Below are 288,358 nucleotides of genomic sequence, written 5' to 3'. Positions count from 1 at the left end.
ATAAACTGACAGAACTACTTATTTGCCATGTGTTTTGATTCAACTTTACACCTGCACCTCTTTGGATACTCTTTGTGTTGTCTTTGCAAATAGTATTGATGTCTATTTAAAGTTTCTAAAAATGTATGTTGAATAATATGATACAAAAACAGCTTTAGTTTAAGTCAAACACAATCATTAGTGTCAGGTGGCATCTGGATATTCAAACTTTTTTGTTGTTGTTATTTTTACCTAAAGGAAGAAGCTATTTCAGTAACATCCACAGCCAGACCTGATATTGGCAGATCTGCAGCTGCTTTTGCAATCAGTGTCCGGGAACAGTGCCACTTGTCCCAGGTATGCTTGTCCTGATGGGCCAATATGTTTTATAATGGTAATCCCTTTCAATGTGTTAGTGTAGTGTATATTGTGGACCTCAAGATTAGGATTAATAATGCTGAGGATTTAATATGAATAAAAAAATAATAATGTTTTTACAGAGAACGGTCAACAATGTAATCTCAGGGGTGCAACAGTACCAAGCAGTTCTCCTGGATACGCTGAGGGAGGGAATGAGAAGGGTGTTTGAAGAGCATCCCGAGACAACCACTCAGCTTCAAGATGAGGTTTTGGCTACATTTGATAAATTCATAGACCCTTTCTCCACCACTGCATATGGACAGAATAGAACTATTCGGGAGCTATTCAATCCAGTGAACCCAATAGAAGAAGTAGTGTCCCAGAAGATTTGTTGGGTAAAGCGAGGTCGTTCAAGGATCATGGCCATAAGAAACAAAAGTTTTTACTATGTACCACTAATTAAAAGTCTAAAGCAGTTATTGACCAATTCTAGAATCTTCACCATGTTAAACACTGCACCACAAAGAAGCAAAGAGGGATTCATTTATGACTTTACTGATGGGGACCTCTTTACATCTCATCCTTTATATTCTGAAAGGCCTAATGCATTACAAATAATATTGTACTCAGATGAAATTGAAATATGTAACCCCTTAGGGTCCCATGCTTCTGCAAATAAATTATTGATGTTTTATTATAGTTTAGGTAATATTGATCCAAAATTTAGGTCAAAGTTGGCTGCGATACGACTCCTTGCTATTGCTAAGGCAAATGATATTTCTCAGTGGGGTGTTGATGTTGTACTAAAAATAATTCTACAAGATCTAACACTGCTTTACAATGGTGTAAGGATTGAAACGCCAAATGGTGAAATTGAGTTGTTTGGTGCGGTGATAGCCATATGTGGAGACACACTTGCCCAGCATGAGCTAGCTGGCTTTAAAGAAGGTGTTGGTTTTGCCTATAGCAAATGTAGACACTGCGAATGCACCTTTGAGGATATGCAAAGTATTTTTGATGAGAATAAGTTTGTTGAAAGAACTTTGGAGAAGCACATCAGGCAGTGTCTTGAAATAGACAAAGCAAGCACAGATACCTTGAAGGCATCCCTCAGAACCACTTACGGGATTAACAGAAGAAGCAGACTAGTTGATTTTCCAGCATTTGACCTGATCAAACAAACTCCACAGGACATAATGCATGTCATTTTTGAAGGTGTCGCACCAATGGAAGTGAAGCTTGTATTAAAACACCTTATTCTGTCAGGACAGATAGAATTAGATGAGTTTAATTCAGCCATTCAAAATTTTCCTTACTCCCCTCTTGATATACGAGATAAACCATCTCCTATTAGTGTCAGCACTTTAGCTGCTAATGACAACAGATTGAAACAGTCTTGTGGGCAAATGTTAATACTTTTGAAAATACTACCTTTTCTTTTGATTGATGTGGACAACGAGTATGTAAAATTTATTGTAAAGTTAATTGAGATCACTCAGATAGTCCTTGCTCCCATTATTTCTTTGCAAACGGTATTACGGCTTAAAAATATGATTGAGCAACACCTGTATCAGTTCAAACAACTTTTTCCTGAAGTCAATGTAATACCCAAGCAGCATTACATGTTGCATCTTCCAAGTCAAATCATATCACTTTGTCCTTTAATAAGGAGTATGTGCATGCGATTTGAGGCAAAGCACAGTTATTTTAAGCAGTGGGCTTCTAAGTTAAATTTTAAAAATGTTTGTAAATCACTCGCAAATCACAATCAGTTTCTTGAATGTTGTCAGAATGAAATGGGCATTGAGCATCCAATTTTTGCAAATGAAAGGGAATCAGGGCCTGTCTCAGCTGTCAAAAATCCTGAATATGTTAAGAGAAAAGTCAGAGATTTTTTGGGAATTGAGGTCATACAATCTGTTGTCTCTGTGAAATGGTATATCCTCAATGGCAATAAGTACATCAGTGGGAAGTCTATGATTATCACAGATGTGTATGATGCTTTCCCAGTGTTTGGACTGATAAAGGATATCTTTGTGATTAATTCCTCTTTTGTTGCTTTTGAGTACCAGAGTTATGAAACTTTAAATTTGAATCAAGACTTGTTGGCATATGAAGTGGCAGTGCCCACCCTTGCCCAGGCTACAGAATTAGTACATGAGCTCATTGATTACACTTCATATTTTTATATTAGTTTCAAAGAAAGTGTGTTTGTGCCAATAAAATATAGTCTTGGTGATATTATTGCCCATAGAAATGGGCACGAGAATGTGTAATTGTATCATGAGTTGTGGTTGAGGTACATGTTTGTACATGTTTGTAGAAGTCTGAGGCATTCTATTTAATAAATGATATTATCAACAGATGCTTTCTGTGTTATTCTTAAATCAAGTAACTTGAGGTTGTTACTGAATCTAAAAACAAGTTTTTTTTTTGTTGAGAGCTAGAGCTAGAACTAAAATAACCTATTTTAACATTTATTCACTCAATTTTAAGATTCCCAGACTAGTTGAGACAAAAAAGTAATGTCCATGATCAATTTAAGATTATATCATAAATGCAAAGATTAAAAACAAGTAAATACATTTTAAAACAAGATAATCCATCTAACATGTCTAAATCTAAGATTTTAAATCTTGGCAAGTGCAGAATTATTTGCAGTGTGACTTGGACCTTTTGGAACAGTGCCCACTTCAGGCTCGAAACGAGACACGGGTCAGCAAGTGAAATACAAAAGAAGAATCTTGTACAAAGACACGGCCAAAGGCATAATTAATGAATCTAAGTGACAGCCACTCTAAAACAAGAGAATAAAGCCAAAGCAAAACAGAGAGCAAGCCTAGTCAGCTTAACTACTCAGCCATGACTAGACCCTTCTGCACTACTGTACTCTTTTGGCTGGATGGGCAAAGCACAGGACACAGCAGAGCTTGAGAGAACACACACAGTTGAAAGGCTTGTTTCAGCAGAAGTGTCAAAATGAGCTAGCTTTCTTCGTCTACTGGATACGGCTGCCGTGACCCAGATTCAAACCGGAGTTGCCGCGGCCACAACACAGAGTACTAACCACTATACGATCACGGCACACCGCACACCTAGTGCATAAAGCATCTGCTGAGACCTGCTAATATTTAAAAAGCCTTATGCTTGCCTGTCTGGCTTTGTACATTTAAAAGGTCTTCTGAAGCATACATGAACCACAATTCTTTTCAAAATACATTACATTGTCACAGAACTTTTTTTTTAACGATCATAACACCAAAAAAAGCATGGTTGATAAACAGCAGCCTCGTAGTCGGCAGGATTCGAACCTGCGCGGGGAGACCCCAATGGATTTCTAGTCCATCGCCTTAACCACTCGGCCACGACTACTTCAAAACAGTCACTTATAGCTTTTATCTGGCTTGTGGCATCAATACAGCCCAAGCAAATGGCAGAACTACTTGGTCAGGCAAACCTGCCAGTGTTGCTCTCAAAGCAGCACCTTTGCCAGCTTCGTCATACTTCTCTCTAGAGATTGCCATCTAGCCCTCCAGTAGCTGAAACTAAATTCCAATGGGAAGAAATTCAACTTGGATGTTATCCCTTTTGGATGTATCTCACATCCAAGAGATCAAGTATACGTTCATTTAGAAGGGAAAGCAGAATTAAGATTCACTGTAAACTGATAGCCCAAACAGGGACATCAACCCTGTACCCTCAGATTAAAAGTTTCATGCGTTACTTGCTGAGCTACCCAGGCTAATGAAAGCTTTGACACCCCAGTGAATATAAAGACAGTCCAGCCAATATGTGCACTTGACGTGTTGACTAAGTTCATTTCAAATCAAATCAAATCACTTTATTGTCAAACAAACATTTTTTAATTTGCAATGAACTCTACAAAGAATAAGGATTGGGAGTGTTGTGCTGCTCTTGGCAGGAAGGGAATGCTAAAAAAAAGTCTGGGATTCATTTTATGGCAGCTTTCCCAATCTATTTTTGTCTAGAGAGCCGAGAAAATATTACTAGAATGCTACAATGAGCTCACTTTATTTTTCTAACAGAGCACATAAGAGCTCTTTGAGTGGAGGACCTATGCATTTACATGAGAATTTTTTCTCTTTAAGAAGATAAAGCAGTAATATTCCAAAAAGCCAGTAGAAAGGCAACCTTTCATTGCTCTGATATGGAAGATTCTCTACTCAATATCAAGCATTAACTCTTGAGCTTGCTATTTAAGGCCTCTAAGTCATCAGGGGGTACCAAAGCCACAGCTCCTACTGCCTGACTTGGACCTTTTGGAACAGTGCCCACTTCAGGCTCGAAACGAGACACGGGTCAGCAAGTGAAATACAAAAGAAGAATCTTGTACAAAGACACGGCCAAAGGCATAATTAATGAATCTAAGTGACAGCCACTCTAAAACAAGAGAATAAAGCCAAAGCAAAACAGAGAGCAAGCCTAGTCAGCTTAACTACTCAGCCATGACTAGACCCTTCTGCACTACTGTACTCTTTTGGCTGGATGGGCAAAGCACAGGACACAGCAGAGCTTGAGAGAACACACACAGTTGAAAGGCTTGTTTCAGCAGAAGTGTCAAAATGAGCTAGCTTTCTTCGTCTACTGGATATGGCTGCCGTGACCCAGATTCAAACCGGAGTTGCCGCGGCCACAACACAGAGTACTAACCACTATACGATCACGGCACACCGCACACCTAGTGCATAAAGCATCTGCTGAGACCTGCTAATATTTAAAAAGCCTTATGCTTGCCTGTCTGGCTTTGTACATTTAAAAGGTCTTCTGAAGCATACATGAACCACAATTCTTTTCAAAATACATTACATTGTCACAGAACTTTTTTTAACGATCATAACACCAAAAAAAGCATGGTTGATAAACAGCAGCCTCGTAGTCGGCAGGATTCGAACCTGCGCGGGAGACCCCAATGGATTTCTAGTCCATCGCCTTAACCACTCGGCCACGACTACTTCAAAACAGTCACTTATAGCTTTTATCTGGCTTGTGGCATCAATACAGCCCAAGCAAATAGCAGAACTACTTGGTCAGGCAAACCTGCCAGTGTTGCTCTCAAAGCAGCACCTTTGCCAGCTTCGTCATACTTCTCTCTAGAGATTGCCATCTAGCCCTCCAGTAGCTGAAACTAAATTCCAATGGGAAGAAATTCAACTTGGATGTTATCCCTTTTGGATGTATCTCACATCCAAGAGATCAAGTATACGTTCATTTAGAAGGGAAAGCAGAATTAAGATTCACTGTAAACTGATAGCCCAAACAGGGACATCAACCCTGTACCCTCAGATTAAAAGTTTCATCGCTACTTGCTGAGCTACCCAGGCTAATGAAAGCTTTGACACCCCAGTGAATATAAAGACAGTCCAGCCAATATGTGCACTTGACGTGTTGACTAAGTTCATTTCAAATCAAATCACTTTATTGTCAAACAAACATTTTTTAATTTGCAATGAACTCTACAAAGAATAAGGATTGGGAGTGTTGTGCTGCTCTTGGCAGGAAGGGAATGCTAAAAAAAAGTCTGGGATTCATTTTATGGCAGCTTTCCCAATCTATTTTTGTCTAGAGAGCCGAGAAAATATTACTAGAATGCTACAATGAGCTCACTTAATTTTTCTAACAGAGCACATAAGAGCTCTTTGAGTGGAGGACCTATGCATTTACATGAGAATTTCTTCTCTTTAAGAAGATAAAGCAGTAATATTCCAAAAGCCAGTAGAAAGACAACCTTTCATTGCTCTGATATGGAAGATTCTCTACTCAATATCAAGCATTAACTCTTGAGCTTGCTATTTAAGGCCTCTAAGTCATCAGGGGTACCAAAGCCACAGCTCCTACTGCCTGACTTGGACCTTTTGGAACAGTGCCCACTTCAGGCTCGAAACGAGACACGGGTCAGCAAGTGAAATACAAAAGAAGAATCTTGTACAAAGACACGGCCAAAGGCATAATTAATGAATCTAAGTGACAGCCACTCTAAAACAAGAGAATAAAGCCAAAGCAAAACAGAGAGCAAGCCTAGTCAGCTTAACTACTCAGCCATGACTAGACCCTTCTGCACTACTGTACTCTTTTGGCTGGATGGGCAAAGCACAGGACACAGCAGAGCTTGAGAGAACACACACAGTTGAAAGGCTTGTTTCAGCAGAAGTGTCAAAATGAGCTAGCTTTCTTCGTCTACTGGATACGGCTGCCGTGACCCAGATTCAAACCGGAGTTGCCGCGGCCACAACACAGAGTACTAACCACTATACGATCACGGCACACCGCACACCTAGTGCATAAAGCATCTGCTGAGACCTGCTAATATTTAAAAAGCCTTATGCTTGCCTGTCTGGCTTTGTACATTTAAAAGGTCTTCTGAAGCATACATGAACCACAATTCTTTTCAAAATACATTACATTGTCACAGAACTTTTTTTTTAACGATCATAACACCAAAAAAAGCATGGTTGATAAACAGCAGCCTCGTAGTCGGCAGGATTCGAACCTGCGCGGGGAGACCCCAATGGATTTCTAGTCCATCGCCTTAACCACTCGGCCACGACTACTTCAAAACAGTCACTTATAGCTTTTATCTGGCTTGTGGCATCAATACAGCCCAAGCAAATAGCAGAACTACTTGGTCAGGCAAACCTGCCAGTGTTGCTCTCAAAGCAGCACCTTTGCCAGCTTCGTCATACTTCTCTCTAGAGATTGCCATCTAGCCCTCCAGTAGCTGAAACTAAATTCCAATGGGAAGAAATTCAACTTGGATGTTATCCCTTTTGGATGTATCTCACATCCAAGAGATCAAGTATACGTTCATTTAGAAGGGAAAGCAGAATTAAGATTCACTGTAAACTGATAGCCCAAACAGGGACATCAACCCTGTACCCTCAGATTAAAAGTTTCATGCGTTACTTGCTGAGCTACCCAGGCTAATGAAAGCTTTGACACCCCAGTGAATATAAAGACAGTCCAGCCAATATGTGCACTTGACGTGTTGACTAAGTTCATTTCAAATCAAATCACTTTATTGTCACACAAACATTTTTTAATTTGCAATGAACTCTACAAAGAATAAGGATTGGGAGTGTTGTGCTGCTCTTGGCAGGAAGGGAATGCTAAAAAAAAGTCTGGGATTCATTTTATGGCAGCTTTCCCAATCTATTTTTGTCTAGAGAGCCGAGAAAATATTACTAGAATGCTACAATGAGCTCACTTAATTTTCCTAACAGAGCACATAAGAGCTCTTTGAGTGGAGGACCTATGCATTTACATGAGAATTTCTTCTCTTTAAGAAGATAAAGCAGTAATATTCCAAAAGCCAGTAGAAAGGCAACCTTTCATTGCTCTGATATGGAAGATTCTCTACTCAATATCAAGCATTAACTCTTGAGCTTGCTATTTAAGGCCTCTAAGTCATCAGGGGGTACCAAAGCCACAGCTCCTACTGCCTGACTTGGACCTTTTGGAACAGTGCCCACTTCAGGCTCGAAACGAGACACGGGTCAGCAAGTGAAATACAAAAGAAGAATCTTGTACAAAGACACGGCCAAAGGCATAATTAATGAATCTAAGTGACAGCCACTCTAAAACAAGAGAATAAAGCCAATGCAAAACAGACAGCAAGCCTAGTCATCTTAACTACTCAGCCATGACTAGACCCTTCTGCACTACTGTACTCTTTTGGCTGGATGGGCAAAGCACAGGACACAGCAGAGCTTGAGAGAACACACACAGTTGAAAGGCTTGTTTCAGCAGAAGTGTCAAAATGAGCTAGCTTTCTTCGTCTACTGGATACGGCTGCCGTGACCCAGATTCAAACCGGAGTTGCCGCGGCCACAACACAGAGTACTAACCACTATACGATCACGGCACACCGCACACCTAGTGCATAAAGCATCTGCTGAGACAGCTAATATTTAAAAAGCCTTATGCTTGCCTGTCTGGCTTTGTACATTTAAAAGGTCTTCTGAAGCATACATGAACCACAATTCTTTTCAAAATACATTACATTGTCACAGAACTTTTTTTTTAACGATCATAACACCAAAAAAAGCATGGTTGATAAACAGCAGCCTCGTAGTCGGCAGGATTCGAACCTGCGCGGGGAGACCGCAAAGGATTTCTAGTCCATCGCCTTAACCACTCGCCACGACTACTTCAAAACAGTCACTTATAGCTTTTATCTGGCTTGTGGCATCAATACAGCCCAAGCAAATGGCAGAACTTCTTGGTCAGGCAAACCTGCCAGTGTTGCTCTCAAAGCAGCACCTTTGCCAGCTTCGTCATACTTCTCTCTAGAGATTGCCATCTAGCCCTCCAGTAGCTGAAACTAAATTCCAATGGGAAGAAATTCAACTTGGATGTTATCCCTTTTGGATGTATCTCACATCCAAGAGATCAAGTATACGTTCATTTAGAAGGGAAAGCAGAATTAAGATTCACTGTAAACTGATAGCCCAAACAGGGACATCAACCCTGTACCCTCAGATTAAAAGTTTCATGCGTTACTTGCTGAGCTACCCAGGCTAATGAAAGCTTTGACACTCCAGTGAATATAAAGACAGTCCAGCCAATGTGTGCACTTGACGTGTTGACTAAGTTCATTTCAAATCAAATCAAATCACTTTATTGTCACACAAACATTTTTTAATTTGCAATGAACTCTACAAAGAATAAGGATTGGGAGTGTTGTGCTGCTCTTGGCAGGAAGGGAATGCTAAAAAAAAGTCTGGGATTCATTTTATGGCAGCTTTCCCAATCTATTTTTGTCTAGAGAGCCGAGAAAATATTACTAGAATGCTACAATGAGCTCACTTAATTTTTCTAACAGAGCACATACGAGCTCTTTGAGTGGAGGACCTATGCATTTACATGAGAATGTCTTCTCTTTAAGAAGATAAAGCAGTAATATTCCAAAAAGCCAGTAGAAAGGCAACCTTTCATTGCTCTGATATGGAAGATTCTCTACTCAATATCAAGCATTAATTCTTGAGCTTGCTATTTAAGGCCTCTAAGTCATCAGGGGGTACCAAAGCCACAGCTCCTACTGCCTGACTTGGACCTTTTGGAACAGTGCCCACTTCAGGCTCGAAACGAGACACGGGTCAGCAAGTGAAATTCAAAAGAAGAATCTTGTACAAAGACACGGCCAAAGGCATAATTAATGAATCTAAGTGACAGCCACTCTAAAACAAGAGAATAGAATTGCATTGGTTCAATGGCCAAGTGGGACGTCTAGAAAAGGAGGTTCCCAAGGTCGCGGGACCTCGAAATTTCAGATATTCGATTGCCAAGGGCCCTCGAGTCAGGTCCTAGAGTTTGGAGGCCCTGGGGGATTGCTGAGTATTAAAGGCTCTGATGAATGTACTGTGGCACACAGGCCTAAAATGAAGCCTGTCTCATTGATTCCTGTGACAGGCAGAGAGATCTGTTGAAAATAATGAAAAATACTTTTTTGCACCCTAGGCCTTAGTCCTCTTAGTATGTCAATAAGGGGCCGGGAAGAGCAATCCCACTTACCATTTGTACCATTCATTTTCACAGCGGGTCTGTGGACATGACTTGGATAGATCCAAATGGCTCCAAATTTGAATCTGTAGCTTCTCAGGGGCCCCTTAGACACTGTGAAAAGGTTCAAGTCTGAATGACTTTGTTAAGTGCTTAATTGGCTGACCTGTGAGTGTATTGTGACAATAATTTTTCTGGAATATTTTTCTTGATTTTTTTTAAAGTACTTGCTTAACACCGAGGGACATGAATTAATTATATGTTGTATCTGAAGGCCCCAGAAAGGAGTACTCGATGGCTGAAGTTGCTGGCATATGATTCAAGGCTTTTTTCACTGAATCATACAGGAAGTGCCCACTTCCAATTTGTTTGAATGGCACCTAATGCATGGCTCGTGGAAATTAATTTTTTAAACTCATTGTGCATGTTTAGGAGTTGATAGTTGCATCAGCTTGTAATATTGTGCTGAGTTGAGTACTATTTTATAAAGGAACATAATAAAGCATACTGTTTCCCCCCACTACAACCTCAATTGCATGTATTGGCTTGTATTTGGATCCCCTCCCCCCTTCTCCATTTTCAAGCCAGTTGCAATGGTTCTCCAACTATAAGCGTATTACAATGTTAATGATTAATAATTGACCTTTGAGTCTCACACTTAAGCTATTTGTGCATGTTTATGAGTTGATAGTTGCATCAACTTGTTGTATTGTGTATTCTGAGTGCTGCCAAAGGGATTTTGTCAATAAAACTTCATGTAAATGTTACTCTAAGTGTTAAAATGAATAGCCCATAAACCTGCTGTTGAGTCTGCATAGAACAAATTGCTTATGGGTAGACCCACTTTCACAATTTAATGGGGCAAAAATCATCACTTTGTGGACTTCATTTTAATAACTCCAGGATAACATTTATGACATACAATTACATTTATTTGACTCAGTGAAGCCCCCTGATCAACCTAAGACCTTCAAAACATAAACATTTAACTGACCACGAAACCTTTATTTCTGTGAATGGGACAAATTGTTCATGGGCTGTCCAGATCTCAGCTCTGGATTGACTTAGGAAGCTGAAACTTGTGTTTCTGTACTAATCTCAGGCTCCTCTTTCTATGTTGTGAGTTTCAAGAAGATCTGAAGATGTCGAACATTTTGCACAAATAAACTCAAAGGCCCTTTTGGGTTTTTTGCGCGAAATTTTCGACTTCCTCCGATCTCCATGAAATTTATACCACAGAAAGAGGAGGCTTGGAGAGGAACATAAACAGGGAATTCAGCTTCCTTAATCTGTCTAGAGCTGAGATCTGGACATCCCATGTACAATTTGTCCCATTCACAGAAATAAAGGTTTCGTGGTCAGTGAAACTTTTATGTTTGGAAGGGCTTAGGTTGATCAGGGGTCTTCACTGAGACACAAAAATGTAATTTTAAGTCATAAATTTGATTCTGGAGTTATTAAAATGAAGTCCACCAAGTGATGATTTCAGCCAATGCAAATAAACTGTACGTGGGTAGTCCCACGTACGTGGGGACTACCCACTTCCAATCAATTTAATGGGACAAATTGTATGTGGGATCTCAGATATCCCTGTCTGTGATTCTGTGCTAAGAAATCCAATATGTCCAATATATGTCTATGTATGTATGAATCTATCTGTAGGATGTTTTTCTGTCTGTCTGTCTATCTGTCTGTCTGTCTGTCTGTCTGTCTAAATGTCTGTCTGTCTATCTTTTTAGCCCATTGCTTTGATTGGAAGTGGGTCTACCCAAATGCAATTTAATTGCATTGGCTGCAATCATCACTTGGTGGCCTGCATTTTTATAACTCCAGGATCCATTTTATGACATTTAATCACATTTAGGTGACTGTGGGACTCCCCTTGAACATAGTGCACCCTTCAAAACATGTAAATTCCACTGAACACCAAGTGATGATTTCAGCAAATGCAAATAAATTGTACGTGGGTAGTCCCACTTCCAATCAATTTAATGGGACAAATTGTATGTGGGATCTCAGCTATCCCTGTATGTGATTCGGTGCTAAGAAATCCACTTTTTAGCACTTTTGCACAGTGCAGTTCTCAATATGTCCAATATATGTCAATGTATGTATGTATCTATCTGTACGATGTTTGTCTATATTTCTGTCTGTCTGTCTATCTGTCTGTCTATCCTTTTAGCCCATTACTTTGATTGGAAGTGGGACTACCCACTTCCAATCAATTTAATGGGACAAATTGTATGTGGGATCTCAGCTATCCCTCTCTGTGATTCTGTGCTAAGTAATCCACTATTTAGCACTTTTGCACAGTGCAGTTCTCAATATGTCCAATATATGTTTATGTATGTATGAATCTATCTGTAGGATGTTTTTCTGTCTGTCTATCTGTCTGTCTGTCTGTCAGTCCTTTTAGCCCATTAATTTGATTGGAAGTGGGTCTACCCAATTGCAATTTAATTGCATTGGCTGAAATCATCACTTGGTGGACTTCATTTTTATAACTCCAGGATCAAATTCATGACATATAATCACATTTAGGTGACTGTAGGACTCCCCCTGAACATAGTGCACCCTTCAAAACATATAAATTCCACTGAACACCAAGTGATGATTTCAGCAAATGCAAATAAATTGTACGTGGGTAGTCCCACTTCCAATCAATTTAATGGGACAAATTGTATGTGGGATCTCAGCTATCCCTGTCTGTGATTCGGTGCTAAGAAATCCACTTTTTAGCACTTTTGCACAGTGCAGTTCTCAGTATGTCCAATATATGTCAATGTATGTATGTATCTCTCTGTACGATATTTGTCTATTTTTCTGTCTGTCTGTCTATCTGTCTGTCTGTCTGTCTATCCTTTTAGCCCATTACTTTGATTGGAAGAGGGACTACCCATTTCCAATCAATATAATGGGACAAATTGTATGTGGGATCTCAGCTATCCCTGTCTGTGATTCTGTGCTAAGAAATCCACTTTTTAGCATTTTTGCACAGTGCAGTTCTCAATATGTCCAATATACTGTATGTCTATGTATGTATGTATCTATCTGTAGGATGTTTGTCTGACTGTCTGTCTGTCTATCTGTCTGTCTGTCTGTCTTTCTGTCTGTCTATCTTTTTAGCCCATTGCTTTGATTGGAAATGGGTCTACCCAAATGCAATTTAATTGCATTGGCTGAAATCATCACTTGGTGGCCTGCATTTTTATAACTCCAGGATCCATTTTATGACATTTAATCACATTTAGGTGACTGTAGGACTCCCCCTGAATATAGTGAACCCTTCAAAACATAAAAGTTCAACAGTCCACAAAACCTTCATTTCTGTGAATGGGACAAATTGCATGTGGGATGTCCAGATCTCAGCTCTGGACAGACTTATTGTGCTCAAACCTCTGTTTCTGTGCTTCTCCTAGCCTCCTCTTTCTATCTTGTGAGTTTCAAGAAAATCTGAGGAAGTCGAAAATTGCGCGCACAAATCCTTAAAGGGGTACGCACGAACTTTTCGACATCCTCCGATCTTAATGAAATTTATAACATAGAAAAGGAGGCTTGGAGAAGAACAGAAATAGCAGTTTCAGCTTCCCAAGTCTGTCTAGAGCTGAGATCTGCACATCCCACAACCAATTTGACCCATTCACAGAAATGAAGGTTTCGTGGTCAGTGGAATTTTTATGTTTTGAAGGGCTTATGTTGTTCAGGGGGAGTCCTACAGTCACCTTAATGTGATTTTAAGTCATAAATTTTATCCAAGAGTTAAAAAACTGATTTCCAAAAAGTGATGATTTCAGCCAATGCAAATAAACTGCACGTGGGCAGTCCCAATTCCAATCTATTTAATGGGACAAATTGTATGTGGGATCTCAGCTATCCCTGTCTGTGATTCTGTGTTAAGAAATTCAATATGTCCAATATATGTCTATGTATGTATAGATCATATCTGTAGGATGTTTTTCTGTCTGTCTGTCTATCTGTCTGTCAATCCTTTTAGCCCATTACTTTGCCCACACTTCATTTTAATTTTTCTAACAGAGCACATAATTGCTCTTTGAGTGGTTGACCTATGCATTGACATGAGGCTTTCTTCTCTTGAGTAAGATAAAACAGTCATTTTCCGAAACGCCAGCAGAAAGAAACATTTCATTGCTTTGATACACAAGTGCTCGATATAAAGCAGTGACTCTTGAGCTGGCTATTTAAGAGCTCTAAGTCATAAGGGGGTACCAAAGCCACAGCTCATTCCGCCTGAAATGTATGGACAACTAAAGGGATGACTTGGGACTTTTGGAACAGTGACCACTTTAGGCTCGAAACAAGATGCGAATCAGCAAGTGAAATTGGAAAAAAAAAGAATCTTGTACAAAGATATAAATGAATCTAAGTGACACCAGTCTAAGCAAAGAGAATAAAGAAAAATCAAAACAGAGAGCAACTTTGTCAGCTTAGCCACTTGGCCATGGCTACACCCTCTGCACTACTGTACTGTTTAAGCTGGATGGGCAAAGCACTGGACAAAGCAGAGCTTGAGGGAACACACAGAGACACACAGTTGAAAGGTTGGCGTGAGCAGAAGTTGCAAAATGAGCTAATTTTCTTCGGCCGTTGGAAAAGGCTGCCATGACCTGTATTCGAACCAGTGTTGCTGCTGCCACAACACAAAACACTGACCACTGCACGATCACTGCATAGCTCTCTTCCTGTGTTTAAATCGCATGGTCAGACATGCTGAAAATCTAAAAAGCCTTTGGCTTGCCTGTCCTGCGGTGTACATTTAAAAGAACTTCTGAAGCATATATGGACCACAATTCTTTTCAAAATTCATAGCATTACAAACGATCTTTTAACGATCTTAATTACAAAAAAAAGGAATCAGATGAACAGCAGCACCGTAATCGGCAGGATTCAAACCTGCGTGGGGAAACCCCAATGGATTTTGAGTCCATCACCTTAACCACTCGGCCACGACTACATGAACAAGCTTTCTTCGTCTACTGGAACCAGCTGCCGTGACCCGGATTCAAACCAGGGTTGCTGCAGCCACAACACAGAGTACTAACCACTATACGGTCACAGCACACCACACACCTAGTGCATAAAGCATCTGCTGAGACCTGCTAATATTTAAAAAGCCTTATGCTTGCCTGTCTGGCTTTGTACATTTAAAAGGTCTTCTGAAGCATACATGAACCACAATTCTTTTCAAAATACATTACATTGTCACAGAACCTTTTTTTTAACGATCATAACACCAAAAAAAAGCATTGTTGATAAACAGCAGCCTCGTAGTCGGCAGTATTTGAACTTGAGCAGGGAGACCCCAATGGATTTCTAGTCAATCGCCTTAACCACTCGGCCACGACTACTTAAAAACAGTCACGTATAGCTTTTATCTGGCTTGTGGCATCAATACAGCCCAAGCAAATGGCAGAACTGCTTGGTCAGGCAAACCTGCCAGTGTTGCTCTCAAAGCAGCACCTTTGCCAGCTTCGTCATACTTCTCTCTAGAGATTGCCACCTAGCCCTCCACTAGCTAAACCTAAATTCCAATGGGAAGAAATTCAACTTGGATATTATCCCTTTTGGATGTTTCTCACATCCAAAAGAGCAAGAGGACAGTCATTAACAAGGGAACATGGAAGCTGGATGGATTTCACTATAAACTGATTAGCTATTGCCTGATCAGGGACTTGTACCCTGGACCCTCAGATTAAAAGTATGATGCTCTACCGGCTTAACTATCCAGGCACTTGCGTGAGTGGGTACCCTTTTGTAACATAAAGACAGTTCAGCCTATATGTACACTTGCCCTATTTACTAAGTGAATTTGCCATGAACTCTACAAAAAAATAAAGACTGAGAGCATTATGCTGCTCTTGGCAGGTAGGGAATGCTAAAAAGGGCCGGGATCCCTTTAAGGCAGCTTCCCAAATCTTTTGTGTTCTAGAGAGCAGACTAATTATTACTAGAATGTTACAATGAGCACACTTCATTTAAATATTTCTAACAGAGCACATAATTGCTCTTTGAGTGGTTGACCTATGCATTGACATGAGGCTTTCTTCTCTAAGAGTAAGATAAAACAGTCATTTTCCGAAACGCCAGCAGAAAGGCAACATTTCATTGCTTTGATACACAAGTACTCGATATAAAGCAGTGACTCTTGAGCTGGCTATTTAAGAACTCTAAGTCATAAGGGGGTACCAAAGCCACAGCTCATTCCGCCTGAAATGTATGGACAACTAAAGGGATGACTTGGGACTTTTGGAACAGTGACCACTTTAGGCTCGAAACAAGACGCGAGTCAGCAAGTGAAATTGGAAAAAAACGGAATCTTGTACAAAGACATGGCCAAAGGCATTATGAATGAATCTAAGTGACACCAGTCTAAGCAAAGAGAATAAAGAAAAATCAAAACAGAGAGCAACTTTGTCAGCTTAGCTACTTGGCCATGGTTACACCCTCTGCACTACTGTACTGTTTAAGCTGGATGGGCAAAGCACTGGCCAACCAGAGCTTGAGGGAACACACAGAGACACACAGTTGAAAGGTTGGCGTGAGCAGAAGTTGCAAAATGAGCTAATTTTCTTCGTCCGTTGGAAAAGGCTGCCATGACCAGTATTCGAACCAGTGTTGCTGCTGCCACAACACGAAACTCTAACCACTGCACAGCTCTCTTCCTGTGTTTAAATCGCATGGTCAGACCTGCTGAAAATCTAAAAAGCCTTTGGCTTGCCTGTCTTGCAGTGTACATTTAAAAGAACTTCTGAAGCATATATGGACCACAATTCTTTTCAAAATTCATAGCATTACAAAATAACTTTTTTATTAACGATCTTAATACCAAAAAAAGGAATCAGATGAACAGCAGTACTGTAATCGGCAGGCCTCGAACCTGCGTGGGGAAACCCCAATGGACTTCGAGTCCATCGCCTTAACCACTCGGCAACGACTTCATGAAAATCGTCAAGTACAGCTTTTATCTGGCTTGTCGCATAAATACAGCCCAAGCAAAGTGCAGTACTGCTTGGTATGGCAAAACCTGCCAGTGTTGCACTCAATGCAGACCCTTTGCCAGCTTCGTCATCCTTCCCTGGAGATATTGACACCTAGCCCTCCAGTGGCTAAATCTAAATCCCATAGTAAAGAAAATACAATTGCATATTATACATTTTGGAGGTCACATCCAAAAGAGCAAGAGGATAGTCATTAACAAGGGAACATGGAACCTGGATGGATCTCAATATAAACTGATTAGCTATCGCCCGATCAGGGACTTGTACCCTGGACCCTCAGATTAAAAGTCCAAGACTTTACCTTTTGTGACACCCCTTGGAACATAAAGACAGTCCAGCCTAAATGTACATGTGCACAATTGAATGGGATCCCTTTTTGGCATCTTTCTAAATCTTGTGTGTTCTATAGAGCATTGTAATTATTACTAAAATGTTATAACAAGCACACTTCATTTAAATTTTTGGCAAAATGAGCTAATTTTCTTCATCTATTGGAAAAATGCTGCCGTCACCAGGATTTGAACCGGGTTTGCTGCTGCCACAACACGAAACACAACACGAGCACTGCATATCACTCACCCTGTGCTTAAATAAAAAATAAGTGATTTTGGATTGCTTTAGTACAGGCACAATGGTGGAGAGGGAAAGGTTGAAATTGAAAGGGAGAGAGGCAGCGATGTTCACGGTGGAGTTTCTGGTTAGGGTAGATCTGAACTGTTTTGGTCAGTACTACGTCATCTATGCACTTCCGGTATCAGCGTGGACCTCGATGTCGTCATCAGAGATGGACTGAAACATCTCCCAGTCCACGTGATCAGAACAGTCCTGTAGCATATAATCTGACTGGTCCGACCAGCACTGGATCGTTCCGAGGGTGGGTGCTTCCTATTTCAGTTTCTGCCTATAAGTGGGGAGAAGTAGAACGGAAGAGTAGTCCGATTTGCCAAATGGTTGGTGGGGGAGGGATTTGTAGCCGCACCGGAAGGGAGACTAGCAATGGTCCAAAACCCAGTCCCCTCTTGTGTTGAAACTATTGATGCTATTGACTTGAAATTGTCTCTGTTAAAGTCCCTGGTCACAGTGAACGTGGCCTCAACCCGTGCCCAGCTCTCAGTCCCAGCATCTAGCACCCCGCAGGAAGTGCACGCCCCCGTCTCACGGACCCCCTCGAGGACCCGAAAGGCTCCCAGGCGCTCCTGAGACGAGTAGACCACTCCGTCCCCTGGTGGAGGGCCAGGAGGAGAATCTTTATTTTAAATTATTTCATTTGCCGCACCCCTCCGGGGCTGCGGTACCCACATTCTCAATAAAAGAGTGATTTCCTTTGTCTCTGGGTCACCTGGCCTGCAAATGCCGTTCTCACAGCACTCTGCTGCCAGACCTCGACAGTCCCCTGGACGCGGACCCCCCACCTCCAGCCAAGTCACGACTGTCCCCCGGCTGGCCGGTTCTGACGAGTCTAGAGGATGCCGACGCTGGACCTCCTCCTCAGTCACTAACCCGCCCCCTGCCGGGTGTGTGGAGCAAGGTAAGTACTTTGAGTCTTTTCTCAGCACCAGAGCCTCGGGACGCACTTTCGCCTCCCGATACGTACTACCTGCTCCGCCCCACTGTGAAGCCCCGCGGGGTACGTCAAAAATAATCGTCCCTTTAGTGCCACTGCCGGGGGCGGAGGAGTGCCCTGCCGTCCCCAGAGACACGGAGGGGTCGAGGGAGACCGCCGTCCGAGAGGGGAGGAGGGAAGAAATTCCCAGACCGCCCGGAGCGGTAGGGCCACTGCCAGGGGTGGAGGAGTGTCCCCATTTGCTGCCAGAAGGAGGTTTGACTCTGGTTCACCCGGGGTTGGAGCAGCTGTTGTCCGCCTGAGCGTGGAGGAGTGTTCGAGGAGCACGCGAGGGTACATCAGAGATCCGGTGAGTGAGCTTTTTCTCTCTCTCCTCTCTCTCTCTTTCGCACCGTGTTGGCCTTTTCCCTCAACTATTTTGTTTTATTTGTTGTTGTCTTCTCCTCCCAGGGTGAGGAAGGCGGGGATGACCACACGGGATGCGAGATACACCCCGCCCCAGGGATGGGGGGGATGTACGTCGTGCCGGTGGCACCCCGGCCTGAGATAACACCGGGAGGAGTGTGGAGCGGAGGGGGGGGGGCGGGGCCGGGTCAGAATATTGCACGCCCGGTCCCCAATCGGCCTGATGAGGCGCACGAGGGATAAAGGCGGCCGGTGACGATGGTTCGAGAGAGAGAATTACAGGCATGTCCGTCATGTGTGTGTTTATATTTGTGCTTTTGGTTTAAGTTCTCATTAAATTATTATTTATATTGACAAGCTGGTTCTCGCCTCCTCCTTGCCCATCCTAACCCCCTTACGTGCCCCTAGCACGGAGCTTGGATGCGTGGCTTTCACTTCCCAACCCGTCTCACTGGCTGGCCAGGACCATCGACTCGGTTACGCAATTCAGTTTGCCAGGCCCCCACCCCCCTTTGCGGGCGTCTGCTTTTCCGCAGTACACGGTGAACATGCCAAGTCCCTGCTCGCGGAAATCACGACCCTTTTACTCAAAGACGCGATAGAGCCTGTCCCTCCAATCGAGATGAAGAAGGGTCTCTACAGCCCTTACTTCATCGTACCCAAGAAAGGCTGTGGCTTACAACCAATCTTGGACTTACAAATTTTCAACCGGGCCTTACACAAACTCCCGTTCAAAATGCTCACGCAGAAACATATTTTAACTTGCGTCGAAGCGGTAGACCTGAAGGACGCGTACTGCCTCGACATCGACCCTTTATACGGTTCGCGTTCGACGGCCAGGCGTATCAGTACAAGGTCCTCCCCTTCGGCATGTCCCTGTCCCCTCGCTTCTTTACAAAGGTTGCAGAGGCAGCCCTTGCTTGCTCCGAGAAGCCGGCATTCGCATACTCAACTACCTCGACAACTGGCTCATCCTGGCCCACTCCTGAGAGTTACTATGTGCCCACAGGACCAGGTGCTTAGGCACCTCAGCCGTTTAGGGCTTCAGATCAACTGGGAAATGAGAAGCTCACCCCAGTTCAGAGCATCAGGGTTGATGCATATTAGACCTCTTCAGCACTGGCTAACAGACTCGAGTCCCGAGACGAGCATGGTGCTGTAGCACGCACCGTGTGATGGTCACCCCCGCCTGACACCAAAAATGAAAACCCTGGACAGACCTCTGCTTTCTGTGGGCAGGAGTCCCCTTGCAGCAGGTGTTCCGACGCGTCCTGGTCACGACCGACGCCTCCAGATTGGGTTGGGGCACCGTGTGCAACGAGCACGCACCTGCGGGCCGTTGGAAAGGGGCCCCATTGCGCTGGCACATTAAAAAGGGGGCATAAGTATGTATATATATATATATATACATACTTATGCCCCCTTTTTAAGTACGGGCTCCACATCATTTACACAACCGCCTGCATTCAGGCTGTTATAATGCCATAAATCACAAGCACTTCATTATAAATAAACTCCCTTCCTGGCCGGGTTCATAAGAAATATATATATATATATATATATATATATATATATATATATATGGCCAATGAATAGCAAGGACTTGTGAAAAAAGAGATGTTACTTCTAGGTTGTAAAACCTTGCGAACGTGTTTTGCGAGGACCATCCTGCTGCAAAACATATGTCTTGTATGGACACACCATTCGTCCATGCCCATGAGGAGGCCATGCCTCTATTTGAGTGTGCTTAACACCAATTGGACAAGTCTGAACCTGCGATTCATAAGCCAGGGTAAGAAAGTCTTTGCTTGGAGAAGGATATCACTTTTGCATGTCCTCCATAGCATATAAAGATCTGATCAGACAGTCTGCACTGGCAAGTATGCTCAACGTATGTATGTAGCGCCCGCACAGGACATAACAAATGCAATGATTTTTCCTCATCTGAATTAAATGGAGGAGGGGAGAAGGCCTGAAGATGAACCACCCGCGCTTTGAAGGGTGTGGTAAGGACCTTGGGTAAATAGCCTTTCCTGGGTTTGACAGTGGCTCTTGAAAGACCAGGCCAAACTCCAGACATGAATTGTCGACTGACAATGCATGTAGGTCAACGACCCGTTTTTCTGAGTCCAGAGCCAGCAGTAGTGTGGTCTTAATAGAGAGCATACGCAAATTAACAGAGTCCAAATGCTCGAAGGGGGGGCCCTGCGCGAGCATTTAGGACTAAAGTTAAATCCCAAGTCGGGACTGTAGCCTGCCGAGATGGGTTTAATCATCTTGCTCCTTTTGAGCTGTACAGCATCTCCATCATTTCCAGAAACCATGGCTGGTTGGCCATTTCGGTGCAACTAATAGAACGTTTCCTTGTCCTCTCAGACTTTGCATATGGCAGAGTGGATCAGGTATACTGGAGGAAATGCATATTTGTTTTTCACCGGCCATTTGTGTGCCATTGCATCCCTTCCCAGCTGGGCTTGGGACTTCGAAGAACAGAGGGGATAGTGGGCATTCTCCACGCTTTGCTGAATATTTCCAAAATCCTCAGTATAGTTTGAGGATGAAGTCTCCATTCGCCCGGTATCACCCCTTAGCGTAACAGTAGATGTGCACAGTAATTCAGGCAGCCTGGGACATATGTCACTCTCAGGGAGAGATGATGCTCGCTCCATAGGAGGGGGTGACGCGTCATTCTCGACAGTGGCGGTGAATGAATTTTGCCTTGGCTGTTTATATATACCACAACTGTCATGTTGACTGAGCAAACCAGGACATGACAGCTCACTATTTCAGACTGAAAGCCTTTAAGGCTAGAATTACAGCCAATAGCTCTAAGCGGTTGATGTGCCACGCACTCCTCACACCTGTCCAGGTGCCAAAAGTTGGGTGTCCATTGCACACCGCCCCCCAACCTGTGTTGGATGCATCCGTGGTCACCCCTTTTCGCCTGACAACTTGGGACTTCGAGTACCAGAGGGGAAAGTGAGTATTCTCCACTGAGGCAAATACATTGATTTCTGCTATGCCAGATATTTCCCAAATCCTCAATACAGTTTGAGGGTGAAGTCTCCTGAATTCTGCCTTGGCGGTTTATATATGCCACAACTGTCATGTTGTCTGAGCTAACCAGGTCATCTCTGATTTTCGCATAAATGATCACACTCTTAAACATTTGTGAAATAACATTTGGAAAAATAAAAAGCTTAGGCTGTTTTTTTTTAAGTATTAGCAAGCAAGTAAAGACTTTATCTGAAGCCGGGCTAAATGAGTAAACACTGTTACTGCACATCTGACATAAAATCAGACCCTCAGTCACTTCATATAACCAAGGAATAGTGTACAGATTAAGTAGGAAAAAACACATAAATTTAACATTTTTGGTTATATCAGCAGGCTATAAATATACAAATAATATAAAGTATAATAAAATCCTTCATTTCAAACCCTCTCCCTTGTATGCCATCTCGTAACATGGATGACAGCTGCTTATAACCCTCTTTACATATCAAAACATTCTCAAAGAGGGAAGATGCTCCATTTTAACACATTTCACAGTAGCTCTCGCTACTTGTATCATCATATTTGTTTTCGTCATCCTCTGGATATACTGTCATTTTTACCATTTGAACAGACACCCCTGCTTTAACCAGTCTCTGTACTGAGCTGGAAACACACGTTATGATACATGGTAAACATAACAATATTAACAGTCCTACCACCGCAATTGGTAACACTGTTTGAATCAGCCAATACCCCCATCCTCCCCAGAGATTCATAAACCAAGTAACCCATGTACTTTCAATATGTTCTGGCTCCTGTACGGCTTTTCTCATGTGTTCAATTACATTCGTGATGTTGTCACTGTAATCTGGAATATTGAAACAACAAGACATTCCCAACATTTTGCAAACTCCCCCTTTCTCTGTAGTTAACATATCAAGAACCAACCTGTTTTTAATCTCTTAACTATTTCATTTCATCATTGTTAAAGCATTTTCTGTGCTATTAGCTATTGCTAATACTGTCCATGCTAGCCCATTTATCTTATTAATTGTTACTGTTGTACCCACCCCGAAGAACAATGACCACCCCACATTCGCTCCAGGCGTCGTCCATGGATCGGATAATGTGTACCCTGCATAGTGCTTTGGCAATATCCAGGCAAGATTTCAACATTTCTTTTTTCCCTTCCCACCCCGGGTGCCCTGTTTGGCAAATACACAGATGTACCCACATTCATTAACGCTGGATAACAACACCCTGCCCATTTCTTTGGCATCCGATGAAATGCCCTGCTGCCACACACCCACACAGCTGCAGGTGAAGTTTCATGTGGCTTGCTGAATGGGCATGTGAAGTTCACTTCTTTGTCGTTGATGACGGCTGTACAGTTGTCCGCTGTTCTGTCCTTCACGTTGATTCTGACCCTGTAGTCAGACCAACCTGTTTTAATCCGTCTTCCATTGTCCAGACAAATGCATACATCACCCTGTGTCGCCGTCACTCTCAGAGGTGGAATCGCCATATCAGTGTGGTTATACTGCTGTACATAGTCGCAGTCGTCCGCAGGTCACCTTGTTGGTGTCTTTCCTTTCTCCAGATCACTCACAGCTTTGAGCACATCAGTCATTTGCTGTGGAATCAGACACTTTGTTTCTTCTGCTGTCGCTACAGTCAGTGGGACCGCTTTCCAAGCATGAGACATTTGCAGACAAAGCCAGCAGCTCGTCGATATCTCCAGTTCTTCCTTTTGCAACATCGCCAGAGCACAGGCCTTGTTCCCTTGACAACACTTCAGGATTCGCTTGACCTTTTCTTATGTCTCCATTTCCCATCCAAGCCATCTCTTCCTCTGTCTCTCATTCAAGCTCAGGTGCCTCAAAAGGTCTTGTCGTCGTTGTTGGAGCTGCTTGAACTATAATTATGTCAATCGTCTCATACCAGTCGGTTCCTTCTTTATCCAGTCCGCAGTAGTACCTGCCTTGATCAGAATTTCTTACTTGTCTCAGCTCTACTCGCATTCCATCCCTGTTGCTGCTGAGTCTGTGGTTCGTTTGCACTCTGAATCTTTCGTCGTTCCCCTTCTTGTAGTCATAGTAGTACGCTTTCACGTCGCCCCACTTGCATGGATCTCTGCAGACATAGAAAGGTGCATACTCTTCGCTGCGTCCCTCACAGTTCGGACAGTTCTTTTGGAACGGGTTGCAGTTGAAAGTCACATTCATTCCTTCCTGAATCGTGATGATTTCTCCTTCCAGGCCATGCGTTGGCTCCACGAACATAAATGCGCTTCTCTTGAACCGTTGGATGGTATCGTTTGGCACAGTTGTCTCAGTCCAGTTGGTGTGGTTTCCTGTTGATAACACTCTCAGGCCCTCGGTAAGTATCATCATACAAATTGTCACTAAAAGTCATTATGCCCATACTCTTACCCAGACCACACATTACCTGCACTCTGAATGGGTGCCACGGTCTCGGACGCTCCATTTCTTCCGTTTGCTAGATCAGTACTGCAGCTGTGTGACCAGAATGCAAGTGGAGGAGTTCAGTCTTTGACGCACTCAGAGTCTTATCTGTTTTGCTGATTAACGGTGCCCAGCCGGATGCTGTTTCCACAGCTAGGGCTGCCTGCCTTTCCTAGTCTCCTCCTTCTTCTTTTATCTTGCTCTTCTTAAAACACAAACACAGCTAGAATGCAGGGGTCTGTTGTTAATGCTCTTGAATTATTTTCAGTTCGTACCTTTTCACAATGATTACTGCTTGTAACCACACGATGGAGTCCACTCTGAACACAGGCCGTGTTATTCTCTGTGGTTGGCCTTGCTCTTCCACTGATAGTGGTGCTTGGTGTTCAGACTTGATCTCGGCGTTTATTGACATTCACTCGGAACAATCTCTTCCTGTTGCTGCGATGTGGGCGGAACATTCCTGCAATAGTTGACATAAACCCACGTAGCTCTCTCTGCGACCTTCACTGCCGTGTGAGTCGTTAGTAGCACTTGGAATGGTCCTAGCCACCTTTTCGCCTTCCAGCTCTTTCTTCTCAGGTCACGAATCACAACAAAATCGCCAGGCCTGATTTTATGCAGGAGGGTTCCAGCCACCTTCCCCTGAGCAGCTTTTACCTGAACACAAACGGATGGACAAAGTCTAATGGACAACAGTGAAGACATTTCTTTGCAATAATTCAACATGTCATTCTCACACAGATCTGTTGATGGCAACCTCTGTCTACCAAAAAGTATTTCGAATGGACTCAAATTTGTTTTGACTCTTTTTCTCATTCTGGTGTACATCAACACAATTGGGAGCGCTTTAACCCACGTGAGCCCAGTCTCCTCACAGCACTTAGCCAATTTGTTCTTGATCATTTGATTCTCCCTCTCCACAGTGCCTCCACTTACAGCGTGGTAACTGCAGTGTGTTCTCATGTCAGTTCCCAAAAACTGACCCACTTGCTTTATTGCTTCATTGACAAAGTGTGTCCCATTGTCCGAGCTGATTTTCCTTGGAATTCCCCATCTCGGAACAATCTCAGTTAAAAGAGCCTTCGCTACTGCTGCCAAGTCTTGTTGCGAGGTTGGGAAGGCCTCAACCCATTTGGACCACATGTCAACCATCACCAGGCAGTATTTCTGTTTCCCACAAGGGGTTAACTCAATGAAATCCATCATCAGATATTCAAAAGGACCCCCTGATGGTGGTTGAGATACTATAGGTGTTTTTATCCCTCTTGCCACATTATGTGTGTTACAAATAACACATCTTTTGCAAAAATGTTCAGCAAATATCGTGAAACCCTTTGTAAACCACAATTCTTTCATCTGTGCAACCATCCCCACTTTTGATACATGGTCTAACCCATGTATCAACTTTCCATAATGAGGAAAGAAATGTTTGGGTAAACAAGGCATGCCATCACAGCTCATGCACACATTTTCCTTAAGGCTACAACCAGCTGCCCTCCATCGGGTTTTCTCCTTGCCTGTGGAAAAAGTTTGCATGCTCTGTAAACAAGAAGAAATGTTGAGGTTATTGTCAGATATCAAAGCACACTTAGTCTCTGTTGTCTCCATCGCTGCCGCGGCCTTCGCTGCCGCGTCGGCTCGTGCATTTCCTGTTGAGACTGAACTGTTATCGTTAGTATGTGCTGCGCACTTGCAAATCGCGACCTTGTCTGGTAAAAGAATGGCCTTCAAAAGCTCAGACACAAGAGATGCATTTAATATTGGACGACCATCTGACTTCAGAAATTTTCTGTGCTTCCATAAAGCACCAAAATCGTGTGTTAGCCCAAAGGCATAACGCGAATCTGTGTAAATCGTCACACTTTTGTCTGTCATAAGTTTACATGCTTCTGTTAAAGCAACCAGTTCAGCTGCCTGAGCTGAATAATTTGATGGCAGTTTCACGACCTCAAATTCAGTGGTTATCGCGTAACCAACCTTATTCTTTCCTGTTTGTGGATCTTTGGAAGCCGACCCATCCACAAAGAGGATATTGTCACAATTGTCTAATGGCGTGTCTAATAGATCTGGGCGCGGTGTGCACACTTGTTCAAGCGCCGACAGACAACAGTGGTGTTCCTCGCCATCCTCCTCTGTTGGGAGGAGTGTGGCCGGATTCAAAGTTGTGCATCTTTTAACAGTTATGTTTGGCATGTCCAATAAAATTGTGTGGTACCTCAGCCATCGGGCTGTAGATAAATGTGACATTCTCTGCTCTTGCAAAATCATGGAGACTGCGTGTGGAACCATCAAGTTAAATCATAATACCCCACAAAATCCCTGGATGCCAGTACTGCCAGTTCAGCAGCCGCCACAGCCCTCAAACAGTGTGGTAAACCTGCTGCTACTGCGTCAAGTTTGGTTGAGAAATATGCCACAGGTCGCAGTCTGTCTCCATGAGTCTGCAAAAGAACAGAAGTCATAAACCCATTTTTCTCATCTGTCATCTGAACAAACGGTTTGTTTACATCCGGCAGACCCAAAGTGGGAGCCAGAGCCATTTGCTCTTTCATGTTAGCAAATGCCTCTTCGGCTTCGCTTGCCCAAACAAACTTGTCACATGACCTCAACCCTTTCCCTGTCATCAGGGCTCGCAAAGGCTGTTCAAGAATGGCATAATTAGGAATAAATGTACGACAATAAGCACACATGCCTAAAAATGACATTAATTGTTTTTGTGTAATTGGTTTTGGCACATCTTTTATGGCCTGTACCCGTTTGTCACAGATGAATTTACTGTTTGGTCTGATGACATGTCCCAGAAACTTTATTTCCTGTTTCACAAACTGCAATTTCGAAAGACTGACTTTGTGTCCCTCCTGTTCTAAGTGCTTCAAGAGAGACACAGAGTCCGTCACACACGTAGCTTCATCACATGCACAGATCAACAAATCATCCACATATTGCAACAAAGCCGTTCCAGCTGTCAATGTTAGGGGTTCAAGGCTTCTTCGAAGCGCTTCATTATAGATCGTTGGGGATTCAGTGTACCCCTGGCACAACCGTGTGAACGTATGTCAAAATCAAACGCAAACCAAAACTGACTCTTCTGGTCCACTGGGACGCTAAAGAAAGCATTAGCCAAATCCACCACAGTAAAATACATTGCATTTTGCGGAATTTGTGACAAAATTGTGTAAGGGTTTGGGTCAGACGTGTGTTGTTCAATATTTTCACTGCGGGGGACATTCGTCTGCTTCATGTGGTGTCTAAATAAATGCATAATGCTCATCCTGTAAGTTCATGATTAAAAATGAAAATGTGAACGAAATTAAATGTCTTATCAAAACGAAAATTAAAATGGCGGGCAATAATAGATTGTTATGACCCTGTCCGTCAAAATGACGGACGACGAGAAAGTCTAATGCAATGAGATTTTTTTTATAGATTTTTTTTTGCATAGCCGAATTTCAAACATTACAGGTAAACACGCTACTAAGACAGACAAAAAACATGGGCAAGTTCTTGAAAAGGATAGCGGGATAGTGGTGTGCAGTAGAATTTTGGTTTGTAGTAAAAAGTGTGCCGTTGCAGAAAAAAAGGTTGGGAAACACTGACCTAGAACTTCATTCATAAAAGCACATAGATTTAAAGAATAATTTGTTTTTATTCTAAAAGACCAACTTTTTTAATATGTCTCAGTTTCATCAGACAATTCTGAGCAGAATAGAAAATATGCTTTCACTCGTGTGCCCCAGTTAAGGTTGGTTTGATACCAAAATGTTGGCTTCAGTAGGATACCAGCCCCTGGAGCCGCGTATGGAAACTATATTGAATAAACAGCCTCGGATTAAGAATTAAACTACACAGAAAATGACGTTTGCCATTACAAAAGTGTGCTGCATGTCTTTTCAAACATTTTAAAATTAGGAATAACATTTAAACACTTTTATTTTTCATATTGATGTATAATGTACTTTAAAGGTACTGTAGACTTTTTAAATTTCCCAAACTGGTCTGAGTTTTTAATTTCTCTAATAGCAGCAGATTTTTGGACAGGAATACAAACACTTATTTTATTTTATTTTTTCATTTTAGTGGAACACACAAGCACAAAAGAACTGAACAGACAGGTCACCAGGGTTATTACATACAATTCTTATGTGCTTAGCAGTTATTTTCATGTTAGGGGTTACTTTCCCAATAGTTACAAAAAGAAAGTAAGGCATATAATTTAATAAAATGAAATGAGGCAAGCCAAAACAGAAACCACCAAGTAATATTAAGTATAGTTCAGTTCGAGTCTGTAACAGGTTCAGTATATGGGGCCGATCAGGAGCGGACTGGCCAGCGGGAGAACCGAGCAGGCCAGTGTTGGCCGTGAAACGTACCGAATTGGCTGCGATAAGCAAAAATGTGCCACTGCGTTATGCAGAACGGACCACAAGACGGAGCCGCAATATACAGATATGCCCCCCGCCGCAAATCTTGGGCCAGTTGCCATGTAAAATCCAGGGCCAATTTCTCTTCCCAGTCCAGCCCTGCGTATTAGCCATTTCGACCAGTACTTGTAAAATGTATCCATACTTAGTCTTAAAGAAGAGGTTAGTTTCTCCATATCATACATATCCTTTACAATCATTATCCACTCTTTTTTGTAGGTGGCTCCTCATCCAGCCATTTCTTAGTTACTGATTTTTTTCTAGCTACCAGTAATACTTTAAGAAGTTACTTGTCCTGAGCAGTACATCCAGTTGGTAAATATATATTGCCAAATCTGTGAGTAATCTTAAAACCCAGAATTTATTCTATTTCTGTGACTATCTCTAGCCAAAGGATTGGATTGCTGGACAATTCCAAAATATGTGAAAGTAATCTGCCATTGAGTTGTTACATCGTCTACAGAATTGTGCAGGTTCTGGTCTACCATTCTGTAAATGTTTTCGTTTTGGAGTAATACTAATTATATTTTTCCATGAATTCTCTCAATAGACCCAAACTGGAGATGGTAAACTGTGTTCCCTTTACAAAAAGCTTCACTTTGATGCTGCGCTGCTAAGCGCTACGGGGAACAGCTCTAGCTGTGAACCGAGCTGAAATAGTGTGTGTAACACGTCAGTGAACATTGACAGGAATTTATAGCCTCGGCTGATGTAATCATTAGATGCACCTGCAGCCAGGCTATAAATGGATACGTCACCAGGTGTCGTCAGAAACTCTTTTTTCAGAGCGATTCTGTTTCTGTGTGTTTCACAAACCCTGTCAAAACTTTCTTTCCTCTTTTAGGAGTTAGAATCAGTTAGGCAGTGTGCAGTGAACGTTGTTCAATTTTCTCTTCTGTTTAGAAAATATTATATATATTTCAAAAAAAGAAAGAAAAAAAAAAGAGAGAATGACTGAAAGCCGCAAACGGTGCGTGTTCCCCTCTTCTTGCTCTATAGCTGAAGAGGACACACATCAGTTTTTGCTCTGTTTGTTTGGGGGTAAGAGCACGCTGCTCTCGCGTTGCAGCAGGGTGGGTGTGAGCACTGCGATTTGCTTTAACAGGCAGAGTGCTTCGTGCTCGCCTCGCTTGCTTCCGGGAGTCAGCACTCACGAAAAAGAAAAAAGAAAGATCGTACGTGGGGCTCTTGCATGGATTTGGCTGAGGGGCAAGAGACGGGTTGATCCCTTTCTCTCGCTCTCTCCCCAAACCCAGCTGGTCCTTCACATGATCTCGAAGCGCGTTCCGACGCTTCTTGGGATCATGAGGAGGTTCGCGATTCTCTTCCCGCCTTCGAGCTTTCCGTCCGCGATAAAAAATCTATGGAGGAATTGCTCGATGTTGTTACTCAAGCAGTTGCCAGATTGGACTGGCCACGCGAAAAAGAGACACCAAACCCTCCAAATTAGGAGATAGATTTTAACTTCCAGTCTAAGAAAGGGAACGCCTCATGAGTCCCTTCCCTTCTTTGATAACCTCCATGAAGAGCTTTTTTTCGCTCATGGAGGAACCCCTAAAAAAATAAAAAAATAATAAAATATATATATATTTTCTTCCCGTGTTCACATACCCTCGACGTCATTATATTCGACCATCGTGGGTGCTGAGGCACGGGGGTATTCAGTTATGCCGCCGGTCGAAGAGACGCTTGCGGTCTATCTCTCACCGGGCTCGGCATCGTCACTTAAGAAGCCCTCTCTCCCCTCAAAGCCTTGTAGGACAACCTCCACTTTAGTGGGAAGGGCTTATCAAGCAGCAGGTCAAGCTGGTGCTGCTCTGCACACTATGCTGTTTTACAGGCATACCAGAATGACCTCCCGGACGACCTGAGTGTGGGTTCTGCGCTTGACGAGCAAGCCTCAGACCCGCCTCAGTCCTGTCTGAACGGAGGCTCAAAAGCAAAGCGTGGCGAGTCGTGCTCCTCCTCCCAGGAATTGGGGACAGTCTCGCCTCCCTCGCCAGCCCCCGAAGCAAGACCTCAGGGCTATCATTTCTAGTAAGAGAAAACCCTGACGGTCTTGCGCCTAGATTAGGGGTAGCTCCCTCGGGACGGGCGTGCTTCACTTCACCCCTCCCGGTACCCCCTCGAAGCTCCTCCATTCCCGCCACCTCTTGGTGTTTCGGGTTGCAGAGGCTTCCGTTAAAATTGGGTGTTTTCGCTGTTCCTGCATTTTATTCAGGACGCGAAACACTCCACAACCCCTCAACAGGAAGTGTTCAAATATAATACCCATCTCAGAGATCCTGGCAGCGTGGAAACTTCTGCCAGATATATTCTTTTCTGTGGGTCTTATAAGGGCGTCAGGATTTAATTCACTCGCTTCTTTTTCGTGTTTCCACAGCATGTTCTCACTACCGTAAACCGGATTTCTTTTTTATGTAAAAAAAACTAAAAAAAACTCAATCTCCTGGTTAAAGGGGCCATGATATGTGTTCCCCTTCCAGAGAGAGAGTTAGGTTATTACACTAAATACTTCCCGTTTCCCATGGAGGGTGAGGGGTGGCGTCTGGCTTAGGTCTTAAAGCTTGAACTGCCCGTGGGTGTTCAAGTCCAAGATAATGCCTGTCAAGACGGTCGTGTCTCAAGCCCTACAACTCGTTTCGCTGGTCACCATCGATCTTATGACGCACTTCTATACTTCATTTACAAGTTCTGCCACAACATGGAAAGTTCCTGAGGTTTGCTTCTGGGGGCGAAGTCTTCCAGGATCAGGTTCTTTCACTCGGCCTAGCCCTATTTACCTGCACATTCACAATGCATGATGTAGCGCTGGCTCCTTGCGACTCTGGGGCATCTGCATTCTGAATTATGTAGACGACTGGCTGATCCTAGCGCAGTTCCAGGAACTAGCAGTTCAGCACAGGGACATCGTCTTAGCTCATCTGTTTCTCTGGGGTTGAGGCTCAACGCCAAGAAAAGCGTCCTCTCTCCCACTCAGAACACTGTCTATCGGGGGATCGTATGGGGTTCAATCACAATGCGAGCACAACTGTCTCCCGCTAGGATTGAGTCCCTTCAGATCACCCTGAGCAAAGTCAGGCTAGGTCAAGGTTGCACTGCTATCAGTATCAACGATTTCCAGGTCTCAGGGCGACCACGTCCACGGTGATCCCTCTGGCCCTTCTGCTCATTAGACCGTTTTTGTTGTGGCCAAAAGCCAGGGGATTTCTTTCAAGGGCCAAAACCCCCTAGGCTAAATAGGGTTATGCGCCTCAGGCTTCGTTCCCTTCCTATGTGGTTCAGACCCCGTTTTTTTGACTTGGGTCCCACTCTAGGTGCGTCTTGTTGTCGCAGGCTGCTAACGACAGATGCCTCCCTGACAGGCGGGGTAGCGGCCTTAAGTGGTCATCCAGCTTAAGGGGATAGGAGGGTCGTCAGCTCGGTTGTCACAGTCACTGTCTCGGGTTGATGGCTGTATTTCTGGCCCTGAAATACCTCCTCCTGAGGCTGCCATGTCTTGGTGCGGGTGGACAATACAGCAGTAGCCGCTTACATAAATCATCAAGGAGACCCACGTTCCTGTCAGCTGTACACGTCGGATTCTCCTTAGGGCCCAGGGCAAACTCCTGTCACTCAGGTCAGTTATATCCCTGGATGCCCGTATATGGGTCCAGACAGAAAATACAACGGGGGAGTTAAGAACTCCACCCTAAGGTAGTAGTTGGCCAGAGTTCGCCAGCAAGGGTTTTTGCCTCTTACTGATAGCACCGCGCTGGCCGAACAGGGCTTGGTTCTCGGAGCGAATTTCTTCCCTCGACGGCTCACCTTGGGCGATTCCGAAGAGGAAGGATCTTCTATCTCAGGCACAGGGCAATATTTCATCCCTGCCCCGAATTGTGGAATATTTCATGTTTGGCCCCTAAGGGTACCAACTGAGGGACACAGGGCTCTCTCCTGAGGTTATTGAGACCTTTTTAAATGCCAGGCTTTTTCCACTCGGAACAAATTTGGGTAAGATCTTAGGGCAGAAGAGGACCTCTTCGCCTCTATGAATAGCGCAATGTCTCCTCTACTTCTCCCTGAAATCACCCAGCCCCCTTGGGTCTGGACGTTAAGACACATACATGACCCAGAATGCGTCTGTATGCATTTCTTTCCCCGGTTTCTCTGCTCCCGGGAGTCTTGGCAATGTTCACCAGCAAGGGTCTTGCCTCCTATTAATGGCGCTGTGCTGGCCGAACAGGATATGTTTCTCGGAATTAATTCCTCTCCTCGACGGCTCGCCTTGGGCGATTCCGAACAGGGAGGACCTTCGCATCCTTGGTCCGAATTGTGAAACCTTTCATGTCTGACCCCTAAGGGTACCAAATGAGGTTCACAGGGTTTTCTCTTGAGGTTATCGAGACCATTTCAAGTGCTAGGGCTCCCTCCACTTGGAACTGATCTGGGTAGATTTTACAGGGCAGAAGAGGACCTCTTCGCCTTTGTTGATAGCGCAATGTCTCCTCTACTTCTCCCCGAGTCGCCCAGTATAGCCCCTCGAGAGGGGCTGAACGTAGTAATGCAAATGCGCCTGCATGCGTTTCCATCTACTAAAGTTCTTATTACAGAACCAGCTAACTGCCAGTTTGTTTCAGTTCTGAATTTTCTGTAGAAAGAACTGTCAGCGGGCACTTGCCTCGCCACTGCCAGGTTCTATGTGGCCGCTGCGGTTTGCCACGGCTTGGTGGGCAGGGTGCCCTCAAAGAGGCATCCTCATTATTGCCCGGGCCTACGAGGCGCGCGGTCAAGCTTCGCCAGTAGGTTTCAGGGCGCACTCTACCAGAGGGCTCTCCTCCTCTAAAACCTTGGCTAGAGGTCTCCCTCTGCAGCAAGTTTGTGATGCGGCAGGTTGTCCTTTCCGCACACATTCATTGGACTCTTTTAGTTTGGATGTTCTGCACGCCGGGCTCTTATGCCCTTGAGTCGACATCTCAAGCTCATGTCTGGACAAGTTTGTGATGTGGCAGGCTGGTCCTCTCCGCTCACATTCATCAGTTTTTATGACAAGTTTGTGTTGCGATAGGGTTCTCGTCGCACACATTCATCGAACTTTATGGGCTAGATGCTTTGCTACTCCGGACTCTTATGTCCTTGAGTCGACATCTCAGCCCATGCCTAAACAAGTTTATGATGCGGCAGGTTGTCCTCTCTGCACACATTCATTGGACTTTTTTAGTTTGGATGTTCTGCACTCCGGGCTCTTATGCCCTTGAGTCGACATCTCAGCTCATACCTGAACAAGTTTGTGATGCGGCAGGCTGGTCCTCTCCGCTCACATTCATCAGTTTTTATGACAAGTTTGTGTTGCGATAGGGTTCTCTTCGCACACATTCATCGAACTTTATGGGTTAGATGCTTTGCTACTCCGGGCTCTTATGCCCTTGAGTCGACATCTCAGCCCATGCCTAAACAAGTTTGTGATGCGGCAGGCTGGTCCTCTCCGCTCACATTCATCAGTTTTTATGACAAGTTTGTGTTGCAATAGGGTAATCTTCGCACACATTCATCAAACTTTATGGGTTAGATGCTTTGCTACTCCGGGCTCTTATGCCCTTGAGTCGACATCTCAGCTCATGCCTGAACAAGTTTGTGATGCGGCAGGCTGGTCCTCTCCGCTCACATTCATCAGTTTTTATGACAAGTTTGTGTTGCGATAGAGTTCTCTTCGCACACATTCATCGAACTTTATGGGTTAGATGCTTTGCTACTCCGGGCTCTTATGCCCTTGAGTTGACATCTCAGCTCATGCCTGAACAAGTTTGTGATGCGGCAGGCTGGTTCTCTCCGCACACGTTCATCAAAATTGAATGGTTTAGATGTTTATGCTACTCCGGGCTCTTATGCCCTTGAGTCGACATCTCAAGCTCATCTCTGAGACCTCTCGCGTTTTTGTGAGTACACTGCACAACCGTAGGGGTCCGGACAGCCGCAAGTGCGGCGGCATGGGTATTGCGTTCCCCATAGCGCTTAGCAGCGCAGCATCAAAGTGAAGCTTTTTGTAAAAGGAACGTCTCGGGTTACATGTGTAACCCTTGTTCCCTGAAAAAAGCGGAACGAGATGCTGCGCTGCTGTGCCGCACTGGGACGTCCCAGGACTGCTCTTCAAAAAGAAGTATCTGACGACACCTGGTGACGTATCCATTTATAGCCTGGCCGCAGGTGCATCTAATGATTACATCAGCCGAGGCTATAAATTCCGGTCAATGTTCATTGACGTGTTACACACACTATTTCAGCTCGGTTCACAGCTAGAGTTGTTCCCCGTAGCGCTTAGCAGCGCAGCATCTCATTCCGCTTTTTTCAGGGAACAAGGGTTACACATGTAACCCGAGACGTTTTACATATGTTTAACCATTCTTCTTCTGTTAGATTTATGTTCATCTCCTCCTCCCACTTAACTTTATCATATAAGGTAGAATGGTTCTTGGAAGACTGTATACTTGAATATATTCTTGATACCAGTTTCTTGTTGCTACTGCCCTTATATGCATCAATAAAAACATTGATGAAACTCATTTCAGTTATATTTCTGTTAAAGTGATTCCTAAGTTGTAAATATCTATACAAATCCTGCTTATCTAAGTTGTGGGTGCCAGAAAGATATTGGAAACTTTCTAAACCTGTATTGGTTGAGATTGTGTAGTATGATGTAATGCCTTTCAACATCCAATTTTTAAACCTCAAATTCAGCTGTGCAGGCTTGAAATCTCTATTGTTGGCCACCCATCTTAGCAGCCATGCGTTTCTCTCCAGCTTCAGACATTTGCATTCTTTGAACCAGATATTGAGAGGAACCATTGTCCAATAACTTAATTTATTTGAATGCATAATCTTAGCAGATTTATCTCCTAGTATGAGTTGGAGAGGAAAGTCCAGCTAACTGAGTTCTAGATCTTTCCATTTTGCATTATACTCATCATTGCAACAGCAAACTAGATATCATAATTGTACTGCTTAATAATTATCCTCCAAGCATGGAAGAGACAGTCCTCCTTTTTCCTTTGGTAACTGTAGTGTTTTAAGTCTTACCATAGGTTCTGATTCTTCCAAATAAATCTGGAAATCATTTGATTCCAATCATTATTGTTTCTGAAATACTGAAATACTTTTGTATTTCTACAGGCAGTGTGTGGCCGTGTTGTGATTCTACACACCCGGTCACTTATCAGGCTAATTAAGCCTCCGTGAGGGATAAAGGCTGATGACAGATTGCGAGAGAGAGAGATGTTAATGGACATGTCCGTCATGTGTGTGTTTTGTCTTTAGTTTCAGTTTACCAATTAAAATATAATTTATATTGCCAAACTCCTTTGTTTTTGCCTCCACCTTTCCATTGACCCTTTACACTGGTGCCGAAGCCCGGGAAGGAGGGATGCCCGTCGCGGAGTCCTCGACACTGCCATCCACCCAGGGGAGCACCGCCGCTATCCACCGGGGGAGGGAGTAGACCAACCCGAGGAGAGCTGAAATTTCTTTTCCAATTTTTAGGATCACAGATATAATAGCTTGTTTCCAAGATATTGGGATCTCCAACCCCTTAAGAACATGGTTGAAACATTTTAAAGGCATAGTTTTCAGTAATTCCCTAAATGTTTTATACCTCTCCACTGGATACCCATCTCCTTCCTGTACTTTATTTGTTTTTAGTCTTGATATAGCACCATCAATTTCTGCTTCTGTGATTTATTGTGTTATCAATTTGTTTTGTTCCACACCTACCGATGGTTAATCTAGAGATTCCAGGAAACTTTCAATGACTGAAGATTCTGCTGCTTCAGGTTGGGAATATAATTTCTTATAGTATTTTTCAAAAGACCATTGTATGTCTTATACAACACATGGATTATAACACATCACATCGGTTTCAGGGACTCTGATTTTGAAGATTGACTTTGCAGTTTGTTGTTTACGCAGTTTCCATGCTAAAATGTTTTTAGATCAAGGGCCATTCTCGTACTAACACTGTGTAATATATTTAAGTTTAATCTCCACTTGGTTGTCAAGTATCTTATTTACTTTTTGTTTTATTGCATATATTTGTTCTAGTATTTGGGGATCATTTAATTCCATCTTTTTTTGTTCCAGCGTTTTTAGTGTGTTTATTAAATCGGTCAATACTTCGTGTTTTTCTGTTTTTTTTTGAGGACCACTTTAAGAGCTTTCCTCTCAGCACCGCTTTTGCAACATCCCATAGAACACTTGGTGATATATCCTCATTATTATTAAATTCCATATATATATATTTTTCAATATATTCATCACATTGACGATCATTTAGAAGACAAGTATTCAGTCTCCAGATGGTGCTCTTAGATTGAACATCTAAATTTAGTCTTAAGTACACTCCAGCATGATTGGATACATCTCTAGATCCTTTATAGCGATCTATAATTCTATGTCTCTCTGAGTTGAACATAAAAAATAGTCAACCCTTGAGTAGACCACATGAGAATGGGAGAAGGTAAACTGCGTGGAATTCCCTCCATATGTCAATCATGCCAATTCCCTTAAGCATTTTTCTTACATACAGTGTCTCAAAATGAATCAATTTTATTGGCTTTATAGAATCTAGGGTGGGATGCAGCTGTACATTCCAGTCCCCTCTGCAAATTAGAATGCCTAAAACTCAAATATAACCTATATCAAATATTTTCTTAATTAGTCATTTATCCTGTGCTGGTGGCCTGTAATTATTGAGTAATGTTACTTCCCTAGAATCAAGGATCCCTTTCACCAGGATATAACGTCCTTTTTTATCAGCAATCTGGCTGGAGACCTGGAAAGTCACCTTATCCTTTAGTATAAGATTAATAAAATATGTTTCTAAATCCTAACCTTTTCAGTTTTTCATGCTCAGTTTATACCAGGTGAGTTTCCTGCCAGAAAATTATCTGTTGGTTCTCTCTTTTCATCTTTGATAGGATTTTGTAACCCATTAACATTAAGTGCAATTATTCTATATTCTTGTTGGAACATTTATCACCAGATACACTTTCACATTGTAAACCCCAAGTGACCTTAACATTATAACATAATTAACACAGAACATGAAAATAAGAAATGTACAAGCAAATGAAACCATGACTTCCATAATCGAGGTTCCCTTACGACTTCAGTCCACTTGACTAACGCATATGGGGAGTGCCTTCATACACAACCTATTTGAAACCTCTCTACAATAACGGCAATATTCTAATATTGGCTATGGTGTTTGAGCCAGCCTGTTTTGGCGCGAAACTGACCGCTCGTTTCGGCGCGAACTGACCGCTATAAAACAGGTGCACAGACACCATTTCCTCAGAATTTCTTCCTTCAAGACAGCGATTACCTCTTGTCTCGAAGCCCTTGTTGTAGAAATTTTGATAATCAGTGGTCAAGACTCAGTCATTGCACAGGAGTGCCACCTGGTCTTCTGATCTGGAAAGGTAGAAGACATTAGAAAATGTATGTTTGAACAAGGGACAGTATTTACGACTGAAAAGCAGAACAGAGACACCTCGATCCAGGCTGAGTGGGGACCTCTGCCCTCTTCAGGTCAGAGGTCATGTAGTACAGGGGGGTACGTTTGGGCAGGTTAATAGTAAATCAGGCCTAGTAGCCTAGTCCCTGTCTCCAAGGGAGAGAAGGGGGGAGGAAGATCTGCTTCTGCCAGTTGACCTTGGGGGGGAGAAATGTATAAGAAAGGCAGCCCTGCCTGATAAAAAACACTCTCTCATAACACAGAAGGGTTGCTCTGTAATGACTGGGTCTTCTTGCAAGAATACATTTATTTTAAAAGACTGTTTGAGTCAGAGTGTCTCTTATGCAGTGATAATGGTTGGTTGATAATTTTTTGCCACAACAATTTGGTGTCAGAATAGTGGGATTCCTTGGAAGTGCCTTCTGGACCTGAGTGCGGACGGTGTTTGGCCACCTGGACTGAGAAGTTCCAGCTCTACCTTGTAAGTTTAAGAGAGAGGGGCCGACCGCACCAGGGCCAGGAGAAACTCCACTGGAATCAAATGAAAACGAACCCGTGGCAACCCAAATATCTCTGGTAAGGGACGACAAAATTATTTTCTTTTGGTATAAAAGTGAGTGAACCATATTGGCTGAGACTGTTTTGTGTGGTCACAAAATTGTTAATTAGGTTAGGTGAAATACTGAGCGCTGGAACATCCTCCAGAGAAAGATTTTGGGCAAACCGTAATTAACAAAGCACAAGGGAGTGCACCCTTAACTGATCTTGGGTTAAGAAATCAGATCTGTTGGAGACGTCCTACAGATTATAAGACGTGCGTCGAACGGTAAATCCACAGAGAAACAGAAACAGCCAGTATGGGGATATCTCAAAGCAAGCTTGCCAAATTTGATACACTGGTTTTCTGTCAAATGAGAAAAAACTGTGGGAGGAAATGTATGCAGGACATATAGAAACTGATTAAATACCATGATTTCCCCAGAGAGGGGACATTGAGCACGGCTAGGCTGAGAGTGGTGCGAGAATCAGTGGGGCAGGACAGCAGCGCACAAAGAGGTTGTTGTGGCTGTGATCGACATGTGTGTAAGAAATGTGAACTGACGGTGAGCTGTTGGCTTAAGGAAGCACATAGGAGAGAGCGAAAGCAAATGCAGAAAGAATTAGCATGTAGGATTGACAGTGTGGAAGGAAATAAAATGTGTGAAAGATCTGTTTGTGTGTCAGCACCACCAGAACCGACTAATGAAAAGTATGTTTGTGTTTCCCCACATGCAACGACAATTGTGCCGGCGCCTCCGGCATACAACCATCACTATCCCGTGGCAGAGCTGAGAGCCCTGAAACTGAACCCTGACCTCGACTGCTCTCCGCCCAGAAGACAAGCACCACAAGCACCCGACTCTGACAGAGACCTGAATGAACTTTTTTCTGAGACCTGAGATCACACAAGCAGTGAAATCAAGTTACATTGAATGGAGCGGGCGATTGACCTCCACCCTGGCACACACTGTACACACAGAGCTGCTGACAAAGAAAGACAAAGTCAAGGCGAAGGGAGAGAGAGATCTTCAGCTGGCGACTACGGTCTAATGTCAGCACATCAAAACCACAACAGAAGTGGGCCGACAGAAAGAAGAAAGGCTACGGAAACCAGCGAAGGTGGGGCTGCAACGTGTGCAAGACTGATGACCATGTGCTCAGAGAATGTGCGAGATGCAGGCTGTGTAAGCAAGTGGGGCATTGGGCTTCAGACTGCCAACAGAAGAAAAAGGCGGATTGAGGAAAGGAGGAGAGCAGCGAAGGTGGGGGCCGGAGACAGGGCGATCAGCAGCTGCTACAAGACAGGGAAGTGAACATTTCTTTACCCACACACACACACACACTTACAACACACACACATACACTGATGATATCACTGCATTTAAAAAAATTATAAAGCTCCTTTAACAGGGCCGTGTGCAAAACGCGTTAGACAGCTCAGGGAAAACGCTCACAATCACACAAATGATCACACTATGAAAAAAACATACATTTCCACATATTATTCCATTTCATACTACTTACTTCTCAACCATTTGCACATCAAAGGTGAATGCTTCCACCATAAAGGCTGCCACGTGTTGATAGAGTAAACTCCAGACAGTAAAAGGTAACTCGCGTCTGTGGACTAGCTGATTCTTCGCTTGCATGCATGCTTATTGGCGCCTCGCATATATCGCCACCTATGGGTTGTTGAATATGTATTATATGTTATGTATATTTCCCATCCCTTCCAGATACCCAACACTGACTGGACAACCGATTCATTTTAATTCGTAAATCTAGCCAATTTAGTTAACATATTTATATTCTAAAGTTTATATATAACTTATATTTACCCTACTAGATTATTGTGGTTGTGGTATATCACTTTTTGACAAGGTAACGCAAGGTATCATTATTTAAATGTACATTTTAAAAAAATAAAAATAAAATAATATATATTTGTGCGCGTGCCAAGCCCGCAAAACCTGCCAGCGGGCATATATAAGCAGGGGTTGTGACCATGTAAGCAGAACCCGGTTTTCATTGTAAGTGGACATCCTATTCTACCAGTATTTCTGAGGTAAAGTACTTTTTACTTAACTGATTTAGGTACATTACTTTAAAAACATACAAACCCCCTACAAAGGTAAATAACACTTAAAACTTTGAAGAAAGTAAATAATAAAATCTAATTATAGCATACTGTATTATAGGCTATAGGCCCCTACTCAGGGTAACCAGATAAATAAGATAAACAACTGCCGCTTTCACCTAATGAACATTTTTAATTGTCACAAAATTGATTACCTGTCTTTTCCAGTAAATGTACCACTACTTTTCACATAAACAATGGTTTTCCGTTTTTTTCCCCACCGTCCACAAGTCGCTATAATAAAATACCGTTAAATGCCGTTAAGTCTGTGTGACGTCATTTGGGATAATAGAGAAAATCCGCTCATAGTGAAATTAACTTTTTCGTTTCATCAGTCATGTCTGTGATGTTATCGTTACTTTAAAATAAATAAAATATACAATTATTAATAATACTATATCTTTACTTTGTATGGAAAGCGCTTTGTCTCACAGGCTTGGCTGCGAGCGCATGAGCGCTTCTGGTGAACGTGCCAGCGCTCACAGCCAAGCCTGTGAGAGCGAAAGACGTTGTTTGTAAAGATGAGATCAGATCTATAATGAAATAGGCCATCCGTCTGTCTGTCATATTATTAATACCACCACATTTAATAATATGTATAAATATAAATATTGTTTTATTAATAACAACAATAATTATGATTATATTTTATTTCAATCATTATTGTTAACAGTGTTAATAATAATAATAATAATTAAACGCAAATAATAATAAGCTATTATTAGTATTATTAATACTATTATTAATTATAATTATATTTTATTAATACTGTTAACAGTATTAAAAATAATAATACTAATTAGTAGTAGTATTTTCAAGAAAGAAAATGTATTTTATTGACTTAATATGGTTTCTTATTTGTTAGTGGGTTGTAAACTCTCATCAGATGCATTACTGCATTCTTATGCATTTTTTGATGCAATTGATATATTAATAAATCAAGAGCCTTTATTAACTTTTGAAATTTATACCATGAAAATAATTATTCTCTTCTCTTTTTTTCAGTATATATTGCAGTCTGATTATTGTAAATGATAAGTAAGCTAGCAGTCATCCTGATTAGTCAAAAATCATTGACGGTATTGAATGCATTTTAATTCGTACAGATTCATATCTCACTCATATTTAGACATGTTTCTACTTTCTCTCCCCTTTCCCTGTGTGTCAACAGCATCTAACTACACCCCAAAGGCTCTTTTAAGAGCCCTAGCACATAGCGACTTTGTCTTTGTAAGTATATGTTTTGAATGCCTACCAGATACGTTCTTAGTATTTAAAAGTTATAAGTCATATATTGGCCTGGAGACTCATATAGATTTCATGATTCAATTTGATTCACAAGCTCTTGCAGTTTCTGATCTCTTTTTCGATTCATGATACCAATGCATTTACCTAAACCAACCCAATGATTATCTTTTTTTAATTTAGTAGATTTTTACATCGTTTTCAAGTGCCTCCTCCTCCATTGAGATTATTTTCTTACCATCTTTTATTTCAAGGTAAGTAATTGTAAGAAATGTTATTCCTATTTCAGCTCTGTCCAAGAAAGAAATGCTGTGTGTGCATTATCAAACATCTGTTTCATATTAGCATGGAGTTGTAAGAGCACCCTCCTTCTCTCTTTTTCTGTGTATACATTGTGTTGTGTGTACATTATATGATGTGTGTATGGCAAAGGTCCGAAGGCTCTCAAGGAATAGAGGAGTCTTTGCCATATAGGTCCGACAGGCTTACAAGGAACTTTTGCCATATGGAATTGTTATGTGATATCGATATGAGATAATGTATGCTCTTATTGGTTAGAGATGTGAACTCCCCTTCACTATTGCAGTATATCTTTGTATGCCACATATTGGAAAAGCTGAGCTGCATATTTTTGTTCGCTCCCCAACGTTGGATTCAATGCTTTGTATTGATTCATTCATGACTCAATAAAAGACGGAGAGAAAAGGCACTGCTATGGTTTAGAAGACTTTTATTTCTAACAATTGGGGGCTTCATCACCGGGATTCTCCAAACGGTAAGAATCTAATTTTCCTTTTAATGAGGGGTTGATTCTTACTGTTTGCTGAGAAATAATTTTGAAGTATATGATTATAATGTTATGATAGTGCCGTATTGCGTTATTGAAAGACCGTATGGTCACCAGGGATTGGTGACACCTCGTGTTTTAATTAATGCGGGAAGGGCGATAAAGGACATGATCAAGTTTATTTATCATTGAGGGGTGTACGGTCTCCTCGTATTTTTGATAAATGCGGGAGGATTATCCTCGTGTTTCTAATGAGATGCGGGAAGAACACAAAAGAGACTTGAATTCCCTCTTTTTGCTGTTATGAGTAACCTCGTAAGTTTTTGATAAACTACGGGACGAACGTAAGGAAACGTGATCAATTTTCTTCGTTGTGTGATATCCTTACTTTTGTAAGAAGGATTGTTGCGAGATATTTCATAAGAAATCTCCGTCGTTTTTTGGGGGGTTTGTGAGTGAATCAATGCACAGTTTATTCTGATTTTTTTTCTCTTTCTCTATTCTTCTTCTTTCTTTGCTTCCTTGACTAAAATGCTTTACTAACAATTGACACTGCAGAATTTTTCTTCTTTGTTTTCTATTTGATTATTTGAATTTTGTTTATTTTGTTTAGAGGACAACATTTTTGTGTGGCTTCAAAAATGGGAAATAAAATAAATCCACCTTTATTTAATGAATCTCCGAAAGATTTTATGGAAAGAAATATTCAAGCCTTTTTTACGGAACCATATCTATCAAATTTAGCTGGCTGGTCAGTTGACAAAACACAATTAGATCAGTTTCCGCGTGAAGGTTCCTTTAAAGATACAGACATGTCTGCAGGGAAAGACATGATTTATGGAAATTGGGGTGATCCAGAATGGGACTTCGGTTATATAAAACAATCCTATAAAACTTGGGAAATGATGAAAAAGTACTGGGATCGCGGACCTGAGATAGATAAAGCTGCTGGAATAAACAAAGATCGCAAATTCTCTCCCCCATGGGCTGATCTCAGTGCACAGCCTGAAAAGAGACAAAAAAGTTTCTCTCACACTGCTCTTCCCCCGAGTTATGAATATCTTCAGGCTCCTTTAGTGTGTGAGCCCGTGAAAAATAAACTGTATCCTGATTTGAAAGCTGCGACTGCATTTCCGTTCGTGGAAACTGCAGAAGGATTTAAGGTTCACCCGTTGCCTCTTGTTGATGTCATAGCTATAACCACGAATAATTTTTTAACGATGTCGATTGATGACCTTGGCAAGCGTTTACGTGAGCTTTCCTCTGCTGGAGCCTTTGCTTCCTCCAAAGGAAAAACTCTGATAATGTTACAGGTTGATGCTGCGGCTCAGACACGTCCGTTCCTTTACAAAACAAAGCCTGTTAGATGTTATTGTTGTGGTCGCTCCGGACATGTTGCAAAGTTTTGCAGACAAAGAACTGAGCAGCACCCTAATAGAAACCAGATGCGTAAGCGCTTTAATGGCTATGAGAACAAAAACCCTCCTTCGTTTTCTCCTAACAGATTCAGGGAGATATCCAACTGAATGGAACCGCGCCAGACGGTGCGAGAGCAAAGAGTTTGAGTTTTCACTACTTTCGATGCAATATCCAAATAAATCAAATGTTTTGCCATTCCTTGAATTAAATGTGGACCATGACCGCTTCGGTGTCCTCGTTATCTTCCGATTTGTACTCAGGCTCCATCACGGGAAAGAAAATTAGTTCTGTAGGGATTAATAATGTTCCTGTGAAATGCGAATTGACGCCCGCCTTACCAATTATTTCTAAGGATGTACCGACATTGTTTACGATGCATGCTTTTGCAATCATACCGAATTCTCCATTCTGCCTGTTAGGTAGAGACTTGATGCATAAACTTGATATGAAATTGAATTTTGATTCTAACTCTTTGACACTTCTGTTTCCTTCAGTTTTTTCCATTACAACCGACACAGGAAGTGCTCTTGTTGAAGATTCGTCTGCAACTGTGCCACTACCGGAAATTTTGGGAGTCAACCCTCAATTGTGGGCGGAACACAAGAATGACGTAGGGTTAATAGATATCCAGCCCTACAGGGCGAATCTGATAAATACTAGGCCTGTGTTTCAAAAACAATACCTGCTTTCAAAGGAAAAAGAGGAGGGAATTAAACCTCTCATTGCTCGATTTTTGGAAAAAGGCATTCTGGTTCGAACTCATTCACCTTATAATACACCAATCAATCCAATTAAGAAAGCTAATGGTACTTGGCGTTTAACGCAAGACCTGAGAAAAATTAATGATTTGATCAAACCACTTGCTCCTATTGTACCAAAAGTTCAGGCTATAATTAATTCTATTCCTTCAGAACATAAATTTTATTCTGTTATTGATTTAAGCTCCGCATTTTTCAGTATTCCTGTTGATCATGAAACTCAGCCACTGTTTGCATTTTGTTTTCAGAATTGTCAATACAGTTGGACGCGTCTCCCACAAGGGTTCAGAGATTCTCCGGCTGTTTTCTCCGCTGTAGTGCACGATACACTGAAAGATGTCAAACTCCCTCCAGACACTTGCCTGCTCCAATATGCTGATGACATTCTGGTCACTGGTGCCTCTGAGGACATGTGTGCTGCTGCCACAAAGATTGTTTGCAATGTTCTGGCTGAGGCTGGTTTCAAGGCATCTAAAGACAAACTTCAATGGGTGCAGAGAAAAGTCAATTACCTTGGACATGAACTGTCACAAGGCCAAGTTCGTCTGTCTGCGGACAGGATCAAAGCCATCGCTACATTTAAGCATCCATCCACAAGGAAGCAAATGCAAAGCTTCCTGGGACTGGTCAATTACTGCCGCCTGTGGGTGCCTAATTGCTCCATGTATGACAAAATCCTGCGAGAAGCAACGCTGGGTGACAAAGAAGATATTACATGGACAAGTGAGATGAATCAAGCATTCAAACATTTGCAATCATCACTCTTAAGGCCGCCTGCCCTTGGCCTACCCTGTTACACACAAGACTTTCATCTATACGTGTACGAAAGTGGTGGCACAGCCGCAGCAATCCTGGCCCAAGAGCATGGGGGCACTTTCCGTCCAATAGCTTATTTATCCAAGACCCTTGATTCGGTGGCTAAGGGACTTCCGGCTTGTTTGCGTGCAGTGGCTGCCACAGCAATCATGATACAGGATGCTGAAAAGGTTGTTTTGTCACATCAAGTCAAGTCAAGTCAAGTGGTTTTTATTGTTGTTTCAACCATATACAGTTAGTACAGTACACAGCAAAACGAGACAACGTTCCTCCAGGACCATGGTGCTACATAAAAACAACAAAGGACCAACATAGGACCACATGAGACAACACAACGAAATAAAATACCTATATAAACTACCTATATATACCTATATAAAGTGCACGTGCAAACATGTGCAAAAAGTACAGGACAGTACAACAAATTACTGACAATGAACAGGACAATAGACAGTGCAGCGCCGACCAGTACTCAGTAGTGCAAAAAGATGACAGTTTCTAAAAATGTAAACATAACATACTATGAGATAATGTTCTATGCACATAGCAGTTATTGAGGTAGCAGACAGTTATAAAGTGACAGTTATTAAAGTGCAACTCAGGACACGTGTGTGTCAAACCAGTCTCTGAGTATTGAGAAGTCTGATGGCTTGGGGAAGAAGCTGTTACACAGTCTGGCCGTGAGGGCCCGAATGCTTCGGTACCTCTTGCCAGGCGGGAGGAGGGTAAAGAGTTTGTGTGAGGGGTGTGTGGGGTCAGTCCACAATGCTGGTTGCTTTGTGGATACAGTGTTTTTTGTAAATGTCTTTGATGGAGGGAAGAGAGACCCCAATGATCTTCTCAGCTGTCCTCACTATCCTCTGCAGGGCTTTGCGGTCCGAAGCGGTGCAAGTCCCAAACCAGGCAGTGATGCAGCTGCTCAGGATGCTCTCAATAGTCCCTCTATAGAATGTAGTGAGGATGGGGGTTGGGAGATGTGCTTTCCTCAGCCTTCGAAGAAAGTAGAGACGCTGCTGGGCTTTCTTGGTGATAGAGCTGGTGTTGAGGGACCAGGTGAGGTTCTCCGCCAGGTGAACACCAAGGAATTTGGTGCTCTTGACGATCTCCACAGAGGAGCCGTCGATGTTCAGCGGAGTGTGTTCACCTTGTGCTCTCCTAAAGTCAACAACCATCTCTTTTGTTTTGTCGACATTCAGGGACAGGTTGTTGGCTCTACACCAGTTCAGTCAGCCGCTGCACCTCCTCTCTGTATGCTGACTCATTGTTCTTGCTGATGAGACCCACCACGGTCGTGTCATCGGCGAACTTGATGATGTGATTCGAGATGTGCATTGCTGCACAGTCGTGAGTCAGCAGAGTGAACAGCAGTGGACTGAGCACACAGCCCTGGGGGCCCCAGTGCTCAGTGTGGTGGTGGTGGAGATGCTGTTCCCGATCCGGACTGACTGAGGTCTCCCAGTCAGGAAGTCCAGGATCCAGTTGCAGAGGGAGGTGTCCAGGCCCAGCAGGTTCAGCTTTCCAATCAGGTGCTGGGGAATGATTGTGTTGAATGCTGAGCTGAAATCTATGAACAGCATTCGAACATATGAGTCCTTATTGTCTAGGTGGGTGAGGGCCAGATGGAGGGTTGTGGTGATGGCATCGATCCGTTGAGCGGTTTGAACGATCACGCAAACTGCAGTGGGTCTAGTGAGGGGGGCAGCTGGGTCTTAATCTGCCTCATGACGAGCCTCTCGAAGCACTTCATGATGATGGGTGTAAGTGCGACGGGACGGTAGTCGTTGAGGCAGGACACTGGAGACTTCTTTGGCATGGGGATGATGGTGGTGGCCTTGAAGCACGTTGGAACAACGGCGCTGCTCAGAGAGATGTTGAAGATGTCGGTAAGAACATCTGCTAGCTGGTCTGCACATCCTCTGAGCACTCTGCCAGGAATGTTGTCTGGTCCAGTAGCCTTCCGTGGGTTGACTCTACGTAGAGTTGTCCTCACATCTGCCGTCTTAAGACAGAGCACCTGGTCGTTGGGAGGAGGGGTGGACTTCCTCGCCATCACGTCGTTCTGCACTTCAAACCGAGCGTAGAAGTCGTTCAGCGCATCTGGAAGGGAGGCATCTTTGTCACAGGCAACTGATGTTGTCCTGTAGTTGGTGATGGCCTGGATGCCCTGCCACATGCGCCGCGTGTCACCGCTGTCCTGGAAGTGACTGTGGATTCTCTGGGGCGTGTGCGCGCTTTGCCTCTCTGATTGCCCGTGACAGTTTGGCCCTAGCTGTTCTTAGGGCTGCCTTATCGCCTGCTCTGAAGGCGGAGTCTCGGGACCTCAGCAGCGTGCGCACCTCCGCAGTCATCCACGGCTTCTGGTTGGAGCGTGTGGTGATGGTCTTGAGAAAGTGACATCATCAATGCACTTGCTGATGTAGCTGGTCACTGATGCTGTGTATTCCTCCAAGTTGGTAGAATCGCCATATGTTGCAGCCTCCCTGAACATGTGCCAGTCAGTACACTCAAAACAGTCCTGAAGAGCAGAGATGGCTCCTGCTGGCCAGGTTTTCACTTGCTTCTGAAGCGGTTTTGTGCGTCTGACGAGCGGTCTGTATGCTGGAATTAACATAACAGAGATGTGGTCTGAGTAGCCGAGGTGGGGGCGGGGCTCCGCCCGTACGCGCCTGGGATGTTTGTGTAAACAAGATCAAGCGCGTTAGCCCTCTCGTTGCAAAGTCCACATACTGATGGAATTTAGGGAGCACTGTCTTGAGATTTGCATGGTTGAAATCTCCGGCGACAATAAACAGTCCGTCGGGGTGAGCGTTCTGCAGTTCAGCTCATAGCCCCATACAGTTCACAGAGCGCTTCCTTAGCGTTAGCGCTGGGGAATGTAAACTCGGTTATGCAAACAGTGGTGAATTCCCGTGGTAGATAAAAAGGTCTGCATCTAACAGTCACAAGCTCCAACAGCGATGAACAGTAACTAGAGACTAGCATAGAGTTCTTGCACCATTCCGTGTTGATGTAAACACACAAGCCACCACCGCGAGTCTTACCGCAGAGAGCTGTATTTCTGTCGGCACGAAACGAGGCGAGCCCATCTAGCTGAATGGCGGCACCTGGAACTCTGTCGCTGAGCCACGTCTCCGTGAAAACAAAGACGCAGCAGTCTCTAAACTCACGCTGCGTAGCCTGCTGGAGTCGGATATAGTCCAGTTTATTGTCCAGGGAGCAAACATTTGAGAGCAGGATAGACGGGAGAGCCGGCCGGCTAGGGTTTGTTTTTAGCCTAGCATGGACCCCCGCCCTCTTTCCGCGCTTCCGCTTCTCGCACACCGCTTACGACGTCCTCTCCCCGGCCACCGGCATCAGGCGACGCCGAGGGCTGGAGGCCTGGTCTCCGCAGCAAGCCGAGTACGCGTAGCGCCTCCTGCAGGTCATCATGCAGCTTGGTTTTTGCATGAGTCTTATATTTGAGTAGTGTCTGGCGATGGTAGATACGAACACTGGTTGCTCCGATGTCCATGTGTTGCAAAAGTCGGGCTTTTTTAACAAAAATAGCACCATTGTGGATCCGGAGTGGCCGCTGCGTGCTACCGCACCGCCATCTTGGATCAATCCTCTCATTGTACATGTTTCTCATCAGGTAGGAGCCATTATGCATAATATTTTGACTCAACACATGACTGCCCAACGCCGTTCCAGCTATGAGGCTATATTGTTAGCTACTGCTAATGTAATGTTGAAAGTAACTTCTGTTATTCATGGCCCTACTGTACATTTGCATAGGTTGCTGACACAAGGTGAATTTGAGAGCGACGATCACGACTGCCTGAACAGGATCCAAATTTTGACTGCTTGCAGGCCAGACGTTTCCACGTCTGTCCTGGAGGAGGGAATGCATTGGTATATTGATGGATCCTGCTTTAAGCCAAACGACAGTACAAATTTGTGTGGTTATGCTATTGTTGAATTGCCTGATAAAGTAATTGAAGCGTATTCACTGCCACATAAATCAGCACAAGTCGCAGAACTGATTGCTTTAACAAGAGCTTGTCAATTGGCAAAAGGTCAGTGTATCAACATATATACTGACTCCAAATATGCGTATGGCGTAGTCCATGATTTTGCTAAATTGTGGGAGGAAAGAAATTTCAAAACCTCCGAAGGAAAACCAATTTCGCATCATAACATTGTGGCCGAGCTGATAAGTGCAGCACAGCAACCATTGAAGCTTGCTGTAATTAAAGTAGCTGGTCATAAAACAGGTGAATCTGACGAGGCCAAAGGAAACAGATTTGCGGATGAAGTAGCGAAATGGGCAGCAAAAGAAGCAATACGTAGTCCGCATGTAAATGAACAAAACAATGAAGTGCTGATGATGAATTCATCGTTGATTAATGATTTGGATGTTAAAATCTTACAAGCGAATCCTACTCAAGATGATTTGACTCATTGGGCAGCCAATGAAGTAAAACCAGATCAAGTTGGTATCTTAAGAGATAAGCAAGGTAGAATCACGCTACCAGCATCTACTGTTGTAATGCTGTGTAGGCATTATCATGGTGTATCACATGTGTCAAAAGAGAAAGTGATACAAAATTTGAATCAATCATACTGCATTGCAAACGTTCAAAGAAATACTTTGTTGATATTGGATGCTTGCCTGGTGTGTGCGCAAACAAACAGGCACAAGGCAATCAGCCATGATGCTTTACCGCATCCTGAACTTCCTTTCCAATATTTACAGATCGATTTTACACACATGCCTCCATGTGGAAATCACAAGTATTTGCTCGTGATTATTGATCGATTTACTAAGTGGCCTGAGGCTTTTCCGTGTGGAAAAGAAGACGCAAAGACAGTAGTGAAGATTCTTGCCAAAGAAATTATACCGCGTTTCGGTATTCCAACTGTTATAGCAAGCGACAACGGAACTCCATTTGCTTCTAAAGTAACACAATTATTAGCTAAAGAACTTAGTATTAATTGGCATTTTCATATCCCGTATCATCCTCAGTCTTCGTCAAACGTGGAACGTTTGAACAAAACGATAAAAGAACGTCTTAATAAAGCGTGTCTAGATACGGGTAGAAATTGGGTTGATTTGTTGCCTGCCGTACTGACTGAAATGAGAATGTCTCCGTCAGCCACTACAAAAATGTCTCCCTTTGAAATTCTCATGGGTAGACCTTTCCCGACCCCTTGGGTCAGGGGTCGCGCTGGCAATCTTTCCACAGGTGACACGGAGGTGATCATCGCGGATTATGTGGATTCCCTAGTTAGAACGTTAAATGGCATAAATGGTGATGTCTCTCTCTCTCTCCCTCTGCCTGCAGAAAGCTCTACTCATTTGTTCCGAATCAGCAGGTTCTGTTGAAGTATCTGAAACCAACGAAGTTAGGTGAACCAAAGTGGGCCCAACTACTGTATTGGCGGTGACCAGAACGGGGTGCTAACTGACCTTCAAGCACAGTGGATCCACGCAAGCCGTGTGAAGCTTGCTTCAGAGGAGGGCCTTACTGATTCAAGGTGAACGGTGAAAGCACTGGAGGAGCTGAACACGCAGCGCCAGTGCCCAACCGGAATCTTTGAATCGAGGACCTGAGGAGGGACCCGGAACAGTCAACATGAAAACATTCCTACTGACGCTTTGCATATGGCTCAATGTGACCCTGAAGTATATTTAGACAGTGTGGGACAGCCAAGAGGTATTAAATGTTTGGATTAATTCTTGGCTAAAGATGGAGGAGGAATATGTAAAATATTTGGTGACAAATGCTATACATACATCCTGGGTCACATTGATGATGATGGTGAATTCATGAAGGTATGAAAGGAAATGGATAAGTTGAATAAAGAATTAGCTGATAACATCAGGGAATATGGGGACATTTTTCAATGTGTGTGGGTGGTTCGCACCCTGGATGTCTTCCATTATATCGATTGCTGTATGCATTCTACTTATGTTATTATTTGGCCCATGTTTGCTACAATTACTAATGCAAAAGAGTAACTGTTATGTTTGTACATATATACCAGAAAATTATGAAGATGGTCATATCATAGCTGAGGGTATAAATAATATGACAAAAATTGTTGATGAATTACAGAGAAGACAAGTGGATGATAGAGATGGGTTTGGAGATTGGATTACAAGTTGGAAACAATTACTTGTATCTTCTTTAATACCAATTGGAGTTATACTGTTAATCCTTTCATTTATTGTTTGCTGTATTATTCCATTCATTAGGATGTTGATTTATCGTTCTATGAATACTTTTGTATCCTCTCAATATTCCTTAGCAAACAGAACTATCAAATACTAATGACTTTGAAGAAAATGTTTGATTGAAATATGTTTCATGTATTATTCTGTAATAATGGACATGCTGAGAATAATGTAATGTGATAATTATGTTATAGTATAACTGTCATTATCAAAGGGGGCACTGTAAGAAATGGTATTCCTATTTCAGCTCTGTCCAAGAAAGAAATGCTGTGTGTGCATTATCAAACATCTGTTTCATATTAGCATGGAGTTGTAAGAGCACCCTCCTTCTCTCTTTTTCTGTGTATACATTGTGTTGTGTGTACATTGTATGATGTGTGTATGGCAAAGGTCCGAAGGCTCGCAAGGAATAGATGAGTCTTTGCCATATAGGTCCGACAGGCGTACAAGGAACATTTGCCATATGGAATTGTTATGTGATATCGATATGAGATAATGTATGCTCTTATTGGTTAGAGATGTGAACTCCCCTTCACTATTGCAGTATATATTTGTATGCCACATATTGGAAAAGCTGAGCTGCATATTTTTGTTCGCTCCCCAACGTTGGATTCAATGTTTGTATTGATTCATTCACGACTCAATAAAAGACGGAGAGAAAAGGCACTGCTATGGTTTAGAAGACTTTTATTTCTAACAGTAATATTCTTTAGCTTCACTTCAAGCTTTGTTTATTATTTTAATTTTTTATGTAGTCATCTAAGACTTTTATGTAGTCTAAGACTTTTAAGTAACTTCATGTGTTTTTAATGATGGATTACCATTTGCACAGTAATCAAAATAATTCAATCAAAAATTATAAGTGAGATTTGTTGTTAGAAAAACAGAAGCACATTCAGACATTACACTAAAATATTTACAGACTTAACAATGAGTGCAGACAAAATAGAATGTTTGAGGCAGTATCTAAGATCCTGGAGAGCAACTAAACGTGTTCTTCAAAAGATATCTACACAAAATAACAACACTGAATTGGACAGTCTGGAAGAGTCCGAAACAGTCACAGAAGGTCAATGGGATGCAGGTGATACCTTAGGTTCCACGGAGAACACAATGAACCTTTCATCTCCAATGTCCTCTGAAGCATCCTGGCCTTCAGAAGAAACTGACTGGGAGGATGACTTAGAGGAAGTCATGGACATTGCAGAAAAAAAGATGGTACATCTGACCAGGAAGACAACATGGCAAGCTTATCCCTGGCAACAGAACTGGCATCCTGGGCTTCTCAGTTCGAAGTAAAGAACAATGCTGTTGACCATCTGTTGAAAATTCTTCAGAAACATGGCCACATTAATCTTCCATCCTCTGCTCGTACTCTGCTCAAAACACTTAGGAAAATAACCACAATGAAGAAATGTGGCATGGAGTATTTGCATTACCCACTGCGTCAACAGTTGCTGGACAAACTGTATAAGTACCCTGTTGAAGAGATCCTGGACCATGACACAATTAATCTGTCATTCAACGTTTATGGCCTGCCATTGTTCAAGAGCTCAAGTAAAGTTATGTGGCCTGTGCTCTGTGCTGTCCATCTCAAGCCCATCATTGTTTTTCCAGCAACGTTAACATGCGGAAACAAGAAACCCACCGATCTGACTTTCCTAGATGATGTTATTGCAGACCTCAATGATCTGATGTCTCATGGCCTTCAGTATAAGGAGAGAAATTTCACTATTAATGTTCTCTGCATTGTGTGTGATGCTCCAGCAAAAGCCTTTACACGAGGCACAAAGCTGTGCTCTGGGTACTATGGATGTGATAAATGTGACCAGAAAGGTGAATGGTTTAATAAAGTAACATTTCCAGCCACAGAAAACCTCACCTTGCGCACAGATGATTCATTTAGGAGCCAAGTTCAGCCTGAGCATCACAATGCCAATACTCCACTCATCCAGCTGCCCATTGATATGGTCAAAAGCTTCCCAATCGACTACATGCATCAGGCATGCTTGGGGGTGATGAAGAGGCTTCTTGTCAGTTGGACCCGTGGAGAAAGAAGAGTCAGGCTCTCCACCACCCAAAAACAAGTAGTCAGCTCTAGGTTGCTTCAGCTTAGGAGTCAAATTCCTTCCATTTTTGCTCGCACCCCTCAAGGCCTGGATGAGCTGGAGAGATGGAAGGCAACAGAATTCCGTCAATTCTTGCTGTATACAGGCAAGCTTGTGTTGAAAGGAATTCTTGGGCATGACATGTACCTACATTTCTTGGCATTCAGTGTGGCAATGTGCATTTTAGTTTCCCCAACACTGGTCAAAAAGCACTCAGAATATGGTAGACGCTTGCTCAGCTACTTTGTCAGCAGAGGACGAGCGCTCTATGGAAATGAGTTCATAGTGTACAACATCCACTCAATGCTCCACATCACTGATGATGCTATACAATTTAATGGTCTGGACAACTGCAGTGCATTTAAATTCGAAACATACCTGCATACAATCAAGAAGATGGTACGAAGTGGAACACACCCTCTTAGTCAGATTGCCAACAGGATTGAGGAAAGATGTGCATCCACAATTAAAAACAACAAAGACAGACAAACAAAGAAGAGCAAGGATAGAGCATTCATCCTAGACGATGACAATGGCTGTGAGAATTTATCATAGTCCTGCACCATTGCTCATTGAGCCCTGCCCCTCATTCCTTCTGGGGGTGTACAACTTCAGTAAAAAACAAACGACAATGAGGTGGATCTCCAAAAAACGAATTGAAAAGAGAGCAATCAAGATCGAAAATGGAGACACAGTGACATTCATGGCCATCTTACACCAGCAGTGAATCTTTTATAACAATGTACTTACTTAGAACTTTAATGTGCATATTCTTTGAGATGTGATAAGCAAAATGTTTTGGCAAATTACTGACCTTCCTCAGTATGTATGTCATCGTTGAATTCACGGAGGAGTCGACGGTTGGCATTGTAGCCCAGTGCTGGACACAGGGAAAATGGGGTACAAGAACATTTTTCATAACCTTCCACATCAACAATATAATCTTGATCAAAAATATAAAAATTAAGAAATGTATATAAATATTTTAACAATGTCTTTGACTTCACTGGATGCATGCTAGCAACAATACAGCTACTGGCCACCTACAAACCCCACTAAAAGGGCAAAAAATTAAGACATTCCTGATGAAAAAAATTGGATTTCCAGGAAAATCTGTGTATTGGCAAATACTCTTAATGATTAATTTATTTGAGGATACTTTAATTATCTGATTGTACATTATGATTATATTTTAATTGTTTTACCATTGGCTTTATATTTTCAGACAATTTTGCAAAGGCCCTCAAGTGGTGCAAAGCACTGTGGGACTGTGGAGAGTGATGTTGACACCTACAGAAAAAGGCCACAAAAAAAACCTGTCCGTTATGATGACAGCAGCGATGGTATGCATTACTTTCAGTCTTTGAGTATTGTGTAGTCCATTAAGATCTTCTGATAGTGAAACAGAAAAAATCTGATCATTATCAACTTTCAAAGAATACATTGCTAACTGCACATTAATAATGTGTGATCTATTTAGATGAGACACCACTGAGGGCGACCCCAAGAAAAAGAAAGCATCAAGGTACCATTGTAAATACCATTCAACAAATGGCAATTTAAATTCAGGTTAAAGTAAATTAACATTTTGCATGCAATTTAGATGGACCATTTCCTAAAAAAAACCTAAAGAAAAGGCCAGACAAATGTATAAGTATATTTGTATGCTCTTTTTAAACAACTAAATACATTTTTAAATTTAATGTTTAAAATGAAAATTTCCCCCCTGAAACATATTTGTTATTTTACATTTCATTGATACAGCAACAGAGGCTACACTTCCCATCTCACCCCAACATAAACCAAGTACATTAGTACAAACAAATCAAACAGTATAGTACCATGAGTACATAAAATATATTTTCTGCAATTACATGTACTTCTTTTTTGTCTTTGTATTCTCAAAATAGAAAAAGGTCAAAGAGTCTTCCCAGAATGACCATTCAGATCCCAGTACATCACATGATTTATCTAAAGGTAGAATTGAATAAATTATTTAACTCTATGGGGTGAATTCACTAAGAATTAATTAAGCCCACTGACATTTTTGTGTACACTGTCTGTGCTGGTTTATAGCCAAATTGACAAAAGAACCATGCAAATCGGGCAATGGAAATTATTATTGGATAAATTACTGCTGCCATTATCTATACAGAAACTTCCTTTTAATAATTTTCACGATAAATGTATTATTTTAAATTATTTAAGAATAATTTGTCAGATATATAAATGTTGTACTTGTTGTACAGAAAAGAATGACAACTCAGATACTCAGATTGCAACTGCTTAAAACATTCTACTGGTGCCTACTAAGACAGGTTTTTGTAGTAAAATATCACAGGCAAAAGTGGCACATCAGTTTAGTGGATTCGTCTCAATATGATGTTTTTCAAGGTTCAAGTTGACAACTGTGTTTTTATCATGCTTGCAGATCTTGATGAATCACCCATATTTCATTCTGTGTCTGTGGCAGAATATATTACTGAAGGTAAAAATTTTATTTTTTATTCAACATCTGTAAACTTTATTTGAATTGATTTTAGATTGAATTGAAAGTAACTGATGTTAGAAGTTGGCAATGATAATAACATTGCGTATGCAACAAAATAACATTGGTAAATAGGTCATATCATGAGGAATCAAATTGTCTGTACAAGATACCTTTTCCCACACAGAATAATTCAAAGTGAGTGCTTGTTGTATAACATTACATAACTTTTTTAGAGGAGAGACAAACATCTGCAAGGGCTGACCACACGAAGACCCAACGACCCAATGACCCAACGAAGAGTGAGCTTAAAGGTACATTTTATAGGCCTAAGAAACAAATACATCGAATGTAAATTATAAAAAGAAAAAGAGTACATATTGATACTGAGTTCTTCCTTTAGATAGCGTTTTAAGTGAATTACGGTGTAAAGTTCATTTTTCCTCCAATTAGACAGGTTTATGATATTTGTATTTTAGTTAATATATTACACTATATTATGCTACTTTTTGGTTCACCAAGTGTGTAACTGGTGCTCTCAAATTGCAGAAACACTGGAGGTTCTGCTACGAAAAGTAGACAGCCTGGCAGCCACCCAGAGAGAAATACTCATCCTACTGAGGAAACGCCAGGGTCATCAGAGAGCGGAAGACATCCTGGAGCTCAATATTGCTCAGAACAAAGAGGAGCTTGAGGCCCTTGACCACCGTCTTAAAGACTCGGATTTCAGAAAGAGAGTGGTGAGTATTTTAGTTATTTTCCGGGGCACATAAAATTACCTTGATATTTTTAAAAAACTGTGTATTATATATTTATTTAAATATGATTTAACAATTACAAAACACATTCATGGTTATGTCATTATTGTTTTTTTTAGCACTAATTTACAAGCAATGGAAAGTAGCATTACTATTATTTCAATTATTTGTATTAGTCATATTTATTTAATAAATTATTTAATTAATTCCTCATTCCTAATAAATAAAATCTATAAATCGGTGATACAATTCTATAGTATTTCTGTAGCAAATACGCACAATTTCTTTATTAATATATACAATTATTTAAGTTTCTACTTATACATATTCAACAACTAAATTGTGACAATGAGAAATGAACAATGACTATGAGTTTGTTGACTGTACTAACCTGCATGCCAAACCATGATGTTTCACAGATTCCCCATCTCAGCCTTATTGGTGGGGCAAATCCAGGGGATTGTGTGAGGAGAGTGATGCGGGCAGTAGCGACAAACATCGTGTGGAGCCACTTCAGTTTGAAGGGGAAAAGGGAGAAATTGCCTCTGATTGACACAACTCTGTGTAAAGTCATCAAACATGAGTCTGAAAAAAATAAATAACATTGTAAAGAATGAACATTTCTTTTTATGTCATTCAAAACTGTATTTCTTTCTTGCATATAACAAGGGATGCTTTGCAGAATGTTAAGCCATTTGCACTTTTTTGTGTTAAAAATATGACCATCATATATCTTTAGTGTTCCAGAAAAAAAAAATTGTTTTAAGGACATGGAGTCAAGTAAATAATAATCAGGGCTTCACAATAAGTACTGCCCGATGGCCCGACCCTCGGGACAGTTGACGGAACTGCTGTAGGGGTATATATCTATATATATAAGTAAGCAATAAGTACGAGAGGCTGTGCTGTATCGTGAATAAGTCATGGCTGAAGGGTGTTGTTTGGCGACGGGAAGCAGAGTAACCCCTTCAGCCATAACTTATTCACGATACAGCACTTGCCTCGAGTGCCTTATTGCTTTTATAAAACGGTTGCCACACAATACAAATATTAAAGCCGAAAAATATATCTATGCAACTTTCATGAAGTAAAATCACTAAAAGCCTTCCTTCTGTAGGAAAAAATAGTGAGAGATCGAGAAAGCGAGTGTCGCTGCATTTACAGTATATAGCATTTTCCTTCAGGTCAGTCCTGGTCCATAATAAAAAAAATCTTTTTCCTGTCCGCTGCTATATCTTGTCCACCATTAAGGGGTTTTGCCTATAGTCATGTCAGTTGCGTCTTCCTTCTCCATGATCACAAGTTTGAGTCCTTTCAATATAAAAGGTGTCTTTACTGAATGAATCAGCTTTTTGAACGAATCAAAAATTTGTAATCATTAAGTCTGATAATAACTTTTGTAAGTTAAATACCTTTACCAAACTTAAAATGATAACACATCATAAATAAATGGTAGGCTACTTACATAATATTCGTGATTTTTGTTTTGTTCCAGATGCTGTTATGAAATGCAAGTCTGATCTGGGAGAGAAGGACGTAGAGTGCTACATTGCAGAGACACTGAAACATGTGCCAGCCCAACTGAAAAAACATGTTCACGTATCGTTGTATACAGAGGTGTAGTGGTAAAAAAAGAGGTGGGTAAACTATAAATTCTGGTGGACCACGACGTGGTCACCCGGTAAGGTGGGCCACTGCCTACCGGTGTATGTGTATCCTGATGACATCGCTATAGGCTATCATTTGATGGTACTACCAAGGGTATCACTGGTTGTTCCCTCATCATAGGTCACACAATCACTATTCAATTCATACATTAATCTAAGTTCTTGTTAAAGAGACCCAAGAAGGAATAATATGATTAAAATCTATAAAGTTTACTAAATGACAAAACAGAGAGAACAAAAATATTTAAGTGAGATAGAGAGGGAGGCTTATATCCAGGGCTTCCAATGCAATACACTTGTACATAATGATTAGGGATTTGGGATTATTTTCATAGTCGATTAATCTGTTGAATATTTTCTCGATTAATCAATTATTTGTTTGGTCTATAATATGTCAGAACAATGTGGATCAGTGTTTCCCAAAAGCCCAGGAGGATGACGTCCTCAGTGTCTCGTTTTGTCCACAACTCAAAGATATTCAGTTTACTGTCACAGAGGAGAGAAGACACTAGAACATATTCACATTTAACAAGCTGGAATCAAAGAATTTTTTACTTTTGTCTTAAAAAATGACTCAACCCGACTAATTGATTATCAAAATAGTTTAGATAGTAAAATAGTGCAGATTAACGACAGAAGAATGAATCTGGTGCCACATTTAAAATTTATTTTTTTTTTTTAAGAAAAAAGCTTCCTGCTGATTGGGCAACACTGACAGTAATGCAGCCAGGGTTCCTCAAACGTTCATTTATTTGTGGCGGCCGGCCACAATATCAACGCTGACCGCCATACATCGATTTTCGATTTATTTTTTATTTTTTACTAAGCCTATTTAAAATCGTATTTGATTGCAGAGAGCCGTAGCGCATTCGCACAGCACTAGGCTACCTCTCGCTCGTCCCTCTCTCTCTCTCTCTCTCTCTCTCTCTCTCTCACCCGTACCTCTCGCGCTCTCTCTCCGTCATGGAACACCGCTGCATAAATCTGTCCAACACAGCACTGTCAGTTATTACTTATTAGCCAGCATGCTTGGAGCCTAGCTAATAAGGAGAGCTAAATTATTGTTAGAATACAGCTGGATTTTTTGAGGTCAGCACGCTGTATATAGCTGGTAGTAGTCAATGCACGCGCATGGGAAACACTGGCAGCAGCGCATTATGAAAGACTTCGTCTTAGGTTTAACAACCTATGAAACTAATAATGAACAATATGAAACTAAAACGACATAAGCTTAATTTAAAATGGCTTAGGAACTATCTATTTAGAGGTGGATAAACGCAATTTAGAGGTGGATAAACCCACTTTGGAGGTGGGTAAACGCTATTTCCGAATTTTGGGAGGTGCGTAAACGGCGTTTACGTGCGTTTAGCCTCCACTACATCCCTGGTTCTGGTGCCATGAAACTATTCACTATATATATATATATATATATATATATATATATATATATATATATATATATATATATATATATATATATATGTATATAGATGTTTTTTCCACTTCGAAGATTATGAGATGCATTAATATTTGTGTAATCTAAATAATAAGATCTAGTTTAAAAACAACAAATTCAGAATCTATATTTTTATGTGTGGATCGATATTATTGATACCACGTCAGTATCGGAAGTATATAGATCTGCCCATCCCTAGGCTACATTTTATATTGTAGTCTATATTTAAAACACGTCCCACTTCCCATTGTTTTATGTGTTCACTATGCGTTGTGTGATTAAAGAAATGGGTAGGAAAGGAGTTTTATTTTGAATCTCTAAACAGCTGTGTCGTTGTGACGTCATAAAGCAGCGTCGCGATTCATCGGTCTTCTGTTTCAGGTTTGTCTTCGGCATTTAATGTAAATAAAAGCTTTATAAACGGGTTTTGCTACATGTAAATGTTATAATGAAACAATTTTGTGTGGGTTTGTGAAGCGCTGGCCGTTGTAAATATTTGTGTAAAGTTTGAATTAATGTGTCGGTTTAGCAGAGATCTGGTATACAGAGTTATTAACATTTTCTCGTTATATTTTATTTATGTTGTGTATCAGACTGCTGGAGGTTCATGCGAGGTTGTTTCTGGGTCACTTCTACAATTCGGTGCCTTTAAGTCCCCTGTACAGGTTATGGTATTTGTAACGTTTAAAACACAGTATTAGGTTTGTTAAAAGAATACATTCATAAAGTTATTTTTATTGTTACTGCTGTGGGCCTAGAAGTTTACTGTGTTGTGAGAAGAAATATATATATATACACACACACACAAATACATATATACACACACAAATACACACACTCACCTAAAGGATTATTAGGAACACTAATACTGTGTTTGACCCCCTTTCGCCTTCAGAACTGCCTTAATTCTACGTGGCATTGATTCAACAAGGTGCTGAAAGCATTCTTTAGAAATGTTGGCCCATATTGATAGGATAGCATCTTGCAGTTGATGGAGATTTGTGGGATGCACATCCAGGGCACGAAGCTCCCATTCCACCACATCCCAAAGATGTAGGGCCGCAACGACGCGTCGACGTCATCGATTACGTCGACTATGAAAATACGTCGACACGAATGAAATGCGTCGACGCGTCACATTCATTATTTACGTTTAAATATCGAGTAATGGCGGCTTCTGCTCCAGCTCATGGTGAAAATGACAACCACGATCATCCAAAGTATGGGAATACTTTAAACTACAGCCGAATAGAAATGTGCTTTGTTCACTATGCAAAGCGGAAATGTCATACCATGGCAGCACAACTGCTATGAACGAGCATCTTAAAAGGAAACATCCTGTGACTCTGCGAACTCAAAACGACGAGCCAGCTGGGTAAGTAGTAGGCTTTATTACAGTGAGTTTTTGGAGTTGTTGTTGCGGTCATACCTACTTTTTTCAGCTATTACAGCTTGTGTGCTAGTTAATAGTGTTAATTGCTAACGGTGCAGATGTAATTTATTGGCCCATTCGGCGACAATAAAATGGACTTTCATTTATAACTTCAACTTAAATCTGTCAACGAAGCCTTCAGTGCATTTAAATTGCCCGCTTTTAAAAGTTGTGTATGCACATGTAGACTAGAGACATGCACTCCGCGGGACCCAACACAACAGAGTGCGGCGCGGATCTGATGGCCGAAAGTGGGCGCTGGCGGTAATGCACTCGTGTGTGTGCTGGTTATGGGAGAATAAAGCGATTCGCGGGACTCCCGCAAAATAGAAATCTATAAATTGAACATCTCAAAACAAATAAATTGTCATTCATCTGTTGCACAAAAGCAACAAGAACAACTAAAACAAAATAGATAGACCCCGGCCTGTAAATCGTTCTATGTATACATGTTTGCAGCGTTTAACAATGTAGCCAATCACAGACATATGTGTTCATTTTCTGAACGCAATGGCCAATCAGAAGCATTTAAGATGGAATCTCCTCACCGCTCAAAATTGACTTTTTGTTCAGTGCTGAATTCTGCATACTGGCAAATCGATATAATGAAAGATTCATTGTGCAGTCAGTTTCATTGATAATAACAGAGATGTCCGCTTTTTAGGAATTATTAAGGGAGAAATCCGTCCAGCATGTCTCTAATGTAGACTTTAAAAACAAACAATAACGTTATATTTACATATTAACAGTAGCCTGTAGTGTATTTATTTATTTATTTATTTATTGTTTATTTGAATAGGGACAGATACAAAAAAAATTTTAGAAAATGAATTAATAAAAGTTTGAAATACTAATGTAGAAGTTGTACTTATTATTTATTGGAAAGTTTGCCAATGGATAAATCGGCTAATCCCAAAAATATGCATTAGATTAATCGGAAAAATAATCGTTAGATTAGTCGACTAATCGAAGAAATAATCGATAGATTAATCAACATCAAAAATAATCGTTAGATGCAGCCCTACAAAAATGCTCTATTGGGTTGAGATCTGGTGACTGTGGGGGCCATTTTAGTACAGTGAACTCATTGTCATGTTCAAGAAATCAATTTGAAATGATTCAAGCTTTGTGACATGGTGCATTATCCTGCTGGAAGTAGGCATCAGAGGATGGGTACATGGTGGCCATAAAGGGATGGACATGGTCAGAAACAATGCTCAGGTAGGCCGTGGCATTTAAACGATGCCCAATTGGCACTAAGGGGCCTAAAGTGTGCCAAGAAAACATCCCCCACACCATTACACCACCACCACCAGCCTGCACAGTGGTAAAAAGGCATGATGGATCCATGTTCTCATTCTGTTTACAACCATTTCTGACTCTACCATCTGAATGTCTCAACAGAAATCGAGACTCATCAGACCAGGCAACATTTTTCCAGTCTTCAACTGTCCAATTTTGGTGAGCTCTTGCAAATTGTAGCCTCTTTTTCCTATTTGTAGTGGAGATGAGTGGTACCCGGTGGGGTCTTCTGCTGTTGTAGCCCATCCGCCTCAAGGTTGTGCGTGTTGTGGCTTCACAAATGCTTTGCTGCATACCTCGGTTGTAACGAGTGGTTATTTCAGGCAAAGTTGCTCTTCTATCAGCTTGAATCAGTCGGCCCATTCTCCTCTGACCTCTAGCATCAACAAGGCATTTTCAGCCCACAGGACTGCCACATACTGGATGTTTTTCCCTTTTCACACCATTCTTTGTAAACCCTAGAAATGGTTGTGCGTGAAAATCCCAGTAACTGAGCAGATTGTGAAATACTCAGACCGGCCCGTCTGGCACCAACAACCATGCCACGCTCAAAATTGCTTAAATCACCTTTCTTTCCCATTCTGCCATTCAGTTTGGAGTTCAGGAGATTGTCTTGACCAGGACCACACCCCTAAATGCATTGAAGCAACTGCCATGTGATTGGTTGATTAGATAATTGCATTAATGAGAAATTGAACAGGTGTTCCTAATAATCCTTTAGGTGAGTATATATATATATACACACACACACACATACATATATATATATGTGATGTTTATATAAACATTGTCATTAGGACTGCACATTAATAGTAAAGATAAAAATGATTACGTTTTTCAAAATGATTATCACAGTTATTCTGTTAATTGAAAAAAAAAAAAAATTATTACTCCTATACACATTTATTGCACTTTCATGTTAGCCCAAATCAAATAATAATTAGAAAATGAAAAATCAATGAAATGGTGAAACTTTGTTAAATTGTCTTACCTTATCTAACATTTAATTTATTTTTGGTATCCAGTCAACTTGTACATTTAGTATATTATTGTAAATATATTTTATAATGCAAAATTATTATTGTTAATATATAAATTATTCATCTTTTTTGCTGTAATAATTTAGGTATGCATTGAATTGAATTACAATAAGACATTGTGCGATTATTAAACCACAAATGGCAGTGATTTAATTAATTAAATAGTCTGCTCGTGCTGCTCACTTCAAAGTTTATTTGCACTGCTCTGCTCTGTCAGTATTACATTAATGCATTATTACAGTGCTTTTTAAAGCAGTTCTGTGCTCCACAACGCCATCTCGTGCTTACTGCTCAAAATAACAGATGTGCTATAAGCAAAAGAACCTGAACTTATGTACGCTGATTGCTTTTTAATTTTTTTATAGACAAATGGTCACTGGCACATCCTGGGTGAAGCAGTCTTTCTTATCATTTGTGGTGGTGGCATCTCAGTCTCCCACCAGGCACATTTAACGCAATAGTAACATGGGGATATAGATTGAGGTATTCTTAAAGCATCTTTATTAAATCACTTCCGAGAAAACTGCATTAACAGTAGCACCTTGTTGAGTCTGCAAACGTGCTCTTTCTTTCTGCACTCCAGCAGGAACATGTGAAAGTTGAATAATTGTTACCAACATCCAACAAAATGAAAAGGGAAGCCATGTAGATAAATCAAATAAATTGATAAACAATATTAAAAAACTATAATATAAGGCAAGGTTAAATGAAATGTAATGAAATAATCACACAAAAAAATTTGAAATAAAATATTTGAATTAATAACCAAAACCAAAGTTAAATCACTTTAGTTTGACACTAAACCTCATTCTTTATAGGGCCATCTATCCTATAACAGTAGGGAATATTTTCTGTAAGCCTACTTGTTATTAAGGCCTATTAAAACTATTAAAAATTTTATTTTTGTGTTTTTTAATTGTTTTTGATTAATGAAACCAACCAACAGTATTTTTGTCAGCAAAAACTAGGCAACAACTGTGGTATTACGAGCAAGAAAATTCAGTAAACCGTGACAGTGAGCAGAAACTAACATGTAACCTGACAAAGCTGCTGATAAAGACTAAATTATCAGTATCGGTATCAGCTGATCAGATGAAAAGACAATCGATAATCGGTATTGGCTGAAAAAAGCCTGATCGGAGCATCACTAATATTCAAGTTGACTGGGTTCTAAAAAATAATGATGATCAATTGTGAGCTGAGACCCAATCACAAAATGGACAAAAACAACTGTACTGTGGACATGAACAATTTGAAATGTGAAGAAGACAGTGTTTTTTCTTTTTTCAAAATGTGTTTTTTTTTGTTTGTTTGTGGCTGCAGTAAAAAGTCTGAGTTTGGTTAATTGTAAGTGGACCCACGTATGAACCCTCAAACAAAAGCTTAATTCTTTTTATTGGCAGAAGAACTTTGGGAAAACATGACCACATTTAGATTAAAATGATTCACTTACTAGTTGTTTGTTTCTCATATCACAGTTTAAATCACAATATGTAATAATCAACACACTACTGGTGCATCATTTTCATGCAGTGTGTTTAGAGTATAAACAGCTGTTAAAGGTCCCCTGACATGCTTCTTTTTGTAGGCTTTGATATAGGCCTTAGTGGTCCCTAGTACTGTATCTGAAATCTCTTTTACAAAATTCAGCCTTGGTACAGAATTATAGCCACTACAAGCCAACCCATAATGAGCTTTCCTTCAGACGTGCCGTTTCGGTGTCTGTAGTTTTAAATGCTAATGAGGAGGAGAAAGGCGGGGCAAGGTGTAGTGTGGGTGTTTACATTGGATATATTGCAATGGCACTTAGACACGCAGTCGTTCAGATGTTGCGAACGCATCTTTTCACACTCATTCACACCATAAGACGATATTAAGTGTTAATATCTACATCTTTAAAGAAACATCAACAGTAAAACCTTTACCTCTCCTAAAAAAAGAAAGAAAAATTACCTACCTTTCGGAGTTGTTCGCGTTGCTGCCGTAGTGATTTCGTACGTGAAGTGCGAACACCGCAGCGCGTGAGCTGTTATTCAGTGCGTATGAGAACTGTCAGTGCAATGTTTCGAGCGATGGTCGTTTTCCTTCAAAGTGGTGGGATTTCTCTTACAAATAGCCTACATCAAAAGAGCTGCGAACGCAGATCAATAGCTTTAGAAATCCATGGTAACCGAGAAAGCCCTCCACAACTTCGGCTCTACTGTGACCGAGTAAATTAAATATATCCATTGATCCTTCTGGGGATTGGATGAAGGAAGTAAAAAAGACTTCTGTGATCATTTGTGCATTCAATTATTGAGCAACTTTTGTGCTTCGATCGGTCACACGCCATGATATCTCTCGAGGATAAACTAAAATCGCGTCTTGTAGCGTTCAGTAATTCCTAGCTCGTTTTCTCATTGGCGGGTCAAATTCTCTGGGCGGGCAAAGCAGAGAAGGGGGAGGTAACCTCCCCCTATATGACGTCATATAGGGGGAGATTCAAGATCAGCCCGTCTGAGATCTCATTTTCTCACAGGCAGAGAAAGATAGCCAAAACTCGGTTTACACCGACTGAAATTTCTAGACAGGAGGGGACCAAATACAGGCTAGGGGAACTAATATTAATGTTAAAAAACCTCAGAAAGTGAAAATTTCATGTCAGGGGACCTTTAAACAATTAAATGTACTCCTCCGGTACAGCGTGGAGATTTCAGCTCGAGCCACGACAGAGATATCCCAGTATTAATGAGAAACTTGATATAACAGGATGAACTCAAAGATCTATCAAACAATCTTTTCCCGGTTTTGGACTATTCAGATGTATTGTTGGACAATTTAGTCAGAAGCGCAGCTGTGTTGTTTAAGCGCGCTATGAGATGCAGGCAAAGGAAGCGAGCCGGCATGCTGGTCGAACTATACAGCTGGCTTTCGAACAGCGCTGCTGAGTATTCATCTAGCGAATCCCCATTACGAATTCTCTCCCATACAAACAAGGACTTTTCAAACTCTGCTGCCTTGTGCATCATAGAAACCTGGCTGAGTGAAGCCATTCGGGACAGCACATTACATACATCTGCCTGGATTTCAGCTGTTCAGAGCGGATCGCATTGCGGAGTTAACGGGGAAAACAGTGGAACATGCTTTTACATCATTGAAAGTTGGTGTATATTCCTCCATACATGTGCATGAATGCAGCGCTGCAACAGCTGGCTGATCAGATCACAGACACGGAACAACAATACCTGGACTCACTTATTTTTATGGGAGATTTTAATCTAGCGCATTTTCGTGACAACAATGGCACAAATGTGATTGTTGCTACCTTGTGGACCCACTAATTAGTGCAAGTAATTCTAGGCGGATGTGCATTCTGTGCATATAAAGATGCGTGATTAGAAAAATCAGGCATACCGTTTCAACAAACTTGACCGAGATGGATGTGAGGCTGTATCTTTGCAATGTGTATTGACACAAAATTTGCTAGATGCCATCAAAACCATGACCTAAGGGTACCTGCACATTCTCGGCACAGTGCCACCTATTCAAAAACTAGTTTTGCTATAATTTCGGAATAGTTTGGCCTAAAATAATGTAACTCTCTTTAGATTTCTTGAGGCATACCGAGTCGAATTATACCCAGTTATCCCATGTCGGCCATATTGGGTGTGGGCCATTTTTTCATGAAGTGCTATATTTTACAAATGTATTGCCGCATCATTAGGAAATTTGGTGTGTCATCGGCTGAAGGCACCTTAAGGTCCTCAACACGTATCAATGAATTTCATGGCAAGATGCCCATAAGCATCTAAGGCTGTATCTCATGAACGCTTTGATGTACTGACATAAAACTTTATATGTGGCATTGTGAATAAGCCCTCACAATACCATATCAATTTGGTGACAATGCCACATTTTTGTGAAAAGCTTAAGGTGTTAATACAGACATTTTTAAATTCTGACATTTATTTTTTATTTTGGCAGGACTGATTGTTGCTACCACACAGTGATTGTGAATCCATTCGCAAATCAATTCACCAATAAATGCTCTGAATATTCCTGTCATCTTTGAATTGATGAAGAGTTTCCAGAAGAGCAGGACAAACTTTAAGTGTGTCAACCATTTCTGACATACTACTGCAAAGATGGATTTTATTAAAGAGGAGAGAGAGGACATGGGTTATCCAGAACCAAACAGAGTGAAAAATGAAGAAACTGAAGAACAAATAGGTTTGTGTCCCTTCTTGATTCTTTATTAATGACTGCTGACATGTGTATTTATACCTGGTATTACAATTTGTTCAGGTGATATGACCACAAGACTTCAATGCTAAATAAAGTGTAAAATGGGTCCAAAGTGTTCTGTGATTAAATCACAAATACCACATACAGAGTCAGATGCCTTCCATTGTCCAGCTACGGGGTCATCACGGATTATTCGCCTCATTCGTCCCTGAACTTCTGATGGTGGGTCAGTGGTCAGGGATGTCTCCATGCCACCCCCCACAGCTGGATACCGGATCCTTTTGATTGCCTCTCATTCTTGCTTTCCCATCAAGACATTCCTCCTTTCCCATCTAGACATATCAGTAGTAAAAAATGCATGTGACCACATTACATTTGAGGTTCAAATGCTAATCTGTCCAGTTGTGTCTCGGATAGCAGTGAAGCATCATCCACTCAGTTGCAAATTTTCTACAAAACAGCACCAAAGCGTTCAGTTCTGGTCATTTTGGAGTACCATATGTAAAATTTCATAAAGGAAAACACTTTATGAAATTTTTTGTTTTGTTTTTCGATAATCATTTTTGCGAGGCAATAATCTGACGTGGTGCAAGCTGCGAGGCGATCGTCTGTGTTCCGCAACAACTACCACGTCATTGAATAATGTATAACGTGTGAAGAAGGACAGCTGGTGGAGTGTCTGGTTTCCCCCTAGGGAGTTGGTACATCTCTAGGCAGACTGCATAATATGCATATAGGGAGCGGTGGCACTGTCATTGAAGCTCAAGTTACTATCCAGATATGTACTTAGATTTTTCAAACTATCACATTTCTGCAGGGTGCTGGAGTTAATATGCAACCCTCTGCAACATCAGTAAGCAAAAGGCCAAGAGAGGCAAGAAAGACCTTGATGTAATCTGGCTGGACTTGGCAAATGACTATGGATCGGTTCCACACCAGCTCGTCAGCAATGCACTGGAGTTTTTCCATTTACCAGAGTGTATTAAGATCTTGGTAGATAGTTACTATGGGGATATGAAAGTATGTCATGCAACAAAGGAGTACATAACTGGATGGCAGCAACTGGGAAAAGGGATTGCGATGGGATGTTCAGTTTCTCTCTTCCTGTTCACAGCTGATCGCCCGAGGTATCCGTGCGCAACCTGGGGTGAGATTGCCAGCACTGTGCATCTATATGGATGATGTCACAAGCATCCTCCAGGATGCTGCATGTACAAACAAACTCTTAAAAAAGCTGGATGAGCTTTTGGCATGGGTCAGATTGAAGATCAAACCAGCAAAGCCTTTCTATTCGTAAAGGGATTAGAAGCTAGCAGATATTGAGGTGGATGGTGAAAGAATTCCAGTGCTGGCTGAGCAGCCCATTAAAAGTTTAGGGAGAGAATTATCAGTATTTGTATTTATTCACATGTTTCTATGGTATACTGGAAAACAATGATAAGCATTTCATTAGTTTTAAAGGCTTTTATTGGCAAAAACATTCAATATATGCAAAGAGTCAATATTTACAGTGTTGACCCTTGTTCTTCATAACCTCTGCAATTCGCTCTGGCACACTGGTTATCAGCTTCTGGGCCAAATCCTGACTGATGGCGATCCATTCTTGCCTTATTAGTGTTCGGAGTTGATCACAATTTGTGGGCTTCTGTTTGTCCACTCGCCTTTTGAGGATTGACCACAGGTTCTCTATGGGATTAAGATCCGGGGAGTTGCCTGGCCACGGATCCAAAATTTCAATGTAATTATCTCCAAGCTACTACATTATCACTCTTGCCTTGTGACATGGTGCTCCATCATGCTGGAAAATGCACGGATCATCACCAAATTGCTTCTGGATCGTTGAGAGAAGTTGCTCTTACAGGAAGTTTTGATACCATTCCTTATTCATGGCAGTGTTTTTGGGCAGAATTGTGAGAGAGCCCACTCCCTTGGATGAAAAGCAACCCCACACATGGATGGTCTCAGGATGCTTCACTGTTGACACGACACAGGACTCATGGAAGCGTTCACCTTTTCTTCTCCGGACTATTGATTTATATTTGATTGACTGTTATTGATGTCCCAAACATTCGGAAGGGGGCTTCATCAAAGAAAATAACTTTGCACTAGTCTTCTGCTGTTCAATCCTTGTACATCCTGCAGAATTTCAGTCTGTCCTTGATGTTTTTCTTGGAGAGAAGTGGCTACTTTTCTGCCCTTTTTGACACCAGGCCATTGTCCAAAAGTCTTCACCTCACTGTGCATGCAGATGCACTCACACCAACCTACTGCCACTATTGTGCAAGCTCTGCACTGGTGGTGACATGATTCCATAACTGACTCCTCCAGAGGAGATGGTCCTGGCACCTGCTGGACACTCTGACACATCCTGAAGCCTTCTTCACTGCAGTTGAACCTCTCTCCTTGAAGTTCTTGATGATCCGGTAAATGCTTCTTTCAGGTGCAATATTCTTTGCAGCAGTTTCCTTGCATGTGAGGCCATTTTGATGCAAAGCGATGCTGGCTGCACGTCTTTCTTTTAGAGGTAACCATTGCGAACAAGAACACAATGATTGGAAGCACTTCTTCCCTCGTTTTATAGCAATCAGTCTGCTCTTATAATCCAATCAGAATGATAGAGTGATTTCATCTTGGCTGATATGATTAGTGAAATGATGTTAGCTGGTAATTTTGTGCCAGGGCCAAAAAACAGTGAAATTTGTTTTTTTGTGATAAAGTAAAAAATTTTGGCCAATGAAGCTTTTTGCAATTATTTAAAATGCATCTGATCACTCTGCACAATAATCTAGAAACAATGTGAATCAACAACTGAAGCAGAAAAATTTGTGAAACACAACATTTTTGTCACTGCCAATACTTTTGGCCACGGCTCTACATTGTGTCATCGCCCTATGTGGCAGCTAAAGATGTGTGAGTTTACTGCAGTGGCAGTGGTAAGGATGGACACCAAAGCCAAACAGTTACATCAGGAAGTGTCTGGGCTTGCCGCATTGTCCTTCAGATGTAGCATTGTTTGGAAGAAATGCCTTACAACTGCCATTAAAGTCCATCACCCTTGGTTACAAGCAGGAGAAACAACAGGTTTGTTTTTAGAACTAAGGGAATCAACAGATCAGTCGGTGAGGGCTTGTCAAGCCCAGGGCTGCGTTTCCCAATAACGATTGATCGTAGCGGTTAAGAGCGTTTTCTACGAGCAATTTTACGGATGTTTGTAATTTTTTATGTGCGTTTCCCAAAACTGCACTTAACATGAATGTGCGAGGGCGTGCTCTAAGTGCTACTTAACAGAGTCGCTGTCTGTATGATGTGATGGTATGGTTAATAGAAGAGTTGTCCCAAGAGCAAATCTGAAGCACATGTTGTCTGGGTGCAAGACTACCTTGACACAAGGAGGGTACAGGTGGCAGCATGATCAGGTTCTGCAAAAGCAGGCAGATATCCTTGAGGTGTGTAGAATAAAGGCCAACTATGGCCATCATGCTCCTCAGAGGAAGAACACTGAGTTTGATTAAAAAAAAAAGAGAGGGAGGAAGGCACGGCAGGGAGGGGTCAATCCTGGCATATGGAAGTGATTGGTCAATTAGGGTCGACCCTCATTGAAGGTGTGCTCTGACTGTAATGGCTTTATACTTTTATTTAGTGATTTTTTGAAAGTTTGTAACATAAAAGTAAAGTTATTGTGTATCAAATAAATAATATTAATAAATATATCTTTTGAAAAGGCTGTTTGAGCAGCTGATTCATTATGACATCTATTTCAGTCCCTCTTTTCCTTGTAAACAGCAACACGAAAGCAGACCACACCAGTCTGATCGTACACGTTTGAGCCCAGCCTAGTGTAATCACACCAGTTTGATTGTATGGGCGGGGGGTTATTGAACCCTGGTTGTATGGGATATCTTGATGAGAAAGGAGGAATATCTTGATGGGGGAGCAAGAACAAGAGACAATCAAGAGGATCCAGTGTCCAGCTGCGGTGGGGGGGGGTGTTGTAATGGGTCCCAATGGGTCCCGCTGCCCTACCACCAGTAGATGTTCTGGGATTAATGGGTGAAACAGTAATGCCCAAGGTTTGTATTTGTGAAATTCTTTAATATGTATAGTGTTTTCTGGAGTTAAAATATTTCATAATGTATGATTGTACTTTTAAATATTAATGTAAATATACATTTATTACACTTAATACATTACAAAATTTTGTTGAATGTTTTATATGCACTTGAGGAATTTACTTTGAGTTTACATTGATTTGTATAACAAGCAGTAAATTGGTACAGTGTCTTTTAAGAGAAGTGTTTATGGTCGAATGACCACAGCGCACATTAACGAGAGCGAAGTCGCATGGTTGTTTTTCCCTCATCTGTGCAATTAATGACTAGAAATAATGTTTCTTTATATCTTTTTGATCACCAACTCACTGTAAATAACAGAACAAATATTAAAAGAGACAGAAAATTAAATTGAGGTGCCTGGGTCTCGTATTTGGATACAAAATACACGGAACGAAGCAAAAGGAATCTTTGACTTGTATAATGTGACTTGCTTGAACAAATACTTACTGTATTGTACAAGTTCTCAAATTCAAATCTACAAGCTTTCGAGTTTTGCAACACTTTTACCTTCTAACTGAAGTCCAACAAAGAGTTGATGTCCTTAAAGGCGATGTCAGTGACATTCCAATGCTCAACTAAAGTGATGGAAACAGCGTGATCATGACAGATCCGGACCCACTGCAGCCAAATAAGGTCAATTTCCTTCAGGGCACACATTCACGAGACACCACTACACAACTCAATCTCTGGCAAGTAAAATTTGAATTTATACTCGCCAATTGCGAGTAAAATTCATATTTCAGACGCGTAGCATCTGCGAGTGAATTACTAGCAATGTAGAGAGCTGATATGACTTCTTGTTTGTATTGCTTATCACCAGTTCAAACTCAAATACACTGTTGTTGCAAAATTTCAGTAAAACATCTGCTCAGTTCAGCAATTGATCATTGTCTTTTTCATTGTCCTTGCTGAGGCTCACCAATCCCATATCATTAGCATATTTAAAAAGATTAATAATGGTGTTTCAGATCCTGAAATCCTTGACAGAGAAAATACACTGATTAGCCACAACATTAAAACCACCTGCCTAATATTGTTTAGGTCCCCATCATGCCGCCAAAACAGCCAACCCTCATCTCAGGATAGCAATCTGAGATTATATTCTTCTCACCACAATTGTACAGAGTGGTTATCTGAGTTACCGTAGACTTACCGTGTCAGTTCAAACCAGTCTGGCGAAGGCATTCCATCCACAGAACTGCCACTCACTGGATGATTTTTGTTTTTGGCACAATTCTGTGTAAACTAGAGACTGTAGTGTGTGAAAATCTCAGTAGATCAGCAGTTACAGAAATACTCAAACCAGCCCGTCTTGCACCAACAATCATGCCACGGTCAAAAATCACTGAGATCACATTTTTCCCCATTCTGATGGTTGATGTGAACATTAACTTAAGCTCCTGACCCCTATCGACCCATATGATTTTATGCACTGCTGCCACACGATTGGCTGATTAGATAATCACATGGATGATTGTTGGTGCCAGTACTGGTTTGAGTATTTCTGTAACTGCTGATCTACTGGGATTTTCACACACAACAGTCTCTAGAATTTACTTAGAATGGTGCCAAAAAAAACATAAAGTGAGGGACAGTTCTGTAGATGGAAACACCTTGTTGCTGAGAGAGCTCAACAGAGAATGACCATGCTACGATAACTCAGATAACCTCTCTTAAATGCAATTCTGAAATGCGGGTTGGCCCAGCAACATTAGGCAGGTGGTTTTAATGTTGTGGCTGATCAGTGTATAATGTTGGTGAAAGGAAACAACCACGAGGTTGTTTATATATTCCAATATATAAACAAGAACTTCATCTGACAGATTGCCGGACTTATTTTCTTTTCATTTCACATTTTTTGCCCTTATTTATTTATTTATTTTCTGACCATTTAATGTTTCTTTTAGGCCTGATGGAATTGAAAGTGGAAAATGAAGAACTGAATGAAGTGGAGAAGAAATATCAGGATCCTCATACATCCATAACTGAAGAAAAATCAATTAGTTGCTCAAAGACTGAAAATAATTCCTCACAACAAACAACTCAAAGCTCAAAAGCCACAAAGCGTTTCACCTGTCCTCAGTGTGGAAAGAGTTTCACACGTAAATTAACCCTAAAGGAACACATAAGAATTCACACTGGAGAGAATCCTTTCACATGTCCTCAGTGTGGAAAGAGTTTCAGACAAAAAGGACACCTTACCAGTCACGTGAGAATTCACACTGGAGAGAATCCTTTCACATGTCCTCTGTGTGGAAAAAGTTTCAAACAAAAAACAAGCCTAAATACCCACAAAAGAACTCACTCTGGAGAGAAGCCCTTCACATGCACTCAGTGTGGAAAGAGTTTCTCACGGAAAGAAAACCTTAAAATTCACATGAGAGCTCACACTGGAGAGAGGCCTTTCACATGTCATTACTGTGGAGAGAGATTCAAATATTTAACTAATCTTCAAAATCATATTCACTCTCAGCACACTGGAGCAAAGTCATTTAACTGTGATCAGTGCGATAAAAGTTTTATCTTGGAATCTGACCTGAAAATTCACCAGGACCCACATTTGTGCTCTTTTTGTGGAGAGAGTTTTTCATGCCCACACCATTTCAAAGAGCACCAGAAAATTCATACTGGTGGGAAAATTCATGTGTGCCTTGAGTGTGGCGATGCCTTTTCAGGAGCTGGCAACTTGAAGATACACCAAAGAATCCATATTCAAGAAAAACCTTACAACTGTTCATAATGCGTATAGAGTTACACTCACTCATGAGTCCTGAAAACAAATGGAGGGAATCCATACCACCAGCCTTCAATGTGGCAGAGTTTTAACACATCGTTTACTCTTTTAAAAAAGCATTGTGGAAAAATGTCTCTGTGAGCTCTTCTTCAGGTTCATCTTCAGGTCCAATGCATTATAATGTGTGAAAGTGTGTAAACCTAAAGATAAATGAAATGGCCCTTTTGGTAGAAATTCTAGTTTTTAGGAATGCCTTTCTTTAATGATGGGAAGTAGTAGCAATAGAAATCTACTTATATAAATGTTTATTATTGTAATGTCTCCTTTCAGTTTAATTTCTGTGACATGTTGTTCACTGTTGAAAGATGCTGTTAAAGATAATAGAGGCGTAACCAGCCAACTTCTCTTATTGTGTGGATGAAAACAAAAATACATTTAAATGAATTTTGGTTATTCCAGTATTCCTTACTTTTATATTTTTTGCTTTGTAAAAACAAGTCTAACTGGGGCAAGTTTGAAAATATATGTATTTTATTTAGGACTGTCGATGTAACGTGTTAATTCATTGCAAATAATTATACAAAAAATTTAGCATTAAAAAAATTAATGCAATTAATCATATCCCCGGACCGTAAAAAGGAATATTCCTACCATTGGAGCAATTCAAGCTTGAAGGACCACCTGTTTTCTCCATGGGGCAGTAAGTGAAACTCCAACTGTATAGGCAACTCACAGCTGTGCAGAGAACAAAGCACATTTACCGAAAGCAGACAGCACAACATGAGCCTTGTTCTTGTGTTCTAAAGGGTTGCCATGGTGTACAGTGTTACTGGTTTTACTAGGTACCAGGGACAACTCTGGTGTCAAAGGTTATACCAAGTAAAAGGGGGAAACATTACGAATGGGACTTCCAATATCAATACTATTACCTAACCCAATGTTTCCCAACCACTGTGGCACACTAGCCATGGAAAATGATCAATTTCCACAAAATAAATCAGAGCTCCGGACTGAGACATATTTTTCAACCATTTTTCCTAATAGTTCACTTTGCAAGAGGTCGCATTGGTGTGAATACAAAGTTGGCTGACTCTGATTGTGCCCTGGCAAATGTTCCAAAAGCTTTACCCGGATCAGTCTGTGCTGCTCAATGGACTGATCAGCGCAGAGACGTGCATTTACACTTAGACCGGTCTTGAGCATTCTTACTAGCATTGAAAAGGAGAAATCTGCACAATGAACTGACAGAAATAGTAAGGTTTCAATCAACACATCACAGATATTAAAAAAATATTTACCATGAACTGATGTCAATATAGTAGTGAGAGAATACAATTTAATTTCAGAATGTGTTTTGCTTACGAAAAGTACCATAATTTGTTTTATCGTTACTGGTAATCATGGTTTTACTTTTAGTTACTATGATCTCACTGCAAATGCCACATTTAAAACTATGGATACAGTGGAACATTCCTTCTGTGCAAAATCTTTTCTAATGCCCTCTGATTGTAGAAAAAGGCTTTGTTTGTCTTCAGATGACTGTATTTTAATTTTCTTTCAGTTGGACCGGTGCGAACAACTCAAGTGCTGGTGCGACCATTTGTAGAATTTAACACCGGTGCTACCACTCTTAAATGTTAGTCTGGAGCCATGTAAATAAATGGATAAATAATTATTGTTTTTTTGCTGTAGAATTGCAAGAATTAATTTGCAAGAACAAATCTAAAAATTAGAAAGATGCAAATTTGTTATTTTATTCATTACCCAATTAGCACTCTTGCCACCTGTGATCTCATTACCGGTCCTACGTGACTTGCGTTTTTTGCATAGCCGAATTTCAAACATTACGAATAAACGTGCAACTAAAATGGATAGAAAACATGGAAGTTCTTGAATAGGAAAACTATCAATGATGGTTATGTGGGACAGTGGGATAGCGGTGTGCCATGGGATTTGTTTAATTGTAAAAAGTGTGCCGTGGCAGAAAAAAGTTTGGGAAACACTGGCCTAACCAATAGAATAGCCTTAAATAAAGGATAGTTGCCTTATTAAGAATTTGCTAACCATAATAAATGAACCTAAGTAACGTATTGAAATCCAGATGTTCTTTACTAGCGTTTCAAATTACACAGGCAGCAAAGTAGGCACGCTGACAAGATCTTTTATTGCAGGTAGAGAATATAATGTGCATGGTGGGCAACTGTAAGACGTCTCAGATTTGGAATGACACAAGAAATGCTGTTAGACACAGACACACTTGAAGAAACACACTTTATTCTATTTTTAAGGACAGATGACAGAAAAGCCATCTATGCGTTGTTTGTTCTGAGGCGTTCATTCTCGTGGAACATAGGGTTGCACCGATCTGATTTTGAAGTTTTTCGACGGATCGGGTGTCGGTCAGACGAGCCTGATCCAAATCTGATACTGTGTGTTAGTCATGTTTGTTATTGTCAAGCTCAAAAAATGACAAAAAAGAACCATAAAAACACAATTAAAGTAGTTCATATGACTTCAGCATTTTATTCAAAGCCACTTGAAGACGTGCGATTGCTCTGTGAATCACAAAAGGCTGTTTTTTTTAAGCAAATATATAAAAGGCACACACAGCTCCAGTGCGTCAGTGAATGGCGCTGCTCTGTTTACACACATTTGCACTATTTTTAGCCTTCATGCATGCACAATATTTGAGTGCTACTCATGAACATCTCAGATGTAGATGCTTATAATAAATTTTTTGTTAAATGGGTTACAAAAAATAACTGTGTTATATTTTTGCATCTAGCTGGATCAGGGAAATTGGGCGGTAACTCATACACTCGCTTGTATCTTTGTCCTTTTTAAGAATCAGACTGATCCGGGCTTGCATCATGGTTGGCGGAAGCTTTCCATCCTTTAATGATTCTGTATAAACTTCTATCAAAAGTGGAGCCAGTTCTGTAGCATAAGATTAAAAAAATTCAGCAGCAAAGCCATCTGGCCCCAGAGTCTTGCCTGTAGTCAAGGCCTTAATTACCTCGCCAAGCTCCTCTAAGTTTATCTCAGAATCAAGGAATGAGTTATGGAGTTCTAATGGTTCCACAAAATTTCTAATATCTTCATCAGTAGACAAAGAGGCGGGCCTGGACCGTGGAGCAGAGACGGGTCTGGACCGTGGAGCAGAGGTGAGCATGGACCATGGAGCAGAGGCGGTCCGTGGACCACAGAGCAGAGGCTTGGTTATGACATGGCATGGAGCAGTCTGGGCCTTGGCTGTGACATGACATGAAGCAGACTGAGATTCGGCTGTGACATGGCATGGAGAAGTCTGGGGCTTGGCTGTGACATGGCATGGGGCAGACTGAGGTTCATCTGTGACATGACATGGAGCAGTCTGAGGTTCGGCTGTGACATGGCATGGAGAAGTCTGGGGCTTGGCTGTGACATGGCATGGAGCAGTCTGGGGCTTGGCTGTGACATGTTATGGGGCAGACTGTGGTTCAGTTGTAACATGGGATGGAGCAGTCTGAGGCGTGGCTGTGACATGGTATGGAGCAGACTAAGGCGTGGCGGTGACATGGTATGGAGCTGTGGGAGGCTCGAAACTAAATGTCCTAATTGACTGGGAAAAGACTTCAGTGGTCGTGAACATGAGCGAAGACTTGGGAGCGATCTCTGTGGTCGTGGGGCATGAACAGAGTCTCGGGAATGAACACTGTGGTCAGGGGCAAGGACTGAGACTCAAACGACTTCTGTGGTTGTGGGTGTGAACAGAGTCTCGGGAATGACCACTGTGGTCAGGTGCAAGGACTGAGACTCGGAAACGACTTCTGTGGTTGTGGGTGTGAACAGAGTCTCGGGAGCAGCCTCTGTGGTCGTGGGCATGGACAGAGTCTCGGGAACGACCTCTGTGGTCATGAACACAGGCTGAGACTCCTCCTTCTCTGTGAGGCCTAAGCTGGCGATGCAGGCTCTAGACGAGGCTGGCAACGTTGGCTGTGGCAGACATGGGCGTTGACTCGTTTCCCAGGGCAGGCATGGGCTCATTGGCAATGACGTGGGATGCTGGCTTGACGGCCATGACGTGAAACTCTGGCTTGGTGGCCATGACGTGAAACTCTTGCTTGGCGGCCATGACGTGGAACTCTGGCTTAGTAGCGGTCATGTCTAGGTACTCTGGCTCGACAGCGGCCATGTCAAGGAACTCTGGCGCGGCGGCAGCCATGTCGAGGAACTCTGGCTCAGCGGCGGCCATGTCAAGGAACTCTGGCTCGAGCATTCAAGATCTTTAAAAAGCCCTGATCATCAGTGTTAGGTGTGTAAATATTAGCCAAAATCAACCTTTGACCTTGAATTTTTGCTAAATAAATTATGATTCTTCCTAATTTATCTTCAATCTGTTTGAGACTTTAGAATTGTAGATGCTTACTTATCAATGTAATGACTCCCCTGCTCTTACTCGAGCCAGCACTAAAGAAAACATTTCCAACCCATATCTTCCCAAATCTTTCAGCTTCTTGCTGGGAAAGATGCATTTCATGAAGAAACACTATATCAAATTTGTTTAATTAAAGAAAGGAAATAACCTTCCTTCTTTCTTCACTTCCATTCATATTAACATTTAAAATTTTGACATATGAGAAAGAATAAATTGTTTCAAAAATACAATTATAAAGACCACATTCCAACATTAGTGTGAAAATCAAAACCCGAACATCCCCCAGAACCAAACAGACAGAAAAAGAAAAACATGTGCATTAACCCTGTGCACGACAGCGCCAACTGGTGTCCATCCCTCCAAACTCAAACAGTACATGTACCCCTATGACAGCCCCTGCGACAACTTTGCTGTCGGATTGCTCAAGTCTATAAAAATTTGGTGAGACTGAATTACACATCAAAAAATTATCTCTAAAACAAACTCCAGCCAATAGGCGGAATAAACACAAAGAACATGTAGATTTATCTACATAATTGTCCCGAAGGTGTGACCCTCCACAAAGCTAGGAGGTGGTTGAAGAACATGTTTTTTTGGAGTGGAGAAGTTAACCAAAAATTTATCCATTTTCACATTTAGGCTACAATTTATTTTTTGGTTATTTTTTGTTAACTGAGGTTAGGGGAACATTAACAGAATGTTAGTAGAATGTTAGCAGAAGGTTTGGAAACAATTCTAGAAAACGTTAGGTGTGCATTTCCAAACCTAAAGGGAATGAATAAAAAATAAACAACTTTCCTGGCTATCCAACCGGGAATGGTTGTCCGTTCTGGGAACCAAAAAAAAATTTTTTTAGCTGGGTTTAGGGTTGCAACAGTATGACATTTTCATGGTACGATAACAGTTTCAGACAATATCATGGTATACAGTATTACACAATTATTATTATCAGTTACAATGACCCTTAAAGGAGTGAAAACAGAAGGGTTTTTGTTTGTTGTTGTTGTTGTTTTTTTTGGTTGAACAAACACTTTATTATAATTGAAACTTGAAACCATTTTTTTAATAGAAGTATGTGTAAAAAAAAGTCTCCCTTTTGAAAATATAAATAAATAGAATAAATAAGCAAGCTAACAGAATTATAATAATAAATCGAATTTTAAACATGATAAAAAATAAACTGATAAATCGTGTGACTGGACTTTTATTTTGAATTTCGGGACGGACGTTTTGTTTCGACATCATAAAGCGGCGACGTGATTCATCGGTCTGTTTCAGGTTTGTCTTCTGCATTTAATGTGAATAAAAAGATACAAAAGATTCAAAAGTGCGGAAAAGATTTACAAATGCTATTCATGTCATTGAAATCATTTTGCGTTGGTTTATGAAATGCTGGTTGTAAATGTATTTGTATGAAGCGCATTTTCTTATTTTTCATTGCTGTTTTCCGTTAAGTAAATGTTGAGATTATTGATTTAATGTATTCAGAGTGCAGGTAAATCAGATATCTGGTTGTATACAGAGTTAAGTGAACACATTTTCTCCTTATATTTTAGGTTTGTTGTGTGTCAGGTTGTTGGAGGTTCATGTGAGGATGTTTCTAGTTCAGTACAGGTTACGGACACAGCCCATAGTGAGAATGAACAACATTTTGTAACTTTACCTGGCAGCTAAATCGCTTACTTGTTCAATAATATCGCAGACGAATTAAGAGTCTTAATTAACCGTGAGAGTCAGAAAACCACGACGGCAGTTAAAACACCATTATGCAGCCTTAATCATTATAAGTGTACAAATGTGTAAGTAATCGAGATATCTTTCACAGAACATGTAATTGCTAATTGTATCCACCCTGCATGTAATTGTACACCCTGAGCCTAAGTCACAGCCTTTAGTGGTTTCATTATTGCACAAGGTCATATCGTGATTTTGATTTTGATTGTGCAGCCTTAGAAATTAATTTTCCAACAATCACCGGAGTACTTGATGTTTCTTTTTTATAAGTTATGTATGCCCTGATAAGTGTCTGGTAATGAGGATGACTGACTGTAGCCTTTTACCCATGAGAATTAAAGAGCCTGTGAAGTCTTTTATCATTTTACTTCCTTTATTTTTCTTATTTCTGTCTTTTTTACTGTTACATTTATTTATATGTTTTGTACATGTAAAAATGTAAATCAGAAAGGCTTAAAGGTGTTAATACAGAAGAATTTCTGACATTTATTTTGAATGTTGGCAGGTCTGGTTATCACTACCACACAGTGATTGTGAATCCCAAATCAATTCAGTAATAAATGCTCTGAATATTCCTGTCATCTTTGAATTGAAGAAGAGTTTCCAGAAGAGCAGGACAAACTGCAAAGTGTGTCAACAATTTCTGACATACTACTGCAAAGATGGATTTTATTAAAGAGGAGAGAGAGGACATGGGTTATCCAGAACCACACAGAGTGAAAGATGAAGAAACTGAGGAACAAATAGGTTTGTGTCCATTCTTGAGTCTTCCATTAATGACTGCTGATGTGTGATTTGAGTATCTCAGACCCCATTTACACCTGGTATTAAGATGCATTTTGGGTGATCTTTTCACAAGTGGTCAGTTTAAATAAAGGTGCCCGAATGGGTCTCAAATGTTCTGTGATCATTCACAAAAACCACATATGGAGGTTGACAAAAACGCATGTGACCACATCACATTTGATGTGTAAATAATAATCCACCCTGATGCATCCCGAACAGCAGTTAAGAACCACCCACTTGCCAGTTTTTAGCAAAAAAAACTGCATCAAAGCGTTCAGTTCTGGTGACTTTGCTAGTAGCATTTTTCTTCTTCCTGTTTTTAAAGGTGAAATTTAATTCTGTCATCATTTACTCACCCTCATGCCATTCCAGATGCACATGACTTTCTTTATTATGCAGAACACAATTGGTCCACACAATGCAAAAGGGTCAAAAAATGTGAAGTTCAAAAACCACATAAAGGCAGCCAGTGGTGTAACTAGGATATTGAGGGCCCCACTTAACCCCCCGCCCACCCACTCGTAACTTACTAGAGTGATCTTAAGTAAGTGACATAATAATATTGTAATTTTTTTTGTTTGTTAAAAATGGTTACTACATGCCACGTCTTAAGGAATATATTAATTTACGGTCAATATCTTTATCACACTTTTATCAGCTTGTTTGTGTTCAGCTGCTGGTTGTTACGCCATTGAAGGCAGCATAAAAGTAATCCATAAGACTCCAGTGGTTAAATCTATATCTTCTGAAGTGATATGATCGGTGTGGTTGAGAAACAGTATGTATATTTAAGTCCTTTTTAACTATAAATAGTTATGCAAGTATTATAGAAGGTTCGTGCCTAATTATTCAGATGTCACCAGCCTGCTGACTCTCACTAAAAAGGGAGCTCCGGACCAGTTGATGGAGCAATGTCAGCAGGCATTTACGCAGGTGAAAGCTGCCCTATGTGGCGGGCTGCTTTTACGTTCACCCGATTTCTCTCTCCCTTTCATTTTACAGACGGACGCTTCAGATAGGGGGCTGGGGGCAGTGCTGTCGCAGGTGGTGGAGGGGGAGGAACGCCCGGTGCTATACAATAGACGCAAGCTCTTACTGAGGGAGACTAAGTACTGCACCATTGAAAAAGAGTGTCTTGCCATCAAGTGGGTTGTCCTCACTCTCTGGTACTTCCTGTTGGGGTGGGCCTTCTACCTCTGTTCAGATCACGCCCCACTCCAATGGCTCCACTGCATAAAAGAACTCGCAGATCACACATTGGTATCTGGCTCTTCAGCCGTTTAGGTTTGAGGTGGTCCACATACCGGGGGCGCAGATGGCTGTCACATACTGGATGGGGGTTAGACAGATATGGCCCATGCTGAAATGATGCAGGTTCAAAGAAGATCTATTGGTATAGTACAAAGGCTTTTTTACGTGGGATGTGTGAGTTCCTATTCATTTTGGGATGAGTAGAGAGGCGGCTGAGGCAATCACAGGTGACTGTATTCAACAGACATTTAGCTTACTTGTAAGTTCCCTTCAGAAACTTCTCAAATCGCTCCCAATTCCCTATATTTGGTGGCATTCACAAGAAAGAAAGAGAATGAATGAACAAGTGAGTGTTTTTAATCACAGCCACATCTGCCCACCAATCATATTTATTGAAGCTGAGTTCTATTTGTTGTTAATCTGTGGAGAAATAACACATTTTGGAGATTTAAAAGCAATATAAACATAAGCCATAATCGGAAGATATTAAGCAATAATGAACAATGAACTTACCTTGGTCAAATGGGCACAAACAGTTATGAATAATGACACAGAAAGCTGAACACTGCAGCATCCATCCATCCATTTACCATCCTCAGCAGCATGAAATTTCATACTTTCAAAGTGTGCTTTTTCCCATTAACATTGCATGCTCCATACCTGTGGTGGGAAAGCTCATGCAATCTTAGATGTCATCTATATCACATTGTGTTTTAATATAGTAATGATAATCAATTTTTAATTTCCGTAATCGATGCAATGAAATATATTCATTAGATCTCAGCAGGATGCTTATTTATTGCTACTGTTACTATGACTTCTTGTTTTGTATTTCTTCACCAGTTCTTAGGTTTATTTATATTCAACTCCAATGCAAAAGTCTTTTCCATTGTTCTTGTGCAGGAGGCCCACCAGTGCCATATCATAAGTTTATTTAAAAAGATTTGGGTTACTGATTCAGAATTAATTGACAGAGAAAATAATATTGGCGAAAGGACACAACCAAGAGACACAACCTTTTCTACTAAGAAAACATTTGTCTGACATTTCATCTGAATACTTTTCATTTCACATTTGTTGCCCTTAAATAATTGTTTGACTGTTAAATATGTTTCTTTTAGGCCTGATGGAAGTGAAAGTGGAAAGTCAAGAACTGAATGAAGTGGAGGAGAAATGTCACTATCAGATGCCTCTTGATTCTGTAACTGGAGAGAACTCATTTAGTTCCTCACAGACTGAAATGAATTTCTCAGAACAAACAACTCAAAGAACAGAAGCCACAAATCCTTTCACATGTCCTCAGTGTGGAAAGGGTTTCAGACAAAAAACTACCCTTTATACCCACAAAAGAACTCACTCTGGAGAGAAGCCCTTCACATGCACTCAGTGTGGAAAAAGCTTCTCACGGAAAGAAAACCTTAAAAGGCACATGAGAGTTCACACAGGAGAGAGGCCTTTCACATGCAATTTGTGTGGACAGAAATTCAAATATTTAAATAATCTTCAATATCATATTCACTCTATGCACACTGGAGGAAAATCATTTAACTGTGATCAGTGCGATAAAATCTTTTTCTTGGAATCAGACCTAAACACCCACTTGAAAATTCACAAAATCCCCGATTTGTGTTCTTTTTGTGGAGAGAGTTTTTCATGCCCATACCGTTTCAAGGAGCATCAAAAAATTCATACTAGTGGGAAAGCTCATGTGTGTCCTGAGTGTGGCGATGCCTTTTCAGGAGCTGGCAACTTGAAGTTGCACCAAAAAGTCCATATTAAAGAAAAAAACAGTTCGCAATGTGTATAGAGTTACACTTATTTAGGAGTCCTGAAAAGAAATGTAGAGAATCCATACCACCAACCTTCGTGTGGGAAGAGTTTAACCACATCATGTACCCAATAAACTTTTCTTTATTGTTGTTTTTTAAAAACATTGTTAAAAATGTCACAGCAACCTACAGATAAATAAAATTGCTCTTTTGGTAGAAATTCTAAGAGGTTTCTTTTTAGTAATGCCTTTCTTTTTTGATGTGTAGAATTAGTAATAGAAATATTATGGAAATGTCAATTATTGTAATGTCTCATTTCAGTTGTTTTTGTTTACATTTTCACTGTTGAAATGTGTTGATGCATTGAAATTTTTATAATGGAACAGACTTTCTTGCATTAAAATATGCAATATTACAGAGGCTTTACCAGTCAGCTCATCGTACTGTTTGGATGAAAACAATATGGAAATTAATTTTGGTTATTCCATTATTGCTATTACATTTTTGCTCTGTTAAAACAAGACTAACTTGGGCATGGTTGAAAATGTGTCTTTTATTGAATCAACAATTGTATTGCAGAAAACCCAGAGTTATCAGGGATTTAAAAATGTTGATTTCCAAGTCTGGAACTGTCTTAACTCAAGTCATTGTTAAAATTCATTAACATGTCTATAGTGAATGTAATTTGTTGTGCATGGAGACTTCGTAAACCCAGCCTTTGGGGGGGAATAGCTGCCCTGTGTAGCAGATGCTATTTGGGTGTAAATAGACACTTTTTGTTTCTTCTTTCTTTCTTTTTTTTTTTTTGGAGGCATAATTAAGTATATTATGTCTTTATATGATCAAATAAGTAAACTGTGTAATATGTGTAATCTTTTAATTCCAAGGACTGGTGGGCTATTTGGCATGGAACACCTCCCCAACAATCTCAATAAAATGATTTTTAAAACAGTAATGCAATAATCATTAATGACTTGAAAAGCTATGAAAAGTATTGCTGAAAAAGCTTGGAAACCCTATTCACAAGGCTTGCCATGTTATAGTGTTACCGGCTATACTCGGTACAAAGAACGACACCGGTGCAAAATGTTATACCGGGAAAATTAGGAAAGAAACTTACTTGATGACAACAGTTTCTATATCAATAGCCTAACAAATAGAAATGCCATAAAGTCACCTAAAGAAGAGTTTGTAACTCATAAATTAACCTATATGAACACACTGAAAGCCAGATTAATCAGAATTACACCGGCAGCATAGGACGCAGACTGACAGAAGATGTTACTGAATAATTGACAGACAAAACGTACAAGGTCAGAGTATGGGAAACGGTTTGTCCTGTATTTTAGAGACTCGCACCCAAAACTGCTCTCGAGTGTTTCACAAATCAAGAGAAATGGACATGAAACACAGAAACCTACAGTGTAAATTGGAGATGTATCCATCTGCAGGCATGCATCCGTTTGAGCTAATGGTGAGTTGTGTGAGATATCGACCGTTGTGTATCACGGACGCTACTTGACAGAAATGGCTGCGGAAAGATCAATGCCAATCTGCGCAAATCTTCTGTCATGTTTCCCTTAAAAGCATAAGAATTATAGAATATTTAGTCAAAAATATAGCATTTAAGTTTGTAATAACTGTTTCCTACCATTGTGATTCTAAATCACTAGTAAACATACACAGTGATATGAAAAAGAATTTGGCCCCTTCCTGATTTTTTCTATTTTTGTATATTTTTCATAGTAAATAGTTTGATATTCAAACAAGATATAACAAAACCTAAGTAAACACAAAATACAGTTTTCATATATAAATAAATAAATATATATATATATGCACGTAACTGCAATCAAATGCTTCCGTTAACTGGAGATCAGTCTTTCACGATGCTGTGGTGGAATTCTGTCCCACTCTTCCTCTTTAGTTCAGCCACATTGGAGGGTTTTCAAGCATGAACTGCCCGTTTAAGGTCCTTTAACTTTTAAGTTTCAGCTGTAAAGTGGTTCTCCGCGATGCTGGGCAATGGCACTGGACCTCGCCTTCTGGCGGACGGCAGTGGGCTCCTCCGCCTTCCAGCAGATGTCAGCTGCTCCTCCACCTCATGGCAGATGACATGATTTAGCTTTTTGTAATTGTTTGTTCTTTTATAGGTGAAATAAACTGCTCACCAGAACGTGTCTGTCTTTCTTTCTTGGAACATTTTCTTGTTCCCGGACTTTGCAAATTCAACAAGAGTCCACATGATCGATTCAAGGAATGCAAGAAACTTTTACATCAATGGAAGATCACTTTTGGACTGATATTTCTGGCAAAATTGAGAATAGATATTAAGGATGGCCGAAAAATATTTACATGCCCACAGCAAGCATTGTCTTAAGTAAGCCATTTGGTGTTTCTCATGTTGCACCCACGTGAGCTTGACTCGCTGAATATACACTTGACTGTCTGAGGAAGCTTGGTGCCTTTTTGATTCTTTTTGTGTTGGTTCCACATAGTGGCTATAATTGTTTTGTGTAGTAACACTCCTTCAAGAAACTCTTGCATCGACGGAGGATCGCTTTTGCACTGATGTTCCAGGCGAGATTGAGAATAGATATTAAGGATGGCTGCAAAATATTTACATGCTCACAACAAGTGATGTCTTTCATAAAATTAATGGACTGAGGAAGTCATGGTGTGTTTCTCGCATTGCTCCAAAGTGAGCTTGACCATCTGAGAGCGAGAGCATCAAAATTCGCTCTGGCTGCCCTGCCTTCGACGCTCAAGGACGCTCGTGGACGCTCTGACATAGTTGAAATAGGCGGCAACGTTTGTTCAGAATGCTTTGTTTTGTGAACTATATTTAAAGGGGCCGCAATTTAAACATCCAGACATGTCGACCATTTACTTTTTGCCGACCTATCACAAGTAGCGTATATCCTCATGAACTCTTTAAAATGTGAAAATAAGAAATCGATCGATGGCAGAAAGTAATTAAAATTATAGTTGTTTGTTATCAAAATAAAATACATTTGTAATAATAACTGTGGTCTTGGTTATATATTACAGGGAAACCTGTCACGGCAATAATTTGTTTCTCCATTTTATCTTCGGAACGAATGTTTGGTGGGAACCAAAGTTTACACGGTTATGTTCTCTAGACTTCGCTAGATCGGAGCACTTCTATATTCCAATAGGTTGCCGCCGAACCGCGTCACAGCTCATTACCATAATGTTGACTGGACTTGAACTTCCATCTGACACCCACACCGCCCAAGACTCGCCGCGCCGCTTCTCGCCGCCGAGAGATGCTGGCTGTCATTGAAAATGAATGACTTCCAGTCGATTTGACGCTCTCGCCGCCTCTGGTGTGAACGTACGGTAAGCTGGGCACCTTTTTTGCTTCTTTTTGTGCTGGATTTGCAGCTGGAGTTTGTTTTGTGGAATAACACTCCTTTGGAACAGTTGTTGATAAATCTGCTTGTTTCTTGTATTTATGCCTCCTATTGGCTGGAGTTTGTTTTGTGGAGTATTGCAGGACAATGGAAGGATTAGGTCATCTGCTGCACTCATGAACAGCCGGCTAACAGTAAAAACAGTAAAACAGAGCGATTTGTTTTTGTGCTGGTTCTGCCTAGTGGCTGGAGTTTGTTTTGTGGAGGAACAGACCCTTGAGATAATTTGTGAATGAATCAACATGTTCCTTTGGTTTATTCTGCCTATTGGCTTAAGTTTGTTTTACAGATAATTTCTGTTATGTAATTCTGTCTCACAAAATTTGTACAGAAGCACCGGACTTGAGCAATTCGATTGCAAATTTGTTGCAGGGGCTCTCGTAGGCATACATGGACTGTTTGAGTTTAAAGGTATGGGCGCCAGTTGGTACTTTCGTGTGCATGGGTTAATGCTCATGTTTTTCTGTTTGTTTGGTTCAGGGGAAGTTAAGGGTTTGACTGATGCACTAATTTTGGAATGTGGCCTTTATAATTAAATTTTTGACAATCTATTTTTTCTAATATGTCAAAATGTCAAATGTTAATATGAGTGGTGTTACGAATTGCAGATACAGCGGAGGGAGACGAAGGTTGAGGATCCAAATGCAGTAACTTTATTAACATAAACGAACACAAAGGAAAACCCACAATGGGGAAATAAACATGAACAGAGAACTCGGGAAGGGAACACCGAGCAGGCTTAACAACTTTCATAAACATTCAACGATCGACAGTGACTGAACAAACAGACAGGGTATAAATACATGAACATGAGACAAAAGGGCCAATGAACAAACAGAACTCAAAATAACATGACAAGGTGATAAACAGAAACCAATGGGAAACTAACGAGGGCAGGTGAAAACAATGAACACGAGGGCTAACAAGACTGTGGAGCTACAGAAGGGACAAAAGTGAAAACTATGGAATAACAAAAGTGACAAAAATGGAAAACAAAGGGGCAACGGAAAAACAAGACAAGGTCATACATAACATAGCCCCCCCTCAAAGGATCGGATCCCAGACGATCCAAAAATAACAGAACCAAACCCAAAGACAAAAAACCCATGGAAAACAAAATGATGGCACCGGGGGCAGACAGACAGACCAGGGGGGGGGCACATGAGCAAGAAGGCAGTCCAAGGGGCACAGAGGGCAGGCAGGAAGTCCAAGGGGGACAACGAGGGGAAATTAAACAGTCCACGGGGGCACAAAGGGAAAAGAGACAGTACACGGGGCCAATTAGGCAGTCCCCGGGGACACAAAGGGACAGGTTTAGGGGGCCAGGGAGATATCGACCGTAGAGCAGGGGCCGGTTCAGGGGGCCTGGGAGGTGGCCATCGGACAGGGACGGGTCCAGGAGGCCTGGGAGGCAGCCTCAGGACAGGGGAACTGAGAGGGGCTCTGGAGACGAAGCTGAGGGAGGTTCAGGAGGCTCAGGAGGTGGAACTGAAGGAGGCTCTGGGACCTCAGGAGGTCGGAGCTGAGGGAAACACTGGAAGCTCAGGAGGCGGAGCTGAGGGAGGCTCTGGGACCTCAGGAGGCGGAGCTGAGGGAGGCTCTGGAAGCTCAGGAGGCGGAGCTGAGGGAGACTCACGAGATGGAGCTGAGGGTGGTGGTGCCGTAGGCAGCTCTGGAGGCGGAGCCAAGGGAGGCCCAGGAGACGGAGCCGAGGAAGGTGGCGCCGTAGGAGGCTCAGGGGGCGGAGCCGTAAGAGGCTCGAGAGGCGGAGACCTAGGAGGCTCGGGAGGTGGAGTCGTGGAAGGTGGCCCCGTAGGAGGCTCTAGAGGAAAAGCCCTGGAAGGCTCTGGAGGCAGAGCAGATGGAGGTGGCGCCGTAGGATGCTCTAGAGGCGGAGCCCTGGGTGGCTCGGGAGGCGAGGCCCTGGAAGGCTCGAGAGACTTGAGAGGCAGAGCCCTGGAAGGCTCGAGAGGCGGAGTCCTGGGTGGCTCAAGAGGCTTGAGAGGTGGAACCCTGGAAGGCTTGTGGGGCTCGAGAGGCGCTGGCTCTTGGACGGTCCGGGCTACTGGCGCTGGCTCTGGGACGGTCGAGGCTACAGGCGCTGGCTCGGGGACGGTCGAGGCTACAGGCGCTGGCTCGGGGACGGTCGAGGCTACAGGCGCTGGCTCGGGGATGGTCAAGGCTACAGGCGCTGGCTCGGGGACGGTCGAGGCTACAGGCGCTGGCTCGGGGATGGTCGAGGCTACAGGCGCTGGCTCAGGGACGGTCGAGGCTACAGGCGCTGGCTCACTGACCTCTGAGGCGACAGGCACTGGCTCACTGACCTCTGAGGCGACAGGCACTGGCTGGGTGACCGTGGCTGAAGGGGGCTCAGGCTCGCTGACCGTGGCTGGCGTGGGCTCTGGCTCACTGACCGTGGCAGGCGTGGGCTGGGAGGCGGAAGCTCGTCTTCTCTTCCTCCTCCGGGCAGACGAGGTTGACCGTGTGGGTTCTGGGGAAGTGACTGGCGCGGGGGTTTGCTCGCTGACAGGTGGGGCTGGTGTGACTGGGAGCGCCAGGGATGGCTGAAGGGTCTCCACTGTGGGTGGTGAGGTAGGGTCCTCCTCAGCAACGCCCACAGTGAGCGGTGAGCCGCACACCAGTAAGGTCTCCTCAAGGAAGTCGCAGAGAGTCCAGCCTCGCGTGTCCTGTGGCAACCGCTCCTTCAAGGAAGCATTCAAATTACCCCTGAAGAAGGCCACCAGGGCTGAGTCCGGGAAGTCCGAGACACTTGCCAGCTTGAGGAAGACGCTAATGTGTTCTTCAATCAGACGGTCTTCTTGTCTTAGGCTGAGTAGGAGAAAGTTAGCCCGTTGAACCGCTGGATCCATAGTGTTGGTCGATCGTTCTGTTACGAATTGCAGATACAGCGGAGGGAGACGAAGGTTGAGGATCCAAATGCAGCAACTTTATTAACATAAACAAACACAAAGGAAAACCCACAATGGGGAAATAAACATGAACAGAGAACTCGGAAGGGAACACAGAGCAGGCTTAACAACTTTCATAAACATTCACTAACATTCAACGATCGACAGTGACTGAACAAACAGACAGGGTATAAATACATGAACATGAGACAAAAGGGTCAATGAACAAACAGAACTCAAAATAACATGACAAGGTGATAAACAGAAACCAATGGGAAACTAACGAGGGCAGGTGAAAACAATGAACAGTGAACACGAGGGCTAACAAGACTGTGGAGCTACAGAAGGGACAAAAGTGAAAACTATGGAATAACAAAAGTGACAAAAATGGAAAACAAAGGGGCAACGGAAAAACAAGACAAGGTCATACATAACAAGTGGATTGTTTCTCTCCACGTGGAATGTGAATGGGTTGGGGCACCCCATAAAATGAGGTTATTTCTTTTCTTAAACGTGAAGAAATGTGATATATATATATATATATATATATATATATATATATATATATATATATCAAGAAATGCATCTTTCCCTGCAGGAAGCTGAAAATTTTGGGAAGATATGTGGTGGACATGTATTCTTTAGTGCTGGCTCCAGTAAGAGAGCAAGGTAGTCATTACACTTATAAGTAAACATCTACAATTCAAATGTCTCAAACAGATTAAAGATAAATTAGGAAGAGTCATTATTGTTTTTGCAGAAATTCAGGGGCAAAGGTTGATTTTGGATAATATTTATGCACCTATTGTTGATGATCAGGGCTTTTTTATAGATCTTGAAGGGATGTTGCCTGCCTCAGGCACCCCTCGTGATAAAATATTGAGTGCCATCCCCCTAGAGCAACAGTGATGCTTCACAGGATGTGTAGAAATCTTGGTCTTACAGATATTTGGAGACTTTTGAACCCATCTGGTAGAGACTATAAATTTTTTTCATCAGTCCATAAGATTTATTCTAAAATAGATTTTTTATATATATCTAATTCCCTCATTTTATCTGTTGAGGATTGCACAATTGGAAACATCTAAGTCTCAGATCACGCCCTGGTGAGTTTAGAGGTGTTGCCACATACAGAGAAAAAGAAATCACACAGTTGGTGCTTTAATGTATCCCTTTTGCCAAGTCCTGCATTCCAACAAATGTTAAAGGCTGAAATCAATGTTTATATGGAGACCAACTGGCCTTCAGTATCCTCTGTGGGCATGGCTTGGGAGCCACTTAAAGTGATTCTTAGGGGTTGGATCATACAGTATGCCTCATTCATCAAAAAATCCAAAGCACTAGAACTTGTGGAGTTAGAAGGGAATATTAAAAGTGCAGAGGCAGAGCTGAAGCACTGAATGTCATCTGATGGCCTCAGAGAATTGACCCGATTGAAATACAGATATAATACTATTTTGTCACAGAAGGGGGAGTTTTGGCTATTCAGAGCAAGACAGTCATACTTTGAGTCGGGGGACAAAGCAGGGAAGCTTTTGGCTAGATGTATAAGCAGAGAGTTGTATCATTCCCTCAGTAAAATCTGCTGGTGGTGAAATATTTACCTCAGCCATTGACATTAATAATGCTTTTAAAGTATTCTATCTTGATCTCTATAGTTCCATGTCTTCATCTACTGATGAAGATATTAGAAACTTTTCGGAACCATTAGAACTCCCTAAACTGATGACTGAGTAAAACAAATTCATTGATTCTGAGATAACCTTGGAGGAGTTTAGCGAGGTAATTAAGGACTTGCCTACAGGCAAGGCTCTGGGGACAGATGTTTTTGCTGCTGAATTTTTTAGATATTATGTTACAGAACTGGCTCCACTTTTGTTAGAATTTATATGGAATCATTAAAGAATGGAAAGCTTCCGCCAACCTTGACACAAGCCCAGATCAATCTGATTCTTAAAAAGGACAAAGATCCAAGAGAGTGTAAGAGTTACCATCCAATTTCCCTGATCCAGCTAGGCATAAAAGGTTGTCAAACATTCTGGCTAACCGATTAAGTAAAGTTATGACATCTCTTATAAATTTTGATCAGGTGGGTTTTATTCTGGGCCGTAGCTGTTCTGATAGCATGAGACGTTTCATCAATATCATGTGGTCAGTGTCGAATAATCAGACTCCGGTAGCTGCCATCTCACTTGATGCCAAAAAAGGCATTTGATATGGTAGAATGGGATTATCTTTTTAAGATTTTAAAAATATACAGGTTGGGGAATACTTTTATTGGACGGATTAAATTACTTTACAGACACCAGGTAGCAGCAGTACAAACAAATGATAATTTTACCCTGGATAGGGGCACCCGGCAGGGTTGCCCTCTTTCCCCATTATTGAGCTGTCTTGCCCTGTCTTGGGTGGTGGCGGGAGGTGTGGTGCATAAGCTTTTGCTTTACGCAGATGATATTTTATTATTCATCTCTGACCCCATCTATGCCTTGCCTCCATAGAATTATTAATTCCTTTTCTAAATTCTCGGTATACAGAGTCAGTTGGTCTAAATCCGAAGCTTTGGCTCTGACAGCATACTGCCTAGTAACGGCTTTCCAGCCAGGAGCCTTCCAGTGGACCAGACAGGGCATTGTGTATTTGGGCATTTTATTCCCAGCTGTGACAGCGCGGAGGGCGGGGCCGGGTCATGATTCTACACACCCGGCCCCTTATCAGGCCAATCAAGCCTCCAAGACGGATAAAGGCAGACTGTGGACGATGGTGCGACAGAGTGTGTTTACGGGCAGCTGTCCATCATATGTGTGTGTTTGATAATGAACAAATGAGATTAATAGTCATTCTTATTTAAGTTCTTAATTAAATATAATTAATATTGTCAAGCCAGTTCCTGCCTCCTCCTTTCCCTTAATACCTTTACACTGGTGCCAAAAACCCGGGAAGGAGGAGGGATACACCATAGTGCAGTCTTGCCGCTACCATCCACCCCAACAGAGCAGCCGTGTCTATCTGCTGGGGGATGGAGGAGCCCGGCCACCTGGAAGTGGAGGAATGACCTCCGACCGTGATCAGAGAAGGGGCTCCTAGCCGACCACCTGGGCCGGAGACCCCTTCTGTTCCCGAGAATGCGGCAGGGAGTTCTGTCCGCGAGGGTCTGGAGGACTGCCTCCGATCCGCCCGGGAAGTTGCTGCTGTCATCCGTTAGAGGGTGGAGGAGTAGCTGAGGACCAAGTTACAGCGTATCAGAGAACCAGCGAGTTTGTTTTTTTCTCTCTCTTTCCTCTCTCTCTCCCACTGCTACTCTGCGTTGGCCTTTTCCCTCTCTTTTAAATTTTACAGTGTTTTTTTATTGTTGGGGGTGCTACACTGTTACAGGAAGTACCCCCTATATTAATCATTATTGTTTTCCTCCCTCTGTCCCCTCCCAGATTCAGGAAGGTGGGGATGACCTGCCGGCAGTAAGGCACGCACTCCCCCAGGGAAAGGGGGGTGTACGTCTGAGAGAACAAGGAAGGAATGTGACAAGGCAGAGGGTGGGGCCTCTGGGGGGGTATGTTCAGAGGGAGGGACATATAATTTTATAAATGTATTCTGTGTGTGTATGTTCCGTTTGTGTAATCTTGCTTTTAGAATCAATAAAAAATGTTAATATAAAAAAAAAACAAAAAAAATACTCACAGGGTCACCAGGGTCATGGGTGCCCAAGGCTCACTGATGCGCCTGAGGAGCAAAGGCTAGCCCGTCTGGTCCAATCCCACAGAAGAGCTACTGTAGCATAAATTGCTGAAAATGTAATAATGGTCATGATAGGAAATGTGTTACAACACACGGTGCATTGCAGCTTGCTACGTTTGGGGCTGCGTAGCCGCAGACTGGTCTGAGATCCCATGCTAACCCCTGTCCACCGTGAAAGCGCCTACATTGGGCCCCTGAGTGCCAGAACTGGACCATGGAGCAATGGAAGAAGGTGGTCTGGTCTGATGATGGTCTATAGTCTATGTGCTAATGGTCAAGAATTTAAAGGGTATATAAATCATATGGTAAATAAACCAGACATAAAATGTATCCATGTCTCAAGTACATTAGGAGGAATAATGAACTGGGAAGTTTTAAAGAAATGTACAATTGCAAGTGCTCATTACCCAATGATAAATACAACCATGAATACTAGTGAGATAAGGAAGGGAAAACAAGGAAATACAGGAAAATGGAAGTATGAGAAAGCCAATTGGGAAAACTTTTAGATAATGAGCGAGGAAGGATTAGAAAGATTCAATAATAATGAAGAAAGAAGCATAGATAGGATAAATACAGAAATAGTTGCAGAAATATGTATTCCAAAAAGTAAAGGAAAGAGGGTGGAGAGGATAGTGCCATTGTGGAATGAGAAATGTATAAAAGCAGTTAAGTAGGAAAGGATTTAAAACATTGAAGAAAACCCACAACTGGTAAAATATGATAATATATAAGAAATCTCTGACAGAAACAAGAATAACAATAAGAGAAGTAAAGAAAGATGTGGAAGATCAGAATGCTATAAAAGATAAGGAGAAGGCTGAAATGTTCAGGAGTGCATTAACAAAAATAAACAGTTCAGATAATTTCACAGTGGATTTAGAAGAGGAAGGGGAACAATGGACCCTATAATACATTTGGAGGAAGTTATAAGGAAAGCCTTAATAAGAAAAGAAACAGTAATAGCAGTATTTTTTACAACTGCATTTTACTTTGATTGTATAAAATACGGATCAGCATCCATCTTCTCTGATTCCGGCTTTGCAGGTGGAGTTGCGTGAGATGCCAATGTACTTAAGAAGACAGCAATTAATAATGTCATACTGGGCTAATTTAAAAGGCCAGAAAGATCAGCACCTGACCAAAAAGGAAAGTATCTGATCCATTACCCACAGTAGATGGCGGTAATGCGTTATTTAAAAACGTGAACCGCCATTTAAAAAAAAAAAGAAGCGGTATTGTGACATCATAAAACTGCGCCACGATTAATCGGTTTGTTTAGTATCAGGTATGTCCTGAGCTTTTTAATATTAATAAAACTTGCTAAAGCTTTACAAACGTGACTTTTTCCAACTACAATAAAATGTTATATAAATAATTTTACATCGTTTTATGACGTGCTGATAGTTGTACATTTTTATGTAAAGTGCACAGATTTTGCTTTTATTTCCATTCAGTAAATGTTGAGATTATTTTTAATCTATTCAGAGTTTAGTAGAGATCTGGTAGGGTTGCACCAGCTTTGCGTAAAATAGGATGTAAAGTTCACACTAAGGGCTTAGTAACTACTAGTTAGTTTGTAGCCAAGTTTAAGGCAATACTTAACTAGGAGGTCATAAACTCTACATAAAGTAATACGTAGTCGCATAATATGATGTATTCATGTAGTGATCAAATTTGTACACAGAAGTGTTAAAAAGCCGTGAACTTTTTGCCCACGTAACTGTCAGCTGTAATAAATGATATCCCCGTTAAAATATGATGCGTAAATTAGATTTGATCAAGTATATTTGCCCTATGTAAATAATATTATAGGAACTGTATCTAAAATAAATTAGGGGTGATAAATGAATACTAATACAACAGGCTTTTTTTTTTTTTTTTTACTTTCTTTTTAATATCCTAAATATATTTTGAATGTGTTGAAACTAGACATCGGGTGACACCCTGAAAACTGCACCATTAGATCGGATGCTGAAGAGCCGCTTAAAAGTCTCTCTCTCTCTCTCTCTCTCTCTCTCTCTCTCTCTCTCTCTCTCTCTCTCTCTCGGCAAGGCATAATGTCAGGGATATATGATTTCCTTTTAAGACGTTAAAAACCTATGAATTACATGAAAAAATGATATTTAAAATTTTAATATTTATAATATGTCTTTTGTTTTGGTCAACTTCAGTTTTGGTCAGTTTTACATTTACACTGTTGTTTTGGAACTCCTGTGTTTAATATTATAGGCTATAGGCCTATTTGTTTATGAAAAAAATTTAATAGATTATTTGTTTTAATATTTATATTATATTTTGCAATAGTAAAATATTGCTGTCCTAATTTCTTTCACACAGAATTTTAATGGTCTTTGATTAAACCCAAGAGCCCTCATTTCTCATGATGTAGTTCGCACGCTCTTCCAGACAGGCTGTGTTTTAAAAAATAATGATGATCAATTGTGAGCTGAGACCCAATCACAAAGTGGACAAAAACAACTGCACTGTGGACAGGAACAATTTGAATATGAAGAAGACAAAGGTTTTATTTATTTGGTTGTGGCTGAAGTGAAAAGGTCTGAGTTTGGTTCTTTTTAAGCAGAATCATGTGTGAACCCTTTAAGAAAAGCATACGTCTTTTTAGTAGTGCAAGTATTTTTATTATGTGGGGAAAACATTACCCAATTTTGATTGAGGATTCATTTACTAGTTTTTTTTGTTTATCATATCACAGTTGAAATCGCAGTAATTTTCAAAACAATCTCAATATAATTGTTTTGTTTTTTTTGTCCAAATAGTGCAGCCCTAGCAGAAAACTAAAGGAAAAAAGGTGTTAATACAGAAAACTTATAATCTGACATTTATTTTGAATATTGGCAGGTCTGGTCATCACTACCACACAGTGATTGTGAATCCCAAATCAATTCAACAATAAATGCTCTGAATATTCCTGTCATCTTTGAATTGAAGAAAAGTTTCCAGAAGTGCAGGACAAACTTCAAGTGTGTCAACAATTTCTGACATACTAGTGCAAAGATGGATTTTATTAAAGAGGAGAGAGAGGACATGGGTTATCCAGAACCACACAGAGTGAAAGATGAAGAAACTGAGGAACAAGTAGGTTTGTGTCCATTCTTGAGTCTTCATTGATGACCCCGTTTACACTGATATTAAAATGCGTTCAGGTGTATCTGATCACAAATGGTCAGCACTAAAAAGAAAGTACAAAATGGGTCCAAAACATTCTGTGATTAAATCACAATCCACCACATACGGAGGTGGACAAAAACACATGACTACAACACATCTGAGGCGCAAACTCTTAAGTAAGTAGTAAATGGCTATTGTAGGCTGTTAAATTGGTTATATATCTTTTTATTTATGAGAGGATGACATGTTTTTCTTTTGTAAACTTTTTTTTACCAAGTTATTAGGGGGTCACATATACACACATTTTTATTATCATTATTTTTACTGTTTAAGGACGGTTTCTTATTTGTTTTGACTAGCCGACTACAATATTTCTGTTTAAACGTCATTTATTAGTCTGGTACATTTCTGGAAGCAAGAAAATGTGTGAAATGTATACGTTTTCTTTGTCGTTGTGCAGCAATCTTTGCTCTGTTCATTTTCTTGTTTTTTTGTCCTTTGCCGATCACATGCCTGGTATTAACAAGACCTTTGTCTGGCATGTTGCTGGACTTCTTTTCATTTCACATTTGTTGCCCTTAATTATTTGTATTTATTTTTTACCATTTGTTTCTATTAGGCCTGATGAAAGTGTGGAGGAGAAATGTCACTATCAGATGCCTCATGAATTTGTAGCTGGAAAGAAATTATTTAGTTGCTCACAGACTGAAAATATTTCCTCACAACAAACATCTCAAAGCACAGAAGCCACAAATTCTTTAATCTGCCCTCATTGTGGAAAGAGTTTCACGCGTAGAGTAACCCTAAAGGAACACATAAGAATACACACTGGAGAGAATCCTTTCACATGTCCTCAGTGTGGAAAGAGTTTCACACGAAAACAGCACCTTAAATTCACATGAGAGTTCACACTGGAGAGAGACCTTTCTCATGCAATCTGTGTGGACAGAGTTTTAAATCTTTAAATAATCTTCAACGTCATATTCACTCTCAGCACAATGGAGTAAAGTCATTTAACTGTGATCAGTGCAATAAATGTTTTATCTTAGAATCAGAACTGAAGACACACTTGAAAATTCACAAGGACCCTCAATTGTGTTCTTTTTGTGGAGAGAGTTTTTCATGCCTGCACCGTTTTAATGAGCACCAGAAAATTCATACTAGTGGGAAAACTCATGTGTGCCCTGAGTGTGGCGATGCCTTTGCTGGAGGTGGCAACTTAAAGATACACCAAAGAATCCATATTAAAGAAAAACCTTACAACTGTTTAAAATGTGTATAGAAGAGTTTGAGTTTTTACAGTTTCAAAAAACCACATACCCAATCAGCTCGTTTCAAAATATTAAAAACATTATGGTGTCTCAGTGAGCTCTTTTTCAGGTTTATCTTCTCGTTCAATGCTTTAAACAATGTGAATTTCATGTAAAACTAAAGATAAATGAAATTGCTGTCTTGGTAGAAATTGTAAAAGTTTTTAGGAATGCCTTTCTTTTATGATGGTATTAGTAGTAATTGAAATATACGGACAGAAATGTGTAATTTCAGTTTAAATGTTGTTTTAAAAAAAATTACTGTTGAAAGGTGCTGATGAATTGAGAATTTGAGAATGGAACAGACTTTCTTGTGTTAAAATCAAGATTAAAGAGGCTTAAAGAGTTAGTTCACCCAAAAATGAAAATTCTTTCATCGTTTTCTCACCCTCATGCAATCCCAGGTGTGTATGACTTATTCCGTAAGCAGAACACATTTGAAGAAAAATAGAAAATGTTCTTAGCTCAGTAGGTTCTACATTCTCACATTGCTTAAAATGAAAGTGTATGGTAATCAGACCTTTGAAACTCCAAAAATCACAGACAGTCAGCATTAAAGTCATCCGTACGACTCCTGCTGTTTCATTAATGCAGTCTAAAGTGATATGATCGCTTTTGGTGCCAAAAGAAGAACAGTATAAGTACTTTATAATTATAACCAATCGCTTCCAGTCAGCAGCAGTAGTCAAGTCAAGTCAAGTGGTTTTTATTGTCATTTCAACCATATACAGTTAGTACAGTACACAGCAAAATGAGACAACGTTCCTCCAGGACCATGGTGCTACATAAAAACAACACAGGACCACATGAGACAACACAACGAAATAAAATACCTATATATACCTATATAAAGTGCACGTGCAAACATGTGCAAAGTACGGGACAGTACAACAAATGTCTGACAATGAACAGGACAATAGACACAGTGCAGCGTCGACCAGTACACAGTAGTGCAAAAAGATAACAGTTTCTAAAAACGTAAACATAACATACTGTGAGATAGTGTTCTATGCACATAGCAGTTATTGAGGTAGCAGACAGTTATAAAGTGACAGTAATTAAAGTGCAACTCAGGACACGTGTGTGTGTGTGTCAAACCAGTCTCTGAGTATTGAGGAGTCTGATGGCTTGGGGGAAGAAGCTGTTACACAGTCTGGCCGTGAGGGCCCGAATGCTTCGGTACCTCTTGCCAGATGGCAGGAGGGTAAAGAGTTTGTGTGAGGGGTGTGTAGGGTCGTCCACAATGCTGGTTGCTTTGCGGATACAGTGTTTTTTGTAAATGTCTTTGATGGAGGGAAGAGAGACCCCAATGATCTTCTCAGCTGTCCTCACTATCCTCTGCAGGGCTTTGCGGTCTGAAACGGTGCAAGTCCCAAACCAGGCAGTGATGCAGCTGCTCAGGATGCTCTCAATAGTCCCTCTATAGAATGTAGTGAGGATGGGGGTGGGAGATGTGCTTTCCTCAGGCTTCGAAGAAAGTAGAGACGCTGCTGGGCTTTCTTGGTGATAGAGCTGGTGTTGAGGGACCAGGTGAGGTTCTCCGCTAGGTGAACACCAAGGAATTTGGTGCTCTTGACGATCTCCACAGAGGAGCCGTCGATGTTCAGCGGAGTGTGTTCACCTTGTGCTCTCCTAAAGTCAACAACCATCTCTTTTGTTTTGTCGACATTCAGGGACAGGTTGTTGGCTCTACACCAGTTCGTCAGCCACTGCACCTCCTCTCTGCTGACTCGCTGCACCTCCTCTCTGCTGACTCGTCGTTCTTGCTGATGAGACCCACCATGGTCGTGTCATCGCGAACTTGATGATCCAAGATGGCGGCGCGGTAGCCATCTTTTGGCTCATGGACATCGGAGCAACCGGTGTTCGTGTCTACCATTGCCAGACACTACTAAAACATAAAACTCAGGCAAAAACCAAGCTGCATGATGACCTGCAGGAGGCGCTACGCGTACTCTGCTTGCTGAGGAGACCAGGCCTCCAGTCCTCGGTGTCGCTTGATTCCGGTGGCCAGGGGAGAGGAAGTCGTAAGCGGTGTGCGAGAAAGCGGAAGCGCGGCAAGAGGGCGGGGGTCCATGCTAGGCTAAAAACAAACCCTAGCCGGCCGGCTCTCCCGTCTATCCTGCTCTCAAATGTTTGCTCCCTGGACAATAAACTGGACTTTATCCGACTCCAGCAGGCTACGCAGCGTGAGTTTAGAGATTGCTGCGTCTTTGTTTTCACGGAGACGTGGCTCAGCGACAGAGTTCCGGATGCTGCCATTCAGCTAGACGGGCTCGCCTTGTTTCGTGCCGACAGAAATACAGCTGTCTGCGGTAAGACTCGCGGTGGTGGCTTGTGTGTTTACATCAACACGGGAATGGTGCAAGAACTCTATGCTAGTCTCTAGTTACTGTTCATCGCTGTTGGAGCTTGTGACTGTTAGATGCAGACCTTTTTAATCTACCACGGGAATTCACCACTGTTTACATAACCGGAGTTTACATTCCCCCCAGCGCTAATGCTAAGGAAGCGCTCTGTGAACTGTATGGGGCTATGAGCGAACTGCAGAACGCTCACCCCGGCGGACTGTTTATTGTCGCCGGAGATTTCAACCATGCAAATCTCAAGACAGTGCTCCCTAAATTCCATCAGTATGTGGACTTTGCAATGAGAGGGGCGAACGCGCTTAATCTTGTTTACACAAACATCGCAGGCGCGTACCAGGCGGAGCCCCGCCCCCACCTCGGCTACTCAGACCACATCTCTGTTATGTTAATTCCAGCATACAGACCGCTCGTCAGACACACAAAACCACTTCAGAAGCAGGTGAAAACCTGGTCAGCAGGAGCCATCTCTGCTCTTCAGGACTGTTTTGAGTGTACTGACTGGCACATGTTCAGGGAGGCTGCAACATATGGCGATTCTACCAACTTGGAGGAATACACAGCATCAGTGACCAGCTACATCAGCAAGTGCATTGATGATGTCACTTTCTCCAAGACCATCAAAACACGCTCCAACCAGAAGCCGTGGATGACTGCGGAGGTGCGCATGCTGCTGAGGTCCCGAGACTCCGCCTTCAGAGCAGGCAATAAGGCAGCCCTAAGCACAGCTAGGGCCAAACTGTCACGGGCAATCAGAGAGGCAAAGCGCGCACACGCCCAGAGAATCCACAATCACTTCCAGGACAGCGGTGACACGCGGCGCATGTGGCAGGGCATCCAGGCCATCACCAACTACAGGACAACATCAGTTGCCTGTGACAAAGATGCCTCCCTTCCAGATGCGCTGAATGACTTCTACGCTAGGTTTGAAGTGCAGAACGACGTTGTGGCGAGGAAGACCACCCCTCCTCCCAACGACCAGGTGCTCTGTCTTACCACAGCAGATGTGAGGAAAACTCTACGTAGAGTCAACTCACGGAAGGCTGCTGGACCAGACAACATTCCTGGCAGAGTGCTCAGAGGATGTGCAGACCAGCTAGCAGATGTTCTTACCGACATCTTCAACATCTCTCTGAGCAGCGCCGTCGTTCCAACGTGCTTCAAGGCCACCACCATCATCCCCATGCCAAAGAAGTCTTCAGTGTCCTGCCTCAACGACTACCGTCCCGTCGCACTTACACCTATCATCATGGAGTGCTTCGAGAGGCTCGTCATGAGGCACATTAAGACCCAGCTGCCCCCCTCACTAGACCCACTGCAGTTTGCGTATCGTCCAAACCGTTCAACGGACGATGCCATCGCCACAACCCTCCATCTGGCCCTCACCCACCTAGACAATAAGGACTCATACGTTCGAATGCTGTTCATAGATTTCAGCTCAGCATTCAACACAATCATTCCCCAGCACCTGACTGGAAAGCTGAACCTGCTGGGCCTGGACACCTCCCTCTGCAACTGGATCCTGGACTTCCTGACTGGGAGACCTCAGTCAGTCCGGATCGGGAACAGCATCTCCACCACCACCACACTGAGCACTGGGGCCCCCCAGGGCTGTGTGCTCAGTCCACTGCTGTTCACTCTGCTGAAGTATATACATTCATGAGAGTGCAGAGTTCATGCGGTCTCTCGTGTGACGAATTCACGTCGACATGTTACTGATGTAATCTCACATTTTTCTCTCGGTTGAGACATCCAGGATAAGCACAAACACACCATTGTGAGTAAAGAAACAGATACAAATGCGGATCTAAACCAAAACCAATGAAGTTTTGTACAGTGTTCCTTCTCACTTGAAGTGTGTTTCCGGTTATGTCGCACATGCTTCTTTTCTCACATTTATGTCACAAGCGCATACTGCTGCTTAAGTACATAAAAGTACTTAAATATTTTCTGCACCAAAAGTGATCGTCTGGCTTTAGAAGACATTAAATGATCTGCTGGAGTTGTATGGATGATGTATATACTGACTATCTGCTGTTTTTAGAGCTTCAAATGGTCTGATCATCATCCACTTGCATTTTAAGAACCTACTGAGCACTAAGACATTTTTCTTTTTATCTTTAAATGTGTTGGCACAAAGTCGAGTTCATTCCATGTGGGGGTTGGTCTCCGCCAAGGCTGCGCTTTGTCACCAATCCTGTTTGTGATATTCCTGGACAAGATATCGAGGCGTATTCGGGGTGGGGAAGGTGTGCGGTTCGGTGGGCTGGGGATCTCATCGCTGCTTTTTACAGATGATGTTGTCTTCATGTCATCATTGGTCCGTGACCTTCAGCTCTCACTGGATCGCTTGGCAGTCGAGTGTGAAGCAGCTGGGATGAGGATTAGCACCTCTAAATCTGAGGCAGTAAATGTGTGCTTGTGTTCTTTATTGTCTGCTTTGTGGGCGTTTAAGGCCTGTTCAGACCAAACCTGAGACAACTGCCTACGAAAGATCTGTCACATCGAGACCAAAACAAATTAAACGGAAATCTATTTTAACCTTGTTCACTATGTGGCCCTGTTCTACAAACATATTATTGTGATGCTGTCTGTGCACTATAAACAGGCTATAAAGGGAGTAAAAGGCACATTCTCTACTCATCTGTCTCACTACCAGATGAGCTCAGTACGTTAGTATGCTCGCTTTGAATTAAATAACACCACTCCTGCAACCAGATAAACAGCTGACAAACTATCAAAAGTTCAATATTTTTTATTGATTCCAACACAGACAAGAATCAATGTAACCACAGAATTATCATGGAACCGTTTTATAACCCCAAACCCCCTACAGTGCTCAAATACAAAATAACATCATACTCACATATAAACAGACACACAAATAGAAATACATAAGTACATAAAAAAGACAACATTTGGGGCAAAATGAAAATTGAGTGTCACACACAAAGCTCTGGACCCTCAACCAAATTTCCTGGATCTTAACACATCCCCAAAAAACATGGGTTGTGCCCACGTCTTCTGACTGGCATCGCCAGACGGTGGGTGTGTCATTAAGACCAAGCCTATACAATCTAGAGGGGGTCCAATAGAATCGACGGAAAATCTTAAATTGCATCACACGCACCCTTGCATCTCTAAATGTAGATTTTATGTTTTTTAGAATCCTAGCCCACACTCCCTCCTCCAATACCAAGTTTAAATCTTTCTCCCATAATCTCTTGAGAGAATTTGAAGCCCCATCCCCCAGACTCTGAACTAACAGGGAGTAATACACTGATGCCTCAACCTTTTCCAAAAGCAGTAATCACCACCCAATGCTACCACCCAAAATTGGACCGAGCAGGTGGCGCAGCTGTAAATACCTAAACAACTGAGATCTGGGAATCCTAAAATGTTGAACCATATTTTCAAATGTTCTCAACACTCCACTCTCATATAGGACACTGAGCATATTATTCTCCCTCACAATCCACTCTGACAAGCAGAAAGGGGATTTATTAATACTTAATTTTGGGTTCATCCAAATTCTCAAGGCAACATTTAAAATAAATGTCTGAATTAAACACTCTGGACACTTTTGTCCACAGCAAGTGCAAATGCAAGATAACAGGGTGTAACTTCTCCAGTTAGTTTAATAGAAAGGCTTTGCAATAGCAAATTATTGGCAAGAAATTCCAGTGCAATACAAAAACAAGGAAGGGGCTCTCTCAGGTGGAAGTGACTAATGAGCAAAATGTCTGTGACCAAATGCATAATAATAAAACAAAATCTTGGGTAGACTTAGCCCACCTTTGTCAATCGGCCTATGTCATTTATTGAAATGTAATCTGGGACCATTCCAAATGAAGGACTACGCTATACCATCAAATTGCTTGAAATAAGAGAGGGGGATATCTACAGAGAGAGACTGTAGCAGGTAGTTGAATTTTGGAATACAATCATTTTAATAACATTAACATTCCCAATCATAGATGAATGTAATGAAGCCCACCTGCTCAAAATCGCTCGAAAACCTTTTTATTAAGTGGTCAAAATTAACTAAATCACACAGATTTGCTGGGAATAAAATGCCCAAATATTAATGCTCTGTTTGGGCCACTGGAAGGCATCCTGCTGAAAAGACATTACTGGGCAGTATGCTGTCAAAGCCAAAGTTAATAATTCTGTGGAGGCAAGGCATAGATCTAGTGGGGTCAGAGACGTATAATAAAATATCATCTGCGTAAAGCAAAAGCTCATGCGTCAAACCTCCTGCCATAACCCCTGGAAAATCATCTTCCTTTCTTATCGTGGGTGCTAATGGTTCCAGGGCAAGACAGACCAATAATGGGAAAAGAGGGCAACCCTGCCGGGTGCCCCTGTCCAGAGCAAAATAATCTGAAATTAATCCATTTGTTTGTATCGCTGCTACCGGGTGTCTATAAAGTAACTTAATCCATCCAATAAAAGTATTCCTCAACATGTGTATTTCCAAAATCTTAAAAAGATAATCCCATTCTACAATGTCAAACACCTTTTCGATGTCAAGTCAGAAGGCAGCAACCGGAGTCATTATTTGCCACGGACCACATGATATGCCTGAATTTATCAGACGAGCTTCGGTCTGAATAAAACCCACCTGATCTATATGTATAAGAGATATCATAATTTAATCAGTTGGCCAAAATTTTTGACGATATTTTTATATCTAGCTGGATCAAACGAAATTGGATGATAATTATTACACTCACTTGGATCTTTGTCCTTTTTAAGAATCTTTTTAATGTGTCATGGTTGGCGGAAACTTTCCATTCTTTAATGATTCTGTATAAACTTCTAACAAAAGTTGAGCCAGATCTGTAGCATAAGATATAAAACAATTCAGTGGCAAAGCCATCTGGCTCTGGAGGCTTGCCTGTAGGCAAGGCCTTAATTACCTCATCATGCTCCTCCAAGTTTATCTCACAATCAGGAGAATTATTTTGCTCAGTGGTCAGATTAGGGAGTTTAATGGTTCCACAAAGTTTCTAATATTTTCATCAGTAGACGAAGATGTGTAACTATAGAGATCAAGATAGAATTCTTTAAAAGTATTATTAATATCAATGGCTGAGGTAAATATTTCACCACCAGCAGATTTCACTGAGGGGGAAAAAAACTCTCTCTGCTTAATATATCAAGCCAAAAGCTTCCCTGCTTTGTCCCCCGACTGCCCTGAATAGCCAAAACTCCACCTTCTGTGACAAAATAGTATTATATTTGTATTTCAATAGGGTCTGTTCTCTGAGACCATCAAACAACATTTTGCACTTCAGCTCTGCTTCAGTACTTTTAATATTCCCTTTCAGCTCCATGAGTTCTCTTTCTTTGATTTTTTGATAAATGAGGCATACTGTATTATCTGATCCTTAAGAACCGCCTTAAGTGCTTCCCAAGCCACACCCACAGAGGAGACTGAGGACCAGCTGATCTCCATATAAACATTGATTGAAACCTTTAACATTTGTTGGAATTCAGGAATTTGCAAAAGGGATACATTAAAGCACCAACTAGATGATTTATATTTCTCTGTATGTGGCAGCACCTCTAAACTCACCAGGGTAGGGTTGCACCAGCAGTAAGTTCTCAAGTTGGGATGTAAAGTTCACACTAAGGGCTTAGTAACTACTAGATAGTTTATAACTAAGTCAGTGCTTAATTTGGGCACCAACTGTTCTTAAGGCAAGACTTAACTAGTAGGTCATAAGCTCTCCATAAAGTAATGCGTATCTTCCCAAATTTTTCAGCTTCCTGCGGGGAAAGATGCATTTCTTGAAGAAACACTATATCATATTTCTTACGTTTAAGAAAACAAATGACCTTCCTTTATGGGGTAAAAATGTATTGTGTGTCAAAAATAAAATGATAAAGACCACATTCCCTATTAGTGCAAAAAAAAACAGCCCCTGAATTTCCCCTGCAAATAAATAAAAAAAAAAAACAGTAATAAGGGAAACGTACCTATTAACCCTGTAACGGATTTACCTAATTAATTGGCGTGCCAAGCAGATGATTAAACCTACTAAATGTCTTCAATCTTTGAGTCAGTCAACTATATAAAGGATTCACACATTTAAAGAAGTTGGAACCCTTAACATGTGAATGAAGTATTAACACTCAAACAGCAAGGCTCAATTCACATAAACCATTATTACTTTTTGAACAAATTATCATTCAATGAGGACAAAGCATTAATGATTCACATATGCACAGCTCAACACAAAAAAAATAAACATTTATAAGAAAAATATCCCAGAAATTCAAATACTCAATTCTCTTTTCAAGGGCTCCTTTAGCATGACAAAAATAAGTCACTACATTCAAAACTTGTATTCAGTTCAATCAAATTCAGTTACATTTTTTTCAACTCATTTGGGGTGCAACCCACCAGTTTCAGAATTAATTGGACATGCAGTTCACATTAACAGTTCTTGACTGAGTTCACAATTCAGCATGGTAGCTTATACCTCAGAGTCCATATGCACTTAGGCCTTTAAGAATCCTTGAGTCTAAATAATAACTGATCATTATCAGATATAAGATTATAGCCATACAAATTAACTACAATAAGAATCAGATTATAACACTTTAGGATTAATAAAATAGTGTCCAGACTCATCACAGTATGAATGTAAAACATCACCTGCAAAGTTATTTTTCAAACAGGAAACCCCTGCTGAATGTTCTGAATCATGAAACCAAATCTCACTGCTCCACTGCAATTTTTGAAAAATTACTATAATTATATTTAGAATGAGACTCTTGAAAAAATACAAAGTTAGAACCAAACTGTCTTGTAAACAAAAACAAGGCCTTGAATTTAACAGCATTTCTTAGACCCGTGGCATTCGAAGACACAACAGAAAAATACATTTAAAAGAACTCACAAACACTATAACTATTAACCTGTTATAAGAAATATCCCTAAAGAGTCAAAAAGTGTAAAAAAAAAAATAGGTCACATAACATTAGCACATATTAACCTTTATGCAAACTTTATGCCACATTATGCAAAAAGAGTTATGGAACCAGAGTGTTATAACTCTCTATTGTTTTACCTTGTGTTTAGCCTCTGTCTTTTGTTTCCCTGGACTACTTCCCCATAATGTTGCCAATTGTTTTCACCTGTTTTCCATTACCTCCTTTATCCTTGTGTATATAATGCCCTTATGGGTGCTCTGTTTTGGTCAGTTGTTGTGTTTATCTCCAGTTCATGTTCCGGTGGATATCTTGTTTGTAGACGTTTGCTTTTGTTTCCCAGTCTTGTCCTGTTCCAGCATTTATCCTGTTTTTGTATTTTGATTTATTTATCATTAAAGTTTGCTATACCTAGATACCGCTCTCATGACATCCTTCAAACATTACAGAACAACTGACCATACAAAATGGGTCTAGCAGCTTACTTTATTCAATTGAGCCAGGTGGATTTACCCATCAAAGAATACTCCCATCTTTTCTGCACCATTGCCAGCTACAGGGGATTTGCTGATTACCACCTGATATCCATTTATCGGATCGGATTCATTGCTCACTGTTGGAAGGAATTGCCTGAGGAGAGTAACCTCACTTGGAGGCAATACGTTAGGTTAACCCTTGAAACTCTAGCATCAGAGGATCTACCTCTCCCTAGCCTAATCACGGATTCTGAGTCTGCTCCACGCCCTGTCACAGCCACATCTGAGTCTGCTCCATGCCCTGTCACAGCCAAGTCTTAGTCTGCTCCACGCCATGTCACAGCCATGTCTGAGTCTGCTCCATGCCATGTCGTGCCAACGAGCCAGCACCCACTCCTGCCACGGCCAACGAGCCAGAGCCCATGGCCAAGGAGACAGCGCCCATGCCTGCCTTGGCCAACGGGCCAATGCCCAAGCCTGCCACTGCTAACGAGCCAATGCCCATGCCTGCCACTGCTAACGAGCCAATGCCCACACCTGCCACGGCCATGAGCTGGAAGACTCATCCATCCCAGAGCCGGCGTTGCAGCCTCGTCCATCCCAGAGCCAACGTTGCCAGCCTCGTCCATCCCAGAGCCAGCGTTGCCAATTGCTGCCATCTGTAGGAGAAGAAAGGCTTCTGTTCCCAAGTCTCTTCCCTTGTACACGACCACGGAGGTCGTTTACAAGTCTCTGCCCATGTTCACGACCACAGAGGTCATTCCCAAGTCCCTTCCCGTGTGCACGACCACGGAGGTCATTCCCGAGTCTCTGCCTGTGTTCACGACCACGGAGGTTGTTCCCGAGTCTCTGCCTGTGTTCATGACCACAGAGGTCGTTCCCTATTCTCTGCCTGTGTTCACGACCACAGAGGTCATTCCAGAGTCCCTGCCCTTGTTCACGACCATGGAGGTCATTCCAGAGTCTCTGCCTGAGTTCATGACCACAAAGGTCATTCCCGAGTCTCTGGCCATGCTCACGACCACAAAGATAATTCATCCAGGTCTCTTGGTCTTGAGCTTTCCACAGCTCCGCCCCTCTAGCCTCCCACGGCTCCTCCTGCTACTGCTCCACCCCTCTAGCCTCACACGGCTCCACCCTCAGTCTTCCATGGCTCCGCCCTCAGTCTTCCGCGGCACCAGTCCATAGTCTGTGGTTATCTCCCAGGCCTCGTGACCCTGTCTTAGCCCTGTTGCCACCTACCAGGCCTCCTGACCCAGTCCCTACCCTGAGGTCATCTCCTTGGTCTCTTGGCCACCTGCCTAATCTGCTCTGATCTCCTAGGTCTCCTGGCCATCTGTCTGATCTGCTCTGATCTCCTGGGACTCCTGGCCGTCCACCTGATCTGCTCTGGTCTCCTGGGTCTCCTGGCTGTCCGCCTGATCTGCTCTGGTCTCCCTGGTCTCCTGGCCGTCCGCTTTATCTGCTCTGGTCTCCCTGGTCTGCTGGCCATCTGCCTGATCTGCTCTGGTCTCCCTGGTCTCCTGGCCGTCCTCCTGATCTGCTCTGGCCTCCTTGGTCTCCCAGCCATCCGCCCAATCTGCCCAATCTGCTCTGGTCTCCTTGTTCTCCCGGCCATCCGCCCAATCTGCTCTGGTCTCCTTGTTCTCCCGGCCATCCGCCCAATCTGCTCTGGTCTCCTTGGTCTCCCGGCCATCCGCCTGATCTGCTCTGGTGTCCTTGGTCTCCCGGGCTTCTGCCTGATCTGCTCCGGCCTCTTTGGTCTCTGACTCCATCTTGACACTGCCTCCCTTACCAGCCTTCCTTGGGCATCAGAACCCACCCATTAGAGGAGGGTTCTGTTATGATTCTCTGTTGTTTTACCTTGTGTTTAGCTTCTTTTGTTTCCCCAGACTTCATTTACCATAATTCACTGCCCTCATCACTACCAACTGTTCCCACCTGTCTTCCATTACATCATTTATCCTTGTGTATACAATGCCCTGGAGTGTATTCCAGAAAGCAGGGTTAATTTACCATCACTTATACCCTCAACTTTTGGTTGAGTAACCCAAAACTTGCTTACTCATGGTTTGTGGGTTCCAGAGCACCTGCATGGGGTTAGTTCACTCAACCAAGAAAGGCGTGCCATATTTCAGTGAAGCAGAACATGAAGTTTTAATGCAAACAAGCATTATTTCATCTTCACTCGTAATAGCGATAGGAGCTACACTGGTGTAGGACTGAGAGTTTGCTTGACAGAAATTATACTGAATCAGTGCGTGAATTTTTTAATTAATAAAAATACAAAGTCCTACCGTACATATAAAAGCTTAATTAAACAATAATATTAGACCTCTCTCACCTATATTTATATTTAATATGTCGACCGTTACGTTATTTGTTTGCACTGAACTTCATTATGAGTATAACATTCATATTCTATTAATATTGTGATAATAGGCTATAGGTTTGCTGTATATTTTATTTTAAGATTCATTTTAATGATATTTACCATGATCTGTGAATGATAATTTTATTTTTTACGTCATGTGAACTGAATGTAATACCTTTATTTTTAATACCATTTGATGTACACACTTTGGAGTTTCTAAAAACTTAGAATCAGATCACAGTTGCTGATGGTCTCATTGTATTAATAGACCCTCTTTCAATTGTAGTATCTCCCAAAGTTGTCATCATTTTCCATTGATTTAATGTAATGTTCTTTAGCAGACCACACATGATTATTCATGTGCATTATAAGATGAAGATCTGCTGTTACAGAGGTGGACAGTGATATTAGTTACATGTCCATTGTGTTTTTTTCGCATTTTATGTGATATTAAAACTTGTCATGTCGTGTTGTCATGTACAGTAGGGTCCATCTGCCTCCAGCAACTTGGTACAGAATTAAATTATGTTGTTTTTATTGAAGATCATGTGTCTGAATATACATTATAGATGTTCATGTTTGAGCATTAGAAAGCTCTGCCTCCAACGAAATATGCCGTCTGCCCCTCCGAACGTGCCTTTTGGACCTCCGGCCACAGCTTCCTTCTTTCACGATCTCCTGCCAAAAACTCCGCCATGAACCACAGACCATTATCTTTCAGATGTGAAAAATTCTTTGCAGCCTTCCAAACAGCGTCTCTGTAATAGCGAATGGAAAATTGCATAATGGTCGCTCTGGGTCGTTCCATACCACCTTGCTGAATCTTCCCGAGATGATGGACCACATCAATAACATCTGGGAGTTTGTACTGTGCACTAGGAAGAACACTATTGCAGATTTTAACCAATGTCTTTGCGTGCAGATTCTGGAATCCCGAATGTCCTCAGATTACGTCTTCTCACGTATGTTTCCATGTCATCCATCCTCCGCTGCATCTGAGCTATGGGCCATTCAACATCAACCATATGCCATTCAAGACTTGTGACCGTCTCAACAACAGCCCTCAATTCAGCTGACAAGTCATCTTTTATCTATTGCATTAGAGCAGTTGTTGATCAACTGCATTATGCCAAAAAGCTGCGACGAGATATCAGCTTGAGCATCTTCACTTGCTCTTATCTTTGAGATCGACATGATTAGGGTGAAACTCCTCTTCAGCTAAACCAAACATATCTTCCTCAATCGCACAAGAGACTACATAATAATGGCCACCGCTGGGTAGCGAGTACGTGTTATCACTAGCTTGCTTGGCAACAACCGAAGAGTAATTTGAATAGCCAGGTTTACGGCCCATGGCGACTCAGTACAAAGGCACACTTTAACTTGAAGATGTAATGCAAACACAGTGTACAGATAACTAAAAGTCCTTTTTGCACTAAGTACAGTTGGTGCGAGGGCTCAAACAAACACGTCTGATCAGGCAGCCATCTTCGATTGGTATCCCTTGAAATTTTTAATAAATTGAGATGCCAGACGATGTCTAACATCATTGGATGTGACTGTATTAGCGTTTAGAGGCTTATTAGCATTTAGAGGCTTATATTAAAGGGTTATATAACAGCCGTCCACTCATTCACGAGAGAGTTGTGTTCCGGCGCATGACGTAGGCGTAGTGTAAGCTCTGGTGAGAAGGGATGAACACGGAAGCGCATAGGATAGAGGAAGCCAGTGAACGCGTGGACAGCTGTTACCGGGAGCCAGTGATTATAGTTTATAAAGTTATGAATATGGATATTTTTCTTTGCTTCAGAAGGCCTTTATTAACCCCCTTGAGCAGTGAGGATTACTTTTTTGATGGAGGTGCTGGAAGAGCCAGGATATTTTTTAACATGACACCGATTGTGTTTGGCTGAAAGAAGAAAGTCATATAGACCAAGGATTTACATTTATGCATTTGGCAGACACTTTTATCCAAAGCAACTTACAGGGACAATCCCCCTGGAGCAACCTGAAGTTAAGTGCCTTGCTCAAGGACACAATGTTGGTGGCTGTGGGGCTTGAACTAGCATCCTTCTAATTACCAGATTACCAGTTATGTGCTTAGACCACTACCACTCCAAGGATGGTTTGAGGGTGAGTAAATTATGGGATAATTTTCATTTTTGGGTGAACTAAACCTTTAATAATCATAGTTATATTCATATTTGAATAAAATAATGTCTGTGTCCAGTTGCATGAGTGTTACAAAATAAAAATAAAACGGTGCTTGTATTCCTGTCAAAAAATCTGCATCTGTTAGAGGAATTAAAATCTCATAACATTGTGTTTGTGTTATCCTTAATTTTGAAATGTTTAAAAAGACATGCAACTCACTTTTGTATCTGAAAATCATTTTTTATGAAGTTTCATTTGTAATCTGAGGTTGTTAGTTCGATTTAGAATCAATTCCGAGGGTTGGTATCTTACAGAAGCCAAAATTTTGTTATTAAACCAACCCTAACTGGTTTTCATATTCTGCTCAGAATTGCCTGATGAAACTGAGACATATTGATAAAGTTGGTCATATAAAATAAAACATATTATTCTTAAAATCTAGGTGTGTTTTGTAAAATTATGAAATGGTCATCATATTTTTTTTATATTATTTAATTAACGGAAAATATACTATATTAGGCCAAATGTTACAGTTTTACCCCCCAGATCCCACTCTAATTTTTTGTATATTGTTTTATATGTCCACAATGCGGTGTGTGATTTAAGAAATAGGTAGTATGAAGGACCTTTATTTTGAATTTTTAACTGCTGTGTTGGTGTGACGTCATAAATCCGCGATTCAACGGTCTGCTCTGTTTCAGGTTTGTCTTGAGCTTTTAGTGTGATTAAAACTATGAAAAACGTTCAAGATTGCTGCAAACCTTTACAAACGTTTTCCAACTACAAGAACATGTTATTGAAATCATTTTGTGTCGTTTTATGAGGTGCTGATAGTTGTAAATGTTTGTGTATTGTTCATTTACAGGTTTAGTTTTTACTTTCCGTCAGTAGATATTGAGATTACTTGAATTAATATGTTCAGAGTGTTGGTTTAGCAGAGATCTCAGAGTTACAGGAACACATTTTCTCGTTATATTTATGTTTGTTGTGTATCAGCTGCTGCAGGTTCGTGTGAGGATGTTACTGGGCTATATTTACAATTCGTGCCTTTTAAATCCCCACTGCAAGTTTTGATAATGTTTAATTTCTATGCATTACAATTTAATAGACATAATTCTGAGTACAAGTTTATTAATACCGCTTTCACGTCTGCTTTACAATCTTCTGAGTATTGAGAACGTGAAATAGACTGATAAACAGACTATTTCTTGCTCTGCGATAGCCAAAGTGTAATAATCTCTGAAGTCCTTGATGTTTCTTTTTTATCAGTTATGTTTGCCCTGATAAGTGTCTGTGGTAATGAGGGTGACTGACTGTAGCCGTTTACCAATAGAATCATTTTACTTCCTTTTATTTTTCTTATTTCTATCTGTTTTTACTGTTACATTTATTTAGATGTGTTTTGTACATTTAAAATGTAAAGCAGAAAGGCTTAAAGGTGTTAATACAGAAGAATTTCTGACATTTATTTTGAATGTTGGCAGGTCTGATCATCACTACCACACAGTGATTGTGAATCCCAAATCAATTCAGCAATAAATGCTCTGAATATTCCTGTCATCTTTGAATTGAAGAAGAGTTTCCAGAAGAGCAGGACAAACTGCAAAGTGTGTCAACAATTTCTGACATACTACTGCAAAGATGGATTTTATCAAAGAGGAGAGAGAGGACATGGGTTATCCAGAACCACACAGTGAGAAAAATGAAGAAACTGAGGAACAAATAGGTTTGTGTCCATTCTTGAGTCTTCATTAATAGCTCCTGAAGTGTGATTTCAGTATCTCAGATACTGAGATACATTCATGTAATGTGATTACAAGTCAAAGGTGAAAAATGGTTCACAAATGTTCTTTGATTGGATCACAAAAAACACAAATGGAGGAAGTCAAAACGCATGTGACCACATCACGGGTCTGTTCCAAAGAGAGCATAGACAGCTGTCTTCTAAGACAGCATCCTTACTGAAATACCTTGGAACGCTCTACATAGGCGAGATTATGTCTTAAAATGCTGCTTTCAGAGGATGCTCACAAGGTTTTGAAAAAGACCAAATGTGCTTAAAGGGATAGTTCACTCAAAATATATGATATCCCAGGTGTGTATGACTTTCTTTCTTCACCAGAACACATTTGAAGAAAATTTTAAAAATGTCTTTGCTCAGTAGGTCCTTAAATTGCAAGTGGACGGTGATCCAAGAATCGGATTTTGAAGCTCCAAAAATCAGACCGTCAGCATTAATGTCATCCATAAGAAACTAGCTGTTAAATTAATGTCTTCTACTTCAACACGATTGCTTTTGGTGTAAAAAAAAAATAAAATTATTTAAGTACATTTTAAACTCTAAATCATGCTTCCGTTCTGCAGTGGCAAGCGTGTTTGACATAATCGCATTGGCATTTGAAACACACGAGAACTGAGGCACGTTTGTGCATTTGTGTGCTTATCCTGGATGTCTCAACCGAGCGGAGAACGTGAGATTACCTCTGTATCATGACAACGCAAATACATCACAGGAGAGACCATTTGAACTCAACCCTCTCGGAAGCATTGGATTATACTTATAAAGTATTTAAATATTTATCTTTTTTCACACAAAGTGATTGTTTATCTTAAGAATATAAGTCGTATTGATGACGTTTATGCTGACTGTCTGTGATATTTGGAGCTTCAAAAGTCAGATCACCAGACTGCGATTAAAATGGTCACAAATGCAACCAAAAATAATTTATTGCAACTATAATTTAAAATCTAGTCACCATTGATGACAGTTGGGTTGTTTGCGTTTAAATACGGTTTTGTCATATATCATCTTGTGAGTTATTAAAAACATCATTAGAACATTCACCAGTGTGTCTCAAGCCGCTTTTTACCCGAGCTCGCTGCACCGCACACAACAACAACAAACCCAGCATGAGAGAGCTGTGACCAAATGACTCTTTTGAACCAGATCTTTTTCGTAATTCACCCGAAAAGAACATAGGGTTTGAACGCATGAGCGCAGTTTGAATCAGATTCACTTTCTCAGCGAATCAGTCGTCAGTGAGCTCACAACTGGGTGTGCCGACATTTCAAAAGAGTCCCATGTGTATTTCTGGTTTCTTTATAATTAAAAGTCCCATATTGTATACCACATTTTTTCCTTCTGGTCATTATTGATTGGGATTGGAGTAGCACAATTAACTGCATCTGGGATTTCATTCAATTTGCGTTCTTGTAGTCTCTGTGTCTGGGACATCTGGTAACAGTAAAAGACTATGGCAATATTGTAAAATAATTTATTTCCTATATTTATGAGATCAAGCTTTTGACACTGGGTTTATATACTGTATACAGTTCATTAATCCACCTATTATTAGGTTATCAGCTGTCTTCCTTTTCTTCTGCTGTCTATCTTGTTTCTGAATTTCTGTGATTTGGCTAATAAAAAAAGCCATTTGGCTCCTTAATGTTTGTTTAGGAGCCAATGGCTCCTAAGTAATTTTTTTTTAGTCTGGAGCCCTGCCATTCACTTGCATTTTAAGGACCTGCTGAGCTAAGATTTGTTTTTATTTTTCTTCAAATGTATTCTTCATAAGTAAGTCCTATACACATAGTATATCATGAGGGTGAGTACATAATCAGAGAATTAACATTTTTGAGTGAACTATCCCTTTAAGCTAACAAAACAAACAATTATAATGTTTCACGTCTTTATTGAAAACATCCCATTAAACCTTACCAGTGCTGTAAAATAATTAAGTGAACCCTTGGATATAATAACTGGTAGATCCTTCTTTGTCAGCAACAACCGCAACCAAGCATTTCCCGGTAGCTGCAGATTAAACCTGCACAATGTTCTAAAGGATTTTTGGATTATAATTCCAGAACTGAACTGCTTCAGCTCAGCTATATTCTTAGGATGTCTGGTGTGAACGGCTCTCTTGAGATCAATCTCAAGATTGATCTTAAGTCATCTCTATTGGTTTAAGGTCAGGGCTCTGACTGGGCCACTCCACAAGGTGGACTTTCTTTTTTTGAATCCATTCTGTAATGGTTTTTGATGTAATGGTTTTCTGTAACTTTGATGTTTAGAGTCAGTATCCTGCTGCATCACCCAACTTCTGCTGAGCTTCAGCTATCGCACAGCCACCCTGACATTATCCTGTAGGAAATATTGGTAAAGTTTGGAATGAATTTTTCCCTCTGTGATGCTAGTGGTCCCAGAAGCAGCAAAGCAGCCCGAAATCATGATGCTCCCTCCACTATGCTTCACCGTTGGGATGATGTTTTCTTGTTGGTATGCGGTGACCTTTTAACAACATACATAATGCTGCATGTTCTTCTCAATCAATTCAACCTTAGTTTCATTAGCCCACAAAACATTTTCCCAGTAGCATTGTGGAATGTCATGGTGATCTTTGGCCAATTTCAGGCGTGCAGCAGTGTTTTTGTTGGAAAGCAGAAGCTTCCTTTGTGGTGTCCTGCCATGGGCACCATTCCTGTTTAATGTTTTCTGTATAGTAGACTCATGAACAGAGATGTTAACCAGTTCCAATGATTCTTTCAAGACTTTAGCTGTCACTCCAGGGTTTATTTTTACCTCATTGAGCATTCTGCATTGTGCTTCTAGAGAGAGTAGCCACAGTGTTAAATCATCTCCATTTATAGTGAGTTTGTCTAACTGATAACTTGTAACCCTTTCCAGCTTATGCAAATCAACAATTCTTGATTGTAGGTCTTCTGAGATCTTTTTTTAATTTATTTTGTGAAGCATGGTCGATGTCATCAAATGCTTCTTGTGAATAACAAACTTATATTGTTTGAGTCCTTTTTATAATTAAAAGCACAAAATGTTGTGGAGACCTAAACCTCCTTTGTCAATTGGTCTATGTAACTTACTGAAATGTAACTAAGGTCGTTTACCATTCCAAATAAAACATTTTGATATTCTATCAAATTGTTTAAAATAAGAAAGAGGAAATTCTAGAGGGAGAGACTGCAGTAAATAATTGAATTTGGAGATATAATACATTTTTATAACATTGACCTTCACAGCCATAGACAAATGTAGCGAAGCCCACCTATCAACATCACACAAGAACTTTTTCATTAATGGGTCAAAATTAGTGAACTAAATATCTCAGATTTGCTGGAAATAAAATGCCTTGCTTGGGCCATTGAAAGATGCCAGGTTGAAAGCTGTGGTAGGGCAATATGCTGTCAGAGCAAGAACATCCGATATAGAACAGTTCACCCTGTATCTTGAAATTTTGGAGAAATAATAATTCTATGGCATCTAGGCATAAATGTTTTAGTTTAGGAGACAAATATTCATATATCATCTGCATTGAGTAAAGGTTTATGCACCACACCTCCTGTTAAAATACCAGGAAAATCATGCTCTAATCTTATTGCGGTAGCTAATGGTTCCAGGGCTAGACAGAACAGCAAAGTGGATAGAGGACCGCCTTGCCAGTTTCCCTACAGGACAAAAATAATCTGAAATGAATCCATTAGTTTGCACTCCCACTGATGAATGTTTATAGAATAACTTAATCCACCCAATAAAAGTGTTCCCAAACCCATACATTTCATGAATCTTAAAAAGATGTTCCCATTCCACCCAATCAAACACCTTCTCTGCGTCAAGTGAGATGGCAGTAATTAGTGATTGATCATTCACTACTGACCACATAATATTTATAAAACATCTAATATCAGAAGAACTATGACCATGAATAAATCTCACTTGATCTACATGTGTAAATTAAGGAATTACTCCGCTTAATCAATTAGCTAGAATTTTAGACAATATTTTTACATCTATCTGGATCAGGGAAATTGAATGGTAATTTTTTCTTTCATTTGGATCTTTATCTTTTTAAGAATGAGATTGATCAGGGCTTGCGCCATGGTTGGCGGTAGTTCACCTTTCTTTAATGACAGTGTAAACTTCTAACATAAGTTGAGCCAGTTTTGTGACATAAGATCTAAATCATTCTGCTGCAAACCATCTGGCCCGGATCAAAATAGAATTCTTAAATAGCCTTAATAATATCTGTGGCAAAGATAAATATATTGCCTCCAGAAGACTTTACTCTAGGAATGGTGGGAAAAAAAACTCTGTTTTATGTATCTGGCAAGAGTTTCCCTGTCTTAACTCCCAACTCAAAGTATGTCTGTCTTGCCTTTAATAAGCAAAACTCTACCTTCTGTGACAAAATTGTAGTGTACTTATATTTTAGACCATTTCAAGACCATTGGAGGACATTTGGCGCTTCAACTCTGATTCAGCACTTTAAAAAATCTTTTCAATTTCAATGAATTCCTGTGCTTTGATTTTTTTAATGAGTGAGGAATATTGTGTGATCCACCCCTTAAGAACTGCCTTAAGTGCCTCCCATTCCATGCACACAGAGGACCAATTGGTTTCTACATAAAAATGAACTTCTGTCTTTAACATTTGTTGAAATGCGGGGTCCTGTAGAAGGGATGTATTAAAGTGCCATCTATATTATTTTCTTTATATGTGGCAACACCTCTAAACACACCAAAGCATGATCTGAAACTAAAATATTCCCAATTGAGCAATCAGTGGCAAATCTATTCTAGAGTAAATATTTGAACTGATGAAAAAAGGTGTAGTCTCTCCCAGATGGATTCAGAAGTCTCCAAATGTCTGTAAGACCAAGATTTTTACTCATGGTCTATAGTGTCAATGTTGCTCTAAAGGGTCTACACACTATTGCATCACTCTGATCAAGGACCAGATCCATTAAAAGATGAAAGTCTCCACCCAAAACCATATCATGGAGAATCCAAGCTGCTTGTAACTTTCCCTCAAGATCTATAAAAAAAAGTTCTGATCGTCCATGTTGGATGCATAAATATTAGCGAAAATAAGATTTTGCCCCTGTATTTCAGCCAAAACAATAATGCCTCTTTCTAAATTATCTTTAGTCTGTTTGAGACAATTAAATTGCAAATGCTTACTTATCAATGTGATGACTCCCCTGCTCTTACTCAAACCAGCACTGCAAAACACATGCCCACCCCATACCCTACAAAGTTTTTCAGCTTCCTGTGAAGAAATTTGCATTTCTTGAAGGAACACTATATCAACTTTTTTACACTTAAGAAAAGATACAACTGTCCTTCTTTTTCTAAATTGAAACTATTTCAGTTCTCACCAGTTAATATTAAAGTATAATTGTAGCAAAGTGAAGCAGATTGCTCCTCTAAGTGACTACATTTACATTTACATTTATTCATTTGGCAGACGCTTTTATCCAAAGCGACTTACAAAAGAGGAAGAACATCAGCGAAGACTAACACTCAAAGCGTCACGTGACCCCTCTAAATACTGAATTATTGAAAAATACTGCACACCCAAGGTAGTAATGTGGCCACAACAGGCAGGGCAGTAACACCTCGGGTGTGCATTCATTTTCAATAATTAAATGGGTTGAAGTAATTTATTCTGCTTATACCACAGTTACCACAATTTAAGACATCATTCAGGGTTTTATTTCAAGATTTTTTCACTTCACCACAGATTCAGCATCTTGCTTTGATACAACCCGAACCTTCTTTACTAGTTCGAAAATGTCACTTTAGAACTAGCAATAGAGGACACGCTGCTTTTCAGTATTGGAGTAACAATGTAGTGCGTGTGTGAACAAGAGAAAGGTTGAAACAGAGAGAATGCGTGTGGAAATACCTGTGTTTGATGCGGCTCTCTTCATAAATAACATTATTTCAAATTGCCAAATGTAAGTTTACTTTTCATCAGCAGTGAGTGTCGCCATTCTTGTATAGTTTTTCTGTAGCTAAACAACTGTTTACAACCCCACTGAGTCACAGGGGTGCACTGACTTTGCTCCAGAGTGTGTGTGTGTTTGTGAGAGTGAAAGAGAGGGGTAGGGGTATCGCAAGGGTGCTTTCCACTATGGGAGGCTGATTAGGGTGAAATAAATTGAAATATTTGCATATTATTAGTTTGGGATAATATAGAAACTGGTTTACTGATTGAGTTGTAGGGGTGCCTTGATACCAAGACCTTGTTTGTCACGTCTCTATGTGCATGTCATCATGTGTAGGTGTGGGTGAGACCAGAGCGAAAAGAAGCGTAAGGGCACTTTGCAACCGAAATTGAAAAACATTTTTTATGTTATTTACATTGCCATTCTTATTGGATTTACTTAATGTCTGCGTTTTAGTTGGTAATTTTGCTGTGGTAGCCTGTATGGCTCTTTGAAATGACTGAAATAATTTAGTGAAGTGATATCGAAACCTTATGTGGTCAAGACCTGGAAATACTTCATAGCCATGCATTTACTAGAGAATAATTGCACACCTTAGAACATCTGGCAACCAATCAGAATCAAGCATTCAAAAGACCTGTGGAATAAAACATATTCTACCACAGGTCTTTTGAATGCCTGATTCTGATTGTTTGACAGTACAGGCAACCATAGCAAAATAACCAATAAAACAAAGACATTTTTGTTATTCTTATCCAATGTACCTAGATAAAGTCGATAATATCCTAAATTTATTTAAATTTCAGTTGAAAGGTGCCCTTGCACTCCCTCCCTCCCTCTCTCTCTCTCTCTCTCTCTCTCTCTCTCTCTCTCTCTCTCGCAGTCATCTCCCTCACACGCGCTGACATTGACACATACATACACGCACACGCACGGCAACACACATAGAGATGTAAAAGCACCCCCACGACTTGATCAATACAATAGTTTCTATATAATCTGAAACATCTATGGGAAGAACCCTTGCGCTCCCCGTCTCTTTCGCTCTCACACACACTACCACACAAGTGGACACGCATACATAGAAGCATTATGCACACACTTGCAAGTAAAATACAGAGCCGTCATGTCAGTGCACACCTCAGTGGTGTGCAGCTCAATGGGGTTAAAAATGGTTGTTAAGGTTTACAACGGAATAGCTATATAAAAAAATGGTGATACTCGCTGCTGCTCAGAAGTGTGCTTAAACTTACTTCTTGGCGTTTTTGAAGCGATGTTACTTCTGATTAGAGCTGCAACAAATAAAAGTAATCCCACATGCAACCTCTCTCAGTTTCTGAGTTTCTCTCTTTTGATCACTCAAACTCCTCACACAAACACAGCACGTATGCACAAATACACTACCTTGTTACTCCAGTAGGACTCGCAATCCTCTGTTGCTAGTTCTAAAGTGACGTTTACGAACTAGTAATGAAGGCCTGGACTGTATCAAAGTGAGATGCTTAATCCATGGTGGAAGAAAGTAGTTCCACTCACAAGAGCATTTTAGGGATAAAAAAAACAGAAAATGTGTGTTGAGATAAAACCCTGAACGATGTCTTGCGGTGTGGTAACTGTGGTATAAGCAGAACAATTAACTCCGGCACATTGAATTATTGAAAAATAATGCACATTAGAAAATAAGAAAATACATAACCTAACCAATGAAAATAAAATACCTGTACGTACCAATAAACCCAACTACACTGACAAAGAAACAAAGTCAAAATAGTATTCAAAAGAAAGGACAGGTTACCCCTACAAGTTGCTGCATGAAACTAATTGCATAACCAAGTTAACGTAAGAAAATAACATAACACGATTGTATTGCTGTGGCTTTCGTTGATCTGCCGGTTGGTCTGGGAGCGTGGAGATATGTCACCAGCCCGAAGTCACACAACCCTCCTCCTGAGAGCAGCTCTCCCGATTATAAGCCAAGCATGTCAATTAGTCAGCCAACCGTAATCACTGAGGGGTGGAGTTATTCAATCCTTCAAATCACCGAGGCAATCGGTGATTCGGTCCTAAGAAGTCACACAGAGCACACACAGGAGAGAAGCACACACATTAGAAAGTTAAACAAAACACAACACTGATTTTTTGTATGATGTCAGAAATCATGGCCCCAGCGCTGCATCAAAACAGTGCGCTCTAACTTTAGTGGCTTTATACTTATATTTTGTGATTGTCTAAAAGTTTTTTTACCTAGAAAAATAAAGATAGTGTATAATAATAAATAATAATATAAATATATCTGTTGAAAAGACTATTTGAGCTGCTGGTTCATTATGACAACAGCTTTAGTCCCTCTGTTGCCTGTAAACAGCAGCTTGACTACAGATCATACCGGTTTGATGCGAAAGGGTTAACAAGACCTTCATCTAACATATGGCTGGACAAATTTCTTGTCATTTCACTTCTGATTCATATTTCACTTTTTGTTGTTCTTTTAGGCCTGAAAGTGGAAAGTCAAGAACTGAATGAAAAGGAGAAAAATCAGGATCTTCAAACATCCATAACTGTAGAAAAATCTGTTTTCTCAAAGACTGAAAATAATTCCTCACAACAAACAACTCAAAGCACGGAAGACACAAATAATGTCACCTGCCCTCATTGTGGAAAGAGTTTCACACGTAAATTAACCCTAATGGAACACTTAAGAATTCACACTGGAGAGAAGCCTTTCACATGTCCTCAGTGTGGGAAGAGATTCAGACATAGAATAACCCTAAAGGAACACATAAGAATTCACACTGGAGAGAAGCCATTCACATGTCCACAGTGTGGGAAGAGTTTCAGACAAAAGACAAGCCTTAATGCCCACATGAGGGTTCACACTGGTGTGAAGCCTTACACTTGCTATCTGTGTGGAAAGAGTTTCAGACAAAAAGGATGCCTTTATGTCCACAGAAGAGTTCACACTGGAGAGAAGCCTTACACATGCACTCAGTGTGGAAAGAGTTTCCCACAGAAAGAAAGCCTTAAAAATCACTTAAGAGTTCACACTGGAGAGAGACCTTTCACATGCTATTTATGTGGACAGAGATTCAGATATGTGAACAGTGTTCAAAATCATATTCAGTCTGTGCACATTGGAGCAAAGTCATTTAACTGTGATCAGTGCGATAAAAGTTTTAGCTCTGAATCAGACCTGAAGGCACACCTGAAAATTCACAAGGACCCTCAATTGTGTTCTTTTTGTGGAGAGAGTTTTTCATGCCCGCACCGTTTTAATGAGCACCAGAAAATTCATACTAGTGGGAAAACTCATGTGTGCCCTGAGTGTGGCGATGCCTTTGCTGGAGCTGGCAACTTAAAGATACACCAAAGAATCCATATTAAAGAAAAACCTAGCAACTGTTCATAATGTGTATAGAGTTTCATTCATTCAAGAGTCCTGAAAATGAATGGAGATAATCCATACCACCAGCCTTCATGTGGGGAAAGTTTCACCACATCAAGTACCCAGTCAACTCATTTTAAAAAAGCATTGTGGAAAAATGTCTCAGAGAGCTCTTCAGGTTCATCTTTACGTCCAACGCTCTAAAGAGTGTGAATTTCAGGTAAACCTTAAGATAAATTCAATTTTACCACCCCTTGAGTCGTGAGTTCGAATCCAGCATGTGCTGGGTGCAATACAGTTTATATATATACACAATATGGCATGCTCCAGCCAGGTCTCAAAGCAACCAAACTGGTCCGATTGCTAGGGAGGTTAGAGCCACATGGGGTAACCTCCTTGTGGTCCCTATAATATGGTTTGCTCTCGGTGGGGCGCGTGGTAATGCGCTCATTAAACCACGTGATAAGATGCATGGGTTGACGGTTCGTCCTCCGCCACCTGGATTGAGGCGAATCACTACGCCCCCATGAGGACTTAGACCGCATTGGAAATTGATCATACCAAATTGGGGAGAAAACATTTTTTTTGGTAGAAATTCAAGAGTTATTAGGAACACTTGTGATGAGTAGTAGTAGTAGTAGTAGTAATAGAAATATACTTTTAGAAATGTATTTTATTGTAATGTGTTCTTTCATTTAAATTTTTGCTACATTTTGTTAACTGTTGAAAGGTGCTGATGCATTGAGAATGAAATGTAACCGTCTTTCTTGCATTAAAATCAAGATTATAAAAGCACAACCAGGCAACCACTAATAGTTAACTGTGTGTGAAATAAATTGTGTAGCCTATTCCATTATTCCTGCAAAGTGTTTTGCTTTGTAAAAACAAGTCTAACTTGGGCATGGTTCAAAATACATATGTCTTTTATTGCATCACCGGTTGTATATGGAATAGCTCAGCTGTTTTTATTATTATTGTTTTTGTCTTTTTGGAGTCACAAGTAAGGCTACGTTCACACAGTCAGTTTTGGGATTGACAGCCGTTTCTTGAAATGTACTGTTCAAACAATGCTTACAGTAGCAGTTCAAATGCAGTCTGTAAGAATGAACAACCAAAGTCACAACTGTATTCTAAAACCTGTAACCATAGTGACTAAAGTAAATATCAAAGATGGCAATGTCCATAACACCATGTCTTAACACAATTTACGCTGCTTTATTAGTTCTTCCCTCAAAGTGCACTGTTTCGCATTTGCTGTTGCACGTGTTTATATCCGCATCTCCCACTGAAGGCTTTACCATCTCGCGCCTGTGAAAAAGAAACATCAGGCTAGTGCTCAGTGCTCTGTAGTGCCAGCCAGAAGGCAACTCATTCTGGAAGTTCTTGAAGGGAGGGCAGTGGGCAACCAATAATCTGCTCATCTGTTTGAAGTGTCCTTTGTAGTCTTCTGATTTCATAGCTGAACCAAACCAGACAGTTATTGAAGTGCAGAGGACAGTCTCAATGACTGCTGAGTAGGACTGTATCTGCAGCGCCTGTGGCAGGTTGAACTTCCTCAACTGGTGAAAGAAGTATATCCTCTGCTGGGCCTTTTTCACAGTGGAGTCAATGTGGGTCTCCCACCATCCCAGGAACCTGGGAGACTCCACTGCTGCCATAGTGCTGTTCAGAATGGTGAGCGGGGTCAATTTTGGGGTGTTTCTCCTAAAGTCCACTATCATCTCTTCTATTTTGAGCGTGTTAAGCTCCAGGTTATTTTGACTGTGTAAGACAACAGTTCAACCACCCTTCTGTATGCAGACTCATCGTCATCCTGGATGAGGCCGATGATGGTAGTATCATCTGCAAACTTCAGGAGGTAAATAGAGGGTTCCTTGGCGGTTTAGTCATTTGTGTACATGTGGAAGGACAACAAGAAAGCGTGCGTTGATCCCTGGCGGAAACCTAGAGGGCTCGAATCACTTCTCTGTGGCAGAAGTTCGGGGAGCGGGGGGAGTGTTCTTACAGTGAGCACTATGTCCTGGTCCCAGTGAAGAAACCAACACTGCCCTGAGAATTTGGGAAGAAGGCCCAAAGGGCAAAGCAGGTGACAATGGTGCCAACAAGGAAGCTGTGGAACCTATATAAGTCCACAGCCACCACCATATATCCCCACAGCCACCACCATTGTATCCTTGAGCAAGGCACTTAACTCCAGGTTGCTCCAGGGGGATTGTCCCTGTAATAAGTGCTCTGTAAGTCGCTTTGGATAAATGCGCCTGCCAAATGCATAAATGTAAATGTATAAATTTAAGTGGTTGGGTGTGTCCTGACCTGTGGTACAGTGATTTTGAAGCTGATCACATTTGGTAATTGTACTGACCATATTGTTGTCTGAGCATTTCCCACTCAGATGAGGAAGTGTTGTGGGAATTTATGCTCATTCCATATGTCTTATAATTTTACAGTTTATTCTCTGTGTTACTCGTTGCTTTTAATGCTGTCCTCTGTTGAAATATGCTGTCCTCTATTTGAACTAATGTTCTGTGTGTGTGTGTGTGTGTGTGTGTGTGTGTGTGTGTGTGTGTGTGTGTGTGTGTGTGTGAAGATGATGCTTTATTTTTTTACTCTAGTGTGAGTGTTGAGACAACAAGGTTAAAGGAATAGTTCACCTAAAAATAAAAATTTGCTGATAATTTACCCTCAGGCCATCCAAGATGTATATGAGTTTCTTTATTCATCAAAACACATACTGAGTTCACTGGAAAACAGCATGGGCACAACCGATGAATTCAGATATCAACCCTTTGTTTCTTTCAATGGTCTGAAATCCTCAGGGGTAAAATTTACTGCACGCCCTCCAATATTTGAGAGAATGTTGGGGTGTACTGATATCCAGGTTCAACACGATAAGCCAGAGCTTCAGTCGCTCATGTTTATGTATAGGCAATCGATGCAAAGTTTATATTTTTCCCGGCGTGCGTTTTCTTTGGGGTTTCCGAAGATTGAAGCATCCAGGATACACACGCCATACGATCATTTAAAAAAAAAAAATACTTATACAAATACAAATCTACAGCAAAGACAATTGAACTTTTGTACACCGCTCATCTTGTAAACAATGACGCGCTTCCTGCCTCCTCCTCAACGTGACGCGTGACCTTACCAATGAGCTTACATCATCCCTCTCATGAGCTTGTGTCACAGAGATGTATGGAAGTGAATATTTGTAGTTAAAATGTATATAAGTATTGTTTTGTTTATAAACAATTATAAATTGTTTGTGTTCAGAAGAACTTTATTTGTCAACTGGAGTCATGTGGATTATTTTGATGCACAGTAAATATGTATTTTGGACCAACAAAAAACAGTACATTCCATTTGCATTGTTTAATGGAGAAGGCCTGAAATCGGCTGGTTTAGGTGTGAAGGCAATGAGCAGCGTCCTCGTCTACACTGGGGAGGAACTCTTGCTGTTACTACCTTTATCTAGAGCCTGCTGCCTGCAGGTGAATTTGCCAGATGATTGCAACAAACTGCTCAGGAATACCAGGACAAAAACACGCATTAAGACATTATCAAAGAAATCAAGGGTCGAGAGGAGGGGTACACCAAAGACCGAAAAGAAGAGGCCACCTTTACTGGTAATTACCCTGTCTGGCGTACACTCCTTGAAGAGTAAAATAGAACTGAACTGACTGCAAAAGCTAAATATAATAGCGGTTTTTAAGTAATTTATTATGCTTTATAGAGACTTGGTTAAAGGAAAAAACTCAAGAAATTGGTCTAAGTGGTTAGACAATAATCAGAGCTGATAGAGATGAATTAACATCTCACAAGTCTGTTGGAGGAGGTCTGTGCATTTTTGTTGATAATAGGTGGGCAACGCATTTTTGGATCCATGAGCAAGTGTGTACTCCTTGAACTTTTGATTGTGTCTTTTAGACCTTTTTATCTATGGAATGATATTAATCTCATTATTATTATTGAATGCACACACAATTATTCATGTACTAGATACATTTTGTGAATGTATTTTACTAACCACAAACAAATGCCATTTGATTTGAATCTGTGGAATTCGGGATTGAATGATTGTGCAGCGATTTGTACAAATACAGACATGTTTGCAAATAAACATGTTCTATTCTACATTAATAAATCAAAAATTGCTCATGCAAAAATGAATCCGTGCATTTGTGGATCAGGCGACACGCGTGCATTTATTGATTCCTTGTTCGAGTCGATCCTGTTCGGTTTATTTGGATTTTGAGACTTGTTTTCCGCACTTTCAGCATTGAGCATCCACACGCAACTGAAAGGCAAGGCAGGCAGCTACCACTAGATGGCAGTCGCAGAGAATTACCGAGTTGGCCTGCCCTGGTTTGAGAACAGGTGATAATGGACAATGTTCGCATTCTCCCGAAGAACCTTTAAAACATGGATAATACCATTTTAAACCAACAAGCTGGTTGGGTAAGTAACACTAATCTTTTTTTCTTTTTTTCTTTTATTGCATACTGAAAAGAAGAAAAAAAGTAACTTCCTATAGACTAGCAAGTTAAAAACAATGTACATTTGATATATTTGACATATTAATTACATTTTATAAATATTCATTTGATGAGATATTAACAAAAAAATGTTGGCACTTCATTATGTATGTTAGATTATTGTTTAGAGTGCGAGCTGATCAGGGAGGAGAGAATGTTGGCGTGGCTCGTCTGATGTTTTCTGTACGTGGAGAAACTGCAAGAAAAACGAAACTAAGGACACTTGTGACAAATGTCAAAAGGTAGTGTGTGGGATCTACACATGGAAGGTAGAGAGTACATGTGTTGAGTAATCGATCCACAAGCGTCAGTGAATGATGTGCGGGGTTTGCCCCCAAAACAGCCAGATGCCTTGTTCAAGTGAGCCCACTTTTAGGAGAATTCGTTCATAATGATTTTACAGCATGATATTTTTGCTCACAGTAAAACAAATATTGCTTTCTAAATCAGTTCGTTTTCCCACAGTTTAGCTAATGTTCATATTCTTAATTAACTGTTTTGGCCATTTTGGGTTTGGCCTATATGTGTTTCATACATGTCTAAGGTTTTTACTATGCATCTGTAATCAGCTACAATAGCAAGTTCTGTGATTTTCGATGAACTAATACATTTTCACATTCATTACAATTTAAATTTCGTGTCCTGGTGTTTATTATTAATAACAGATTAATTTATTCATGGATTTCGATTCCAGTGGTGGCTGCATAGGATTGTTTCCAATTCGTGTTGTCCAAACATTTCCAATAACTCCAGAGCGTTGTAAAGTCCAAAAGTCAACATGTTTTGAAAAAATATAGATTTAATAATTTCTCAAATTCAAAACATGTTTTTATCTAACGAAATATTCCGCCTCAATCCATGTTTGTTGGCGTTTAGACTTTCAAAAACATTTTCACTGTGGTGAAAAACTTGCTGGACACAAAGCGAGACGCATATAGACGAATGTAAATATAACATGTCATATTTACATTCGACACTTCTATTGAGGTTTTAGAATGAAGCTTCTAATGTCTGTCGTCATATTTTATGACGTCATCACCCTAAAAAATGTCAAATTCCTCGAACAAAATCCTCAATTAGAATAAAATAGAATAATATGGATTAAATGGAGCACGGAGCGCCAAGCGAACGTAGATAGTCCAATATAATACAATCTTTTTTTGTAATATATAATAGTGCTAGACTATACAAAAAATATATGTATATTAGCTGCTAGACTGCCCCGGAAGGTGCGTGCCTAAAGTCTAAACGCCAACAAACATGGATTGAGGCGAAATATTTCGTTAGATAAAAACATGTTTTGAATTTGAGAAATTATTAAGTCTATATTTTTTCAAAACATGTTGACTTTTGGACTTTACAACGCTCTGGAGTTATTGGAAATGTTTGGACAACACGAATTGGAAACAATCCTATGCAGCCACCACTGGAATCAAAATCCATGAATAAATTAATCTGTTATTAATAATAAACACCAGGACACGAAATTTAAATTGTAATGAATGTGAAAATGTATTAGTTCATCGAAAATCACAGAACTTGCTATTGTAGCTAATTACAGATGCAACTTTGATTATTTATATTAAATTATTTTCTTTGTAAAATAAAAACAAATCAATACAATAGCTTATAAAAACATCACCAATGTGTATTTCAATGCATAGTAAAAACCTTAGACATGTATGAAACACATATAGGCCAAACCCAAAATGGCCAAAACAGTTAATTAAGAATATGAACATTCGCTAATCTGTGGGAAAACTGATTTAGAAAGCAATATTTGTTTTACTGTGAGCAAAAATATCATGCTGTAAAATCATTATGAACGAATTCTCCTAAAAGTGGGCTCACTTGAACAAGGCATCTGGCTGTTTTGGGGGCAAACCCCGCACATCATTCACTGACGCTTGTGGATCGATTACTCAACACATGTACTCTCTACCTTCCATGTGTAGATCCCACACACTACCTTTTGACATTTGTCACAAGTGTCCTTAGTTTCGTTTTTCTTGCAGTTTCTCCACGTACAGAAAACATCAGACGAGCCACGCCAACATTCTCTCCTCCCTGATCAGCTCGCACTCTAAACAATAATCTAACATACATAATGAAGTGCCAACATTTTTTTGTTAATATCTCATCAAATGAATATTTATAAAATGTAATTAATATGTCAAATATATCAAATGTACATTGTTTTTAACTTGCTAGTCTATAGGAAGTTACTTTTTTTCTTCTTCTTTTCAGTATGCAATAAAAGAAAAAAAAGAAAAAAAGATTAGTGTTACTTACCCAACCAGCTTGTTGGTTTAAAATGGTATTATCCATGTGTTAGAAATAAAGAGTCTTCTAAACGATAGCAGTGCCTTTTTCTCTCCGTCTTTTATTGAGTCGTGAATCAAATCAATACAAAGCATCCAACGTTGGGAAGCAAAGTAAAGAATAGAAAAGATCCTTGTCTCCTCAATAACATACAAATATATATGTAAATACTGGAGGGAGTTCACTTCTCTAAACCAATAGAAACAGACATTACCTCATAGATAATAAGTCCATATGTCAGTCTCCTTCGAAACCCTGAGAGCCTAAATCCTATATGAAAAAGCTACTCTCTACTAGGGCCTGATGGACCATGCCATAGACATTCATATAAAGTACACAAACACACAGAATGAAAGAAATAAGGAGAGGAGGGGGCTCTTACACTCCAAGTTAATATGAAACAGATGTTTGATAATGTATTTGGAATGGAATGTCCCAACACAGCATTTTCTATCTTGGACAGACCTGAGATATACCTATTTCTGACAGTGGCCCCTTTGATAATGACAGTTATAATATAACATAATTATCACATTACATGATTCTCAGTATGTCCATTATTACAGAATAATACATGAAACATATTTCAATCAAACATTTCTTTCAAAATCATTAGTACTTGATAGTTCTGTTTGCTAACTTGTAATCCAATCTCCAAACCCATAATCTATCATTCATTTGTCTTCTCTGTAATTCATCAACAATTTTTGTCATATTATTTATACCATCTATGATATGACCATCTTCATCATTTTAGAGTATATATGTACAAACATAACAGTCACTCTTTTGCATTAGTAATTGTAACAAACATAGGCCAAATAATAACATAAGTAGAATGCATATAGCAATCGATATAATGGAAGACATCCAGGGTGCGAACCACCCAAACACATTGAAAAATGTCCCCATATTCCCTGACGTTATCAGCTAATTCTTTATTCAACTTATCCCTTTCCTTTCATACCTTCATGAATTCACCATCATCATCAATGTAACCCAGGATGTATGTATAGCATTTGTCACCAAATATTTTACATATTTCTCCTCCATCTTTAGCCAAGAATTAATCCAAACATTTAATACCTCTTGGCTGTCCAACACTGTCTAGATATACTTCAGGGTCACTTGAGGCATCACATTCTATGTACCTTCGTTTCTGGGTGTTTACCCATACCCTCGTAACAAAAACATCTTTCTTTAACATTACCATAAAACATAAACCATCATACATTATTTCTAGTTATTGGAATTACTCTTGTGACTCCTTGCTGTTGTTTTGATACTGAACAGGCATATGCAAGCACGAACACCTGCCATATGCAGAGTGTCAGTAGGAATGTTTTCATGTTGATTGTTCCAGGTTCCTCCTCAGGTCCTCCTAATTCAAAGATCCCGGTTGGGCACTGGCGCTGCGTGTTCAGCTCCTCCAGTGCTTTCACCGTTCACCTTGAATCAGTAAGGCCTTCCTCTGGAGCAAGCTTCACGTGGCTTGCGTGGATCCACTGTGGTTGAAGATCAGTCAGCACCTCCGTTCGGGTCACCGGCAGTACAGTAGTTGGGCCCACTTTGGTTCACCTAACTTCGTTGGTTTCAGATACTTCAACAGAACCTGCTGATTCGGAACAAATGAGTAGAACTTTCTGCAGGCAGAGGGAGAGAGATATCATCATTTATGTCATTTAATATTTTAATGAGGGAATCCACATAATCCGCGATGATCACCTCCGTGTCACCTGTGGAAAGATTGCCAGCGCGACCTCTGACCCAAGGGGTCGGGAAAGGTCTACCCATGAGAATTTCAAAGGAAGACATTTTGTAGTGGCTGACGGAGACATTCTCATTTCAGTCAGTACGGCAGGCAATAAATCAACCCAATTTCTGCCCGTATCTAAACACGCTTTATTAAGACGTTCTTTTATCATTTTGTTCAAACGTTCCACGTTTGACAAAGATTGAGGATGATACGGGATATGAAAATGCCAATTAATCCTGAGTTCTTTAGCTAATAATTGTGTTACTTTAGAAGCAAATGGAGTTCCATTGTCGCTTGCTATAACAGTTGGAATACCGAAACGCGGTATAATTTCTTTAGCAAGAACCTTCACTACTGTCTTTGCGTCTTCTTTTCCACACGGAAAAAACCTCAGGCCACTTAGTAAATCGATCAATAATCACGAGCAAATACTTGTGATTTCCACATGGAGGCATGTGTGTCAAATCGATCTGTAAATATTGGAAAGGAAGTTCAGGATGCGGTAAAGCATCATGGCTGATTGCCTTGTGCCTGTTTGTTTGCGCACACACCAGGCAAGCATCCAATATCAACAAAGTATTTCTTCGAACGTTCGCAATGCAGTATGATTAATTCAAATTTTGTATCACTTTCTCTTTTGACACGTGTGATACACCGTGATAATGCCTACACAGCATTACAACAGTAGATGCTGGTAGCGCGATTCTACCTTGTTTATCTCTTAAAATACCAACTTGATCTGGTTTTACTTCATTGGCTGCCCAATGAGTCAAATCATGTTGAGTAGGATTCGCTTGTAAGATTTTAACATCCAAATCATTAATCAACGATGAATTCATCATCGGCACTTCATTGTTTTGTTGATTTACATGCGGACTACGTATTGCTTCTTTTGCTGCCCATTTCGCTACTTCGTCCGCAAATCTGTTACCTTTGGCCTCGTCAGATTCACCTGTTTTATGACCAGCTACTTTAATTACAGCAAGCTTCAATGGTTGCTGTGCTGCACTAATCAGCTCGGCCACAATGTTGTGATGCGAAATTGGTTTTCCTTCGGAGGTTTTGAAATTTCTTTCCTCCCACAATTTAGCAATATCATGGACTACGCCATACGCATATTTGGAGTCAGTATATATGTTGATACACTGGCCTTTTGCCAATTGACAAGCTCTTGTTAAAGCAATCAGTTCTGCGACTTGTGCTGATTTATGTGGCAGTGAATACGCTTCAATTACTTTATTAGGCAATTCAACAATAGCATAACCACACAAATATGTACTGTCCTTTGGCTTAAAGCAGGATCCATCAATATACCAATGGATTCCCTCCTCCAGGACAGACGTGGAAACGTCTGGCCTGCAAGCAGTCGAAATTTGGATCCTGTTCAGGCTGTCGTGGTCGTCGCTCTCAAATTCACCTTGTGTCAGCAACCTATGCAAATGTACAGTAGGGCCATGAATAACAGAAGTTACTTTCAACGTTACATTAGCAGTAGCTAAGAATATAGCCTCTGTTAGGGGTATAACAGTTATGACCCGATCAGATATTTAGAAAGAAAACCACCAGGAGTCAGAAGTTCAATCAAAGAATCCAAAATTTACTGAAGAATAGTTTGCAGTGAAATTGGTACAGCCAGCAGCAAAGTCTCACGAGGAGATCGAAAGCTAACTCATACCTTACACAAAATTTTACATCAATTATACCATTTGCAAGGAGTACATTCTATTATTTCACTCCTGATTGGCTACAAGAACATAGTCACAACATATAGATTGCTATGCCCTATCAACATTAATCAGCGCAATTGTCGTCCTGGGGCCCGAGATTTACGTCTGAAGTGACCTCGCAGATGATCGCGGGCGTCTTCAAGTCGGCCTGGTGTGCCTCCCTGGGTGCAAAACCTAGGTAGAAGGTCAAACGCACACACGAAACACTGACGAACGACAGTGTTTCTCTGCGCACAAGGGAACCAGAGCACACATTTATCAGGTCATTTTAACCAAAACAGTGAGAGAAGAAATATTCACCCCTCAGGCAAAGGAGAAGAAAGAAATAACATGCATTCCTTCCCTTAAAGAGATAATAAGAGAAGATTTACACTTCTACTTATTCAAGTGCTATTACATAGGATTTTAAATCATATAATTAGTCATGGACAGGTAAAAATCAACCACAGAATACATCTGGAACATATGTTTAACATTCTCCCTGCCCCCTCTCATCACAGCTAAGCTTATCCCCAAAGGACCTTCAGACTACGGGCAGGACAGAGAGAGAGACTCTCTGGAATGTTCCTTAAAAGACACTAGTTAACATTCCAACACACATATGATTCAAAGTATATTTCAGTTATGCATAAGAAAAATAAAATTGATTATGTGATCATGCATATAGTTAATTCATCATTTTATTAAAGAAGTTAAGCAACAGAATATAGATAGATATTGATATAAAAGGATATATATATATATATATGTATTGATATATCTGAAGAGACAAGGGATTTCGACCCTCACCCTTCAGTCCCCCGTTTTAGACCAATGTGGGGTCCAATACCGCCACGTCTGGTCTACCAAGTGAGGTCACTACGGAAGGTGGAGTGGTAACGCATGCTTCCCTGATGGGTCACGCTTGTCTCTTCGCCTCATTGCGGACATGCTGGATACTAAAAATTCCCAGTCCCCACGCAAAGGCTCTCCCCCCTTCCACTCACAACAGGGCATTGATGTTATCCTTCTTAAGTTTCCCTTCCAAGCGTGTCGTCAGTTTTCTCAGTCGGTTCTCCTCCTCGGAAGGGTTCAAGTTACTGCAAGCAGACCTGCATACATAAGAAAAACAGAAACGAACACACATCCACACACACAGACAGAGGACACCCACTCCCCATCCACCGACCTTTTTGCATAATGAGGGTAGTATCGGGATAATTTGGGGAGTGACCAAGCCAATAGGTCACTGTCTCATTTCCGTCCAGACGATAACAACGATCATTTACCTTTTGGTACATAGTCGGAATTAAATTTAGACCCTCAGTTGAATTTAGACATGGGTATTGTACCCATGATGGACGGTTATCGATCTCCTCACAATCTCAATGAGTTGAAAACGCATGGAATCTCCCTGTCCAAATTGGAAATTTGAATCCACATCAAAAATGATAAAGCGATCAGAATTAAAAATACCAACGAGAGCGGAAGTACCAATCGGATGAAAGCTCGTTTCACTTTCAGTCGTCTCTCACTACGCACTTCTTCTTGAAGAATTAGCAGCTTCAGTATGTCGTCGGATTCAGCCATCTGTAATGATAAAACATTTGTTCTAGAATTCTAGAATTTTAACATACACGACAGACATTTAATGATCCCGTGGTAGTAAGTTGTTACACTATTCAAGTGGTTTCACCTGTGACCAATGTCTCCATACTGTACCCAAAACACCCCTGTCCAGTAGAACAGAGGTGTTAGTGGTCAATACCACCTGATAAGGCCCATCAAATTTCGGACCTAAGGGAGAAACTATCTCCCGCCGTAGCATTACATTGTCACCTATTTCAGGCAAAGCAGGCATGTCTTTTTGCTCAAAATTATCTCGATCTGCTTGTCGTGTGCTAACACTAACCCGTGTGTCTCGCAGACTGTCATCCAAAGCTTTCAGATAATTTTGGAAAGCGTCTTTCAAAGGCCCGGATGGTCCCTCATGTTGCAAGGGAGCATCCCAGGGCAGCCGCATGTAGCGACCTGTCATTACCTCAAAAGGGCTGAGCTGGGTAGTCTTGTTAGGGCTGGCTCTCATGCTTAACAAAATCGCTGGGACAGCCGCATGCCACCCTTTCCCCCACTCCAACAATCTCTTTCTCAATGAAGTTTTAAGCGTACGATTAGTGCGTTCAATAGATCCGCTAGATTGGGGCCTAAATGGAATGTGAAAGTGTTGCCTCACCCCCATCAACTTCATGACATTTTTCATCACCTTCCCAGTAAAATGTGTACCCTGATCTGTATCAATTTGTAAGGGCAAACCCCATCTTGGGAAAACTTCATTCAACATAATCTTGGCGGTTGCATCTGCGGTGCAGTTTCTCAGTGGAAATGCCTCAACCCATCTGGAAAACAGATCAACAATCATTAGAATGTATGTAAAACCTCCACTAGGGGCAGTGGACCTATGAAATCAATTTGGAGGTGTGTCCATGGCCCTTGAGGTCGAGGGGCATGTCCTAAGGGAATTTTCAGCTTAGAAGAAGAATTAACCTTAAGGCATACTAGACATCTCTTACAAAAATCATTGCAAGAAGCCCTCAGTCGTGGCCACCACCAGGTTTTGGAAATCATTGCATGTAGTTTTTCAGGACCTGCATGTGCCAAACCATGATACAAAGACATTAGTTCAGTTCTAGCAGAAACAGGACAAACAAAACGCTCATGAAATTTCCACAGTCCTTCTGCATTTTTCTGAGCTCCTAATTTTGTCCATTGTTCTATCTCTTCAGGGTCATCCTCATCATAGAGTTTAAAAATGTCTCTGGGGGTCTCACTCTCCTGAGGAGCAAGAGCCATAACACTCACACAAGTCTCAGTCCGTGTTGCAGCCTCTCTGGCAGCTGTGTCAGCAGCTCGGTTTCCTGTGGCCTCAGGAGAATTGTCCGTTGCATGTCCAGTGACTTTGATAACTGCTCCTGTTGCAGGAAGATCACAGGCATTCATAAGTTCTTTTACCTGCTGTTGATGAGAGATCGGCAGACCGGCAGTGGTTAGAAATCCTCTGCGTCTCCACACAGGGCCGAAGTCATGAACAGCACCATATGCATAACGGCTGTCAGTGTAAACATTGACTCGTTTCCCCTGGCCATACTGCAATGCTCGTGTCAATGCGACCAGCTCGGCCACTTGAGCCCCTCCTCCTGAAAGAGAACCACATTCAACAGTTTCACCATGTTCATTTACAACAGCCCAGCCAGTGAAGCATTTTCCCTGTTCATGAAAGCTGGAACCATCCACGAACAGCTTCATGGCATCGGAAAGTGGTTCAGATTGAAGAGGGCTCTGACTGTCCGTCTCGATCAGTCGGGCACAGTTGTGTGCAGTTCCTTCTTCTGGAAGTAAGGAGGCAGGGTTGATAGCAGTTTCAATGTCAATATTTATATCCACATTTTTACTCGAGAGTGGCCTCCCATTTAGCTCGTCTTTGATTAGAGATAGAGCCTAAACGAGTGTTTGTTAACAGTTTCAGAATCTGGTGTCTAGTGTGCAGTATCACCTTCTGATGAGTCACAATGTCCTCTGTAATCTTTACGGCCCATTCTGCACAGTCGCATATCAACAGGCACGGATGCTGTCCTGCCATTGAAACAGGAATAGGAGCTGAGTAATAGCCTACCATCCCATAGGAGTTTCTTCCTGGAACCCTTTGACCCAGGGCCGCTGAATAGGATCGAGTTCCCACCCATGTCCATAGATGGAACGGCCTGCTGGCATCGGCATGACGTAATGCTGGGGAGGAAGCAAGAGTTTCTTTGATACTCACAAACGCCTCCTCCATCTCCTCAGTCCAGTCGATCAGCTCCGATCCAGGTTTTCCTCCTTTCAGCGCCTCTGTGAGTGGTTTAGAAAGTTCAGTGTATTCAGAAACATACTGGCGACAGTAATTCAAAAGACCCATTACTTGCCTTAGACCAGTAACCGTGTTTGGTTTTGGAAGTTCAATGATAGCTTTAACTCGTTCAGGAGTGATGCGTCTGCCGTGCACACCCACAATTTGCCCCAAATAAGTCACTTCAGGCAGTGCTAGCTGTGCCTTCAAGTTAACTTTGAATCCCCCGTTTTGGAGGGCATTCAAAACAGTCTGTACAGCAGTCAAATGTTTGAACTTGGTTGGACTAGCAATTAAAATGTCATCCACATATTGTAGGACAACAGATCCGTCACACTCAATTTGTTTTCTTACCGGATCGATGAAGGATGCTAGTGCCTGGTGAAACAGTGTGGGTGAGTTGCAGAAACCTTGTGGCAAACGACTCCATGTCCATTGGCGACCCCTGCTGGTGAAAGCAAATCTGCCTTGGTCCTCCTTGGCTAGGGAACAAGTCCAAAAACCGTTAGAAATGTCTAAAGCAGTAAAAAGACAATGTTCAGATCCTATCTCATGTAGGATAGTTGCGGGGTTGGCCACCAGAGGGTGCATTTTCTCAGACACTGCATTCAGAGAAGTGTAATCAATGGTCAAACGCCAGCTCCCATCTGGCTTTTTGACAGGCCACATAGGAGAGTTAGTGGGGGAAGCACAGGGGATCACAATTCCCAGTTTGCATAATTCATCAACAACAGTTTCAGCACCCTCCCGAGCCTCATTTTTCAAAGGATATTGTCTTTTAGCCTCATGCAAAGGGCCCGGGATGCTCAGTGGCTGAATCTGTGCTAAACCACAATCATATTTATCTTTGGCCCATACATCAGGAAATTTGGAAATTATAAACTTCCACTCAGAGCGCGTCTCAGCTAGACTAACAGATTCTGCCACTGCACATTTCTGCTCATGGTGGGGGCTACTCTGAGATAAGCGAATTGTTTCATTGCAGCCAAGCACTAGCTTATCTTGAGAAAGCAAAACATCAGCCTCGAGTTCTTTCAGAATGTCAACACCGATTAAAGTACCCACGGTATTTTCTCCCACCCAAAATTCAGTCCAATATACAGTTTCAGAGTTAGAAAGGGTTAGAGGGACAGGAACAGATTTATGAAATACATTTGTGCCATTTAAACCTTCTATATACAAAGTTTCAGAAGTGATCTCAAGATCGAGATCTGTAATTGATACAGTCGCGCCCGTGTCAATCAAAATAAGGCATTGCCGGCCTCCTAACGACGCATGTATGAATGGGCGGGTGTCTGCATAATTACATGAACCGGAGGCCGCTGACCCCTATTCGTCACCTATTAGCTGTCTCAGCTTTTTGAGTCCAGCTGTAGTCAGAGAGTTAAACTTCGGAGCATCACTGTTGACAAAAACATCATTTTTCAGACCTTCCTTCTCATTTCTGTGATTTTTTTGTTTACCACTTCGACAATGTCTAGCAATGTGGCCCTTTCTGTTACAATTCCTGCATCTGTCAACAGGCTTGGTACAATCCCTAGAGGTATGACCTCTTTCGTCACAATTATAGCAGGTTATGTTATGGCGGGGACTCATTTCCACTTCAACTGACACAGCAGATACTTTACCCACATTAACATCATCCTCACATGTTTGCAAGCGGCTCCAGCTTACAGAGCACCAACGAAGCAAATCCTCCCAATATCTAATGTCAATGGCACTATTCAACAACATGTCTCGGTATTGTTTATTCAATCCGCCTGTAGCGGATTCTATCACTATGGCAGAATCAAGATCTTCTATGTTGTTGTTTGCAGCACAGTACGTTTCATAGGCTATGCGAAAGCGCTCAATGTATTCTAAGGGGTTTTCGCCAGCCCTCTGTTTAATCTGTGTTACACTGGTCCAGGGAAAAGACCCCCGACCCAAAATATCTTTCACGCGTATCTTGTAATCTGAGTAAGCTTCACAAAACTCAGGCCAATCTGTGGGGACTCTGGGGTGGAAAGGAGCAATCTGAACCGCCCTTAATTTGCTGGGGGGAACCAAACCCTCAACCAAAGACTGTATATCTGCCATCCCCAGATTCTGTTGCCTAGCAACGGCCTCTAGCCGGTCCCATAGAATTTTGTTTGGGTTATACAACTTAAACGGTTCCAACCCTGCAAGCAAACTGTTTTTCTCAGCAGCTGTGAGTCTGACCCATTGACCATCCTCACAGCCAGCCCCCATCTCAGCATTCAATCCTCCCCCATCCTGATGTCGGATTGGGGCGGCGAATGCCGTCTCAATGGGTTTAGACATCTCTCTGGGGGACAAGTTAAGATTTCTGGCCCCCGGATTTTGCTTAATCTGCTTTGCTTGCACGGCAGGAATCTCTGAAATGTCATAAGGTGGGGGGCGCGAAACAGCCACATTCAACAATCTGCGCGCCTCAGCATATGGCCCATCGTTCTGATTATCAGTATGATCAACAGCGCTGAAAGCAGCCGCTGCCTGAGCAGTCTGAGAAGGGAAGGTGGGGGCCAAGGGAGGACGGAGAACTGTCTCATCTTTCACAGCACTTTCTGCTTTTTCACAAACAGCCTCAAAACCCTTACTCAAACTACACAAATCACAGCCGACTTCCTGCCTAATAATTTTTGCCACTCTATCACGCTGGGCAATCAACCTAGACCATCCGTCCATCATATTTGGAATTGCCTTTTCATGGTTTAAGGGTATACCACCCAGTTTACAAATCCATGAATAGGCAAACACGGATAAATATTTGGCCCTATCAGCGTCTTTTTTGTTCTGCAGCCTAAATATAACAACACTTATCTTAAATACACCCTTGGTTTAAAATTCAATAACTTATTTGACTTCAGTTTAACGCAATACACTCAAAGCTTTATTGTTTGTCCAGAAAATGTGATTTCCCAAATACAATTCAATCGCTTTAAAGTGATCACTCCTTTTATAATCTAAATATTCTTACTCATCACTTTGATATAAAAGGAGTTATGATCTGACACATGTCCATTCAACAGCTGCTCCCTCTCAGAAATGAACAGCCCAAGAATAAACATTGTCCAGTCCGCTAAGGGTTAACTTTTTGATTTCATGCACATTTCTTCGATTTGAGCTCGTCAGAGCAGAGCTGTTTACAGCGTGTGCCCTCCTCGTTTTGGTCAGAACTACTCATAAAATTCCCTTTATCAGACATTTTTCTTGGTCACAGTTGAAAATCACTACCGAAAAGATTTTAGCAGCAAATATTTTACGTGGATAAATTAACTATAGCAGCAACAATACTGGATTTCTACCAATTTCACCACAAAGTATTCTTCACAAACATCCTGGTCACATATACTGATCCATACCAATTAGGGTCACAATTTATTTACTTACTTGGGACCGCTCCTGATGCATCCCTGGTAAAACAATCCCTATTGTATTTTATTTTATTTTATAACTAATATCTGAATCCCTAACTGCCTGATTCACTAAGCTCGGGGTACCCCTATCTGAGTTGGAAGAGACTGAGCAGGTTTACGGTGCCACTGGACCTCTCGTCCTGGGACGCACTCTGCCAGGGTGGTGCTTCAACCATGCCCACCTGGGCCCCCTCACAGAGCACGTTTCACTTGCGCTGTTTGCTGTTGCCACTTAAACAGCACTCTCAGCGACTTCACTTGCGCTGTTTGCTGTTGCCACTTAAACAGCACTCTCAGCGACTTCTTATACTCTCAATAGTATAATTAATTACTCTTCACACGCCTCGTCGGAGTGAAGCTCTCCCGCTCCCCTTCAAAATCTCTTCCAGTCAGACAGCCCTAACAATTAAAAAAAAAGCTTCCTACCTTGTTTGCTGATTTGCCAGAGATGCCACCACGGAGTGATTGCCCGCTAAATCCTCCACCAAACTGTTAGGGGTATAACAGTTATGACCCGATCAGATATGGAGAAAGAAAACCACCAGGAGTCAGAAGTTCAATCAAAGAATCCAAAATTTACCGAAGAATAGTTTGCAGTGAAATTGGTACAGCCAGCGGCAAAGTCTCATGAGGAGATCGAAAGCTAACTCATACCTTACACAAAATTTTACATCAATTATACCATTTGCAAGGAGTACATTCTATTATTTCACTCCTGATTGGCTACAAGAACATAGTCACAACATATAGATTGCTATGCCCTATCAACATTAATCAGCGCAATTGTCGTCCTGGGGCCCGAGATTTACGTCTGAAGTGACCTCGCAGATGATCGTGAGCGTCTTCAAGTCGGCCTGGTGTGCCTCCCTGGGTGCAAAACCTAGGTAGAAGGTCAACGCACACACCGAAACACTGATCGAACGACAGTGTTTCTCTGCGCATAAGGGAACCAGAGCACACATTTATCAGGTCATTTTAACCAAAACAGTGAGAGAAGAAATATTCACCCCTCAGGCAAAGGAGAAGAAAGAAATAACATGCATTCCTTCCCTTAAAGAGATAATAAGAGAAGATTTACACTTCTACTTATTCAAGTGCTATTACATAGGATTTTAAATCATATAATTAGTCATGGACAGGTAAAAATCAACCACAGAATACATCTGGAACATATGTTTAACATTCTCCCTGCCCCCTCTCATCACAGCTAAGCTTATCCCCAAAGGACCTTCAGACTACGGGCAGGACAGAGAGAGAGACTCTCTGGAATGTTCCTTAAAAGACACTAGTTAACATTCCAACACACATATGATTCAAAGTATATTTCAGTTATGCATAAGAAAAATAAAATTGATTATGTGATCATGCATATAGTTAATTCATCATTTTATTAAAGAAGTTACAACAGAATATAGATAGATATTGATATAAAAGGATATATATATATGTATTGATATATCTGAAGAGACAAGGGATTTCGACCCTCACCCTTCACCTCATAGCCGGAACGGCGTTGGGCAGTCATGTGTTGAGTCGAAATATTATGCATAATGGCTCCTACCTGATGAGAAACATGTACAATAAGAGGATGTGACAAAACAACCTTTTCAGCATCCTGTATAATGATTGCTGTAGCAGCCACTGCACGCAAACATAGCCACTGAATCAAGGGTCTTAGATAAATAAGCTATTGGACGGAAAGTGCCCCCATGCTCTTGGGCCAGGATTGCTGCGGCTGTGCCACCACTTTCGTATACGTATAGATGAAAGTCTTGTGTGTAACAGGGTAGGCCAAGGGCAGGCGGCCTTAAGAGTGATGCTTGCAAATGTTTGAATGCTTGATTCATCTCACTTGTCCATGTAATATCGTCTTTTTCACCCAGCGTAGCTTCTCGCAGGATTTTGTCATACATGGAGCAATTAGGCACCCACAGGCGGCAGTAATTGACCAGTCCCAGAAAGCTTTGCATTTGCTTCCGTGTGGATGGATACTTAAATGTAGCGATGGCTTTGATCCTGTCCGCAGACAGACGAACTTGGCCTTGTGACAGTTCATGTCCAAGGTAAGTGACTTTTCTCTGCACCCACTGAAGTTTGTCTCTAGATGCCTTGAAACCAGCTTCAGCCAGGACATTGCAAACAATCTTTGTTGCAGCAGCACACATGTCCTCAGAGGCACCGGTGACAAGAATGTCGTCAGCATATTGGAGCAAGCAGGTGTCTGGAGGAAGTTTGACATCTTTCAGTGTGTCGTGCACTACAGCGGAGAAAACAGCCGGAGAATCTCTGAACCCTTGAGGGAGACGTGTCCAACTGTATTGACAATTCTGAAAACAAAATGCAAACAGTGGCTGAGTATCAGGATGAACAGGAATACTGAAAAATGCGGAGCTTAAATCAATAACAGAATAAAATTTATGTTCTGAAGGAATAGAATTAATTATCGCCTGAACTTCTGGTACAATAGGAGCAAGTGGTTTGATCAAATCATAAATTTTTCTTAGGTCTTGTGTTAAACGCCAAGTACCATTAGCTTTCTTAATTGGATTGATTGGTGTATTATAAGGTGAATGAGTTCGCACCAGAATGCCTTGTTCCAAAAATTGAGTAACGAGAGGTTTAAGCCCCTCCTCTTTATCCTTAGAAAGCGGGTATTGTTTCTGAAACACAGGCTTATTATGTATCAAATTTGCCCTGTAGGGCTGGATATCTATTAACCCTACGTCATCCTTGTGTTCCGCCCACAATTGAGGGTTGACTCCCGAAATTTCTGGTATCAGCACAGTTGCAGACGAATCTTCCACAAGAGGATTTCCTGTGTCGGTTGTAATGGAAAAAACTGAAGGAAACAGAAGTGTCAAAGAGTTAGAATCAAAATTCAATTTCATACCAAGTTTATGCATGAAGTCTCTACCTAACAGGCAGAATGGTGAATTCGGTATGATTGCAAATGAATGCATTTTAAACAATGTCAGTACATCCTTAGAAGTAATTGGTAAGGCGGGCGTCAATTCGCATTTCACAGGAACATTATTAATCCCTACAGAATTAATTTTCTTTCCTGTGATGGAGCCTGAGTACACATCGGAAGATAACGAGGACACCGAAGTGCCGCTATCAATTAAAAATATGTATGGTTTATGGTCAACATTTAATTCAAGGAATGGCAAAACATGTGATTTATTTGGATATTGCATCGAAAGTTGTGACAATTCAGACTCTTTGCTCTCGCACCGTCAGGCGCGATTCCATTCAGTTGGATATCTCTCTGAATCTGTTCCACTCTGTCTGGGGCTAGGAGAAAACGAAGGAGGGGGTTTTCTGTGAGCGTTTACACATCTGGTTTGTATTAAGCTGCTGCTTTTTTCCTCTCCCCTCAGGCAGTAAGCCGCATCAACCTGTAACATGATCGGAGTCTTTCCTTTGAAGGAAGCAAAAGCTCCAGCAGAGGAACGCTCACGTAAACGCTTGTCAAGGTCATCAATTGACATCGTTAAAAAATTATTCGTGGTGATAGCTATAACATCAACAAAAGGCAACGTATGAACCTTAAATCATTCTGAAGTTTCGACGAACGGAAATTGAGACGCAGTCTTCAAATCATGATGCAGTTCATTTTTCACAGGCTCACACACTAATGGTGACTGAAAATTTTCATAACTCGGAGGGGGAGCGGTGTGAGAGAAAGTTTTGTCTTTCTCTTCAGGCTGTGAGACTGACTGAGTGACACTCCCCACTCTGTCCGACTCTGCTCTGAGATCAGCCCGCGGGGTAGAAAATTTGCGATCTTTATTATTTTTTCCAGCCGCTTTATCTATCTCAGGTCCGCGATCCCAGTACTTTTTGCATCATTTCCCAAGTTTTATAGGATTGTTTCATATAATCAAAGTCCCATTCTGGATCACCCCAGTTTCCTAAAATCATATCTTTTGCTGCAGACATGTCTCTATCTTTAAACGATCCTTGACGGGGATATGCATCTAATTGTGTTTTGTCCTCTGACCAGCCAGCTAAATTTGATAGATAAGGTTCCGTAAAAAAGGCTTGATTATGTCTGTCCATAAAATCTTTCGGAGATTCATTAAATAAAGGTGGATTTATTTTATTTCCCATTTCGGAGACCACAAAAATATATACCTCTACACAAAATAAACAAAATTCAAATAATCAAATAGAAAACAAAGAAGAAAAATGCTGCAGTGTCATTTGTTAGTAAAGCATTTTAGTCAAAGGAAGCAAAGAACGAAGAGGAATAGAGAAAGAGGAAAAAGGGAAAAAAAATAATAAACTGTGCATTGATTCACTTCACAAAGCCCAAAAAAAAACGACGGAGATTTTTTATGAAATATCTCACAACAGTCCTTCTTACAAAAGTAAAGGATATCACACAACGAAGAAAATTGATCGGATCTTCTTTACGTTCTTCCCGCAGTTTATCAAAAACTTACGGGGAAATCACCTAACAAAAAAGAGGGAATTCAAGTCTCTTTCTTTGTTCTTCCCGTATTTCATTAGAAGTACGAGGGAAACCTTCCCGCATTTATCAAAAATACGAGGAGACCATACACTACTAACGATAAATAAACTTGATCACGTCCTTTATCACCCTTCCCGCATTAATTAAACACGAGGAGTCACCAGTCTCTGCTGACCAGTCTCTGGTGACCTATACGGTCTTTCAATAACCCAATACGGCACTATCATAACTTCATATACTTTAAAGTTATTTCTCATCAAACAGTAAGAATCGATCTCGCATTATAAGTAAATAGATTAGATTCTTACCGTTTGGAGAAATCCTGGACGAGCCCCCAATTGTTAGAAATAAAGAGTCTTCTAAACGATAGCAGTGCCTTTTTCTCTCCATCTTTTATTGAGTCGTGAATCAAATCAATACAAAGCATCCAACGTTGGGAAGCAAAGTAAAGAATAGAAAAGCTCCTTGTCTCCTCAATAACATACAAATATATATGTAAATACTGGAGGGAGTTCACTTCTCTAAACCAATAGAAACAGACATTACCTCATAGATAATAAGTCCATATGTCGGTCTTCTTCGAAACCCTGAGAGCCTAAATCCTATATGAAAAAGCTACTCTCTACTAGGGCCTGATGGACCATGCCATAGACATTCATATTAAGTACACAAACACACAGAAAGAAAGAAATAAGGAGAGGAGGGGGCTCTTACACTCCAAGTTAATATGAAACAGATGTTTGATAATGTATTTGGAATGGAATGTCCCAACACAGCATTTTCTATCTTGGACAGACCTGAGATATACCTATTTCTGATACCATGTTTTAAAGGTTCTTCGGGAGAATGCGAACATTGTCCATTATCACCTGTTCTCAAACCAGGGCAGGCCAACTCGGTAATTCTCTGCGACTGCCATCTAGTGGTAGCTGCCTGCCTTGCCTTTCAGTTGTGTGTGGATCCTCAATGCTGAAAGTGCGGAAAACAAGTCTCAAAATCCAAATGAACCGAACAGGATCGACTCGAACAAGGAATCAATAAATGCACGCGTGTCACCTGATCCACAAATGCACGGATTCCTTTTTGCACGTGGAAATTGTCACACTTTAATTCAAAGAAGAACATTTATACTCACAAACATGACTTTATTTGTACAAATTGCTGCACATTTATGTAATTCTTAATTCTACAGACACCGGTTGAAAAACATTTGTTTCATTGTATAGTGACACACATTTACGAATCGTGTTCACGTTAATGAATAGCACTGGCTTGTTCGTTAGTTGTGTGTGTGTGTGTGTGTGTGTGTGTGTGTGTGTGTGTGTGTGTGTGTGTGTGTGTGTGTGTGTGTGTGTGTGTGTGTGTGTGTGTGTGATGTGTGGGTGGAATGCTGTAAACTGCGAAAAGGAAGTCTCAAAATCCAAATGAACCGAACACGATCGATTCGAACAAGATGTCAATAAATGCACGCGTGTCTTCTGATCCACAAATGCACGGATTCATTTTTGCATGAGCAATTTTTGATTTATTAATGTAGAACAGACCATGTTTATTTGCAAACATGTCTGTATTTGTACAAATCGCTGCACAATCATTCAATCCCGAATTCCACAGATTCAAATCAAATGGCATTTGTTTGTGGTTAGTAAAATACATTCACAAAATGTATCTAGTACATGAATAATTGTGTGTGCATTCATTAATAATAATGAGATTAATATCATTCCATATTTATCTACCAAAGGAATTTGGACATTTACTATTATTTGAATATATGTTCCCAGACTAGACAATGTGAAAGCGGGAACAAAATAACAGACTTAACTTGCTCGTTCCTCATTTCAACCGAATTTAATCCTTGGGGATGTTAAATTCCTGTGATCTGTCATGTCACCTGCCAACCCTTCATCAGAATGTGGATTGTCCGACCCAATCCACGCATACCCTGGACAAATGTTTTGGCAATATAGCAGATGGTTACAAGGCAGTGTCTTACCCATCCTCTACACAGTCACTTTCAGTTATTACCCTCAGGGAGGTGTTTTAGGCAACCACGGGCTATCAAGAATGTGTATCAGATGTAATTTGTGCCAACTGCAATCATATTATTAAACACGTATTTGAATAAATATGTGAGTAGGTATTTGAATATGCCTTAAGAGGGTATACTTTTAATGGATTATATATGCTGTTTTATGTGATTTGGTGGTGTTTTTATTGTATATGGTGAAGCCAAAGACACATTTACACATTGTGGATAATAAATTCACCGAACTGAAGGTCTGATCACCATTCACTTGCATTGTATGGACCTACAGAGCTGAGATATTCTTTAAAAATATTTCTTTGTGTTCTGCTGAATAAAGAATGTCAAACACATCTAGGATTGCATGAGGGTGAGTAAATGATGAGAAAATTGTCATTTTTGGTTAACTAACCCTTTAAAGTGCATTATCCATTATATATTTTAAACAATACTTGTTGCAGTAGTTACATATCATATAAAAAACAAAAGTGTTTAAGTGTTATCTTTAAAAAGACATGCAACACGCTTTACTGTGTAATTTCAATAGAAAGCTGAGACTGTTTATTCAGTTTAGTGTCTATACAGATGTACCATTGTTGGTATTTTACTGAAGCCAAAATTTTTGTATTAAACCGACTAACAGGGGGCACACTAGTGAAAGATATATTTCCATTTTCTACTCAGAATTGTCCACTGAAACTGAGACATATTGATAAAGTTGGTCCTTTAGAATAAAACATGTTCTTAAAATCTAGGTATGTTTGGAAAAATGATAAAATTCCAGGTCATCAAATACCTTTACATTTTTTTATTAATTGTAAAAATACTATATTAGGTTACATTTAATATTTGTATCTCCCAGATTCCATTCTATATTTTGTACAATGTTTTATGTGTTCACTATGCATTGTGTGATTTAAGAAATAGGCAGTGTAAAGGACTGTTATTTCGAATTTTCGAACCGCTGTTTTGTTGTGACGTCATAAAGCCGCGCCGCGATTCATAGGTCTGTTTCAGATTTGTCTTGAGATTTTAATGTGATTAAATCGATACAAAACGTTCAAAAGTGCTGCAAAGCTTTACAAATATGTTCCGACAACATGGTAATGTTATTGAAATAATTTTGAGGTGATTTATGAAGTGCTGACAGTAGTAAATGTGTTTGTAAAGCGCATTTTATTGTTACTTTTATTTATTTGTGATTCGTAATTTCTTCATCATGCAATAATGAGTGGGCTGTCAAAGTATGTTTAGAAATGCAAGTCTAAAATTACAGTAAAGGATAAAAATAAGTAAATGTGTTGATAAATATAGAAATGTATAAAGTAAAGCAGATAAGCTTAATTTCTGACATTTATTTTGAATGTTGGCAGGTCTGGTCATCACTACCACACAGTGATCGTGAATCCACTCCCAAATCAATTCAGCAATAAATGCTCTGAATATTCCTGTCATCTTTGAATTGAAGAAGAGTTTCCAGAAGAGCAGGACAAACTTCAAGTGTGTCAACAATTTCTGACATACTACTGCAAAGATGGATTTTATTAAAGAGGAGCGAGAGGACATGGGTTATCCAGAACCACACAGAGTGAAAGATGAAGAAACTGAGGAACAAATAGGTTTGTGTCCATTCTTGAGTCTTCATTAATGACTGCTGAAGTGTGATTTGAGGATCAAAACACATGTGAGCACATCACATTTGAGGTGCAAACGCTAATTCGTCCTGATGCATCCCAGACAGCAATTTTATGCACCAAAGCATTCAGTTCTGGTGACTTTGGTGGCGACTCCAGTGGTTTAATCCATATCTTCAAAAAGATATAATAGATGTGGGTGAAAAACAGATAAATATTTAAGTCTTTTTTTTAATGTAAATTTTCCTCTCTCTTCAGTAGGTGGCGATATGCATGAAGAATGTGAATCGCCAAAAACAAAAGAATAAGAGAAGAGCGCTTAGGAGGGCTGTTTGAAAGTTAGATTTGTAGTAAAAAAAGGACTTAAATATTGATCTGTTTCTCACCCACACCTATCATCTTTTCATTTTTGGGTGAGCTATTCCTTCAAGTACTACCTGTGTAGCATCAATGAAACTCATTGTCTTTGGTGGTCGACAATATCAGCAAATTACAAAACCTAGCAGCTGGGAAGTCGCCAAATAGGGTCCGAAATTTACTTTTTAGCCCACCAGCCAAGAAAAACATTTACCTGCCAGTCAGATTTCTTAGCGGCCAATTTATTTATTTTTTATTGCAATTTACAAGTGTATTTTACAGACATATGAGACAAATACAGGTTTAAAAGTTAACTGCATTTGTAAGAATTGTTTTGTTTTTCTTATTTATGAAATATTTAATTGCCAGATAGTCCATTTAAAATATTTTTTCAAATAATTTACTTTTTAAAACAAAAAACGTTCAACGCTGTCCTGAATATTTTAGTGTGGTTTTCTGTCCACATCACCGAAATAATGCATGTTCAAGAACCGTTAACGAAACTGCATGTCGTGAAAATCATTCGTTATTTTATTGTAATGCAATCATTACCAGAAAATGTTTACGTTTTTAATTAAAACTTACTCGCACATCCACTGTAAATCCAAGATGTAACCTCCGTTCCCTGATGGAGGGAATGAGACGTTGTGTCTTCCCGGCCATGTCGCTGAGCTGGGCCACTGTTGTGGCCGGACCACTTCCGGCTCCTCAAAAAAATCCTGAATGAAACAGATGCATTTCCCCGCCTTTATACCATATGTCCTGGGGTGGGACATGCAAATTCTGTCTGCCAACTTCTCATTGGCCTTTTTTCATAGTTCAGAGGTATATTCGGTGCTCAAGAGAGACACCTAGTGTCGCTTCTTCGACACAACGTCTCATTCCCTCCATCAGGGAACGGAGGTTACATCCGTAACCTAGATGTTTATTATTGCTGATCATCAATCCTTTGGTTTTATTTATATTTAACTCAAATACATGTCATTGCACCGTTTCTCTAAAATATTTGCTTCGTTGAATATTGATCCAAGTCTTCTCCATTGTGCTTGTTGAAGCCCACCAATGCCATATCATAATTTTATTTATAAAGATGAAAATTGGGCTTACGGGTCATGAATTCATCGACAGAGGGAAAATAATATTGGTGATGGGACACAACCATGTGTTAACAAGACCTTTATCTAACATATGCTTTTCTTTCAAATCTTTTGCCTTTTTTTATTGATTTTCTTTACCATTTATTATGTTTGTTTTAGGCCTTGTTGAAGTGAAAGTGGAAAGTCAAGAACAGAAAGAAGTTGAGGAGAAGCATCAGGATTCTCATACATCTATAACTAAGGAAAAATCATTTAGTTGCTCACAGACTGAAAATAATTCCTCACAACAAACAACTCAAGCCACAGATTCTTTAATCTGCCCTGATTGTGGAAAGAGTTTCACACGTAGGATAACCCTAAAGGAACACATAAGAATACACACTGGAGAGAATCCTTTCACATGTCCTCAGTGTGGGAAGAGTTTCAGACAAAAGACAAGCCTTAATGCCCACATGAGAATTCACACTGGTGTAAAGCCTTACACTTGCTCTCTGTGTGGAAAGAGTTTCAGACGAATAGGAAGCCTTTATAGCCACAAAAAAATTCACTCTGGAGAGAGGCCTTTCACATGCACTCAGTGTGAAAAGAGTTTTCCTCGGAAAGCAAACCTTAAATCTCACATGAGAGTTCACACTGGAGAGAGGCCTTTCATATGCAATCTGTGTGGACAGAGATTCAAATATTTAAATAATCTTCGACGTCATATTCAGTCTGTGCACACTGGAGCAAAGTCATTTAACTGTGATCAGTGTGATGAAAGTTTTATCTTGGAATCAGACCTGAAGACACACCTGAAAATTCACAAGGACCCTCAATTGTGTTCTTTTTGTGGAGAGAGTTTTTCATGCCCGCACCGTTTTAACGAGCACCAGAAAATTCATACTAGTGGGAAAACTCATGTGTGCCCCGAGTGTGGCGATGCCTTTTCAGGAGTCGGCAACTTCAAGATGCACCAAAGAGTCCATATTAAAGAAAAACCTAGCAACTGTTCATAATGTGTATAGAGTTACACTCACTCAGGAAGTGGGAAGAGTTTCAAGTACCCAATTGACTCATTTAAAAAATAGAAATATACTTATAGAAATGTCTATTATTGTAATTTCTCCTTTCAGTTTAATTTTTGTTACATTTTTTTCACTGTTGAAAGGTGCTGATGCATTGAGAATTTGAAAATGGAACATTAAAATCAAGATTATAGAATCTTAACCAGTTAACTACTAACAGTTATCTGTGTGAATGAAAAAAAAGTTTGATTATTCCTGAATTCCAATTACATTTTTGCTTTGTAAAAACAAGTCTAACTTGGGCATGGTTGAAAATATGTCTTTTATTGCATTCAAGATTGTATCATGGAAAGCCTGGAATTATCAGGACATTTCAAAACTGTGTTTCCCAAGCCTAGAACAGTCATATGTCGTGGAATATCGCGATGAATCTCTCTAAGTTGTAAGAAAACTCTCGGAGTCTTGAGTTCCAGATGCCAAAGTTGTAGTTTATTGAACACCAACAAACATGAGACCGGCCAGCTGTCCGTTCTGACTGTCTTAGTCCAAAACCTCCTCTTCTATACAGTTTGTTATCTGGCATTACCTCATTTCTGTGCCCCTTTGTTATTTTTGTAACCAATGGATACTATTTGCCACCATTATCTCACAGAGCCTTTTGATATCTTTTTACTGGTAGAAACTTGGCTTTAGTCTATCTTCAAGGTCCTTAGTCTCATTATTTTGTTACAGCTGGGTGCTCTTTGTGGCCTCTGCAGCAACAACAATTTTAGTAACCTCATATGCTCTCTCCTGGGTCACACAAAGGCCAGGAAACTCATATAAGTATTTTGATATATAAGAAACATACTAGAATATTGAAAAATATACTATATATTCCCACCTCTGAGACTTAAAAAAGTCTCACACTCTATTTCCCTCAAACCAGAGTGCAGTCACACAAGCTAGCCTGTCCCATTTCATCATGTAGCCAAAGTAGGCCACTCAGTCCACTATCCAATGCCATTTTTATGGGGCTGCACTCTGCAGAACTTGGGACCAAACCTCTCCCTCCACACTTAACTAGGAAGGAGTAAAAGATCCCAGTCCTCTAGCTAGCGCTTTGCCTGGGGGTGGGTGACAAAAATCAACTCATTTGTAATAAGCATGTGCATGCAAATGTGAATCCTTGCGTGATGTAGAGTACAATTGATTATCCATTGAGTAGAAGATATATATATATATGCTTTAACAAAACACTATTAAAAGTAACATAGTAATATTTATCCTTCGTTGCCAGAGGAACTCACAGACAATTCCGGTAGCCTGGAGCTCTATCTGGTGGTGTGTTGGAGCAGACAGCGGGTTTTTAAACCACCAGTTGAGTCTATTTGCTCTTGCAGCCAAGCACTGAGGTGCTCGTCGCTCCTGTCTTCAAATATAGCTCTTATATGTCTTCTCTTGGCAATAACTTCACATATACATTATATGGAACCATAATCATCAAAAATGCTCCTTGTATTTGGTTAGATACAGTGTACTAAAGATATACTTCACCAATAAGTAATAAGTAATTGGTTACATTGATAATAGGGGAATATGTCAAAAATAACAAAGAAAACACCCTCTAACTCCTTTCTTGAGATGCTACCTATTTTGTTATGTAAAATGAAAGTACAATAGTCTTGCTGTCTCCCTTACTATCAAAAACATGAGAAAAGTGTTCAAAAATAAAATTCCCCTTACATTGTTATTTTCTTGATTGCTTCTCAGTAAATCTCATCAAGTTCATCCAATCCTGGCCCAATGGTATATTGTCTGGTTGCTACACTTGTTTGCGTTGTCATCATTGATACGGCTACCATTTGCTTAGCCTCCGTTCTAGTCATAATTGATCTCAGAATGGGTATAATACAACATAATAATAATGCAAGTAGGGTCAGTCCCATAACTACTATTATACCTATTTTCATTAGCCCCAACTTCCATGAACCAAAAAGATCATCAAACCATTGCCCAAACCGCTGATCTCTCCCTACATTAGATTTAACTTCCTTTCTCAGGTCATGCAGTTTCCTCATCGCCTGGGTAAAAGTTCCTTCTGGGGATGTATTATTTGGTATGTATGTATATACAGCAATCTAAATCTAAACCTAATCACATTATTATTAAAAAACATTTCATCATCTAAATGCCATATTACTGCACAATTGCCCTTAAATTGTCCTACATTCATTTTTCCTTTAGTTTTGTTAAAGCATTCATACTCCAGTTGACGATTTATTTTATATGATAATGTGCTTTCTTTTTTCTCATTATCCACACGTATTTGTCTAATTTTCTGCCTTCATCTCCCCACCCTATCATCTTATAATATTTATCATATTCGGATGACCCAAGAATGCCAAACATTCTGCTGGGCAGTACACTGTTCTCCCTGTTTTACCACAATTTTTTGGCATAATACTCAGCGCTAATGCTTATAATCATACTGATTTGGGACTACTACAAATTTTTTCAATGGAGTGGGCTGAGCACATTACACAGTTTGTCATTTTTGCTTGCTTAGCTGTATATCCGGCCCATTTATACCAGTCATTTTGATTTGCATATTGTAATAGTTCCTCTGTTCCTGCTGACTCTATGGGTTCCATATCATTTTCTAAATTTATTAGCTTTTTCAGTCTTTGGGTGATTATTTTGACAAGTGTCTTTTGAGGCCGATTCTTCGGTTTGTTCTGCTTAGCCAAATTGCTTATCCAAATTCTTTGCTTTTCGGGTTCACCTTTGTTTAGTGATCCAGGCGTTCGCTTCTTTCTGATTTCTCGTGCTATGTTATCTAGACTCTGCTCATTTGGGGGAATAATATTGAAGGTCTGAGATGTCAATTGTAGGAAATTCATCATACCATAGTCGTTGTGATGGTCCCTCGCCTGGGGAGTCTGGGCCTTAATTGATCGCCTGTCCGGTAGGCCCTGTATAGGAGGCAATACCTGTCCCAAATATGTTAGTAACAGCATCATCAACACTAATACCTCCTTGAGCTTCCATTCTTTCTCCATGTGCCACAACTCTTCCTCGAACAACTTCAGCTTGTTGGCCTGTTTCATTTCCTTCAGTTGCTTCTGAATCTGTTTCAGCAGGACGATCACTTTCTTCTTGTCTTTCTCCTTCTTCACCTTCTTGGTCCTGTTCTTCTGTGACATGTACTTCCGTCTCACTTTCTATGCTTTCCTGCTCTACTGCGGCACTTCAATCCCTTTTTCTGCCGCAGCGTGCTCTTCCCCTACTTTCGCTTGTCCTTCTACTTCCTCTTTCTCATTCTGTAGCCGGTTCCTGCTGATCTTCTTCTTCCTCGGGTTCTTAGTTTTGTGCTTGCTGCTCTTCTTTGTCTGAATCTTGCCTCGTATTCATCGTTGGGAAGTCCATATTCATAGTTTCTTCAATACAGTCCGTCAAGTGCTCTGTACTTTCTTAATTCACATTCTGGAGTATTTCGTTTTAGGTCAGCTTCATTGGAAAGGCCATCCAAGATCCCCAAGGCTGATTGTAGGGAACCCACTCTGTAGTATGCTTTCTTAGAATTGTTCATCTGGTGATCCTGGTCCTTCTTGGGACGTTTCTCTGGTAGGCCCCATCATTGGGGGCAACACTTGTCCCAAGTATGTCAGTAATAACATCCATATTAATATGTCTTTCTTATTCATTGGTATTGTAGGCCGCAATTGTTTTCCACCTTCTCTCCTTCAGCGGGTCATCCTGTCCTAACTTGCTTCAATGATGGCAACAGCATGACTATTTCATTTTATATGCATAAAGAACACTGTAATCACCTCATATGGTTACATGTTTTATATTAACTAACAATCATTACTTTCTGCATTCATTTGGTTAATATATTAAATGATTTCCCTTATTAGAGTCATTTGCTACACACACATTTGTTGCATCTCATTTCTAGCACTAAATAACACATGGGTCCTCTGCCTCCTCCAGGCAGGAGCCAGGCATAGCCTGACTTTGTTCCAATTAAAAACATTAGATCATCCCATATCTATACACAACATTTTTCATGGTCATTCACAAAAAGGCTATAATTCTCCACAGAGGAGGTAAACTACCACAGGTGTTCCTTATCTTAAAACTCCCTACTCATTCACTTATCACATACATTTCATTTCCTCCTGTTTCCCAAGGACTCTCAATGTCTGTATCACATTAATTAATTTTCCCTGAAAGCTTTTTTTCATAGTTTCAGACTATATCAGAGTAATTCAGAGTATTAAATCAATAAAATAATTATCAAATATATAACATATCATTGGAGGAATCAATTTCCTCCCAGTTTGGTCTTTCTGTTGCATTGGGCCATTTACATTGATCAGTACTTCATCTGGTTTTTTATTTAATCAATGGTAACACACAATATTATATTATACACCCTATTTCTTAATTAATTCCATTTATATTGTTACAAACAAACAAGACAAGCAATCGTAATCTTTAGTCACCACCATGTATCTTTTCCATTCTTCATTACTTTTACAATGTACATGAGTTCAATTAAAGCATAAGTAAAAGTAATAAATCATCTTCCAGTCTAAATTCATTATCATACAAACATTCCCCATGTTTGTTTAATACTTCTATAAAATGTCAAGCACTCCTTTGTCTGCAACGGTTCTCAAAACTTTACCCCCAAAACCAATCTATAAATAATCCTCTACACAGGGTATGATCCCCTGACAACACAGTGACAGAATGCTTGGTATTTAACACTGTGATAAGTTATTTTAGTAAAGTGGTTATTAAAATGCTGTCGGGTTCAGTGGAACTTTTAAATTTTTGAGCAGGTCTCTTCTAGACCTCCCTTTTGATGCTTCTGATCTAAGAGCATTCATCCACTTCCTTAAACCCCTTTCAAACCTTCTTAGGCGGTGACGCCATTGTCAAGTCTTACCCGTCATTGGGTCGTCACCTCTTGCCCCTGGTCTTGATACTACTCAGTCCTCAATCCGTAATAATTTGGTATCAGTAAACAGATATTTTCTAAACATGGTTAAATTCAAAACATGGTTAAGACAATTCAAAACATGGTTAAATTCAAAAAAGCATTATTAAAAATTCATCAATCTATTAAAATTGTCCAAAGTAAAAGTAAAATATGCTAAAATTGAACTCATTTATAGATAATTAATTTCCATTCAGGTTTTATTTCTGCTACATCAGCAAATGTTACACAAAATTATGTATCATGGTGGGGACTAACATCAGAACAAAGCCTCTCAAGCTTCTAGGAATCTTAATTAAAAACATCACCTCAATTCAATAATAGTCTCTAGATAGTTTTTGAACCTACATTTATTCTTTCAGATGAATTTTCAACTTAATCTGTTGTCTTCAATATAAACCCTTAACTTTACATTGCCCTCTCCACCATTGAGTGATTATATTAAACAAAAATCTAGTAATGTTGCCGGGTCTCGAGTGACTAGAGCCACTATGAGAGGTGATTGTGACTTGGCATTTAGGCGGACCGCCTTTTCACAGAACGTCCTGTCATATCAGGGAGTGAGCTTCTGGAATAGTATTCCACTGTTAATGAGGGAAAGCACAAGTCTTCCTACCTTTAGGAGTCATTTAAAAGTGTGGCTGAAGGACACACAAACATGTGATCATGATTAGGTAATCATTAGATATCAGATGTAAAACATAGTTAGTGCATTACAAAAATGGATACAATTATCAATGTGATATGGGTTGTGCAATAAGAGTCAGTATAGTATGGGTTGTGCAACAGGGGTCAGTGTAATGCGGGTCAGTGCAATATCAGGTTAGTTAGGATATGTGCAAAATTGTGGTTTGTGCAATATAGTCGATGCTTTCCAATTTTCTATATGTCTTTTTGTTGTCCACTCTTGTTGTTACTGTCTGTTCTAACATGTTGTGATCACTGCTCTTGTCCTTGTATTTCTGTATATAGTCTGTGTATAGTGTATTGATATGTATTTATTAATTTCTGTGTGTTACATCAACCTGCCAGAGGGTCTGCAGATGGAAATTAGCCTAAGGCTATAATCTGACATATTTACATTTGTGAAAATGTTCATTAATATGTATTGTCCCTTTTAATAAAATAAAAAAAAATAAAATAAATAAAAATATATAAAATCTTTAATCATTGATGAGGAGAGCTGTTTGAACTCCTTCATATCACTCTATCTAACATTATTGTCAAGGCACATCATTTTACATATAACAATAAAATCAAACCAAAATAAAATGAAATAAAACAACTTATTGATATTTCTTCAAAATCTCTTGTGTTTCGGGGCATTCCTCTCCCTCACACTGTTTCTAATCTCATTACAGTTATTTCTTATTTTTTCATTTTACAATCTCACAATAATATATTTAATTTATTCTTCAACAGTAGAAAGTGATATTTATAATAACTGATTATATTAACTGCTTTCAAACTTTCTCATCTCACACCATTTAAAAACAAAAAACTACTCTCATCTTACTTCTGTCCATTCAAACAACATACAAAAACTTTCTAATCTTTAATAAAACAGAACACAATGTCTTTTTCGACATTCTCTATATAATCAATTCAACTTATTTTTCGTTCTGTTCATGCAGATCTTTACATTTACAACACCTATCTTATTATTAATATATTATAATCCCTTTTTTATTGTTAAGTAATAATTTGTTATTACTACTTTCTCCATTTCTTACACTTTCTCAGGTGAAGTAACTTCCATTCTATCTAATAAAATAATATAAATCAAGTATATAAACTAACAGAAAAGTAAAAGATTAAACATAATAAAGTCTTAAAAACAAACATATCTAAAAACATATCTCTTTTCTGTTTTGAAATAATTACTCAGTAAGATACACTACGTACTTTTAATTTCTCATGACTCTTACATTATTTTTTATTTATTTATTTTTTATTTTTTATCCAAATGTTTCATCATCTTTTAACAGTTATCACTATTATACCTCTAAAATTACACTTTCATTTATTAACTATGGCAAACTAAAATAGTAGTAATAGAAATAGACACTCAATCAGCACTTTGTAGCACACACTAAGCTCCTTTTTTTTTTCCTTTATTATGAGGGTACTCTCTGGAAAATTTGGGGCAGTAACCAATCCAATAGGTAACTCTATAACTTTGCCACATGTTTGTAATATTTACTCTTCAAATCAATAAATCAGTGGTTAGCTGCTGGATTTAAATTTAGACCCTCAGAACAATTTAGACACGGGTATTGAACCCCATTGATGGCATTCTGGAAAATCATAAAGTGATCGTATAAGACTGAAATCAACTCTTCCAGAGAAATTTTAATCCACATTATAAATGCAAATCAGTAATGATTACCAGCAGTAATGAGCGCAGGAATATCAATCAGATAATAGCCCACATCATTTTCAGTCTTCTTTGTGTCCGGATTTCCTCCTGCAGCATTAGTAACTTATAAAAAAATCATCTTTCTCAGCCGTCTGCAATGGTGAGAAACTAGTTCCAGAATGAGTTAGTGAAACAACATACACATAATGATGACAAAAGAAACACAGAATAGACACATGAATATGAAGTTATTAACATTCATATTTGAGGAAGTTATGATGTTCAATTTAATCTTAACTTTTCTTCATGGGCTTCACCTGCCCCAAAGACCAATTTTTAAATGATCCAAATCTTACTTAAATTTATTTTCCTTTAATTTTAGTCTCAAATGCAGCTTCTCAGTGTACCCATGATCAACCAAGACCTATTCTGTGTATACCAAACAAAAAATAAATAAAATAAAAATAAAATATCTATCTATCTGCTATCTATCTTTTTCTAAAGTCGGGGCCCCTTTCTGTCTGTCTGAAGACATCAAGAGAGGCCTGTTTCCCCTCAAAGTCATCCTCAATCGCTTCATCAGACAGTCCCTATCAAAAATAAAAAAATCTCTGCCTATCTTTTGTTGGTTGATCAAGTTTACACCGATAACGCTGCACTCACATTTAAATTGTTCTCCAGACATTTTTAAAATCATAGAAAAATTAAAAACAACTTTCTAGTGTTTAATTTAATAATGTTAAAATATTATTCTCTCATAAACTGGACCAGACAGAACATAAAATGGACACATGAATGTGAAGTTTTCACATTTAAGGTTTAACTTCATAAGATACAAAATATAATTTTCTTATTTTATCATATCATTGGCCCTCTTTTGCCATTTGCTTGAATATAACAACACTTATCTTAAATACAACCTTTGTTTAAAATCCATTTACTTATTTGACTTTAGTTTAATGCAATACACTCGACTCAAAGCTTTATTGTTTGTCCAGATAATGTGATTTCCCAAATGCAATTCAATCACTTTAAAGTTATCACTTTTTTATAATCTAAATATTCTTACTCATCACTTTGATATAAAAGGAGTTATGATCTGACACATGTCCATTCAACAGCTGCTCCATCTCAGTTTAGTTAATCTTACATCCCAGCCCAAGAATAAACATTGTCCAGTCCGCTAAGAGTTAACCTTTTGATTTCATGCAGATTTTGGTTTTACAGCTATTTGTTTGTTTATACTGTATTATATTTATCCTTATACATACATACATACATATACATATACATACACACATTTACACAGACATACAAATATAATTTTTATCATTGGTTTTAATTCTACAACAAGAATATTTATTAAGTGCCCTCTTTGTTTTTAATCATCAGATCTCTTCTGCCTCTTATATTGATGGAAGTTTGAAAATAGTCTAAATAGATTTTCTTTTATGTAAATTGCATACATACTCCTCATTAGTTATGCAGCAAATTATCAACCTCTCTATCTGGATGGATATTTATAGGGCTCATATAACACTTCCATACGCAATCACACTTCAGTCATACTTCCCATACTTTCAAACACAGATACTCTCACAAACACAGAAACTTTCACACTTTTTACAAACACAAGGCCTTTATAAACACAGAGCTCTCAAAAAATACTATACTAAAACAAACCTATTACTTCTGCCCCTCCTTTTGCTCTCATCTTTTTATCCCTCTCTCTCCTTTATTTCCATGAAAAAACACTCATTATTTACAGTGGTTGATCGCTATATCTGTTAATTCTTTTTATATTAAAACTCATGTACTTCCACCCACAGCTGTCACATCCATTTTGGGTCTCTGTTCAAGACAATTTCTACATGGGTGCTAATTCTCCTTTACTCTCCCTTTTAAATATCACCTTAACATTTTTGACTGTATTTAATTTGTTCATAACTCCAGAAATGATCACTCATTCCCTGTGTTTCTATTATTCATCTTTTTAATTCTATATCTTTTCTTCTCTCAGTTAGTCTCCTCTCAAATTCAGTAACAGCTTATTTCCACATTATGATTTCTGTTTCAGCAGGAAAACTGAGACAAGGAAAAAAAAGTCTCTCTGTTTCTGTGCATGCTCACAGCCCTCCCTTTACAGCTCTTCACAGCACTCAGTCTCTAGCGTACTGTATGAGAGAGAAATGTTACCTGCTGCAATTTCTTTCCAGTTAACAAACGGCCATTCTTGTTCTATTTCTCCTAAATTCACCACTTCAGTTAAGGTTCTCATTAACTTTTTTACAGTTAATTTTCTCTTCTGCCCTGCGTAATCTATGTACTCTGATTCTTTAAAAAAATGATCGCTTCGCTTTGACACTATCAGTTTATTCTCCAATTCTCTCTCCTACTCTTCAGATCTGCATGGATCTCCAACTTTACAAAACTCGCTTGTCTCTGCATTTTTCTCTAGTCTTGTTCACTGTAATGGAAAACATTTTGCCTTTTCTTTATCTTTTTCCCAATTATTCTATTTTTTTCTCTTCTGAATCTCCCCTTCCCCTCACTCACAGAGCTGTCCGTTCAGCTGACCAGTGAGTGAGAGCAAGGCAGGGAGTTATCAGAGAAGCAGGTGCCATTTTGCGTCTTTATACTTTTTCAACAATTGTTTTATTCAATTCACTGTTTCAATTAGTTTTCCACTTTTGCTCTCATTTAGCATTTCCTTAGTGCACCTGATTCTCTGTATTATTCTGCCTTTGCACACAATACATCATCAACATTGCAATCATGCATTTGAATAAACACAAGAACAGCGCAATTAGTACCGTAAGCACACATGCACCAACAACATAGTTAGTCATGCACATTATTCATTATCTCAAACATGCACACATAGTTCAACAATTCCCCGTTTTCTGCACAGTCCGGGTTCCGTGAAACACTGCAATAAATAACTTAATCTAACACCTGGAGGAATTTTACGCGAATTTTCACTTCTCCACCCGTGTTAGGATTTTCACCTGTACAGGATTTTTAGCCACTCTTCTGGCAAAACCTTGAATAAATGCACCTAACCGGGAATTTTCACACGCGTCGCTTTTCGACTCACCCCCAGGCTTTTTCTACCTTCTTCAAATAAACTTTCTTAAACTCTCTTTAAACAATCCCACCCCCATATTTTTGAAATCTGGAACTCGCCTCTATTTTAGCCAATTAGTTCAAATTATTCTATGTCCGGACTGGCAAAAGTCTTAGGAAGCCACTTACGGGACTCGCTACCACAGATCACACAAAAACACCTTAAGCAAAGATGCTTACCTCAGTTTCTGGCGCCAGTGTTTCTGTGCGATTCGTGCAAGCCGTCCCACCAGCGACCTCTGCCCCTTGACCTCAATGCCAGCCCCACGAGTTGGGCGCCAAAGATATGTCGTGGAATATCGCGATGAATCTCTCTAAGTTGTAAGAAAACTCTCGGAGTCTTGAGTTCCAGATGTCAAAGTTGTAGTTTATTGAACACCAACAAACATGAGACCGGCCAGCTGTCCGTTCTGACTGTCTTAGTCCAAAACCTCCTCTTCTATACAGTTTGTTATCTGGCATTACCTCATTTCTGTGCCCCTTTGTTATTTTTGTAACCAATGGATACTATTTGCCACCATTATCTCACAGAGCCTTTTGATATCTTTTTACTGGTAGAAACTTGGCTTTAGTCTATCTTCAAGTTCCTTAGTCTCATTATTTTGTTACAGCTGGGTGCTCTTTGTGGCCTCTGCAGCAACAACAATTTTAGTAACCTCATATGCTCTCTCCTGGGTCACACAAAGGCCAGGAAACTCATATAAGTATTTTGATATATAAGAAACATACTAGAATATTGAAAAATATACTATACATGTAAGTTAAATAAATTGTTAAATGTTAAGCCAACAATTGGTGCTGCTTGCAAATTAATTGTAATTTGCTGTCCTTGGAGACTCGGAAATTATTTTTATTTTTTATCTTTTTGGAGGCCCAAAGAAGTGTAATTGTATTATCAAATAATTAAACTGTATAATGTAATGTCCAAATTCCAAGGCTTGGTGGACTACTTGGCATGGAATTCCTCCCCAACAATCTCAATAAAATGTTTAAAAACATTTATACAATAGTGGTTAACAGCTAGAAAAGTTATGGAGAGTAATCTATCAAAAAGAATGGAAACCCTATTTCCAAAGTCACTACAATGTAGTTGATATTTTGCTGATTGTAGTGATGCGTTGAGAAGTAAAAATGTTTTATTGCATTGAAATCACTTGGAGACTACCGTTGTGGCCAAAAATATTGGCAGTGACATAAATATTGTGTTTTGCAAAGTTTGCTGCTGCAGTATTTGTAGATTATTTTGTAAAAATGTTCTATGGTATACTGGAATCAGTGATTAGCATTTCATACGTTTGAAAGGCTTTTATTGGCAAAAACATTTAATATATGCAAAGAGTCAATGTTCTTCATAACCTCTGCAATTCGCTATGGCATGCTGGATATCAGCTTCTGGGCCAAATCCTGACTGATGGCGATCCATTCTTGCCTTATTAGTGCTCTGAGTTGATCACAATTTGTGGGCTTCTGCTTGTCCACTTATCTTATGAGGATTGACCACAGGTTCTCAATGGGTTTAAGATCCGGGGAGTTGCCTGGCCACGGATCCAAAATTTCAATGTAATGATCTCCGAGCCACTTCATTATCACTCTTGCCTTGTGACATGTTGCTCCATTATGCTGGAAAATGCATGGATCATCACCAAATTGCTCCAAACAATCCAGTTGGGAGAAGTTGCTCTTGCTGGATGTTTTGATACCATTCTTTATTCATGGCAGTATTATTGGGCAGAATTGTGAGAGAACCCACTCCCTGGATGGATGGTCTCTAGATGCTTCACTGTTGGCACGACACAGGACTCAGCGTTCACCTTTTCTTTTCCGGACTATTGATTTTCCAGATGTCCCAAACAGTCGGAAGGGGGCTTCATCAGAGAAAATAACTTCGCACCAGTCTTCTGCTGTCCAATCCTTGTACTTCCTGCCAAATTTCAGTCTGTCCTTGATGTTTTTCTTGGATAGAACTGGCTTCTTTGCTGCCCTTCTTGACACCAGACCATTGTACAAAAGTCTTCGCCTCACTGTTCATGCAGATGCACTCGCACCAACCTGCTGGCAATATTGAGCAAGCTCTGCACTGGTGGTGACATGATTCCATTGCTGACTCCTCCGGAGGAGACACTCGCTGGACACTCTGGGACGTCCTGAAGCCTTCTTTACTGCAGTTGAACCTCTCTCCTTGACGTTCTTGATGATCCGGTAAATGGTTCTTTCAGGTGCAATATTCTTTGCAGCAGTTTCCTTGCACGTGAGGCCATTTTGATGCAAAGCGATGATGGCTGCACATCTTCCTTTAGAGGTAACCATTGCTAACAAGAACACAATGATTGGAATCACATCTTCCCTCCTTTTATAGCAATCAGTCTGCTCTTATAATCCAATCAGAATGATAGAGTGATTTCACCTGACTAGCACTCGTTCACACTTTCCCAGGTGCTGCTGATATGATTAGTGAAATTATGTTGGCTGGTCATTTTGTGCCAGGGCCAAAAAACTGAAATTTGGGTTTTTGTGATAAAGTAAAAAATTTTGGCCAATGAAGCTTTTTGCAATTATTTAAAATGCATCTGATCACTCTGCACAATAATCTAGAAACATTGTGAATCAACGCCACAACAACTGAAGCAGAAAACTTTGCGAAACACAAAATGTTTGTCACTGCCAATACTTTTGGCCACTGCTGTACTATCTATGGCAATGAACATAATTCAGTTGAATATGGTTGGCACTCTCATTTTGAGTTCTTAATCCCATTCTTTCCATCGTTCAGTAATTTGCAGCAGTGACATCTGCTTTCTACAACCAAAAAAACACACAAGCCACATAAACACTGCAAAGGTTTGGGAGTGACAACTGCATTTGAATGTGAAATTGAATCCCCTAATGTATCATTTTGAGTGTGTACAGAATACAGGAGTTTCTCCTGAAATTGCGGTGATTGGCGATTGATAACAATAGCAACGCTTTACAATCTGTCACCTGTGAACAAGAAACTTGGATGCCACCACTATTTTAACCCATTTTATGTTTAATATTTTTACCAAAGCAATTTAATATTGAGTGCGTTTACATGCACTTTAAACGTTTGATTTTATTCTAAATAAAGCAATAATTTGTCTTTGGACCGTCTGGAATCGTTCTAGTTCCGTTTTTGTGAAATGCACACAACAGACCAATATAATGCAATTGTGGATCGCTTATACATGTCAGTTGGTCAACATTAGGCCTCTGGGTTATGCGCATGCTCTGGAAAAAAAAAAGCAGAGGTGCTGCACGACATGTATTTAGCGTGTATTTTAGTGTATTTAACAATAACTTGTGTGTGTTTCATTCAGAAGTGATCATCCCTAATGCCCTATTCCCCTCACAGGTTTTAATATCCACTCTTAGCCCTTTTCCACTGACTTGGTTCGGGAGCGGATTCCTGGGCCTGTTTTGTGAGTTTCCACCTATTATATTATATTTGCCAACTTTGTTAGCTTTCCTTATACTGACATCATCTTATTTTGTGGATTGTTTTGTTCAGTAAGGGAATTTTTTTCCAGCTACTCACTAAGTTCAGAAGTTCTGTTAAGCTAACCGGTTGGATTCTCAATCATTACGTAAACATAATATTATATGCTGTGGCAAAAATCTAAATATAACCATCTGCTACACCAATGTTTATGATTCAGTGTTGCAGTTTGTAGAACTTGGCAAGTTACACTATAGTTCATACAAATAATAATAATAATAATTGCATTGTCATTTTTAGTGTAAATGTCATCTCTGGCAATCTTGTTGAGCAATGCATTACTCATTATTTTTAAATATGTTTTAAAAATGATAGGAAAGGCTGTATTATAAATGTTGGTAAGTTCCAAGGGAGGGGTGGAGTTGAAGTGTATATAAGTGGCCCTAGAGTACGGAAGAATCGGTGTGTGATCTTGAGACTTTATAGCAGGAGTGTCATATATAACAAAAAAAGTTTGTACATGTATTTATTTTTTGCTTGTTTGTTGTTAAATTTGTGGATGGAGTTTATTTAGTTTTCCTTGAAAACTTTGGGGAGCACAAATAAAACTGTTGCACTTACTGTATGTGCTTGACAACTGTGCCATCAATTATTTTGAAATACCCTCCATGCAACTACGTTACTTGACATATGGTGGCAGTGGTGGGATGGCCAATCATAGGACAGTCAGGAAAGTATGAATCCCAGCCAAAAGAATTGGGTTGCTGTCCCAGTCCAGGGCTACCATTGTGCAGGAGATGGATGATTGGGGAACGGCACCCTCCACTGGGTGTCTGAGGAAGAGCAAGAAGACAATGGGGTAGAGATGGGGGCCTGGCCAAAGACCACAACGTATAGAGGAACTGAACAGACATCTCTACTGCGAGAATTTCTGTCAGACCAGAGAAGAAGGGAGGAAGGCCTCCTTGTGGAGCTAAAATGGCTGTGAACAACATTAATGCAGGGGCCTGCATAACCCTAGGTGATAACCCCAAGCATCCCCACCTCTTAAAGTCCATGCTTGGAGTTAACAATCCTCCCATGTCAGAGAGTGCAACACCACCAAGGAACAGGAAACCTGAATCTACAAACTGCAGCGTCAGGCATAGGGCCAGATGACTAGCCTCCATTCAGTCCAGCAAAAAGGGCATACCATAAAGAGCCAAAGATGCCCTCGTATCAGGGCCTCCATTCAGTCCAGAAAAAAGGGCATACCATAAAGAGCTAAAGATGCACTCATATCAGGAGAGTGAGGACATTGAGAAATGTCTGCTGAGATTTGAGAGGATGACCAGGAACTGGAAGTCCAGCCGAAGGAGTGGGCTTGTTGTCTGGTGCCACTGCTAACAGGTAAAGCATTGGAAACTTACACTGCAATGGACGAGGAGTTATTTGGTATCTGCAATGACCTGAAAGATTCTCTGCTAGTGAAGTTTGACATCTCGCCTGAGACATATCGACAGCACTTGTGAGAGACAACGATACCACCTGGAGAGAATCTGACAGAGACATATCCTCAGCTTCTTTAGCAAGGCAGTGGTCATCTTGGAGGTGTGTTTGGGGTCGTTATCATGCTGGAATACTGCCCTGCGGCCCAGTCTCCAAAGGGAGGGGATCATGGTCTGCTTCAGTATGTCACAGTACATGTTGGCATTCATGGTTCCCTCAATGAACTGTAGCTCCCCATTGCTGGCAGCACTCATGCAGCCCCAGACCATGACACTCCCACCAACATGCTTGACTGTAGGCAAGACACACTTGTCTTTGTAGTCCTCACCTGGTTGCCGCCACACACGCTTGACACCATCTGAACCAAATAATTAATCTTGGTCGCATCAGACCACAGGACATGGTTCCAGTAATCCATGTCCTTAGTCTGCTTGTTTTCAGCAAACTGTTTTCAGGCTTTCTTGTGCATCATCTTTAGAAGAGGCTTCCTTCTGGGATGACAGCCATGCCGACCAATTTGATGCAGTGCGCTGCGTATGGTCTGAGCACTGACAGGCTGACCCCCCACCCCTTCAACCTCTGCAGCAATGCAAGCAGCACTCATACGTCTATTTCCCAAAGACAACCTCTGGATATGACGCTGAGCACGTGCACTCAACTTCTTTGGTCGACCATGGCGAGGCCTGTTCTGAGTGGAACCTGTCCTGTTAAACCGCTGTAGGGTCTTGGCCACCGTGCTGCAGCTCAGTAACAGGGTCTTGGCAATCTTCTTATAGCCTAGGCCATCTTTATTAGAGCAACAATTATTTTTTTCAGATCCCTCAGAGAGTTCTTTGCCATGAGGTGCCATGTTGAACCCGGTGACCAGTATGAGGGAGTGTGAGAGTGATGATACCAAATTTAACACACCTGCTCCCCATTCACACCTGACCTTGTAACACTAACAAGTCACATGACACCGGGGAGGGAAAATGGCTAGTTGGGCCCAATTTGGACATTTTCACTTAGGGAGGTACTCACTTTTGTTGCCAGCGGTTTAGACATTAATGGATGTGTGTTGAGTTATTTTGAGGGGACAGCAAATTTACACCGTTATACAAGCTGTACACTCACTACTTCACATTGCTTCACATTGTAGCAAAGTGTCATTTCTTCAGTGTTGTCACATGAAAATATATAATCAAATATATAAAAAAATGTGAGGGGTGTACTCACTTTTGCGAGATACTGTAACTTACAGTTATGGTTAATGGACAAACTGTTAATGTTTTGCTTGACACAGGCAACTCTATGTCATTGGAAAGAAATGTCTTGTGCCAGAGGGGAGCATTGACTATACTAAGCTTGTACTACTACACTGTGTCCATGGGGACCAAAGAAATTCTGTCCCATGATAGAATTGTCTTTGTCAGTTGATGATCAGTTGTATCTGCTAAATGTGGGGGTGGTTAATTGTTTGCTTGCTGACATAATCCTGGGGAGAGATTTATCTGTATTGAATGATTTGTTGATGAACATTTCAGAATCTGACTATGTTCATGCTGCCTATCCTGTGATAACTAGGGGCCAAGCGAAAGCTGGTTTACAACCTCTGTGAGTCTTGGATTGTATTTTGTGCAAGGGAGGAACCAAGGGGCCAAGAAAATCACAGCATGAGTGCCGCCTTGAGAATTAGGTAGGCAACCCAAATCTCGTGAGGGAGGTGCCTGAGCTGTTTTCACAGGTGTGGGAAGTTCCACAACATATTGATAACATACAGCAGGCTGATCCAGCTATAAAACCACTCTTTAAAGCATCTGAAGACACAGTTCATTTTAACAATCCCAGCAAAGAGAAATATTATATATACTAATAATATGCTATGGACATCGTAGGCCCATTGGAGAAGAGCAGTTCCGGGTACCAATACATCTTAGTCATATGCATCAACATCAACAGTGTCTGACATCAAATAAAATGTACAAGTGCTGGCAAATGCTAAACGTAGATTTTCTAAAATTGTTATCCATGTCGGCTCTAACGATATCCGCCTTCGCCAGTCGGAGATCACTAAAGATAATGTTAATGAGGTGGGTGAATTTGCAAATACGATGTCTGACATTGTAATATGCTCTGGTCTCCTCCCTGCTCGTCATGGTGACAAGGTTTATAGTAGATTAGTGTCAATGAATGGCTGGATGTCTGAGTGGTGTCTGAAGAATAAAATAGGATTTATAGACAATTGGAAGAGTTTTTGGGGTAGACCTGACGTGCTAAAGAGAGGGGAAGGTGCCGCTCTCCTCTCTAGTAAATTGGCTCATAGTCTTAATAATGATGGTATTTGACTAACTGGGGCCCAGGTCAGGAAGCAGACAAACTGGTTAATCCGAACGTCTGCTAGCTGCCTTGAGACGTCACACAGGTCACATAAACTACAACACATAGAGACAGTATCTCCTAGATATCTCATAGAGACTGTGTCTGTTCCCCGAACTACCAAACACAATACCCTCTCAAAATCATTTAGAACATTTTGTATTAAGGTCCAACTTGAACAAAACAAACAAATTAAAAATACACATAATATAAAAATAGGGCTACTAAACATTAGATCTCTTTCTGCCAAAGCACTAATTGTTAATGAAATGATTACAGATCAGAGATTGGATGCGCTCTGTTTGACTGAAACATGTCTTAAACCAGATGAATATATTAGTTTAAATTAATCTAATCCCCCAAGGTATTGTTATAAAAATGAGCCTCGTCTGAAGGGTCGAGGAGGAGGTGTTGCTACAATTTACAGTGACGTTTTTGGTGTTACTCAGAGGACAGGATATAAATGTAAGTCTTTTGAACTAATAATGCTTAATGTGACACCGTCAGATATAAAATAAAAATATATGTCGTATTTTGTCCTTGCTACAATGTATAATCACCCGGGCCTTATTCTGATTTCCTTGGTGAATTTGCAAATTTTTTATCAGATCTTGTAGTTACTGTAGATAGAGCTTTAATTGTTGGTGACTTCAACATTCACATAGATAATGAAAATTATACATTGGGATTAGCATTTATCGATATTCTCAACTCTCTTGGAGTCAGACAAAATGTAACAGGACAACTCATCGCCATAATCATACGCTAGATTTAATTCTGTCATATGGAGTTGATAATATAGAAATTCTGCAGCAGAGTGATGACATCACGGATCATTACCTTGTCTCTTGTATGCTGCAATCAGCTAATGTTACTCAATCTGCATCACGCTATCGCTCAGGTAGAACTATTTTTTTGACCACTAAAGATAGCTTCACTAATAATCTTCCAGATCTATCTCATACACTCAATAAACCCCAAAGCCCAGAAGAACTTGATGAAATAACAAAAAATATAAATGCAGTCTTCTCTAGCACTCTTGATATTGTCGCCTCACTTCGATGAAAGAAAATTAAAGAAATAAGCCCTGCACGATGGTACAATGATCACACTCATGCTCTCAAGTGAGCAGCTTGTAAAATGGAGCGCATGTGGAAAAATACAAAATTAGAAGTATTTTGTGGTGCATGGAAGGATAGTGTCTGTAGCTACAGACAGGCACTGAAAGCTGCCAAGTCAGCATATTTTAGTAAACCCATAGAAAATAACCACAACAATCTTAGATGTTTATTCAGAACTGTGGCTAAATTAGTTAGGAATAAATCCTCAACAGAACCAGATATTACGTCGCAGCACAAGAGATGAAATTGAAATAATCAGAAATAAAATTGGATTTATGCAATCATCTGTCATGACACCTCAGAAAACAGTGTCTAATCATTTTCTTCACGTGCAACTTCAATCCTTCTCTGTCATAGGTCATGAAGAGCTAACAAAACTTATCGAAACATCAAAAGCCACAACAGGTTTGTTAGATCCTGTACCAACTAAGCTCCTAAAAGAGGTATCTCCTGTAATTTCAGAACCTCTTCTTAATATTATTAACTCCTCACTATGCTTAGGACATGTCCCAAGAAACTTTAAAATGGCAGTTATCAAACCGCTTATTAAGAAGCCACAACTTGATCCTGGAGAACTGGCTAATTATAGACCGATTTCAAATCTCCCGTTTATGTCACAAATACTAGAAAAGGTAGTATCCTCCAAAATATGTTCATTTCTACAGAAAAATGGTATATACAAAGAATTTCAGTCAGGATTTAGGCCTCATCACAGAACAGAGACTGCACTTATCAGAGTTACAAATGACTTGCTCTTATCATCTAATCGCGGCTGCATTTCTCCTAGTGCTTTTAGATCTTAGTGCTGTATTCGACACGATAGATGACGACGTTCTCTTGAATAGGCTAGAGAATTATGTTGGCATATGGAGTTGCATTAGCATGGTTTAGGTCATATTTAGCAGACCGCTACCACTTTGTCTATGTAAATGAGGAATTGTCAAACCAAACAGTAAATTATGGAGTGCCACAGGGATCAGTTTTAGGGCCTCTGTTTTTCTCCTTGTATATGCTTCCCCAGGGATATATTAACAGGAATCGTGGAATAAGTTTCCACTGCTATGCCGACAATACATAATATTTGTGTACAATACAACTTTATATTTCTTCAAAACCTGATGATATTTCACAATTCTCCAAATTAGCTGAGTGTATCAATGAAATAAAAGATTGGATGGCCAGAAATTTCATCTACTCAATTCTGACAAAACAGAGGTACTAATTATTGGACCAAAAAACTATAAAAATAAGCTACAATATAACTTGACTCTCGATGGATGTACTGTTACATCATCTTCAACAGCGAAGAACTTAGGTGTTATATTTGAAAATCAAATTACCAATGTTTGTAGAACAGCATTCTTCCACCTATGACATATTGCTAAATTACGGTACATGCTCTCTGTTGCTGATGCCGAAAAACGAATTAATGCGTTCATGACCTCAAGACTAGATTATTGCATTGCTGGGAGGATGTCCAGCAAGATCAATAAATAAACTTCAATTGGTTCAAAATGCAGCAGCCAGAGTGCTAACGAGAACCAAGAAATATGATCATATTAGACCCATTTTATCAACATTACATTGGCTACCTGTTAAATTCTGTATTAATTTTTTAATTCTGTTAACTACATACAAAGCTTTGAATGGTCTAGCTCCGCAGTACTTAAGTGACCTTCTACTACGCTATATTCCATCACATGCATTACGATTGCAAAATTCTGGCCTGTTAATAGTTCCTAAAATATCAAAATCCACAAAAGGAGGTAGATCGTTTCAATATTTGGCTTGACTCCTATCCTGAGGTCACCAAAACCGGCTGGATCCAGCACCATTCCTGCTTCGTGTTGGACTCCACTGCTACGTGTCACTGAATGATGATGACTAAATGCAGCCGGTGCCAGCCAAACATCACTTCAGTCTATTAAGATGGACTTCAGAGGATGAACTGATGCCAACTCCAACCATAAGACATGGGATACTTCATATGCCATTCTCTGAACCTTGGATTTAGGATGGACCATACCGAACCTCACCGAAATTACCGGCCAGGTTGAACTGCATTTCACATCCCTGATCTCTGCCTGCATCACCTATTGATGGACTACAATATTGAAATGGAATGCGTAGACTAACATCAGCCAATTAACCAGGACAATTGAATCTATGTGAACTTCTGCAGTTAATCCAGGATGGACTTCAAAGACATTGGTCATTAATCTTACAGTTAAAACAAAATCGATGTTTAAACACTGACCCTTAACACTTACAGAGGGGAACTGGCCCCCACAGTGAGTCTGGTTTCTCCCAAGGTTATTTTTCTCCATTAATCAACATCTTATGGAGTTTTGTGTTCCTTGCCACAGTCGCCTTCAGCTTGCTCACTGGGGTTATTAATACAATTATTATTTAATTATTTTTAAATCCGATTAACAATCGTATTTTATCTAATTACACAATGATGATTCATTGAGATTATAGACATTACAATTTTATCGTCTGTTAATGGCTGATCTTCTGTAAAGCTGCTTTGAAACGATGTGTGTTGTGAAAGGCGCTATACAAATAACATTTTATTGAACTGAATATGTGACTATGCCACCCAGTTTCCTGAGGCTTTCCCTCTTTGTTCTATCACAACACCCAAAATCATCAGTTGCTTGGTCCAGATGTTCTCTAGGGTAGGGTTTCCAGAGGAGATCTTAACTGATCAAGGGACTAATTGCACATCTCATGAAATGCTTGTATCAACAATTAGGCATCTCGGCTATCAGTACCAGTCCATGCCATCCCCAGACAGATGGACTGGTAGAAAGATTTAATCAAATGTTAAAGAGGAAATTTTTCAGTGACTTAGGAAGAGACTGGGATAAGTGGCTACCATTCCTCCTCTTCACATGCCATGAAGTTCCCTAGACTCTTAGACCCGCTGCACAAGACCTGGGAAGACCCTACAGTAAAAACTCAGGAAGAGGGAACTGTGCAGTACATCCTGGAGATGAGAGACCGGTTAGAGTGTTACAAGGAGAGGTTTAATCCAAAATGCATAAATGTGGTATGATCAGTATGCATGCCACAGACAATACAAGCCAGGTCAGAAAGTTCTCCTATTACTGCCAACCTTGAACAGCAAGCTCCCGGCAAAGTGGCAATTGCCCTACACCATCACACGAAAGATGGGGCCTGTTACATATGAGATGTATCATCTTGATAAAAAGGGCAAACAGGTTTACCATGTTAATCTGCTCAAGGAATGGAGAGAAGACCACCCAGCTACAGCATTTATGGTATGCAAGGTACAGAAGGAGCTGAAGTCTGAATGAAACTTGGATATCTGGAAGAAGCAGAAAGAAATGGATGTGATCCATCTAACACCAGCCAACAAACTGACCTACATCAAGTCTTTGCCCAGTTTCGATTCTTATTCTCACAGAGACCAGGGAAGACCAAGGTTCTGCAACATGTTATACATCTAAAGGATTCAAACCCCTTATGCCAACAGGTGCCTGAGCATTTGGTGGAACACCTGAAAGAGGAAACCATCTTGGGGTGGTGAGCCATGACCTAGTCTTGAGGTCATGAACGCATTAATTTGTTTTTCGGCATCAGCAACAGAGAACATGTCGTAACTTAGCAATATTTCTGAGGTTGAAGAATGCTGTTCTGGAAACATTGGAAATTAGATTTTCAAAGGACAGATTGGTATCAAATATAACACCATAAGTTCTTCGCTGTAGAATATGATGTAACACTTCATCCATTGAGAGTCAAATTATATTTTAGTGTCTTATTTTTAGAGGTCATTTTGTCCAATAATTTGTACCTCTGTTTTGTCGGAATTGAGTACAAGGAAATTTCTGGTTATCCAGTCTTCCTGATTAACAGTTTTTATTGATTCATACAATTAACAAAGAAAAGAAAAACATACTCACAGAAGAAACATTTAAACCCCACTATTACCCCTCCTCCTTCCATTCCTAACCCCACCCTGACCCTCAACAAACATCCCTGTGGTTACACGTGAATATATTAAATTCAAAGGGGCTTTATTGGCATGAATGTAAACAATACAATATTGCCAAAGCAGAGGTTGTGTAAAAACAGAACTACATCTTAATCTATAATTAAATTTAGTTTAACAAATATAAAAATAAATAATACAAATAAATACAAAAACAAGTTCAGAACTACTGAAGACCACAGTGTTTAAATAACTGAAGACCACTTAGACATAAATGAATATACACACATAAACTGAGGGTCATTGTGGTGAACATTGGGGTGACACATGGGGGTAAAACACATAACAAATATTCACCCACTATCTCTCAGGCTGTGACACGTTAAAACGTATCTTGCAGCCAGTGCTGCTGTGTGTCCCTCTCCAAGTATTATATTAATTTGTTCTTGTTCTGTCATGGTTATAAATTTGTCTATGCTGTTTGTTAATTTATCTATATAAATGTCCCTTGTATCTTGGAATTTTGGGCAGTGAAGTAGAAAGTGCACCTCTGTCTCGACCTCACCCAACATACAGTGAGCACACACCCTTTCTTCTCTGTGTAACCATGTTTTTCTGTGTCTGCCTCTCTCGATGGCTAGACTGTGCTCACTGAGCCTGTACTTGCTCAGGATCTGTCTCTGCTTTGTATCTCTGACAGTCAGGAGATACTCTTCCAATTCATACTTTGATTTTAGAGTCCGATAGTAATTTGCTTTGTGTTTTAGTTTCTTGATCCCAGTGTTCCAGATAGGTGATTTGAGATTGTTTGATGATCTGATTTATTCTGAGGTTTGGTTGTAAAGCAGTGCTGGTCTGAGGCTGGTTAGTGTTAGTAGTGTTAACCGAGTTAGTGAGTCTCAGAACCAGCTGACTGAGGAGACTTTTTTCAGGATTCAGTTCTTGGGTTTGTAGCGCTTTAAAATGAAGCGACTCTGTGGGACTTGATTTTAAATGCATCCAAAAATGTTTTTGGATCTTTTTTGTATGTTAATAATCACTGGAAATCGTCCTAATTCTGCCCTGCAGATCATAATTTTTGTCTTCTTCAGGTTTACTGCCAGGTCCCAGTTCTGGCAGTAGTTCTCCAGTAGGTCCATATGTTTCTGTAGTCCCTGTGGAGTGGGTGACCGCAGTACCAGGTCATCTGCATTGAGCAAAAACTTGATGACTTTGTCTTGCAGAGTGAGTCCAGGGGATGTAGACTGTTCCAACTGCACCGCTAATTCATTAATGTAAATGTTGAAGAGTGTTGGACTCAAACTACAGCCCTGCCGCACTCCTCTCTTCTGGGTGAAGAACTCTGTTTGTTTGATGCCAATTTTTATTGCACATTTGTTGTTCAAATACATTGATTTAATGATGTCATAAACTTTACCCTGTACACCACTTTGTAATAATTTGTAATATAGTCCGTCATGCCAAATAGAATCAAATGCCTTTTTGAAATCAACAAAGCATGCAAATATTTTCCCTTGTTTGGTCTGGTGTACGTGTTTATTGATTAGGGTGTGTAGGCTGTAAATGTGGTCCATAGTTCTATAATTTGGAAGGAATCCAATCTGACTCTTGCACAGGACATTGTGTTCGTTAAGGAAGTTTACAATTCTATTATTTAAAATACTATTAAATAACTTCCCCAGATTACTGCTCACACAAATGCCTCTGAAATTATTCGGGTCCAATTTGTCCCCACTCTTGTGAATTGGGGTATTAAGTCCTTGGCTCCAGATGTCAGGGAAACAGCCCGAACTAAGTACAAGGTTGAATAATTTAAAATGTATTTGCAATTTATTTGGATTTTAAGTTTTTGGACTAATTCATCATATGTGATTGGAAAGTCAAATGGATATTGGTTATTTTTTATTGTGTTTATATTTGTAGTTTTTGTTTGTTTTTTCCAGATTTCTCCGTTTTGGATTGGCAAATCTGTCAATTCTTATGTCTGTATTATTTGGTTCATTATGTTTCAGATTTGATAACTTTCTGAGTTGTTTTCTTAATGTTTTGCAGTCTGTGTCAAACCACTTTTCCGTTTTTGTTGTTTTTTAGGATGTTTTTTGGCTGCTTTTTTAAATATATAATTGATTTCATTTGTAGCCAAATTTACACCATCCTTGTTCATTCCAAATAGTTTGTGAATGAATGTAGTGATTAGGTTTTTCAGTTCTTCAGAATTGAGGGCCTGGATATATTTGTCTGAGCTGTCTGGAGTCCATCTGTATCTCTGCTGGACTTGATACATTTGACAGTTCTCCATTCTTCTTTGTTTTGCTGTGTGGTGTCTTTTAATATATATATTAGTTTGGTTATGATCTGAGAGTGGATTTTCAGGCTCAGGGGGCTCTGGCCAAATACATGTTTATTGCCATTTGGGTCAGTATTATCCAGTTCAGTTCCAGTTCTTGCATTAAAGTCTCCACACAGCAGCACATTTCCCTGGGCCTGGAAATGGCTAATCTCTGTGTGGATGTTGTTCAGATATTCCTTTTTATGGTAAGGGGATTCTGCTGGAGGATTGTAGATGGCACAGAGATATGTGTCCGTGGTACAAATGCCAATTTCAGTATTTAATTTTAACCAACAGTGGAATTTTCCTAGTGTAATAGTAGAGATGTGTTTGGCCAGATCCTCCCTGTACCACACCAAAATCCCTCCCGAGTCTCGACCACGATGGACTGTACTTAATTTAACTGAGGGCACAATTATTTCATAGTAGCCTGAGGGACAGTGGGTAAGCACATCCTGTCGACACCAGGTTTCAGTGAGAACAATAATGTCAACATCTTTGATAGTTAAAAAAAAAGTTTATTCTGGGTCTGTAAAGCCAAATGGATGACGTAAGTTGCTTGTCCAGCTGTTGTCTTTCCTCACCGGGGTCAAAGGGGCATATCTGGGCATGTAGGGGTGGATGGGCCGGTAGTGTCCTGGTGTCGTTGGAAAGGGGCTCAGTGATGTTGGATTGCGGCCCAGGTCAGCATCCTTTAGGTTCTTTGCAAAAACACGCACTCCGTCTTTGTGTAGGTGAATTCCATCATAGAGGTGGTGGAGGCCGATGTGGTGGTGGTGGGCCAGGTGCACATTGGGAGCGTAGAACATCCTGGTGAGATTTCAGCATTGATGTTGTTGATGTCAAAACATTTTGCTGGTGATTTCTGCAACTTTCTTCACAGCATCAGCAGTACTGTTGTGCAGTGTGTGAGGGTCATTAGTCCCAGTGTGAATAATCACACATGATGGATTTCCCGAGAAGTCTCTCAGGAGCTGGTGGGCGTGGCCTGTTGTGCTGCATCGTTTTGCTGAAACTTTGTGATGTGGGAAGAGCTTCTGTGGGTCCAGAAACTTCCCATTATAGTCCATCAGAAGGAAAACATCTGGACCAGGGTCTGATGGGTTACAGTGAGGAGGCTGGGGTGATGAGGCCTGTGTTTTCACTGATGTCTGTGTGTTTGATGCAGACTGTGTGTCTGCGTATGTGTCGTTTTTGGGGGTTACAGGCATTGTAGTGCTGCAGTGAGGTGTACTATCTCTGCTATTCTCCTGTTTAAACTTTCTGGAGAGGTTTTTTTCTTTACTGTCTTTGTCTTCTGTTAATTTGTCAATCTGTGCACGGAGAGTGTGATTTTCTTCTTTAAGATCTTTGAGAGCTGCTGAGAGTTTAGTGATGGAGGAGCTGCTCTCTTTCTTCAGCTGCTGGAGTTAATCTTTGAGCTGTTGGATGCAGATGTTTGTGTTGTATGTGTCTGACTGTCTGTTTTGAATGTGTTTTCTGAACTCAATAAAGTCCAGTTCCAGCAGGGCCACACTGTCTCTCAGCTGATGCTCAGACGGTGATGGTGGGGGTTTTTCTACACTCTCATCCTCCGAGTCGGAGCAGTTTGCAGGGGTCATGTCTCTCTCCTTATCTACTCTGGCTAACAGTATCCTCAAATGAGTTCAAGTTTGCCTCATTGCCTTGCAGAAGAATATTGCCTTTAGTGTAGTAAGTTATGGTGAGAACGGGGTTGTCTATGTCCAGCATTTCATCTTCACATATAGTTAATCTCCCAACACACATTTAAAACTATACTTTTCTCTCTACTGCCCCTCCCCAAAAGCCATCCCAGAAGGCCAAATAGATGCCCCATTTCCTATCAAATGAATCTAAGTTCCCCAGTCTTCTACATGACATTTCCTTGATTGCCGCCACCCTCCCCATCTCTGTGCACCGCTCTTGAAATGAGGGCACTCCAGCTGACTTCCATCTCCTTAGAACAATCTGTCTGCCAATCATAACACTGGTTAGGACCCAATTACTCAAATAAACATCTCGGTTACTGTCGTATCGTCCATTCCCTGATGGAGGGATCGAGACAGTGTGTCGATGTAGTGACACTAGTGGTCTCTCTTGAGAGCCTCGGTTACCTCTTATCTTTGAGAATAGGCCAATGAGTATTGGCGAACAGAATCCGGACATACGGGTATAAAAGGAGGGAAGTGTGCATCTGTTCATTTACATTTATCCATTTGGCAGACGCTTTTATCCAAAGCGACTTACAGTGCAATTATTACAGGGACAATCCCCCCAGAGCAACCTGGAGTTAAGTGCCTTGCTCAAGGGCACAATGGTGGTGGCCTTAGGGTTAGAACCAGCGACCATCTGATTAACAGCCCTGTGCTTTAGCCACTACGCCACCACCACTCATCACGCCACCACCACTCATGTTCAGACAGGTTTTGAGCTGAAGATCCGAGAGTAAGTTCCCGGCCCTTTCAGCGGCTTAGTACAGTGTTGTGGCAAGAGGGACACAACGTCTCGTTCCCTCCATCAGGGAATGGAGGTTACGACAGTAACCAAGGTAATCCCTCCCCGTCTGTCACTCACTCAACGTTGTGTCGATGTATTGACACTAGGGGTCCCCATTTAAAAACGCCACGACATTGAACGTGTTGCGTGGACTAATAGCAGGTGCATCAGACTGCATCTAACCTTCCCCAATGCCCCAAGCAGGGGCGCCGTATAGGGGGGAAAAGTTAGGACCATTCCAAGGGCCCCTGATTGACAGGGGGCCCCAACAAATAGGTAAAAACTCATTTAAATAATTATTATTTTTTTATTATATTATACACTATATAAACCATCATCATTGAGTATATTTCAAATAATAATAAAATTAATTATGTCTTTGATTTTACTTATTTTGGCAATAAAAGTTAAATATCCCCAGTGACCAAAAAGTAAACATCCATATTGACCGACCACCCTGTATCTGCATGAAATGGTTTGGTCCTGCCTTAGCGCGCTCATCAGTGAGTGAATGATGGTGTTTAGTTGCCGACAGTTAGTCGATGCGCCAGAAACACAGATTGCAATGTTGAGTAGTTATAAGAAAATCTGGTTTTCAAAATAGGAAAGAGAGGAAAGAGAGAGAGGAAAGACAAAGGAAAGGGTGTCAATCTGTAACCCAGTTTTTCACCAAGAAAGGTGGGTAGCCTTTAGTCTGTGAGTGGTATTAACCTGTTGTCCATAGAGACAGAGCGTATTTAGGCCACGGAACAACCCAACCGTCTCCATTGACTTTGCATTGCGAGAGACTGCCTCCTTGTCATTTATGACTTATAACAAAAAAACAAAACAATGTCTAAAAGCTGCTGTGTGACTAGGTATACAGCAGACAAGCTAAATAACCCAGAAATAATTTTTTATATATTTTTTATAATTTTTTAAATTGTTTGTTTCAGGACATAAAAGGAGACTACTACCCGAACTACTCTGAGAACTACGCCCACTGGAACGCGACATGATATTGTAAAAAGAAAAAAACATTCATAATTTTAACCATGTCGGTTGCTTATTTCACCACCCTATGTGAACCTGAGAGGAGGAGATATATTCAATTTACCCATTCTTCCTTCTGATGCTTCACGTCTTATTGCCTGTATCTACTTTTGTCTCCTTAAAGGCTGGCTTTTATGGTTCTGAAACTTATAAAAATGTATTTCTGGGTTTAATTAGGCATTTTCTGTCTTTTGTTATATATCATAAATGACAAGGAGGCAGCCTCTCGCAATGCAAAGTCAACGGAGACGGTTGGATTGTCTTCCCTCCCGGTGGGCGTGGTCTTCAGATTATGACGCGTTGCGCTCAGTCTCTGTAGTGAAATAAGCTAGTTAGCTAAAAAAAAAAATAAGTTAGCTAGCTGCAGGTGTTAGCCTACATTTGATCAACATTTAATCAGTACAGGGAAACTTTTAGCAAGATATTCATATTAAATCATTGTCCATGCCCCTTTTAGCAGACTTAACAACAGATGAGTCAGCAGCACCCCAGTCTCCCCATAACTGCACCCCTCCCTGTCCCTGTGAAGAAGGTGAGCAACATCGTGTAAATGACTTCGCATCATTCCAGGGAGTCTGTGTGGGGTTCTCTGTCTCTCTTGCTCTTTTTACCATAACAAAAAAGAAAATGAAATATTTATTAATGACAGAAATCAAACACAAATTATTTTCTCACATAATGACCATTATTGGCTAGAAAGCTAGACTTCAAAGACTAGATCAATGACTTTGCTAGCAAGAAGGCTCAGCGCTGGGCTCTTGGTGAGTCAGGCTGAGCAAGGTCTAGTGATAGCTCTCAAATGGTGTGGCTATGGCTATTAACTTACCTTTTAATTTGATGTCACTGTTAGTGTTAGTTTATAACCATATTCCAAACCTCAAAACCTATTGATTTAGTGATCACTTGATCTGTTTTGTAGCACTATAATAACCCTGATGTGAAAATTCCATTTTACACGTCAACTTTATTTTGTTGTTGGCATATATGTGCAGTTAAGTTAAAAAATATGCTGTTTTCATTGTTTTGAGATGATGATGTTAATTTACTTTGAATAAAAAGTTAATATATATTTAGTTTTTTTTCCTTTTTTTATAATCTGTCATTAATTTTACAATAAAAATACATTGAGACTGTAAAGGATTGCCTTTTTTATGGTGGCTTTTAATCTTGCATCAAAGAGTGAACTGCATACTCTATGCAGACTTGCATTTACAAATCACCAGCAGTAAATATTGTGCTAGTACTAGTATTGAACTACAAGAAACAAGACAGTTGCAAGCCTTTGATTAGAGTTATGTAAAGCTTTTGATGGCAAAGTTAGGCCCTAGAGATGTGGTGACAACAGCTGCGCAAAAGGGGCCCAATTAGATTTTTTTGTCATGCGGCCCAAAATTTCTGGCGGCACCCCAGGCCCCAAGAGATGTCATTTAGTTCCCCACATCCCTGAGGGAGGGAAACGACATAACTAACCTGGGAGCAGGCCACGCCAGCTGCAGCCTTTTCTCTCTCTATGTTTTATTCCATAGAGTGTTAGATGCGGCTGGGGCCATCTAACGCTATAAAACGTATCGGGGGTGGCGTTCTTTTCCAATCCTATTGTAAGGCAGGGTGCCAATGTGTTTGCATTCAAAGGCAAAGAGCAAATGTATGATCTTTGAGAAAATCAACAAACTAATTTTCTCGCAATTAGCAACTCTTCCTGAGGCACCACACCCCACTGAGCGGAGACTGCAAATTCACACCTCATTTTTGCCCTTCCACATCTGTCCCATTCTCTCCTCTCTCCCCTCACCCATTCCTCTTCAGCTCAGAATCACCTAAGATCTGTATGTAACAAAAGTCTATATCTGATGTATGCAAATAATGTAACTAGTGTAACATGTTTGGAACCATTTAAAATGTCTCAGTGCGTCTGATATAGTGCTCTTATTCCCAGGTTTGTAAACTTAATGACAACAAAGTTATGAGGTCTTTGCCAAATGCTTTATAATTCTGGTCTGTCCCCATCCCTGCTTGTATGTTAATGAGGTATGTCCCCAGGACTTCCAAACCTAACCACTCCCAAAATCCCCTTTGTCCATGGTTTGGGTATTTAAGGAGGTGTGACACATTGCTCAGGGCTCTCTGTAGTCCGAGGAGCCCACACAGTTTACTGTGTGTAATTTATATCAGGTGATTGCAATTTGAATTTCTTACGTTTTGATAAAATGTCTAACTTTGACTTATCACTGTCTAATTGGAATTGATGAATTGATTGTTACCTGGCCAATAAATTGTCAACATTTGATTTGATTCTGACTGACACTGACATTGTGTTTCCCAAACAGATTAAACGATTCGTATGTTGACTAATATTTGACTAATATTTGGCATCGATTCAAGTGCACTTGGTTTGCAAAGACAAAAATGGAATTTCCGTTTAGAACAGCAAATGCTGCTTGACCAATCTAAATTTGGGTGTCTTACCTCTGTTTTAATTTGATGTTTCTCCAGATAAGTGTACATGGGAAACCACACATGGCCAATCCAAAGCTATTACAAGAGAAGTTATGTTGGTCAACTTACATCTGTAATAGTGGCCGTGACCTCTATTGAAGAAAATATTAAGTTACATTCAAGTGTATGCAATTCCATGGGGCTATACTGAAGTATCTTTGATTGTGTGAACTTGAACGTGACCGATCTCAAGTATATAGCAATTACCTCTGTTTGATGATCCAATACTGGCTGCTTGTGATCGTGAGACCCGCGGAGAAAAACACGCGAGGACCTCAAACGACATAGTTTCTTAATCTAAACGGGTAAAATATAGTTAAAGGAGTTAAAAGAATAATCAAACATTCGCTCACTTTTAATGGTACTCAGATATCATTAAAACCTTTTTCATTTATGGAGTCAGATGAAATAACGAGGTAATACATAAGAGAAAATGTATGTCATTTACTATTGATGTTGCATAACAAGAAAGACAGTAACGCGCAGAGACCTTCACCCATATTATTGGAGACCGTCATTGGACCGATAAACGGGCTTACACTATTCTTTCAGGGGGAAAAGATCCCACAGAAACCACATCCTGCCCAACAGGGGAGGTTAACATGTGGCAAATACATCACATGGGCTTACCAGCCACACATGGAAGTGGCGCGGTGGTAGGTCCTGCCTCAATGGAGAGGAGCTTTACAAACACAGCTACCAGGGGGCTGAGGGAGCTCTGCCCAAGGAAAACATGGGTCTGCTGACAGGGGGACTGTACCGCGGAAAATACATCACAGGGGATATTGGAATAATCAGAATCTGTGGAGCACCTATTCCATCGCAGGCAAATTTGTACCTGCGCGCACCGGACACAGCAACGCTAAGGCTGGGTCTGCCTCCTTCCGTGGCAGAGCTTGCAGGTTCACTACCTGATCCCTAAATATGGTAGTAGGAACCTTGGGCATGTAGCCAGCTCTATTAATTTTTACTATTAAAGTTTGCTGCGTGGTAATATTAGTGATGGGCTAGCATTAATTAATGTTAACTCTTAAGCTAACTAAGGCCTCCCGCAGACCCTCATTTAAAATAAATAAATAAATATATATATATATATATATATATATATATTTCCCGCTGATCACTCGCACTTTAAATGTCTTTGATTTATGTCGGGTCGACAGTATACAACAGCGAGTTACAGTTAGTCCAGTACCCCTGAATAAAGCAGGCAGGATGCTTACAGGCGCACCCCGAATGACACCCACACAGAGGGGCGATGAGGAGACCGACATTAGGCTGAGTCTCTTTGTTGTTGTTGTATTTTTTTATTATTCAGTTGAATAATTCAAGCTATTTGAATGCTTCTTTGTATAATTGAGTATTGATAATATTGAGTGTCTGATAATAATACAACAAGTGCTGTTCAAAACATGCTGTTTGTTAGGGCCGATTGTGGCTTGCAGCTTTCTGGAGAAACGCTCATTCAAACAACTTCACACTCAGCATCCTGAACAATATACCTGTCATCATGACATAGTCATAGTCTTCTAGCAATGCTATAGTCTATGTGTCATTTGGGCACAAACAATTTATCGCCTCAAGGCAGTGATTAAAGGTAGTGTGTGTGACTCTGATGTCACGTACACTACTTTCCACAGTGGAGGATGAGTTAATAAACTGTATGCCTCACTGTTATTGCACTCTTATGTGTAAGGCTTAAACATTGCCTTCCTCACTTTGTAATACTAAATTAAACAAATACATAATATATGTGTGTAATAAGCATTTAGATGTGTATCTTTTTTTTTAATTATTATATAATACAGGTGACACATTTGCCCTCGATTTTCTTCTGTTATATCAGTTATTTACCCCAAACCTATGGGCAGGAAGCAGATATTATTTAAGAATAAACATTAACTTTGTTACACAAAAGACTCAATTACAGGAAAATCTAAAATGTTAACCATGGATAACATTTATGATGTGGAAAAACATAGACACGATCACTGTTGTGAACATGCTTTCAGCACCCCTGATAACAAAACCTTGCTGAGGACAAAGACATACTGTAGTAAAGGACCACTCATCCTAACAACTTCAACCTCGAGACTGCACTTATTTGGTTCTGCCCCAGCAATACACCTGCCGAGTTTGATTTAGATCGGATGAGTGGTTGTCAAGAAAAATGACGAATAGACACAAATACAGAGATTCCTTGCCTTATTTATGCAGAGATATAAAAATTCATACTTTAGAAATATGTATAAGTGTTTCTGAAACTGTGTGCATGGTGTAGTACATTGCAAAATGTTTAGGGTTAGCTTTTCACAGGTAAGCCCACTACAGGTCTGTGGCTGGTGTCTCATTAGGGCTGGCCAATATAATGTACAGTAAAAGCAATATCATGATTATCTGCACTTAATAAATCATTTGAATCAACAGTATTTTTAGTAATGGAAGAAGCCTGGCTGAGAGGCTGGACTGAGGGCTTGTAGGCCTGTTGTAGGGCAGGTCTTTACCAGACATCACCGGCAACAATGTTGCCAAATCCCACTATGCCCTCATCACTACCAGCTGTTGCCAATTGTTTTCACCTGTCTTCCATTACAAAATGTATCCTTGTGTATATAATGCCCTGGGGTGTATTCCAGAAAGCAGGGTTAATTTACCATCACTTATAAACTCAACTCTTGGTTGAGTAACCCAAAACTTGCCTACTCATGGTTTGTGGGTTCTATAGCACCTGCATGGGGTTAGTTCACTCAACCAAGAGTTTGAAACTCAGAGTTTGTGAGCGTTCTCGGATCACTGAATCTATAAGTCACCATGGAAAAAGATGCTAAGAAGAAAGGTGTGCCATATTTCAGTGAAGCAGAACATGAAGTTTTAATGACTGCATACAAGCATTATTTCATCTTCACTCGTAATAGCGATAGGAGCTACACTGGTGTAGGACTGTGAGTTTGCTTGACAGAACTTATACTGAATCATTGTGTGAATTTTTAATAAATAAAACTATAAAGTTCTACCGTACATATAAAAGCTTAATTAAACAATAATATTAGATCTCTCTCGCCTATATTTATATTTAATGCACTGAACTTCATTATGAGTATAACATTCATATTCTATTAATATTGTGATAATAGGCTATAGGTTTACTATATATTTTATTTTAAGATTCATTTTAATGGTATTTACATGATCTGTGCATGCTAATTTTATATTACTGTATGTCATGTGAACTGAATGTAATTCCTTTATTTTTAATACCATTTGACACAGTTGGGGTTTCTAAAAACTAAAATCAGATCACATTTAATTTCCCACAGTTGCTGATGGTCTCATATTAATAGACCCTCTTTCAATTGTAGTATCTCCAAAAGTTGTCATCATTTTCCATTGATTTAATGTAATGTTTTTTAGCAGACCACACATGATTATTCATGTGCATTTTAAGATGAAGATCTGCTGTAACAGAGGTGGACAGTGATAGGAGTTACATGTCCAATGTGTGCTTTTCGCATTTGATGTGACATTAAAACTTGTCATGCCGTGTTGTCATGTACAGTAGGGTCCATCTGCCTCCAGCAACTTGGTAAAGAATTAAATTATGTTATTTTTACTGAAGATCATGTGTCTGACTATACATTATAGATGTTCATGATTTGAGCATTAGAAAGCTCTGCCTCCGACGAAATATGCCGTCTCCCCCTCCGAACGTGCCTTTTGGACCTCCGGCCACAGCTTCCTTCTTTCACGATCTCCAGCTAAAAAATTCTCCACGAACCACAGACCATTATCTTTCAGATGTGAAAAATTATTTGCAGCCTTCCAAACAGTGTGTCTGTAAGACCAAATGGAAAATTGCATAATGGTCACACTGGGTCGTTCCATACCCACTTGCTGAATCTTCCCGAGATGTGAACCACATCAATAACATCTGGGAGTTTGTCCTGTGCACTAGGAAGAACACTATTGCAGATTTTAACCTGCAATAGGTTCATCCATCCTCCGCTGCATCTGAGCTATGGGCCGTTCAAAATCAGCCAAATGCCATTCAAGACTTGTGACCTTCTGAAAAACAGCACTCAATTCAGCTGACAAGTCATCTTTTAACAGCTGCGAGATCGGCGATTTACTTGGGTTGATAGGCAATGAAGGAAACTCATCTTCAGCTAAACCAAACATATCTTCCTCACTCGCGCAAGAAACTACATAATAATGGCAACTGCTGGTTACCGAGCATGTGTTATCACTAGCCTGCTTAGCAACAACCGAAGAGTAATTCGAATAGCCATGTTTACGCCCCATGGCGACACTGTACAATGGCACACTTTAACTCGAAGATGTTAAAAATAGCAAACACAGTGTACAGATAACTAAAAGTCCTTTTTGCACTAACACGTCTGATCAGGCAGCCATCTTGGACCCCCCCCCAGGATTGTATCCCTTAAAATTTGTAATAAATTGAGATGCCAGACGATGTCTAACATCATTGGATGTGACTGTATTAGAGTTTAGAGGCTTATATTAAAGGGTTATATAACGGCCGTCCACTCGTTCACGAGAGAGTCGAATTCCGGCACATGACGTAGGCGTAGTGTAAGCTCTGGTGAGAAGTGATGAATGCAGAAGCTCAGAGGATAGAGGAAGCCAGTGAACATGCGGACGGCCGTTACCGGAAGCCAGTGATTATAGTTTATAAAGTTATGAATATGGATATTTTTCTTCGCTTCAGAAGGCCTTTATTAACCCCCTGGAGTGGGGATTACTTTTTTGATGGATGTGCTTTTTTGTGCTTCAAAATCTAAGGTACCATTCAATCCGATTATAAAGCTTGGAAGAGCCAGGATATTTTTTAGTTTGGCTGAAAGAAGAAAGTCATATACACCAAGGATGGCTTGAGGGTGAGTAAATTTTCATTTTTGGGTGAACTAAACCTTTAATAATCATAGTTATATTCATGTTTAAAAAAAAAATTCTGTGTCCAGTTGCATGAGTGTTACAAAATAAAAATAAAACGGTGCTTGTATTCCTGTCCAAAAATCTGCATCTTTTAGAGAATTAAAAACTATGCTTCCACTACTGCTCAGAATTGCCTGATGAAACTGATACATATTGATAAAGTTGGTCATATAGAATAAAATTATGAGTGTGTTTTGTAAAATTATGAAATGGTCATCAAATCATTTTTTAAATAATATTTTAGTAACGATAAAGATACTATATTAGTCAAAATATAATAATTATACCCCCCAGATAATATTTTGATTTAAGAAATAGGTAGTATGAAGGACTTTTATTTTGAATTTATGAAACGTTGTGTTGTTGTGACGTCATAAAGCCGCGATTCAACGGTCTGCTCTGTTTCAGGTTTGTCTTGAGCTTTTAATGTGAATAAAACTATGAAAAACGTTCAAGATTGCTGCAAACCTTTACAAACGTGTTCCAACTACAAGAAAATGTTATTGAATTAATTTTTTGTCGTTTTATGAGGTGCTGATAGTTGTAAATGTTTGTGTATTGTTCATTTACAGGTTTAGTTTTTACTTTCCGTCAGTAGATATTGAGATTACTTGAATGAATATGTTCAGAGTGTTGGTTTAGCAGAGATCTCAGAGTTACAGGAACACATTTTCTCGTTATATTTATGTTTGTTGTGTATCAGCTGCTGCAGGTTCGTGTGAGGATGTTACTGGGCTATATTTACAATTCGTGCCTTTTAAATCCCCACTGCAAGTTTTGATAATGTTTAATTTTATGCATTACAATTTAATAGACATAATTCTGAGTACAAGTTTATTAATATCGCTTTCACGTCTGCTTTACAATCTTCTGAGTATTGAGAACGTGAAATAGACTGATAAACAGACTATTTCTTGCTCTGCGATAGCCAAAGTGTAATAATCTCTGAAGTCCTTGATGTTTCTTTTTTATCAGTTATGTTTGCCCTGATAAGTGTCTGTGGTAATGAGGGTGACTGACTGTAGCCGTTTACCAATAGAATCATTTTACTTCCTTTTATTTTTCTTATTTCTATCTGTTTTTACTGTTACATTTATTTATGTGTTTTGTACATTTAAAATGTAAAGCAGAAAGGCTTAAAGGTGTTAATACAGAAGAATTTCTGACATTTATTTTGAATGTTGGCAGGTCTGATCATCACTACCACACAGTGATTGTGAATCCACTCCCAAATCAATTCAGCAATAAATGCTCTGAATATTCCTGTCATCTTTGAATTGAAGAAGAGTTTCCAGAAGAGCAGGACAAACTGCAAAGTGTGTCAACAATTTCTGACATATTACTGCAAAGATGGATTTTATTAAAGAGGAGAGAGAGGACATGGGTTATCCAGAACCACACAGAGAGAAAAATGAAGAAACTGAGGAACAAATAGGTTTGTGTCCTTTCTTTATTATTCTTCAATAATTACTGCTGAAGTGTGATTTGAGTATCTCAGATACATCTTGCATAAATGCCTACACATTTTGCGTAAGAGTAAGTTTTTTATCATAATAAACTCATCACGGTGCATTCTGTGATAGATAGCATTGTATGTATTCTTCCCCCAGGAAAATATCTTAAAAGGCAGCATAATTAAGATACCTATCTTTTGGAACATTGTTAGCATCTTGATGCTGTCTTAAAATGCTGCTTTCAGAGGATGCTCACAAGGTTTTGGAACAGACCCAATGTGCTTAAAGGGATAGTTCACACAAAATATATGATATCCCAGGTGTGTATGACTTTGTTTCTTCACCAGAACACATTTGAGGAAAGTTTGAAAAATGTCTTCGCTCAGTAGGTCCTTAAAATGCAAGTGGACAGTGATCCAATGTTTGAAGCTCCAAAAATCAGACAGTCAGCATAAATGTCATCCATAAGAAACCAGCTGTTAATTTAATGTCCTCTACTTCAACACGATTGCTTTTGGTGTAAAAATAAAATGATATACATCCTTTTTAAACTCCAAATCATGCTTCCGTTCTGCAGTGGCAAGTGTGTTTGACATAATCGCATTGGCATTTGAAAAACACGAGAACTGAGGCACGTGCGTTACAGCCAGAAGAGCAACGCTGTTTACGAGTGAGGAGGAGAAACACTACAATAGCTTCGTTGGTTTTGGTTTAGATTTGTATTTATCTGTTTCTTTTCTCACAATGGTGCATTTGTGTGCTTATCCTGGATGTCTCAACCGAGTGGAGAACGTGAGATTACCTCTGTATCATGACAACGCAAATACATCACAGGAGAGACCATTTGAACTCAACCCTCTAGGAAGCATTGGATTATACTTATAGAGTATTTAAATATTGATCTTTTTTCGCACAAACTGATTGTTTATACTAAGAAGACAAGTCGTAGTGATGACAATTATGCTGACTGTGATATTTGGAGCTTCAAAAGTCAGATCACTATCCAGGGCTCCAGACTGCGACTAAAATGGTCTCGAATGCAACCAAAAATAATTTATTGCAACTATAGTTTAAAATCTAGTCACCATTGTCGGGTTGTTTGCGTTAATATGCGGTTTTGTCATATATCATCTTGTGAGTTATTAAATACATCATTAGAATATGCACCAGTGTCTCTCAAGCCACTTTTTACCCATTCTGTTTCTGACGAGCTCGCTGCACCGCACACAACAACAAACCCAGCACGAGAGAGCTGTGACCAAATTACTCTTTTGAACCAGATCTTTTTCATAATTCACCCCCAAAAAATAAACATAGGGTTTGAACGCAGGAGCTCAGGTTAGCACGCAGGAGCTCAGGTTAGCAGTTTGAGTCAGATTCACTTTCTCAGTTAATCAGCCGTCAGTGAGCTCACAACTGGATGTGCCGACATTTCAAAATAGTCCCATGTGTATTTCGGGCTTCTTTATAATTAAAAGTCCCGTATTGTATTGATAAATCCATATTTTTAGGATGTGTGGTGTGAACGGCTCTCTTGAGATCAATCCACAGCATCTCTATTGGCTTAAGGTCAGGGCTCTGACTGGGCCACTCCACAAGGTGGAGTTTCTTTTTTTGAATCCATTCTGTAATGGTTTTACTTTGATGTTTAGAGTCAGTATCCTGCTGCATCACCCAACTTATGCTGAGCTTCAGCTGTCGCACAGCCACCCTGACATTATCCTGTAGGATATATTGGTAAAGTTTGGAATGAATTTTTCCCTCTGTGATGGCAAGTAGCAGGGGAGTTTCTAGGACTTGAGGAGGTTCGGAGATTATTATGTTTTTTTCTGCACTCTGGCACCTTCCTTACAATCAAAATACAGTGTTTTCCACAGGATTTTGTGAGACTATGGGGGGTGGACGTCCGACCCTCCCCGTAAGAAGATTTTGTACATTGTACATTCTGGTGCACTTTGAGAGCAAAATAACAGAGGATAGTGTTGTGCTCTTGTAAACAATTGTGTGCTCTTAAAGCTGCAGTAGGCATTCCACCCTGATTTCCTGTGTTTGTCTGTGGTTCCTTGGATGGCATAAACAAAATACAATGTTGTGCGTCTGTGCATTTTTGTGGGTGTGCATTTGTGAGCAAGAGCATTGCTTCAAATTGCCAAATGTAAGTTTACTTTTCAGCAGCTGCGAGTGATGCCATTCTTGTATAGCTTTTCCATAGCTAAACAACTGTTTACAACCCCACTGAGTCGCAGAGGTGCGCTGACTTTGCTCCAGACTGTGTGTTCATGTTTGTGAGAGCGAAAAAGAGGGGTAGGGGGATCGCGAGGGTGCTTTCCACTATGAAAGGCTGATTAGGGCGAAATACATTGAAACATTTGCATATTATTAAAGTTCGGGATAATATAGAAACAAGTTTACTGATCGAGTTGCAGGGGTGACTTGATACCAAGAGTCTGATTGTTTGTCACGTCTTGAGTCTCTTATGTGCATGTCATCATGTGTGGGTGAGACGAGAAGGGTTCTTTTCAACCGAAAATGAAAAACAAAATATAGGATATTATTTACATTGCCATTCTTATCAGATTTACTTAATCAATGTCTGTGTTTTAGTTGGTAATTTTGCTGTGGTAGCCTGTACGGCTCTTTGAAATGACTGAAATAATTTAGTGAAGTGATATGGAAACGCTGGCCGGTCATGACCTGGAACTACTTCATAGCGTGCATTTACTAGAGAATAACTGCACAACTTAGAACATCTGGCAACCAATCAGCATCAAGCGTTCAAAAGATCTGTGGAATAAAACATATTATACCACGGGTCTTTTGAATACCTGATTCTGATTGGTTGACAGTACAGGAAAAACTCATGTGCGAAGTTTAAGGAGTTTAATGACATGACCATGGTGGGTCTCATCAGCTAGAAGGACGAGTCAGCATACAGAGAGGAGGTTCAGTGGCTAATGGACTGGTGTAGAGCTAACAACCTGTCTCTGAATGTGGACGAAACAAGAGAGATGGTTGTTGACTTTAGGAGAGCACAGAGTGACCGCTCTCCACTGAACATCGACGGCTCCTCTGTGGAGATCGTCAAGAGCACCAAATTCCTTGGTGTTCACCTGGCGGAGAACCTCACCTGGTCCCTCAACACCAGCTCTATTACCAAGAAAGCCCAGCAGCGTCTCTACTTTCTTCGAAGGCTGAGGAAAGCACATCTCCCACCCCCCATTCTCACTACATTCTATAGAGGGACTATTGAGAGCATCCTGAGCAGCTGCATCACTGCCTGGTTTGGGACTTGCACCGTTTTGGCCCGCAAAGCCCAGCAAAGTATAGGGAGGACAGCTGAGAAGATCATCGGGGTCTCTCTTCCCTCCATCAAAGACATTTACAAAAAACACTGCATCCGTAAAGCAACCAGCATTGTGGATGACCCCACACACCCCTCACACAAACTCTTCACCCTCCTGCCATCTGGCAAGAGGTACCGAAGCATGCGGGCCCTCACGGCCAGACTGTGTAACAGCGTCTTCCCCCAAGCCATCAGACTCCTCAATACTCAGAGACTGGACTGATGCACGCACGCACGCACGCGTCCTGAGTTGCACTTTAAATATTGTCACTTTATACCTGGCTGCTACCTCAATAACTGCTATGTCCATAGAACACCATCTCATAGTATGTTATGTTTACATTTGGCATTTTTAGAAACTGTCATCTTTTTGCACTACTGTGTACTGGTCGGCGCTGCACTGTCTCTCACTGTGTCTATTGTCCTGTACATTTTTAGTAATTCATTGTACTGTCACGTACTTTTTGCACATGCACTTTATATAGGTGTTATTTAGTCTGTGTAGTCTCATGTGGTTCTGTGTTTGTCCTATGTTGTTTTATGTAGCACTATGGTCCTGGAGGAACATTGTCTCGTTTCTCTGTGTACTGTACTAACTGTATATGGTTGAACGACAATAAAAACCACTTGACTTGATAAACCCTCACGCTCCCCCTCTCTTTCGCTCTTACACTACACACATATAAGCATTATGCACAGCCATCATTTCAGTGGGGTTGAAAACGGTTGTTAAGGTTTACAACGGAATAGCTATATACAAAAATGGTGATACACGTGTTCTCTCTCAGTTTCGGAGTTTCTCTCTTTTGACCACACACACAAATGTGCTCGCACATGCTTAAACACACTACCTTGTTTTTCCAGTAGGCTTTGCAATCCTCCGTTGCTAGTTCTAAAGTGACATTTACAAAATATCAACGAAGGCTCGGACTGTATCAAAGTGAAATGATTATTCCATGGTGGAAGAAAGTAGTTCCACTCACAAGAGCACTTTAGGAATAAAAAACAGAAAATGTGTTGAGATAAAACCCTGAACGATGTCTTACGGTGTGGTAACCATGGTATAAGCAGAATAACTGACTCTGGCCAACTGAATTATTGAAAAATAATAATTCCGCTGCACATCATGGTTGCATTACCCCTTGGGTGTGCATTATTTTTCAATAATTCAATGGTACATAGTCAGTTACTCTAACCATATATCTGTCTTTCTTTTTCTTTTTTACTTCTGGTGTTGTACAACTCTCCCAACTGAATTCAGAGTTTGCCAATGATTTTACGGGCTGTGTTAATCACTCTAGCCAGGATGTTTCCATGTCTACAGCTAAGATGACCACACCAGGATGTTAAATTAAATGCAAGCACATTCTCTGCCAGTGCTGCATAAGCAATCCCCAGGATGTTCTGACTCACAACAAAGCCATTTATTTTCCTTTCCATTGCATATATACACTCACCTAAAGGATTATTAGGGAAACCTGTTCAATTTCTCATTAATGCAATTATCTAATCAACCAATCACATGGCATTTGCTTCAATGCATTTAGGGGTGTGGTCCTGGTCAAGACAATCTCCTGAACTCCAAACTGAATGTCAGAATGGGAAAGAAAGGTGATTTAAGCAATTTTGAGTGTGGCATGGTTGTTGGTGCCAGACGGGCTGGTCTGTGTATTTCACAATCTGCTCAGTAACTGGGATTTTCACGCACAACCATTTCTAGGGTTTACAAAGAATGGTGTGAAAAGGGAAAAACATCCAGTATGCGGCAGTCCTGTGGGCGAAAATGCCTTGTTGATGCTAGAGGTCAGAGGAGAATGGGCCGACTGATTCAAGCTGATAGAAGAGCAACTTTGCCTGAAATAACCACTCGTTACAACCGAGGTATGCAGCAAAGCATTTGTGAAGCCACAACACGCACAACCTTGAGGCGGATGGGCTACAACAGCAGAAGACCCCACCGGGTACCACTCATCTCCACTACAAATAGGAAAAAGAGGCTACAATTTGCAAGAGCTCACCAAAATTGGACAGTTGAAGACTGGAAAATGTTGCCTGGTCTGATGAGTCTCGATTTCCGTTGAGACATTCAGATGGTAGAGAATGAGAACATGGATCCATCATGCCTTGTTACCACTGTGCAGGCTGGTGGTGGTGGTGTAATGGTGTGGGGGTTGTTTTCTTGGCACACTTTAGGCCCCTTAGTGCCATTTGGACATCGTTTAAATGCCACGGCCTACCTGAGCATTGTTTCTGACCACGTCCATCCCTTTATGGCCACCATGTACCCATCCTCTGATGGCTACTTCCAGCAGGATAATGCACCATGTCACAAAGCTCGAATCATTTCAAATTGGTTTCTTGAACATGACAATGAGTTCACTGTACTAAAATGGCCCCCCACAGTCACCAGATCTCAACCCAATAGAGCATCTTTGGGATGTGGTGGAACGGGAGCTTCATGCCCTGGATGTGCATCCCACAAATCTCCATCAACTGCAAGATGCTATCCTATCAATATGGGCCAACATATCTAAAGAATGCTTTCAGCACCTTGTTGAATCAATGCCACGTAGAATTAAGGCAGTTCTGAATGCGAAAGGGGGTCAAACACTGTATTAGTATGGTGTTCCTAATAATCCTTTAGGTGAGTGTATATATAGTTTGTATTGTCAGTGAAGCTCAATTTACTATCTAGATATGTAATTGTCGATTTGAAACTCTCAACAGTTTCAGCAGGATGCTTATTTATTACTACTGGAGATACTATGACTTGTTTTGTAGTGCTTATCACCAGTTCTTCAGTTTTATTCATATTCAACTACAAAGCACTGTCGTTGTATCATTTCAGTAAAACATCTGCTCAGTACATATATTGCTCCAAGTCTTTTCCATTGTCATTGCGCTGGAGGCCCACCAATGCCACATAATAATTTTATTTAAGAAAAGATAAAAATTGGACTTACAGATCATGAATTCATTGACAGAGGTAAAATAATATTAGTTAGGATACAACCACGAGGAACCCATGTATTAAACTTTCGCAGATGAGTTTTTCCTGTACTGACAGGCCCCACAACCCCACCCACCCCCCGCATGATATCTTTAATTCACGCTATTATAAGGTCCCACAGTTAACAGTGCATGTCAGAGCACAAACCAAGCCATGAAGTCCAAGGAATTGTCAGTAGACCTCCGAGAACGACACCATGTACCCTTCCCCAGATCTGTATCGAGGTACAGAAAAATGTCTGCAGCATTGAAGGTCCAAATGAGCACAGTGGCCTCCATCATCCGTAAATGGAAGAAGTTTGGAACCACCAGGACTCTTCCTAGAGCTGGCCGCCCGGCCAAACTGAGCGATCGGGGGAGAAGGGCCTTAGTCAGGGAGGTGACCAAGAACCTTATTGTCACTCTGTCAGAGCTCCAGCACTTCTCTGTGGAGAGAGGAGAACCTTCCAAAAGAACAACCATCTCTGCAGCACTCCACCAATCAGGCCTGTATGGTAGAGTGGCTAGACTGAAGCCACTCCTCAGTAAAAGGCACATGACAGCCCGCCTGGAGTTTGCCAAAAAGCACCTGAAGGACTCTGACCATGAGAAACAAAATTCTCTGGTCTGAGGAATCAAAGATTGAACTCTTTGGCCTGAATGGCAAGCGTCATGTCTGGAGGAAACGGCTGTGCACCGATGCCCCCCATTCAACCTGATGGAGCTTGAGAGGTCCTGCAAAGAAGAATGCGAGAAACTGCCCAAAAATAGGTGTGTCAAGCTTGTAGCATCATACTCCAAAAGACTTGAGGCTGTAATTGGTGCCAAAGGTGCTTCAACAAAGTATTGAGCAAAGGCTTTGAATACTTATGTATATGTGATTTTTATTTTTTATTTGTAATAAATTTGCAAAGATTTCAAACAATCTTCTTTCACATTGTCATTATGGGGTATTGTTTGTAGAATTTTGAGGAAAATAATGAATTTAATCCATTTTGAAAAAATGTGGAAAAAGCGAAGTGCTGTGAATACTTTCCGGATGCACTGTATATCACAGCAGGTGCACTGAAGGTCAGATAATATATGATCAAATATATAATGTGGTTTTTAGATGTTTGTAATGATTGATTATGATAGATAATATGTGATTGCAAATGTGCTTTGTGCGCCATCATATTTTTGTTGCAATGCAAGATGGGATTCAGAGTTTATCTCGTCATAGAAGCATACAAAAGGACAAGCATAGAAGGTTCTAAAAACCTAGCCCTTCCACTTTCAAAGCTGGAAGTGGTTGTGACGGATGAAATGATAGAAGGCTCAAGCCCATCTTGCATTGCAACAAAAATAGTCTGCTGACTAGTTTGTGCTGTATATTTTTTGTATGAGGTGAGAAATCATGGCCGCAGCGCTGCATCAAAACAGTGCACTCCTGCACTTTAGTGATTGTTTGAAGGTTTGTTACATAGAAAAATAAAGACATTATGTATAATAATAAATGTTATGTCCCTCTGTTGCCTGTAAACAGCAGCACGACTAGAGATTGCACATGCAAAAGGGTTAAAAAGACCTTCATCTTACATATGGTTGGACTAATTTCTTGTCATTTCACTTTTTCTTCTTTTAGGCCTGATGAAAGTGAAAGTGGAAAGTCAAAAACTGAATGAAAAGGAGAAAAATCAGGATCTTCATACATCCATAACTGTAGAAAAATCTGTTTTCTCAAAGACTGAAAATAATTCCTCACAACAAACAACTCAAAGCACGGAAGACACAAATAATTTCACCTGCCCTCATTGTGGAAAGAGCTTCACACGTAAAATAACCCTAAAGGAACACTTAAGAATTCACACTGGAGAGAAGCCTTTCACATGTCCTCAGTGTGGAAAGAGATTCAGACATAGAATAACCCTAAAGGAACACATAAGAATTCACACTGGAGAGAAGCCATTCACGTGTCCACAGTGTGGGAAGAGTTTCAGACAAAAGACAAGCCTTAATGCCCACATTAGGGTTCACACTGGTGTGAAGCCTTACACTTGCTATCTGTGTGGAAAGAGCTTCAGACAAATAGGATGCCTTTATGTCCACAGAACAGTTCACACTGGAGAGAAGCCTTACAAATGCACTCAGTGTGGAAAGAGTTTCCCACAGAAAGAAAGCCTTAAAAGGCACATGAGAGTTCACTCTGGAGAGAGACCTTTCAAATGCAATCTGTGTGGACAGAGTTTTAAATCTTTAAATAATCTTCGACGTCATATTCAGTCTGTGCACACTGGAGCAAAGTCATTTAACTGTGATCAGTGCAATGAAAGTTTTAACTTGGAATCAAACCTGAAGAAACACCTGAAAATTCACAAGGACCCTCAATTGTGTTCTTTTTGTGGAGAGAGTTTTTCATGCCCACACCGTTTTAATGAGCACCAGAAAATTCATACTAGTGGGAAAACTCATGTGTGCCCTGAGTGTGGCGATGCCTTTTCAGGAGTCGGCAACTTGAAGATGCACCAAAGAGTCCATATTAAAGAAAAATCTAACAACTGTTCATAATGTGTATAGAGTTTCATTCACTCAGGAAGTGGGAAGAGTTTGACTGAATTAACCGAATCAAGTACCCAATTGACTCATTTAAAAAAAAAATTGAAATATACTTTTGTAATGTCTCCTATCAGTTAAATTTTTGTTACATTTTGTTCACTGTTGAAAGGTGCTGATGAATTGTGAATTTGAAAATGGAACATTAAAATCAAGATTATAGAATCTTAACCAGTCAACTACTAACAGTTATCTGTGTGAATGAAAAAAAGTTGGATTATTCCTGAATTCCAATTACATTTTTGCTTTGTAAAAACAAGTCTAACTTGGGCATGGTTGAAAATATGTCTTTTATTGCATTCAAGATTGTATCGCGGAAAGCCTGGAATTATCAGGACATTTCAAAACTGTGTTTCCCAAGCCTACTGTAGACAGTCATGCAAGTTGAATAAATTGTTAAAAGTCATGAAAATCTCTAGTGAATATAATTTGCTGTCCTTGGAGACTTTGTAATTCCAGCTGTTTTTATTTTTATTTTATCTTTTTGGAGGCCCAAATAATTAAACTGTATAAATGTATTGTCCAAATTCTTGGTGGACTACTTGGCATGGAATTCCTCCCCAGCTTATCTCAATAAAATGTTTCTAAACATTTATACAATAGTCATTAACAGCCAGAAAAGTTATGGAGAGTAATTTCTCAAAAAGAATGGAAAGCCTATTTCCAAAGTCACTACAATGTAGTTGATATTGTGCTGATTGCAGAGATGCGTTGAGAAATAAAAATGTTTTATTGCCTTGATATCACTTAGAGACTACTATCTATGGCAATGAACACAATTCAGTTGAATACGGTTGGCACTCTCCTTTTTAGTTCTTAATCCCATTCTGTACACAGTTCAGTAATTTGCAGCAGTGACATCTGCTTTCTACAACCAAATAAACTCCTGAAAAAAAATCAGGTACTTGCACTGCACTTTCATAAATTCTACATATTGTATACAGACTCTTGTTTTCTGTACACACAAGCCACATAAACACTGCAAAGTTTTGGGAGTGACAACGGCATTTTTTGATATTGAATCCCCTAATGTATCATTTTGAGTGTGTACAGAATACAGGAGTTTCTCCTGAAATTGCGGTGATTGGCGATTGATAACAATAGCAACGCTTTACAATCTGTCACCTGTGAACAAGAAACTTGGATGCCACCACTATTTTAACCCATTTTATGTTTAATATTTTTACCAAAGAAATTTTATATTGAGTGCGTTTACATGCATTTTAAACGTTTGATTTTATTCTAAATAAAGCAATAATTTGTCTTTTAGAAATTTCATGCAAACACATTAGTCCGGCTGGAATCGATCTAGTTCAGTTTTTGTAAAATGCACCCAACAGACCTATATAATGAAATTGTAGATCGCTTATACATGTCAATTAGTCAACATTTGTCCTCTGGGTTAAGCGCATGCTCTGGAAAAAAAAAAGTAGAGGTGCTGCGCGACGTGTATTTTAGTGTATTTAACAATAACTTGTGTGTGTTTCATTCAGAAGTGATCATCCCTAATGCCCTATTCCCCTCACAGGCTTTAATATCCACTCTTAGCCCTTTTCCACTGACATGGTTCGGGAGTGTGTTCCTGGGCCTGTGCTAATTTTTTCCACTGCAGAAAAAGCCATTGTGGGTCCAAAAACTTGGTTCTACTATGGCCCCATAAGCTTGCTTTTTTTCCATGCAGGAACCGATTACGTCATGAGGCAGAGGCGGCATAATATTTCATCACCAGGTAAAGTTTTCCTAAACAACAACAGTAGCTACCGTCTTCAGGAATTGAAAAACACTTACGGGTGTACAGGGACCATAAGAAGGACTTAAGCAAAAGTGACAGTAGACAGAGAAATGATGTTTTGGACCCTGATACTGAATAGCCTGCTATCAAACCGGGGCACTGAATTCAGTCAGTCATAGTTGAGTAAAACACAGAATCGCCAGTGTCCTCTACAGCTGATCTCAGTAAGATACTATGTTTGCCAGCTTTTTTAGCTTTGTTTACACTGTCATCCAGAGGCAGACTGGGAAGAGAAATCGGCCCAGGATTTTAGAATCAGAATCATCTTTATTGCCAAGTATCCTTACACATGCAAGGAATTTGTCTTGGTGACTGGAGCTTCCAGTGCACAACAATACAAAAACAGCTGCAAGACATCGATAATAATAATACAAAATTTAAAAATAATTATTATACACAAACGTACAGATACACATATGTAGTGCAAAATACAAATCTGTTATGTACAGTAAAAAAAAAGTTATTGCTCAATGGGGCAATTTAACAGTTCATGAGATGTATAGCCTTAGGGAAAAATCTGTTCCTGCACCTGATGGTTCTGGTGCTCAGAACTCTGAAGCGTCAGCCAGAAGGCAACTGTTCAAAAAGATAATGGGCAGGGGGCAACAAATAATCCTCTCAGCAGTCCGAACTGTCCTTTGTATTCTTCTGATGTCTGATTTCATAGCTGAACCAAATCAGACCATTATTGAAGTGCAGAGGACAGACTCAATGACACCTGAGTAGAACTCAATCAGCAGCGTCTGTGGCTGGTTGAACTTCCTAAGCTGGCGAAGGAAGTACAACCACTGCTGGGCCTTTTTCACAATGGAGTCAACGTGTGTGTGGGGGGGTCAGTTTTGGGGTGTTCCTCCTAAATTCCACAATCATCTCCACCGTTTTGAGCGTGTTCAGCTCAAAGTTGTTTTGACTGCACCAGACAGCCAGCTGTTCAACCTCCCTTCTGTATGCAGACTCATCGTAATCTCGGATGAGGGCGAAGACAGTGGTGTAATTGCAAACTTTAGGAGCTTGACAGAGTGGTTCTTAGTGATGCGGTCATTGGTGTAGAGGGAGAGGAGTAGTGGGGAGAGCACACATCCCTTGGGGGAACCAGTGCTGATTGTACAGGAGCTGGAAGTGAGTTTGTCCTGTCTCACATGTTGCTGCCTGTCCATCAGAAAGCTAGTAATCCACTGACAGATAGACATGGGAACAGAGATTTTGTGTAATTTATTTTGGAGTATAGCTGGGATGATGGTGTTGAAAGCCAAACTGATGTCCACAAAAAGGATCCTTGCCTATGTCCCTGGTCTGTCCAGATGTTGCAGGATATGATGCAATCCCATGTTGACTGCATCATCCACAGACATCTTTAATCGATAAGCAAACTGAAGGGGATCTAGAAAGGGTCCAGTGATGTACTTCAGGTAGGCCAACACCAGTCTCTTAAATGATTTCATGACCTCAGACATCAGGGCGACAGGTCTGTGATTTTTGGTTTCTTTGGGACCGGAATAATGTTTGAGCCCTTGAAGCAGCATGGGACTTCACACTGCTCCAGTGATCTATTGAAGATCTGAGTGAAGATGGGGGCCAGCTGGTTAGCACATGATCGAAGACACGCTGGTGAGACGCCATCTGGGCCTGAGACCCGGCTCACATCATCTTTACTGATCTTAAGTGCAGGTTGAGTAGCAGGAGGGGGGTTGCAGGAGGTGTTGGTGTTTGTGTGAAGTGAAGGTCAGAGTGGGTGTGGGGTGTGAGATTGGGGCCTTTCAAATCTGCAGAAGAACACATTCAGATCGTCAGCCAGTTGCTGGTCCACCACAGGGTTGGGGGTAGGAGTCCTGTAATTTGTGAGTTATTTCAAACAAAACTCCTACGGCAAGTAGAACAACTCACAGTTGATAAAGAGTGCTTCCAAAATAGGACAGCATATTCTCTTTAACGTTGTTACATCTGTACACCAACTTTTATTGATGTAAAAGCATATTCCTCCGCCTCTCGTTTTTCCTGTTAACTCTGCTATCCGCTCTGAACAGCTGAAAGCCCGGCAGATGTAATGCGCTGTCTGGAATGGCTTCACTAAGCAGTTTGAAAAGTCCTTGTTTGTACGGGTGATTAGATGTAGTTCGTCCGTTTTGTTAGGGAGAGAGTGGAGATTTGCTAGATGAATCCTCAGCAGCGCTGCTCGAAAGCTGCACCAACGGAGTTTGACCAGCGCACCAGCGCTCCCTCGCCTGCGAATCATAGCATGTTTAAACGTTCGTGGCTTTATGTTAAATTAACAGGTGGGATTACGTGAACATAATATTATATGCTGTGGCAAAAATCTAAATATAACTCTCTGCTACACCAACGTTTATAATGATTCCAATGTTGCAGTTTACAGAACTTAGCAAGTCATACTATAGTTTATACAAATAATATAATTAAATTACTTGTCATTTTTAGTGTAGATGTCATCTCTGGCAATCTTGTTGATCAATGCATTACTCCATATGTTTAAATATGTTTTAAAAGTGAGAGGAAATGCTGCAAAAAAAACACTGTGGACTCTGTCACAGACTGCGGGCACTACTCTTACCTGTAAACACCTTTGCAATCATTTCTAACTACTACATTTCCTTCTGTATAATATACAATAGTTCCTGGGTGCACACATGAACTAGGGCTGAGTTTATCATATCTCTTATTATCAAAAACACCCAAAACACTGTAACTGGTAATGAGAATAGATTTAAAGGTTATTAAGTTTACTCTCTCCATCTCGCACGCTATGTCTGTTTGTTCCTCATTTGTCATTCAGGGTCCTAAACTGAGGTGCTGCACTTGGGCTGGCTTTGTCGTGCCTGTGCCGAAATGTGCATGCACGATCACACTGAACAAGGAGTAGTTCATTTTGAGAGACCGTGGAAGAAGCAAACTGGAAAAACTTATATTTGTGATTGTTGAAATGTAATTGTATTAATGGACTATTTCATTTGTATGGCCTTTATGGATGTTAGTTTAGACATAATGATGTCAAAATGTATTATAAATGTTGGTCTGTTCCAAGGGAGGGGTGGAGCTGATGTGTATATAAGTGGCCATAGAGTAGGGAAGAATCAGTGTGTGATCTTGAGACTTTATTGCAAGAGGTTCTCTGAGTGTCATATGCAACACATTTTTTTTGTACATTTATTTTTGTTTGTTTGTTGTTAAATTTGTGGATGGAGTTTATTTAGTTTTTCCTGAAAACTTTGGGGAGCACAAATAAAACTGTTGCACTTACTGTATGTGCTTGACAACTGTGCCATCAATTATTTTTATATACCCTCCATGCAACTATGCTACTTGACATATGGTGGCAGCGGTGGGATGGCCAGTCATAGGACAGTCAGGAAAGTGCATCTCCCAGCCAAAAGAAGTGGGTTGCTGTCCCAGTCCAGGGCTACCATTGTGCAGGAGATGGTTGATTGGGGAACTCTACTGGTGTCTGAGGAAGAGCCAGAAGACAATGGAGTAGAGGTGGGGGCCTGGCCAAGGACCACAACATATATAGATACTTTGCCCCTTGCTCCAACCCCAGGAACTGAACTGACATCTCTACTGTGAGAATTTCTGTCAGACCAGAAAATAAAAGAGTAAGGCCTCCTTGAGGAGCTAAAAGAGCTGAGGATGGCACTAATGCAGGGGCCTCCACAACCCCAGCTGATAACCCCAAGCGTCCCCAGCACTTAAAGTCCATGCTTGGAGTTAACAATCCTCCTTCCATGTCAGAGAGTGCAACACCACCAAGGAATAGGAAACCTGAATAAACAAACTGCAGCAACAGACATAGGACCACATGAAAAGCCTCCATTCATTCCAGCAAAAACACAAACGTGTAGATTCGTCACAAAGGTGTTCCTCCACAAAACAAGCTCCAGCTGCTAGGCGGAACCAGCTAAAAACAACAACAACAAAAAACAAAAAAAGACGGTCAGTTTCCTCAGGCAGTCAAACAAATGTTCAATGAGCCAGCTTTACATGAGTGGAACAAATTACCTAATCACTCCAATGTCCTGCAAAAAATATTCCAGCCAATAGGAGGCATAAGCAAAAAGAACATGCGGATTCATCCAAAACACTGTATCGAAGTTATTATGTCCCCTCTGTTATTCCACAAAACAAACTCCAGCCGTTAGGCAGGACCAGCACCAAAAGAAACAGAAAACGCGATCTTTATCGGATGATCTCGTAAATTTGGCAAGAACTGATCGGGTCCTGTATCTCGCAGCGGATCGCCAAGCCGGAACTCTGAGCTCGCTTGATTTCCAGCTTATGTCGAGAGGACTCGGAAAGACTCAGTCCAGAAATTCAACCATATTCTGACCCTCTGCTTGTTCAGGAATTCCAACAATTCGGACGTTGTTCCATCGGTTACGATTCTCCATATCTTCCAATCGATCTATGTATTATAGTGAGCTCCTCCAAGTCCGCAACAAACTTCATCAGCATTGCCAACACATTCATCAGTTGCCAAATTTCATTCACTTCACTGGCAAAATTGACTCCTGGGCTTTCGGCCTGCTGCTCAGGGGCTTCAGCTTGAGCATAAAAGTGTCTTTTATTGTCTCCAGAGCCTGAGGATTTTGAATTCTTTGACATATTGACTTCCTAAAACAGTTAAGTATCAGGGTGTATAGTCTCTCAATGGTTTATTACACAAAAAGTATTAAAACTAGCAAAAACAGTGTCATGTGACTCCCCTTTTTTGTTATTTTCAAGTTTTATCTTAATAAAAATTTTTCTAAATGATTTTGTGTTTTGTGTTTGTTAGTTCAGGGAACAGACAAAGTCTCTATATGATATCTAGGTGATACAGTCTCTATGTGTTGTAGTTTATGTGACATTTGTGACGTCTCAAGGAAGCTAGCAGACATTCGGATTAGCCAGTTTGTCTGCTTCCTGACCCGAGTCCCAGTTAGTCAAATACTATCACTATTAAGACTATGAGCCAAATTACTAGAGAGGAGAACAGCACCTTCCCTGAAGGGATGTAGTCCATCTCTCTTTAGCAGGTCAGGTCTACCCCAAAAACTCTTCCAATTGTCTATAAATCCTATGCCATTCTCTGGACACCACTTAGACATCTAGCCATTCAGTGACACTAATCTACTATAAACTTTGTCACTACGATGAGCAGGGAGGGTGCCAGAGCATATTACAGTGTCTGACATAATTTTTGCACATCTATTTAACATTACCTCTAGTGATCTCACTGGCGAAGCTAGACATTGTTAGTGCCGACATGAACAATTTTTGAAAATCTACGTTTAGCATTAGCTAATTTGATGTCAGATGCCCGAGCCCTTGAAATGCATTAAATAATAGTGGCTGTAGTCTCTATTTCCAAGTTCCCTACAATAGAATCTCCTATAACAAAGATGCTTTCAACATGATTCTCAGTGGGTGCATCACTGAGGGGGAAGAATTGACTGGAATTGCTTTGCTGAGTGAGTATGCTGCCAAGACGTCACACAAACGGCACTAGAGTTGGAACCAAAGTGTGTGTGTGTGTTACTCGCTGTTCTACCTGGATAAGAAACAGTATCTACTGGCTTCTCTTTATCACTGACCTCCACTAGCATTCGGATGTGTATAACTCATTAACCTTCTCCGTCAGCCTGATTAATTCCTTACATTTCTCACATGTGAATCCCTCACTGCTGATGAAAGAAGCTATAGTAAACATGTGGCATGTAATGCAGGAAGCAATAACTTTAGCGGATACCATGACTTTACCGCAATTGTTTGTTGTTATTGTTGTTCTTGAGCGGAGAGGGTTTGAGATTGATGTGAATCCCTCACGCAATTGTTTGTTGTTATGGTTGTTCTTGATAAGTGGTGCTTTGAGATCGATGCAATAATCTGTGAAACAGAGGAGAAAATGGGTGCGCACGGTAAAATGCACGCAGTTTAATCGTGATAAAAATAGAAAGCAAGTGCACACAGAAAAAAGCCCACAATTGAAGTGCTATAAGACAGTAATGTGGGGGTGAGGGTGCATGCTGAAAAATGGCAGAGGGTAAAGATTAAACACTGAAAACAGAAAGATAAGAAGAATGTGAATGTGGTCTGTTTCTCACCCACACCTATCATATCGCTTCTGAAGACATGGGTTTAACCACTGGAATTGTATGGATAACTTTTATGCTGACTTGTGATTTTTTTTAGCTTTAAAATTTTGGCACCCATTCACTGAGAGCTGAGAAATTCTTCTAAAAATCTTTATTTTAGTTCAGCAAATGAAAGAAGGTCATATACAATTGGGATGGCATAAGGGTGAGTCAAAGATGAGAGAATTTTCATTTTTGGGTGAACTATCTCTTTAAGTCACCTTTAAAATATTTGTTATGGACAATTAGAACAGGCGAAAAGTCTATCAAGAATTTGTCCATAATTCATGAAGTTGTATCACTTCATTCTAAATTGCACATGCCTATTTGCAAGTTTACCATTGTTCTACCCTTGTTTAGCAGTGGTATTTGTAATAAGGCCATTTACACAAATAAGACCATGGATGGCTTCTCTTCACTGTGGATAGGCGATTCTCTAGCAGTTCCAAATCTGCCCTAGTTACCCGTCGGTTAATTTCCCTAATTAAGAATCACAGCAGAATCCCTTTTATACCAGCGTTGGTCTTTCCTTAATTAAAGATTTGAATTTCTCCAATTAAGAATCACAGCAGAATTTATTCCAGCGTTGGTCTTTTCTTAACTAAAGACATACATTTCTCCAACTGAGAATCACAGCAAAATTTCGACTGCATTCCCAGACAGGGGATGTTCGTCTTTCCTCAACTAAATAACAATTATAAAAATTATCATCTATTGAGAATCACAGCAGAATTTTCTTACCAGAAAGGTCGCCTTTGTCAGAGTCTGTGGGTTTTCCCCTTTGTTTTGTTCTTTGGATGGTGCGCTGATCCGATCTCACACTCAGGCTTCAGTTTCCCACTTCTGACCCTCATTTATGGGGGAGGTTTGGATTTCTCAGGGACTAACCCCGACAGCTTTATCCTTTAGCACGGAGTTCATTGTCGAGTCAGACTACCATCCTGTTTGTTACTGCCAGTTTGTTGTGGAAATTCTGTAATTAAAGACTCAAAGACTGAGGTTCCTTTCTAACAAGTATTTAATAAACACACTTGCAAGTGGACTCATTGTCAGGTAATGAGAAACTCTACAGCATATATAGGCCTTAGGAGGCAGCTGGATTCCATCATTCAGCATTCCTGATAACAGACTGACGTACAGTAATAATGCTCTTTTCTTTAAATTTTCTCTCTGGGATTAGCCGCCCCCACCCTTGTGACAGCTCTAGCCTCCTCAACCAAAGGCAGGGGTGCGAGAACACACTTGTCTCCACAGGTGCAGGGAGTGATTTTAGTCATACACACACAGTTAAGACATAATGTATGATTGTGATTACATATTACTTAGTATATAGTATTAAAATGTCTATTACAGATATCAATCGCATCTCTTCCCCAGATAAAATGGCTGAGGTGGGGATTAAGACAAGAGAAGTCCACTGTCCTCATACTCTATATTTTTAAGTCCAAAGACAAAATCCCTTGTGCTCATAACTCATGTGGTTCCTTTCCAGAGACTATAGAACAAGAGCAAAGGGGGTAGCAACCCGTGGTGAGAAAAAAAGCAAGCCGCAATGATGTGCTATACTCATCGTGCTGTCGTAATGCAGATAAAAATGCATAGGAAATTGCTCTTTCAGGTCACACGGTTTCCAACTACGTCCTAACATGTTGCAACTCAAAAGGGAGAAAATTAATCCTCGCTTCGGCGTGAGTTGCTCATGCAACACGGGCCAGACAGAATCGTGCAGTGAACTAAAGAAAATCTGAGGAGATGCTTATAAGGAGCAGATGGCACAGCTCCTTAGGGGTGTTGCTTAAGTTTGTGGGATTTTATAGGGCTTCAGACCATTGTTGCCACCTGGGGGTGTTTCCCAGTGTGTCAGCAACTGATGCAGTATCAAAGAGACTTCGAAAAGAAACTATTGTCGTGAAATAAAGAGGCATTTCAGCAGCTTTATCAAGAGTGATGGTCCTATTATTTGTCAGGCTGTTGATACAAATATATAAGCTTAAGACAGATAATCAGATGAAGTTTGTTGTATCATCTTCATAAGACCTCAGGACAGTTATTTGAAAACTGAAGGAAAGTTAAGCAAATCTTCTCTACTCTTTAACACTGATTTATGGAATATTTTGAAAAAGATGTATAAAAACAATTTTCATCTTGTAGTTTTTAATGCACTCTGGTATACAGTAGATGTTAATCTGCAGAGCTTGCATTAAATGCTTCATATTTCTTAGATTAAGTATATCTAATTTTTCATAGAAATATGGTTATATGTTTTTGTGTGTCCCTCCAACAGATGTACTGGATCCTAATGTCCCTTAAAGAGGAAGTCTGTATTATAAAAGAAAAATGAAAAAACACTACGTTTCTTGAGATTTGTTTGCAAGAGAAAAGTGTCAATCAAATAATAACAATTACAAAATAATACAGTGCATCCAGAAAGAATTCACAGCGCTTCACTTTTTCCACATTTTGTTATGTTACAGCCTTATTCCAAAATGTATTAAATTCATTATTTTCCTCAAAATTCTACAAACAATACCCCATAATGTGAAAGAAATTTGCTTGAAATATTTGCAAATTTATAAAAAAAAAAAAAATGAAAATATTACATGTACATAAGTACACAGCCTTTGCCATGACACACAAAGTTGAGCTCATGTGCATCCTGTTTCCACTGATCATCCTTGAGATGAGGAGTCTATTCTCATTTCCAGTTACAGTGTTTTGGGACTGGAGTCCACCAGTGGTAAATTCAGTTGATTGGACATAATTTGTAAAGGCACACACCTGTCTATATAAGGTCCCACAGTTAACAGTGCATGTCAAAGCACAAACCAAGCCATGAAGTCCAAGGAATTGTCTGTAGACCTCCGAGACAGGATTGTATAGAGGCACAGATCTGGGGAAGGGTACAGAAACATTTCTGCAGCATTGAAGGTCCCAAATTGAAGGCCTCCATCATCCGTAAATGGAAGTTTGGAACCACCAAATCGGGGGAGAAGGGCCTTAGTCAGGGAGGTGACCAAGAACCCCATGGTCACTCTGACAGAGCTCCAGTGTTTCTCTGTGGAGAGTAATTGCACAGAGTTTGCACACTTATTAGGGATGTGCATGGATAGTCTTGTCACTCGGTTAACAGTTTGACATGCCTCCATTCAAATACCAAAATCACTATTTGTTTATTCTACATGTCCAATAGAGGTCTGCAACTCAACTTGACAGGACCCAAGAAACCATTGAGTTTCAGGCTGTGTTCAGGTCAGTATTTCAATTATAGGGTGCATTAGTTGTCGATAACATGTGTTTTAGTGTGTCTGCGCTGTTTTTAAATAAATCTTTTTCTGGTCTTTGACCTTTGCACCACATCCCGCCGTTTAAATTTTCTTTCAGCGTCTTGCACTGGACCACCACATTTTTATACATGGTGTCTAACTTATTTTAAAGCCACTTAAGACACCTGCGTTCCATTTCATTTGTTGGGATGCATCAACAATATGGGGGAGACCAGTGAGATGGGAACAAAGTGCAGAAAAATGCAGGTGTAGTGGTGGTTGATGAAACGGAGGAGGCAGTGAAGACATTACAGGAGTGTCTGGTCGAAGAGCAACCATTGCATTGTCCAACAGTGGCTCATGTCTCTGATTTGGTGAGTGATACACCTAACCTTTGGAGTTTCCAGATTGAACCAGTAGGCACTTAAAACATCTAAAGTTGATAGAGCAATCTAATGAGTTGTAGCTGCCATAAGGGGTGTGCTATGGGCTCAAGGTTACTTGACCTAGGGTGCTCAATCCTTTTCCTGGAGAGCTTCCTTCCTGCAGAGTTTAGTTTTAACCCTGCTGTAGCACAGCTACATATGGTTTTTAAGTACAGATAAATCTTGATTAGCTGGTTCAAGTGTGCTTGATTAGAGTTGGAACTTAATTTGCCAGGTAGATAGACCTCCAGGAGCAGAAATGAGCACCCCAAATAAAGATACAAAAGCAGTCGAGGTGAGTCTTGAAGGCCGTTCCTGGATGGGTATTGGGACGGATAAATGCAATGTTTCTCAAGACTAAGTGTGGAGGCAGTGGCCCACCGTGCTGGTCTACAACCTGGCTTCCACAGCTGTCAAAAGATTGGATCGAGGGATAACTTTTAATGGATCGCAGCGAGATAGTTGCTCTGAAATGAGTACACAACATGGTAAAACCGTTTGACAAACCTTTTCCGGGCTGTATAGGAGCATTCCACCAGCTGCATCCAAGAATGTCACTTACGATGGGCTTAAGCCATTTGTGCACTCTATCACTGAGAATGCATGCCCAGAAACAATGCTTGCACGAATAAAAATTCTTATATATAATAGTATATTGGCCTAAATATAATTTGTGTTTATTCCAAGTTTATAAGGGACACCTTATAAACTTTGGACAATGCTTTTTTAGATGAGCCTCTAGATTACATGATTGGTGAAACTCTTCCTACATGGGGTACAGTGGTATGGCTACTCTATGCACGCTCATGGATTTCAGGTGTCCTGACATAATGAAACTCTTTCCATAATGTGAACACTAGTATTGTTATTCTCAAGTATGACTTCCTATGTGCATTTTCAATTCGTGAGCTCTGCTAAAAGCTTTACCACACTCAGAGCATACATGAGCTTTCACACCGCTATGTGTTATCTGGTGCTTATTAAAATATTCCAGTCGTGAAAAACTCTTTCCACAAAAAGAACACCGGTAAGGCTTTACATCTGAATGAATTTTCAGGTGTATCTTTAGGTATGATTCCAACGCAAATTCCTTGCCACACTGAGGGCACGTGAAAGGCTTCTCTCCAGTGTGAATTCTCATGTGACGCTTAAGATTTCCTTTCTCTTTGAAATTCTTTCCACACTGAGGGCATGTGAATGGCTTCTCTCCAGAGTGAATTCTCATGTGATCTTTGAGGCCTCCTCTCTGTGTGAAACTCTTTCCACACTGAAGGCATGTGAAAGGCTTCTCTCCAGTGTGAATTCTCAGGTGACAATCAAGAACTACTTTTAGTGCGAAACTCTTCCCACATTGAAGGCATGTAAAAGGCTTCTCTCCAGAGTGAATTCTTTGGTGCCTCTTAAAATTTCCTTCTAGTGAAAAACTCTTTCCACATTGATGGCAAGTGAAAGACTTCTCTCCAGTGTGAATTCTCATGTGACAATCAAGATTTCCTTTCTCTGTGAAATTCTTTCCACACCGATGGCATGTGAAAGGCTTCTCTCCAGTGTGAATTCTCAGGTGCTTTTCAAGACTTACTTTTAGTGTAAAACTCTTTTCGCACTGAGGGCATGTGAAAGGCTTCTCTCCGGTGTGAATTCTCAGGTGCTTCTCGAGAGCTCCTTTCAGTGCAAAACTCTTTCCACACTGAGGGCATGTGAAAGGCTTCTCTCCGGTGTGAATTCTTAGATGCCTCTGAAGATCTGCTTTTAGTCTAAAACTCTTTCCACACTGAGGGCATGTGAAATAATTTTTGGCTCTTGTTCTTGGAGTTCCTTTTTGTGAGAAATTATTTTCAGTCTGTGAGCAACTAACAGATTCTTCACCAGTTATGACATTTTCAGATTTATGATACTGATGGTGTTTCTGATCCACATCGTTCAAGTCTTGACATTCCTCTTTCACTTCCATCAGATCTAAAATGAACAGTAAATAAAGACAAATGTGAAACAAGAAATACAGCTGAACTCATTGAGTTGTAACATTCTCCTGATTGGTCAACTTCAGGTAGATTGCCAAATTGGCTCATTCAACCTCATATACCAAACAAATTAAAGCCGATAGTGTCAGAATATTCCCAAAATGTCTAAAAGTGTTTGGGAGGTTGTAAGCAGCTCGTAAATTGCTTGGCTTCGCTCGTATTACCTCTCACATTAGGGCTGAAGGATATGGACAAAACAAATCTAATGTTTTTTTAAATGCTATTTGAACTGCGATATGATAAACATACAACAACAACAAAAAAAAAAGTTTCATTTCCTTTAACCAAAATTAAACCATGTTTTTCCCATGCTTTACTGCCGAATGGAAATGCTGTTCTAAAAAGAGGGTTTATTTTTGAGTCTTCTAAAATGAACCAAAGTAAACACTACAGATATACAGCTTTGCACATATGTGCACCACAGTTGGAAGCGCGTGGAGACAAATTATGTATTTATTTATTTAAATCGCAGCCCTTGCAGTTTGATTATTGCACTGGGTCAAATTGCGATTTTGATTTAATTTCTGTTCATTGGTTAATCTCACATGATGCAAGCCAAGACCACAACAGCACCCACTATTTCCGCGCGTTTTCTCACGTCAGGAAAGAATCGGTTGGGAGCTCGTACGAAAAGCGAAAATTGCACCATGTACACCTGGCCACCTGGATCATGTCAGAGATCATGAGCTTAACATGGCAAAATATTCTCAATTTAAGACTGGCCGTTATCTATATTTATTGGGCGGGTGAGGGGATCCAACATAGCCAATGTTCTGCATCTACACCATGGGTGCACAACCTTCTTTAATATAAGATCTACTTTTTCTTTAACTGCTAAATCACGATCTACCCATGTCAGTTTGTAACTCTTATTTTGAAAAGCAAGCCATGGAAACAAAAACCGTGATAGTGATAGCTAGCTTTGACTTTAGCTGCTTTACCTTTCTTTTCCCGAACTCACTTTTAGCAGGAAAAAAAGTGTTGTTTTGTAGTTTCATTCAACGTTGTCAACATTTCAAATGCAAAAATACAAATAAAATTAACCCTCCTCCCATTTCTTGTGGTAATGATATGTTGCGTCACTCATTTTTGCTTAAATCACTACTTATAGAGAAGTAATAAAATTATTTGTTGGCAATGAACGCATCAAGCTTGTGTGTTTGGTTTTCTTCAGAATCAGAATTCTTGTATCCTTTGGTGCAATTTTTCACATTCATGCTTGCAAAGTCATGAAATTAACTACTATTATTATCGGGCATGTACATATTGCTTAAAACACAAGCAGTTCAGCAAAGTAAACACACAATTAGCTAACTGAATCACAGTCAGCCTGTTAGGAAGTATAGCCAGCAGCTACAGCCCTGCTGTCATGGAAACCAGTAATGATGATAGGTAGCTGCTAGCTAGCAGCAAGCTATTCAGCTAATATATTGTTGTGTACAGAACAAAACAGCAATGACAATGCAATAAAGCCATCAACTGAATACAACAGCAACTCTGACAAAGACCATTGCTGTTTATTTATGCACAATTTAATTAACAGTTTTTTTCATGATACATAGCGCTTTCAATGGAAAGAAAAGTATTTCTTCTTCTTGTGATGTTTATTAGCAGTTGGCAATCCAGCTAATGGTGCATCACCGCCACCTACTGAGCTATACTGTGGATCGTCAAAAAGTCTTTCAGTGGATTTAAAAATCTGTTGATGAAATTGGCGAAAGTTAAAGAAAAGAGGTCACACACTTTCAGGCTTATATCCTAAACAGTATAATTCTTTAACTTCAAAATACAAGATGGCTTACTCTTTGGAGGTTCATTCTTGTAGCCTAAAAAACATATTGAATGCTTTTCCTATCCCATTATGGTATGAAATATATATATAGTTATAAATATCGATACTGAACGATATTCTGATATTTTTGCCACATCGCCCAGCTCTACCTCCATTCATGTCTTTAGACTCATATCAAGTAATGCCAGTTGTCTTGTGGTATCTGTTGTTGTTTTTTGATTATCTATGATATTTCAACACAATCCTAATCTGGTAGAAGCTTTCTTTTTGTTATGTGTGGCATATGGCACAAAATCCTCATTGAAGTTCAAATGCTTTATTCCAGAATCTATTAGACTGCTCAATGAGAAAGATTTACCTGTGTAACTATACAAATGTGCTACACTATTTGTATTTTCTGTATGGATTTCATGGTACATTTATTTGTAATTTCATGTTGTGTCTGTAAACTGGGTAAACTATTAGTGTCTGTATTCACATGGCGGTGATGACCAATTTCAACCTGGTGCAAATACACATTTCTGAGAAATCGGATAATAATGTATCAACCAATCAACCCACATTTATGTGCAAATTCACGCTTTTCACTAGAAAGTGGATCAGTCCCAGTTTATTTGCCCACTTTGACAAATGGTAATAATGATGACATTGACAGGTACAAGGAAAAATATTATGTGTGAAAAATCTTCAATTTATCAACGTTCATGTTCATTAGAAATAGACTAATACACTAAACTGTTTCTTTGCTGTCAAAGTTTGACTGAGAAGTAGGTCTGTAACTAAAACAAATCTGTAAAGTTTATCTTTTAGTGTCAGGTTTCAGATGGCTTAAAAAAATCTATAGATATAAACAGGACATTTCAAAGTCCGAGACCCAATTCTGGTCGTCATACAATTTTGTCCAAACGTGTAATTACACTGTTTTGCCTTTGAGTGCAGTATTGTTGTTTGAAGATTTTATGGAAACCTTCAGATACTGAACCTGCAGTTTTTTCAGATTGTCACGTCGTTGCTCAATGGTTTTTTGTTATCCAAGAATACGAAGATAGTCAACAATTTGACCAAATATCTCGGAGTTCTATCTAGTTGTTCCTGTATGCTCTCGTCTGTCCAAATTTCAAGTAAACACTGCACCTATGACACAGACCCAAGTGATCCTTTTGCCAAGTCACATCATTGATGTCATGTTTCGAGTTCCGTGCTACGCCAAACTTAGCGTTCGCACTAGATGCATACTGTACCTGAGCCAACTGAACCGTGCCCAAGTCCACCTCTTCAAGTGGGCCAAGGAACGGTTCAGCATACTGTGCCCAGGCACGGAAAGGTGCGCTCACACTAGTCAAACGAACTGAACGTTGGGGGTCAAACGTGCTCGGGCATGGTACAGATTGCCTAGTGTGAATATACCCTAAGTGATCTTCTGACACGCTATATTCTGTCACGTTCATTACAATCACAAAATTCATACGTGGCACCTAAACTATGGAATAGTCTCCCTAAACACTGTTCGAGATGCTGACACACTCACTCAGTTTAAGTTTAGACTAAAGACTCATCTATTTAGTCAGGCATACACCTAATTTATCCTTCAACTCACAATTAGGCTGCTTTAGTTAGTTCTGCCGGAACCAGAAACATTCATCATGATCTATAACTCAGCATGAAATTGAATGACATATATGCTAATATTATTCTATTTGTTTCCATGTCTCTGGTCACCAGATCCAGCGCTGTTCCTGCTTGGTGTCGGATTCCACTGCTACATGTCACTGAGGGATGATGACAAACTATAGCCGGTGCAAGCCAGACATCTGGGGCTGACCCTAATAGTTGCCCAAAAGTTAGTCGATAAGAGTCTTGGTCCACCAAGTTTTGATTGGTCGGTTGGTCGTAGAAAAGAAAAACTCCACAGGAAACCGACAAACACCAGTATTACCCCTGGTTGGATGCTAGGTGGTACTATGGGGTAATTTTGAGTAAGCAGGTTTAAGGTTAATCCTACACAATAAAGCAATTTTTATTTATTTTAACTAAAAATTCAAATGAAACTGTAAAAAAAATAAGTGCAATTAAAATGTGTGTTCTTCAACTTTTTAAAAGATGGCTTTACAACAGTTGTGGGCAACATCTCTTTGGAAAATAACCTACTTCATCTGTGCATTCTCTACCGGTCAGTAAATAAAAACATTTTTTCCCTCCTTCACGATATAGATAGATATATTGCAATAACCAATTAGATCGGCAACACCTAGGCTGAGGGATTGGTGAATATTCTTTATTTATTGATTTTGCATTGACATTTTAATTAATTGAAAAAAAAAATTAACACACCCGGTCCCTTATCATGCTAATCAAGCCTCAGAGAGGGATAAAGGCCGACTGCAGACGGCGGTGCGAGAGAGAGAGAATGTTTATGCGCAGCTGACCATCGTGTGTTGATGTTTGTGTCTTTTTGGTTCTGTTTACCATTAAAAGATCATTTATATTTTCAAGCCGGTTCTCGCCGCCTCCTTTCCATTGAACTGCTTTACACTGGAGCTGAAACCCGGAAAGGAAGAGGGATACGCCGTAGTGGAGTTTTCGCCACTACCATCCACCCCAATGGAGCAGCCGTGGCCATCTTCCAGGGGACGGAGGAGCTCGGACGCCTGGAAGTGGAGGAATTGGTCGCCGACCGTGAGAGGAGAAGGGGCTCCTAGCCGACAGCCTGGAAAGATCAGGGCTGCTGCCAGGGGCAGAGGAGACCCCTACCAGCCACTGAAATGGGGTAAGGTCTGAGATCACCAACCGCGAGCGGGGAGGAGCTCACATCCGACTGCTTGGAGTGGGGGAGACCCCTTCTGTTCCCCGAGAATGTGGCAAGGCGTTCCATCCGCCAGGGGCTGGAGGACTGCCTCCGATCCGCCCGGGGAGGTGCGGCTGTCATCCACTAGGGGGTGGAGGAGTGGCCAAGGACCCAGCTACGGCGTATCGGAGGAACGGCGTGTAAGTGTTTTTCTCTCGCCCACTGCCGCTCCGTGTTGCCTTTTCCCTCTCTTTTAAATTTTACAGTGTTTTTTTATGTACTACACTGTTACAGGAAGTACCCCCTATTTTAATTATTTTTGTTTCCCACCCACTGTCCCCTCCTAGATTCAGGATGGCGGGGATGACCTGCCGGCAGACGGGGCTTAGGGCACGCCCTCCCCCAGGGAAAGGCGGGAGGGTGTACATTATACCGGAGGCTCCCCGGCCTGAGAAAACGAGGGAGAATGTGACAGGGCGGAGGGCGGGATGTGATTCTACACACCCGGTCCCTTATCAGGCTATTCAAGCCTCCGAGAGGGATAAAGGCCGACTGCGGTGCAAGAGAGAGAGAATGTTTACGGGCAGCTGACCGTCGTGTGTTGATGTTTGTGTCTTTTTAGTTCAGTTTACCATTAATAAATTATTTATATTGTCAAGCCGGTTCAAGCCGCCTCCTTTCCATTGAACTGCTTTACGATTTGATAATAATAATAATAATAGCCTAATAAAAATAATAATTTAATACATTAATGGTAAAATTTGCCAAATATCATCTTGACATCTCAAAGGCATCAGCTATTGACAATCACTCTGACCATCATCGATCCCAGAGATCATCATCATTCGGCACAACCCTAATGTGCATTTCTCTCTATAAAGCAAAAAGCCATCTCTGGGTTGCTTTTAAATCCTTTCAGATCTAGGAATTGTTGCCACCTCTGAAAAGCCAAGCCGATATTGATTTGGGTTTTATTACTGACTCTGCTCTGTTCAGGGTTTCTTTGTTTTTACAACCAGTGATTCCACGGAGGTTTGCCATATTGAATGATCCATGGTCAATTTTTCTCATTCGTTGTGACAACAAACATTCAACTTCATGCGACTCCCACATCATACACGTGCTACAGAAGCCAGATCTTATTTTCTCTGTGTACAAATATGCAAACACGCACGGGCAGATGACATATATGCCATTTCCTGTAAAATCCGTCCTGACAGCTTTACAATATAAATCCTAATTATAGGTTTATCAAAGTGTATTTGGGTAAAGACATGGTTTGGAAGATGGATTTTTGTTGCCCTCTCATTATTAACATTTTGTTGTTTTTTAAAAAAGAAAAGAGTTAAATAGTGTAGCTTTAATATAAACAATATAGGCCTACTTGCATTAGTCTTGAGCTGAAAATTTTGCCCCGATCACTTTTTAATTTATTGCTACACCCCTGCCTTCAAAAGAATCTCCTTAACTGTTAACTGAGATTTTGTTATTCGATTTGTCTGTCATTATTCAACTATTAATTCAATAATAAGTGTAAAATTACATAAATAAATAAAATGTTCTAAGTAATTATGCATTACATTAAATGACAAACAATACAAAATTAATAATGATATCAGATGTATTTTATACATTCTATAAATCTTCTTGCCCAAGGTATGGGATCCTCTTAACCTCATATTTCTTTTAATTTTGGGCAATGAAAACTAGAGTCAATGTTTCTATTATTTCACACAATAATATGTGATAATATAAGGGTGAAGCATCATACATCATCATCATCATCATCATCATCATCATACTCCTGTAAATGCTAAACACATATCTAAATATGTTACCATTTAAAAGTAAATGCACATTGTTTTTAAGGGGGGCATCTTTACTCATCTTCCCCTTGTGTCACAAAATCTGCTAGATTCTGGTATTAGCCTTTTTGTTTGTGACAAGAGCTTGCAAATTGTCTGAAGTTTTGTTACCTCAATGTTCTTCAACTGTTATTATGAAAAATAACGAATGTACACCAACCTATTTGTTGCTCATTATCTTCATTTTTCACTCTGCATGCTTTTGGATCATTCATGCCTTCACTCTTGGAATAGCTGTTTGCAGACTGATTGTACATGATTGCACGTCTTCTTCTATTATTATAGATGGTTGGCAAATCAGCTTTTGGTGCATTACCGCCACCAACTGGATTGGAGTGGAACAGCGATGAGGAAGGATCTTGCTTTAATAAACCTCCAAACATCATCATTCACAGACATCCCACCCAGCAAAAACTAATTTCAGGGAGGTAGCTCCACAATCACCCAAATAGGTCTAGTTAGCAGGAAGAGTGATCAAACTTTATTTAAACTCCATATTATCATATATAAACATCAATAGAAAATTCCACACAATCAACATTGCACAGTTTACAACTCAGGTACAAAGGATTCAGTTATTCAAAATTTAACAAATACAAATAATAATGCCAGAGTATTATAAAACAAAACAAATAAACAAAGGGATGAGATGCAATTTATCTATCAATTTTGAATTTGCAAACAACATTACAAGCCCTGGAATCTTTTTTATTTTAAAATGTGTTTTTTCACCAGACCACTTCATTTTATGTGAAACCTCCCCAATAAAATTAGCAATTGAATGATATATGCTTTATCCTTTTCTATCCCACCGTCATTTACATATATCATTATATCAGTCCCACCCAGTTTTATTTCTATATTGAGTTTCCTTTTAATGAAATGTTCAACATCAACCCAAAACATCTTTGTGTAATACAATGAAAGAATAAATGGTTTCTTTATCATTATTACAGTTCACACGAGTAATCAATATTCAGTTGGAAACATTCCAATACATGTTTCACAGGATAAACTCAACGCATTTTTTTTTAGATGAAACTTCCTTTATTTTATTATTAACAAAGAATTGATCAACTGTTATCCAAGCCTTATGCCAATTTAAATCTCCTAATATTTTGATGACCAAAAAAATAAACTGGGGGATATGTAACATTATTTATTAAATTTCTAATGCAATTATTTGAAACTTTGTTTATTAAGATGTTAATGTTTCCAATACAAATGTTATTTTTGATATAATCAAGGTTGGGTTTTCACTACAGTTATTCTCGAGAAGATACAATACCTTTTTGGGTATAGCGTCCATCACAATTGCAAATTCTTTAGGTCTAATTGGGATTTAAAACTTGTGAAGCGAATCTGTGTATGATAACAAACCTCATCACTGTTCATTAACTGACTAACTAATACAATGTTATTATAAAAAACATATATTAAAAAACAGAGATTTGTGTTTGTATAAAATATCCTTATTATTCCAAATATGGTATCTTCTAGGAGGGAAATTATGCTTTAAGGCCAATGTCCATGCCATGAGAGATTGTTTATAAATGTTGCAAGTTTCACTGGAAATTTATCAATAGAATAATTACATTTTAACAAGAATTCAAGGCCACCGACTGACTTAATCAGGAAGTTGGGAAAGGTGTTCCACATATTATCTTTCTTTTTTAAGTATTGTGTAATCCAATTAATTTTGAATACATTATTTAATGTATCATAACTAAGTACCTCTAGGCCCCCATTATCCTTCGAATTGCACAATGCCTCTTTTTTTTCAAATAACGTGCTTTTCCTTTCCAAATAAATTCAAAAAGTTTACACAACTTTAGAAGGCATATCAAGGGATAAGTAAACATAAACTGATCTGGAAATTCCTTTAGCTTTGGACAAAAGGATCCTCCCTTGTAACCACATATTAATCTATTGGTTTTTTTTTTAACGATTGAGTCAAAATTTATATCGCTGCGTATATTCTCATCTTTACATATAATTACTCCAATATATATCACACTGTTTTTGATTGGAATACCACATATATCTGATAAAGTACAGTTTTAAGGGAAAAAGAACCGATTAACTCATATTAATTTGTAATCCTGATACATCTGAAAATTCTTTAATACAGATAACAGCTTTATGAACATCATATTCATATTTCAAAAACAGTGTTGTGTCATCCACAAACTGACACAACATAAACTCTTTTCCCAAAGCTGTAATACCTTGAAAATATCCTTTCTTTAAATGAAGAGCCATTATTTGGGTTGTTACCAAAAATAAAAAGGGAGAAATTGGACAACCTTTTCTTATCCTTCTGCAGATTTCAACTAGTGCATATTTTATATAATGTTTTAACAGCTTTCAAAAAATACTTGCCAAACCCAAAAAAATTAAAATACTTTGAACAAAAAGTTCAAATGGTATCATGTTCTATGGTATTGAACACCTTATGAAAATCAATGAATAACATAAAACTATCATCCAAAATGTACCATATCTAATATCAGTCTAATATTATTACTAATATGCCATCCTTGAATAAAATCCAGTCTGTTCTTCATCAATAATATCATCTAATCCATGTTTCAATATGGGAAAAAACTTTGGCATCATTATTTAAAAGACTAATAGGCCTCCAATTTTCTACGTGTTAAATATTTTCTTTTGGTTTTTGAAATAATGTAATGACGCCTTGCCTTAATGAATCTGGCAATTCTCCTTTTCTATAGATTCTTATATACGGCAAGCAGATAATATATCATTATAATATATAATGGAGATAATATATCTTTAAGGATTTTGTAAAATTCACTAAGAAATCCGTCGTTACCTGGAGATTGATTATCTTTTAAATACCCAATACATTCCTTAATTTCTTCCAGTTTAATCTCTTCATCACACAATAATTTGAAGTCTTTACTAATGAGTTTTGCTTTCTCCAAAACATTATTCAAAAATATATTCAAATCAGAATGAACTAAATTAGAGGTTAAATTAGACGTTTATAAAATTGAGTAAAATGTTGTGATATCTCCCTATGATTCTCCGATAATGTATTGTTTATTAGTAGCTTGTTTACTGAAGACATCTCTCCATTTCTTTTTTCTGAATTAAAAAAATATTTAGTATTCTTTTCTCCTTGTTCTAGCCATGTATGCCTTATAAATTCTCCTTTTCCTTTCTCTTCATAAATAGTGTCTACATTTATTTGTAATGATGATAGTTATTATAATTATTGGGGAGTTAAATTCCCTTTACTAGAAAGCTCCATAATTTATTTTGTAATTCTACATTCTTTTTGTCTTAGACAAAAGAAATTACTTTCCCCATTGAAATGGCTAAATTCCTAATTTCGTATTTACTGAGCTCCCAGTATTTTCCAAAGATATTCATTACTTTAGCCTGAGTCCAATACCTATCAATAATTTTTATTGCTTTCATTTCAAAGTTTTCATTTTCTAATAACATCTTATTAAGTTTCCAGTATCCTCTACTTGCATTATATGTAATTAAACCATATCTATTTATGTTAATTGCTATGATCAGTTAAGACAGACGACCCTATAGAAACAGACTGAACACAGTCTACTAATGTGTCCAGAATTAAGAAATAATCAATACGTGACTGTTTAGATCGATCTTTATTACTCCATGTATACATAATTTGGTTTGAATTCTTGTAACGCCAAATAACTATTAACCCTTTGCAAGAACATACATTTTTTATTTCACAAGTACAATTGCTTTTTGATGGTCATCTATCTAATATCTATTCCCCACATTATCTTAGCAAATGGGAATTCGTTTTTTAAAATTTGTATAAATTTTGATTCGATATTTACAAAAAATACATTATTTTGTTGTTTGTTGTTGGTGGCATATGTGTTCACTAAAATATAATGTGACTGGTCAGTGCTTACTTGCAATATTATCAATCTTCCAGAATTCTCTTGGTTCACATCCATCATCGTTCGTGGCTTTTTTCTGTGGACGATTTGTTGGGGTCAGAGTTACAAATTTCTCCATATTTCGCTTTGCAAGCATAAAAGTGGACTTCACGTATCTGCCTTTCTTCTTTTGCTGCAGACTTGACGTCCATGTCAACAGGTTTCTGCATTATGATTTCTTTCTGAAGTTAGCTAGCTCCCGCAAATAAGAAATGACCTCTCTGTTGATTTTTAGCAGCTATATCTACTATTAAATGAAATAAACAATTATTATCACTCTTGATCAATTGAATTTTGCAACTAATACAAATTTTCTTGAAATGAGTAGACCCTATTTTCTTTTCTCAGCTCCAAATTATACGATTGTTCACTCCGCCATCTTAAGCTCCCCAGAAGAGCGGTCAATCATGATACACTCTCTGTCACTCGCTCTCAAAACCCGTCTATTATTAGAAATTCTCTGGTCTCTCTCTCTCTCTCTCTCTCTCTCTCTCTCTCTCTCTCTCTCTGCAATACTTGTCTTTCATCGTTGTAAGCTGTGCAATGTAGTATGACATATTTAACTGTCATTGCAATGACTGCACAACCCAGTATGGTGCTTTTTGTTTCATAAACTTTCCATTTCATCCAGTGTAACCTATGTGTATTCTTGGTATTATTGATTCTTCTATTCTTCTTAATAAAGATGTGATTCCTCCTCCTGTACTCACATTTTCCTGTATCTTATAGAAGGGTCTCCCCTTCATTTCTCTAACCCAATGCTTCTGCCAGATATTATTCGGAGCTTTACCTTGGCTTCTGATTTGCTCATATGTATTATGAGTTTGGCATTATTGCATTTTAATAATTGTTTTCTTGTTTGTCCACCATCTCCTTACCTTCTACTCTTACATTTTCCGGAACATAGCAAGTCTTTCTTTTTCTTCTACCCTTTTAATGGTAAATCGCTAACTATAATAGTACACTACCGCCACAGAGACATCCTATTTTCCTTTCTCCCTCCCCTTAGAAACAGGGGCTGTATTCACAAAATAAATAAAAATAGAATGGGTAGATTTGTTTTGGATGCAGTCACTCAAATCAGTTTGGTTTTCATAGTCTGAACAGGACAAAAACTCATTACATCACACACACACACACACACACACACACACACACACACACACACACACACACACACACACACACACACACACACACACACACACACACACACACACACACATGTTGTGTTTCCATGTTTTATGGGGACTTTCCATAGACATAATGGTTTTTATACTGTACAAACTTTATATTCTATCCCCTAAACCTAACCCTACCCCTAAACCTAACCCTCACAGAAAACATTCTGCATTTTTAAATTTTCAAAAAACATAATTTAGTATGATTTATAAGCTGTTTTCCTCATGGGGACCGACAAAATGTCCCCACAAGGTCAAAAATTTCGGGTTTTACTATCCTTATGGGGACATTTGGTCCCCACAAAGTGATAAATACACGCTCACACATACACACACACACACACACACACACACACACACACACATATATATATATATATATTTTAATAATAAAACTAATAAAACAGTTTAATCATCATCACAGAAAATTCCAGGTATATTATGAAAAAAATCTCTGGTAATATATATATATATATATATATATATATATATATATATATATATATATATATATATATATATATATATATTTACAAATAGAAAATAAATATTTTATTTAATCATTTATTTCTCCTAAATACCCCTCTGATAGGTGTACATCGTTTTATTATTCACTATGCATTTTGTGACTTAAGAAATATGTATTGTATAGGTAAGGACTTTTATTTTGATTATCTGAACAGCTGTGTTGTTGTGACGTCATGCGTCTGCTCCCGCAGTCTGCTGTTTCTGGTGGAGGTTTGTTTTCAACATTTAAGGTGAATAAAACGTTTAAGTGTTCTAAAGCTTTACTAATGTGTTTTCAATATAGTAATATTATTAGGATAACTTTGCATTGGTATGTGAAGTGCTGGTATTTGGTCTCTCGTGGATGTTTATAGTGTTTGTATAAAACGTTGATAAAGAAAACAAATCAGGATTACACAAATATTGTGTACCACCAATGAAGTGCTTTGAAATTGAACATTGAGAATGTTAATATTCAGGATACATCGGGACAAAAATGCCAGTGTTTGTGAACGTCACCTGCACCTAATCAGAAATATTTACATATGATTTTGCCTCATTAATTATTAAACACTATTGAGTAATTACACAGAATGCAAAGCAAAATGAAATGCTTTTAAACTTTTAGATTTTATGAAGAAATTAAATTTTAGTGTTTAAATTGTGTTTTATTTATTTTAATAATAATAATAACAATAAAAAAACGTCAGTTGTTAAATAAAATGCCACTGTGTATACTTATTTCAACTGTCCTATTAGGCTAGAAAAACAAGTGAATTTTACATTAAATAACACAATCGATAACCAATTTCAAACACAAAGTTTAATATAATAATGACACTCTTTTATAAACCACAGAGCTGAAGGGATGTGGCATGTTTTTGTTTACAGAACCAGATTGCAGTTGCAGCTTCTTTAAAGGGGCAACATGTAACATTGACATCAAGTGTTTAAAATGGGTACTGCAGTCCAAATTCAAAATATTGGAGAGAGTTGTCTCCCACGCCCCCTCCTCCTCCCCTGACTGGAAGCTCATGCTGGTTGCCATGTTGAGGTCACGCAACAGGAATGAGCAAACTGACCATTGCTAGCAACAAGCCTTACACTGTAAACTGATCAGCTAATGTTTTTATTGTTTGCAAATTATAAACTGGCTCATGTGGATTTACTGCTGTCTTCAATGGCTGCAGTGCGCTGTGTTTGCCCACTAACTTGTTTCACATCTGGCAACCCGGGATGTCTTAATACTATTGGGAAATGTGCATTGGGCGGGATCACACAGGCCAAAACACAAACAGAAATTCTGGCACAGAATGTGTTTCCTAAATCTCTGATAACATATGATAATTTGATGCTTTAGTTCAGTAAATTTATTACATGTTGCACTTTTAATTTACACTTATACTAAATTAAACTTGGCAAACATGCATATTTGTGACATATGCTCTGCTTCCTGTTTGCTATGGCAGCAGTTCAACCCTTTTGGGTTCATTTTGAAAGGCCAATCAAAGCAGATATTTATGAGCACTTTGGTTGAGAAAGACCCTTCAGCATGGCAGCCATTATTGTTTTCACCTTGTAGTGCCCTTCGGAGGTGGATTTGTCCTGTTTGGAATGCTGGGTCAGTGAAATATGAGATAAACACACTGATAAGTGACTGGTAATGAGCCATGAGAATCGAAGAAGTTACAAAGTCTTTTATAAATTTACTTCCATTATTTTTCTCATATCTGTCTTTTTTATACACCTTTTTGCTCACTTCTCCACAGGGGTGCCATTACAATAAGATAATTCCTCTTGGATGCGCATTTAGTTGTTGTTATCAGCTTGAAGGGGTTACTGGTGATGTCGAGCAGCATGTGTGTTTTACAAATTTGTGTCGTTAGTAGTGTTATAACTAGAGATGCACCGATTGCAATTTTCTTGGCCGATTCCGATTTTTTGCAAGTGTGACCTGCCGATACCGATTTTTTCCGATTTTCTTTCTAAGAACTATTATTGACCGCATATACAAACAAAATCTACCTTTCTTCAATGCAACATTTTATTTTCATAATAAAATAAATTATTAAACATTACAATTTCCCCCAAACTGCACTAAGTTACAGGATCTTCTCTCACTTAAACAACTCTAAAAATAAAGTGCTCTGTGACTGGAAAGAGGTAGAAATAACAATTAACTGCAAATGAGTTGCTTTATATAACAGATGTCATTTCCCACTGTTTTTATAAATGGACCTTTTTCTCTTTATTACTCGTCTAACAAAACAATTCCAAAGATCTGAAAAACTGAAGTGTCCAATACTCTCAACTTACGTTAGATGTCCAAATATCAGTTGTAAAACTGTTCGTTAACGGCTTGTAAGTGACATACCTGTCAACACTCCCGTTTTTCCCGGGAGTCTCCTGTTTTGTTATTTCTCCCAAAAAAACTCCCGTAATTTGTATGGCCCAAACCACGTTATATGAATAATCAAATCAATATATTATTCCAAGGTGGTCCAGTTGCCAGATCTTGAATGAAACGCATCCTACTCACACAATCGACACATCATACAAATTACAAATCATTTATGACCTCAACCTGGCAACCTACAACCCATTTGCGCTGTTGATATCCGCGCAGGCAGTAGACGCAGGATGTTAAATCAAGCATCACTGGTAGATGGGAGGAGATGACTCAGCTGGTGCTCCGGTGAAAAAAAAAAATTATACATTTAACAACAGCTGGATGGAAGAATTGAATTTCATATCCCGAAGACATACCGACAATGCCCACGCCTTTTGCAATGTGTGTCGCACTGATTTTAATATCGGACACAGTGGGAAAAATTACGTTACTCAGCACATTAAATCACAACGGCACAATTTCTATAGTATTTAGCCTGCGTCTGCCATCCAGCAACCCACTTCCCCTCTCCCGGATTTGTGTACCCAAATGTTGACAGATAACAGGCTGCGTGTTTTATATGACACGAGATTAAACAACTCCGGCAACGTGACGTCGGAAAGTACCTACTACTCTGTATCGAGGAAATATATCCGATTTCTGAACCCTCTGTCCGCAACTATGGAGAACAGCTGGTCATCCACTGCCATGAATTCCATCATTTTCCTCGTAGGAATGGCTTTGGTCTTTTCGCTGCTCATTCCAAGGAATGATAGGAGAGGCTGATGACTTGTGGCTGGCTCTGAGCTCTGGCTAGCTTTAGCCGCTTTCACTTTTTAGCTTCTTTTTTAAAATGGGCATTTTCAGCTGGGTGATGGTGTTTTAAATGTCTAATTAGGTTTGTGGATCCGAAAGTTCCCCCACGGTTTACTTTGGCCTTACAATTATTACACATTTCGAACTTTATGTATTCTTCACAGTGATATCTTCCACGCCAATGACATGTTTACGTGCGGCTGTGACGTTATTGCCTGCGCCGCTGGCAACAAAAGTTTGGAATCGAAAAGACGTGAGGCTGACCGGCTGGTTACCGGTCCGGCCGAGCATGTGGAAAATCGGCTAATTCCGGTCCCTGGCCGGTCGATTGGTGCATCTCTAGTTATAACGGCTACAGAAGGCTTAAATGTAATGGAAAAGTAATGATATGACGATAAGCCCTTAAAAAAGCTGCCAAAGCTCAACATTTCTAGTACACCAGATTTAATATGCAGAGGTTGCATTTTCTCCGCTATTTTTTTTTTTTTTAAATGCAATCACATATAGTGGTAAAACCGTGACTGATTGACTAAAGTGATTCTACCTGCACGTTTCCTCACTCTGGAGAGGTCTTGGAGGGTGGGCAGGAGGGCACCAATAATCCTCTCAGCAGTCGTGACTGTCCGTTGTAGTTTCCTTCTGTTTGATTTGGTGGCTGAACCAAACCAGACAGTTCTAGATGTACACAGGACATCCTTCCTGGCTATGCCCTTGAGTACATCTACTAAAGTACATATGTAATCTCTGTTTATATAGAACCTGGAACTCCTTGAACAAGATGCAAAAACCTAACCATGAGACCTATCAGTCATTTTGGCGCAAGCCTTATCCTACTGATCTTATCCACTGGCTAACCAAATCCCAGTACTGACAGTATTTCCAGTATCGAGTGCTTGAACACATAACCTAATTTATATTCATATAGTTTTGCCATTTCGTGACGTCACCCCGTTTTTATTTTATTTGTATGTATTTAATGTGCCCCCTCATTTGATGTCAGTGCCCCCCTATTCTAAATAGTCTAGATCCGGGTCTGGTCACCATTAAAAGAAGGCACCTTTTAATGCAGCAAAAAAGGCAAAGGTACGTTCCCCAACTCTGTTGATTGTTAAATAGATCCTATGGAGACCATACGTCGTCTTTTTCAGACCATAAAAAAAACATAGTGAGGATTTCTAGATTTCCCCAACAATCCTCAACATGTGCAAAGCATACTGTGTAATTTTGCTCTTCAGGAAAATTCTGACTTTTATTTATTTTACATTTTTGGCAGGTCTGTCGCTACCTCACAGTGTTCATGAATCCACTCTCAAAGCAACTCCCAATAAATGCTCTGAATATTCCTGTCATCTTTGAATTGAAGAAGAGTTTCCAGAAGAGCAGGACAAACTTCAAGTGTCAACAATTTCTGACATACTACTGCAAAGATGGATTTTATTAAAGAGGAGAGAGAGGACATGGGTTATCCAGAACCACACAGAGTGAAAGATGAAGAAACTGAGGAACAAATAGGTTTGTGTCCATTCTTCAGTCCTCATTTACACCTGGTATTAAGATGTGTTTCAGGTGATCCGATCAGTGTGGTCAGCGCTAAATCTTGGTGTAAACTGGGTACTGATGTGCACGACGTTTGTAATATTGGGTTACCTCGAGGTTTCACGAACGGTTATTCTTTGGGAGTTGGGGAACTTTTATTGCAACAAATACGTGTCAAACACTGGTAATGAAGTCCACAGTGAGCTATGAGCCTAACTAACACAATACATGGATCTTCAAATGTTAAAATTACATTAAAGTCAAGCAAAAATAACACTACGTAACACAATTTTTGTTCCTGGGTAGTAAGTGTTATTTCCTAATTGCTTATGCCTCAAAACTAGAAAATGGCTACTATTTCGAGTCAATCTCGAAAAACTACTCACTTCTTTTGTAGTAATTTTTGTATTACTTTAGTATAAATACATGTTAATTTGGATTCATTTGTTGTTTGTTTCTGACTTTATGAGGTGAAAAAAAAATCTGGAATTAACAGTATAAAGTCATCTTTGCAATTTGAGCTACTTAATAGCATTCAATCTTTGTTAGCATGTGTTAAAAATGCTAGATGCAACGCAATGAATGCTGAAATAGAATACATGTGTCTTGAGATGCGTTTAAAAAATATTTAAGTTGACACATTTTAAGCGAGACGCTTAAAAAAAAAATCCGTCCAGCCCTAGTTCACATAGAAAAACAATTAAAAAACAATGCAGACTCGGGCAAAAACACGTGTGAACAACCCCCAATTCTATACTTAAACCCTAACTAACCAATTACTTAGAAGACAGACCCATATCTGTCCCTAAACCCCAGCGGTTTGTTGGTACTGTCGGGCTCGGATCAGGTTGGAGACCTTTATTGCACGTTGAGAATAACCGAATTGTGATTTTGTTATTTAGAGCGCAAGCACAAACTGAATGTCGACTATCAGTTCACATGCCTAAAATGGAGTCCAAAATATTTTGTGATCAGATCACATAAACCACATACAGAGCTAGTCAAAAAAATGATGTGACACACCATTTGTGGAGTAAATGCTGACTCGTCCTGATGTATCTTGGACAGCAGGGAAGCAACACCCATTAGCCTGCAAATCTAGGTGAAAAGGTTTAGGAAAAACTGCACCATAGCATTAAGTACTGGTGACTTTGAGAGTAGCATAATTATTTATTTATTTTCTTAAGTACTATTTGCATTATTTAGCATTATGGGCTATAGATGGTTTCACTAGTTCAATAAAGGGCATTGTTACAATCGACTACATACACATTGTTTCATTATTAATCAAAATTAGTTTCTGTATGGTTGAAGGCAGTAAAAAATGTCATATTTGAAACTCAGTTTTACCATAGCATCATTTTTAAACTATTTCAAATAGGGAAGCACGGATGTGAGCGTTTGGCCAACACATTGCCAAGGCGTGGTCTGGTTAAACATGCTTAACATTCTTGCGTTACAGTAACGGGAACAAACATTAGTACTCTAGAGGGTGATAGAGCTGCCTTCAAACGTCTGTTCCATGATGCCAGTTGTTATTGTTCTGGTAAGTTGCTATAAATAGCGTAGTTCCCCATGTGGCTCATAGAGAAGGCAACACATGTGTTGTGTTATGAAATGCTGTCTGACACATTTAGAAACTAAGCTACACACAAAATAGAGCTTGTGTAGCTAGAAGCATCGGCATTCACATACTTGTGTGGAGTATGTTTCGTTCTTTACTGCCTGAAACATTGACATGGAGAAAAAGCAGCAATCATATGAAATAACAAGTAATATACAACTTCAATTCCAAATAAAAAAGTTGGAACAGTATAGATATGAATGTTTTGGACAAAAAAATGTAATAATTATGTGACCCAATTAAGCCCACCCAAATCCATCTTTTCAAATACAAAGTTCCCCTTCTGTCGCTCTCTCCACGTTGTGTCAGAGAAGCGACACTAGAGGTCTCTCTTGAGCGCCGATATTCACCTCTGAACTATGAAAAAAGGCCAATGAGAGTTGGCAACCAGTATTTGCATGTCCCGCCCCCGGACATACAGGTATTTAAGCGGCGCAAATACGGGAGTTCATTCAGAAAATTTCTTCGGAGCCGATGGTCGTGTTTGCAGACTGCTGCGTTTTGCACACCGAGTTCCTGCTATCCTCTGCTGCATGCTGTTGGATTCTACGGCACACAACAGCGGCTTTCTCCTGTTTGCACGGCTGTGCACTTCCTGCCCCTGAGCGCATCGACAGTTGCAGATAAGAAAGATCTCTCACGAGTTCTTTCATTCATAAAAGAGTGATTTTATTTAAAAGAGTAATTTCCTCTAAAAGAGCAAAAAACACAGCGGCGTTGAACGTCCTTTTAAGGACGTGTCTTTATAAAGATGCCTTTCCGCCCTTGTGTTGTTCCTGGATGCGGTAGAGTACTCTCCGCTTCCGACGGCCAAAGGCGTTGTCTCGTGTGTCTGGGCAGTGATCACACTGAGGCTGCGTTTGTGGATGGTTCATGTTCTCATTGCGAGAACATGACCATGACAACGTTAGCGATCGCGGCTTGCTTACAACCGTAAGCAAGCCACTCCAGCCGCCCAGCGTCGCTCCTTCTTCCCACGGGATTGAGGACGATGCGGCTGGCGATGGAGGCGATTCGGGATGGCAGCGGGTGCAGCTCCGACAGGTACGCCCCTCGGACCACCCGCGCCCGGCACGCTCGTTGACTCCGTCCCCGCTCGAGGTGGCGGCGACTCGCCTCACAGCCAGTCTGCCTACCCTCTTGCGATGGAAGCAGATGAGTTCGCCGCGACATCGGAGGGCGTGGGCTCTGATGCTGAGGGCTCCTCTGGGCTGCCGCCTTCGGGCTTGCACGCCCAGGAGGAGGCCGACGCACAGATGTCCGATATGCTTTCCCGGGCAGCCAACAGCGTGGGCCTGGATTGGAACCCTCCATCCTCCCCACAGCCATCACGGCTGGACGATTGGTTCTTGGGCGTGGGGCGCCGCTCACAGCCTCGCCCCCCCGGTTCCTTTCTTCCCGGAGGTGCATGATGAGCTGATGTCCTCTCCACTCGTCGCACCGCCACCTGCTCATCCGCCCTCGCCACACTCGACGGCGGAGCGCGCCACGGGTACACGGAGATCCCCCAGGTGGATAGAGCTGTTGCGCTCCACTTATGTCCCAGAAGCACTACCACCTGGCGGGGCCGCCCTGTACTCCCTTCCCGGTCCTGTAGAGCAACATCCTCGCTCACCGCAAAGGCCTACAGCGCTACCGGACGCGCCGCTTCCGCCCTGCATGCCATGGCTCTCCTGCAGGTCCACCAAGCCAAGGCACTTCGCAAAACATGCACGGGGGTGGCCCTGACCCCGAGACGCTGCAGGAACTGCGCTCAGCGACCGACCTCGCCCTGAGAGCGACGAAGGTCACAGCGCAGGCACTCGGGCAGGCGATGGCCACTCTGGTGGTCCAGGAACGTCAGCAATGGCTGGACTTGGTTGAGATGCGTGAAGCTGACAAGACTCGCTTCCTCAACGCCCCTGTCTCCCAGTTCGGCCTCTTCGGCGACACCGTTGAGGACTTTGCCCAGCAGTTCTCCCTGGTGAAGAAGCAGACGGAGGCCATTTCGCACATCATGCCACGCCGCAAGCTTGCCGCCACGGCCCAGGCCCCACCTGCTCGCCGAGGGCGTCCTCCCGCGGCCAGAAGACCTTCTGCTCTGCCCCAACCTGAGCCCAGCCCCCGCGTCGAGCAAACCGCAGGAAGCGTACGCCCCCTGCCTCACGGACCCCTTCGAGGACCCGGAAGGCTCCCAAGCGTCCCTGAGACAGCGGACCCAGAGGACAAGAAGTTAGCTCCGGAGGTGGTAAGACCACTCCGTCCCCCGGTGGAGGGCCGGGAGGAGAATCTTCCTCCCTAACCAGGGGAAACAGTGCGCCTTCTTTCCCAGGAGATCCCAGGTTTGGGACACTGGTTGACTCCTCCCTAGCCCTCGTGGGTCGCAGTTCTGCGGAGGAACTCACCGACCCAAACCACTGCGGGTACCACTAGCTACCCTGTACTGGTATAGGTTCTCCATCACTTCTCATCCTTCTCGATCTCACCGCTGCATTTGACACCGTGGACCATCATATTCTTTTACATCGCCTCCACTCCTCCATTGGATCTGATATTGCTCTGGCATGGTTTACATCATATCTCACGGACAGAACTGAGTATGTAGCCCTGGGTGCTGCTAAATCGGACACACACTCTGTTACTTGTGGTGTCCCTCAAGGATCAGTCCTTGGCCCCACCCTCTTCACGCTGTACATGCTCCCCCTTGGTCATGTCATCAGCCGGCATGGAATATCTTTCCATTGCTACGCTGATGACACCCAAATTTACATCAAAACAAACCCAAACCCCTCTGCAGCCCTTTCCACACTTTCCACCTGCCTGGAGGAGATAAAGACGTGGATGGCTGCTAATTTTCTACAACTCAACAGCTCAAAAACGGAAGCCATTCTTGTTGGCACCCCGCACCAGACCCGGTCATCCACCTCTCATCCTCAGTCACAAACCTTGGTGTTAGAATGGACCCTCACTTGACATTTGAGGCCCACATTAAATATCTTTGTAAAACCTCCTTCTTTCATCTCAGGAACATTGCAAAACTCTGCCCAATGCTCACTTTCCCCGATGCTGAAAAACTTGTCCATGCCTTTGTTTCCTCCAGGCTGGACTATTGCAATGCACTCCTCATCGGGATCCCACGCAAGAACATCAAGCAGCTGCAGTACATTCAGAACTGTGCGGCTAGGATCCTGATGGGCGTGCGGAAGTACCATCACATCACTCCTATCCTTAAATCGCTCCATTGGCTTTCTGTCCAGTACAGGATTGAGTTCAAAGTTTCCCTTCTGTCTCACCAGTGCCTCCATGGCAAAGCCCCCCTATATCTAAAACAACTCATCACACCCCTTTCCTCATCACGCCATATCCGCTCTGGACAGGCCAACCTCCTCCAGCCTTTGAGGACAAGGCTTCGTACTATGGGTGATCGTGCCTTCTGTTCAGTTGCTCCCAGTCTGTGGAATGCTCTCCCTGTCCATCTAAGGGCCCCACAGTCTGTGGACTCTTTTAAAAAAGGCCTTAAAACCCATCTTTTTAGTAAAGCCTTTTATTGCTAATAGTGTTATCTTAATGTTTCTGTTTTTATTCTGTATTGCATTGTAGCACTTTGAGGTCATTGAATTGATGTAAAGTGCGTTATAAATTAAATTTATTATTATTATTATTATTATTATAGGTGCCCCACAGGTAAGGCCTCCTGTTCGGACTCCCCCTGTGTGTAAAACCACGGTTCTGTCCCCTCACGAGAGTTGACTCCGTGTTTTCCTTAGGCAGTGGAGAGAGCGACAGAAGGGGAACGTCTAGGTTACGTATGTAACCTCCATTCCCCGATGGAGGGAACGAGATGTTGTGTCTCCCCTGCCACGTCGCTGAGCCGAGCCCCTGTTGTGGCCGGACCATTTTCGGCTCCTCAGAAAATCCTGAATGAACTCCCGTATTTGCGCCGCTTAAATACCCGTATGTTCGGGGGCGGGACATGCAAATACTGGTTGCCAACTCTCATTGGCCTTTTTTCATAGTTCAGAGGTGAATATCGGCGCTCAAGAGAGACCCCTAGTGTCGCTTCTCTGACACAATGTCTCGTTCCCTCCATCGGGGAACGGAGGTTACATACATAACCTAGACGTTTTGCTGCTAAATACATTTTTTATATCATTCTTCGCCCTGTTTGTTCATCTAACTCCAGAAAACTAGCTTTTTTTTGAAGTCATCAAAAACAGTGAAGTTTTGGAGCAATGTGGCGAGGAGGAGGGCAGGGCCGTGAAGACACACAGCCAGAACTGAATCGGGCTTATCATCTGGGAGGGGGATAAAGACGAGCCAAATGTGCCAGTTCGAGAGAGAGAGAGAGACGCACTCGGCAGTGATGCATGTTTGTTTATGTTGGTTTTAAGTTAAGTTTGACATTAAAACTTTTTTACTGTTCAGCATGCTCCCACCTCCTACTTGCCCATCCTTATACTGTAACAGTTCGAGGACAGGCAAGGAGGAGGCAGTAACTGGCTGAACAGTAAATGTAAGGTTTAATGTAAAACTCAACTTAAAACAACATAAGACAAACAGACACAAAACGTCGCCACGTGCATCGCTCTCTCTCGAAAAAAGAAAATTGCATAAGGCGCCCCTTTGCATCTCTAGATGTAGACTTGACATTTGTTTTAATCCTAGCCCACACTCCATCTGCCAATACCAAGTTTAAATCTCCTATAATCTCTTGAGAGAAAACTCTTGTCCCCCAGACTCTGAATTAGTAGGGAGTAATACACCGATGCCTCATGACCATATCCAAAAGCAGTAATAGCCACTCCCAGAGTATCTGTCGCTTTAGGGGGGTGTATGCTACTCCCAAAATGAGTACAGAGCAGGTGGCCCAGCTGTACCTAAAAGACTGAGATCTGGGAACCCCAAAACATTGAACCATTTCAAAGGATCTCAACACTCCACTCTCATATAGGTCACTGGGTGTATTAACCTCCCTCACAACATCACCCACAATCCACTCTATCCAGCAGAAAGGGGACTTATTAATACATCATTTTGGGTCCAGCCATATGCTCGAGGCTACATTTAAATAAATGTCTGAAGTAAACACTCTGGACTCCAGAAAGTTTTGTCCATACCGAGTGCAAATGCGAGATAACTGGGTGTAACTTAACTTCTGCAGTTAGTTTGATAGAAAGGTATATTTACATTTATGCATTTGTCAGATGCTTTTATCCAAAGCGACTTACAGAGCACTTATTACAGGGACAATACCCCCGGGAACAACCTGGAGTTAAGTGCCTTGCTCAAAGGACATAATGGTGGTGGCCGTGGTGTTCGAACCAGCGACCTTCTGATTAACAGCCCTGTGTTTTAGCCACTACATACCACTCCATATATATATATATATATATATATATATATATATATATATATATATATAATATTTTTAAATATTTAAAGATAACTATGTATAATTATTTCATCATTATATATAAAATTATTGTTATATGAGGAAAATATTTGTATATGCGATTAATCATGATTAATTAATAGGCACATCATGTAATTAATTTGATTAAAAATTTTAATCGATTGACAGCCCTAAAAAAATATACTTATATTCATGTAAACTTTTATGTCCACTTTGGGATCTCTGCACAATTTTCATTATTATTACAATGGCCTTTTGCTGCATATAAAAGCTCTCATACTCCATGTTTTTTCTCTGACAACAAACATTTAAACGTGAGTGACAATTCCGATAGCATATCCGATAGGCAGTATCACGCCATGAATGCTAGAAGCAGATTACTACCATACTATAGCTGAGAAATAGAGTTAATCTTACAGCTTCAGCATTATGCTGGTGCGCACACTATACATCTGATGGCAGACTGGGTGTATCAACTACACAGTTTTTTGTACCCAAATGAGGGCCTGTGTACACTAGGTATTAAGATTATTTTTGGGTGATCCGATCACAAGTGTACAAGTGATATGCATCACTGTTACACCTGGTCATCTCTTTTGACCACTTATGTTCGATTTCGACGGGAGAGTCTCTGATTTCATGATGACATACATCAATCATTTTGTCTGTGTATTACTCAGTGATAATTAAACACCAAAAAAAGTCAAAGAAACAGAAAGTGCTACAAACTGGCACACAGTTTCCCTAATTATATGCAGATATCACATTTAGAGCAGAATTCAGAGTTATTTTAGTGCAGTCTGTAACTGAGCTTGTAATGTACATGCTTCTCATATCCGTGTCCTAGACACACTGAAGCAAAATCAGACCGTTACAGCTGTCTTTAGAGTTGTCTTGTTTCAAAGGGATGCTCAAAATGCATTTTAAAATTACGATATCTCAATTCATTCACTAACTCGCACAGTTTATTCTTGATTAAACTTAAAGAACGTCTCGCACCTGTTTATGTGCTTCTTTGCACTTATTTGCAAAGGGAAAAAAGTTAAAACAGCTGAAAATAAAACGCAGAGCGCACCTCTCTTCGGGAAGCCGGCTTATATTCTCCATGTTTGCAATCACTGGCATCCTAGCAGACATAGGAGCAGAGCAGGGAGGGTTTGGCTGTGTTAGATGTGTCGCCAGACATGCTTCTCGGACCCTCGATGCGAATGGGGAGGACATCAAGCATTGCGGCTGGGGCGCCTTCCCGTTTCATCTTCTGCAGGCCTGGTAAGACAGGCTACCAAGGATGCCACCACCCCCACACACCACTCAAGCCTGGGCCATTCCTTGGACACTCCCCCGACCTTCAAGAAGCCCCGTTTCACTGCGAGGTTGCCAGATTCACCTTTGTTCTGGACACTATTTCCCCCATTTTTGAACATTTTCTGTTTTATTATTATTTTCAATAAATGCCTCTCTGAGGCTTGAGGCCACACCCACTGTGTCTGTCGCCAACTCAGAACATCAATGGAGATGAGCTTGAGTTGTGTAGTGTACACTAGGGTTAAGGAGATATTGAAAATATGTTCTGTTGGTGTACCACCAGGAACAGAGCTGGGAAACAATGGTATACTGTATCGACTGAATACCACATGGAAATTCTAGCACCATAATTTCTAGAAATGATATGGAAGGCAATTTATTTAACACATTTTAGTCAAGCAAAGACAGTCCATGACTAAAACACATTTTACAATACAGAATATGTCAGTAGACAAACACTAATGCACATTAAACAGCACAAGCAATCTGTCAGCACCTGATGTGGTACCCTGCCCACATAAAACTGTCATACAAATGCTATTTTCTCTACTTTGTGGTGTCACTGATGGAGGTTCTCTGTGCTGCAGTGCACATTCAACTAATCGAGAATCGAGTTTTTAATAATTTTTATTGATTAGTTGTTGCAGCCCTAGAATGACAAAATGAACTTCGAGTACATCTAAGAATAGCTAATTGAGCTCTTTTTTTTTAAGTTGATTTTTGACAATTTCTTCATTTTATTTCAGACCTGATGGAAGTGAAAGTTGAAAGTCAAGAACTGGATGAAGTGGAAGAGAAACATCAGTATCAGACATCAAGTAATTCTGTAAAGAATTTTTCACAAAAAACAAGAGCCAAACAATATTTAACCTGCCCTCAGTGTGGAAAGAGTTTTGTACGAAAAGGAAACCTTGAGACTCACATGAGAATTCACAGCGGAGAGAAACCATTCACCTGCCTTCAGTGTGGAAAGAGTTTCACACAGGCAGACAACCTTAAGAGGCACATAATAATTCACTCTGGAGAGAAGCCTTTCCAATGCTCTCAGTGTGGAAAGAGTTTCACAGAAAAAAACACCCTGAATGGTCACCTGAGGATTCACAGTGGAGAAAGGCCTTTTAAATGCCTTCAGTGTGGAAAAAGTTTTGTAAGTGAAAAATACTTTAAGAAGCACAAAATAGTTCATTCTGTAGAAAGGCCTTTTATCTGCCCTCAGTGTGAAAAGAGTTTCAAATGTAAAACAGACCTCAAGAAGCACATAGCAACTCATTCTGGAGAAAAGCCTTTTACATGCCTTCAGTGTGGAAAAAGTTTCACAGAAAAAAGAACCCTTGTGAATCACATGAGAATTCACACTGGAGAAAAACCTTTCACTTGCCTTCAATGTGGAAATAGTTTCACCTATAAAGGCGACCTTAACATTCACATGAAAATTCACACTGGTGAGAAGCCTCACATATGTCTTCAGTGTGGAAAGAGTTTCACACGTAAAGCTCATCTTAAGAGTCACACAAGGATTCACACTGAAGAGAAGCCTTTCACGTGCATCCAGTGTGAAATGAGTTTCAAACACAAAGAAGCCCTTAAAGTGCATATAAGAATTCATACTGGAGAGAGGCCTTTCATATGCCCTGAGTGTGGAAAGAGCTTCTCATGTTCGAAAAATCTACAATATCATCTGCACTCTCAGCACACTGGAGTAAAGTCACTGAACTGTGATCAGTGTGGTAAAAAATTTATATTGACATCACACCTAAAGAAACATATGAAAATTCATACAAACGAGAAGCCTTACATGTGTTCTATTTGTGGAAAGAGTTATGCATGGCGGCACAATTTTAAAGATCACCAGAGAATGCATGCTGGTGTGACCGATCATATGTGTTCTGAGTGTGGGAAAACCTTTATAAGAGCTGACGACTTGAAGCTGCACCAAAGAATTCATACTGGAGAAAAACCTTACAAGTGTTCACATTGTGAAAAGAGTTTCAGTCGGCCAGGAGTCCTGAAAGTACATGAGAGAGTGCACACTGGAGAGAAGCCATACCACTGCAATCCATGTGGGAAGAGCTTTAGCCAATCAGGTCATCTATTGGTTCACTTAAAAAGGAGACATGGAAAGTTGTCACCGTGAGCAAAGCTCCTCTTCACTTGCAATGAATAGAATGGTATGAAATAAGGTTGCACAGTTTACCGGTGCTTTGGCAGTGTTACTATACTACAGCTTCAAAATAGTCGTGTCACAATATGTTTTAAACGTTAGTACCATCAATACGGTAGGACCATGAGTATTGTTGTACAGTATATATGGTAGTTAATATAATTTTCTCTGCTAAAATGTTCATTTGATTCAAAGAGTCTATGGCCCTGTTTCCACATTTATTAAGATATGTTTTCGGTGATCATATCACAAGTGGACAGCCGAGACTCAATGCTGTTTGCACCTGGTATTATCATTAGGGAAGCACCGGAATTCCATTTTCGGTTTTCGTCCGAAAGAGAAAAAAGCAGGAAATCAGCGCATTATAAAGAGTGTTTTTCCATGTGTATTTAGAGGCTGTTTAGCTTGAGCCACATCAAATATCATGGTAATATATGCCCACCTACTGTACGAGACGAGCCGCACTCTGCATCAGCGGTGTCAAACACAAGACCAATTCAACGCACTTTGCATTTACCGCTTGTAGTCTCGCACAAATGGGCAAATTCACACTTTTCATCTGAAACTGGACCAGTGAGTGACACTGTCACAGATAAAGTCAGTTTATCACTAATTATCATGCCCTGGTACCACTTGTAATAAGATTTTGAGGGGAGGTTTTCTAAATTCAAGACATACAGTATCTCACAAAAGTGAGTACACCCCTCACATTTTTGTAAATATATTATAATATTATATCTTTTCATGTGACAACACTGAAGAAATTACACTTTGCTACAATGTAAAGTAGTGAGTGTACAGCTTGTATAACAGTGTATATTTGCTGTCCCCTCAAAATAACTCAACACACAGCCATTAATGTGTAAACCGCTGGCAACAAAAGTGAGTACCTCCCTAAGTGAAAATGTCCAAATTGGGCCCAATTAGCCATTTTCCCTCCCCGGTGTCATGTGACTCGTTAGTGTTACAAGGTCTCAGGTGTGAATGGGGAGCAGGTGTGTTAAATTTGGTGTCATCGCTCTCACTAAGAACTGCTCTACATAAAGATGGCCTAGACTATAAGAAGATTGCCAAGACCCTGACACTGGGCTGCAGCACGGTGGCCAAGACCATACAGCGGTTTAATAGGACAGGTTCCACTCAAAACAGGCCTCGCCATGGTCGACCAAAGAAGTTGAGTGAATGTGCTCAGTGTCATATCCAGAGGTTGTCTTTGGGAAATAGACATATGAGTGCTGCCAGCATTGCTGGAGAGGTTGAAGGGGTGGGGGGTCAGCCTGTCAGTTCTCAGACCATACGCTGCACACTGCATCAAATTGGTCTGCATGGCTGTCGTCCCAGAAGGAAGCCTCTTTTAAAGATGATGCACAAGAAAGCCCACAAACAGTTTGCTGAAGACAAGCAGACTAAGGACATGGATTACTGGAACCATGTCCTGTGGTCTGATGAGACCTAGATAAACTTATTTGATTCAGATGGTGTCAAGCGTGAGTACCGGAAACCAAGTGAGGAGTACAAAGACAAGTGTGTCTTGCCAACAGTCAAGCATGGTTGTGGGAGTGTCATGGTCTGGGGCTGCATGAGTGCTGCCGGCACTGGGGAGCTACAGTTCATTGAGGGAACCATGAATGCCAATATGTACTGTGACATACTGATGCAGAGCCTGATCCCCTCCCTTCGGAGACTGGGCCGCAGGGCAGTATTCCAGCATGATTACGACCCTAAACACACCTCCAAGACGACCACTGCCTTGATAAAGAAGCTGAGGGTGAAGGTGATGGACTGGCCAAGCATGTCTCCAGACCTAAACCCTATTGAGCATCTGTGGGGCATCCTCAAATGGAAGGTGGAGGAGCACAAGGTCTCTAACATCCACCAGCTCTGTGATGTTGTCATGGAGGAATGGAAGAGGACTCTAGTGGCAACATGTGAAGCTCTGGTGAACTCCATGCCCAAGAAGGTTAAAGCAGTGTTGGAAAATAATAGTGGCCACACAAAATATTGACACTTTGGGCCCAATTTGGACATTTTCACTTTGAGGTGTACTCCCTTTTGTTGCCAGCGGTTTAGACTTTAATGGCTGTGTTTTGAGTTATTTTTTAGGAGACAGCAAATTTACACTGTTATACAAGCTCTACACTCACTACTTTACATTGTAGCAAAGTGCCATTTCTTCAATGTTGTCACATGAAAAGATATAATCAAATATTTACAAAAATGTGAGGGGTGTACTCACATTTGTGAGATACTGTACATCAATCACTATGTTATTGTGTTACTGCATGATAATAAACTGCAAAAAATGTATAAAAGACAAAGAAAACCAGAGAAAAAACAGTGAGTGCACTGTTTTTCCCAGAAGCAGCTGAAACAGAGGTGATTTGATAATGCAAAAATAATCGCAGATGAAGGACCCTTTCACATTAAAAACAAGGCGTATGATCTCTGTTAGTATATTCACACCTTTACAGTAGACAAGCAATATTACCCTGGTATAGTAGATGGCGCAAAACACCTTTCAGCTGGTCTGCCCCTCGCCTATGATGAATGAAAAGAAGAACTACTTGACATGGGGTGCGTTCCATTCAAAAGGGCTCATCCATATGCCTTAATCCCTTTAAAGGGTTTACCCTCCAGAGTGAGAGCTTCGAAGGGTTGAAGTGTGTAGAGCTCAAAAATATTGGTAATATGGAATGCACTTTCTATCACATCTATCCCAGCCATAGGAGCCACTGCCATTGGAAAAAGGCTGAAATACTCGTTTTGAAGAGCCCTTCGAAGCAACTATTTATTAGCCCCTTCAGAGATTGATGTAACCAGTGTGGATTGCAGGGAAGTTTGCATAACAACCCAGATAAGCAAACGAGATCTCTAGCGAGCAGATCGCCAAAAGAACAATTATTTCTCTACAAGCTGCAGCAGCGATGACCAGTTTGTTGGTGATTTGCTCATCAAGATTTGCTCTTTTTTTTTAATTAAATGTACACCTATTTCAAACCAGATGATTGCAACACGATACAAAGAAGTTGGGACAGTCAAATGTTGATCGCTGTGTTATGTCACCATTTCCCCCAATATCTCTTATTAAGTGATTGGACACTAAAGACAAGTTTAAGTTTAGCAAGAAGAATTTTCTTCCATTCATCCATTATTCAGGTCTTCAGCTGGCAATATTGCCATATTTTGCACTTCATAATGTGCCACACATTCTCAATTGGAGACAGGTCAGGACTGCAGGCACGCCGTACTAGCACACGTACTCTACTTACACATCCATGCACTTGTAATCTGGAAGTGTTGTCTGTTGCTTCAAAAGTTTTACATATCTTTCTGCATTAATGGAGCCCTCACAGATGTGAAAGTTACCCATGCCATGGGCACTGACACACCTGCATACCATAACCCACACTGGCTTTTGGACCTGACATTAATTACAGTTTGGATGGTCCTTTTCCTCTTTGGCCCGGAGAACACGATAACTGTTTTTTCCAAAATCTATTTGAAATGTAGACTCTTGGGACCACAAAAACAATTCCACTCTTCTACTTTCTACTTCAGATGAGTCCGAGCCCAGTGTCCAGTTTGGACAGTGTTGATGTCCAAAAAGCTTCTACTTTGCATAGTACATAGTACAACCTTAAAGGTGCACTAAGTAATAATTTCCTCATAAAAAGGTTGTACTAAAGAAATGAAAAGTTATTTTGAAATGTGTGTATAAATCCATGACCACTCTCTTGAGATGAAGCATCAGCATATATTCTTATTTATTCTAGTGCATAATGTGAATCTTGCTTCTTATGGAGACCAATAAATAGTCCAACGGCGATTACAATCATCATGGTGGTGCTAAGTGGTTAGTCAGGAAAACAGTGGATAGCTGACTGAATAGAATGCCTACAGTAGCAGATGTAACTGAAAACTGCTGCATTTGAAAGATGCTGCATCCAGTGCAAGTCCAACACGACATGCATAAAAATATCTTTTCATATATGAAAAGGATATCTTTAATCCTTACAGTTTTGTGTCAGTGAAGTGGTACTTGAGCATTCCTGATGGTAATGTGGGGGTACTTGTGGGCAAAAAAGGTTGGGAAGCACTACTATAACACAAAAGCCTCAGCTGTTTAACTGTCTTGTTTCACGTTACCTTGTTATTTCAACTGGTCAGGGTGGCGTTTCTCAAAAGCATCATAAGTTTAAGTTGATCGTAGAGACTATTGCCGCCAATGGGTTTTATGATCTACTTAGGTTTACAATGCTTTCGAGAAATGCAGCCCAGATTGCAATTAGTCCTAAATTGCCCCTGTCTCAACTTGATGGAGCGTGTTGTAATCATCTGATTTGAAATTGAGTGTATATTTAAAAAAAAAAGTTTCACAAGGTAGATAATCAGATGTGTTGTTGTAGAGTTTTCAATATGGCACAGGGTGAATAGAATTTACAAATGACTCCTTTTTGTTTTTACTAGCATTTTCCATATTGTCCCAACTTTTCTGGAACTGGGGGTTTTACTTGCGTTGTACATTTGCTCAAAACCCTGCGTGTTACGAATTAAATGCTTTCATCTAAATGCTCCAAGAGTCTTCTGTATGCATGTATACCGCACACAATAAACCCAAATCCCAGCCAACAAAACACATCTTCAGTCTGACCCATTATTCGATTTATATACTGCTAACAGCACAGCTGAAAGGTGCACTTTTTGAACAGTTAGTTTTGACTTACACTGACACCTTGTGGTGTGGATGCAGCATTATTCAAACACTGTATTTTCCAGATATGATATCATTGTATAAATTCCCTATTCACTGTCAGCCATGATTAATTTAATCCATGAGTGAAAGTGTCCAATAAAAGGGCCAAAAAATAGCTGGTCATTTTATCCAAACATGGTATCCCCCATGAGGGGACCCTCTCCATGTAGATTTAAACAGTTTTTATAAGGTTATTGATATGACTTGAGTCTTCATCTCATGTGAATGCTCATGATTTTATACAAATGTTTCAAAAAATCTATTCTTAAGGAGTAAAACTTTTTTAACAAGGAAAAACGAACAACTATAACTACTATTAACAACAACACAGCAATAACAATTACATCATTTTGTGGAGACACCAGCACGTTTTTTTGTGTACAAAGGCATTTTGGTATGAAGACATATATTCAGAGAGTGTCACAGCAGCAATATCATTTACATGTTAAAAGAATCCATATTAGAATATTCAGTTTTTAATGCATTTGCTGTAAATAAAGTACAAATTCTCACTGCTGGTGTCAGGATTTCTTTCTCGAGTTACTTCAGCGTTTAATGTAAAAATTTTTAAAAAGTTGTCTGTTCTTTAGCACCTCCAGTTGCGCTAGCTTTGGTAACCGCAGTAGCTTCTGACATGTGATCATATTTAATTTAATTTGATTTAATAGCCGGCCGAAGAGGGACTTCACTCAGTGGACCCAGTTTACAAATTAGGTTTTAGGATGTACTGTATTTCTGGTGATCTGATCACAAGTGGTCAGGTGAGTCACATCACCATTTACACCTGATATTAACATGAATGTCAAGTGCGTCTCCTGTGACCACTTGTGTTTGGATTTCGAAGGGAGGGTCTCTGATTTCATGATGACATACATAAAACACTGTCAGTCAAGTACTGCTTGATGAGGAATTGTAATATTCCTTACACCTGTATTTTGCACTGACCACTTGTGATCGGATCAATAAAACACATCTTAATATCAGGTGTAAACAGGGTAGAAGAATGAATTGCACCCACTAAAATTGCTGTTTAATAAAGCCTAAAGTATACTTCTATTTTGAAGCGAACGCTCAGCGTCTGCATACCTGTAAAACGTGAACCTGTCAAAATAAACTCCATTTGACTGCATGCATATACAGGCATTTGGCGCATACATGGTACGACTGCTTTAAGACACCTGACTATTTCTCTTCAGGAGTTTAGACCCATAAAGACCCTTTATATTCCTTAAGACTGGAGTTATACAAACGCAGGGATCTCCTGACCTCCCCACTCAAGCGCTCTTGTCGAGCAAATCCACTGTTGATGTTTTTACCGTCATCTTCTGTTGTTTATCGGCAATTACATCTTCTAGTGCGTTTTTGTGACAACATCGGCTCAAATCAGAATGTTGTTACCTTCTGGACCCATTAATTCATCATGTTCTCACTCCCAAGGTATCAAAAACTGCTGCTTGTACAAGAACCCAGCATGTCAATCTACAGACGCCAAAGGTGCCCTCTGGCATCAGATTTCCGACACATCTGAAAATACAGTATGTATTTAAATGTATAAGTCTTATTAATGTTCCTTTCATTAGGCTACTATGAAAATTACTTTAATAAACTAATACCTACGTAATACGCTATAAACTGTTGAGCATTATATAGCTTATATGAGTGTAGTTCACGTTAACACATTATCTAGTATTACCATTTATAGCTTACATAATAATCAATGTTTATTTTTTTTATTCATATCCTATAATGTGTTTTTCTGTGTATAGTGAAATTGTTTTCCAACTAAGAAATATACATTTAAATTATTTGATATCATGAGAAAAAGGTGCCACAAACAGCCGTAAAAGGCACAAAAAAAAATGACATTTTATATAATTACAGGACAGAGTTGTCCAGCATCTACAAGAGCATCAAAAACACGGGTGCAGTAACATGCAGTACTTCCACAAAGTTTAGTTGCATAAGTTCAATTTATATATACACTACCAGTCAAACGTTTTGAAACACTTGACAGAAATTCTCATGATCTTAAAAATATTTTGATCTGAAGGCGTTTGAAATGTTTGTTTGTTAAATGTTTGAAATTAGTGAAGGCGTTTGAAATGTTTGTTTGTTAAATGTTTGAAATTAGTTTTGTTGACAAAAATGTATTTCATTATAAAACTAAAATTTAATTTGACAAAAATATATATTCACAGTGCTTAATATTTAATCTGTTGTTTATCTGTCTTCAATCTGTCTGTACACATCCTGCACTGCTGAAGTGTCCCATTTCATACCAGGAATATTCTGAGTATTACAATAATTTTATGTGAAAAACAAACCTAAATGTGCGTTTTTAGTCACCGATCACGGTCTCCTGGCATCCAACATAACACATCCTGCTTCGTTCTAACACGCTAAAATATTGCCGCCTCAAATGTTATGACACTAGTTTGACATCAGTGACTGAGATTTTACCATTGGCTCTCTCTTGTCTTGTGACCAGTTGTGATGAGCTCAAGTTCGGTTGTATTTATTTTTTGAACGAGACGTGCCAGTAGAATCAGTATGACAGTTCCTTCAATGAGGGGAAATATTTTCACTGATTAAAACCATCAGTTTCACTCTGCTACTCGTACAATGCCATCGTATGCTTTGGAATATTATTATAGTTCATTTTTAGAAATAAATGATCGTGAACTTATCTGCTTGTTACATTTTTTATGCATAAATGTGTGGTTTGATGCTAAAAATATCTATAAATAGTCTAATGTATATCAAATTAAGGTTATCAAAGTGTCTCTTTCATGCTTTAAATTGCTGATTATTGGTTAGGCTTAGAAAGGGGGTTGGGTTTGGTGATCTAAAATATATATGATCTTATACTGTAATTGTCATGCTGCTGAGAAGGATGAGATGAGAAAGTGTGGATCCAAATGCAGAATGGGTGATTGTGAATTCAAGTCGGAGCCGTTGGATAGCCCATAGACTGGAGAGGACCAGGAGACTGGGGAGGAGCAAGAGACCAGTGCGGAACCGTTAGATGAGTCGGAAATCGAAAAAGGAGCCAGAGGATGACAAGAAGGCTAGGGAGGAGCCTGCGGACGATCAGCAGGCCAGGGTGGAGGCTCCAGGAAAGGAACGGGATCCAGAGGCTGATTATGAGGCCAAGGAGGAGTTGGAAGATGATCAGGAGGCCAGGGAGGAGCCTGCAGGTGATCAGGAGGCCAGGGAGGAGCCAGCGGATGATCAGGAGGCCAGGGGGCGATTACAGGGCAAGGACAGGGACAAAGGCCTGGGAGGTGGCCACAAGGTAGGGACAGGTTCAGCAGGCAGAGCCATAGTTGGTTTGGGGAGTTGAGTCTTAGGAGGTGGAGCGGGCAGAGCCACAGGAGGAGCTGGAATTTGAGTTCCAGGAAGAGGAGCCGGAGGCGAATCAGGGAATTGAGTCAAATGGAGTGGGAAGAGTCCCTAGAGTCTCAGGAGAAGTGGGCGGAGCTGCTAAAGGATGAGTCTCATAAGGAGCGGGCGGAGCCGCTGGATGAGGAATCACAGGAGGAGCAGATAGAACCGCTGGAGTCGTCGTCTCTGGGGGAGCAGTCGGAAATGCTGGAGGAGTCTCTGGAGGAGCGGGCTGAGTCGTGGAAGACTCTGAGGGCAGATTCACCATGGTTAGGAGCACTGGCCTCGACTGGGAAACGGCCTCCATGGCCGGGAGTGCTGGCAGTGACTGGGAAACGGCCTCCGTAGTCATGGGCACTGGCATTGATGGGGGAACAGCCTTTGTAGCTGTGAGTGCTGGCAGTGACAGGGTTATGACCTCCGTGGTCGTGAGCACTGGCAGCGACTAGGGAACGACCTCCATGGTCGTGAGCATTGGCAGCGATAGGGGAAGGACCTCTGTGGTCGTGGACATAGGCAGTGATAGGGGAACGACCTCTGTGGTCATGAACACTGGCAGTGACTGGTGAGTAGGAGCTGTGGAATGCTGAAGCTGGCATGAAAGATGGCTCTGTGATGGATGAGGCTTGCAATGCTGGTGCTGGGATGGACAAGGCTTGCAATGCTGGGATGGACAAAGCTTACAATGCTGGTGCTGGGATGGACAAGGCTTGCAATGCTGGCTTGTTGGCCGTGGCATGCGTGAGCATCGGCTCATTGGTTGTGGCAGGCATTGCTATTGGCTCATTGACCGTGTCAGGCCTGGAGGGCGAGCCCGCGGAAGGTTTGGAGCAAGGTGCCGTGGAAGGCCTGGAGGAAGGAGCCGTGGAAGGCCTGGAGGAAGCAGCCGTGGAAGGCCTGGAGGAAGGAGCAGAGAGCAGATTTCAGAGATAAAATCCTGAAGAGACAGACAATCACAGTCCAAAGGGACCAGTCTACTCACCAGCCATTGATTCCCAGCCAGCACATAGTTCTGAGGGATCCCTCACACCAGTTTAATTGGGTGGCCAGACTCCAGAATTTCAGCACTCAGCTGCAGAAGTGGACCATTGGGACAATCTCTCAATCAGTTCTGCTGGATCCATAAGGAGGTTCGGTTATTCTATCACACCGCTGGGAAGGATGAGACAAGAGAAGATGGATCCAAATGCAGAATATTTATTATGCTACTCAGAAAAAGAAGAAGAAGAAACAAATGAAAATAAAGTACTGGGGAAAAGGGAATCAAAAAGCAGCAGTTTGCTGGCTAAATATGTAAGTAACAGTCAAACTCTAACATACAAACAAACAAGAACAGACAAAGACTAAGGGAAACATGAGGGCTATATATGCACAGATGGGTAATGACAAAACATAGAAAACCTGGGAACAAAGATGGGGAACAGATGAGTGTGATGAGGGCAGTGCATCATGGGAAGTGTAGTCTAACTAAAAGGGAAGGTGATGGGAAGATTGAGCTGTGACAGTAATATCACACTAATATATTCATAAATATTATAAAACATTGAGGTTTAGCACATAAAGTAATATTCAAAGACTGATAACTGACAACAACGTTTTCTCATTGAAAACAATGGGGTTTCTCACCGCGTCATATTAAAAGTAGAATTAGAATTTGCTATGTTTATTCCTCATAGAATAAGTATAACAACTGTGCAGATCCTAATTTTTTCTCATGTACAGTATGCAAGTTGTATTAATTTAATTTGATACTCAGTTGAATTTGATGGAATATAATTTTTTTGCACTGGTGAATCGTGAGAGACGGACACAGTCCAGAACATAAGACAAACAAAGTCATTTTAATTAGTGCCAACTTAGTCAATGAAACAACAAACTAACATACACAATTAAAAAATAAAGACTGTCATTTAAAAATAATTGAATGGAACTGCAGTGGGACAAGTGCATGGCTCAGATCACTAATCTGCTGAGAAAATACAGCACATTTCAAAAGAAATTAAGAAAAAAGTGGTGCCTCATATAAAATCCAAGGAATCCCATGTGAGCCTAACAATTTATGATAGCACTGTATTTGGTCTCACCTACATAATAATATTTGTCAGACGAGATGTCACCTAGAGAAGGTGATGTTGTCATATTTTTTAAGAATTTGTTTACTTAAAAGTGATTTGATGAGAAATTTGTGGCAAAATATCATTGGTATTGCTGCTTATGGTGCTTCAGTTCTTACAGGCCAAAAAATGGGGAGATTGCAAAGCTTAAACACGACTTTTCAAGAGTGAAGTCCATACATTGTTTAGCTCACCGGTTGGAGTTACAGTAGCTGTACATGATTCATTAAAAACAGTATCTGGCTGCAGTCATTTTGAAGTGATAGTATCAAAGCTGTACAGCTAATTTCACCAGTCCCACAAGAATGCAAGATTACTATGTTAAGCAGCAAATGAGCTAAACGTTCAAATTCAGAAAACTGGCCAGATCTTCACCATTAGATGGATTTCCAGTGGTTTCAACACAGTAAAAGTGGTGTGGAAAAGTTTCCCTGCACTAGGAAAACATTTCAATACCGAGAGTGAAGAAACATCTCGCACCTATGTTGAAAGAGAGAAATACAAAGGAATTTTGAAGCACATCACAAATGCAAGCTTTCTGTCTGATTTTGGTAATATGAAGGATCTTCTATAGGAACTCCAGAGCCTCTCACTTAAGCTGCAGAGAAGAGATACAACACTTGTTGACAGCAGCTGCCACATTAAGCAGAGCACTTAAGTTCTTCAGGCACTGAGAATCCAGCTAAAATACAAAGGCTGAACAAATTATCTCATCTTGTCATTTTTAAAGGTTAGAGAGAGGGGAAGATAAACAGGACTAAATTTTTTCAAGCACTAATTGACAACATAATGTGACTTCTGCCAAGAGATGATCTTGAGTTACTAAAGCCCCTTGAGATGTCAAACTGGCCCAAGAAATGGGAACATCTGTTTGGTGAAACCGAGTTGCACAAGCTGGCCAAACTTCTGGGTGAATCTACCAGACAAGCTATAGATGAATTTAGAGACTTGAAATCGCAAGGGACACAGATGGGAGAAACCCTCAAGAAATAGTAAATAAAACCTACCCTACTTAGCAACCTGTGCAGAATTTGAGAGCAAATTATCATCAGTAAAATTACACAACCATCAAGTCTCGTAACAGGCTTCAGGCAAAGATCTTGTCTTCTCTTGTTTTTGTTGACATCAATGGGCCACCCATAGAGCTCTTTGACCCAACTCGATTTGTGATGTCCTCGATAAAAGTAACCATTGTCTGTCTACATCATGCCTCACAGGGAGAAAAGTTGGACAGTCAACTCACATATCTGTGGTCCATTTTTAAGGACAGACACCTGATTTGCTGAAACTATTTTTGAAATAGTGAACCATAACTCTTCAATGTTTCTCACATCAGTGGCGCCGGCAACTGAACTGTGCATACCATCAGCGTTCTGACTTATCTGAGAAACATTTTCCCTGAGAATATTTCGATAATCACGAAGTGTGTCCTGTGTGAGTGCAAGATATTTCAGAATCTGACTGAGAATGACTCAAACATTTAAATTGATAAAATTATTCTATTTAATGGATTATTTTAGGTCAACACCACCATTGAATAGTAGGACTGCATTCTTTTCTTAGTGTGTGCATTGTGTGCAAAGCCATTGGATCACTTCTTCATAATCAACTTCATGTAGAGCCGGGAGGCCTCGTCAAATCTTGTTAGAAAGCGATTAAGGATTGTATTAGGACTAGAGTAGGTGATGCTCGCTAATCCAGCCTTCCTCTAGGGGTGTCAGTCAGAACACAATCTTTGATCAGATTCAGTTCAAAGGAGGTTTATTGAGCAGTTATTCCCAACAGCAACACACAACAGCAGTACATGGGCTTGACAGGTTAAATATGTGTTCACAAGTATAAATGTGTCAGCATGTGTGCATAGGCGTGTGTGGTGCTGCAATAAAAACAGAAATAGCCGAGCACATTTAGGTGCATTCTTGTGTGTGAAGATGCTACCAGTATGGCCTCTTGAGACGGCAACGGGAGTTAAGGTGAGTGAGTGTCGTTAAAAGTTAAACTACACTTGAGTGATTGTTCGTCATTTCTGTTTTTTGAGCTTCATTGCCCCGTACTCTCGATTTCAGTCATGGAGCATCATGCACTACGAGATTTCCTCTGTAGTCAGCTCAAAAATATCAAACATGTTAATATAATCCTATAAATAGATGGACTCATAGTCAGAGGTTTAAAATATCAGAGTCAGTCTCCGTCATTAACACAGTGTGGCAGGGCGGTGGGCGAGGCCGGGTCGTGATCATACATACCCGGTCCCTTATCAGGCTAATCAAGCCTCCGAGAGGGATAAAGGCCGACTGTGGAGGATTGTGCGGGAGAGAGAGATAGTTTACGGACATGTCCGTCGTGTGTGTTTGTGTCGTTTGTTTAAGTTTTATATTCAAAATATTATTTATATTGACAAGCCGGTTCTCACCTCATCCTTTCCATTGAATACGTTACACTGGTGCTGAAACCCGGGAAGGAGGAGGGATATGCCGTAGTAGAGTTCTCGCCACTACCGTCCACCCCAAAGGAGCCATCCGTCCTGCCACACACGGTTTTCTTTGAAATCTGAATATGACAAGCTCACATTGGAGCCAACTAACACCAACTCAGCCAGAAATTGGGGCTAAAATCTATGTTAAAGTCATGTAGTGTAATCCAGGCTTTAGGGGGTGTGTTATTCAAGGAAGGGACTGTGAATCTCACCCCAGTGGCCATCTGGCAGAGGAGGCAAGGGAGGTTGAGCAATCTCAAAAATGTATTCAGTATGAACAAACCATACAGTAGAAACATATTCAGAGATAAGGAAAGCGCCGACCCTAATGGAGACTATTTTAAATGAACTACCATATTGTTTTCTAATATGAGAATTGGGATTATTATTTGAAATATTGTTTGAATCATATAAAGACAATTGTCAGCTTTCCCCAGTTATATAATGCCAGCTGTTTGTTTTATTTCACTTTTAAACATAATTGATTTGTTTTTTTTATTTGCTTTCCAATACTGTGGTCATACAAGAGGAAGCTTTTCCACATTCTACTCAGAATTGTTTGATGAAGCTGAAACATATTGATAAAGTTGGTCATTTATAATAAAACATTTTCTTAAAATTCTAGGTGTATTATGAAATATAACAAATCATGTCATCAAACTATTTTCTCACAAATATTTATATAATAGAAATATATATTGCATTTAATACTTCTTTCAGCCTAGTTGCTGACATGGTGTTAAAACTAAATAAATAAATAATACTTTTTTCTCCTAAATCCCATTCTAAATATGTGTGTATTGTTATATTATTCAGGATACATTTATGATGTCATTGATATTGTATAAGGACTTTTATTTTGATTCTCTGATCCATTGTGTTGTTGTGACGTCATAAGTCTGCGACAGCGACTCGTCGATTTCAGTTGCAGGTTTGTTCTCGGCATTTAATGTCATTAAAGCGATGCAGAAAATGTTCAAGCGTGATTTAAAGCTTTACATTTGTGTTTTCATCATGGTAATATTATTGGTATAATTTTGGATCTGAAGTGCTGGTAGTTGGTCTCTCCTGGATGTGTTTGTGTAAAGCGTTGATAAAGAAAACAAATCAGAATTACATTAATCATGTATGACACCAATAAAGTACTTTGAAATTGAACACTGAGGATGTTATTATTCAGGATAGATTGGCACCTAAATATCAGTGTGAGGTGATTTTGTTTAGGTAACGACCCTGATAGGTGTCAGATTGAATGAATGTAGCCATCGATCCATGAGAATTCAAAAGGTAGTCTTTATTATGTAACTTATTTTTTTTATTGTTACGTTTATTTCTAATTCGCCATTTCTTAAACGTGCATTAACGAGGGGCTGTCATTTGAAAAATACAGTACATATAATAATAATAATAATAGGATACACACATGTTTATACAGTTGAAGTCAGAAGTTTGCATACACCTGGGCCAAATGCATTTAAACTAACAATTCTTGACATTTAATTGTAGAAAACATCTCTACACTTTGTTAGTATTTGGTAGCATTGCCTTTAAATTGTTTAACTTGGGTCAAACATTTTGGGTTGCCTTCCACAAGCTACTCACAATAAGTTGCTGGAATTGTGGCCCATTCCTCCAGACAGAACTGGTGTAACTGAGTCAGGTTTGTAGGCCTCCTTGCTCACACTTTTTCAGTTCTGCCCACAATTTTCCATCGAATTTTGGTCAGGGCTTTGTGATGGCCACTCCATTTCCTTGACTTTGTTGTCCTTAAGCCATTTTGCCTCAAATTTGGAGGTATGCTTTAGGTCGTTGGCCATTTGGAAGACCTATTTGCGGCAAGCTTTAACTTCCTGGCTGATGTCTTGTGATATTTCTTCAGTACATCCACATAATTTCCTTCCTTGTGATGCCATCTATTTTGTGAAGTGCACCAGTCCCTACTGTAGCAAAGCACCCCCACAACATTATGCTGCCACCCCGATGCTTCACAGTTGGGATGGTGTTCTTTGACTTGCAAGCCTCACCCATTTTCCTCCAAACATAACGATAGTCATTAAGGCCAAACACTAACATTTTTGTTTCATAAGACCAGATCTTTGTCCCCATATGCACTTGCTCACTGTAGTCTTGCTTTTTTAATGGTGGTTTTGGAATAGTGGTTTCTTGCTGAGCAGCCTTTCAGGTTATGTTGATATAGGACTTGTTTTACTGTGGATATAGATACTTGTATACCTGTTTCCTCCAGCATCTTCACAAGGTCCTTTGCTGTTGTTCTGGGATTGAATTGCCATTTTTTGCATCAAACTACATTAATCGCTAGGATGCAGAATGCCTCTCCTTCCTGAGTGGTATGATGGCTGTGTGGTCCCATGGTGTCCTTTGCCTACTATTGTTTGAACAGATGAAAGGACATGGGGGGGGGGGGTTGCTGTCCTCTTCTGCATTTTGCGGCCCCCTTTGGCATAGCGCACTGACATGAAATGAATGTGATACCTTCAGGCAGAGTTTCCGCTAGAAAAAAATGGTGCCGGTCAAAGTGACCGGCAGAGGTTTCGTTTTACGGACATTTTGATGATATGCCTGTCAAATATATCGCCTCTTAATTAGTCAAGTTGAGGAAAACTGGAGGCAGTCTATGTAACTTAAAAAATGACATAATCAGGCCGTATAGAATGCAACATATTATTATTAGCTTAACTTTCAAATAGACGAAAAAAAAACCATGAACGTCCGATTGGCGTCAATCAACGGCAATTGTTTTTTACTGTGGTTTCACACATTCACTTTTTGAAACATTGAGGCACGGATGTACCTAATACAAATCATCTCCAGTTAACTAGCAGATCATTCATTTAGTCCGTTATTAAATAAGAGATCTAGCGCTAAAATCTGTTGTTTTTTATATCAAGCTGAGCGCTCGTGTCCGCTGCTATCAGTTGCATTGACGACGCGCTGCGCGAGTTGCGCAATCTTCACTAGGACGCGCGTTTCAATCTATCGCCGTTGCGGAGACTCTCTATTAATTCCGTTGAAATCACAAAATAAAATGCACACAAACGTGTCCCTGCTTGATATAGACTGTAACCATGCACTGATGAACATAGGCTATTCAGTTTTGATGATAGAGAAAAAAAACTGCACGAATGCGCGGATTAGAAGCACTGATCTATCTATAATGAGATGTTCCTGATTCACCATCGTCTGGCCTCTGAAAAAAGATTTTAAAGCTAGTCTGCCTGGGCCTGGCCATATTTGAAACGTCTCACTCAATCGTTCGTTGTTTAGGTCTATATTGCAGCCGTTTTAGGCGTGCGCTTTATTTGAAATGCAGCATGCGATGTTGTTTCATAACTTTCAAACGATAGAGCCTGTTCCTTTATAACATAGCAAGAGATCGGTGTATTTTTGCTTTATACATTTTAGGCTTATTCTCAAATTCAGATTGTGTTAGGGGGACGGGATTATTAGGCAATTTTAATCGGACAATTTGACCGGAGAGATTTAATTTTGTCGGACATTTAATTTTTTTACCGGCCAATGTCCGGTAATTACCGGACAACGGAAACCCTGCCTTCAGGTGTTGGAAATTGCTCCCAAGGATAAACCAGACTTGTGGAGGTCCACAATTGTTTTCTGAGGTCTTGGCTGATTTCTTTTGATCATGATGTCAAGCTGAGTTTAAAGGTAGGCCTTAAAATACATCCACAGGTATATCTCCAATGTACTCTAATTAACCAATTAGCCTATCAGAAGCTTATACCATGGTCACTTACCCAAATGTATTAATTAAAGCTGTAATATATTTTTGCTGCAGAAAGTTTGACTGGAAGAATAAAAAATAACGTTAGATCTGTAACTCCGCCTGTTCTAAATCAGACACAGAGAAACAGTAGTGCGACCACACACTCGATTAAAACTGTGAATTGAAATGCTCTAGTGGCTATAGGCGGCACTTCAGCACAGCAACATAACATACACAACATATTACAGTTTAAATCGTATTGCATCACCTTGCTGGACAGCGACAGATGATTTCAATCTCTCCCCCTCAGTGCAAAACAAGCTGAATTACGTTATTTGCTGATGAAAGTGTTTAGGAGAGGTTTTCAGTTGCTATAGTTCACTCTGCTTGCTCTGTAATGTTATGTTGCTATGGTTACAAACAGCGCATTAATATCGAATGGTGAATAAAACTGACCGGAACAACGTGTGCATTCAATGGTTTGAACTGTATGCATTCCAGCCTATCAGAATTGAGTATTAGAACAGACCATGATATATATGTAAATTGACAGCCCCCTGAATCTAATAATTATTATTCATTTTGGCAGGTCTGGTCATCACTACCACACAGTGTTCGTGAATCCACTCCCAAATCAATTCAGCAATAAATGCTCTGAATATTCCTGTCATCTTTGAATTGAAGAAGAGTTTCCAGAAGAGCAGGACAAACTTCAAGTGTGTCAACAATTTCTGACATACTAGTGCAAAGATGGATTTTATTAAAGAGGAGAGAGAGGACATGGGTTATCCAGAACCACTCAGAGTGAAAGATGAAGAAACTGAGGAACAAATAGGTTGGTGTCTATTCTTGGTTCAGGGCGATATTAACATTTTAAAATATTATAATGAAAAAAGCAATTTCATATTGTTCAATTTATTATATTATTTTGAAAATATACATTTCATACCATTAATAGCAAGGAAATGCATTCCACATGTTTGTTAGACCTCAGGAATGAATGTAAACAGAACTTGTTTGTTTAGAATAGAATCCTTTATTTTGGTCACACATTATACACACCATTTTTTGCATATATACAGTGAAATATATTAGTTTTCACATATCCTAGCTAAGCTGGGGTCAGAGTGCAGGGTCAGCCATGATACGGTGCCTCTGGAGCAGATAGGGTTAAGGACCTTGCTCAAGGGCATCTTCGTGGTGCCCCCGACCTTCTGGTCAGTACCACTGAGCCACCACATTAATTTGGTTGCACCACCTGTTCATAAGGCAAAACTTAACTAGTAGGACATAAGCTCACTGTGTAGTCGCATAATATGACGTTTACCTGTATTGATCCAATAAACAGCCTTCAAATTTGTACACAGATGTGTTAAACAGCCGTGAATTTCAGTTTGATCTTGTTCAAACCTTGTTTGCTCACGTAACTGTCAGATGTCATAAATTATATCCCCATTAAAATATGATATAATAAAAGTAGATTTGATAAATAGTATATTTTCCCTGTGTAAATAACAATATATATAGGAACTGTAGCTAAAATAAATAAGGGGTGATAAATAAATACTAATACAACAGGCTGGAAAAATAGACATTTATTCATTTTAATATCTTATATACAGTTGAAGTCAGAAGTTGTTTACATACACTTAGGTTGAAGTCATTAAAACAAATTTTTTAACCACTCCACACATTTAATATTTGCAAACTATTGTTTTTTGTGCATGACACAAGTAATTTTTTCAACAATTGTTTACAGACAGACTGTTTAACTTTTAATTGACTATATCACAATTCCAGTGGGTCAGAAGTTTACATTCACTAAGTTAACTGTGCCTTTATGCAGCTTGGAAAATTTCAGAAAATGATGTCAAGCCTTTATACAATAAGCTGATTAAGCTTCTGATAGGAGATGTACTGAAGTGGAGGTGTATCTGTGGATGTATTTTTTGGCCTACCTTCAAACTCTGTGCCTCTTTGCTTGACATCATGAGAAAATCAAATGAAATCAGACCTCCACAAGTCTAGTTTATCATTGGGAGCAATTTCCAAATGCCTGAAGGTACCACGTTCATCTGTACAAACAATAGTAGGCAAGTATAAACACCATGGGACCATGCAGCCATCATACTGCTCAGAAAGGAGACACATTCTGTCTCCTAAAGATGAACGTAGTTCGTTGCAGTTCAATCCAAGAACAACAGCAAAGGACCTTGTGAAGATGCTGGAGGAAACAGGTATACAAGGATCTATATCCACAGTAAAACAAGTCTGCGACAGGGTATTGGTTTTTAAGTTTATCATTAAAACTATTATTTATATTGTCAAGCTGGTTCTCGCCTCCTCCTTTCCGGGTTTTCGGCACCAGTGTAAAGGGATCAATGGAAAGGAGGAGGCGAGAACCGGCTTGACAATATAAATAATAGTTTTAATGATAAACTTAAAAAACAAACACACACGTATGACGGACATATCCGTAAACGATCTCTCTCTCCCGCACGATCCTCTGCAGTCAACCTTTATCCCTCTCGGAGGCTTAATTAGCCTTATACGGGACCGGGTGTGTAGGATCACGACCCCGCCCTGCCACAAAGTCCTATATCGACATAACCTGAAAGGCTGCTCAGCAAGGAAGAAGCCACTGCTCCAAAACAACCATAAAAAGCCAGATTATAGTTTGCAAGTGCAGATTGAGACAAAGATCTTACTTTTTGAAGAAATGTCCTCTGGTCCAATTAAACAAAAATTTTACTGTTTGGCCATAATGACCATCGTTATGTTTGGAGGAAAAAGGGTGACACTTGCAAGCCGAAGAACACCATCCCAAACGTGAAGCATGGGGGTGGCAGCATCATGTTGTGAGGGGGCTTTGCTGCTGGAGGAACTGGTGCACTTCACAAAATAGATGGCATCATGAAGAAGGAAAATTGTGTATATATTGAATCAGCATCTCAAGACATAGGAAGTTAAAGCTTGGTCGCAAATGGGTCTTCCAAATGGACAATGACCCCAAGCGTACCTCCAAATTTGTGGCAAAGTCAAGGTATTGGAGTGGCCATCACAAAGCCCGGACCTCAATCCGATCAGAACTGAAAAAAAGCATGTGTGAGCAAGGAGGCCTTCAAACCTGACTCAGTTACACCAGTTCTGTCTGGAGGAATGGGCCAAAATTCCAGCAACTTATTATGAGAAACTTGTGGAAGGCGGCCCAAAATGTTTGACCCAAGTTAAACAATTAAAAGGCAATGCTACCAAATACTAACAAAGTGTATGTAAACTTCTGACCCACTGGAAATGTGATGAAATAAATTATTCTCTCTACTGTTATTCTGACATTTCACATTCTTAAAATAAATTAGTGATCCCAACTGACCTAAGACAGTTTTCTATGATTAAATGTCAGGAATTGTGAAAAAACTGAGTTTAAATGTATATGGCTCAGGCGTATGTAAACCTCTGACTTCAACTGTATATTTTGTGTTGAAACTTACACCGGGCGATGCACCCTGAAAACTGCACCATTAGAATGGTTTCATGCTGAAGAGCCGCTTAAAAGTATGTTTTTTTTTTTTCTCTCTCATAAATATAAATGAGCGAAAATGCCTGTCATGAGAAACGTGAGCTCATTGATGTCATAAAATATCAGTCTGCTTTTTTATTCCAACCGTTGCTCTTGGACGGAGGCTAAATGTTTAGTTCATATGTAGGGTTACATTTTAACTAAGTTTAGTTGTGCGTAAATTGTGACGGTGCCCATTTATGCCACAAGTAGGCTAATTTGTAACTAAAATAGAAAGTTATACACATCTGAGATGCCAGGAGGGTGAGTAAACCATGAGAGAATAAAACCTTTTGGGTGAACTATCCCTTTAAGCCAATGAGAATTAAACTGTGTCGTCAGCAAGTCATTTCCCATCGTGCATGCAGTTTGTGCAGACCCCTTACCCAAACGAATAAACAAAATAATCTAGAAAGAAAAAGAGAATATAACTAGCATGAAAGAACTGACATTTACATTAGTCATTTAGCAGACTAAATGTAAACGGGACGAACAACGTCAAAAAAAAAGGGCAGGTCACACCTACAGACCTAACTGCTTAAAACACAAAGTCAACACTATTGCTGAAGACACAGTTGCAAAGAACCATCACAGTCCTTCAAACTCCAGGTGTTTTTCTGACGACTGGTGGGCAGCGTGGAGGAATGCGACCGCCCGAAGTCGCAACCGCTCGCATCTTGTAATGCAAACCCACGAGTATTCCCCCTTCTCTTCCGGAAAAGGACAGGAGGAGGGGCTTCTACAACTTGGTTCATAGTAAAGTACTATCAATAGTTGGAAACAAGTAGACGTGCATATTTTAAAAACTTACCAGGTAGTCCAACTTCCTCACTCACTTTCCTCCAAGCGTTGTCTTTTTTCGTCCGGTCTCTGTACATGTATAACGTCGTGTCATACAATTCCGGGTGCCACACACCGCTACAACAATTTTTTCATCCATTTTTCCAGACTTCTTCTGCTACTATGTCATTATGTCAGTGACATCCAGACAATCTCAATGCTGATAGGCTTTCGCGACAATGCGTCAAACGAATTTCTCGCTCAAGTTGAAAAATTCAGCGATTTTGCACGTTCGCGTCATTAGCTTCATTCGCGCCTTCGAATCTTTGCGTCGACTTTGTATGTAATCGCGCTGCGCGAAACGCTCGCTTCGCATTGTATATGAACGCACCACAAGTCTCTTAGAAGTCCACCCTGAATTAACTTCAGAAGTGCACATTGAGGCAGTGTCCTATTTATTTGGTTAATGAAGGCTTTAGTTGGCATTCATTTGTTGTCTATGTACTGTACACGGCAACAAAATATGTTTTTGAATTGTTTTTTTTTGGCTTGCTTTTCATTATAAATATCTAAAACATTTTCTTTACCAGCTATACTGCAGAAGAAAACTTTGTTATCTGAGAATGTTGAATATAATATAAAAATACAAATATTTATAAATATCTAAAAATCCTTTAAAAAAAAGATGCATTCACCTGAGAAGCAGCATATAAGATATTTAGACTTGCTTTTAGAGAATAGATCTTGAATATAAGTACATTTTGTCTTTACTGCACTCGCAGAAAATTAACCAAGTGAAAAATACACTTATAGTTAAAATACATTCTCTTAAAGCAAGTCTAAATATCTTATATGTTGCTTCTCAAGTAAATGTATCTTGTTTATCTCAGTGGTTCTCAACTGGTTTTGCTTCAGGACCCAGATTTTACTTTGGAAATCAAGTGGTGACCCACCATAGTAAAAACGTGACCTGTATTTAATGTATCCTGGGTCGCATTTCCTTTTATGTTGTATAGTTTTGTTCATGGTTTTCAAGTACAAGGACATGCATCAAGTGACATTATTTTGAACTGCCACTGTTGATATAAAATGAGGTCTAATAGATTCTACCTTTACATTATCTCATATGAAACTATAACATTTTGTCACAATATAACAGTTACTTTTACTAATGCAAAATCTTGAAACAATTTTGTAAAGGTGATGAAAAAAATGGCAGAGAGCACAGCGTTGCTCTTTTCCTTTTCAGTGCTGTTTGGCATCATCTGAAAGGTCCTATGACTTCTACTCTGAAACGATTCATTTGTACATATTGATGTGGCCCAGTCAAACACACTGCAAATCAAAACAAATGCTTGCAAACAGATGAAAACATCTTACATTTTAAAGTAGCCTATACAGAGTATTTTACCTTTTAAAAAGTATTTTATACAACCCGTTTAAATATTCTGTCCATTATAATACTATTGTTCTAAAAAACTCTGGACCTCTGTCAGAGTGAAGGGAAATCGGATGGCTGCTCCCTGGTCCTAATTCCTGCCACAAACAATCTTGTACAAAGATGCAACATTTCTGTGTTTTTGTGTTTTTATTTTTCTTTCAACAATGCAATTTTGTCCAGGTGCAACTGATATTCAGGTGCAACTTTATTTCTGGAAACTACCGTATTTCTAGAAAATATGGTAGTTGTTGCAGTACATCAAAGATAACATAGGAAAAGATACTTTACCGCTGTTGTTGTATGGTTGTCTACCATTTAAAGTGGAAGTGTGTCATTTCTGCCAAACTTACGCAACCAAATAGAATTGCAAATATAAACAATGTTTTCAAAACTACTTTTTGAATATGTCCATCATCTGCTGTTGTTCAAACGGTCAAATAGTCCCGCCCCCAACAAGGGACTATGTGGGTCTCTCAAAACAGAGGAATTTTTATAGTGCTTCAGAGAGAGTGTTTACAGTTTTTGAGAAAATTAGGCTATGACAGGCTTGCTTTTAGTAGCTGGGATGGGAAAAAAAGGATACTAACACAAAAAAGTGACATATTTCAGCTTTAAACGGGGCTTCACTTCATATTTGACATTTTTTGCCCTTTAATTGATTTTCTGTCATTTACTATATTTTATTTCAGACCTGATGGAAGTGAAAGTGGAAAGTCAAGAACTGGATGAAGTGGAAGAGAAACATCAGTATCAGATACCTAATAATTCTGAAAGGAATTCCTCTCAAAAAAGAAGTAAAAAAACAAGAGCCAAAAAATCTTTAACCTGCCCTCAGTGTGGAAAGAGTTTCATGCAAAAAGGACACCTTGAGAATCACTTAAGAATTCACACTGGAGAGAAGCCTTTCACATGCCTTCAGTGTGGAAAGAGTTTCACAGAAAAAGGACACCTTGAGAATCACTTAAGAATTCATACTGGAGAGAAGCCTTTCACATGCCCCGAGTGTGGAAAGAGTTTCTCATGTTCACAAAGTCTCAAATATCATCTGCACTCTCAGCACACGGGAGTAAAATCGTTGAAGTGTGATCAGTGCGATAAAAAATTTATATTGACATCACACCTAAAGGCACATATGAGAACTCATACAAACGAGAAGCCTTACATGTGTTCTATTTGTGGAAAGAGTTATGCATGGTGGCACAATTTTAAAGAGCACCAGAGAATGCATACCGGTGTAAGAGATCATGTGTGTTTTGAGTGTGGGAAAACCTTTATAAGAGCTGACGACTTGAAGCTGCACCAAAGAGTCCACACAGGAGAAAAACCTTACACATGTTTACATTGTGGAAAGTGTTTCAGTCGGCTAGGAGTCCTGAAAATACATGAGCGAGTTCACACTGGAGAGAAGCCATACCACTGCCATCCATGTGGGAAGAGCTTTAGCCAATCAGGTCAATTAATGTATCATTTTAAAAAGTGTAATGGAAAGTTGTCACCATGAGCAAAATTCCTCTTCACACAATATATATATATATATATATATATATCTCAATGTGTAAGAGGATCTTATGGACCCCAGTACAAGAACACCATGTGGGTAGACTGGGTACATTTCAGGTGTCAATTTCACTATCACATGAACTTCTAATGCTGTAAATTATACAGGGATAACATTGATACATTGTATAAATTGTAATAAAATAAAATGACCTTACAGGGCCACCTGAATTATGTAGTATAATTGCAGTTTAGTTAACATATAATAATCAGCTTATCCTTAATCTGCACAGTGGAAACAATGGCCTCGCCCACGACTGGTAACAGACTCCACAATCCTCTCCGGAGTGATCTACACACAGTCCGCCATTTTTTTCCCCACTCGAGCAGATACAGTGAGAAGAATAATGTCTCAGCTTCGTAAGAGTCATAAGTGTTCTGTTGTTTGCTGTAAAAGTGAACATAATAGTTTTCATGTACCGGCACCAGAACCACTGAAGATCAGTGGACAAGCTGGTCTGGTAATGTGGCATACCACATTTTCCCTGTGGGCCGACACACTTTAGGGCCGATCAGGTCTTAGGGCTCTTCTCAACTTAGTGCTACATAAAAAAAAATCAAGAAAGAGCTTTGAACGGCAGCCACAGTGCTTTGCTCTTATCTAGTTCTTATTTTTTATCCTGTGTTTGCTGCTCAAAACCTAATAAGATACTCCAAAGAGAGATTTCTCGACATCAGGAATACAATACCACCTGGAATGACTTCAGACTTTTTGCTACCTTTGGATTTATTGGGAATTATCACTAAGAGTGCAGGAGTAGAGGTAAAAGAGCGTGGGCCCTAGTGTATCTACGGCAGCAGTGTTTTCGAACACATCTTCCAGGAATGTACCTCTCAAACGAGTGCTCATTAAGCAATAAAATTGATGAACTCCATCTTCTTATACAAGCAAACAGGGACTTTTCTTCTACTGTGCTTTATTGAAACCTGGCTGGGTGAAACAATTCCGGATATTGCTCTCCAACTGCCAGGCTTTCAACTTTTCCAAGCAGACCGGCAAGCTGGGACAGCGGGGAAATCACAAGGAAGAGGAATATGTCTGTACATTAATGAAGTTTGGTGCAAATGTTCATCACAGCTAGAAACCCTTTTTTTATAGACAGTAGACCATTCTACTCACCTTGGGAGTTTACATCTTTTATTTTCATTGGTGCTTACATTCTACCTCATGCCTGTATGCGAGACACGCAACAACAGTTGGCCGATCAAATAAACAAGGTGGAGAGACATTACCTGAACTCCCCACTTATAATTATTGGTAACTTCAATAATGCAAACCTCACCAAAGAATTGCCGAAATACAAACAACACATCACATGCAACGCTAGAGAAGAAGAAGAATGCTGGACAACTGTTACACAACAAAAAAAAGACTCCTATCGCTCTGCTTCCAAAGCTGCGCTGCATCAGTCCAAACATAATATTGTTCAATTCATTCCAAGATACAAACAGAAAGATAAATCTTCCAAACCAGTCATTACCAAATTTAAGAAATGGAATAATGGAACTATAGAAACACTTATGGGCTGTTTTGACTCTACAGACTGTCATGCTTTTAAAGAATCAACAAATATTCTGGATGAATACACAGAAGCAGTGATGTCATACTTCTGGTTCTGTGAAGACAGCTGCATTCCAATGACAAGCCTTGGTTTACACAAACTAAAACAACTTCATAAACCTAAAAAGCAGGCCCACAAATCTATACATACTGGAGAAGGTAATCAGGGCTGCCAAGCATGGCTACTTTGAGAAGCTTAAGAAACAGCTGCATCAACAGCATGGAAGTGCTTCCAGAAATGTACAGATTACAAAAAGAGGAAAACACTTTCAGTCTGTGTTTGACCAACACATTTCCAATGATCTCAATAACTTCTATTGTAGATTTGAACAATCTAATATTAATTTGTGTCCACATATCAGACCACACTCATCCCACCATCATCTAACCTGCAATCAATCCCACCCCTTACACAGCATTGCCGTTTAAATGTGACCCACCTCTCACTTGAGATCAAAGAGCAAGACAATATCAAACTATTCAAAAAGCAGACTACAGGTAAAGCACCTGGTCCTGACTCTGTCTCTCTGTCCTATTTGAAGAACTGTACTGATCAACTAACATGTGTTCACAGACATATTTAACCAGTCACTGGGTCTGTGCACTGTCCCTGTTTGCATTAAAACATCAATCATCACCCCAGTCTCCAAAAAGCAGAAGATAATAAACCTGAATGATTATAGACCTGTTTCCTTAACATCAGTAATGAAAACATTCGAACGGCTGGTGATGTCTTACCTCAAATCCATTACTGGACCCACTGCAATTTTCATACAGATCAAATGGAGTAACTTAATCAGAAGGGTGCCGGTTCGATCCCCACAGCCACCACCATTGTGTCCTTGAGCAAGGCACTTAACTCCAGGTTACTCTGGGGGGATTGTCCCTGTAATAAGGGCACTGTAAGTCATTTTGTATAAAAGCGTCTGCCAAGTGCATAAATGTAAATAGGTTGACACACGATGCAGTCAATATGGCCCTTCACTACATTCTTCAACATTTTGGCAGCCCAGAAACTTACACCAGGATCCTCTTTGTGGACTTTAGCTCAGCATTTAATGCCATAAAACCAGAGCTTCTACAGGCCAAGCTCTCACACTTAACTGTCCCTGATGTGTCCCCATCTGCAGGTGGATAACATATTTCCTCACCACCAGAAAACAAAAGGTTTGGCTTGGAAAGTTCACAACAGGCTCACAAACAGTCAACACAGGGGCACCACAAGGATGTATGTTGTCTCCACTTCTTTAATCTCTCTACACAAATGAATCCACTTCAATGGTCCCATATGTAAATCTCCTTAAATTTGCTGATGAAACCATGCTAATTTGCCTTATAAAGTATGGTGATGATAGTCCCCCATTGCTTCAAAAGTGAAAAAGGCATAAATACAAAAGGACAACAGACTTTGCACACTTCGGTATGGTATTCGCAAATGTTCACTGTTTTTCTATTACCATTTATTTATTGACTCTTGATTTATTAAATATTGATCTAATTGGTGTCAATCACACTTTTCTTAGCATCATTGAAAACCCTGTATGGGTACTGTTATATACTGGACTGTATTGCATTGTATCAAATTGTATAGTATGTATCGTTATTGTGTAGGCCTACCGGAAAATATTTGTATTGTATACTTACGGAATGTACACTGCCGTTTAAAAGTTTGGGGTCATTTACTCATTCTTTTTTTTCCTTCACATTTTAGAATAATAGTAAAGTCATCAATTCTATGGAATAACAGAAATGGAACTGGAAATTATGTATGTTGTGACTAAAAATAAATCATGTAAACTATATATTTTAGCATCTTCTAAATAGCCACTCTTTGCCTTGAATTTGCAGACATGTACTCTTGGCATTTTCTCAACCAACTTCTTGAGGTATCTCCCTGGGATGATTTTTAAACAGCATTGAAAGAGCATCAATCTATGCTGGGCACTTATTGGCTTCTTTTCTTTAATATTCGGTCTAAGTCATCCATTTCAAAACCTTCTTTTTTTTTTTTTTTTTATAAATACATTTGTTGAAACATTTCAGTCAAATGACCCCAAACTATTGAACGGCATTGTACTTTCATTGTCTTTGTTGGGGAACAACGTACCAAGATAAATTCCTCATAATTGTATCTTACTTGGCCAATAAATTGATTGACATACCAAGATAATTGTTCCTTGCACTTAAATTGAAATTGTTTAACAAAAACAGAGCAGATAATTTTCACGGTTGTTGTTCTTACATCATATATGCGGGTCACGGGTCAATACCAACGTCCCTGATTGAAGTATGTCCGATATATATTTATACTACTCACATACATACCTAAAAGAAAGTTTTGGCAGCAGAAATGTGCATCCTTCATCAAATACGGTACATACTGTGACAGGACGCTGTTTCAGATGCAGCAATACTTTTGCGAACTCATCCTACAGCGTTTATCGGATCTTTCCCATATTTTTGTCAGTGCTCCTTATCCATTTCAAGACACTCTTTCAGTCCAATCAATCTCACATTATTATGTTAGTTCCTATTTACTATAACTTTCACATGGCTCTATGATTCCATAGTGCTTGTTATCCTTTTCACGTTCTCTCACCAGCCGTTGTGTGATATCCTCCACGTTTTATATGCATCCAGTAAGGCGTTCTTGCATGGCTTTCACAGCATTATTCAATTCGAACATGGTTTCTTTAATTGTTGAAACATCAGAAGCTACGGTTCTTACTTTGCTGACTTCAGCGAGTATAGTTTCCTTTGAAGGATCTCGAGTTGTTTGTACACATACTAATGTTACAATCTCCAGGCGGTTTAATGGAAGACAAAATTGCAGCAAATTGTAGTAGCACAATGCACCCAAAAACAGCATAGTAGTGTTATTGTGAAAAGCCAAATAGAAGACTGCTACTTTGGGTTAAAGAGACAAATCTCAAAAAAGAGAGAAAAATGAGAGGTGCTCATTTCTGGGTGGGGTTGTAATTAATATCAAAATAAGGAAAAAAAGTGCAATGTAATCAGTTAGTGTAAAGCATTTATTTATTGTGCCATAAACATTAAAAAGCCAGAGTGTGAGACCAACTGCATTAGTCAATACATACAAGAAACACACACCAGTAGGCCTATCATATTTAGGTGATCCTCAGTATGAGAGCACATAGTACAAACTACAACACCCCAACCATGTAAAAAAGAAAAAGTCCATCACAGGAGGGAAGAACAGCCGAGGTTCCTCAAAAATGTATTCAATATGAATGCAGGGCTCGACATTAAGGCTTGTCCGGGACAAGTGGATTTTTTGTAGGACAAGTAGAAGAGAAAATTAGTTGTCCGACTGGACAAGTTAAATTTCAAACAAAATAAAATGCCATGTTACTTCACGTTATGTGCCACTCATTACGTCTATTTTACAGATTTAATTTAATCGATTTGAAACTAACACATTTTTTAATAAACACAAGATTTTGACGCATATCCAAGGGTTTGTGCGGAGTGTGGAGCGCACTGCATGGAACAGAGGCGCTGGCGCGAACACTTGCGTTTTCCTATCAACAGTGGAAACAACTTAAATACTCTATCATTTCTGGTCATACTGAAAATAATAATACATAATTTGCAACTACTTTTATTTGTGTAAATTCACAATAACAAGAAAACGTGCTTTTGCAAAATAAAATAAAACAATCAGGCGGGCTTTCATGGTCTCCGTGAACTGAAACTGAACTGAAACAAAATATAGTCTATGTAACGTTAGGCTAAAGCTTGAAATGTCCACTTTTAAAGAACCAATTCGCATCGAAAGAAAATAGCCTAACGTTACCGTCTGATTATGCAATCCATATGAATTTCTCTCTAAAGGCGCATCCGCTTTACATCGGAGATGGAGGTATATTTCCAGCAAACACTGATTTAGAAAACATTAAAATGCCTCGTTATTTTTTCAGGTTATAAACAGAAAAGCTCCAAAAACAAGAAGTCACCTTAAACCAACAACATAGGAATTAAAACGGGAACGAAATTTTTTAACCAAATGGAAAGATTAATTCGACTGTGTTATGAAGACGGAGTAATGTTCTGTTGCGTCTGTCGGGCGCAACCCAACCTGGGGTGCGTTTCCCAAAAGCATCATTAGCCAACTATGGTCGCAAGTTCCGTCGTTATCATCATAGTTCAACGAGTCGGTGTTTCCCGAAACCATCGTTCCAACGAACATTCGCAAACAGCATCGCAGAGTTGTGTGGTTGGAACGACAGCTCTCGACCTGTGGTTAGAAGCAGAGTTTCTTGTTATTATAACATGTGGACTTTATAAATTATTATCTTGAGCCAAATAAGCAAGATGACATTCAGTATCTTTTATTTAGAAGACATACCTTTATGTCTTTTAGTTTGTCAATAGATTTAAAGCACCGTTTTTGAAGAGTGCGCATGTGTGAACGTGCTCTAGTGCGTAAGAACGAGCCTATGATTGAATCTGGAAATAAAGCAAATAACTGAGAAAAATATGAGCTAGTCCTCAGATGACATGTCCGTAATTTATAGCAAAACATCTAGCATTAATTCGATCGCAAACAGATTCATTAAAAGTAGTTTTTACTCCACCACATGTGTGACATCATTAACCAACGTGGTTGAACAACCAATTTGCGACAATACGGTTTCGGGAAACAGTCGTGACCAGCAAGTTGATTTCTTCAACAGTGCATCATACTACGGTAGTGGAGCAGCAAGTTACGTCGTTGTACGGGAAACGCACCCCTGGCTGACAAGTAAGTGACGTTAGCTAGCTAACTTAGCGTCGGCAGCTGTGTAGCTACTGTAAGCAAGCATTAAAAGCATTAAAGCATTAGTTCACCTCAAAATGAAAATTCCATCTAATTTTCTCCTCCAACTTCAAAATCGTCCGACATCTTTGTTTTATTTTATAATTATTAATAAAAAAATAATATTTCGTGACGTTTCCAACGTGTTCCCAGCACAAGACCAACAATTGTGGTTATAAAAAGTATAAATATTTTTTTTTTTTTGGAAAATGAACGATCGTTTCGCTAGATAAACACCCAATTCCTCAGCTGCGTGCACAGCCCTTTGAAGCACTTCAAAGCCCTTTTAAACTGCATCGATTTGGACTTCAACGTGTTGTTAAACTTAATCATATTTATTTAGGCATATCATATCAGTTAATTGCCTAGGCATTGTTTCTAATTTAAAATAATCTATTATTTAGATTTCATTTCAACTTTATTTCAATTGCTGAGCAATGGTTGCGCTTGAAGTCCATTGTGTGGAGAAAAATCCTGAAATGTTTTCCTCAAAAAACTTAATTTCTTTTCCACTGAAGAAAGAAAGACATGAACATCTTGGATGGCATTGGGGTGAGTAAATTATCATAAAATTTTCATTTTGAGGTGAACTAATCCTTTAACAGCATTTGTATTGGTTGTACAATGTACATAGTTAAATATTACTATTAGCCATTTGCCTACTTTAGCAAGTCACAGTATTTCCAAGCCCTGATAATGTACGAACTGTAACTGAGATGACGCAGTAAATAATTCCTCTTTCAAGTAACTGCACGGTCTGTATGTTACCAAAGGATCTTGGGACGAAGCTGCAAAACAGTACATAACAGAAATTGTGTAAATGTTTTAAATGCTTTCAATGGTTTGTTCGAATTCTGCATTAGCAAAACACAAAAAAATAAATGAAATTATAAATCTTTACCCGGGCAAGTGACTTTTGTGCAAGGACAAGTGAAACATAAATTTACTTGTCCGAAGGACAAGTGCCTCAAAAAGTTAATGTCAAGCCCTGTGAATGTAACATTTATAAAAAAAAGAAATTCAATTCAACTACTAATGTGCTTATATAATGTGAAAATATGTAGGCTATTTTATTCCGTTTTCTTCCATATACAGTAGCCCCGGCAAGTTTAATCACTGCATGCATATCAGAGGAGGCTGATGGCATCAAGACAAGGCTCCGCTCAGAAGATGAAATTTAGCCAAATATCAATGAAGTCCAAGTTATTGAAGGACCTCATATTGAAAAACTGAAGGACATACTGTATATTCTGTTAAATGAACGAGCAGAGGATGGAGTTTCTCTTCACATGGTGAGTTGATGTGTGCTGGAATGGGGCCTCCCAATGCATGATTGATTTCATCTATTCTGCTGTATTGACACGTGTTGGGTTGGAGTTCGGAAAGATTAAAACGCATCGTTAATAATCTAGATTAACAACATAATTCCAAATCAGCATGAAGGTTTGTCTAAAAACTATTAATCTAGTTTTAAATTGCGTTGTCATTTGACTGATAAATGATATACGGTCAGCTGTTTCTTTAGTGTTGAGGAAGAGTGCGTCGACCCTGATGGACTATTTTAAATGAACTACCATATTGTTTCCCACAAATCGTAGATAGACAAGTGTTACCTTTTCCCTAATATGCAATGACAGCTGTTTTTTTTTATTTTTTATTTCAGTTTTGAAGGTTAATTAGATTTGTAATTACTTTCCAACACTGAAATTATCCTAGTGAAATCTGAATTTCCATAATCTACTCAGAATTGCCTAAAGAAGTTGAGACATATTGATAAATTGGTCATGAATAATAATAATAAACAATTATACATCATGAAATTTCAGGTGTTTTATGAAATATATAAATTTACAAATAGATTAATAATAGACAATATATATTTCATTCAATCAATTTCTCTCCTAAATCACTGTTATTTTTTTGTGTTTGTGTGAAGCATTGAAAAAGGAAACGCATTTTGTGCAACACCAATAAAGTGCTTTGAAATTGAAAATTGAGGATGTTAATAGTCAGGAAATATTGACACCTAAATATCAGTGTGATGTGATTTTTAAGATAAGTGCTGGCCATTAGGGCGTGGCTGAGTAAATCATTTAAGCTGCGTACACACTGCCAGCGACTTCAGGTCGCCAGTGGCTGGCGGTTAGGTCGCTAGTGGGCGTTCCCACAACTGGTTGCCTAGTAATGTTTATAAATGACATTCACGGATGTCATTCCATTGCTGTTGACAGCGAATCAGTTTTCTTGCCGCTAAAAACAAACATTTTGGAGGGAAAAGACTAACTATAAATGGAATCAGTACATAAAATGCTTTATATCAAAGATGAACGAGAAACAAGGCGTGCTCTTTGCCATAGCGGCTGTTTATCTGCGGCGAAAGCGCAAACGCCGGTCTATCTGGGTCCACAAAACTCTGGTTCCAACAGTACTTCAGGCTTGACAGGACCCAGTTTGATGAACTGCAGCCGAGGGTGGGTCCCCTGATCGTTCCATTACATTACTGCAGGAGCTGAGAGAGAAAGAAGGATCACGTGAGCTCTACCGTCTTCTCTCGTATTGGCTGTCGCTCCCGTAACCGTGCAACTAACATTATGGTAATGAGCTTTGACGCGATTCGGCGGCAACCTATTGGAGTTTAGAAGTGCTCCGCTCTAGCGAAGTCTAGAGAACACAACCGTGTAAACTTTGGTTCCCACCAAACATTAGTTCCGAAGACAAAATGGAAGAGAAATTGATTATTGCCGTGGCGGGTTTTCCCATAATATTTGATCTGTCCCTGTTTGCTTACAGGGATATAAATAAAATTTAAAAAAAAACAATGCGTGGACAAAGGTGTCTGATATTGTTGATGTGCCAGGTGAGTTGATGAAGTGGATATTATGGTTTATATAATATTAAATATTTCATGAGGATATACAGTCAGGTCCATAAATATTGGGACATCGACACAATTCTAATCTTTTTGGCTCTATACACCACCACAATGGACAAGATGTGCTTTAACTGCAGACTTTCAGCTTTAATTTGAGGGTATTCACGTCCAAATCAGGTGAACGGTGTAGGAATAACAACAGTTTGTATATATGCCTCCCACTTTTTAAGGGACCAAAAGTAATGGGACAATTGGCTGCTCAGCTGTTCCATGGCCAGGTGTGTGCTATTCCCTCATTATCCCATTTACAAGGAGCAGATAAAAGGTCCAGCGTTAATTTCAAGTGTGCTATCTGCATTTGAATCTGTTGCTGTCAACTCTCAATATGAGATCCAAAGAGCCGTCACTATCAGTGAAGCAAGCCATCATTAGGCTGAAAAATCAAAACAAACCCATCAGAGAGATAGCAAAAACATTAGGTTTGGCCAAATCAACTGTTTGGAACATTATTAAAAAGAAAGAATGCACCGGTGAGCTCAGCAACACCAAAAGACCCGGAAGACCACGGAAAACAACTGTGGTGGATGACCGAAGAATTCTTTCCCTGGTGAAGAAAACACCCTTCACAACAGTTGGCCAGATCAAGGTAGGTGTATGTGTGTCAAAGTCAACAATCAAGAGAAGACTTCACCAGAGTGAATACAGAGGGTTCACCACAAGATGTAAACCATTGGTGAGCTTCAAAAACAGGAAGGCCAGATTAGAGTTTGCCAAACAACATCTAAAAAAGCCTTCACAGTTCTGGAACAACATCCTATGGACAGATGAGACAAAGATCAACTTGTACCAAAGTGATGGAAAGAGAAGAGTATGGAGAAGGAAAGGAACTGCTCATGATCCAAAGCATACCACCTCATCAGTGAAGCATGGTGGTGGTAGTGTCATGGCGTGGTCATGTATGGCTGCCAATGGAACTGGTTCTCTTTTATTTATTGATGATGTGACTGCTGAAAAAAGCAGCAGGATGAATTCTGAAGTGTTTCGGGCAATATTATCTGCTCATATTCAGCCAAATGCTTCAGAACTCATTGGACGGCGCTTCACAGTACAGATGGACAATGACCCGAAGCATACTGCGAAAGCAACCAAAGAGTTTAAGGAAAGAAATGGAATGTTATGCAATGGCCAAGTCAATCACCTGACCTGAATCCAATTGAGCATGCATTTCACTTGCTGAAGACAAAACTGAAGGGAAAATGCCCCAAGAACAAGCAGGAACTGAAGACAGTTGCAGTAGAGGCCTGGCAGAGCATCACCAGGGATGAAACCCAGCGTCTGGTGATGTCTATGTGTTCCAGACTTCAGGCTGTAATTGACTGTAAAGGATTTGCAACCAAGTATTAAAAAGTGAAAGTTTGATTTATGATTGTTAATCTGTCCCATTACTTTTGGTCCCTTAAAAAGTGGGAGGCACATATACAAACTGTAATTCCTACACCGTTCACCTGATTTGGATGTAAATACCCTCAAATTAAAGCTGAAAGTCTGCAGTTAAAGCACGTCTTGTTCGTTTCATTTCAAATACATTGTGGTGGTGTATTGAGCCAAAAAGATTAGAATTGTGTCGATGTCCCAATATTTATGCACCTGACTGTACGCTACTTGTGATATGTTGTCAAAAAGATACCGGCCGACATGTCTGGATGATTTGTGGCCCCTTTAAATATAGTTCACAAAACCAAGCATTCTCAACGAATGTTGCCGCCTATTTCAAATACGTCAGAGTGTCCACACATTTTCGATAGCGTTGTTGGCAGAGCAGCCAGAGCGAATTTGGAGGCTCTCGCCGCCTCTGGTCTGAACGCAAGGTAAGTCGCTCTTCATTTGAATAAAGTTCTCTGAGTGTCAATTACAAGACATTTCCAATGGAGGGCATTCAAGCTCAATTGTTGAATGATTCCCAACAGAAGACTTCTGAGTCCAAAATGGGTGGGACCGAGTTCATGAGTTTGAGCTCTTTTGCGGTCGAATCCCATAAAAAAATGCAAACAATGTGTCCCCACTTAATATATACAGTACATCAGCTGAGGTGCGGATGCAATCTTTGTTAATTAAAACATATAGTTTTATATGGATGGATTAGAACCTTGGTGGATTAAATAATGGGTGGATTAAATAACACTAGACCACTCGGACTCTTTATCAGCGCTGATTTATGTACTTTAAATATATGATCTTAAACCCAAAGTTATGAACTTATTGCAACCTACAATCAGAATAAAAAGCCACTGTTGCATCTTACGTCATATATTAAGTACTTTTAAAAGAGGCCCGTTAGTTTTGCATTGAAAGCGCTTTTTTCTCAGTCTCACACGTCTGTGAGCGCTCTCTGTGTTTCATGAGCATGACGTTATTATTTTGCTAGCCATCTTAAACTGATCAGTAACTTAATATGCTTTCCTTTTGATAAACACAGTTACACATACTTAGACTATACATAACAGTTTACATATAGATAGATAGATTCACATTTATAAATTAATTTTAACAAACAGCATCAAACACATATACATACAAGCTTGTCCTGTATAATAAACTTCTGTTAAAAACATTTGGCATAATATTAGCTGACATTTCAGGTGATTAAAGCTGCCAAATAATCACAGATGCAAAAATATTAACAGAACTTCAACTAGAAGGTAATGATGTTGCTTGACCAATCAGATGTCGTTTTAGCATTTTCATCAGTTGACCCTCACAAGAAATGTATGCTGTTTTTTCTTCAGTCATTGGATCAGATCATAAGCAGAGATCATGAAACAGAAGTACTGACACTCACACATCACGTTTTAAAATGAGTTTTCACTGTAATGTTCTAATTCTCCAGAAGATGAAAGTTGTGGTTTTTAAGCTTTAATTTGATTCCAAGTTTCTGAACATCAATGACATTTTTAATATAAAAAAAGGGCATGTAAGACAACCTCTCCAGCCCATTTTCACCTACTGCCATCAAAATTGGTACATATGTAGTTCTCATCAAGCTGGACAACTTTCAGAATTATAATGATTAGCTCCACCCAGCAGGAAGTCGACCATGTTGGACTCTTTGAATTTTACAGTCTATGAACTTTTAAGTACTTCTAGGGGATTCACGAGACTGTCACCACATATACACAAAATTATACCAAGACATTGAAGATGCTAAATTGCAAACAGGTTTTGAAATATCAAAGGTGTTGCCATAGCGAGGCATTCAATTAATGGCAAAAAAATGTGAATCAAGAAGGATTTTACTATTTTGAGTCACAAACAAGTGTGGCTCTCCAAAAGACTTTAAACAGTTATCTAATATTTACCCAAATTGCTTCAAACTTGTTTAGAATAATGCCAAAAAGCATGTGTCCACCTTGCATTGTTTTCTAAAAGCCAATGGGGGGAAATGGACCCATGGTGCTTGGGTCCGTCATCACTGCTCGCAGCTATATTGTTTATTTGTGATTCATAATTTATTCAACATCTAATAAAGAGGTGTCTGTAAGTATGTTCTGAAATGTAGGTGTGAAATACAGTAAATCAGTAAAGAATACAAAATATGGAATATATATGAAAATATGAAGATGATCTGAGAAATAGGTATTGTAGGAGGACTTTTATTTTGATTCTGTGAACATTGTGTTGTTGTATATATATATATATATATATATATATATATATATATATATATATATTATAACAGTCCCAGCTTCTTTGCACTGGTCAAGCTACATATAACATTTTTAATATTATATTCAACATTCTCAGATAACAATGTTTTCTTTTGCAGTATAGCAAAAAATCATAGATTTTCATAGAAATCATAGAAATCATAGAAAATCATAGATGGCACTTTAATACATCCCTTCTACAGGACCCAGCATTTCAACAAATGTTAAAGACAAATGGTAATGTTTATGTAGAAACCAATTGGTCCTCGGTGTCCTCTGTGGATGTGGCATGGAAGGCATTTAAGGCAGTTCTTAGGGGCGGATCATACAATATGCCTCACTCTTTAAAAATATCAAAGCACAGGAATTCATGAAATTGGTAAAGATTATTAAAAGTGCTGAAACAGAGCTGAAGCACTGAATCTTTCAATGGTCTTAGAGAGTTGAGTTAGCAAAAATATAGGCACAATACTATTTTGTCACAGAAGGTAGAGTTTTGGTTATTCAGGGCAAGACAGAGTCAGGGGACAAAACTCTTGCCAGAGAGTTTTTTTCTACCATTCCTTTGGTGAAGTGTACTGGAAGCATTATATTTACTTCTGCTGCAGATATTAATAAGCTCTTTAAATAATGATATTTTATCTTTATAGTTCCACGTCTTCGTCTACTTATAAGGGTATTAGCAGCTTCGTAGAGCCATTAGAACATCCTAAATTGACGAATGATAAAAAAGAACTGGATATTACTTTGGTGGAGATTGTAGAGGTAATTAATGCCTTGAGAACAGGGCACTGGAGCCAGATAGTTTTGGTGCAGAAATCTTTACCCCTTATGTCACAGAACTGGCTCCACTTATGTTAGATGTTTGCACAGTCATTAAAGAACGGTGAAATACCACCATCCCTGATCAGTCTCATTTTTACAAAAGACAAAGACACAAATGAATGTAGAAGTTATCGTCCAATTTCCCTGATCCAGTTAGATGTAAAAATATTGTCTATAATTCTGTCTAATTGACTAAACACAGTAATTACATCTCTTATACAGATAGATCAAGTGGGTTTTATTCTTGGTCATAGTTCTTCTGATAATTTTCTATGTTTTATAAATATGATGTGGTCAGTAGTAAATGATCAGACCCCGATCGGTGCTATCTCACTTGACGGCGTTTGATATGGTGGAATGGGACTATCTTTTTAAGATTTTGGAAATGTAAGGGTGTGGGAACACTTTTTTGGGGGTGGATTAAGTTACTCTATAAACAACCGTCAGTGTCATTGCGAACTAACGGATTCATTTCAGATTATTTTTGTCTTGTTAGGGGAACCCGGCAAGGCTGTCCTCTCTCCCCTTTGCTGTTCTGTCTTGCCCTGGAACCATTAGCAGCCACAATAAGAAAAAAGGATGCATTTCTGGGTATTGTAGCAGAAGGGGTGGTACACAAACTTTTACTCTACACAGATGAGATATTATTTGTGTTCAACCCTAGAAGATCTATGTGTAGCCTTCATAGAATCAGGATACAGGGTGAATTGGTCTAAATCGGAAGCTCATGCTCTAACAGCATATTGCCACTCCACAGCTTTTCAACCTGGCGACTTTCTATGGCTTAAGCAAGGTTCATGGTATTTAGGCATTTTATTTCCAGCCAACCTGTCAGATTTAATTAGAGTTCATTTTGACCATCAATGAAAAGTTTCTTGTGCAATGTTGATAGGTGGTCTTCTCTACATTTGTTTATGCCTGGGAAGGTCAATGCTATAAAAATTAATTGTGTCCCCAAATTCTATTATCTACTGCAGTCTCTCCCAATTTGGTTGAGTATCTAAGTCTTTTATTTGGAATGGTAAATTTCCTCGGTTGCATTTTAGTAAGTTACATTGACCAATTGACAAAGGAAGTTTAAGCCTCCCCAAAATTTGTTTTATTACTATGCTTTTAATCTTAGACACCTGGCCAATTGGTTTCTTCCACCAGAGAGAGCCCCTCCCTGGTACAACTTTGAAATGTTGTGGGAGCGTCTTGTGGCAGTAGTCTTAGTAGGCCATGCTTTGTCCTCAGTAGATATAAATTATGTTCTTTTTCCAGGTGGGTGGAACAATTTTACAAAAACATCACAGTTTTCCTCGCTGATGTCCTCAACCATGCCTAACCACCATCTGTAGGATCAGGGGGACAGATTTCATCACTGCATGTTCTTCAAACTCTTGCTATGCAGATGTAAAGAAGCACCTGATAGTACTCTCAAAAGTACTGCAAAAGAGGAACTATGGAATCTCAAATTCAAAATTGTTATAGTAGAATGCTACCATGGAGGACTTATATCTGTGTAAATTTCAGGTTCCTATCTAGTCCCCCACCAGTTATAATCAACCCGAAAGTGAGGGGAAATGTAAAAAAAATGAATTTTCTTCCGCAGTAAAAAAAGAGAGGCCTCTAACCTGAAATGTTCAGCATGCACACAATACTTATCGAGGTTCCTCCCAAAAAGACTTGACTCCTTCCCATTATAAATTGACCCTAAAAGTGGAATTTTCAGCAATCTTGATCATTACATTAGGACTTCAGTTCTAAGTCTAAGGAACAAGAGTGTGCAAAATGTTTATATATCTACATGTACCTTGTAAGATTGTAAGAGATCAGTTTTTGTTCCACGGAGCTAGAACCATCCTGTGCTGAGATATTTAGGTTTCCATCTGTATAACCACAATTTGTCATGCGCCATGATACAAAGCTGGCTGCCGTGGCTAAACCAAGTAAAATATAAATTAAAAACTGGTCGTTTTGCAATACCAATACATAAATGTAATCATTCAAAAAAATTACAATAAAAAAAAACAGGAACATTTAAAATGGTCAAGCAACCTATGTTGGTCCATTTGAGATGGATTAACCCCCAAATATTTTATGCAACCAATTTAAATATTCTGTCCATCATAACATTATTGTTCTAAAAAACTCTGGACCTCTGTCAGTCTCAACTGCTCACATGCCCACAAAATTATGTTTCATACTCGTTATAAAAACATTCAGTCAGTGAAGTGGATAGTTAGTGCATAGCAAAGCGGGTTGCAAATATCAGAAATATCCATTGATAGAGAGTCGCTAACATTAATGAATAAATAGAAAACAACAGGCATATTGTTTTACTCAGACTAAAAGCTGTTTATTTGTATACAACAAAGAGTTACATTCATAATTAAGAGATGTGGATTATTTGTCGCCTTTTACATGAAACAGAATATTAAAAAAAATATTACTCACAATTATGCAAAGCAAATGCTTCTATTAAAACAAGCTCTAATAACTGTGAAATACTGTGTAAATCCTGAGCTATCTTCACAGAGTGTGTCTAGACATGTTGAGTGCTGAAGGGAAATTGTGTGGCTGCTCCCTGGTCCGATTTCCTGCCGCATACAACCTCTTTCAGTACGACTTGTTGAAAGATTTGACATTTCTGTGGATTCTTTTTTCTATTCAACAATGCGTTTTTGACTTTATTTCTGGAAAATGTCGCAGTACATCAAAGATCACACAGGACTTGACCTCTGTTGTTGTCATTTAAAGCTGAAGTGTGTCATTTCTGCACCAATAGTCAGGTCCTTGCAAGTAAATGGGTGCCAACACTTTGAAAGTCCAAAAGTCACATTTACGTCCGTTTCACACATGATCCGTTTGCAGTACACATGCAGTACGTATTGTTTTCAGTGCCCAAGTTAACAGGTTAGAGCATTCAGACCGCATGCGGAAACAGCTCAGCAATATGATGCAGGAGTTGTGCGGAATCAGATCGTTTCCGCACAGTCTATTTTCTGCTTTGCTGCAGGTGCTGAATTAAGGTGATTTTGCCTTGTTTGTGGTCTAAATGAACATGGATTGAAACAAATTGTAGTAATTTCACCATAAATGCATTAGTCTACTATGTTTCACAGTCACCATATTTCAGCCTGGGGTAAAGCAAAGAAAACCAAAACACACTATTACCAGGAGTTGCAAGAATAATAAATGCAATCAGAAGTATATCTAAAAACTTTTTTTCATGTAAAATGCACTACATAGCATGTTATATTGTGTGTGGGGGTGGAAATACACTCTATGACCCACAGGGTTTCTTTTATAAAGATTTAAATGCATATGCATAAGTATCCCATGTCGTATGGTTGGAATCCGTTCATCCTCTGAAGTCCATAGTAATAGACTGAAGTTATGTCTGGCTCGCACTGGCTGCATTTAGTCGTCATCACTCAGAAAGTCATAGCAGTGGAGTTCGACACCATGCAGGAGAGGAGCGGGATCTGGCCAGTTCTGGTTACCTCGGGATAGGAATCCTGAGGTTGAGGCAGGGATTTAAATGGAATAATATTAGTGTAGATGCCATTAAAGTTTCTACAGAGTTCTAGATCATGATAAATATTTCTGGTTCTGGCAGACCTAACGAAAGCAGCCTAATTGTGATTTGATAGATAAATTAGGTGTATGCCTGGCTAAATAGAAGAGTCTTTAGTCTAGACTTAAACTCAGTGAGTCTGTCTGCATCCCGAACAGTGTTAGGGAGACTATTCCATAGTTTAGGAGCCAAATAGGAAAAGGATCTACCTTTTAACAGGACTATCTACCTATTAACAGGACAGAATTTTTTTATCATAATGAACGTGATCAAATATAGTGTGGTAGAAGGTTACTTAAATACTGCGGATCTAGACTATTCAAAGCTTTGTACGTAATTAATACGAAATTTAACAGGTAGTCAATGTAATGGCAATAAAATGGGGCTAACATGATCATATTTGTTGGTCATAGTCAGCACTCTGTCTGCTGCCTTTTGAACCAATTGATGTTTATTTATTGTACTTGCTGCACATCCTTACAATAATGCATTACAATAGTCTAATCTTGAGGTCATGAACGCATTAATTCGTTTTTCAGCATCAGCAGCAGAGAGTTTGTCATAACTTAGCAATGTTTCTGAGGTGGAAGAATGCTGTTATACAAACATTGGAAATTTGATTTTCAAAGGACAGATTCCTATCAAATATAACACCCAAGTTCTTCGCTGTCAAGACAATGTAACAGTACATCCATCTAGAGTCAATTTATATTTTAGCGGCATATTTTTATTTTTAGGTTTTTGGTCCAATAATTTGTACCTCTGTTTTTGTTTCAGAATTCAGAAGAAGAAAGTTTCTGGCCAGCCAATCTTTGATTTCATATTGGGAGAATTGTGAAATTTCATCTGGTTTTGAAGGAATATAAAGTTGGATATCGTCAGCATAACAGTGGAAACTTATTCCACGATTCCTTTGAAAAGTAGAGGCCCCAAAACTGATCCCTGTGGCACTCCATACTTAACTTTTGTTTGATTTGAAAATTATTAATTTACATAGACAAAGTGGTAGTGGTCAGCTAAATTGGACCTAAACCATGCTAATGCAAGTCCACCAATGCCAATGTAATTCTCAAGCCTTTTCAAGAGAATGTTGTGATCTATGGTGTCAAAGGCAGCACTAAGATCTAAAAGCACTGTAATAGAAATGCCCCAATCAGATGACCAAGTCATTTGTAACTGATAAGTGCAGTCTCTGTACTGTGGTGGGGCCTAAATCCATAAATTGTTCATATATACTATTTCTCTGTAGAAATGAACATAGTTGGAAGGACACTACCTGTAACCGCTAAGCCAGCCTAAGCTTAGAACAGCTGAGGGTTACACAGAGGGTTGAAGTAGGCTAGTTGACGTGCTTACCGTGGTCGCTTAGTTCGGTTCAGAAATAATGTTACAGGAGTTCAAGTTCTGATTTCTTCTCTGTCGTGAGAGATATGATTTATTGTTACACATGGTCTTCATTATCCACAACGAAACAATATTCCATCTTCATCGACACTGTCACATTATCAAACATACAGCCACAGCCTCCTTTGGCGGTCAAAAACTAGTTGGCATTTTCCCTCTGGCAACACCTGTGTCTGATTACACCTATCCTCCTAAGTAGTTGAGCCCCAATAGCTATACCATGAACATGTCACCACCTAATGGCCAAACCTGGACATAAACATTGAAATGGCTCTTACACAACCAGCCCCTAATTGAAATGGTTAACAAACATTACAATTCAAAACAAAGCAAATTAAGGAGCCATTACCAACCTGATGTAACATATTATCTAAACATTTTTAGTCACAGTGAGTTCACACACATTAAAACTGAAATTGCCCATTTAACCTTCAGCCTCAAGCAACAGACAGAGCTTTGTTACAGGACGTTGAACAACACTTGACTTTGTTTGCAGACGTACTGAACGCACAAATCCCTTTTGATCCCGGAAAGCTTCCAACACTCTTCCCAGCGGCCAAGAGCCTCGTGGGGCAGTAGGATCCATAATGACAACAATATCTCCAGGCTTTAGATTTCTCCTGATTTCATTCCATTTTTGCCTCTCTTGCAACAAGGGTAGATATACGTTTCCAAAAAAGTTCAGCAATGTACTGAACTTGCTTCCATCTGCGTTTTAAATACAAGTCATGCGGCTCAAACAATCCTGGCGGCAATGATGGATTTCCTTTCATCAGAAGAATGTGGTTGGGAGTAAGTGGCTCCAAATCATTTGGATTGTCAGAGAGTTTGGTGATAGGCCTATCATTTAGGATGGCTTCAGCTTCACACATAACTGTATGAAGCCCATCATCGTTCAGGGTCTGCTGTTGAAGAACTGAACTTAGAATCCTTCTCACCATGCGGATAACCCGCTCCCAAACCCCACCATGATGTGAACCTGCTGGAGGATTAAAGCTCCACTTAACTCCCCTTTGCCTCAGAGCTCCCTGAATTCTTCCATGATCCAAAGCTACAAGAGCCTCTCTTAATTCTCTCTCTGCTCCTATAAAGTTGGTTCCATTGTCAGATAAAATACGAACAACTTGACCTCTTCTACAGATGAAACGTCAGTAGAGCATTAATGCATGCATCAGTGTCCAAAGAGTCAGCCACTTCAAGGTGGACTGCTCTGCTTGCCAGGCAGGTTAGTATCACACCATAGCGTTTGGCTGTACCACGTCCTTTCCTCACTGTAATTGGGCCAAAATAATCAATGCCAACGTTGGTAAATGGTGGCTTGTCAGGAAGAATCCTTTCCTCTGGCAAATCTGCCATCTTTTGCTCCTGCATCTTTCCATTATATTTCTTACAACAGAAACATTCGGTAATGACTTTTCTTACAGCGGAGTTGGCGCTAGTGACCCAGTACTTTTTCCGCAGTGTTGATAACGTTTGATTCCAACCACTATGGCCCTGCTGCTGATGAATGTGTCTAAGGATCACATGAATGTGTCTAATCCTCTTAGAGAGGATTAGTGGATGCTTAGTTGACTCTGGCAAGGAACTTCTAGTCAGCCGCCCACCAACTCTGAGAAGCCCATCATCCAAGCGCAGATCCAACCTGTGGATTGTACTACGCCTGCTCACTGTAGATTTCCCAGCTGACAACATGGTAATTTCCTCTCCAAATTTCTGTTGCTGACAATATCGAATGATAGCCAACTCAGCTCCCAAAAGGTCATCTATGGACAAAATTTGCCCTCCAGGCTTGTCCTTGAATCCTTGCCTTTTCCGTGACATATTATTGTCTGTGTTCTGCTTACCATCCACAGCAGGTTTCTCCTCCCTCCTCCTGCGGCTTTTTTCCAACAGAATGGTTTTCCATTTAAGTAACCTGGCCACTGCCACCTTGAGCTTACTCCAACTTGAGAAGTAGGTCAGTAACCAGGTTGTGGTAACATGGGAACCATCCACAGACACAACATTCACTGTGACTTCCTTCTTGACCTCTTGATCATCTGGTTCTATGATAGTTTCTACCACATTGATTGTCCAATTAGCTTCTGATTTGCACTAAAAACTTGGACCCTCTATCCACCTCCTGCCATGAATGAAGTCTCCAACCCTCACTCCTCTGGATGCCTCATCCGCTGGATTTTCCTTGGAGCTGATGTATTTGTGAAGTTGTGAAGTTTCAGAAGCTCCTCTTATAGTCGATACCCTGTTCGCCACAAATGTATGGAAACGTTTATCCTCGTTTTTTATATACTTCAACACAGAAGTGCTGTCAGTCCAAAAAATGCTCCAGGCGAGGAATAGTAACAGTCTTTAAAGGCGTAACTCTGGCTTTGCCCATCAGAAATGCAACATGAATGTCATTTCCATCATTCTGCATCATGAGATATGTGACTGATCCATATCCTGTTTCACTAGCATCTGCAAAGTGATGAAGCTGAGCATGTCTTGATTGTCCAAAGCCCTTGGGCTTAAAGCACCGATCAACCTTAAATTCAGACAGCATATCCAGGTCCTCCAACCACCTGAGCCACTGTTGCAAGATGTCTTGTGGCACAGTCTCATCCTATCCATAATTTCTTCTGCAAAGTTCTTGCAGCATAATTTTGGCAGGCAACACCACGGGTGCGACGAAGCCTAGAGGATCGTACACAGAACTAGCCACTGACAACATTCCATGCCTGGTGACTGGCCTCTGCTGGATCTCCATCTTGAATTTGAACGAATCACTCTCAACGCACCATTGCAAGCCAAGAGCTCTCTCAAGAGGAAGTTTGTCTCTATCCAGATTCAGTTCAGTCAGGTCTTTAGCTCTGTGTTCCTCTGAAATAGTCTGCAATGTGGTGCGACTGTTACTAATCCATTTCATCAGAGTGAATCCTTCTGCCTGACAGAGAGTAATTAAATTTTTGACCATGAAGGCAGCTTCTTCTTCAGAGGGCATGCTCTTCAGACAATCGTCCACATAAAAGTTCTCCTTAACTGTTTGAAGAACTACAGCCGGAAATTCAGACTGGTTGTCATCTGCTGTTTTCCTAAGAGCAAAGCTAGCACAACTTGGGGAGGACACAGCACCGAACAGATGGACAGTCATACGAAACTCAGCTACTTTCTTGGTGAGGTCTCCCTCTGGCCACCATACAAAACACAGGAAGTCTCTATCCTCCTTTGCAACTCTGACCTGATGGAACATTGCTTGTATGTCGCCCATGACTGCTACAGGTTCCAGCCTAAACCTGAGCAGGACACCAAGCAATGTACTGGTCAAATTGGGACCTTGCAAGAGCTGCTGGTTCAAAGATGTTCCCTTAAAGGTCGCACCACAGTCAAACACCACCTGCAGACTCCTCTTCCTGGGGTGATATACACCATGGTGTGGAAGATACCACACCCTACCACTGCTGTAATCCAACTGCTGCTCTGGAACTTGCTCTGCATAGCCCAGACTGATCACCCTGTTGAGGTTTATTTTGTATTCTTCATAAAACTGTTTACTATTAAGGAACCTCCTTTTCAGCCCAAGCAATCTTTGCTTTACCACAGAGAAGTTGTTGGGAAGAGATACATTGTTCTTTTTAAAGGGCAGCTTCAAACTGTAATGACCATATTCAAGCGTTGCAGAATTTTCCATAATCTCCATGAACTTGATGTCTTCTATTGAAGGACCTTTCTCCTCTGTAGCTCTTTCGCTGAAATCATAATTATACTGGCTATGTAGCATTTCTTCCAATCGGCTCACAGAAATCCTGTTGACAGCTACTGAAGGAACTTCTGTTTCCAAGCTGCTGTCATTAGCCGGCAAAGGGCCATTCAGGACCCAGCCCAATACTGTCTTAATTGCATATGGTCCTCCCCCTTGGCTATTTATGACCTCCCAAGGTTCCAATATCTTGGGATTATTGCTTCCAATCAATAGGTCAACATTAGCCTCTAAACTGGGAATCTGTACTTTTGCCAGATATGACCATTTTGCCAACTCTCCTTCAGAGACAATACTGTCTGAACTTACAGGCATTTTCTTCTGCGTGAGGACTTCTGGTAGCTTATAGAAGACATTGCTCTCTACACTAGACACCTCCAAGTCACACAATACATTTGCTGGCACAACCCTTTCCTGTCCCATGGTTTGTAGCAAAAAGTGGGTTTGTTTACCATACAGCCCAAGCTTTTGCATGAGATGTTCCGAACAGAAAGTGGCTGAACTGCCGGGGTCCAGAAATGCATATGTTTGTATTACTCTGCCCCCTTTGATGGATTTGACTTGAACTGGCAAGATGGAAAGAAGACAGCGATCACTTCCGACCCCTACACGACCACAGGCTTCTTTAAACACTGTGGTGTTAGGTCTCACAGGCTCCTTAGGTCGCTCTGTGTCTGCATTAGCTTTGTCTCTCTTGTCAACATGAAGCACACTAGGATGGGTTTGACCACAAATCCTACAAATCGCACGCTTTCCACAATTGCGACTCATGTGCCCAGCACATAAACAGCCAAAGCAAAGTTCTTTCTCCTTTAGAAAGATTAGTTTATCCTGGTGCTTCTTCCTTTTAAACTGTTGACATTCCTCTAAAGAGTGACTTTGCGAACAACACACACAAATTTAAATAGTAGAACCATTTTCTGGCAAGAAAGCCTTTCTCTCTTCAAAGTTACCAGCTGAGTGTACAGGGGCAATGGTGGTGGCAAAGCTGTTTCCTTTAAATCTGTTGCCTGGCTGCGAC

The 288,358-nt window shown here is 40.2% G+C and overlaps 5 protein-coding genes and 5 non-coding genes across 17 annotated transcripts; 4 read left to right on the top strand and 6 right to left on the bottom strand.

The window, feature by feature from the left end:
* Window positions 1–3,629: 3,629 nt before the first annotated feature.
* Window positions 3,630–3,711, bottom strand: trnas-aga (transfer RNA serine (anticodon AGA)). The gene has a single exon. It is a non-coding gene; the product is annotated as a tRNA-Ser (tRNA).
* A 1,520-nt stretch (window positions 3,712–5,231) lies between these two features.
* On the bottom strand, window positions 5,232–5,312 carry trnas-aga (transfer RNA serine (anticodon AGA)). The gene has a single exon. It is a non-coding gene; the product is annotated as a tRNA-Ser (tRNA).
* A 1,514-nt stretch (window positions 5,313–6,826) lies between these two features.
* trnas-aga (transfer RNA serine (anticodon AGA)) lies at window positions 6,827–6,908 on the bottom strand. The gene has a single exon. It is a non-coding gene; the product is annotated as a tRNA-Ser (tRNA).
* A 7,837-nt stretch (window positions 6,909–14,745) lies between these two features.
* On the bottom strand, window positions 14,746–14,827 carry trnal-caa (transfer RNA leucine (anticodon CAA)). Its single transcript has one exon. It is a non-coding gene; the product is annotated as a tRNA-Leu (tRNA).
* Window positions 14,828–16,729: 1,902 nt separating this feature from the next.
* trnas-cga (transfer RNA serine (anticodon CGA)) lies at window positions 16,730–16,811 on the bottom strand. Its single transcript has one exon. It is a non-coding gene; the product is annotated as a tRNA-Ser (tRNA).
* Window positions 16,812–60,949: 44,138 nt separating this feature from the next.
* Window positions 60,950–75,952, top strand: LOC127644564 (gastrula zinc finger protein XlCGF49.1-like). 2 transcript variants are annotated; one of them, XM_052127790.1, is made up of 3 exons: window positions 60,950–60,987; window positions 68,344–68,589; window positions 74,624–75,952. In XM_052127790.1, the coding sequence occupies exons 2-3, from the start codon at window positions 68,505–68,507 to the stop codon at window positions 75,454–75,456; spliced, it is 918 nt and encodes a 305-aa protein (XP_051983750.1). In that variant the 5' UTR covers window positions 60,950–60,987; window positions 68,344–68,504; the 3' UTR covers window positions 75,457–75,952. The 2 variants fall into 2 exon arrangements, with proteins under 2 accessions (XP_051983750.1, XP_051983751.1); XM_052127791.1 differs by lacking the exons at window positions 60,950–60,987; window positions 68,344–68,589 and adding an exon at window positions 72,572–72,674.
* Window positions 75,953–81,094: 5,142 nt separating this feature from the next.
* Window positions 81,095–201,103, top strand: LOC127644559 (gastrula zinc finger protein XlCGF7.1-like). 6 transcript variants are annotated; one of them, XR_007970679.1, is made up of 3 exons: window positions 81,095–81,145; window positions 82,107–82,348; window positions 83,390–84,901. XR_007970679.1 is itself a non-coding variant. In XM_052127782.1 (3 exons), exons 2-3 carry the CDS (start codon window positions 82,264–82,266, stop codon window positions 125,388–125,390), a joined length of 999 nt encoding a protein of 332 aa, XP_051983742.1. In that variant the 5' UTR covers window positions 81,095–81,145; window positions 82,107–82,263; the 3' UTR covers window positions 125,391–127,748. The 6 variants fall into 6 exon arrangements, 4 of the variants coding, with proteins under 4 accessions (XP_051983742.1, XP_051983741.1, XP_051983740.1 ...); XR_007970680.1 differs by lacking the exon at window positions 83,390–84,901 and adding an exon at window positions 82,787–83,380; XM_052127782.1 differs by lacking the exon at window positions 83,390–84,901 and adding an exon at window positions 124,477–127,748.
* Window positions 150,483–241,745, top strand: LOC127644548 (gastrula zinc finger protein XlCGF26.1-like). Of its 2 annotated transcripts, none has more exons than XM_052127753.1 (3): window positions 150,483–150,590; window positions 150,861–151,106; window positions 239,634–241,745. In XM_052127753.1, the coding sequence occupies exons 2-3, from the start codon at window positions 151,022–151,024 to the stop codon at window positions 241,019–241,021; spliced, it is 1,473 nt and encodes a 490-aa protein (XP_051983713.1). In that variant the 5' UTR covers window positions 150,483–150,590; window positions 150,861–151,021; the 3' UTR covers window positions 241,022–241,745. The 2 variants fall into 2 exon arrangements, with proteins under 2 accessions (XP_051983713.1, XP_051983714.1); XM_052127754.1 differs by lacking the exons at window positions 150,483–150,590; window positions 150,861–151,106 and adding exons at window positions 226,019–226,076; window positions 230,304–230,542.
* On the bottom strand, window positions 209,138–220,436 carry LOC127644555 (gastrula zinc finger protein XlCGF8.2DB-like). Its single transcript, XM_052127770.1, has 2 exons — window positions 220,345–220,436; window positions 209,138–213,677 (listed from the first exon to the last, which is right to left on the bottom strand). Exons 1-2 carry the CDS (start codon window positions 220,397–220,399, stop codon window positions 212,593–212,595), a joined length of 1,140 nt encoding a protein of 379 aa, XP_051983730.1. The 5' UTR covers window positions 220,400–220,436; the 3' UTR covers window positions 209,138–212,592.
* A 12,936-nt stretch (window positions 241,746–254,681) lies between the features above and the next one.
* On the top strand, window positions 254,682–268,562 carry LOC127644567 (zinc finger protein 239-like). Its single transcript, XM_052127794.1, has 3 exons — window positions 254,682–254,706; window positions 258,107–258,352; window positions 263,987–268,562. Exons 2-3 carry the CDS (start codon window positions 258,268–258,270, stop codon window positions 264,796–264,798), a joined length of 897 nt encoding a protein of 298 aa, XP_051983754.1. The 5' UTR covers window positions 254,682–254,706; window positions 258,107–258,267; the 3' UTR covers window positions 264,799–268,562.
* The last annotated feature ends 19,796 nt before the right edge of the window (window positions 268,563–288,358 follow it).

The sequence above is a fragment of the Xyrauchen texanus genome, chromosome 6, assembly GCF_025860055.1.
Source record: "Xyrauchen texanus isolate HMW12.3.18 chromosome 6, RBS_HiC_50CHRs, whole genome shotgun sequence".
Lineage (NCBI taxonomy): Eukaryota > Metazoa > Chordata > Actinopteri > Cypriniformes > Catostomidae > Xyrauchen > Xyrauchen texanus.
Note: the sequence above shows the minus strand (reverse complement) of the source record. Positions and strands in the feature narration are given on the sequence as shown.

Coding starts and splice junctions, on each gene's coding strand:
- LOC127644548 (XM_052127753.1), top strand. CDS start 151,022: ATGGATTTTATTAAAGAGGAGCGAGAGGACATGGGTTATCCAGAACCA. Junction 151,107..239,633: donor AGAAACTGAGGAACAAATAG/GTTTGTGTCCAT, acceptor ATTTTATTTCAG/ACCTGATGGAAGTGAAAGTT.
- LOC127644564 (XM_052127790.1), top strand. CDS start 68,505: ATGGATTTTATTAAAGAGGAGAGAGAGGACATGGGTTATCCAGAACCA. Junction 68,590..74,623: donor AGAAACTGAAGAACAAATAG/GTTTGTGTCCCT, acceptor TGTTTCTTTTAG/GCCTGATGGAATTGAAAGTG.
- LOC127644567 (XM_052127794.1), top strand. CDS start 258,268: ATGGATTTTATTAAAGAGGAGAGAGAGGACATGGGTTATCCAGAACCA. Junction 258,353..263,986: donor AGAAACTGAGGAACAAATAG/GTTGGTGTCTAT, acceptor ATTTTATTTCAG/ACCTGATGGAAGTGAAAGTG.
- LOC127644555 (XM_052127770.1), bottom strand. CDS start 220,399: ATGAATGATCCAAAAGCATGCAGAGTGAAAAATGAAGATAATGAGCAA. Junction 213,678..220,344: donor AGATAATGAGCAACAAATAG/GTTGGTGTACAT, acceptor TGTTCATTTTAG/ATCTGATGGAAGTGAAAGAG.
- LOC127644559 (XM_052127780.1), top strand. CDS start 191,090: ATGGATTTTATTAAAGAGGAGAGAGAGGACATGGGTTATCCAGAACCA. Junction 191,175..199,148: donor AGAAACTGAGGAACAAATAG/GTTTGTGTCCTT, acceptor TTCTTCTTTTAG/GCCTGATGAAAGTGAAAGTG.